This window comes from Bufo gargarizans, chromosome 1 (assembly GCF_014858855.1).
Source record: "Bufo gargarizans isolate SCDJY-AF-19 chromosome 1, ASM1485885v1, whole genome shotgun sequence".
Taxonomy (NCBI): Eukaryota; Metazoa; Chordata; class Amphibia; order Anura; family Bufonidae; genus Bufo; species Bufo gargarizans.
In genome coordinates this window covers 122,277,266-122,565,623 of record NC_058080.1, presented here as the reverse complement: position 1 = coordinate 122,565,623, position 288,358 = coordinate 122,277,266, and the positions used below count along the sequence as shown (strand labels likewise).

Here is a 288,358-nt window from a genome sequence, read left to right as displayed (position 1 = left end):
TGAGGTCCCGTTTGAACTCCTGCAGGTCTTTACGGAGGGGGGAGATCGTGTCCGCCAAAAGTTCCTTCATAAACCTCCTTGATATAGGCAGGTTCTCTCCTTCCATCTCCGGCTCATGATCGCTGTCTCTCTCGGAGTCCGCTGAGACTTCCGATGCTGCTGTGGTTTCTGATCTCGGCGCCATCTTGGAAGCCTGCTTGCCTCCCGCCACGCTTTGTTTTCGGACAAATTTGTCCATTTCCCCATGACTAGCACCGGACTTGTTCGGTCTTGGAGTGTCCTTGGACCTGTCTCTTAAAGTCTTGCCCATTTTCTGGCTTGTATATGCTCGCTAGAAACTCGTTTTCACAGGACCCAGAGCAGAGCTCACAGCGGCATGTGTGTCTCGCTCTGCTGCCAAGCTCCGCCCCCGAAAGACTCCCTTTAAGTGTATGACAGTATTTTCCAGTTAAGTGTATAGTGCATTACATATTTACTTATGGGAATTTATAGAATTTCAGAAATTGTATTACAATAAATATGGTTTCAATTCTGTCTAAGTAGCTTGAATACCTACATGATATTAAGAAAAAGCCCAATGTTAGGCTACTTTCACACCAGTGTTTTTGCTGGATCCAGCATGGATTAGCTAAAACAGTTCCATCATGATAATACAACTGTCTGTATCTATTATGAACGGATCCGGTTGTGTTATACCTAAAATAGCCAAGACTGATCTGTCTCTAAAACCATTGTAAGCCAATAGGGGATGGATCTGTTTTGTTTTGTGTCAGAGAAAACTGATCCATCTCCATTGACTTACATTGTGAGTCATGACGGATCCGTCTTGCTCCGCATCCCAGGACGCACTCAAACGCTGCTTGCTGTGATTTTGTGTGCGTCATGAGAACGCAATGAAACGGAATGGAATGCATTCTGGTGCACTCCATTCCCTTCAGTTTTGTTCCCATTGACAATGAATGGCGACAAAACTGAAGTGTTTTCCTCCGCTATTGAGACCCTATGACTGATCTTAATAGTGGGAAGGAAAAATGCTGGTGTGAAAGTAGCCTTACATGTATGTCTGCCACTTGCTCTTATGTACATATATCTATATAAATATATTCTAGCGCAGTTTCTTACCTAGAAATGCTTATTGTTGTCTTTGGCCCCATCCACATTTTTTTTTTTTTTTTTTTTTTTAGCAAATCTGATGTGTCACTTTAAAACGCTTTTACTTTATCAAGGCCATTCTGAGATTTTCTCATCACATATTGTACTTCATGATAGTCATAAATTTGAATCAATATATTTCACCTTTTATTTATGAAAAAAAATCCAAAATTTACCAAAAATTTGGAAAAAAAATACCAATTACTTCTACTTTTATAATAGATAGTAATACCTCCAAAAATAGTTATTACTTTACATTTCCCATATGTCTACTTCATGTTTCTATCATTTTGAAAATTACTATTTTTTGGGGACATTAGAAGGCTTAGAATTTTAGAAGCAAATCTTAATTTTTTATTTTTATTTTCTTGAAATTCTAAACCCAATTTTTTTCAGGACCAGTTCAGTTATGAAGTCACTTAATGTTGTTAACCCTTTAGGTGCCCTGTGAGAAGTAAAGGAAAATGGGAATTAAATTTCTAAATTTCACTTTTTAGTTTTTAGCAGATTTCCCTTTTTTTTTTTTTTTTTGCACCACATTAAAGGTTAACAACCAAACTAAACTATTACCAAAATATATTACCCTGAATCTTTCGTTTACAGAAATAACCCATGTATGCTCAAAAACTGATGTATGTGCTGCGCACAGCAGGCTTCAGAGTGGAAGGAGCACCATATGGCTTTTGGAGAGCGGATTTAGCTGGAATGGTAATTGGGATCTACAGGGAGTGCAGAATTATTAGGCAAGTTGTATTTTTGAGGATTAATTTTATTATTGAACAACAACCATGTTCTCAATGAACCCAAAAAACTCATTAATATCAAAGCTGAATATTTTTGGAAGTAGTTTTTAGTTTTAGCTATTTTAGGGGGATATCTGTGTGTGCAGGTGACTATTACTGTGCATAATTATTAGGCAACTTATCAAAAAAACAAATATATACCCATTTCAATTATTTTTTTTTACCAGTGAAACCAATATAACATCTCAACATTCACAAATATACATTTCTGACATTCAAAAACAAAACAAAAACAAATTAGTGACCAATATAGCCACCTTTCTTTGCAAGGACACTCAAAAGCCTGCCATCCATGGATTCTGTCAGTGTTTTCATCTGTTCACCATCAACATTGCGTGCAGCAGCAACCACAGCCTCCCAGACACTGTTCAGAGAGGTGTACTGTTTTCCCTCCTTGTAAATCTCACATTTGATGATGGACCACAGGTTCTCAATGGGGTTCAGATCAGGTGAACAAGGAGGCCATGTCATTAGATTTTCTTCTTTTATACCCTTTCTTACCAGCCACGCTGTGGAGTACTTGGACGCGTGTGATGGAGCATTGTCCTGCATGAAAATCATGTTTTTCTTGAAGGATGCAGACTTCTTCCTGTACCACTGCTTGAAGAAGGTGTCTTCCAGAAACTGGCAGTAGGACTGGGAGTTGAGCTTGACTCCATCCTCAACCCGAAAAGGCCCCACAAGCTCATCTTTGATGATACCAGCCCAAACCAGTACTCCACCTCCACCTTGCTGGCGTCTGAGTCGGACTGGAGCTCTCTGCCCTTTACCAATCCAGCCACGGGCCCATCCATCTGGCCCATCAAGACTCACTCTCATTTCATCAGTCCATAAAACCTTAGAAAAATCAGTCTTGAGATATTTCTTGGCCCAGTCTTGACGTTTCAGCTTGTGTGTCTTGTTCAGTGGTGGTCGTCTTTCAGCCTTTCTTACCTTGGCCATGTCTCTGAGTATTGCACACCTTGTGCTTTTGGGCACTCCAGTGATGTTGCAGCTCTGAAATATGGCCAAACTGGTGGCAAGTGGCATCTTGGCAGCTGCACGCTTGACTTTTCTCAGTTCATGGGCAGTTATTTTGCGCCTTGGTTTTTCCACACGCTTCTTGCGACCCTGTTGACTATTTTGAATGAAACGCTTGATTGTTCGATTATCACGCTTCAGAAGCTTTGCAATTTTAAGAGTGCTGCATCCCTCTGCAAGATATCTCACTATTTTTGACTTTTCTGAGCCTATCAAGTCCTTCTTTTGACCCATTTTGCCAAAGGAAAGGAAGTTGCCTAATAATTATGCACACCTGATATAGGGTGTTGATGTCATTAGACCACACCCCTTCTCATTACAGAGATGCACATCACCTAGTATGCTTAATTGGTAGTAGGCTTTCGAGCCTATACAGCTTGGAGTAAGACAACATGCATAAAGAGGATGATGTGGTCAAAATACTAATTTGCCTAATAATTCTGCACTCCCTGTATGTTGCATATGAAGACACCCTAAGGTGTCCCTACAGTAGAAACCTCAAAAAAAGTGACCCCATTCTGGAAACTACACCCCTCAAGGAATATTTCAAGGTGTGTAGTGAGCACTTTGACCCATCAGGCACTTCACAGAATTAGCAAACACTTGCCAACAAAAAAAGTTGCTTTACACCCACATTTTCTTTTCTGTCCACTAGATGGCAGCAAAACAAACAAGAGCCTCGTGTGTATTACTTTTCTTTTGAGGACACTGGGAGGGGGAGTTAGGTTGCTATTTTCAAATTTGCCAATGAAACTCAGGGATAAAGTTGGCAAGCTACTCCCTTTTTGTCAAAGAGCCAATAAACTTTCATTTAGGACCACTCTTTTTGTCTACCTCACATTGCCTATATAAGTGTATGTCCTTTGAATAAAGGATGGCATATTTTCCATACCACCAGCCTCTATTGGTCTCATTGAGAAAGCTGTATGAGCTCATACTTATAATCCTAATTGATTTGGTGCCACAAAAAGAAGGGAATCGCATGAATTGCGGTAACACTTAAAAACCCAGGCCCCGCTAAACCACGGCCAATCCCACTCCGCAGCCGACAGGGATTGCAAAAATGAAGGTAAAAATCAATTTCTGTCAGTTTCAGGGGTGGGAGGGAGGGTGACTTTTTCCCTGCAGCTCACGCTCAGACAGCACATACACAAACATTACATGAAATATACCCGTGCGAAGCCGGGTCTTTCTGCTAGTCAGAGATATTAAGTGGAAATATTACAGGGAGCATAAAGGATGAAATTAATACTTCATGGATGAGTGGTAGATTTTAAAACACTCCTGCATGCACAGGGCAGGTTTCTCAGTGGTAAATGGTGTCTTTCCTTACCCCCCTTTTGGAACACATCCTGCATCTTTTTTTTGGGTCCTTCCCTTACTTGCTGTCTGGGGGACTTCACCTGGAAAATGTTGTTGTGGTTAAACACGGGCACCATGACTTCCAGAAGGACTGGGACCCTCCCTGGCCTGGGTTTGAAAAGTTAGGGCCTTGATAACCACCTCTTCGAACTGAAGAAAAGTTCCTGTGTGGCCTGCAGACTGAAATAGCACGTATGCATTGCACATTGCCATCTGTACAATGTGTACGGTCAACTTTTTGTACCACACTTTTGTTTTTCGTGTGGCACTGTAGGGCTTCAGAAGTTGATCTGAAAGATCCACCCCTCCGATGTGCCTGTTGTAGTCCAGGATACAAACTGCTTTGGGGGTAGTGGTTGTGGTACCTCGTACAGGAGCAGGGGAGCTGGTGTTACTGTGAATGGTGGTCAGTACATGGATGTCCCTCTTGTCCTACAAGTTCCGCATTTACGAAGGAAAAGATTCCCGGATAGAACCCCCAGAATGCCCCCCCCCCCCATCCTAGGAGTTAGTCGGAAGATTGTGTGCAACTTACTGCACCCACTGCTGGATAAAGGTTACCACCTCTATGTAGATAACTATAGGAAGAGGCCTCCCTATATCCCTGTAGGGCAACCACTGAGAATGGGTGAACGTAGGGCTCTCCTCCATGTGAACAAGGAAAATGCGGAACTTGTGGGTGTACCCGGAGCTACTCTCACAAAGTTTTAAATCTATATGCCATACCTTGCCCATTACTGGCGTAATCGAATCCTCCCTTTGAAAAGTAATAGGGACTCATCTACACTGAAATTTTTATCTGGGTTGTATAGCGCAGCAAACCTGGTGTTAAAGTGGTCACTGACAGGCCTAACCTTGAACAGACGGTCAAATGTTGGGTCATTTTGGGATGGGCACCGTGAATTGTCGTTGTAGTGTAGGAATTTCGGAATTGACTCAAATCGCTTCCTTGTCATGGAGTCTTTTACAAAGCCCCTATGCAGCACGAGTCCCCAAAACTTCATCATCTCTGCTGCACTTACTGGGGTCCAACCTAGGGGTCTAGCGTATGCCGTTGTAGGGTTCTAAGAAATGAATTGTTGGGGGCGTATAAACTGGCTTGGGCCACCATTACATTTACAAAATCTTCAGAGAAGAAGATTTGGAAAAAATCTGTTTCTGTGAAGCCCGCACAATCTATCTGCATTCCTGAGTTGCCCACAAACTCAGGAATTTGGGGCTGATAAAGTGGGGTCCATAAGGGTTCACTCTGGGAGGCTGCCTCCGCTGCTACCCTGGGGCGCCTTCTAGAGGGTCGTTCATCAGCAGGTGATGATGAGGGGGTAGAGGATTAGAGGAAAGTGGCATCCTCTTCTCCCTCACTGGCAGACTCAATATCGGAGGCAAGCATGGCGTATGCCTCTTCAGCGGAGTATACTCGTTGGGACGGACGGGCCATTTTTATTTTATTGGGATGTGACGTGTGAAATGTGTAAACCTTTATTTAGTGCGAGGGGTGTGAATGTTGTGTTTTCACACGTGAAGGGGCTTGCAATAAATTTGAAACTAAATTTAGAAGAAGATAAAAATGTATAAAAAAAAAAAGGCTTCTGCACAAAGTAAGTCTTTCCAGCCAATTACAGCACTGGCAGGGGACCCCAAACACTGGTGTCCCCGGCCTCACCTTGGAAGAGACCACCGGTCACCTCTCTCTGACCCCCACCCGCCCCACAGCTTCTTTTAGCTTCCGGCACTGTGAAGTGCTGATTTTTATTGACCGGCCAATCGCAGTGCTTGGAGCTGCAGGGGGACGGTGCTGCACCATGCTACCCTTAGGCGGCATTGCTGCCTGTCTGTAAGAGCAGCCATGGTGCCCTGATTCCCCCCTTGATCGTTCCCCAGAACCCTACGGAACTTGCACCATACATGTACGGTGCAGGACCTTAAGTCACAGCCGGTTGCACCATACATGTACGGCGCTGGTCCTTAAGGGCGCTTTGCTATGGAAGCATATACTGACTCCTTTGGAGGCCCCGCTGGGAGTTGGGGCATGGTAGCATAACTTGCAGCAGTCATGCGACAGGGACGGCACGTGGCCCTGCTGAAAATGTGTCTCCTGAAGTAGTAGGATTTCGCTTTATCTTTCTTTAGCAGGGAAAAGATCTGACTCCTTTTAGCAGGAGAGTTTCCCCCCTTTATATTAAATGATGTGAGGTGCAACTCATGTAAGGCCATTGTGAAACCATAGAATATGTAGTGTAAGTGTAACGCCCCAGAGTGGCATTACCACTTCTGCACCCTCCTACTATCTCTAATGGGCTAATAAAACGTCATCTTATGTATTTTGTTCAGGTTATACACTGTGCATTTCTAATTTTTGCAACTGTTATGTTAATGTGTAATGTACCTGATTCACCAGCAGGTGGCAGAAAACATGGCAGAGCTGCAGTTAGATAGAATGGAACTCTGTGGAGAAGTGGGCGAGTCCCATTTCCTGCAGGAAGGGTGGGGACTGGTGAGAGTTAGTCTAGCTCAGGCATGCTCAACCTGCGGCCCTCCAGCTGTTGTAAAACTACAATTCCCACCATGCCGTGAGGTGAAACGCGCTGACGAAGCCGTGAGGTGAAACGCGCGTCGAGGTCCTGCGCTTAGGGTTCAGTATCCCCCTGCATTCATCATGACTTCAGGTTCGTCCTGAGTATAGCATTGCTCTATATTCATATATGGTCTTTCACTACATCCATATTGGGACTTTTTTGATATGTTTCAAAATATTGCTATACCCTGGGATTCAGCGGTAGACTAGACTTGAGTTATTATTTTTTGCATTATATCTGTCTGTTTTGATTGCCTATGACCCTTGGACGTTGTGGTGCTTTTCACAGACATCCAGCTATAATTGTTTTTCCATCTTTGATTATATAGCCCAGACTGGGACATTTTGCTATATAGATCTGGCTTTCCGTGACTTCCTACCACTTTTTCCTGTGTGCCACCTATGCTCATTGTCGCATAGATACAGATGTATATGCAGTTGTGTACACTGCCCTTCGCTTCTCTGGATTCTGTTTACCATCCCGTCCTTTTCCCATATTTTATACTTGATAATAAATTGATATTTTTGTATACTATCTCCACTTGCTTTCTTGTTGCTATGTTGTATGCTGTACAGGTGGAATGTTTTGCTGTCTAGTCTTGACAGAGAGGTGTTTGTAGGTTTACTGGTCTAGTTTATCCCCTGACAGGGGACAGGTGTGCAGGGCATGTCTCTGCTGGACGTTCCCAAGCCAGCCAGAGCACCCTTAGCTCTGCTGGCCACGGAGGCCAAAGCTTAAAGCCTCAGACGCCAGGAGCATGGTTCCCTGGCATAACTTAAGTCAGACAGAAGAATCTGAGTCATACAGTCAGCCTGTCAGTACAGCAGGCTGGAGAGAAGCAGATGTAGCAGAGTCGAGTTTGCCTGCCAGTTTATTGCTAAAGCCTGCTGGGACCAAGACAAAGCTTGAAGATTTTTTCTGATGAACGTTTACCAAAGTAAAGCTGCCGTTCAACTACATACAAGGTCTGGACTCAATCTTTCTTTCAAATCCCTATTTATTGCTTCAGAGCCAAAGCCTGGGGTCCAGCCGTTTCCAGGTAGGAACACCGTGACACACATAAAGGGACGTTTTAGGCAGCACTATACCACTCGGCATTCCTGGGTCACGTTATAGAGGGCCCTAGTGGGAGGCGCCCGTTGCATAAGAGCATGCCAGCTCTACACATAATCCGGGAAACCCAACGATTAAACTAAATAAAAAGGTATATAAACAGTTAAGGAATAACATGCGTAGCAAGGCTGGTATCCACCAGCGGCACTGTCTCATGTTAGGTCCAAGGGGAGGGGGGGAGGACACAATCATAATAATACTCTAGCCCCGATCAGAGAACGCCAGAGGTAGAATTAAGGGCGCCTTGTTATAGGACCCCATAAAGCGTTGGGGGAGAATGAGGTGTTAAACACAGAGGAATGAAAAGTGGAACATAAAGTGTTGCGATGCAGTCAGCGGGCACCACCTGAGCTGTATGTCCTTAAACGCAAGTGACCTAGCTCTGAAAGGTCATGCCATGCCGTCGGCCATGCCCGCCAACCGCATCCCACACAAGTTGTATAAGGGAGATCAAAAAGTGAACGCAAAGTCACTTAAGTGAATCTGCGGGTAGGTGGCTCTTGGGTCTGGTCGCGCAGTGTTTCTTCACTAGGGGTCCAGGCCTCCGGGTGTGGCAGGCCAAGACAGTTCAGGGCCATCTGGGATGGGCATCCAGGAATCCATGGCCATCGGGTCTACACCTGTAGTAATGACCACACCGGGTCCAAGTCCGCTGGCATTCGAATGGTGAGCGTCGTCCCATTAATGGAAAATTGGAGGCCAAATGGAAAGAGCCAGCGATATGGTGTTTTCCTAGAGCGCAGCAGGTCTGTAAGCGGTTTAGATAGGCTTCTTTTCTGAAGGATCGACGGGGCCAAATCTTGGTACAGCTGAATTCGGGCCCCTTGGAACTGTAAATCCGAGCGGGCACGAGCTGCGGTAAGGATCACATTAGTGTCAATGTAGCTTAAGAGTCCACACACTATATTTCTGAAAGGTTCGCCCAGCCGGGGTTTAGGTTTAAGAGCCCTATGTGCCCTCTTGATGACAACTTTAGCTGCTGGTTCAGGGCCTAGTAAGTCCTCAAATAAACATCTCACCGTCTCTAGGATGGTGTCAGGGTTCTCAGTTTCAGGGATCCCCCGAATGCGAACATTCTTCCTCCTACTCCTGTTTTCTTGATCCTCTAAAGATAAAAAAGCTTGGTTTAAATGTGCTTGGTGCAGTGCTAGCTTGTCTCCCGCCACCATATTGTAATTGAGTAGGGCCTGCTGCACGTGTTGCAAGTTTTCCACTCGGCCTCTGATCTGGCGTACATCTGCCCTTATCTCGGATATTTCTGCAACCAGAGGTGCCATAGCCCTGGAAAGGGCTTTTTTAAGGAAACCCCTTGAAATAATTTGGGCATCCGGGCGCTCTGGCAAGTCTGGTGTGCTCTCTACCTTCGACTCCTCCGAACCAGATCCGTCAGCAGAGTCAGATTCAACGCCCTCTTGGCAGGCGGGCTTGTGCACCCTGTGGGTGTTTCTTGAATTTCTCCATATCTTGTTGGGACTAAGGTGGTCTGTTCGTCCCTTGTCTTTCCCTCTGCTTCTCTCTCCCGGAATTCTTAACCATAATTGCCTTGGGATCGCTTTTTTTTGCTTCTGTAGGCGTTTGGCAGCAGGAGCGTCTGACTCACACGTCTGCCATAGTGTGCGGTCAGGCTCCGCTCCCACACAGCCATCTTTTTATATTGTTATGTAGCAGCCACTTTAGTGCCCAAAACAGAACACCTTGCAGTTAAATATGTTAATAAAATACTCTATCACCTACCTTTAGTACTTTTGAATAATTTGACAACTTTAAACATGTAACCTGTTGTCCTCTTTTTAAGGGGCTTTGTGGGAATTATTGAAAACTGATCCCCAGGATAGGTCATCAATATCCAGATTGGTGGGGGATCCTGAGAACCCCTGCCAATCGGCTGTTTCAAGGGCCACAGCACTTGGTTTGGCTCTGTGGTCTCTTCATAGTATTCCAAGCACACTGCCAGACAGTGTGTAGCAGCTGTACTTTGTACTGAATCTCGGTATTTCAGTTTAATGGGACTGAGCTGCATAAAAGCCATGTGACCAATGAACGTGACTATGCAACCACTTCACTGAAGGAAGTGGTTGCATAGTCAGGAAGGGAGCCAAGAGATTTTGCAGGAATGCAATCAGAGTACAAGAAGCTAAAAATGTAGTCCGAGAACGAGCCAGGTCTAGGAACCAGTAGTACAACAGTAGTTCCAACTGGCAAATCCAAGGCGCAAAACAGGATCAGAATCCATGAACAAAGTCAGGGTCAGACTCAGGATGAAGTCAACAATATAAAAGTACAACAAGATACAGGAAAATACTTTCCTATACAGTTGAGAAATGTATGCTGATTCTTTTGAATGGGCCACTATGCCTGACGTCATCATCAACCACGAGAGCTCATGCAGCTGGGAGATGCGGAAACAGAGTGTAACGGGGCACCAAAGGCGAACTCGGTCTCCCATCAGCTGCAGACCTGCTGCTTAGCTTCGGGAGTGAGGATCTGTGTTTGGCCTCGTTCCCTGGGCGGCTGTGCTAGCTGGGAGGCTCCCTGCTCCTAGGTCTGCCTTGAGCGCCGAGCTGATCACTGGGTGCTCGACTTGTCTGTCTGTCGGTCATGTGACGCTGGCCACGTCACATGACCCTCAATCCCCACTATAAATACAGGCGGCCTGCTGGCTACAGGTTGCCTGTGATTTTCGTCCTATAGGCTGTGTACTTTATTGTTATTAAGCTACCTCTGGAATTGAACCTCGATCCGCCTCTTGACACCTCTTCTGCCTGCTCCCTGTACCTTGACGCTACCTCTCGGATTTTGACCTCGGCTTGTTTACGGATTTGTCTTTGCCTCTTCCCTTGTTCTGACGTGACCTCCTGGACTGACCTCGGCTAGTTGACCTGCCTCGCCTTCCATTTTTGTGCTATTTCTTGTGCGCTTATTGTAACTTCTCAGTGTCTGTCCTCTTCCCTGCTGTCTCTTTCTCTCTGCTTGCACTTAGTAGGTTAGGGACTGTCGCCCAGTTGCGCTCCGTCAACTAGGGCGGGTGGTGCAAGTAGGCAGGGACTGATGGTCAGCTCAGGGGGTGCATTCCGGTGACTCTACTCGTGACACAGAGATCACTGCCAAATCCAAGATAGAGAGTTAGAAGACTGCCTTGTCGTGAAGGTAACCTAATGCAGCCAACAGCAGTGGAAGATGGCTGTAGGAGCAAGACAAAGTGAGTAAAGGCCCTCTTACATGGCCCAATGATTGGAAATGAATGCTCATTCTCCCATTCACTGCCACATGGAAATATGATACCAATCACCCAACAAAAGAACAAACGTTTATTTGTCTGGTAATCGCATCTTTTATGTGACATAAAAAATGCATATTTTCCTGACGCCTCCACAACGGCACTACGTGGAGGATTACCCCGCCTTCTCCAGGGACAGGAAACAGCTTTCGAGCCCAGCCAATAAAGGGCCCCCTCCCTCTTACCTTGCCAGTTGTTTGTCTGTCCCTCAGAAGGATCGGGATCTTGAGCACCAGCATTATCTGCGTGGCCTTTGGTTTGTTGTCCTGGCGCTGCCGGAGGGCCGTCGCAGGGGAGAGGGTCGCGGGACCGGGTATCTTGGTCCTTCCTCCCCTTGGTGAAACGCCAGCTGCGCTGGTCACCCCGGGCTGTTTTTTCCGTGTTCTGTGAGAACCGGCGTCTCTGTGCGGCTTGAGGGGGCGTGCCTGGGCCGGGGCACGCCCCCATATTCCTCCCATAGCGCTGGCCTCTATGACGTGAAGGATCGCGTCATCAGAAGGGGCCGGCGTGACGCATAGGAGAGGGCGGAGCTTCATGTATAAGGCGGAAGTAGAAGCAGTCGGCGGCGTTCTAACCAGAGGTCCTGCAGTTAAAGTGCTTCACTGCCTACCTGAAGAGCGAACCGACGATGCATGCCGAAGATGACTCCCCCAAAAAGCCCACAGATTCCTCCAGGCCTTCTAGCCCGGTAAGCCTCCTCCCTACTCAATGTATGAGAGGTGTTTTGTTTGTCCATGCACCCGTATTTACTTGCACTGGGTTTTCTTCTGGTGGTGGTTCCTAAAAAGCAAAAGAAAGGGAGATAGATAAAACTATTCTTGCTGTTGTGTCTCCTAGGGAAGAGAATCTTCTAAAAAGGAGCCATCCATCAGAAGAAAATGTGCTATGTGCAAAAAAACGCTGTCTGGCTCTCATAAAAAATCTTTATGCCAAAAATGCTGTGACAAAGTGGTCTCAGAAGAAATCCCTTCCTTGGTGGAGACTCTGAGAAATATCATTAAAGAAGAAGTTGGGTCAGCAGTAGAAGCAAAGCTATCTACCATACAGCCCTCTACCTCTAACGCCTCAGTTGTGGAGCAAGTTTCCGACTTGGATGAAGGAGAAATTTCATCGGGTCCAGACTCTGACATTTCGGTAGACACCTATGGTCGACCCATGTGTTCGGTAGAAGAGACAGAAGTCTTGCTAAAAAATATCAGAGCTACAATTAACCTGGAAGAAGCGAAAGAGCCACTATCTGTACAAGATCAGATGTTCGCAGCTCTAGGGGACAAGAAAAAACGTGTTTTTCCTGTCCACGCTAATATTAAATCCTTAATCCAAAACGAATGGAAAGACCCTGAAAAGAGGCAGTCCGCCTCTAAAATTTTCAGAAGGAAATATCCATTTGGAGAAGAGGACTCGGCCACCTGGGATAAAACTCCTAAGGTGGATGCCCCCGTGGCAAGGATTTCTAAAAAATCTGCCCTTCCCTTTGAAGACCTGGGACTTCTCAAAGATCCTATGGATAAAAAATGTGAAAGTCTCCTAAAAAAGACATGGGAATCCTCCACCGCTGTATTGAGACCAGGTATTGCTGCCACCTACACCGCCAGAACCCTGTCTCTGTGGTTGGGACAGTTAGAGGAGCATATTGGATCCGGCACGCCCAGGGAAGACTTCCTGGCTTCAATCCCAATACTGAAGCAAGCTGCAAATTTTATCGCCGATGCCTCAGCCGATATAGTAAAGTTGTCGGCCAGAACAGCCGCCCTATCCAATGCTTCACGAAGAGCTATTTGGTTGCGTACGTGGTCAGGTGATACAGCGTCAAAGAATAAGCTTTGTTCTCTACCATGTGAAGGTGACAGAGTTTTTGGCACAGCTCTAGACGACATCCTGGAAAAAGCCTCAGATACAAAAAATGGCTTTCCCACTGAATCAAAGTTTTTTTTTACAAAAGACGTTCCTTTCGTCCCCAAAAACGTGGGAGATTTGACCAAAAAAAGAAAGATTCAGGGCAGTCTTGGCAGTATACCCGAGGAAGGGAAGGGGGTTCTTGTTTAACCCCGACAAGTCCGCCCGCACATCCTCCCAATGACGCCAGAGGGGGCCGTAGGGGGAAGACTCAGGTTTTTCCACTCTGCCTGGGAGAACATTCAAGCTTGCCCCTGGGTACTAGAGGGGATAAAAAATGTATTCAGTCTGGAATTCAATCATTATCCCCCAAACCGATATATGGAGAACATAAAACTAAAAGTGGAAAATCAAGAGGCTATGGAACTACAGATATCACTCCTGCTGGAAAAAAGAGCCATCGTTCCTGTACCAGTGGAAGAACAAAAGGAAGGGTTTTATTCACCGATTTTCCTAATAAAGAAACCGAATGGCTCCTTCAGCGCAATTATAAACTTGAAAGCCCTGAACAAGTACATAGTGTACAAAAGGTTCAAGATGGAGTCAATAAAGTCTGTGACCAACCTCCTTCAGAAAGACTGTTTCATGGTAAAATTAGACCTAGCGGACGCCTATTACCATGTTCCAATCCGAAAGAAAGACCAAAAGTTTTTGAGGACGGCAATATGGTTCAAAGGATCCCTATGTCACTACCAGTTCCAGGTTCTTCCATTTGGCCTCAGTTCAGCTCCAAGACTGTTCACAAAGGTCATGACGGAAGTGGCAAAACATTTTCATCTGGCAGGGATCCTATTGATCCCATACTTGGACGATTTTTTGATTGCAGCTCCATCGGAAGACCTCTTGTTTTGTCATCTGCAGAGTATACAGAGCACCCTGACCAATCTAGGATGGATGATCAACAGAGAAAAATCATGTCTACTGCCCTCAAAAAGAATGACATTTTTGGGAGTTCTTCTGGACTCAATGCTAATGTATTCCTTTCTTCCAGAGCAAAAACAAGACACCTTGATTTCCAGCATCAAGAATTTCCGGAGACAGGAACGTCCCTCCCTCCGGAAAATAATGACAATCCTCGGTCTTATGACTTCAATGATTTCATCGGTACAGTGGGCCCAGCACCATACAAGAGAACTCCAGTCCTTTCTGTTGGAGAGCTGGGACAAAAAACAAACTTCCTTAAACAAAAGAGTGAAAATTCCATCTCGTATAAAGATATCCTTGTCTTGGTGGATGAATCGATCAAATCTTTCCCGAGGAGTGGCCTGGAAGCCGACAAATCAAGTAGTCATCACTACGGATGCCAGCCAACACGGGTGGGGAGCCCACATGGGAAACCAGTTGCAGCAGGGCCTATGGGATTCTCACCTTCGACAAGCCTCGTCAAATTTGAAAGAGTTGACCGCAGTATGGGAAGCCCTAAAAGCCTTTGCCCCTTTCGTCCTCCTGAAGAATGTAAAGATTCTATCCGACAATTCGACAACTGTAGCCTACCTGAACAAGCAGGGGGGAACAAGGAGTCGCTCCCTTTCCTTAGTGACAGCGAAAATCCTAAGATGGGCAGAGAAAAACCTACGGTCTCTATCCGCAACCCATGTGAGGGGAAAAGAAAATCAGGTGGCGGACTTCCTCAGCAGAGACCGGCTAAAGGCAGGAGAATGGACATTGAACAGACAAGTCTTCAAGCAAATCTGTTCCAGATGGGGCACTCCAAGTGTCGACCTGTTTGCCACAAGAAAAAACACACAGGTCAGGGACTTTTTCTCCCTCTCAGTCCTAGATTGCCCCTTCAGTGTGGACGCCTTGTCAACTCCTTGGCCCCAACAACTTCTCTATGCCTTTCTCCCCTTTCCCCTGATACAAAGGGTACTGGGCAAGATCATGGAGGAAAATGCCCAGATCATACTGATAACGCCGTTCTGGCCCAGAAGATCGTGGTTCCCAGTCCTGAAGAACCTGGCAGGGAAAGACTTTTGGATCCTCCCTCCCCAGCCGGATCTATTGTCTCAGGGCCCAGTTGTTCACCCCAAAGTCACCCAGCTTCGCTTAACAGCCTGGAGGCTGAGAGGAGTATACTGAGAGGAAAAGGATTTTCAGAGGCAGTAATATCCACCCTTTTGCAAAGTAGAAAAAATGTTACGTCAAGGATATATCTGAGAGCTTGGGAAGCCTTTCTGAGGTTTAGTGGCGATAAATATGACCCTTCCAGAGAACTTCAGGTGGCGCTAATCTTGGACTTTCTTCAAGCGGGACTAGATAAGGGACTGTCTGTAAGTACCCTAAAAGTCCAGGTAGCAGCTTTAAGTGCGTTCTTAAATAACAAACTATCAGACATAAATGTCATCAAAAGGTTCCTTAGGGGGGCAATTAGAATCCGCCCAAGATTAAGATCTTCAGTTCCGCCCTGGGATTTAAATCTGGTACTATCCAGATTAATGTATCCACCCTTTGAGCCTATAGCTGAAATCCCCTTGAGAACATTGACCCTCGAGACAACTTTTTTGTTGGCCATCACCACAGCAAGAAGAGTAGGGGAGATTCAGGCCTTTTCCATCCTTCCTCCTTATCTCAGGATTCTAGAGGATAGAATCATATTGAAACATGCTCCTGAATTTCTACCTAAAGTTGTAACAAAGTTCCACTGTCAACAGGAAGTTACTCTCCCCTCCTTCTGTTCCCAGGTGTCCTCGGAGATGGAAAGGCTATTTCATAACAAAGACGTTAGAAGATGCATCCTGCAATATATGGAGGCTACAAAAGATCTAAGGAAGTCGAACCAGCTACTTGTGCAATATCTGGGTCTACATCATGGACAGGCAGCTAGCAAGACTTCCGTCTCAAGATGGATTAAAGCCTGCATTGTCCTAGCCTATGAAACAGAAGGGCTAGCCCCTCCACCCTTGTTGAGAGACCACTCCACCAGGGCATTGGCCACATCCTGGGCTGAAGGGGCCTCGGCCTCGATAGAAGAAATATGTCGGGCAGCCACATGGTCCAGTCCAGATACCTTTTTTAAACATTACAAATTGGACGTCTCTGCGAATAGAGATTTGTCTTTTGGACGCAAAGTCCTGTCGGCAGTTGTCCCACCCTAATCATGTTTTCTATATTATTCCTCCACGTAGTGCCGTTGTGGAGGCGTCAGGAAAAGAAATAATTACTCTTACCGGTAATTGGATTTTCCTTTAGCCTCCACAACGGCACGAGGAATCCCCCCCCAAAAAAAAAAAAAAAAAAGAGGGGATAATTTTGAATATTTAACGTTTTCATTTCTATTACGCTCAGGAGAATTAATCCTGACCTCGTATGTTGAACGATATTGTTATTTGATATTATTTACTTCATTAAATTTGAATTGTTGCATCTATCTTTGAGTACTAGGTTACTAACTGGCAAGGTAAGAGGGAGGGCACCCTTTATTGGCTGGGCTCGAAAGCTGTTTCCTGTCTCTGGAGAAGGCGGGGTAATCCTCCACGTAGTGCCGTTGTGGAGGCTAAAGGAAAATCCAATTACCGGTAAGAGTAATTATTTCTTTTTTGGCAGCACATCTCCCTGAGTGAACAGGTCATTCATCCCCAAACTAACAATGATTGCCGCCAGGGGCACAGCTATAGGGGAAGCGGCTGCTTTGGGGCCCAAACCCACAAGGGGCCCCATCAGGAGGAAGACTAAGTAAGGCCTTTCACACGAGCGTGTCCGGATTAGGTCCGGATGCGTCCCGGTGCATTGCGGCAAACCCGCGCGAGTAGGTATGCAATTGCAGTCACTTTTGACTGCGATTGCGTTCCGTTGTTCAGTTTTTATCGCGCGGGTGCAATGCGTTTTGCACGTGCGTGATAAAAAATTGAATGTGGTACCCAGACCCGAACTTCTTCACAGAAGTTCAGGTTTGGGTTCAAGGTTGTGTAGATTGTATTATTTCTCCTTATAACATGGTTATAAGGGAAAATAATAGCATTCTGAATACAGAATGCTAAGTAAAATAGGGCTGGAGGGGTTAAGGAAAATAATAGCATTCTGAATACAGAATGCTAAGTAAAATAGGGCTGGAGGGGTTAAAAAAAATAAAAAATAATTTAACTCCCCTTAATCCACTTGTTCGCGCAGCCGGCATCTCTTCTGTCTTCTTCTGTGAGGAATAGGACCTTTGATGACGTCACTGCGCTGTGGCTCTTGGTGTAGCCCCTAGATTTAACTGTCACGCTGTGGATATTTTTATTAATATCTCTTTATATAGACCTGATGTGGTAAGGATAAGGTAAATATTAGCTCAGAAGGCGTGCATTACTGTAGCCATTCATTAGATAACTGTCTGGCATACTTCTCATTACAGTAAATAGGAGGATACAGTGACCATAGAGCAACCTACCAATGTCAGTAACCCACCTCACCGATCTTGAAGGTAAATGTTTCTCTTGCCTCTTTTATGTTATATTTTTTAATCTGGATAAATGAGAATTTATTAACAATAATGTTCGGTCTATCTAATCTATCTTTATGGTAGTAATAGTAGTGTAAACCCTAGATTCTCAATCTGAGGTACATGCCCCCTGTGGTTACACAGTATGGGGCACATTTATTATAAAGTTGCATATTTTGGCACAAACCCTATTTTTTGGAAGTTTTCAGGGAAATTTGCATTACATTTCCCACCTTAAAAAAAAAAAGGGCAACACAGGGCATAGGCGGGGAAGGGCCTAGGTCAGTGGTGGCGAACCTATGGCACAGGTGCCAGAGGCGGCACTCAGGGCCCTCTGTGGGCAGTCACGCCCTGGAAAAAGTGTACCAATATGCCTTAGCTTTTCCTACCATTCATCAGCACAGGGCACACTATTAACAGCATAGGCAACACACTGAATGTAGGCAGGCTATTATAGCTAAATGATAAAGTACATAGAAGATATACTATACAGGACTATAGTATTCAGGGTAAATTGCAGTGTTGGCACTTTGCAATAAATAAGTGGGTTTTGGTTTGCAGTTTGGACACTCGGTCTCTAACAGATTCTCCATCACAGGCCTAGGTGGAATGGCACATTTATTATAATTTGTACCCGAAAACTGGAGTAAATTATACCTGAAATCTGTGCCAGCTCATAACTTTTGTAGATTTCGGTTCAGGCACAAGAGATGCAGCACAATTATTAAAAGGCATGTGCCTCTACATAATTGTGGTACATCTGACACCAGCAGGCCACAGATGATAAAACTCTGGTTTTAATAAATGCTTCCTGTGTATTCTGGAGGGGGTATACACTTCATTCACCCCGCCCCTTTCCATTAGACCCATTCCCTTGATGAGAGTGTTGGAAAAAATGTAGAAAGCCTAGATGCACCCATTTCTGCCACTTTTTAGACAGACTTTTTGGTGCAGGCACATGCCCTGATTCCCTTCCCTGCAAATAATTTGGTGGGGTGATGTATCTGCCATACCAGTTTTCATTATGTACATTAGTTCAAATGAATACAACTTGAGATGAACCCACTACAGCCATCATTCATACATTACTTTCCTTGATTTCCATTTGAAGGGAATTCAGAGGTAAATTGTAGAGCCCTGGAGGAAAGGTACTTTGGAGTATGGATGTTTGTGATAAGAGACTATAAAGAGCTGAGTTTTGCACTTCTCCAGCCTCACCCCTCCCGCTACAAGGTTCTAGATCAGTTAGAAACGGTATAGAAGAGAGCAGTCTGTGCCCCTGGTTATCTGCAGATAGGGACCAGTGTTTAGTAGGAGAGACTCTTCCAGACTGCACAAGTGACCAGAAAAAGATGCCGAGGCTGGGATACCCTGCCCGGCGACACAGACCCTGGGCAGGTCCCTTCTAGGGTTAAACTTGAGACATTAAATTATGTTCCATTATTAGTTTGCTTAATATTCAAATCAGATTTTTTACTAAAATGTTAAACAATTTTGCTTATACATAATTAAATCAGTTCTGTGACATCGATTGATTTGGTGGTGCACTGGATATGTAAGGCTACTTTCACACTAGCGTTCGGGGCTCCGCTTGTGAGTTCCGTTTGAAGGCTCTCACAAGCGGCCCCGAACGGATCCGTCCAGCCCTAATGCATTCTGAGTGGATGCGGATCCGCTCAGAATGCATCAGTCTGGCAGCGTTTGTCCTCCGCTCTGCTCAGCAGGCGGCCTCTGGCCGTGCGGAGGCAAACGGATCCGTCCAGACTTACAATGTAAGTCAATGGGGACGGATCCGTTTGAAGTTGACACAATATGGCTCAATTTTCAAACTGATCCGTCCCCCATTGACTTTCAATGTAAAGTCTAAACGGATCCGTTTGCATTATCATGCAAACGGATCCGTTCTGAACAGATACAAGCGTTTGCATTATAGGTGCGGATCCGTCTGTGCAGATACCAGACGGATCCGCACCTAAACGCAGGTGTGAAAGTAGCCTAATAGAGGGGTCTTTGTTTAGTATCCATACATTACCTAAAGTGTACAGTGTATACACCTTAATTTGGTGTGTGTTCACACCGTCATGTGTTATCACAGACCAAATGAACTTGCGGGAAGCAGCTGAGTGTTTTTTTTTTCCCAACAGGTACAGCTGGCTAGGCTTGAAATTTGAAACGCGCACAAAGCTGGAAAAACCAGGTGCTATTCACATTTAATATATACATTCAAATAACGATGCAAAAGTGTAGTACACTGCAGGATCGAGGAAAAAAAGTATACAATGGGACCCTATGGTGACAGATACAACTGTATGGCATCCATCTGAGGAAGGTTGTGTCTGAATGGTCTGATCCCTTTATATGCTGAGATGATATATTAAAATTATGTTAAGGCCAGTTGCCACATGAGTGTAATATAGGCACATTATGGCCTGCCCATGTGACTAATGACCCAAACGTATGGTCATTAGACCCACTGTCGAGAGGTATTTGCAGAGATCACGGCCATAGACTGCCAGGAGAGTTGTGGTCTCCAGTGGGGATTCACCAGGAGAGTTCCAGGATCAGAGTGCCATACAGAATAAAAGACTAGTCTGTGTGGAAGCAGCTTTTGTCAGATTTTGCTTGGTATTTGTGCCATTTGTGGCTCTTGGTGCAACCTATAGATTCAATCCTGCATGCTTTGTACTTTATATAGACCTGATAAGTTAAAGTGCATCTGTCAGCAGGTTTGTACCTATAAAACTGGCTGACCTGTTATATGTGCGCTTGGCAGCTGAAGACACCTGTGTTGGTCCCATGTTCATATGTGACCACATCGTTGAGCCTCTAGGAGCAGGGCTGCCCCCCCCCCCCCCCCCCAGTTTAACCTACACATACACAAAGAGGAAAACAATCTTTGTAACAAACATTTTTTTTTATTACAGATAATTTAAGTGCAAGTGCAAACAAGTACAATCATACCCAGTGTCACCCATAGTCAGTCTCCTGCCCCCCTTAATCATACCCTGTCACCTTTACCCAGTACCCTGTCCCCCTTAATCATACCCAGTGTCACCCAGAACAAGTCCCCTGCCCCCCTTAATCATACCCTGTCACCTTTATCCAGTCCCCTGCCCCCCTTAATCATACCCTGTCACCTTTACCCAGTCCCCTGCCCTTCTTAATCATGCCCAGTGTCACCCTTACCCAGTCCTCTTCCCCCTCAATTAGACCCTGCCCCCTTAAATTAAGGGTGACAGACACTGGGTATGATTCAGGGGGGCAGGGGACTGGGCAAAGGTGACAGGGTATGATTAAGGGGGGCATGGGACTGGCTATGGGTGACACTGGGTATGATTAAGGGGGCAGGGCCTAATTGAGAGGGCAGGGGACTGGGCACTGAATCCCGACCCATTTATTTCTATGGGGCTGTGCACATGAGCGGTGATTTTTACGCATCACTTGTGCGTTGCGTGAAAAATCGCAGCAAGCTCTATTTTGTGCGTTTTTCACAACGCAGGCCAAATAGCAGTGAATGTGCTGCGTGAAAATCGCAGCCCTATTGTACTATGCATTCTGTATTCAGAATCCTATTATTTTCCCTTATAACCATGGTATAAGTAGAAATAATACAATCTACACAACCTTGAACCCAAACCTGAACTTCTGTGAAGAAGTTCGGGTCTGGGTACCACATTCAGTTTTTTATCATGCGCGTACAAAACGCATTGCACCCGCGCGATAAAAACTAAACAACGGAACGCAATCGCCGTCAAAACTGACTGCAATTGCGTACCTACTCGTGCGGGTTTGCCGCAACGCATCCGGACCTTATCCGGAAACGCTCGTGTGAAAGAGGCCTAAGGGTGACACTGGGTATAATTAAGAAGGGGGACTGGGTAAAGGTGACAGGGTATGATTAAGGGGGGCAGGAAACTGGCTCTGGGTGACACTGGGTATGATTAAGGGCGGCAGGAGACTGGCTATGGGTGACACTGGGTATGATTAAGGGCCTTAATCATACCCAGTGTCACCCATAGCCAGTCTCCTGCCCCCCTTAATCATACCAAGTGTCAACCAAAGCCAGTCCCCTGCCCCTTAATCATACCCAGTTTAAGCGTTATCCAGTCCCCTGCCCCCTTAATCATACCCAGTGTCTGTCACCCTTCCCCTGCCCCCTTAATCATACCCAGTGTCTGTCACCCTTATCCAGTCCCCTGCCCCCATTTAATGAAAGATATTTGGTAAAAATAAAATAAAAAATAAGAACAGTTACTCACTATTTGAAGTCTTCTGCTCCCTCCCTGTCTGCAGAGCACCGGCCGCCGCCCTCACACATTGAGCGGATCCTTCCGCGGCTCTCTGTGAAGGCGCAGCACTTGGACGCTGCGCCTGCGCCCCTAAGCTCCTCCTCTACTCTCCGGAACCTGACCTGGCAGCTGCAGCGGCTCAGCTCGCCAGGCTCGCCTCACACAATCTCGGGCCGGCCTGCTGTAAGAGACCGACTGTGAGCTGTGTCAGCCGCCGGGTGCCCCTGTTGCCATGGCTCCCTGTGCGGCCGCACAGCTCGCACACCCCAAAGGCCAGCCCTGTCTAGGAGCAACAAGGGCGTTGCCGCTACACTTAGCAGCTTCGCTCTCTTTGCAACTGCAGCGCCTAATGTATTTTGACATGGCCAGGCAGTGAAAATGTCCTCACGCCTGACCCTATCAAACTACAGGGGACATGGCAGTTTCAGAGAGAGCTGAGCCTCTAGGAGTAATGGCAACACCCCCATTGCTCCTAGAGGCTCACGTGCATACATGTAAACATCATTTATGTCTTCTTCTGCCAAGCGCACATGTACCAGGTCAGCCAGTTTCATAGGTACAAACCTGATGACAGATAGAGAGAACACTGGCTCAACTGTGAAGGCGTACAACACTGAAACTATTCAGTGTAAGGCCTCTTGCACATGAACGTGTGCACCCTGTTGCCGTATTGCGGACCGCATTTGCGGATCCGCAATACACGGGTGCCGTTCCGTGGGCATACCACATCACGGATGAGGACCCATTCACTTCAATGGGTCCGCAAATCCGGAGATGCGGAATGGTGCGGAACAGAAGCACGGAACGGAACCCTACGGAAGCACTACGGAGTGCTTCCATGGGGTTTCGTCCCGTACCACAAAAAGATAGGACATGCCCTATCTTTTTGCGGAACGGCCGCTGCGGCTGCCCCACGGACTGTTAAGGCCAGTTGCGATCCGCTGCGGCTGCCCCACGGACTGTGCTCGTGCATTGCGGCCCGCATTTAGCGGGCCGCAGCACGGCCACGGGGCGCACACGACGTGTGCAAGAGGCCTAACATTGAGAACTACCTGCTTACATTCTCATTACAGTGAACAGAAGAGCACAGTACACATGGAGGAACCTACCAATGTCAACAACCCACCTCATCAATCTGGAAGGTGAATGTTCCTCTTGACTCTTTTAGGTTATATGTTTTGTTTTATATTTCAATCATTTTTATTGAAATTTTTGAAGTACATTATACAGATAATTATCATGTTAAGCAGTCAATAGTACAGATTGTTGGAGGTAAGTCGTATAATTAAAGGCTGACATGACATGGGAAGAAGTCGAGCACCATATAGCTTAGGTAGCTAATCAAACAGAACCAAACAAAGCAAAACATTAGTCTTGGAGGCAATTAGATTGATATATTCTGTAATACAGTAGTGTTTGGGGACAAGGCTGTCATCCATGTATTCATCGATGCATGAATTTATCCACTTTATGGTCTTTATAGGCCATGATTTTCTCAAACAGGCAGTTAGCACTTTAGATAAAATATCCGCTATTGTAGGGATAACATTTGACTTCCAACATCTAGTGATTGCCACCTTTGTTGCTAGAATTAAATGAGCTACTGAAACTCGGCTATGGGGTGGTATGGAATGCATGTCCATGAAAAAGAACGCCCGGCAGGAAGACATATTAATGGTAAAACCACAGTAATTAGACACTGTCTTAAATACTTCAGACCATAAAGAAGCCACTCATGGACATGCCCAAAGCACATGTAGAAGGGTACCCGTGCAACAGCAACACCTCCAGCAAAGATTGGCACCGGGGTAAATTCTACTAAGTCTATCAGGAGTATAGTACCATCTCAAGCAGGTTTTAATTGCTACCTCATACAGAGTGGTGCTACGAAAGGTAGCGGTAATAAATTTGAAGGTATCTGCCAACTCTGTTTCAGTAATAGTCGTTTGTAACTCCTTCGCCTATGCTGAAGAGGGGCAGTTTTAGAGAAAGTAGTTTTTGACCCCAGAGCTAAATAAAACGGCTTGATGCCCGATTTGCTAAGAGGTTGGGCTTGAGTGGACCACAGCTCAATGGTCTCTTTATTTGTATTCAACTGATATGGAGACTTAGATTGTAGTAAGTGTTGTACTTGCAAATATTTAAAGAAGTCTACCTTGGGGATCCCAAACTCTTGTTGAAGATCCGCAAATGACTTGAGAATCCCATCTTTGTAAAGCAGATTAATACTCTGAATTCCCATGGATCGCCACCTAGCTAGGTTTGTCTCTGGGAGATGCAGTTCCAGAAGTTGGGGAGGGAATGCATTTAGTAGAAAGATGGGTTGGTGTTTGCTAATATGGTGGAAAGTACGTCAATGGTGTATTGAGGCACTTAGTAAAGCTGGTAAAGGAGGTGTTTTAAATGGGGAGGCACTAATACTGTTTATCTTAGGGCCTAGATCTCAGTTGCCAAAAAGTAATCCAGTATGTTTGGGAGGCCCAGTCCACCTTTTGGTTTTGGCTTTCGTTATTATGCCTGCGGCAATCCTTGGTCTACTCCCTGCCCACACAAAGTTATTGAGTAGGCCCTGTATCTTTCTAAAAAATACACTGGGAACCTTAATAGGGACAGTCCTAAAAATGAACAGAAGTTTTGGAAGGATTAACATCTGAAAAGCTGCAATTCGTCCCACCCAGGATATTTCATGTTTTCCATATGAAGCAATATCTTGTTTGATCGTGTCCAGTAGTGGAACATAGTTAAGGTGATATAACCGTGGTATAGATGGGGTAATGGCTACTACTAGATATTGAATATGATCGTGTCTCCAATCAAAGGGGAACTTCTGTTTGAGGGAGTGGAAAGTGTGGGCTGGGATGTTTAATGGGAGTATTTGAGATTTAGCCTCATTTACCTTATAATAAGATAGGCAACCATATTCTTTGATTAAAGAAAGCGCGGTTAGTAAAGCTTTCTGCGGTGATGATAGGGTCAGAAGTACATCATCTGCATAAAGGGATATGCAGTGTTGTCTTTCCCCAATACTAATACCTAAGATTTCTGGGTGTAGTCTGATTGCTCGGGTGAGGGGCTCTATAGCTAAGATGAAGATTAGAGGCGAAAGGGGGCACCCCTGACGAGTACCATTTGTTAAATAGAAGGGTGACGATAAGGCACCGTTTAAGAATACTTTTGCTGAAGGTTTAGAGTATAAAGTCCTTATGGCAGTGATAAAGGGTTCTCCCAGTCCCATGGTCCCCAACACCGAGAAGGGGAACGACCAGTTCAGGCAGTCGAATGCATTCTCGGCGTCGAGGGTCACCAGCAAGGCCTCCTCTTTTCTCCGATTAATGAGGTCAATCATGTTTAGGGTACGACGGGTGTTATCTGTAATTTGTCGGCCTTTGACAAAACCTGTTTGTTCTTGATTGAGGGAGAGGCAAGACCGTTGACAGTCTGGTAGCTAAAATCTTGGCATATATTTTTAAATCTGTATTAAGCAGAGAGATGGGACGGAAATTCTGAGGTTTGTTAGGGGGCTTGCTGGGCTTTGGTAAGGCCACAATCGTGGCTTCAAACATTTTATTAGGGAAGGATCCTTCTTGAAAGGCTTTATTAAATACTGACATTAGGTGAGGTACCAAATGTTCTTGAAAGGTTCTGAAATAAAGATTGGAGAGACCGTCTGGGCCTGGGGATTTATGCAAGGGGAGGGAATTGATTGTTTTGGCCAGTTCAGCTTGGGATATGGGAGTAGACAGAAGTTCGCTTTCTTGGGGGGTTAGCGATGGTAGATTTAGATTATTTAAGTATGCGCAAATATCCGGGGTGGGTGCTATATACGTTTAGCTGAATTTTGCAGGTTACGGTATATAGTGCTGAATAGTATTGCTTTCGGGTAATATAACTTACTACCAGTGGTGGAGTGGATAATATAGGGGATTCTGGACTTCGCTGCGCGTAGTTTAAGGCGACGGGCAAGTAATTGACCAGCCTTGTTATCCTAGGAATAATAGCGGGCCTTTATTGATCTTAAGTTTTTCTCGTAGTTAAAGAGAAGGCACTCCTTGAGTTGTTCTAAGGGAGTGAATTTGTGTGGCCCTATCTAGGGAAAAGGATTTTTTGTTAAGGGGCTTTAGGGTGGTTAGTTGAGAGAGGATATTTAGCATTTTTGAGTCTCTCTGCTTTTTCACCTGGTGGCCTAGTTTGATAAAGATGTTCCTAATAAAGGCCTTATGGGTGTTCCACAAGCTGTAGGGACTGGAGAATAAATTACTGTTTAGGCTGTTATATTCGGTGAGAGCTTTGGCGAGCTCAGCTTTCTAAACCGTATTTGAGATAAGATGAGGGCTACACCGCCATAGGGTATCTCTGATATTGTAAGTTTCTTGGACAGAAAGGAATACAGAGGCGTGGTCAGACCACTTAATCACTCCTATAGTGGATTTAGTAACTAGCTGTAAGAGTGATCTAATCACTAGTAATAAATCAATGCGTGAATACGTCTTATGCACAGGCAAAAAGAAGGAGTAGTCTCGTTCAGAGGCATGTTGAAGTCTCCAGATGTTGTACAGCTCTTCACGACTCAACAAAGAAGAGAGGGTAGGATATGAACTTCTGCTACTCGCAGTGGAATCTATCTCTGCATCAGGTACTAGGTTGAAGTCACCGCATAAGATTAAATGGCCTTTTCTTATCTTTTCAACTGTAGCTAGTACCTTATTTAGGAAATGAATGTGATGCTTGTTTGGTGCATAAATGGCAGCTATAGTGCATGCAATGATGATGTATCTGCAATTTACATCTGATATAATGGAGTTGGATGAGAAAGCAATAGAGTTGCTGAAGGCGAGAATAACCCCCCTCTGCTTTTTACGGTAGTGAGATTGTACGACATGTGGATATAAATGGTGAAGGATCCTATAGGCATCCTTACTAACAACATGTGACTCCTGTACACATAATATGTCTGCCTTTGAACGCATCGCCTCCGACCATAAGTAGGAACATTTTTGAGGACTATTCAGGCCCCTAGCATTTAAGGAAACTATATTGAGAACCATAAGGGATTTTATGAAAGCATAAGTCGTTGATCTGACTTATAGGGCTAACAGTTTCAAACCAGCCACACCACCACAACTCGGCATCCTGTGTACCTCCAATCATAAAACATACAAAATAAATTCGCATAACAAGTAAAACAAGAAAATGAAATGGACCAAAGAAGGTCAAAAACTGGAGTATACTCAGGGGACGGGGGATTCCTGGTTGATGCCAGTCACTGAAAAAGACTCCATGGCACCTTAAGGAATGTTCCATATCAATGTTTAGTTCCCCTCTTGGCATTTACAGTGCGCCATTCCGGTTCCAGATGATGTGGGGGAGGGTGGTGTTCCTCTTCTGGGGATAGGACTGGAATGTTCCATGACTCCCAACAAACGACGGCCCTCATCGATGGAGGCAATGCTGTGTTGCTTGCCGTTGTGATTGATAATCAGCTTCACAGGGAAGCCCCACTTATACATGATTTTATGCTCCCTCAGAGCAATGGTGACAGGAGCCAGCAGCCAACTTTGGCGCAATGTGGCAGCAGATAAATCTGCTTAGAGTTTCACCGACTGGTAAGGCGCTGGTAATTCTGAAAGTTGGCGGGCCGCTAATAAAACAGCTTCCTTGGTCTCATAGAAATGGCTCCTGGCCAGTGTCTCTAAGAGCCGTGTCTGATAGGTGCCTTGGTTTAGGGATCCTGTGAGCCCGATCGATAATCAAATCATGACTGGAGCAAGAGGGTAGGAGCTTTTGCATGAGGGATTTTAGATAGTTCGTGAGATCAGCGGACCCAATATCCTAGGGATCCCCCTGAACTTAATATTATTCTGCCTGGAGCGGACTTCTAGGTCACTTATTTTAGCTTTATTGCGGTCAATCTCACTTGAAATTTCCTCTTGGTTATCTATAAGCTGGTTCTGGGAGGCAGCAAATTCCCCCATTTTAGAAACGTGGGAGAGTCTGGAGTCTAGGCCTGTAATGGAGGATTGTAGTGGCACTAGTAGTGAAGAAAAGTCCCTGTGTAGGGCTGTGCTGAATGCTATCAGCATATTTTTCAGCAGGGTGCCTGAAGCAGGGTTGTCAGAAGTGGCAAACTCCTGCAGTACAGATGAGCTGTAATAAGTGGCCGGGACCCTGGGCTCACCTCCTCTGATGCTGTCTGAAGTCCAGAACGCTATTTTGCAGGGCTCCTCACTGCAGGGGAAAATGGCGCCCACGCTCCCACGTGGTCTTGGAGAGCAGATGCCCAAACCTTGTCCGCACAACTCGAACCTCCGGCTGCAGGGTCGGGACCAGCAGGTGAGTAGTGCGGCTGGTTGGCGCTCAGAGGGGCCTCACGATGTCCTGATGGAGAGTGTTACGGGGCCGCTGCAGTGTGAGGTGAGTACGGGTCACGCACGGCTGAGGCAGGTGGCCCTGCGTCCGCTCCATTCTCGAAATAAAACTTGAGCCTGCCTTACTTGGGCTCTCTTCCCCCTCGGTATCCTGGGCAGTCTTAAGTATAGAACCGGGCACAATTCACAGCAGTTATGCGACTTAGGAGAGGGGAATCGGCTGTGGAATAGTTGAGTTGTGCCAGAGCTGAGGTTTTGCACAGCGTTTGGCTGCCAAGCCACGACCTGTATGTTTTGTTTTATTACAGATAAATGAGAATCTATTAGCAATAATGGTCATTTTATTTCACATTCACAAAAGTAGCATCTGTAATTCAGCATAGTAGTATTTGTATTGCTGGTTTTGATTCTATGAGGGAGAATTTGAGTAATTTCTGCCATATAAAAATGAATTACACATGCTTAAAATACTATGCTTAGTGGGGGGGGGGGGGGGCGGAGCTAACCAATGGCCGGGTAAGACGTGCTTTACCTCGGCTCCCGACCGACTCCAACTTCACCGACCCACAGGACACCCTTCGCTCTGCTGATCTCATGACAGGTCGCAGGGGGAGACCCTCATCGACGCCCGCTCCGACACGCCGCAAAACTGGAGCGATTTCCCGCTTCTTCGCCTCCTCCAGCCAGGCAGACGCTGACAAAGAAGGAGACGATTCCTCCAAGATGGCGCCCAAGAAGGTCAGAGCCGCTTCCCCGGTACATCATGAGGACTTGGGTCCACAGGCATCAGAGTCACTGCAGCAGATGAGGGGTACACCTACCGGTTCACCGGGGTCCTATGCTGCGGCAGCAAGCTCTGGCTCGTCGGCGGCTTCATCTCCGCCATATACAGGGTCGCCCTCAGCAGCACCCCAGGGACACTCCCCTAGAAGCCGTTGCTCTCAGGCCACGCTTCTTGAAACAGGGGCATCCATGTCACCACAAAGAGAGGATGAGGACTGGGACTGGAAGGTTCACCTCAAATCCCTCCCCACCAGGCATGAAATAGATGCCTTATTTTCCAGGCTGGAAACATCTCATAAAAGAGACATTGAGGCCTTGCAGCATGACTTGAAGCAGGTGGGCCAGAGGGTGGAGGAGGCTGAATCCATGCAGGACCAAGTACTGGGGGTCCTAGACTCACACCAGCAAGTCATCCAGACACACTCTGCTCAGATCCAAGATATCATTACACATCTGGACGATATTGAAAATAGAAATAGGAGGAACAACCTGCGCATTAGAGGCCTCCCTGAGGATATTTTACCGCAAGATCTTGAGAAATGGGCCATTTCCTTTTTCAATGCTTTGCTGTCCAGAGATCTAGGACAATCTCTTGAAATAGATCGTATCCACAGAGCCCTTGGCCCTAAATTAAGTGATCCTAACCGCCCCAGAGATGTCATATGCCGTATACATTTCTTTAAAGATAAGGAAGCCATCTTGAAAGCTGCCAGATCTGCGGGAAAGATCATGCATGCTGACAAAGAAGTCATCATTTTACAGGATCTAGCTAGACGCACCTTACAGCTACGCAAAGCGCTGAAACCGCTTTTGACAGCACTCAAAGCCAAGGACATTCCGTACAGATGGGGGTACCCATTTCAATTATCTGCCTCTAAAGAAGGAAGGTCAGCTGTATTCAGATCCCTTGATGACCTCGCTAACCTCTGTTCAACCTTCGATATCCCGCTTCTGGAGTTGCCGGACTGGCCTAGCACGAGGCAACCCATCCCGATCCCACAGAGGGAAAGATGGCAGATGATCTCACCCAAGCAGAAGAGAGCTCCTAGACGTGGGCCTAATCCTGATGAGTGACTGTTGGGATGTTCTTGCTCACTCTCCTGAGGGGATTTACACCCTCCTGTTGCCTTCATTGTTCTATACTGTTATAGGCGTTATATGCATACTATTATCTTGTGGGTGGGTCTTCTAGACCTTCATCCACACCTGTCCTGTTTCTTTCAGCAAATGTTATGCTTGCGTTATTGTAAGTTGGAGTCCAGTAAGGAGACGGTCGGTCCTTGCTTTCTCCCTACCTCAATTAGGGATCACGGCGCATACCGCTGCGAACGACCTCAGTCGTTACCTAGCACCTTTTGAACTGACGTTGTCGGTTCTTCCAAATAAGATTTACATGTTCTATATATACACCTTTTTGTGTTTTGTTGTTCCCCTTTCTGTCTTCCCTTCCTTATGTGTCCTTCCCTATACCCCTACTGCATTCCTGATGGTACTGAAAGATTATGCCTTCCTCCCACTAATGTCACTCAAAATGGCACCCATATCGTTTTGCACTTTTAATGTTAGGGGTTTCAATAAACCCGAGAAGCGTAGTCAGATTTTATACAGCCTCCATAAAAAGAGAGTTATGATTGCTATGATCCAGGAAACTCACTTTAAAGCAGGTGCCGTTCCCCGTTATGCTAACCGTTATTATCAGAATTGGTTCCATGGTCCTAATCCCACCAGCAGATCGGGAGGAGTTTCTATAGGGCTCCACAAATCGTTTAGCCATACAGTCTTGTCTTCTGAGATAGACTTGAAAGGCAGGTTTCTTTTCATTAAGCTCTCTGTGGATCACTCTGTTATAACTGTAGCTAATGTCTATTTTCCTAACCAGGGACAGACGACATATGGATCCAAGATTTTGAAAAAATTATCCAAGTTTGCAGATGGTTCTCCGATCATACTTGGAGGCGATTTTAATCCAGTGATGGACCCGCGATTGGATTCCTCATCTGGTAAGTCCTCAATCTCCCCGAGTTCTTTGCGCAGATTCAAATCTGAGCTCATGGCACTCCGCCTGGTAGATTTATGGCGCATTTTACATCCAGGTGTCAGGGATTATAGCTTCCACTCCCCAATCCATAACAGTTATGGTAGACTCGACCATATCTTTATATCTCAACAACTGCTGGATTCTGGGCCTAAATGCTCTATTGACACTCGCCTGTGGTCTGATTATGCACCAGTGTGTGGCATTATTTCTTCCCAACCTTCTTGCCCCCGGCCCTTCTCATGGAGACTGAATGACAACCTGCTGTCAGATACAGCCTGCTTAGCAGACATCCGGAAAGCTATTACTGACTTTACTACGGATCATCTATCGGATTTGACTGCCCCCCCTATTAAATGGGAGGCCCTCAAATGCGTGCTTAGGGGGGTGTTTATCTCACATGGTTCCAGACTAAAAAAAGAACGCTCCCACAAATTGAAGTCTCTTTTATCTGATCTCGCCATGAAAGAAAATTTAAACAAGAATGCCCCTTCTGATACTCTAAAATCGGACATCTCTTTAGTTCAGCATCAAATACTGCAGATCCTCGACCAGAAATCCCTATGTTTTAGAGATAAAATTAGACACGTTTTTTTTGAATATGGTAATAAATGTGGTAGCTGGCTAGCTAGGGCCTTACATCCCCGAACTGCTCTGACTCACGTCCCTTCAATTAATACAGCTGCAGGAGGTTCCGTGCATAATCCAGTAGCTATCACGGCAGAGTTTCAATCCTTTTATGCGTCCTTATATAATCTCCCATCATCTACTCTCCCACAGGAATCCCTTGGTGATGTAACTCGTGAATACCTAACCCAATTTGGCCCCACCCCCATATCGGATGAAGATGCGGCCACGTTGGAAGATGATTTTACCCTACCTGAACTAGAATCAGTGATCAAGAATCTGAAGAATGGGAAATCCCCAGGCCCTGATGGGTTGACCTCTCGGTTTTATAAAATCCTCCGAGACGATCTCACACCCCTACTGGTTAAAACCTTTAATTCCATCTCACCGGATTGTCCATTTACTAGGCAAGCCCTTCAGGCTCATATCACGGTCATCCCAAAGCCAGGCAGGGACCCAGCTTCATGTTCTAATTATAGGCCTATTTCCTTGCTCAATGTGGATCTCAAAATGTATGCCAAGCTTTTGGCGCTCAGGATCCATCCCCACATCCCCGGTTGTATCCACAGGGAGCAAGTAGGATTTGTACCAAGACGGGAAGCCCGAGATAATACACTTAAAACGTTAGGTCTGATAGCGAGGGCACAACACACCAGAATTCCGCTATGCCTTCTCGCTGTAGACGCTGAGAAGGCGTTTGATAGGGTAAGCTGGCGGTTCTTGGAGGAAACCCTGCGCCACATTGGCATGGGAGACAAAATGATCCATAGGATATTAGCCCTTTACTCCTCCCCTTCAGCCTGTGTTCGTGTTAATGGTCTTCTGTCTGCCCCTTTTGAGATCCGGAATGGAACGCGTCAAGGGTGTCCCTTGTCGCCCTTTTTATACACTCTTGTGATGGAATCCCTTGCTAATGCTCTTCGGGCAAATCCTTCCATCTCGGGTCTCAAACTTGGTACTACGGAGCACAAACTGTCCCTGTTCGCAGACGATCTGCTTATTTACTTAACCTCTCCCAGGATTGGCCTGCCTTCGATTCTTCGTGAATTTGATCTCTTTGGACGCCTTAGTAACTTTAAAGTCAATGTGCAGAAATCAGAGATTTTAAATATAAACAACAGGAGATTGATTCTTTAAAGGACTCTTTCTCCTTTAAGTGGACCACCCAACACATCAAATATTTAGGAGTTTACATCCCAGCAAACTTGGCACATGTTTTTAAACTTAACTATTTACCCTTGCTTAGGGCTATTGAATCCAGTTTCCATAAATGGACTCCACTCCAGATCTCTTGGTTCGGGAGGATTAATGTGGTGAAAATGGACATTTTACCGCGCCTCCTATATTTGTTCCAGACGATCCCATGTAAAATCCCTTTAACCTATTTTGCTAAGATCAGGAGAATGGTATCGGTTTTTATATGGAAAGCACCCAGGGCTAGACTTAGTTACAGTCTGATGTCCCGCTCTAAAGCTTTGGGAGGTACGGGACTACCAAATTTTATCTCATACTATAGAGCGACAATCATGAATTGTGTGCTTGATTTATGTCACAACCGCTCTACCAAACTATAGGTAGATATTGAACACGAAATGGCACCACATCTGGCCACTGGAGTTTTTTGGTTGTCCCCTACCTCCTTGAACGTATTACCTAACTCACAATCCCCGATGCTTTTATACACCCTAGGCTCTGGGCTAAATTTGCGGTCAAACTTGGCCTTATACATTCTCCTGGTCCTCTCATGACACTCACGGGCCATGCAGATCTCCCCACAGGTTTGAGTCAGCTCCCAGCTCTGGGAGACCGGAATAGACATCCAATCAAATTGATAGATGTTTATAAGCAGAATGGTCTGCTCCCCTTGGATGACCTCTCCCACATTATCCCTGCGGGCCCTGGACGCTGGCTCCTTTACTTTCAGTTGCGAAGCTTTATTAAATCCCTGATACCTGGATTACTGTCATGCCCTCCATTAACTGAATTTGAGAAAATGTGCACAGCGAGGTCAGCTCCTGATCATGCTATATCTTTACTGTATGCCATGTTGAACTCTGGGGAGAAAGAGGATTCATCCACAGGCACTCAAGGAACTAAACTCAAATTCATGTCTGATTGGGAATCGGAACTGGGGTCTACCTTCTCTGCAGACCAATGGTCTAGATCACTTATGTTCACTCATAAATTAACTGTGTCCTGTAATCTGCTGGAACTTAACTATAAAATCCTTACCAGATGGTATAGGACCCTAGTGCGATTACACAAATTTTATCCTCAGGTTCCTGATGCGTGCTGGAGGTGTCTTAATGCACGGGGCTCCATGACACATATATGGTGGGACTGTCCAGGTGTGGCTCCCCTGTGGCAGGAGATCTTTGACTTATATAATTTCTTATACAAGGCTACTATTACACCCTCTCCTGCGTTAGCTCTTCTATCCATGTTCCCAGGGCGGATTTCGCAGATTAAGAAGGGTGCCCTTGGCTTCTTTATATTAGCTATGAGACAGATAATTCCCCGTCAATGGAGGTCTTCGGAGAGTCTTTTGAGAGTGACCTGGTCTAGCGCTCTGGACTCGCTAGTCCGTATGGATGAGTTAAGCGCTGTGGATTCAGGATCTGCTTCGGCCTTCTGGGGGACTTGGGACCCATGGAACCAGTTTCGCTCCTCCACATCGTTTCATGATTGGCAGACATCAGGTATTATCCCGGGTAATAGCTCCTAAATACTATACTAAGCAGAACCTTTTTATTCTACGCACCTCCTTCCCCTCTTCCCTCTGTTTATGTCTTGTCTCGGTCTGTCGTGTCTTGTGATGTCTCTCCTTGTCCTATGTGGTTACTGGTCTGGAATTTGGAGAACATATGCCGTGTGTGCTCTTAGATTCATGTCCAGAAGCCCTCACGGGCTTGTTATTTGAAAAAAGTGTTCTGTAATGCTAACTATAGAATATACTACTGCCTCAGTCTTATTTGTATGACCAGTTTACGACCTTTGTAGTTTTCATGTATACATATTGGATATATATGTACATTATTCATTTGTACGCTTTAATAAAATAATGATTGAACCGTAAAATACTATGCTTAGTGATGGTAGAACTGGTAGATTGTACTCCAGGTTCTCAGTATGAGGTACGTGTCCCCAGTGGGTATACATAATGTCTCGTTGTACAAGTGCCGAAGATTTCAGTCATCCACCAGTTTCTGGCGTAAATAATGATAACTGAGCCAGGGCCAACAGCCCTCCCACTACATGCACTCCGAATGCCCCCTTTTTGGACACCTTCTGAGGTCGATATATAAATACTGGTTGCCTAAAAAAGTAGAAATGGCATTTAAAAAGACGCAAAATTGTGTTTTGTGACTTTTTAACTCCAGAAAACTGGTATGGGGGAATGATAAACCCCCCTATATCTATATGGGGGACTCACCTTGTTCTCCTGCAGGAGCTCAGTGTGATCATGATCCTAGCCTTGGGGTACTTTAAAGTTCTTTTTTTTTTTTTTTTTTTTTTAGTAGAGGGTACTTGTTTAGTAAGACTTAAAGGTCAACTGTCAGCAGGTTTGTACCTATGAAACTGGCTGACCTGTTACATGTGCACTTGGCAACTAAAGACATCTGTGTTGGTCCCATGTTCATATGTGCCCGCATTGCTTAGAATAATGACATTTTAATATATGCAGATGAGCCACTAGGAGCAACGGTGGCGTTGCTGTTACACCTAAAGGCTCTGCTCTCTCTGCAACTATCCTCTCCACTTTGATAGACAGGGCCAGGCATGATGATGTTTTCACTGCCTGGTTCTGTCAATCAAAGGGTGGTACATTTATGCATTAACTTGTTTCCCATATAAATGAATGGCAGAACCTGGCTTCAAATGTATGCTGTGCATGAAATCCTGATAATCCTTAGCCCCTTAATTAGAGCCATGTTTAAATCAGAAATGCTTCAGAGTTTCAGAGAAAACAAAGTTTACAAACAAAATGGAATTGGGGAGGGGGAATATTGTTTTAAAACGATCCGGGCACAGGAAGAAGAGTCAGACATGCAGCTTCTTCCCCCACCCCCCTCCTCCCTTCCCGCTGGCTTCACTGACAGGTCTCTCCCTATATAAAAACAGACATGTCAGTGAAGCCAAGCAGGACAAGGAGAAGCCACGTGCTTCTTTATTTACACCAGATATAAAGATAAAATCTTATGCAATAGGGTATTAATCTGAAAATTCTGGGATAATGCCATTTCCTTCTGTGGAAATGCACGTGATATACCAGGTATCGTAAGAGCGCTTTGGCAGAAGCAACCTGCTGCAGGCAATTCTTAACCTCTTAGCGGCCAACCAGTTTTTTTCTGCGGAGCTGTGTGAGGGCTTAATTTTTGTGGGACAACTTGTAGTTTTCATTGGAGTACTGTAGTACATAACACTTTTTGTTCTTTTTATTCAGTTTTTTTGTGGCAGTTTTTTGTGGAATAAATTTTTTATGATAATTGTGTAGTGCATTACGGACATGGCAATTCCAAGTATGTGGAGATTTTATTTTTGCTATTTTTTCCAAATGGAAAAATTATTATTTTTTCCAATGGAAAAAGGTGTTTTTTTATATGCATTTTTTTATTTAATAAAACTTTTTTAACCATTTAATAGTCCCACAAGGGGGCTATAATAGGAAATCTTTTGACTGCTTCCAAAATACATTGCTAGTGCTATGTATTTTATTCTGCTGGGACACGCTCAGGCCTGGGGTCTTCACTAGGCCCCGGCCTGTGTATACACACATCTGCCCCCCAGAATCTCATTCATGGGGTGCCGATGGGAGACAATATTCTGAAAGGAAAAGGAGAAAAAAACATTTATTTGAGTTCTGTCAGCAGAAGACAAAAATGTCTTTACAATAGCTGAATGAATGTGACATCCAACATGAGAACTAATTAAAACTTAGAACTTAAAGGGTCGGGGGATTTTTTTGTACTATTTTGTAATTGCTTTTTTTTTATCTGCATTTTTTTCCCTCGTACATTGCAGGCTGCTTAGTCCAATAGTCCATTCATTGTGAAATTCTTAAGATGAGCTCTGTAACATGTTTTTCTGTAGACTTCCCTCTCTGCTCACCGGAACGTTCATACAGCTGACTTCCTTTTTAGATTTAAGTTAATTGTATTTACCAGTTAAAATGACAACTTTAATTTGTGTTTGTAGAAAAGTGGGGCTACAGGCTGATTTTTTTTACACTCAATGGAGCTAAATAGCCCATAATTTATGAGAATACATGCAAGCTGCTGAAGACAGAATAAAATTTGTAATACAATAATTCTTGTCAATTTATTTTTATTTCATGGCTTAAGACGAGTTTCACATGAGTGTAATGCAGGCACATTATGGCCACAAACATGGCCTGAATGTGGGTCTAACAACCCAAACTGTCAGTCACTGACAACTATCTCTGTATGTACAGTACACTTACACAGGGAATGCTATCAATCACTGAGAATACCTCTACCATGAGCTATGAAAAAGGAGAGAATTCATTGTATAAATTGTATAAAAAGTTTTACAGAATCTTTACCAATAAAACTTTATATCAATCTGTCCTGCTCTTCCTGATCTATAACATGCTGCCTGCAAATTGCACAGCATTTTTTTTTTTTTATGACAGGGTCCCTTTAATGTTTCTTTTTACAGTGATGAAACCTACATACAGTACAGACCAAAATTTTGGACACACTTTCTCATTCAAAGTTTTCTTTATTTTCAAGACTATGAAAATTGTAGATTTACACTGAAGGCATCAAAACTATAAATTAACACATGTGGAATTATATACATAACAAAAAAGTGTGAAACAACTGAAAATATGTCATATTCTAGGTTCTTCAAAGTAGCCACTTTCTGCTTTGATTACTGCTTTGCACACTCTTGGCATTCTCTTGATGAGCTTCAAGAGGTAGTCACCTGAAATGGTTTTCACTTCACAGGTGTGCCCTGTCAGGTTTAATAAGTGGTATTTCTTGCCTTATAAATGGGGTTGGGACCATCAGTTGCGCTGTGGAGAAGTCAGGTGGATACACAGCTGATAGTCCTACTGAATAGACTGTTCGAATTTGTATTATGGCAATAAAAAAGCAGCTAAGTAAAGAAAAACGAGTGGCCATCAAAAAAGGTCAGTCAGTCCAAAAAATTGGGAAAACTTTGAAAGTGTCCCCAAGTGCAGTCACAAAAACCATCAAGCGTTACAAAGAAACTGTCTCACATGCGGACCGCCCCAGGAAAGGAAGACCAAGAGTCACCTCTGCTGCGGGGGATAAGTTCATCCGAGTCACCAGCCTCAGAAATCGCAGGTTAACAGCAGCTCAGATTAGAGACCAGGTCAATGCCACACAGAGTTCTAGCAGCAGACACATCTCTAGAAAAACTGTTAAGAGGAGACTGTGTAAATCAGGCCTTCATGGTAGAATATCTGCTAGGAAACCACTGCTAAGGACAGGCAACAAGCAGAAGAGACTTTTTTGGGCTAAAGAACACAAGGAATGGACATTAGACCAGTGGAAATCTGTGCTTTGGTCTGATGAGTTCAAATTTGAGATCTTTGGTTCCAACCACCGTGTCTTTGTGCGACGCAGAAAAGGTGAACGGATGGACTCTACATGCCTGGTTCCCACGTGAAGCATGGAGGAGGAGGTGTGATGGTGTGGGGGTGCTATGCTGGTGACACTGTTGGGGATTTATTAAAAATTGAAGTTATACTGAACCAGCATGGCTACCACAGCATCTTGCAGCGGCATGCTATTCCATCCAGTTTGCGTTTAGTTGGACCATCATTTATTTTCAACAGGACAATGACCCCAAACACACCTCCAGGCTGTGTAAGGGCTATTTGACCATGAAGGAGAGTGATGGGGTGCTGCGCCAGATGACCTGGCCTCCACAGTCACCGGACCTGAACCCAATCGAGATGGTTTTGGGTGAGCTGGACCGCAGAGTGAAGGCAAAAGGGCCAACAAGTGCTAAGCATCTCTGGGAACTCCATCAAGACTGTTGGAAGACCATTTCAGGTGACTACCTCTTGAAGCTCATCAAGAGAATGCCAAGAGTGTGCAAAGCAGTAATCAAAGCAAAAGGTGGCTACTTTGAAGAACCTAGAATATGACATATTTTCAGTTGTTTCACACTTTTTTTTGTTATGGATATAATTCCACATGTGTTAATTCATGATTATAAACATGACAAACCTTTCTAGTGGTAAGCATGATGACTATATATATATATATATATATATATATATATACATATATATTATACGTACAGTATCTCACAAAAGTCAGTCCACCCCTCCCATTTTTGTAAATATTTTATTCTATCTTTTAATGGGACAACACTGAAGATCTGACACTTTGATACAATGTAGTCAGTGTACAGCTTGTATAACAGCGTAAATTTGGTGTGCCCTAAAAATAACTCAACATACAGCCATGAATGTCTAAACTGCTGGCAACAAAAGGGAGTACACCCCTAAGTGAAAATTTGCCAAATTGTGCCCAATTAGCCATTTTCCCTCCCTGATGTCATGTAACTCATTAGTGTTACAAGGTCTCAGGTGTGAATGAGGAGCAGGTGTGTTACATTTGGTGTTATTGCTCTCTCACTCTCTCATACTAGTTAATGGAAGTTCAACATGGCACCTCATGGCAAAGAACTCTCTGAGGATCTGAAAAAATAATTGTTACTCTACATAAAGATGGGCTAGGCTATAAGAAAATTGCCAAAACCCTGAAACTAAGCTTCAGCACGGTGGCCAAGACCATACAGTGGATTAACAAGACAGATTCCACTCAGAACAGGCCTCGCCATGGTCAACCAAAGAAGTTGAGTGCACGTGCTCAGCGTCATATCTAGAGGTTGTCGTTTCCAAATAGACGTATGAGTGATGCCAGCATTGCTGCAAAGGTTAAAGGAGTGGGGGGTTAGCCTGTCAGTGCTCAGACCATACGCCGTACGCTGCATCAAATTAATATGCATGGCAGTCGACCCGGAAGATGCACAAGAAAGCCCCCAGTTTGCTGAAGACAAGCAGACTAAGGACATCAAGTACTGGAACCATGTCCTGTGGTCTGATGAGACCAAGATAAACTTATTTGGTTCAGATGGTGTCAAGCATGTGTGACAGCAACCAAGTGAGGAGTACAAAGGCAAGTGTGTCTTGCCTACAGTCAAGCATGGTGGTGGGAATTTAATGATTTGGGGCATGAGTGCTGCCGGCTGTGGGGAGTTACAGTTCATTGAGGGAACCATGAATTCCAACATGTACTGTGATATACTGATTCCAGGATCCCCTCCCTTTGGAAACTGGACCACAGGGCAGTATTGCAACATGATAACGACCCCAAACACATCTCCAAGATGACCATTGCCTTGCTAAAGAAACTGAGGGTTAAGGTGCTGGACTGGCCAAGTATGTCTCCAGACGGAGCACAAGGTCTCTAACATCCACCAGCTCTGTGATGTTGTCATGGAGAAGTGGAAGAGGATTCCAGTGGCAACCTGTGAAGCTCTAGTGAACTCCATGCCCAAGAGAATTAAAGCAGTGCTGGAAAATAATGGTGGCCACACAAAATATTGACACTTTGGGCACAATTTGGCCATTTTTCACTTAGGGGTGTACTCACTTTTGTTACCAGCGGTTTACAGGTTAAAGGCTGTGTTTTGAGTTACTTTGAGGGCACACTAAATTCACACTTTTATACAGGGCCGTCTTTACCAAGGGGCAAAAGGGGCAGCTGCCCCGGGCCCAGTTGCTCCAGGGGGCCCAAGGCAGCTGCCTCTTGATCCCTGCTAGCCACTGCCCCGGGTGTCAGGCTGTCAGCTACACAGGGGGTGCTGTCATGCCATGCCTGTCGGCACTGAGTCCAGGCATCGTACTGTGTTAGAGCTGTGATTTAGGACCTTAGATGACATCCTCACCATGTGACCAGTAACCTAGCAATATTACTGGTCACATGGCTATGGGGTCATCACAGGTCCTACCAGGAGTGTTGCAGAAGTTAACTGTGGAGCTTTTTTGTGTGAAGATTACATCAGAAAAAGGTGACAGCGGCTGTTATGTTAATATACTGTAAACTACTGTATAATAGGGTGCTGTATACTGTGTGGGGGCCTGTATACTGTGTGGGACTGTATACTGTGGGGGGCCTGTATACTGTGGGGGGCCTGTATACTGTGAGGGGGCTGAATACTGTGTGGGGGCTGAATACTGTGTGGGGGCTGTATACTGTGTGGGGGCCTCTATACTTTGGGGGGCCTGTATAGTGTGGGGGTCAGTATACTGTGGGGGGCTGTATACTGTGGGGGCCTGTATAGTGTGGGGGGGCCTGTATACTGTAGGGGCCTGCATACTGTGGGGGGCCTGTATACTGTGGGGGGCCTGTGTAGTGTGGGGGGCCTGTATAGTGTGGGGGCCTGTATACTGTAGGGGGCCTGTATACTGTGGGGGGCCTGTATAGTGTGGGGGGCCTGTATAGTGTGGGGGCCTGTATAGTGTGGGGGCCTGTATACTGTGTGGGGGCTGTATACTGTGGGGGACTGTATACTGTGTGGGGGCCTGTATACTGTAGGGGCCTGTATACTGTGTGGGGGCCTGTATACTGTGTGGGGGGCTGTATACTGTGTGGGGGCTGTATACTGTGGGGGCTGTATAGTGTGGGGGGCCTGTATAGTGTGGGGGGCCTGTATAGTGTGGGGGGCTGTATATTGTGGAGTGCTATACTGCTGTACTGTATACTGTGGGGGTCTGTATACTGTATACTTTGGGTGCTGTATAGTGTGGAGTGCTATACTGCTGTACTGTATAGTGTGGGGGGCTGTATTGTGTATAGTTTGGGGGGCTGTATACGGTGAGGTGCTATACTGTGAGGTGTTGTATACTGTGGGGTGCTGTATACTGTGGGCTGCTATACTGCTCTACTATATACTGTGGGGTACTGTATAGTGTGGGGTGCTATACTGCATAATGTGTGGTGCTGTATACTATAGGGTGCTATACTGCATACTGTGGGTGTGGGGACCTGCATACTGTGGGGGCCTGTATAGTGTGTGGGGCCTGTATACTGTGGGGGGGGGCCTGTATACTGTGGGGGGGGGGCTGTATAGTGTGGGGGCCTGTTTAGTGTGGAGTGCTATACTGCTGTACTGTATACTGGGGGTGCCTGTATACTGTGGGGGGCTTGTATACTGTGGGGGGCCTGTATACTGTGGGGGGCCTGTATAGTGTTGGGGGGGGCCTGTATAGTGTGGGGGGCCTGTATAGTGTGGGGGGCCTGTATAGTGTGGGGGCCTGTATACTGTGGGGGGGCCTGTATACTGTGGGGGGCCTGTATAGTGTGGGGGGCTGTATATTGTGGAGTGCTATACTGCTGTACTGTATACTGTGGGGGTCTGTATACTGTTTACTGTGGGTGCTGTATATTGTGGAGTGGTATACTGCTGTACTGTATACTGTGGGTGCCTGTATACTGTGGGGGGCCTGTATACTGTGGGGGCCTGTATACTGTGGGGGGCTATATAGTGTGGGGGGGCCTGTATAGTGTGGGGGGCTGTATATTGTGGAGTGCTGTACTGTATACTGTGGGGGTCTGTATACTGTATACTTTGGGTGCTGTATAGTGTGGAGTGCTATACTGCTGTACTGTATAGTGTGGGGGGCTGTATCGTGTATAGTTTGGGGTGCTGTATACGGTGAGGTGCTATACTGTGAGGTGTTGTATACTGTGGGGTGCTGTATACTGTGGGCTGCTATACTGCTCTACTATATACTGTGGGGTACTGTATAGTGTGGGGTGCTTATACTGCATAATGTGTGGTGCTGTATACTATAGGGTGCTATACTGCATACTGTGGGGTGTGGGGACCTGTATAGTGTGGGGGGCCTGTATATGTCACGGAAAGTGTGCAGGAAACTAGAAAACACAAAATGAATATACGACTGACTGGATCCAAAACTAAGGAACAAAAAGGGAGAGCCCTGCATCAGACCTGGCTCTCTCCCTGGCTGCTCAGTCTATGCAAAAATCCCAATGGTAAATGATCGCATATCCTCGTACCTCGACTGTATAACACCTGAACACCCTATAATAGTGAGGGGACACGACCACCGGCTCCCTACACTAGATACGGAGGGAGTCAGGGTCACCTGGGATCCAACAAACAGAAAAACACAAATGAATGAACAAAACTTATCTTGTAGAAGACTCAGAAGTAGGAACAGCATACATACACTCCAGGAAGTTGTATAAACCGCAAAGTGATGCACTATGGGAAAGGATTTAAAGGGATGCAATCAGTGCAACTACATGACAGCTGAGAGAGGCTAACGAGATGAGAAAATGAAAGCAAAACAAAGGAACCTCAAGGAGGAGGTTCTAGACGTCTGTCAGAGCTTCTCAGATGTCTGGTAGTGACAGTACCCCGAGTGAACTCCGGACACTCAGAGCCCACCTTCTCAGGATGAGACCTATGGAAAGCCCTGATGAGACGAGTGGCCTTAATGTCCGTCACTGGGACCCACATCCTCTCCTCAGGACCATAACCCTCCCAATGAACGAGGTACTGGAGAGAACCGCGGACCACACGAGAATCCACAATCCTAGAGACCTGAAATTCAAGATTACCATCAACCACAATTGGAGGAGGAGGCAAAGACGAGGGTACAATGGGTTGGACATAAGGTTTTAATAAGGACTTATGAAAAACATTATGGATCTTCCAAGTCTGAGGAAGATCAAGACGGTAGGCAACAGGATTGATGACGGACAAGATTTTGTAAGGCCCAATAAACTTAGGACCCAACTTCCAGGAGGGAACCTTCAATTTGATATTCTTAGTAGACAACCACACTAGATCACCAACATTCAGGTCCGGACCAGGCACACGTCTCTTATCCGCCACACGCTTATATCTCTCACTCATGCTCTTTAGATTATCCTGAATCTTTTGCCAAATAGAGGACAAAGACGAGGAGAATCTGTCCTCATCAGGTAAACCAGAAGACCCCTCTCCAGAGAATGTCCCAAACTGCGGATGAAACCCATATGCACCAAAAAATTGTGACTTATCAGAGGACTCCTGACGACGGTTATTTAAAGCAAACTCAGCAAGGGACAAAAAAGAACACCAATCCTCCTGATTCTCCGCCACAAAACAGCGCAGATATGTCTCCAGATTCTGATTGACGCGCTCTGTCTGGCCATTCGACTGCGGGTGGAAAGCAGAAGAGAATGACAACCGAACCCCCAAGCGAGAACAGAAAGCCTTCCAGAATCTGGAAACAAACTGCGTGCCCCTATCAGAGACTATGTCTGAAGGAAAACCATGCAATTTGACAATGTGATCAATAAATGCCTGAGCCAGCGTCTTAGCATTGGGCAAGCCAGGAAAAGGGATGAAATGCACCATTTTGCTAAAACGGTCCACCACCACCAGAATCACAGTCTTCCCCAAGGAACGAGGCAGGTCCGTAATGAAGTCCATGGACAGATGTGTCCAAGGACGGGAAGGAATGGGTAAGGGAAGGAGAGGACCTGATGGCCGTGAATGAGGGACTTTGGCACGAGCGCAGGTCTCGACAGGCTGCCACAAAACCCTCAACCGACTTACGAAGCGCCGGCCACCAGAATCTCTGAGCGATGAGATCCACTGTGGCTCTTGCCCCCGGGTGCCCAGCAAGGACAGTATCGTGGTGTTCCTTAAAAATCTTGTGTCTTAAAGCGAGTGGCACAAACAACCTCCCAGGAGGACAAAGATCAGGAGCCTCTGACTGGGCTACCTGAACCTCTGCCTCCAATTCAGGATAAAGAGCAGAGACCACCACACCTTCAGCCAAAATGGGACCCGGGTCTTCAAAATTCCCACCTCCCGGAAAACAACGTGACAGGGCATCCGCTTTCACATTCTTAACCCCAGGGCGGAACGTGACAACAAAATTAAACCTGGAAAAGAACAAAGACCATCTGGGCTGTCTTGGGTTCAGACGCTTGGCTGACTCCAAGTAGGCCAGATTCTTATGGTCAGTAAACACGGTAATAGGGTGTCTGGCTCCCTCTAGCCAATGGCGCCATTCCTCAAAAGCCAACTTGATGGCCAACAACTCCCTATCTCCTACATCGTAATTTCTCTCTGCGGAGGAGAGTTTCTTCGAGAAAAAGGCACACGGTCGCCATTTGGCAGGAGAGGGACCCTGAGACAAGACCGCACTCACACCCACCTCAGAAGCATCAACCTCAACTATGAAGGGTAGAGAAATATCAGGTTGTACCAAGATGGGGGCGGAAGCAAAACTCTCCTTGATATTAGAAAAGGCCTTACGCGCCTCTACCGACCAGGACTAAAAATCTACCCCCTTTCTAGTCATATCAGTGAGTGGTTTAACAACAGAGGAATAATTAAAAATAAACTTCCTGTAATAATTGGCAAAGCCCAAAAAACACATCAGCGCCTTCCGATTCTCAGGAAGCTCCCACTCAAGCACAGCGCGGACCTTCTCGGGGTCCATGCGAAAACCAAAAGCGGAGAGAAGAAACCCCAGAAATTGAATTTCTGGAACCGCAAACACACATTTCTCCAGTTTAGCGTACAATTTATTCTCCCGCAGGATGAGCAAGACCTGACATAAGTGTTCCTTATGAGTTTTGAAATCAGGAGAAAAAATCAAAATGTCATCTAGATACACTAATACAAATTTCCCCATTAAATTATAAAAAATGCTGTTCACAAAAGGCATAACCAAATTCTCAAAATGGCCCTCAGGGGTATTGAAGGCCGTCTTCCATTCGTCTCCTTCTCTGACCCTGACCAGGTTGTATGCCCCTCTTAGATCCAACTTGGAAAAAACTTTAGCCCCAACAATCTGGTTAAACAGGTCCAGGATCAGAGGAAGCGGATAAGGGTCACGAATTGTGATACTGTTCAGCTCCCTGAAATCCAGACATGGTCTTAAAGAACCATCTTTTTTTCTTAACAAAGAAAAAACCAGCGGCAACAGGTGACTTCGAGGGTCCTATGTGTCCCTTTCTCAGACTCTCAGAGATATAAGCACGCATAGCGACCCTTTCAGGTTGGGAGAGATTGTATAAACGAGATTTAGGCAGCTTGGCGCCTGGGGTGAGATTAATAGGGCAATCGTACTCCCTGTGCGGGGGCAAGTCCTGAACACCACTCTCAGAGAAGACATCCGAAAATTCAGAGAGAAAAGATGGTACAGTCTTAGTAGAAACCTCAAACAGATGTCATGAGGCAATTCTCTCTGCAAAAGTCACTCCAACCATTTATTTGCCTCGCTTGCCAATCAATGGTGGGGTTATGTTTAGTGAGCCAGGGTAGCCCCAACACTAGAGGAGTAGGCAACCCGCTAAGGACGAAACATGACACCTCCTCAACATGAGCATCACTCACAATCAAACGGATATTGTGAACTATGCCCTTTAACGATTTCTGAGAAAGTGGAGCGGAATCAATAGCAAAAACAGGTATATCCTTTCCCAAAGTGCATACCTGGAAACCATGAGTTATAGCAAATTGATTATCAATGAGATTGACAGCTTCTCCACTATCTACAAAAATCTCACAAAAAATGTTCTTGCTCTCTAGCACCACCCTGGCAGGTAGGACAAAACGGGAACTACAAGCAAACGGAAAACCTTCAATTTCCGCATCAACCCTGCCAATGGTAACAGATGGAACATTTTTAAAGGATTTTTTTCTTTTTGTTTCTTTATTACTCCCAAAAAACTGCCTGAATCTCCTAGAGGGGCAAACATTTGCCAAATGATTTATACCTCCACAACAGAAACAAACCTTCCCATGAGGGCTGAATCTTCTATTGTTAGAGGCAATCAAACCCAGCTGCATGGGCTCCTGCTCAGAAGGGATTGACAGCGACTGAGACCCCTGTGCACTGAATGAGACCGCCGCACTGTCCTGGGATTGAGTATGACAGAAAGGAGTGATCTCTCCTCTCTCTCTAAGAAGCCTGTCAATACGAACGGCCCGAGACATGGCAGAGTCCAAGGAGGTAGGTCTCTCATGAAAGGCAAATGCATCTTTCAATCCCTCTGAAAGACCATGGCAAAATTGACTTCAGAGTGCAGCATCATTCCAACCAGTATCAGCTGCCCATCTCCGAAATTCTGAACAGTATATCTCTGCGGCTTGTTTACCCTGACATAAAAGACGTAGTCTAGACTCAGCCAGAGCAATACGATCCGGATCATCATATATCTGACCCAGGGCTAAAAAGAATTCATCCGCTGAACGGAGGGGCCGTGCCCCCACCGGCAGCAAAAAGGCCCGGGACTGAGCGTTATCCCTGAGCAGCGATATGATGATCCCCACCCTCCGTTCCTCATCACCAGAGGAATGGGGAAGTAGGCGAAAATGGAGTTTGCAAGCCTCTCTAAAACGCACTAAATTCTCACTACCCCCGGAGAACGTATCCGGGAGCGAGATCTTAGGCTCAGAACAAACTCCATGAACGCAAGCTGAACCGGTCACTTGAAACTGAGAAAGAGTCTTACAGAGATCTGCTACTTCCAATGAAAGACCCTGCATGCGTTCAGTCAAAAGTGAAACCGGATCCATGCTTGAGACGGTTTTGGCGGTTTATAATGTCACGGAAGGTGTGCAGGAAACTAGAAAACACAAAATGAATATACGACTGACTGGATCCAAAACTAAGGAACAAAAAAGGAGAGCCCTGCATCAGACCTGGCTCTCTCCCTGGCTGCTCAGCCTATGCAAAAATCCCAATGGTAGATGATCGCATATCCTCGTACCTCGACTGTATAACACCTGAACACCCTATAATAGTGAGGGGACACGACCACCGACTCCCTACACTAGATACGGAGGGAGTCAGGGTCACCTGGGATCCAGCAAACAGAAAAGCACAAATGAATGAACAAAACTTATCTTGTAGAAGACTCAGAAGTAGGAACAGCATACACACACTCCAGGAAGTTGTATAAACCGCAAAGTGATGCACTATGGGAAAGGATTTAAAGGGATGCAATCAGTGCAACTACATGACAGCTGAGAGAGGCTAACGAGATGAGAAAATGAAAGCAAAACAAAGGAACCTCAAGGAGGAGGTTCTAGACGTCTGTCAGAGCTTCTCAGATGTCTGGTGGGGGCTTGTATAGTGTGGAGTGCTATACTGCTGTAATGTATACTGTGTGGGGGCCTGTATACTGTGGGGGGCTGTATACTGTGGGGGGGCCTGTATAGTGTGGAGTGCTATACTGCTGTACTGTATACTGTGGGGGTCTGTATACTGTGGGTGCTGTATAGTGTGGAGTGCTATACTGCTGTACTGTATAGTGTGGGGGGCTGCATCGTGTATAGTTTGGGGTGCTGTATACGGTGAGGTGCTATACTGTGAGGTGTTGTATACTGTGGGGTGCTGTATACTGTGGGCTGCTATACTGCTCTACTATATACTGTGGGGTACTGTATAGTGTGGGGTGCTATACTGCATACTGTGTGGTGCTGTATACTATAGGGTGCTATACTGCATACTGTGGGGTGCTGGGGTGCACTGTAACACTAGGGTGAGCCGAGCCCTGGTCTCCTTCCTGCAGAGCGGTGCCCACTTCCAGCCTGAGCCCAGCTGCCCGGAGCACTGATCCTGAGCCGCTGGAGTCTTCAGAACTGGAAGTATTTACAGTCATTGACTGTACTCTACTAGATGTGTGGATTTTTTGTGTGTGTCTTGTGGTGGAGGGTGTGATTGCCTGCTAAGGTGTGGGAAGGCGGGATCCAGGGGGCCCAAGTAAATTTTTGCCCAGGGTACAATCAATATGGCCCTGCTTTTATACAAATTCTACACTGACTACTTTACATTGTATCAAAGTGTCATATCTTCAGTGTTTTCCCATTAAAAGATATAATAAAATATTTACCAAAATGTGAGGGGTGTACTTACTTTTCTGCTATACTATATATGCAGTGAACCCCAGAGGAGCTGGTGCAGAGGATGGGGGTGGTAGAGGCCCTGATGAGGTTTTGTGTCACAGTATACTACCTCAGGCCGTTGCTCCCTGGGGTTCAGGGGAAGTGAAAATGTAGATTGAAGAATCAGGCCAGAAGTAAAAGTATAACAGTCTCTCTACTTGGTGCAACAAATAACTTGTGGGACATCCAGCAGTAGTACCTATAAAGTGCAATTTCTGGCACTAAATGAGGAGGTATGGTAGCTGGATGAATGGCAATAGACACTAACAAGCACTTGCGAACATATATGTCCACTGTAATACTGGCTTGATATTAGTCTTGGCTAGTGGTGGTTTAGGTAGGTGGTGGTGTCTGAGATGTTGTCCCTCACCTTGCAACAATGTCCGTAAAGCTGTATTTCACTGATCACACTCTGCTGTCTTGTCACACTCATGCTTTCTGGAAGCAGTGTTCTTGATTCTGGAGATTTCTCTGGAGTGTTGGTCTCTCAGGTGAAATTGGATCAGGTTCCTTAATACCCCCACTAGAGTGCTGGTCTCATGGGGTAATCACAGTAGATACGGTTCCTCAGAAGTAGGAGCTCCCACATGTGCTTTCTTACTATCCTACTATCTGAACAGGAACTATTTTCTCCTCTCCTAGCTAGACAGGAGCTCACTGTCCTGGCAGGAAGCAGGACCAACCTACTCCTACTTAGAGGGGAGGAACAGGGTGATTAGCCCTGTTTCTACCAACCATTGCCAATCATAACCTCCTCTGCTAGAATACATTGTAAATACATAACATAACATTACAATACATAATTATGTACAATTGCAGATACCCCTAAGTCTAGGGCACTGCATATATATAGCACACTAACCTAACCAAACGCAATGAATCCACTCTACTGGTAAGGAATTAAGCACCACACAACAGAATGCTACAGTCATTCCAAAAGAAGCATTCCATTTTTTTATTTTTTATTTGCATGTATAAAGTGCCTTGTAAAAATAATTCATACCCTTTGAACTTTTCCAAATTTTTTCACATTGCACCCACAAACATACGGTCATGTGCATGTAGCCTTAAATGTATTTTATTGGGATTTTATATGAAAGACCTACACAAAGTAGCAAGCAAGTGTGAAGTAAAAAGAAAATGCTACATGTTTTTCAAAATCTTTTATAAATAAAAATCTGGAAAGTGTGGCGAGCATCTGTATTCAGCCCCCGATCAATACTTTGTAGGAACACCATTCCCTTCACTTACAGCTGCAAATCTTTTGGGTATGTCTCTACCAGCTTTTGCACATCTAGAGGCCCATTCTTCTTTAGAAAATAGCTCAAACTCAGTCAGATTGAATGGAGAACATCTGTAAACATGATCTCAATGAAATTTAGGTCTGGACTTTGGGCCATTCTATGCTTTTGATCTAAACCATTCCATTGTAGCTCTGGCTGTATGTTTAGGATCATTGTCCTGCTGGAAGGTGAACCTCCACCCCAATCTCAAGTCTTTTGCAGCCTCTACCATGTTTTCCTCCAGGATTGCCCTGTATTTAGCTCCATCGATCTTCCCATCAACTCTGACCAGCTTCCCTGTCCCTGCTGAAGAAAAGCATCCCCACAGCATGATGCTGCCAAAATGCTTGAGCGAATTGACCTTTGGATCATAGACCTGAAGTTGATTCATTCAAATACTTCAATGTTAATGTTGTTTCCGTACAGCATTAAAATGTATTGGCTCTCTGGAGCCAAACTTCATTTCGCCAGAAGTCGTGCAAGACTTCGGTGAATTACTACTCTATTCATATCTACGAAGTGTGCTTTGGTACTGACTGGTAACTCGGCATCAAAGCCCACTTTGGATTCCTATTTTAAATTTACTTGATGTTTGTGCAGTGCAGGTCTTTACGGATTCAGCAATACCAAATTGGAGATTTTTTTTTCATTTTTTTCATGGAAAAAGCATATTTTTTTATTGAAATTGTTTTATTTAATACTTTTTTTTTTTAACCATTTAATAGAAACATAGAAACATAGAATGTGTCGGCAGATAAGAACCATTTGGCCCATCTAGTCTGCCCAATATATCTGAATCCTATGAATAGTCCCTGGCCCTATCTTATATGAAGGATAGCCTTATGCCTATCCCATGCATGCTTAAACTCCTTCACTGTATTTGCCGCTACCACTTCTGCAGGAAGGCTATTCCATGCATCCACTACTCTCTCAGTAAAGTAATACTTCCTTATATTACTTTTAAACCTTTGCCCCTCTAATTTAAAACTGTGTCCTCTTGTGGTAGTTTTTCTTCTTTTAAATATGCTCTCCTCCTTTACCGAGTTGATTCCCTTTATGTATTTAAAAGTTTCTATCATATCCCCTCGGTCTCTTCTTTCTTCCAAGCTATACATATTAAGGTCTTTTAACCTTTCCTGGTAAGTTTTATCCTGCAATCTATGGACCAGTTTAGTAGCTCTTCTCTGAACTCTCTCTAGAGTATCTATATCCTTCTGGAGATATGGCCTCCAGTACTGCGCACAATACTCCAGGTGAGGTCTCACCAGTGTTCTGTACAGCGGCATAAGCACTTCACTCTTTCTACTGCTTATACCTCTCCCTATACATCCAAGCATTCTGCTGGCATTTCGTGCTGCTTTATTACATTGTCTTCCCACCTTTAAGTCTTCTGAAATAATTACTCCTAAATCCCTTTCCTCAGATACTGAGGTCAGGACGGTGTCAAATATTCTATATTCTGCCCTTGGGTTTTTACGCCCCAGGTGCATTATCTTGCACTTATCCACATTAAATTTCAGTTGCCAGAGTTCTGACCATTCTTCTAGTTTTCCTAAATCCTTTTCCATTTGGCGTTTCCCTCCAGGAACATCAACCCTGTTACATATCTTTGTGTCATCAGCAAAAAGACAAACCTTACCATCGAGGCCTTTTGCAATATCACTTATGAAGATATTAAACAAAATTGGTCCCAGTACAGATCCCTGTGGAATCCCACTGGTAACATGACCTTGTTTTGAATGTTCTCCATTGACTACAACCCTCTGTTGTCTGTCACTCAGCCACTGCCTAATCCACTCAACAATATGGGAGTCCATGCTCAATGACTGCAGTTTATTGATAAGTCTTCTATGTGGGACAGTGTCAAAAGCCTTACTAAAATCTAGATATGCGATGTCTACTGCACCTCCACCGTCTATTATTTTAGTCACCCAGTCAAAAAAATCTATAAGATTTGTTTGACATGATCTCCCTGAAGTAAACCCATGCTGTTTTTCATCTTGCAATCCATGGGATTTTAGATGTTCCACAATCCTATCCTTTAATAGGGTTTCCATTAATTTGCCTACTATTGATGTCAGACTCACTGGTCTATAGTTGCTCGATTCCTGCTTACTACCTTTCTTGTGAATGGGCACGACATTTGCCAATTTCCAATCTTCCGGGACGACTCCTGTTACTAATGATTGGTTAAATAAATCTGTTAACGGTTTTGCCAGCTCACCACTAAGCTCTTTTAATAGTTTTGGGTGTATCTCATCAGGCCCCTGTGACTTATTTGTCTTCACTTTAGACAGCAAACTTAGAACATCTTCCTCTGTAAAGACACATGCATCAAACAATTTAATAGTCATCCTTTCTAGTGGAGGTCCTTCTCCTTCTTTTTCTTTTGTAAAAACTGAACAGAAGTATTCATTAAGGCAGTCGGCTAGCCCTTTATTCTCTTCTACATACCTTCCGTCCTTTATTTTTAATTTAGTTATTCCTTGTTTTAATTTCCTTTTTTCATTTATATATCTGAAGAATGTCTTATCCCCTTTTTTCATAGACTGAGCTAGTTTTTCTTCTGCCTGAGCTTTAGAAGTTCTTATAACTTGCTTGGCCTCTTTCTGCCTAATCTTGTAGATTTCCTTATCTTCATTGCTCTGGGTTTTTTTATAATTACAAAATGCTAGCTTTTTATTTTTAATGATTTGGGCCACTTCTGCTGAGTACCACAGTGGTCTCTTCCTTTTTTTGCTTTTACTGACAAGTCTAATGCAATTTTCTGTTGCCTTCAATAATGCACCTTTTAAGTAGTCCCATTTCTCCTGGACTCCATGTAATCCGTTCCAGTCTGATAAGGACTCATTTATGACTAATTTCATTTTTGAAAAGTCTGTTTTTCTAAAATCTAAAACTTTTGTTTTTGTGTGGTGGGACTCTTTCACAGTTCTTATATTAAACCACACTGACTGGTGATCACTAGATCCCAAGGTTTTGGGATAGTCCCAAAAGGGTACTTAATAGGCAATCTTTTGATTGCTTCTAAAATACATTACGCTATTTCTATAGTGCATTGTATTTTAATGTCAGTGCTATACTGACATTGACCAGCAGACTGCGCCAGAGAGGTGCAGACTGCTGGGAACCACTGGAGGCAGGCCTGGGGCCTACACTAGGCTGTGGCCTGCTTACACACACATTGGCACCCCACAATCTCATTTGTCGGGGGCCGATGGGAGACAAAGGGAGTCTGCTCTGTCTGTAACCTTTTAAATGCAGCAGGTGCTATTCTGGTTAGGGCCATTAGAGCAGGGAGACCACACAATTAACGGGAGCAAAGAATTAACATGCATGATTTCTAAACCTGCACAGCAGGTCAATTTCCACACAGAATTAAAAAGCAAAGTGTACATGAGATTTGTCTAGTCTCATGTACTTTGCTGGCAGGGGCGGACACATTTTTGCCAGATTGTGGCCGGATCTCTGCCAGACCCCATTATAGTGAAAAGGGCTGGTGGGCATTCTATCTGCATCCAGCAGTTCCGGATCTGGTGAATTCTGGCAGGCTGTTCTCTGCTGGAACAACCTGCTGGAATCACTAAAACAGATGTGAAAGAAACCTAATACAGCGCCACATACCTATTACATCCAGTGATGTCTTCTTTGATGTAGATGTTCTTTTTCCTCATCTTCTCCATTTGGACCAGACCGCCATGATAATTTCTTTCAGCCATCTCTTGTCTCTGCAGAGTTTGGCAGACATCTTAATTTCCTACTTTCCATCCTGCCACCCCCAATACTGTACCCATGGTGCTCCCCAATACTATACTAAAGAGCGTGCCTCCTTCAATAATTATTAGCACACAGTGCCCTAAAAAATAATTGTGCCCCCGACACTAATGGTGTAACCATGATGTTCCCCAAAAAGAATTGCGCTAAGCTGATACTGTGCCAGTGTGCCCCCCCCCCCCCCAGTAATAGTGCTCTCCAAAGTGCTACCAATAGAAATACAGAGTGCACTTAGTAGTAATAGTTCCCCCAACAGTAAAAATGTCCCCACTGTGCACCAGAAGTAATAATGCTCCCATAGTGCCCATACTAGTATTCATATTCCCCATAGTCCCCCAATTGTAATAAAGCCCACCATAATGCCCCCAGTAGTAATAATTCTCTTTATAATGTGTGACAGTAGAAAAATGCCCCCTTATAATGTGAGCCAGTACAAAAAATGCCCACTTATAATGTGTCCCAGTGCAAAAAATACCCCTTACAATTGCCAGTGCAAAAATTTCCCTGTTGCGTGGCAGTAAAAAAAATACCTCCCTTTAGTGCCCCGAGTAGAGCCAATGTCCCCATAGCACTCTCATATGTACCAATGCCCCCTACTAGGTGTAAAAAAAAACTTTCTTAGTGTCCCAAGTTGAGCTAAGGTCCCTATAGTGCCCCCATAATTTTGCCAGTATAAAATACTCCTATATAGTGCTCCCAATAGATGCCCCCATAGTGCCTCACATAATGTGCTAAAATAAAATGCCCCTATAGTGCTTATCCCTACCCCCATAGTGCACATATAGTTTGTGCCAGTATAAAATGCCCGCCAACAGATGCCCCCCCCCAGTAGTGCTCCTCTCCCCCACTTCTCTATAGTGCCCCCCATATGTGCTATTATATAATTCCAATATATAGGGCCCCCAGTGTATGACCCCATAGTAGCCCCCCTTCTCCATAGTTTCCCCCATGTGTGCCAGTATATCATTCCAATATATAGGGCCCCCAGTATAGGCCCCCATATAACAGCATAGTGTAAATGGAAAAAATAAACTCACATACTTACCTCCATTCCACTTTCAGGGATGCGATGTAGGCCTCTTCTGGCCTGCAGCCTATCAGAGGAACACCACAGCATATCTGTATCGCTGTACTGAGAAAAACTATGCAGATAAATATAGGGATGAGCGATTCCACAATGGAAGCGCTCATTTACCTTTGGCCCTGCCGCCGAAGCTTATAATGGGCCCTTCTCCCACACTGGGCCCCTGTTAAGCTGAAGCACTTCACACACCAGTTCTATGGATCTTGTTTTTCATCTCTGTTATTTTGAGACCAGGGTACAAGGAGACCTTTTTCTACACTGCATTGCAGTTCAAGTGATAGAAACTGAAGCCATGATGGTAATTTGAACACAGCAGTGCTGGAAATCCATATTGATTACAGTATATAGGCTCTGAGTGTGGATTTCCCTTTGTAGTTAGCACAAGTACAGTACTAGACACCATGTAATACAGGAGTATAATAAAACTGCAAATAAATATTTTTATATATTAGGATGATGGGTATTTTTCCTATCTGGCTGAAATATACATGAAAATTCATACCACTGATGGTTCCTCATCAAAAACACTTTAAAAGAAGAAAAGGTAAAATGGGATTAAAAAACAGCAATAATAATTACACAGAATGTTCATGCCCAAATGATTGAGATAGTGGGATTGAGTCGATTAATGCAGCCAGTGAAGGGTATCACATTGGTATACATTGCCCTTTGTATATACAGTATTATGCTGAATAACTATTGTTGTCAATGTTTTAGAACTAACAGGTGTAAAACCAAGGGAAGGAACAGACATAGATGAAGTCTGTAACAGATGTGTTTAAAACAATTGTATTCCAAGTGCACATTGAGAGAGATAAAACATGTGGAGAGATATGTGATATCATGGAAAAAGGTCAGTATCATGGACAATATGATTACATTAATACAGTAAAAAAGATATCTGTGTAATATATAATACTGTGCAAAGGTTTTAGGCAGTGGGGAAAATGTGGCAAAGTAAGAATTATTTCAAAAATAGAAGTGTTAAAGGGTAAATGTCATATTTTTTTTAATTGCTAGTTTATTAGAGCTAGGCATGTACACCCGAGTTAGTCTGTCAATGATTGCTAAAAGATCTTTAATTACCTTATAACAGCTTTCATTAATGTCATCTGTCCCTTTCCACTGCTCCCTTAAAAGACCATTGCTAGGGTTCATCTGTCTCCCAACTTAATGTAAACAGAAGACAGAGGGGCAGTCCTTCACACTACATGCCTGCATTAGGCTTCAGAGTGAGGAGGTGTATCTCTCAGTAATCCAATCTGATTGGCTGTGTATGTGAAGTGAGGGAAAGCAGTTTTGGCCTCAGAAAACTGGCAGAGGAGCCATTTTGAGAAGATCCTCATATTGGATCCTCATATTGTAGGATTCAAGACAGCCGTAACGAAGCGGAAAACCCAAGGAAACCGGTGGTATGTGAAGAAACTAAAGATTGTTTTATGCATAATGCTGCTGCAGCAGTAACATATTTTTTTTATGAAAACATGACAAGTTATCCTTTAATCGTTTAGTTTTATTAATTAACAAAATACAAAGGGAATAAGCAGAAATGTAAATCACATCAATATTACGTATGATGACCCTTTGCCTTCAAAACAGCGTCGCTTCCTTCTAGCTACACTTGCACACAGGTTTTGAAGAAATTTGACAGGGAGCTTGTTCCAAACATCTTGGAGAACCATAGCTTTTCTGTGGATGTAGGCCTGCTCAAATCCTTCTGTCTCCTTATGTAATCCCATACAGACTTGATGATGTTGAGATCAAGGCACTGTAGGGACCATATTATCACTTTCAGGACTCTTTGTTCTACTTTATGCACAAGATAGTTCTTAACGACATCTGCATAATGTTTGGGGTCATTGTCCTAATGCAGAATAGAATGAAATTTAATCTATTAACATTTCTATTTTTCAAAGCATATTTTTTTTTTCAAACTTGCCTAAAATATTTGCACAATACTTTCTTAACATTCTTATACAGCCAGATACAGGCATCCTCCTACTTCTTAAGCATTTTTTAAAGGAATATGTAAAAAGACAATAGATTTACTAATCCTGTAGATTGCATAAACTCAGACAGGCTGTCTTGACCTGCACCAGATTTATCACAGGGGCTCAGGCTGGATGATAAATACGGTGAAGGGATATACACTTTTGTCTAACCTTCTACCAACTATTGGTTTTATTACTTTGAGACAGAATTTTCCGCCAGGCTCTAAACAATGCATCTTAGGTTAATCAGCTAGGTCATACGCCCCTTTCGTATTAGGCACTGAAATTTTCTCTAAACCCAGATGCCCCAAACTGTGCTACATTTGGAAGAAATTAATGCCAAAATTTAGGCTCACTCATATTAGTAAATGTGGGTCATATTGTTATGAGCATGCCTTTGACAGGGATTTTTTATTTATTTGCCATTTTTTTATATAAAAAAATAAAAAAATATTAAATATATAAAAATATAAAAAACCATATAAAAATTGTAACTGACCACAAATTTGCTACAAAAATAAAATTCTGTGAATATAGACTTTGCAGTATTTCACTACATAATTTGGGGTACGGCTACACGGTCAGGTTTCCTGATGCAGTTATTGAAGCCAAAAACCGGGGTGGATCATAAAAGCTGAGAAAGTACAAAGGACAGATATGACTTCTCTTTTTTGAATTCGCTCCTCATTTCAGCTTCCTATAATTTAAGTTAACAAGCCTTAGGAGATGTTTATACAGATCATTTTTCATGCTGAAAAATCCGCAGCTGATTTGAAAGAAAATTTGCTGCAGAAATCCATGCTGAAATTGGATTTATGCTGCAATTTCGTTCTAGAGTCCAGACTGTTAGGCAGGTCTGTATTTATAGCTCCTGCTGCTGTAGGCACCAGGTCTGAATGCTTCCTAACAGAAAGTGGGGCCAACACAAGTAGGCAGGGCAACCCAGTAGATGGGGCTGACACGTAGATGGATCCAGCAATACCATATAGCAAAAGCATATACCAAAGTGCAGCACAATAAACTGCCCCAGCAGCACCCAATACCACAGCGCAGCACAATATACTGCCCCGGTAGAACCAAATATCACAGTGCAAAATACCTTCTCAGAAGCTGCTCCTCTGTGGTGGGCAGCGCCAGCTGCCACATTCTGTCCTCCTCCTGTTGTCTCTAAGATATGATGCAGGGGGCTGAGGAGGTGAGACACAGGTCTCCGAAACAAGCCAGTTCTACAACAACATACTGTCTGCCAACACTACCAAACATACAGGATAATACAGCACCACTTTACATCCAGTGATCTCTCCTCTGACATTCTCTTTCCTGATCTTATCTGTTCGGTCCAGACAGCCAATACAATTCTTTCAGACACATCTTGTTTCTGCAGTTTGCCACATAGACATGTTAGATTTCTAACTTTTACATCATTCCCCCACCTTGTTAACACAAACTTCCCATTCTGGTGCCCTGTCATTCTGATGCTACTCCAATATTGTGCCCGCTGTGCTCCCCTAATGGCCCCAAAATACTATATTGCTGAAAAAATTTGTGCTCCCGTAGTAATAATGCCCCTATAGTGCCTTTAGCAATAATAAGGCCCCAATAGTGTCCTAATAATATCCCCTAAAATGCACCTAGTAACAATAATAATACCCCCATTGTGCTCCCAGTAATAATGCTTGTATAGTGTCGCCAGAAATAATGTTCCCTAATATGCCTCTAGTAATAGAAATGCTCTTACAGTGCTTCCAGCAATTATACCCCCTTATTGTACCCCCACAAAAAATTCCATTATAGTGCCCCCAGTATTATTACCCCCAATATAAAAATCCTCCTATAGAGCCCCAGTATTAAAATGTCCTCAGTGCCTCCAGTAATGCCCCTTATACTGTCTCCAGTGTTAAAAAACAACAACAAAAAAAACTGACTGCAATATGACACTGCTAAAATCACAACTAATCTTAGTAAATGTGATCATACTGGTCTAGCAGGTTTTCAGCCAACAGTTAAAGATAATGACAGCAGAAATGCTTTCACTATCAAGTCCACTTTCACCTAGTCAGTATTTGGTCAGAATTATTATCAGTATTTGTAAGCCAAAACCAGCAGTGGCTCCAGAACATGGAATAAATAGAAATCAATCCATCCGCGGTTCCATTCACACATCCGCAATGCAGATCCATTCATTTCTATCCGGTCCGCATTTCCGTTCCCGAAAAAAATAGAACATGCCCTATTCTTGTTCGCAATTACGGACAAGAATAGGCATGTTTTATTAGTGCCGGCAATGTGCGGTCCGCAAAATGCGGAACGCACATTGCGGTGTTCGTGTTTTGCGGATCCATGGATCCGCAAAACACACACAGATGTGTGAATGGACTCATACTCTTTCTCTGTAGATCATACGAGTGTATTACTGTACATCAGCGGCGTCACGAAGCGCATGGCGTCATAGCAACCAATGACGCAGTGCGCTTCTGCACTCGACATGAATCCAGGCCGGTATCTCACGGACGTGTGCATGAGGCTTAATCGTGATGTTGCGGTGCAACATTGCAATCTTATGTCATACTGTCACAAGTTGTGTAACCCTAGACTCGCCGCAGAAAGCATTGTCTACAGTACTTGAGTTTTGGTAATTCTGATTCACTCTATTACCTGAGATATTGCAAAAAGTTAACAAATTGTTTAATAGAGTACAGTTTTGGTACAATTGCTTGTTTTTGTCAATCAAACCTGGCAATGCAACACAGCCTTATATTCTCTCATCTTTTGTATTTTAGTTGCAAACGATGATCATAGCAATCGGAGTTGCTTTGTAATGAATGATATGCAAGGAATATATACGAAAGATCTAATATAAAGCCAATAAAAAAATATATATATATATATATATGTAATGTGTGTGTCTGCTTAAACTAATAACACACAAAGAATTAAATGTTACCATGTTTTTATTGAACACACCATGTAAACATTTACAGTGCAGGTGGAAAAAATATGTGAACCCCTAGACTAATGACATCCCCAAGAGCTAATTGGAGTTAGGTGTCAGCCAACTGGAGTCCAATCAATGAGATAAGATTGGATGTGTTGGTTACAGCTGCCCTGCCCTATAAAAAACACACACCAGTTCTGGGTTTGCTTTTCACAAGAAGCATTGCCTGATGTGAATGATACCTCGCACAAAAGAGCTCTCAGAAGACCTACGATTAAGAATTGTTGACTTGCATAAAGCTGGAAAGGGTTAAAAAAGTATCTCCAAAAGCCTTGCTGTTCATCAGTCCACGGTAAGACAAAGTTCAGTATTGCTGCTACTCTCCCTAGGAGTGGCCGTCCTGTAAAGATGACTGCAACCGCACAGTGCAGACTGCTCAATGAGGTGAAGAAGAATCCTAGAGTGTCAGCTAAAGACATACAAAAGTCCCTGGCATATGCTAACATCCCTGTTAGCGAATCTACAATACGTAAAAAAAAACTAAACAAGAATGGATTTCATGGGAGGATACCACAGAGGAAGCCACTGCTGTCCAAAAAAACATTGCTGCACGTTTACAGTTTGCCCAAGAGCATCTGGATGTTCCACAGCAGTACTTGCAAAATATTCTGTGGACAGATGAAACCAAAGTTGAGTTGTTTGGAAGAAACACACAACACTATGCGTGGAGAAAAAAAGGCACAGCACTCCAACATCAAAACCTAATCCCAACTGCTTTTACCTCCCGGAGCCCTCGTGTGAGATCATCAGGTCTTTAAACCCTTTTTGTGGCAATCCTTGGAAGCACTGACAAGATGCCCAGGGAAGACAGGTCTACGTAGAAGTCCAACTATTTTCTGAAAATCATTCAACTGCTGGATGACTGTCCAAAATGCTTTATCGTGGGGGCGGACAACGTTGGCTCAAAGCAGATGCAACAGATCCGTATGTCCCTGCGAGGGAAAGCCGTGGTGCTGATGGGAAAGAACACCATGATGCGCAAGGCTATCCATGGCCACTTGGAAAATAACTCTGCCCTGGAAAAGCCTCTGCCTCACATCAAGGGAAATGTGGGATTTGTTTTCCCCAAGGAAGATCTTACAGAAGTGCGAGATATGTTACTTGCCAACAAGGTGCCAGCTTCTGCTCGTGCTGGAGCCATTGCACCTTGTGAAGTCACAGTGCCTGCCCAGAATACTGGTTTGGGTCCTGAGAAGATATCCTTCTTCCAGGCTTTGGGAATCACTACTAAAATCTCCAGAGGAACTAGTGAAATTCTGAGTGATGTACAGCTGATTCAGCGAAGCCACCCTGCTGAACATGTTGAACATTTCTCCATTCTCCTTTGGTTTGATAATCCAACAAGTCTATGACAATGGAAGCATCTACAGCCCAGATGTCTTGGATATTACAGAGGATGCCCTGAGAACTCGCTTTTTGGAGGGTGTGCGCAATGTGGCCAGTGTTTGCCTGCAGATTGGTTATTCCACTGTCGCCTCTATACCTCATTCCATCATCAATGGATACAAGCGGGTTCTTGTTGTTGCAGTGGAGACAGACTACAGCTTCCCATTGGCAGACAAGGTCAAGGCTTTCCTGGCAGATCCATCTGCGTTTGCTGTCGCTGCTCCTGTTGTAGAGGCTGCTTCTGCTCCCGCTGCTGCACCTGCTCAGGAGGAGAAGAAAGAAGAATCTGAGGAGTCTGACGATGATATGGGATTTGGACTCTTTGATTAAGATGTTTCATCGGTCAAATTACATCAATAAAATTCCATATAACAAAAAAAAAAAACTAATCCCAACTGTGAAGTATGGTGGTGGGGGCATCATGGTTTGGGGCTGCTTTGCTGCTTCAGGGCCTGGACTGATTGCTATCATCGAAGGAAAAATTAATTCCCAAGTTTATCAAGACATTATTTTTCAGGAGAACTTAAAGAGGACCTTTTACTTGTATAAACTATGTGAACTGAGTATGCTGCCATATAGAGCGGCGCCCGGGGATCTCACTGCACTTACTATTATCCCCGGGCGCCGCTCCGTTCTCCCGTTATAGACTCCGGTACCTTTGCTCCTTAAGTTATAGTAGGCGGGTCTTCCCTTGTCCTGTGGGCGTCTCCTTCTCCTAGGCTGCATAATAGTAAGTGCAGTGAGATCCCTGGGCGCTGCTCTATATGGCAGCATACTCAGTTCACATAGTTTATACAAGTGAAAGGTCCTCTTTAAGGCCATCTGTCTACCAGCTGAAGCTCAACAGAAGATGGGTGTTGCAACAGGACAACGATCCAAAGCATAGAAGTAAATCAACAACAGAATGGCTTAAACAGAAGAAAATATGCCTTCTGGAGTGGCCCAGTCAGAGTCCTGACCTCAACCCGATTGAGATGCTGTGGCATGATCTCAAGAAAGTGATTCACACCAGACATCCCAAGAATATTGCTGAACTAAAATAGTTCTGTAAAGAGGAATGGTCAAGAATTACTCCTGACCGTTGTGCACGTCTGATCTGCAACTACTGGAAACGTTTGGTTGAAGTTATTGCTGCCAAAGGAGGTTCAACCAGTTATTAAATCCAAGGGTTCACATACTTTTTCCACCTGCACTGTGAATGTTTACATGGTGTGTTCAATAAAAACATGGTAACATTTAATTCTTTGTGTGTTATTAGTTTAAGCAGACTGTGATTGTCTATTGTTGTGACTTAGATGAAGATCAGATCACATTTTATGACCAATTTGTGCAGAAATCCATATAATTCCAAAGGGTTCACATACTTTTTCTTGCAACTGTATATATATATATATATATATATATATATATATATAAATCCATGGAAAGGGTCAGGCAGCACTCCCTCAAGTGCAGATATAGCTGTGTGGGTGCCCGCGGTGGTCCCTCGATATGGGACAAATTCAGTAGAGAAAGAAAGTCCGCAGCACTCCTTCAAGTAAAAAAAGTGTAATTTATTCACACATGTCAGACAACGTTTCGGTCCTCTCACAGGACCTTTTTTTTTTACTTGAAAAAGGTCCTGTGAGAGGACCGAAACGTTGTCTGACATGTGTGAATAAATTACACTTTTTTTACTTGAAGGAGTGCTGCGGACTTTCTTTCTCTACTATATATATATATATATATATATATATATGTATATATATACATATATAGTAAAAAAAACAAAACACTGGCAGCACCACCTTAAAAAGGTATAGGGGAAAAAACAGGTGCAATCTCCAAGTATGGTAACAGGTGCTTACCCACTTATAAAGAGCAAAAAAATTGGACTGCACTCCAAAGCAAATCTTCAATGAAATAGTGTGTTTTTATTCACCCATATGGTGGCAAAGAGCGACGTTTTGGCTCAAACATGAGCCTTGCTAATAAAAACACACTATTTCATTGAAGATTCGGTTTGGAGTGCAGTCCGATTTTTATTTTTTTTGCTCTCTCTCTAGTCTGTATATAATAAATATTATGTGTAAAAAAAAAATATAATAATAATAATAATAATAAAAATAAAAAAATAAATATATATATATATATATATATATATATATAATTCCACAAATGGAAAGGTTACAAAAGTACAACTGCCAGTTCGGATAGGATAATGCGAATGATAGTAATAAAACAAATGAAAAGTTGTGCATTGAAAGAAATGCCTCAAAATTGCACAGCTGAAAAAAGAGCAACAGAAGGAAATGGCATAGCTGTGATTTTTATTTTTTTTTTTTACTTCTGTTTAATAAACTATTGCAAAATAATTTTGTTCTTTGACATCATCTTTACTTTCATATACTGTTTTTATCTTTATATGTCGGATGTCCTTACTTTTGCACATGATTGTATATGTTTTTGTCAGCAGGTCGTGTTTCATGTGAATTCTCATTTGACATTATGCTTGAAGCCAGTTATGGTTTTTCTGGCTTTCTGCTTTATAAATATCTGGCACACTTTACCGGAGAAGTAACATAACAGTGCATACTGGGTGAATGCAGCTTCACTCCATCATCCTGTGTGATCTGTTCTCGTCACTAGAGACTCCAATACACCCCACAATTTTTCAGACCAACTTTGGATGATCAGTGGCTTGAAATATTGTGGATGAGTATCTGATGACTTTTGCAGTTGACAAGAAGCACTAAGGCCCTTTCACACGGGAAACGCATTGCACCCGCATTAAATCCGGACCCATTCATTTCTATGGGGCTGTGCAGATGAACGGTGATTTTCACGCATCACTTGTGCATTGCGTGAAAATCGCAGCATGTTTTATATTCAGCGTTTTTCACGCAAAGCAGGCCTCAGAAATGAATGGGGCTGCGTGAAAATCGCAAGCATCTGCAAGCAAGTGCGGATGCGGTAAAATTTTCACGCATGGTTGCTAGGAAATGATAGGGATGAGCAACCCCGTACCCAGTTAAAGTAAATTCACTTTATTATTTTAAAATGTGTCTTGAGGGGTTAAAAAAATAAATAAAAAATTACTCACCTCATCGTCTACTTTCTTCTTCATTCAGGACCTTTAATGACGTAATCGCGTGATGATGTCAGCGCAGCACGTGGTGAGCGCAATTAGGTCATCAAAAGTGCTTTTGCAGGTCCTGAAAGAAGAAGATGCTGGCTGAGCGAACAAGAGGATGAGGTAAGTTAATTTTTTTATATTTTGTAACCCCTCAAGCCACATTTTAGTAAGCATTCTGTATTAAGAATGCTATTATTTTCCATCATAACCATGTTATAAGAGAAAATAATAAACTCTACAGAACACCTAACCCAAACCCGAACTTCAGTGAAGAAGTCCGGGTTCGGGTCTGGGTACCACATTCAGTTTTTTATCACGCTTGTATGAAACGCATTGCACCCGCGCGATAAAAACTGAACAACACAACGCAATCGCAGTCAAAACTGCCTGAAATTGCATGCGCACTTGCGCGGGTTTCCCACAATGCACACGTGACGCATCCGGAGCAAATCCGGGAAGCCCGTGTGAAAGAGGCCTAATGGTGCCCTGAGACAGATCTCACTAGAGCCTGTGTAAATGTAATTATGAGTGGCTTCTATATTCACAGATTGTGCCATTGATTTTTGCAGTAAAAATCAAGTATAAAAAAAAGTTACCGGTATTGTTGATCATGTTCTCCATACACATTAGCCACAAGTAAATAACCGTAAAGACAATGGGCCAGTGTAAACCAGGCTTAGGAGACCATCTGGGCCACTTCTTCACTGCAGTAGACAATGGAGATTCTCATAGTCATCGTCCTCCCCTTGGAGAAACAGCAAGCCACATTATGGTGAGGTTAAGTTAGGAGGAGAGGGGCAGGGCCGCCATCAGGGGCCGTGGGGGCCCGGTCAGTTCCAATTTTAAATTTTTTTATTTACATTTTTTATTCCCCCCATTTGTCAGTGACTTGAACTTCATTGCGTCGCTAGAGGGGGCAATTGATTATTCCATGCCCGCCCCGCTGATTCCCGTTTACCTGGTAATTTATACCTGGCTGCATTCCCCTTTAAAAGGCTCTGACTCTCTGAGCCCAGCTACGCAGGTGACGTCAGACGCTGGCCGCTGCCTCACGCCGCCTTCAGATTAGCGCGCTGCAGCCTGCCTGCCACTGCCAGACAGTCAATTCTGGTTTGCAGGCTTGCAGCCTTGCATCCAGGCGTGGCGGCGGGAACTTATGTTCTGGGATTGGAAAGAATTGTGGAAGCCTGCCCAGCTGCCCTAGTGCCCTCACCCCACTTAACCAGCCCAGGAAGGAGTCAGTGCCGGCTCCATGCTCCAGCCTCCACTCCATCACATGTTGGACCACTTGGACAGACCCCAATGATTCATTAAGGTCCATTAGGTTACTTGTTTCCATAAGGGGCTGGGTGGGCTGGCAAGGGAGGGGTTAATAACAATAAGTGATGGAGGATCATGGCTCTGTGGGATAATTCAGAAAACACCTTTCATTTTACCCCCGAGCAAATACCACACAACATACATGCCGGATACTGAGCTGAACTATTTCAAAGGCTCCAAATTATTTATTTTCATATTGATCCTTATGTTGTCTACTTGGCTAGGCATCTCTATGTTGTGTGGTCTTTGCTCGGGGATAAATTGCAAAGCTGTTTTCTGGATTATCCCACAGGGCCATGATCCTCGCCCCATCACTTATTGTTATTAACCCCTCCCTTGCTAGCCCACCCAGCCTCATTTAGCTGTGTGTTCTGATTTGAAAAAAATGTTTAGGCCATGAACGGGTTAATTAAGTGTTGGAGGGGGTGGGGGGTGTTATTATTGTGCATATTGTGTTTGGGATCCATTTAACAAGTTTGACCAGTTTGGTTTGAGAGTGGTTGAGTGTCATCCACAGATCCCCCATAACAGTGTGTCATCTACAGATCCCCCATAACAGTGTGTCATCCACAGATCCCCCATAACAGTGTGTCATCCACAGATCCCCCATAACAGTGTGTCATCTACAGATCCCCCATAACAGTGTGTCATCCACAGATCCCCCATAACAGTGTATCATCCACAGATCCCCCATAACAGTGTGTCATCCACAGATCCCCCATAACAGTGTGTCATCCACAGATCCCCCATAACAGTGCGTCATCCACAGATCCCCCATAACAGTGCGTCATCCACAGATCCCCCATAACAGTGCGTCATCCACAGATCCCCCATAACAGTGCGTCATCCACAGATCCCCCATAACAGTGCGTCATCCACAGATCCCCCATAACAGTGCGTCATCCACAGATCCCCATAACAGTGCGTCATCCACAGATCCCCCATAACAGTGTGTCATCCACAGATTTGGAACTGTCCATGACCTAAGGGATGGGATGCTGCCTGTCATCCACAGATCCCCCACCCCCATAACAGTGCGTCATCCACAGATCCCCCATAACAGTGCGTCAACCACAGATCCCCCATAACAGTGCGTCATCCACAGATACCCCATAACACTGTGTCATCCACAGATTTGGCACTGTCCGTGACCTAAGGGATGGGATGCTGCCTGTCATCCACAGATCCCCCATAACAGTGTGTCATCCACAGATTCCCCCCATAACAGTGCCATCCACAAATCCCCCCATAACAGTGACTGGAGCAGACCTTCTGATAAACACACCTAGGCCACCACCAGTCAAGGTAAAAACTTACAGTTGTCAATAATGTAATGTACAGGCGTGGCCAAAAGTTTTGAGAATGACACAAATATTAGTTTTCACAAAGTTTGCTGCTAAACTGCTTTTAGATCTTTGTTTCAGTTGTTTCTGTGATGTAGTGAAATATAATTACACGCACTTCATACGTTTCAAAGGCTTTTATCAACAATTACATGACATTTATGCAAAGAGTCAGTATTTGCAGTGTTGGACCTTCTTTTTCAGGACCTCTGCAATTTGACTAGGCATGCTCTCAATCAACTTCTGGGCCAATTCCTGACCGATAGCAACCCATTCTTTTATAATCACTTCTTGGAGTTTGTCAGAATTAGTGGGTTATGGTTTGTCCACTCACCTCTTGAGGATTGACCACAAGTTCTTAATGGGATTAAGATCTGGGGAGTTTTCAGGCCATGGACCCAAAATGTCAACGTTTTGGTCCCCGAGCCACTTAGTTATCACTTTTGCCTTATGGCACGGTGCTCCATCGTGCTGGAAAATGCATTGTTTTTCACCAAACTGTTGTCAAAAGTTGCTGTTGGAGGGTGTTTTAGTGCCATTCTTTATTCATGGCTGTGTTTTTGGGCAAAATTGTGAGTGAGCCCACTCCCTTGGATGAGAAGCAACCCCACACATGAATGGTCTCAGGATGCTTTACTGTTGTCATGACACAGGACTGATGGTAGCGCTCACCTTTTCTTCTCCGGACAAGCCTTTTTCCTGATGCCCCAAACAATCGGAAAGAGGCTTCATCGGAGAATATAACTTTGCCCCAGTTATCAGCAGTCCATTCACCATATTTTCTGCAGAAGAACAATCTGTCCCTGATGGGTTTTTTTGGAGAGAAGTGGCTTCTTTGCTGCCCTTCTTGACACCAGGCCATCTTCCAAAAGTCTTCGCCACACTGTGCGTGCAGATGCGCTTACACCTGCCTGCTGCCATTCCTGAGCAAGCTCTGCACTGGTGACACTCCGATACCGCAGCTGAATCCTCTTTAGGAGACGATCCTGGTGCTTGCTGGACTTTCTTGGACGCCCTGAAGCCTTCTTAACAAGAATTGAACCTCTTTCCTTGAAGTTCTTGATGATCCTATAAATTGTTGATTGAGGTGCAATCTTAGTAGCCAGTATCCTTGCCTGTGAAGCCATTTTTATGCAACGCAATGATGGCTGCACACGTTTCTTTGCAGGTCACCATGGTTAACAATGGAAGAACAATGATTTTAAGCATCACCCTCCTTTTAACAGGTCAAGTCTGCCATTTTAACCCAATCAGCCTGACATAATGATCTCCAGCCTTGTGCTCGTCAACATTATCACCTGAGTTAACAAGACGATTACTGAAATGATCTCAGCAGGTCCTTTAATGACAGCAATGAAATGCAGTGGAAAGTTTTTTGGGGGACAAAGTTAATTTTCATGGCAAAGAAGGACTATGCAATTCACCTGATCACTCTTCATAACATTCTGGAGTATATGCAAATTGCTATTATAAAAACTTAAGCAGCAACTTTTCCAATTTCCAATATTTATGTAATTCTCAAAACTTTTGGCCACGACTGTAGTGTAGGGGGCCATGTACTGTTTTGAGGCCAAAATGGCACAGATGACCACCAAGAATATCTAAAATTAGCTGGTAAAGTAAAATGTTGCATGAAACAATCATTAAATAGGTGGCCGACAAAATGGGGCATGTTAAAGGGTGTGGTCAATGGGCTGAGTCAAGGGGGATGGCAAAATTAGCTTTCGCCTAGGGAAGGCGGGGGGGGGGGGGCAGGCCTTGAGAGGGGGGTGAAATTTGATTTATCTGTCAGAATTTTTAATTCATAATTCTTTTTATATATCAGAAATGCAGTTGAGAATAAATTGACATGGGTGTGACTGTACATGCAGGAACACAAACAAGTGGTCCTAGAATGTCCACTGAAGCAGATTTTTTTTCTCTACCATTACGCATCATCCTCAGGTACAATGCATGCACTTTCTATTGTATAACGCTGCCTTTACATGCTATTTATTTCATTATAGTGCTTTACAGAGTATACTATTAAAATCAGTTTTTGCCCAAAAGGAACTTCCAGTCACAAACATAGATGGACTAGGAACAATTAGCAGGAAACAAATGGCACATAAGACAGCATTCTCCAAAAAGGCTAAAAAATTTTTGCAGTTTTTCGTAAATAAAACTGATAATAGTGGAATAAAGTGCCTTGTGTATAGAATGTTACCAAGTGTCACTATATTATGGCACTCATTGTTTTATTTGCTGGTAGACAGAGCTGTGCGATTTTTTTGCAGGGTAAGGCCTCATGCACACGACCGTAGTTCGGGTCCGCATCTGAGCCGCAGTTTTTGAGGCTCAGGTGTGGACCCATTCACTTCAATGGGGCCGTGTGCTGTCCGCATCCTTTGCTCCGTTCCGTGGCCCCGCCCAAAAAATATAGTATGTCCGTTTTGCAGACAAGAATAGGCATTTTTACAATGGGCTGCCCTTTCCGTTCCACAAATTGCGGAAGGCACACGGGCGGCTTCCGTTTTATGCGGATCCGCGGTTTGCAAAAAACTGAATGGTCGTATGCATGTAGCCTAAGTTGTAGTTTTATTGGTAGCACTTTGAGGTATGTATGGCTTTTTGATCACTTTTTATTAGAATTTTTGGGCAGGCGAGGTATTTTTTTTCTTACGGCATTCAATATGTGGAATAAAGATTGACACTTTAATAGTTTGGACATTTACAAATGCAGCAACACCATTTATGGGGTTTTTTAAGTTTAGATGTTCTACAAAGTAAATGGCATGGGGTGTTAAGAGTTAACTTTTTTTTTTATATGCTTAAAAACTTTTTAAAACATAATTTTATATTTTCTTTTGGTCCCCTAATGGCCTTGAACCTGTGTTCACTTGATGGGATGCGGTTGGGGGGCAAAAGAGGGACAGGGAGACCCCTCTTTTTAAACACTCAAAGACCACAGTCACTATTAACCATGACCTGGAGGAAGGTGTCAGCTATCTAACATACCTGGCACCAACTTATGGAGCAGGATCAGCACTACACACGTCTGCTGTACTTGTGTGGCTGATGTCACAAAGAGTTTGAAGGTGTTTTCCAAGAAAAAGGAGATGATATAAAATAATTTAAAAAATGTGAGAAAAGATTATAAGAAAGACTCCTGCAGGAAGCAGAACCTTAGGAGTTGCTCAAGTACGGTATATATTAGGAAATAGAAGAAAGGTTCTGTATTTCTTTATGGTTGCCTTCATAAATAAAGCAATTGTGATTGTGCTCACTTACCAGTTCTAACTAGGTCACAGTAAGCCTCTTTATTGACATTGCTTTCATAGTAACGTAGTAACATAGTATATAAGGCCGAAAAAATACATTTGTCCATCCAGTTCGGCTTGTTATCCTGCAAGTTTATCCAGGGGAAGGCAAAAAAAAAAACTGTGAGGTTGAAGCCAATTAAAGTGGAAAAAAATTCCTTCCCGACTTCAATCAGATAACTCCCTGGATCAACGACCAATCTCTAGTAGCTATAGCTCCAGAAATACATCTTGGCCCCTCTTTTTTTTTTTTACTCGTTTTATTAAAAATGAGTAACAAGGCATATTCGTGGTACATTCGTATAGACAGAATACAGAGACATATTACAGGTCAGATCACATTGAATGGTAGTAATACATACACAATCGATGCAATGAAAAGTAGGCACGACATGTTCATGGCGTATACATTGATAATACAATAAACTGAGTTGTACATAGTGAAGCGTGAGACTCGGAAAGTGTTAATCCTATCAAGGACCAATAGAAACTGCTGACCTCACCGAAGTCGTTAAATGTGATTCGCATCATAGGCCCCATACCTTCTGAAATTTATCAGGACATTTTCTATTGACATACAGGTCCTTCTAAAAAATTTAGCATATTGTGATAAGGTCTGGAATCGGTCCTTCTCCACAATCTTCCTCAGGGTCCGGTCACCTCTTCTCGTTGTGCAGCGTTTTCTGCCGCACTTTTTCCTTCCCACAGACTTCCCACTGAGGTGCCTTGATACATCACTCTGGGAACAGCCTATTCGTTCAGAAATTTCTTTCTGTGTCTTACCCTCTTGCTTGAGGGTGTCAATGATGGCCTTCTGGACAGCAGTCAGGTCGCCAGTCTTACCCATGATTGCGGTTTTGAGTAATGAACCAGGCTGGGAGTTTTTAAAAGCCTCAGGAATCTTTTGCAGGTGTTTAGAGTTAATTAGTTGATTCAGATGATTAGGTTAATAGCTCGTTTAGAGAACCTTTTCATGATATGCAAATTATTTGAGATAGGAATTTTGGGTTTTCATGAGCTGTATGCCAAAATCATCAATATTAAAACAATAAAAGGCTTGAACTACTTCAGTTGTGTGTAATGAATCTAAAATATATGAAAGTCTAATGTTTATCAGTACATTACAGAAAATAATGAACTTTATCACAATATGCTAAGTTTTTGAGAAGGACCTGTATATATATATATATATATATATATATATATTTTTTTTTTTAAATGGCGCACAGCAGGACATCTCCCCACACCAGTCGATGCATTGTGGACTGTTTCTAACGTTCAAATGTTGCTGCTAAAAGGATGGGGTATATTGCTCAAAGAATAAAGCTGTCATTATACGGCATATAAAGGTGTTGTAAATCAGCAAAATAAAGTGATAAATGGTTATACAAATGATATGACCTTCACATGAAAATACATCTGTATATACATCTGTGTATTGTAAAACCAAATATCATAAAAGGTATACACATACAGTACATAGCAAAAAAAAGCCCATAAAATTCTGTCATGGCCATGTTGGTACTTAGAACAAATAGGAATGGTGCCATGGACTGGATAAACGCTTCCCTAATTACAGAAGCCTAAATAGAATTGTATAGACATCTTGCATGGTTTACGGAAGCCCAGAGTGAAAAAGCTTCCTATCGATGGATAAGCTGTCTAACAATGGATGCAGAGGAGTATACTGAAAGTATATAACAGAAGTATACTGAAGTGCTTTAAATTGGTTCAGTTAGGCGGATCTCTACTGAGGATTGTGTTAAAGTATTTGTACTATTTCACACAATTCCTAGAATACATCTACTGTAGCACAAGAACAATATACACTATATTTTTGGTAGTAATGATGTCCTGTTGCTTTCAATGTCTAACAGTTGCTAGCAATGTGACTGAAAAGAAGGTCCATGCTTAATATATGATGGACCAACAGGACATGATATCTGAGTGGATTTGGGATTGCTTATGGAGGAACATGTAGATTCATATGACCATTTTCTAAATATCTGCTATATTTGATTTCAAGACTTAGTGAACACACCTGATAGGAGATACCTTTAAAGTTTATACTTTATGTCTCTTCTTCCGCCCCCTTCTTTTTATTCCTTTCTCATTATTGTGATCTTCTTCATTTAGATTATTTCATTCTGTATGTACAATTTAGTTTTCTTCAAATAGATCTTTATTGATCAATACATTTTATTGTAAAGAAACCACATGAGACAATGAGTACAAACCGGATTCCCAAAAAGTTGGGACACTAAACAAATCGTGAATAAAAACTGAATGCAATGATGTGGAGATGGCAAATGTCAATATTTTATTTGTAATAGAACGTAGATGACAGATCAAACGTTTAATCCGAGTAAATGTATCATTTTAAAGGAAAAATACGTTGATTAAAATTTTCACGGTGTCAACAAATCCCCCAAAAGTTGGGACAAGTAGCAATAAGAGGCTGGAAAAAGTAAATTTGAGCATAACGAAGAGCTGGAAGACCAATTAACAATAATTAGGTCAATTGGCAACATGATTGGGTATAAAAAGAGCTTCTCAGAGTGACAGTGTCTCTCAGAAGCCAAGATGGGTAGAGGATCACCAATTCCCACAATGTTGCGCAGAAAGATAGTGGAGCAATATCAGAAAGGTGTTACCCAGCGAAAAATTGCAAAGACTTTGCATCTATCATCAACTGTGCATAACATCATCCGAAGATTCAGAGAATCTGGAACAATCTCTGTGCGTAAGGATCAAGGCTGTAAAACCATACTGGATGCCCGTGATCTCCGGGCCCTTAAACGACACTGAACCACAAGCAGGACTGCTACTGTAAAGGAAATCACAGAATGGGCTCAGGAATACTTCCAGAAACCATTGTCAGTAAACACAATCCACCGTGCCATCCGCCTTTGCAAGCTGAAACTCTACAGTGCAAAGAAGAAGCCATTTCTAAGCAAGATCCACAAGCTCAGGCGTTTTCACTGGGCCAGGGATCATTTAAAATGGAGTGTGGCAAAATGGAAGACTGTTCTGTGGTCAGACGAGTCACGATTCAAAGTTCTTTTTGGAAATCTGGGACGCCATGTCATCCGGACCAAAGAGGACAAGGACAACCCAAGTTGTTATCAACGCTCAGTTCAGAAGCCTGCATCTCTGATGGTATGGAGTTGCATGAGTGCGTGTGGCATGGGCAGCTTGCATGTCTGGAAAGGCACCATCAATGCAGAAAAATATATTCAGGTTCTAGAGCAACATATGCTCCCATCCAGACGTCATCTCTTTCAGGGAAGACCCTGCATTTTTCAACAAGATAATGCCAGACCACATTCTGCATCAATCACAACATCATGGCTGCGTAGGAGAAGGATCCGGGTACTGAAATGGCCAGTCTGCAGTCCAGATCTTTCACCTATAGAGAACATTTGGCGCATCATAAAGAGGAAGGTGCAACAAAGAAGGCCCAAGATGATTGAACAGTTAGAGGCCTGTATTAAACAAGAATGGGAGAGCATTCCTATTTCTAAACTTGAGAAACTGGTCTCCTCAGTCCCCAGACATCTGTTGAGTGTTGTAAGAAGAAGGGGAGATGCCACACAGTGGTGAAAATGGCCTTGTCCCAACTTTTTGGGGATTTGTTGACACCATGAAATTCTGATTCAACATATTTTTCCCTTAAAATGGTACATTTTCTCAGTTTAAACTTTTGTTCCGTGATTTATGTTCTATTCTGAATAAAATATTAGAAGTTGGCACCTCCACATCATTGCATTCAGTTTTTATTCACAATTTGTATAGTGTCCCAACTTTTTTGGAACCCAGTTTGTAATTATGTTCAAAATATACAGCAGGTAGAAGAGTAGCATGAGTCACAAAAAAGTATGTGATGTTGCAGAAGCTGTATGTGAGTATGTCTGCGAAGGTTCTCATTTATCCAGGTCATGGTATATCTGTAAAGAATAAATCAAGGCAACTGGACTTACTGTAGATTTCTTGAAAACGTTTCACTCATTCTTCGAGCGAGCTTTCTCAATTCAGAATTGAGAAAGCTCGTTGGAAGAACGAGTGAAACGTTTTCAAGAAATCTACAGTAAGTCCAGTTGCCTTGATTTATTCTTTACAGATGTATATAAGTATACAATAACAGTGAGAATAAGCTCAGAGTTTACAGCCGTGTTACCACAGGCAATAGGCTTAGTGGTTACAGTCTTACAAGTGTCAACAAATTTGGTGGTTTCAGAGTCTCAATAAGGCACAGGCAAATATAACACAGTCCCTTTAAGAGTCAACATGTCACTCTCCATCTGTAGTTATCCCCGCTTGTCGACTTCCTGTTTATGGAATTTTTGGTCGTAGCAAAATGAGGATGGTTGTAATAAGGGGCAGACTGGGAACTTAAACTGGCTCTGGAAAAAATCTTAAAAGTGGCCTTAAAGGCAAGTTCAAATCAACAGAAGGCAGGTTCGACAGAAGTAGGGGGAGCCAGCAATACCATAATGCAGAACTAAATACCACCCCAGGAGACCAAAATATCACAGTGCAGCACAAAATACTGCTGCCTCTGCCGCAGTATGAAACTGTATCATCGTCCTGAGGACCTGCATAATTATATCATATGACCCTGTCCAGCTGTCAAAAACAGCTAAGGGGTTTGGAGATCAAACCTATTGGCAAGGCCGGCGTCAGCACCCGGCATACCCGGGCAAGTGCAGGGGCCCACAGCTCCTGCGGGGGTCCACAGCACAGCTGCCAGAGGCCAAAAGCAATGAGCTCATTGCTGGAGCGCTGGGTCCTGTTACTCACTGCTCAGCTCCCAGTGCTCCTCCCCTCCTTCAGGCCAGCCACACTCTGAATGGTGAAGCAGGAAGACTTCTCCCCGCTCCACCATTCAGCCTGCAGACACAGATCACGCTGCCGGCATGTGTGGGCGGAGCCTGCAGCCCTGCAATCTTCACAAGCTCTGCCTACAGTGTGCTGCAGAGCGATCTATGCGTGCAGGGAAGAGAGGACTGTGAGCTTCAGGAACGGGACAAGGTGAGTAGTTACTGTGTGTTTTTGGTTTTAATACAGGGGGTCACAGAAAACTTTTTTACTATGGAGGGGGCACAGAGGTCTTTATTACTATGGAGGGGGCACACAGGACTTTATTACTATGGAGTGGGCACAGAGGTCTTTATTACTATGGAGGGGCACGGAGGGCATTTCTACTATGGAGGGCGAAAAGAGGGCATTACTACTCTGGGGGAGGTACAGAGGGCATTACTAATGTGAAGGGGGCACAATGGGCATTTCTACTATGGAGGGGCACAGAGCCAGAGGGAATTACTACAATGAAGGGGGCACAGTGGGTATTATTACTGTGAAAGGGGCACAATGGGGATTTCTACTATGAAGGGGGCACAATGGGGATTATTACTGTGAAGGGGCACAGATAGGGCATTACAACTCTGAAAGGGGCACAGAGAGGGCATAACTTCTGTGAGAGGGAACAATGTAGGCAAAACTACTGTAAGGGGGCATACATCTGTACAAAACTACTGTGAAGGTTGTACAATGAGGGCAATACTACTGTGAGGGGTCACAATTTTTTTAAAGTATTGGGGGGGGTGCCAGAGAAAGGAGCATCCCGGATGCCAAACACCGTACTCACATCACTGAAGCAGGGAACTATTTGCTCCCGGCTCCACCATTGAGTCGCCAGCACTCCACAGGGGCAAGATGTCCTCACACATCGTCCTGCTGATCTGTGTAGGAGGAGGAGCAGGTCAGGCTGGGAATCAGCCTCTACTCATCCTACACAGCAGCGAGATGTGTCACAGTATCCTGCTGCTGCTGAGCATGACCACTGTAAAGGGGGCACATATCATGGCATATCCACCGTAAGAGGGCACATATGCCAAGATGTGTGCCCCCCGTCACAGTAGATATGCCAAGATATCAACTATGAGGGAGCACATATCATGGCATATCCACCGTAAGAGGGCACATATCTTGGCATATCTACTGCGACGGGGGCACACATCTTGGCATATAAACTGTGAGGGGGCACATATTTTGGGATATCTACTGTGAAGGGGGCACATATATTGGCATATTTACTGTGAGGGGGCACATATCTTGGCATATCAACTGTGAGGGGGCACATATTTTGGGATATCTACTGTGAAGGGTCACATATCTTGGCATATCTACTGTGAGGGGGGCACATATTTTGGCATATCTACTATGAAGGGGTCATATGTGTGAATAGACCTGAGGGACTGAAACACTGGGTAGAAAATAAAAGTACCATAGGCACATAAGGACTGTGGTGAAACCAACCTTGCCACTGGGTTTTGGAGGGGCCTGGCTACCAGCCTCTTGCCTCAGGATTATGGCCCATACTAACTTTAAAGAAGAAGACAGACTGGCCGCACAGCTTAAATCTGTCTTTGGAATTGTATTTTATGTTATGTGAGGGTACCCAGATAGCTAATTTTATTGTATTCGTGTAGTCTGAGTGCCATTCACCTAATAATATGCACTCAGACTTGAGCTATCTGGGGATATGTTAAATGTCTGTGTTTACTGTAAGGGTTGTGACATTGTATGTTTAAATGGTGATTTCTGTTCTGTTGTCCCCATGTGTGTATTGGCGATTTCCCTTTGTCCTGAGAGATAATTGAATTACTCCTCGGGTGTCTCCAGGGCAGAGAGGAGGAAACCATGATGCATTGTGGGGATGTATTGTGTCTGTGTATCCTGAATTGCTGCATATCTGTCCTGTGTCACAGTCTTCCTTCTGGTCCCCTAGGGGTGTGTCCACCAGATGGGGACCTGCATAAATACGGGCTAGTAGCCCTCAATAAAGAGTGCCTGTTTTATCCTTCATCATGTTGAGGCTGGTGTTTGGGTAACTGATCAACACTGGGGGATTGCTATACGCTGAAGATTTGCTATACTCCCCTGGCATAACTACTAGCTCTTGTAAGAGCTGTTCCTGCTCTCTGGATGTAGGAGAGGTTCACCCACTGGATGCTGAATCCCGGTCTTGGGTCCAGCGTGGGTGGAGGACAGTGAGACCCCAACCAAGCTGCGGCGGTTCGTGGGGTCTGCAGTGCGTACGGTGTCAAGTGGAGTGCTTGGAGTCCTCGGAAAGCACTAGGAGCATCTATCGACGGAGGTACCCGGTCGGGGTGCCAGGAGATCCGTTACATTTGGTGGCAAGCAGTGGGTTGGCGTCCTAGTGTGAGGAGAAGCAGCTTGAAGACACCGTTCGTGGAGTATATTGAGGACAACGCTAGTATCTGTACAGCGCCCCTGGCTACAGCAGGATGGAATCGGCTAGTCTTCAAACAGCGTTCCACTACGATGAGGAAGACCTGGATTGCCGGGATGCATTAAGGAAATACATCTGGTGCCAGGCCCTGGGTAATGTACAATACCAGCGAGGTGAGAGTCTCCCCAGTGTAGAGCAGTGATTGCAGAAGCAAGTGGCCCTGCGGATGCCCTTCCTGGGAGAGCAGCCCCTGGAGGAATGGGTGAAGGAACTAGAGCACCGGGTATGGCAGGAGCTATGTTTGGAGGAGGCCTACCTGGCACTCTGGTGGTATATGGCACAGTATATACCCTGGACAGCTGAGCATGACAAGCCAGAGGGAGAGGAGTTTTATGGTCCTGGCTTGTTATGGGAGTCCTTTGCAGAGCCTGACTTCGGGAGCCCTGCACAGTCCAGACTTCTGAACATCTTCTACGAGAGAGAGGCTAGGCAGGATTGGGATGACCCCCACGAGGTAGAGAAAGACCTGGCTCACCTAGCGAACCTGGAGTGGGAACTGGAGCAGGACTACAGAGATCTCTTCCACTCCATTGAGAGGGCTCAGCGAGAGAGCAGAGTGTCACACCCAGGTCCAGAGCCCTTCAGCTGGGTGGATATTGTGGAGGTTTACTGGGAAGACCTGACTGAAGTATCCCCTGCTTCAGTACCAGATACACAGGTAGGGGACCTCATAGACTGGTCCTGGGGGGAACCCCATATGGCAGGTGGAGATGGGACCGAGGTCTCTCCACCTGCCCTACAGATATGCTGGGCAGTCGGCCCAGATCCCCAACGGCAGCCGGAGTTTCAGGGAGTAGAAACAGTTGGTCCTGCTCCCCAGCGGCAGGGTACTTTGAAGGGAGAGGAGACAACTGGTCTCTCTCCCCAACCACAGGGGGACAGCACCCCTAACTCCAATGATGCCGATGGGACCGCAGTCTCTGCACCAGGCCTACCGGGATGCTGGACGGCCGGTACAGAGTCCCCACCGACCCCGCAGGAAAGCCTGGAGGAGGAGGTAAGCGATCCCTCCTCTCCACAGCTGATCCGCAACAAGGTCCTGGGGGTAGGATTCCCTGACCCCATCCCAGCGGAAGAGCTGGCATCTGGGAAGAGCGCAGTTGGCCTCTGCCCTCCTCTATCCTCTTCTCCAGAGGCTGACTCCACACCAGCTTCCCCAGCAGAAGAACTGGCATCTGGGCAGAACACAGTTGGCCACTGCCCTCCCCTATCTTCTTCTCCAGAGGCTGACTTTCCACAGGCTACCCCTGCGGAAGCGCTGGCATCTGGGCAGAGCGCAGTCGGCCTCTGCCCTCCCCTATCCTCTTCTCCAGAGCCGGACTTCCCACAGGCTACCCCAGCGGAAGAGCTGGCATCGGGGCAGAGCGCAGTCGGCCTCTGCCCACCAAGTACCTACAGCTCCAAGCTAGAGAGCAACAAGGAAGCAAGGAGTAGCAGATGCCCCCTCAACAGCTGGGGACATACAGAACAGAGCCAGGCCCCAAAATTCAACAGGTCCAGTATTGGGTTGTGGGTAGACTGCCAGACTAACTCAGATACCAACCGGCATGAGGTCAGGTATCTGGTTAGTCTTCCCTGGGAGGGGGAGATGTGTGGCGAAACCAACCTCGCCACTGGGTTTTGGAGGGGCCTGGCTACCAGCCTCTTGCCTCAGTATTATGGCCCATACTAACTTTAAAGGAGAAGACAGACCGGCCGCACAGCTTAAATCTGTCTTTGGAATTGTATTTTATGTTATGTGAGGGTACCCAGATAGCTAATTTTATTGTATTTGTGTAGTCTGAGTGCCATTCACCTAATAATATGCACTCAGACTTGAGCTATCTGGGGATATGTTAAATGTCTGTGTTTACTGTAAGGGTTGTGACATTGTATGTTTAAATGGTGATTTCTGTTCTGTTGTCCCCATGTGTGTATTGGCGATTTCCCTTTGTCCTGAGAGATAATTGAATTACTCCTCGGGTGTCTCCAGGGCAGAGAGGAGGAAACCATGATGCATTGTGGGGATGTATTGTGTCTGTGTATCCTGAATTGCTGCATATCTGTCCTGTGTCACAGTCTTCCTTCTGGTCCCCTAGGGGTGTGTCCACCAGATGGGGACCTTCATAAATACGGGCGGGTAGCCCTCAATAAAGAGTGCCTGTTTTATCCTTCATCATGTTGAGGCTGTTTGGGTAACTGATCAACACTGGCGGATTGCTATACGCTGAAGATTTGCTATACTCCCCTGGCATAACTACTAGCTCTTGTAAGAGCTGTTCCTGCTCTCTGGATGTAGGAGAGGTTCACCCACTGGAAGCTGAAGCCCGGTCTTTGGTCCAGCGTGGGTGGAGGACGGTGAGGCCCCAACCAAGCTGCGGCAGTTCGTGGGGTCTGCAGTGCAAACGGTGTCAAGTCGAGTGCTTTGAGTCCTCGGAAAGCACTAGGAACATCTATCGACGGAGGTACCCGGTCGGGGTGCCAGGAGATCCATTACAAGGACTGATTCACATATATCCGCTCTGTAGCATGCTCTGTGTAAGGTATTTCATCTATAATACATGCAGTTTCATTGCTGTAAGCGTGATGCAAAATGCCACAAGGGGGCCTACTGAGACTTTATCACCCAAGGGTCCACATGAATCTTGCTCTATAAAAATAGCATATGATCTAACCTGTCAGATGAACATTGTAAAAAAACAAACAGACATTTTTTTTGTAACCTTGCCTAATATAAAGTGATCAAAAATCATATGTACCCCAAAATAGCATCAATAAAACTGTCACCTTATCCCGTAGTTTCCAAAATTGGGTAGCTTTTTGGTTGTTTCTACCGTAGGGTGCGTCAGGGGGACTTTAAATGGGACATGGTGTCTAAAAACCAGTCCATTAAAATCTGCTCTCCAAAAACCATATGGCGCTCCTTTTCTTCTGCGCCCTGCCATGTGCCCATACAGCAGTTTACAACCTTATATTGGGTCTTTCTGTAAACTGCAGTATCAGGGTAATTGAGTTTGAGTTTTGTTTGTCTGTTATCCCTTGCTGTGTTACAGGAAAAATTTATTAAAATGGAAAATCTGCCAAAAAGTGACATTTAGAAATGCCATCTTCATTTTTCTTTAATTCTTGTGGAACATCTAAGGGGTCAGTTTTGAATAACTTATGGTGTAGTTAAAAAAAAAATATTATTTTTTTGAGTGGTTTCTGTTATGTCAGCCCCACAAAGTGACCTCATAACTAAACTGGTCCTTAAAAAAGTGGGTTTTGGAAATTTTCCTAAAAAATGTAAGAATTCTAAGCCTTCTAATGACCTAAAAAAAATACATCTACAAAATGATGCCAACATAAAGTAGGCATATGGGAAATGTAAAGTAATAACTATTTTGTGAGGTGTCACTATCTGCCTTAAAAGCAGAGAAATTAAAAAACAAATTTATAAGTGATTTATATTGACTCAAATTTACCACTATCATGAAGTACAATGTGTCATGAGAAAACAGTGTCATAATTGCTTGGATAAGTAAAAGTGTTCCAAAGTTATCACCACATAAATTGACACGTCAGATTTCTAAAATTTGGCCTGGTCCTTAACCACCTCAGCTTCCCTAGCTTAAACCCCCTTATTGACCAGACCACTTTTTACACTTCTGCACTACACTACTTTCACCGTTTATTGCTCGGTCATGCAACTTACCACCCAAATGAATTTTACCTCCTTTTCTTCTCACTAATAGAGCTTTCATTTGGTGGTATTTCATTGCTGCTGACATTTTTACTTTTTTTGTTATTAATCAAAATTTAATGATTTTTTTGCAAAAAAATGACATTTTTCACTTTCAGCTGTAAAATTTTGCAAAAAAAAAACTACATCCATATATACATTTTTCGCTAAATTTATTGTTCTACATGTCTTTGATAAAAAAAAAATGTTTGGGCAAAAGAAAAAATGGTTTGGGTAAAAGTTATAGCGTTTACAAACTATGGTACAAAAATGTGAATTTCCGCTTTTTGAAGCAGCTCTGACTTTCTGAGCACCTGTCATGTTTCCTGAGGTTCTACAATGCCCAGACAGTAGAAAACCCCCACAAATGACCCCATTTCGGAAAGTAGACATCCTAAGGTATTCGCTGATGGGCATAGTGAGTTCAAAGAACTTTTTATTTTTTGTCACAAGTTAGCGGAAAATTATGATTTTTTTATTTATTTATTTTTTCTTACAAAGTCTCATATTCCACTAACTTGTGACAAAAAATAAAAACTTCCATTAACTCACTATGCCCATCACAAAATACCTTGGGGTGTCTTCTTTCCAAAATGGGGTTACTTGTGGCGTAGTTATACTGCCCTGGCAATTTAGGGGCACAAAATCTGTAAAAAATGACCGGTGAAATCCGAAAGGTGCACTTTGGAATGTGGGTCCCTTTGCCCACCTAGGCTGCAAAAAAGTGTCACACATCTGGTATCGCCGTACTCAGGAGAAGTTGGGGAATGTGTTTTGGGGTGTCATTTTTCATATACCCATGCTGGGTGAGAGAAATATCTTGGCAAAAGACAACTTTTCAATTTTTTTTATACAAAGTTGGCATTTGACCAAGATATTTATCTCACCCAGCATGGGTATATGTAAAATGACACCCCAAAACACATTCCCCAACTTCTCCTGAGTACGGCGATACCACATATGTGACACTTTTTTGCAGCCTAGATGCGCAAAGGTGCCCAAATTCCTTTTAGGAGGGCATTTTTAGACATTTGGATCCCAGACTTCTTCTCACGCTTTGGGGCCCCTAAAAAGCCAGGGCAGTATAAATACCCCACATGTGACCCCACTTTGGAAAGAAGACACCCCAAGGTATTCAATGAGGGGCCTGGCGAGTTCATCGAAATTTTTTTTTTGGGCATAAGTTAGCGGAAATTGATATTTTTTTTTTCTCACAAAGTCTCACTTTCCGCTAACTTGGGACAAAAATTTAAATCTTTCATGGACTCAGTATGCCCCTCAGCGAATACCTTGGGGTGTCTTCTTTCCAAAATGGGGTCAGTTGTGGGGTGTTTGTACTGCCCTGGCATTTGAGGGTCTCCGCAATCATTACATGTATGGCCAGCATTAGGAGTTTCTGCTAGTCTCCTTATATTGAGCATACAGGTAATGAGATTTTTTTTTTCCGTTCAGCCTCTGGGCTGAAAGAAAAAAATGAACGGCACAGATTTCTTCATTCGCATCGATCAATGGGGATGAAAAAATCTCTGCCAAAAAAAAAAAGGAGGGGAAAGGCGTCTGCCAGGACATAGGAGCTCCGCCCAACATCCATACCCACTTAGCTCGTATGCCCTGGCAAACCAGATTTCTCCATTCACATCAATCGATGTGGATGAATAAATCATTGCCGGGATTTTTATTATTTTTTTATATAGAAAGTGTTTGCCAAAGCATAGGAACACCGCCTCCTCCTCAGCTCATATGCCTTGGCAAACGTATCTTTTACTGCAGAGGAGAAATCTCGTCTTGCAGTACCGCATACACCGACTTGCGTGTAATCTGACAGCAGCGCAATGCTTCTGTCAGAATGCACATCAGTGCTGCAGCTAGTCGATCGGTTGGTCCACCTGGAAGGTAAAAAAATAAATAAATATGAAAAAAACAGGCCGCAACGCAATCATTTTTTTAACTTTGGAACAGAACATATAAACTTTAACTTTTTGAACTGAACATTAACCTTTTTGCTTACTGGTGTTTTTTTTGTTGTTTTTTTTTACCTTTATAGAACAAACCTCTCCTTCCCCATGGGTCAATGTGCAAAGCGCAAATCGCCCAAAGATGTGGCGAAGTGCGTTATGCACTTTGTCCCAGGTGAAAGGAGACATTTGCAGCAGCTGAGTGAATGGGCCCTAATAGCCCTGTGTGCCTGTCCTGGTGAGATGTGATCCCTATGCTAGGTGTACCTGTGTGTGGTACTTCTGGAAACACTCCCCTAAGCATAGGGCAGGGTGGTCAGGACAGTCAGGACAGAAATAGCGGGTGTCACGCCTTATTCCACTCCTGCTACAGACACAACATCTTTTTCGGGGTGACGGTTGGGTTGAGGTACCGGCAACAACATTGGGGAAATGTCGCTCGTGTAGACGGCTAACTACACTGGTGGATGGGGCCATGGAACCTCCTGGGGTACAGGAGGTTCTCGATGATCTCTTCCTGAAATTTGAGGAAGGATCGTGTTCTCCCAGCCTTACTGTAGAGAACAAAACTATTATACAGAGCCAATTGAATCAAATATACAGACACCTTCTTATACCAGCGTCTGGTTCTGCGGGACACTAAATACGGAGACAACATCTGGTCATTGAAGTCCACCCCTCCCATGTGAAAGTTATAGTCGTGGACTGAGAGGGGCTTTTCAATGACACGGGTTGCTCGCTCAATTTGGATTGTCGTGTCTGCGTGAATGGAGGAGAGCATGTAAACGTCACGCTTGTCTCTCCATTTCACCGCGAGCAGTTCTTCGTTACACAAGGCAGCCCTCTCCCCCCTTGCAAGACGGGTGGTAAAGAGCCGTTGGGGGAAGCCCGCGCGACTAGTTCGCGCGGTGCAACAGGCGCCAATCTGTTCTAGAAACAAATGCCTAAAGAGGGCCACACTTGTGTAGAAATTGTCCACATAAAGATGGTACCCCTTGCCGAATAAGGGTGACACCAAGTCCCAGACTGTCTTCCCACTGCTCCCCAGGTAGTCAGGGCAACCGACCGGCTCCAGGGTCTGATCTTTTCCCTCATAGACACGAAATTTGTGGGTATAGCCTGTGGCCCTTTCACAGAGCTTATACAATTTGACCCCATACCAGGCGCGCTTGCTTGGGATGTATTGTTTGAAGCCAAGGCGCACGGTAAAATGTATTAGGGACTTGTCTATGCAGATGTTTTGCTCTGGGGTATACAAATCTGCAAATTTCTGGTTGAAATGGTCTGTGAGGGGCCGAATTTTGTGGAGCCGGTCAAAAGCTGGGTGGCCTCTGGGACGGGAGGTGGTGTTGTCGCTAAAGTGCAGGAAACGCAGGATGGTCTCAATTCGTGTCCTGGACATAGCAGCAGAGAACATGGGCATGTGATGAATTGGGTTTGTGGACCAATATGACCGCAATTCATGCTTTTTAGTTAGACCCATGTTGAGGAGAAGGCCCAGAAAAATGTTAATTTCGGAAACTTGGACTGGTTTCCACCGGAAAGGCTGGGCATAAAAGCTTCCCGGGTTGGCGGCTATAAATTGTGTGGCATACCGATTTGTTTCTGCCACAACTAAGTCTAAGAGCTCCGCAGTCAAGAACAGCTAAAAAAATCCCAGGCCCGAACCGATCTGAGCTGTCTCCACCCGAACTCCAGACTGGGCGGTGAAAGGGGGAACTACAGGTACGGCTGAAGTTGGGGACTGCCAATCAGGGTTTGCCAGCACCTCAGGGATTCTAGGGGCTCTACGGGCCCGTCTTTGCGGTGGCTGCGACGGGGTAACTACTACACGTGCCACCGTACCAGCTTCAACTGCCCTTATGGTGCTCGCTACTTCACCATGTTGTACGGCAGTGCTGGTACTAGGTCCAGGATGGGCTGCGCTGCTGGTGTATGCCTCACCACGTAATCCGACAGTGCCAGCCCCACTCTGCTGCCCTTGAAGCGGATCCTGCGCAACCTGTGGTCTAGCGACACGGGCCGGGTACGCCTGGTGCTATCAGGGACCTCAGCCTCCTCGTCCGAACTTTGGGTCAGAGAGCCACTGCTTTCTACAGGTTCATATTCTGACCCGCTAGATTCATCAGATGAGGGTTCCCATTCCTCATCCGACTGGGTCAGAAGCCTGTAGGCCTCTTCAGAAGAATACCCCCTGTTTGACATTTGGGCAACTAAATTTAGGGGTATTCCCTGAGACTACCCAAGAAAAAAAGCAAGCCTGTCTTACAAATGGGAGGCTAGCGAAGTACCGGAGGCCGCTGCGGTTGATAAAAAATATCAAAACAGATTTTTTTTTATCGCCGCAGCGCGTGTAAAGTGAATGTGCAGTGATCAAAAAAAAAATATATTTTTGTCACTGCGGCGGGGCGGACGTGGGCGAACGCACGTGTGGGCGACCGATCAGGCCTGATCGGGCAAGCACTGCGTTTTGGGTGGAGGGCGAACTAAAGTGACACTAATACTATTATAGATCTGACCGTGATCAGTTTTGATCACTTACAGATACTATAACAGTACAAATGCTGATTAGCGATACGCTAATCAGCGAATCAGTGACTGCGGTGCGGTGGGCTGGGCGCTAACTGATCCCTAAAACTACCTAACCAAGGGACCTAAACTATCCCTAAAACCTAACAGTCAATACCAGTGGAAAAAAAAAAGTGACAGTTTACACTGATCACTTTTTTCCTTTCACTAGTGATTGACAGGGGCGATCAAAGGGGTGATCAAAGGGTTAATTGGGGTGCAGGGGGTGATCTGGGGCTAAAGTGTAGTGTTGGTGCTACTCACTGTGAAGCCTGCTCCTCTGCTGGATCCAACCGACGAAAAGGACCAGCAGAGGAGCAGGCCAGCCATATAACAGATCATATTTACTAATATGATCTGTTATCTGGCTTCTGATTCGATTTTTTAAAAATCAGCAACCTGCCAGCGACGATCATTGGCTGGCAGGTTGCTGACGAAATACTCCTTTAACTTTTGCCGGCCCGCGATGCGCATGCGCGGGCCGGCTCTGACCGAAATCTCGTGTCTCGCGAGATGACGCGCGGATGCGTCCAGGAGGAATAAATCAACCACCTTCCGGACGTATCCGTGCGTTAGTCGGTCCGGAGGTGGTTAAGGTGAAAAATGTCTTTAAGGAATTAAACCCTGAATGGGCCATTTTTGAGTATGAAGGTAGCAAAAAAAATGTTTTAATAATATTAACGGTGGCAAGGAAATCTATTCTACGTGAATGGTTATCTCCTCATTCACCTCCTGAATAGCATATCAGAGATCTTTGGACTGTCACGCCTTCTATGCTCAATAACAAGTACACTCACACAGCACACTTCTTGTACACTTTCGCTTTGACTAAAACCATGGTCATATCTGTGTTTAAGGCTCATTTATTTTTCTGTCCAAATGACTTACACATCAGCAGAACCTGACGGATCCCATTATGCCATTTGGGTTCATTGGGTGTCACTAATGTCTGTTGTGTGACAGAAGCCACAATGCTAATGTGAACAAAGTTTAGGAAAGGAAGGCATGGCCATGGCGTGTTATACTGCCGCCTTCAGAAATATTTGTTTATAATAAAAACTAATATTAAACACACTGAAGGTCTCGGTATATGAGCATGCGGCAATATATAACATAAAATAATATTGAAGCTGTGTCTTTAAGTACAGCTCAATGCTGCATGCTACAAAGAAGATCAGAACACAGAGGCGTTCTGGAGTGTAAGAAATGCAGCCGGTTTGTCAAAACAGGACAAAGAGCAGAAAGTCATGAGATCGTCAGCAAAGAAATTTGAGCTGTAAACGTTTATGATGTGCACCTTGTGTGTCTTCCTATAAGTAATGTTTCCACTTACTTTCATTTCTATACGCCAAGGTCAGTTTATGGGAAAGCCCTAGGAAAGCCTGAATGATATATACTGTGCAGCCTTTTTATCTACTGATGAGCATAGTATATGCTTTATGTTTTATTTATGGTGCATATCATTGTAAAATCATTTTCCTCCGAGGAACAATTGAGGACAATATTGGCCATAAGGCAAGAAGAACAACGCGGCTTCTAACGGGGCCAGTAAAACACGTTTTGTCTTCATTTCTTGTATACAGATCTGTTCTGAGAATTACTTGGTAATAAGTGCCTTCCTCAGTCGCACTAGTGCAGTAAGAAAGATCGCTGGAGTCTGAATTCAGTCATGGAGAAACAAGTGCATTTTGTGTAAGTAATCATAGTTCCTAATTGTTATAATAATGCACGGATGCTAATGTCATGCTGTAGAAATATGTTGGTTGTAAAGGTAAAGCAATATATACATGATACAATTTGCTCTCTTCCATGATAACGGAGCAGTGTAAATAAAAAAAACAGATTAGTCATAAATAATACATTTAAACAATAAATTCCTGTGTTTTTGTGGCATGTGATAAATGTACCGGAATTTGCTGCTTGTAGTGACAAGGTATTGCTGATTAGTGCATGGCTCTTCTGAGCTGTAATCATGGAAATGGCCATAGGGATTGTGTTACAAAGCATATTCTACATTTTTGAGCGATCTATTTCAAGTGTTTATTTCTTTTAATGTTGAGGATTATGACTTACAACTAATGAAAACCCAAAAGTCAGTATCTCAGAAAATTAGAGTATTGTGAAAAACTTCCATATTGTAGACTCATGGTGTCACACTTAAATCAGCACAAAACACCTCCAAAGGTTTCCTAAGCTTTTAAATCAGAGATCAGCAACCTTTGTCACTCCAGTTGTTCTGAAAATACAGGTCCTTCAAAAAAATTAGCATATTGTGATAAAGTTCATTATTTTCTGTAATGTACTGATAAACATTAGACTTTCATATATTTTAGATTCATTACACACCAACTGAAGTAGTTCAAGCCTTTTATTGTTTTAATATTGATGATTTTGGCATACAGCTCATGAAAACCCAAATTTCCTATCTCAAAAAATTTGCATATTTCATCCGACCAATAAAATAAAAGTGTTTTTAATACAAAAAAAGTCAACCTTCAAATAATTATGCTTCATCTCCATAAAGCTTTTCAGCAGATGGAAGCATGAAGTGCTCCAAAATCTCCTGATAGCTAGCTGCATTGACCCTGCCCTTGATAAAACACAGTGGACCAACACCAGCAGCTGACATGGCACCCCAGACCATCACTGACTGTGGGTACTTGACACTGGACTTCAGGCATTTTGGCATTTCCCTCTTCCCAGTCTTCCTTCAGACTCTGGCACCTTGGTTTCCGAATGACATGCAACAGTCCAGTGCTGCTTCTCTGTAGCCCAGGTCAGGCGCTTCTGCCGCTGTTTCTGGTTCAAAAGTGGCTTGACCTGGGGAATGCGGCACCTGTAGCCCATTTCCTGCACACTCCTGTACACGGTGGCTCTGGAGGTTTCTACTCCAGACTCAGTCCACTGCTTCCGCAGGTCCCCCAAGGTCTGGAATCGGTCCTTTTCCACAATCTTCCTCAGGGTCCGGTCACCTCTTCTCGTTGTGCAGCGTTTTCTGCCACACTTTTTCCTTCCCACAGACTTCCCACTGAGGTGCCTTGATACAGCACTCTGGGAACAGCCTATTCGTTCAGAAATTTCTTTCTGTGTCTTACCCTCTTGCCTGAGGGTGTCAATGATGGCCTTCTGGACAGCAGTCAGGTCGGCAGTCTTAGGCTACTTTCACACTAGCGTTCGGGCGGATCCGTTCTGAACGGATCCGCTCATAATAATGCAGACGGAGGCTCCGTTCAGAACGGATCCGTCTGCATTAAAATAGCAAAAAAAAAGCTAAGTGTGAAAATAGCCTCGGATGGATCCGTCCAGACTTTCAATGTAAAGTCAATGGGGGACGGATCCGCCTGAAGATTGAGCCACATTGTGGCATCTTCAAACGGATCCGTCCCCATTGACTTACATTGTAAGTCTGGACGGATCTGCACGGATCCGCACGCCTCCGCACGGCCAGGCGGACACCCGAACGCTGCAAGCAGCGTTCAGCTGTCCGCCTGTCTGTGCGGAGGCGAGCGGAGCGGAGGCTGAACGCCGCCAGACTGATGCAGTCTGAGCGGATCCGCTCCATTCAGACTGCATCAGGGCTGGACGGCTGCGTTCGGGTCCGCTCGTGAGCTACTTCAAACGGAGCTCACGAGCGGACCAGCGAACGCTAGTGTGAAAGGAGCCTTACCCATGATTGCGGTTTTGAGTAATGAACCAGGCTGGGAGTTTTTAAAAACCTCAGGAATCTTTTGCAGGTGTTTAGAGTTAATTAGTTGATTCAGATGATTAGGTTAATAGCTCGTTTAGAGAACCTTTTCATGATATGCTAATTTTTTTAGATAGGAATTTTGGGTTTTCATGAGCTGTATGCCAAAATCATCAATATTAAAACAATAAAAGGCTTGAACTACTTCAGTTGGTGTGTAATGAATCTAAAATATATGAAAGTCTAATGTTTATCAGTACATTACAGAAAATAATGAACTTTATCACAATATGCTAATTTTTTTAGAAGGACCTGTACAACTCCCATGTGCTGTACAGGACTGATTCTCTAGCCTAGTTAGAAAGTTATTGTCATGTACTATATCAGGGATGGCTAACCTGCGGCCCTCCAGCTGTTGCAAAACTACAACTCCCATCATGCCTGGACAGTCTACAGCTATCAGCCTTACAGCAGGGCATAGTGGGAGTTGTAGTTTAACAACAGCTGGAGAGACGCAGGTTGGCCATGTCTGTACTATATGATGTCTGATTTTCATTTTTTACATCAATGATTACATATCCCCTTTAACCCCTTAGTGACCACCCATACGCCTTTTTACAGCGGTCACTGAGGGGCCTTAGGCTGGGTCCCCTGTGCAACGGGGAGCGGGGGCTCGGCTCTCACAATCCGGGCTGTTAAACACTTTACATGCCGCGGGCAATGGTGCTATTAAGTGGTAAAAAAAAGTAAAAAAACAACATTTATTAAATTAAAAAATCCCATTAAAAAATAGCACTTTTTTTTCCCATTGCAAATACGCTTCTCAATGTAAAAAATTGCAAAAAAAATAAATATCCCCCATATGTTTGGTATTGACACGTCCATAATGACCCGGACTACATAAATACGCCGTAATAAAAATGACAGATTTGCTCATTTATTCTTAGTTGCCACCGAAAAAACATAATAACAAGCAATCAAAAAGCGCCATTGACTCTAAAATGATACCAATGAAAAATACAAGTCGTCTGGCAAAAATCAAGCCCTCACACAACTCTGTAGAAAGAAAAGTATGGGTCTTGGGAAGCAGCAATGCAAAAACATTTTTTTCTTTAAAAAAAAGGGGTTTTATTGCAAAAAAGTAGTAAAACGTAAAAAAAAACATATGTATTTGGTATCACTGTAATCGTACTGACCCAGAGACCCCAAAAGATATTGTGTTATTTTTACAGAAAAATGAACGCCGTAAAATGTATAACTTAAAAACGCAGTGGCAGTATTGCTGTCTTTCCCATCTCCCTCCGAGAAAGAGTTAATACAAGGTAATCAGAAAGTTATGTGTACCCCAAAATGGCACCATTAAAAACTACAACTTGTCCCGCAAAAAACAAGCCATCATACGCTATATAGATGGAAAAATAAAAAAGTTATAGCTCTTGGAACGCTATGATGAAAAAAGGAAGAAAAACGCTTCATCAGTAAGGCCCAAAGCAGGCTGGTCACTAAGGGGTTAAGAGCGACTTTTGAAACCCCTGATCTTTCATCAGTAGTAATAGAAGTTGTATGCAAATGGACTTTAAATTCTCTCCTTGTGTTTGCTGTGTAAGACATTGGTACATTTTTTTGCATTAATCTGATTGCTTGGAGGCAGTTATTTACAGTGCCTACTTTCCACATCTTGGTGTTTTTCCATTTTGTTGCCTTAGGCTAGAATTCTCATCTTCGGTGTGAATTCCGGCAGGCTGTTCTGGTAGAGAAAAGCCTGTCAGAATTCTCCGGATCCAGCACTGCTGGATAAAAACCGAATGCCTGCCGGACCCCTTTAAGTATAATGGGGTCCGGCGGAGATTTGTACACATCCGGCAGACAATGCAGAGAATCGGCCAGACAATATGTCTGGACAATTCTTGGCATTGTCTCCGTAGTGTTTCTGTCCCGTACCGCATTTACGGACCAATTCAGGTGAATGGGTCCACATCCGCAATGTGGAATGCACACGACCGGTGACCCGTAATACGGCCACGGCAGGACAACGGCTGTGTGCAAGGGGGCTTACACAGTTGATCTGCTGGAAGGTGAATCTCTGTCAAACAGGCTTTCCTCAAGAATTGCCTGTATTTACTGCCATTTATTTTACCTTCAATCCTGCCTAATTTTACCTGCCAATGAGAAGCATCACTGTGGGAATGGTGTACTTAGGGTGATGGGAGGTGTTGGGTCTGCTTACACATAACATTTCCCTTGAAGGCCAGAGTTCAATTTTAGTGTCATCAGCGCAGAGAACCTTCTTCTGTGTGTGAGGAGTCTAATACATGCTGTTTGGCAAACTTCAAATGTATTTTCTTATATTAGGCAATAGCTTTTTTTCTTCTGACCACTCTTCCATTTAGCCCCACTCTGTGGAATGTACAGCTTATAGTGGTCTTATAGACAGATATTTCCATCTCTGCTGTTGATCCTTGGAGTTCCTTCAGTGTTATCATTGATGTCTTTGTTGAATCTCTATTGCCCTCCTTGCCTGGTTTGTGAGTTTCGGTGGGCAGGCTCTCGTCAGGTTTGGAGGTGTGCCATATTCTTTCCACCTTGTTATAATGGATTTAATTGTGGTCCATGAAATGTTCAAAGTTTGGGATTTTTTTTTTATTACCAACCCTGATCTATACTTCTGTCCAATTTTTGTTTCTGACCTCTTTTGAGAGCTCGTTGGTCTTCATGTTGCTTGCTTAGTAGTGTTACAGGTCCAGGTGCCTTTCAGAACAGATATATTTATACTCCACACATGTGGACCTTACTCAACTAATTACGTGACATTGCCAGACAATTGGCTGGAGCACACCTTATTTAGGGGTTTTATAGCAAAGTGGTTGAGAATATATATATATATATATATATATATATATATATATATATATATATATATATGCACTCACAACTTTTTCGTTTTTAGTTATTTATACAAGTTTTTTTTATTCCACTGTACTTATTTGGTCTGTTTTGTCACATCAATTACATAAAATCTAAAATAAATTTTAATGCTGGGTTGTAATGCAAAGAAAAGACAAACAAACAAAAAACACCAAGGGGGTGAATGCTTTTGAAATTCACTGTATCATATCTAATTCACTATTTAAACATTGCATTAAACACACCTGTCTTATAATAAAATCTATATTTTTCCTATGTAGACTTTTTAACAGCTTTTTCTTTTCTGTTGTCTTGATGTTCTGGGCAGGAATATTGGACTAGATGGCAGCCATGTTTGTTACAAGATGGACTACCCTGAAAAGAGCCATTGTTTAATTCTTAACATGGAGTACTTTGACATCCACGGTAATTTAAAGAGAAGCTGCCACCAACATGTTCTTTTCTATGATGTTAGAATAAATTTTACAGTATGAGATTATTGTCTTCATAGAACTCACAAGTAATATTTGTGAATTTTATCTGTGATTCTAAGGCCCCATTCAGATGAACGTAAGGGCTCTGTGCCTGTGCTGTGGACTGCAAACAGCGGGTTCGCAAAACATGGGCACTGGCCGTGTCAACTCCATACTGCGGTATGGACCCATTAACTTGTACGAGTCCGCAATCCGCCACATATGGCAAAAGACAGGACATGTCCTATATTTTGCGGTGTGGAGGCATAGATTGGAAGCCAACGAAAACATGTGGAAGTGTCCCTTTAAAGGGGGTGTCTCACTTGACCAACTGGCATTTATCAAGTAGAGAAAGTTAATACAAAGCACTTACTAATATATTGTGATTGTCCATATTGCTCCTTTGCTGGGTTAGGACCACCCTGCAATCCAGTAGCGGTGGCCGTACTTGCACAGTATAGGAAAAGTGTTGGCCTCTCTGGTGGCCGGGACGTGGTATCGCGCATAGGCATACATGTGCAGCAGCTCCAATCCCGACCACCTTGTATCTGCACTGCAGCAGTGGCTTTAATCCTTGGACATGAGCAGTGTATAATGCAATGGAAAAATGAACCAAGCCAGCAAACATTAGTAAGTGCCTTACATTAACTTTCTCCACATGATAAATGCCATTTTCTGGTGAGACAACCACTTTAAAGTGGCTCTGTCTCAGATCACCCCTACTAAACCAAGCACATAGCCTGGTAAAGGTAAAATAATACCTTCCTTCTTATTGTTGGCACCACGGTTGTGGATAAAATCATACTTTTACTCCTTTGCTGGCAGGCAATTTTGATCACCAGGAGGCAGGCTTTTTCAGTACAAGCACAGCTATGTGACGCCTACCAACATTTAAACACCCCCCTCTCCCCTTCATTGACAGGGCTAGAGTACAACTTCAACTTGGAATACAAGTATGATTTTATCAACAACCGTGGCGCCGACAGCAAGGGGGAAGGTATTATTTTAAACTTCAGGATCACCCCTACCAGGCTATGTGCTTGGTTTAATAGGGGTGATCCTGGTGACAGAGCTGCATTAAGTGTCATAGAATAATTGTCTGGAGGGCCTAAGTGGCATTTTTCATTGATATGGTAGCAAAAATAGGAGTAAAAAGATAGATCATACACAATATCGCCGTCTTACAATCAAGAAACCCAAATATGTTTTCTAAGACACCAACTAGGTTTATGTAACCAGTTTTATTTTTTTGAATATTCATTCTAAAGGTTTTCAAAGACGTGAAGGCACCCAGAAAGACAAAAACACCCTAAAGGAAACTTTTAACAAACTAGGATTTCAAGTACGAATCGAAGAGAATTTAACCCACAAAGAAATAGGCACGGTTTTGCAGGAAGGTAAGATTAAAGTGATCTACTATGGCTCCTTTCACACCTGCGTTCAGGTGTCCGCTCGTGAGCTCCGTTTGAAGGGGCTCACAAGCGGCCCTGAACGCAGCCGTCTGGCCCTAATGCATTCTCAGTGGAGGCGGATCCACTGAGAATGCATCCGCCTGCCAGCGCTCAGCCTCCGCTCCGCTCAGTGAGCAGACACCTGAACGCTGCAAGCAGCGTTCGGGTGTCCGCCTGGCCGTGCGGAGGCGAGCGGATCCGTTCCGACTTATAATGGAAGTCAATGGGGACGGATCCACTTGAAGATGACACCATATGGCTCAATCTTCAAGCGGATCCGTCCCCCATTGACTTTCAATGTAAAGTCTGAACGGATCCGCTCAGGCTACTTTCACACTTAAAACATTTTTCTAAGTTATAATGCAGACGGATCCGTTCTGAACGGAGCCACCGTCTGCATTAATATGAGCGGATCCGTTCAGAACGGATCCGATCGAACGCTAGTGTGAAAGTAGCCTTACTTATAACCCTCAGTTCCATTTGCCATTAGATGAGCATCTAGGCCTTATTAAATGTCATTCCAAAACTTGACTACATTAACAGTAAAGAACCCTTTCCTATATTGTACTCTAAATCATCTATCCTCCACAAATAATTTCTCTCCCTATCCTTTGAACCATTCTTGTAAACAAGAAATAATGTACCAGTTCTTTGTATTGACCTTTGACCACACATATATTTCTACATGTTAGTCCCTTCAAAACCAGGCCAATTTTCGGTTTTCCTCCCTGCCTTCCAAGAAACATATTTTTTAATTTTCCAATCACATAGACGTATGTGGCTTGTTTGCAGGACAAATGCTGTAATATGTAGAAAAAAATTAATAAAATAAATCCGCCATGGCAGAAAACCCCTTTGATAAACATAACCTCTAATGCAGGGATCAGCAACCTTCAGCTGTTGTGAAACTACAATTCCCAGCATGCTTCATTCATTTCTACGGGAGTTCTTAGAAGAGCAGAGGAAGTATACATGCTGGGAGTTGTAGTTTCACAACAGCTGGAGTGCCGGAGGTTGCCTACCCCCGCTCTAAGGAAAAGGTGCACAACCCACGGCCGAGGCTCCACATGTGGCCATTCTGTGCGGCCCTCAGCCATCTGGTAATAGACATGTATGTCTATATTGAGTCGTTGCTCACATACATTTTTCATATATTCTCACATTAGATGAGAGTTCTGGAAGTGTAACCAGACATTAATGGTATATACTGTTTGTTCAATATGTCATAAATACAGTATTTCAGTTGGTAATATCACTTTAACCTCTTAGTGACCAGCCTGTTTTAGGCCTTACTGACTGAGCGTCTTTCTTCCATTTTGCCTTTTTTTCCATCTATGTAGCTGTATGGGGGCTTGTTTTTTGCGGGACAAGTTGTAGTTTTTAATGGCGCCATTGTGGGGTACACATACCTTACTGATTAACTTTTATTAACTCTCTCTGGGAGGGAGATGGGAAAAACAGCAATCCTGCCACAGAATTTTTATGTTATAAATTTTACGGCGTTCATTTTTCGGTATAAATAACATAATATCTTTATTCTCTGGGTCAGTACAATTACAGCGATACCAAAGACAATATTTTTTTTACATTTTACTACTTTTGTGCAATAAAACACCTTTATTTAAAAGGAAAAAAATCTTTTTGCATTGCCACTTCCCAAGACCCATAACTTATTTATTTTTCTTTCTATGGAGTTGTTGATTTTTGTGGGACGACTTGTAGATTTCATTGGTATCAATTTGGAGTAAATGAAGGTTTTTGATAACTTGTTATAAAGTTTTTTTTGGTGGCAACTAAGAATAAATTACCAATTCTGCAATTCATTTTGTAGTATTAATTTACATAATATTCATGTGGTCGGGTCGTTACAGATGCAACAAAACCAAACACATGGGGGAGATTTTTATTTATTTTTTTCAATTTTTTCATTGAAAAGTGTCATTTCAATTGAAAAAAACATATTCTTTATTTGTTTAATAAATGTGTTATTTTTTACTTTTTTTTTTAACCACTTAATAGTTCCACAACTATTATAGTCCCACAAGGGACTAGAACAAACAATTTGCTTGCTTTTAAAATACAATGCACTATCCCTATAGTGCATTGCATTTTAACATCAGTTCTATACTGACATTGACCAGCAGGCTGCGCCAGAGAGTCACAGCCTGCTGGAAACTACTCAAGGCATGCTTGGGGCCTACATCAGACCCCAGCAGCCTTTACACGCATCGGTACCCTGCGACTGCATTTAAGGGGTGCCAATGGGAGACAGAGGGAGTCCGCTCCCTTTGTCAATGCTTTACATGCGGTGGGCCCTATTGTGCGCGGCATGTAAAACATTAAACAGCCCAGATCGTCACTCCTGCTGGTCCAGGCTGTTAAAGCATGTGAGAGCCGGGTCCCCACTGCACGGGGAACCCGTGCAGCACTTAGACAGGGCCACTGTGAAAAAGCGGCGGCCCAGCCTAAGGCCCCTTAGTGAATGCTGTAGAAAGGAGTATGGGTGGTCACTAAGGGGTTAAGTGTAATTTCCAGCCCTTGGGATTTGTTCATTCTGACAATGTGGCCCCCAACCAGAATAGGCTGTGCACCTCTGCTCTAAGGTGTCTGTTTTTCTGAACAAGCCTGATTTTTCTACCCTTTCATTGTAAAGAGTAACCTCCCTGTCTAGCTTTCCTATATCCTTTTTATAATGTGAAGTCCAAAACTAAATTTCATATTTGAGTGTGGTCTTACAAGGGACAATATTACATGGGCATAGTGGGTGGACAATTTAGCAAGTCAGAAATAAATTAGAATGTTTTTTAACGTGTATTTTGTTTTTTGTCAGTTGCTGTTGATGACCACAGTCACAGAAGTTGCTTTGTGTGTGCCATATTGAGCCACGGTACTGAAGATGGCATTTTTGCGCGAGATAATATTTTTACACTCAACTGGTTGGTTAGCTTTTTCAGCAAAAGTAATTGCAAGAGCCTTGCTGGCAAACCAAAGCTATTTTTTATCCAGGTAACCACTTTATATGTTGTATTTCATGTTTGACAACTATCTCTAAGTAAAACCAGAAGAAATTAATAAAGGAGAAGGTAACCCAAGAAAAGATAGCATAGTTCTAAAGACTTTGCAGACAATTTTCAAATGCTACACGATAAATAGTAAAAGAAATCTAAGAGTACATCCACACAGTGCATTTTTGTGTTTTTTCCAGAATTTAGAGCTCAGAATTTTGTTGTGGATCTGCGGTGATTTTTTCGCTGCATTTTACATCCAAAAAGGTCTTAGGGTACTTTCACACTAGCGTTTTTCTTTTCCGGCATAGAGTTCCGTCACAGAGGCTCTATACCGGAAAAGAACTGATCAGGCATATCCCCATGCATTCTGAATGGAGAGCAATACGTTCAAGATGCATCAGGATGTCTTCAGTTCAGTCATTTTGACTGATCAGGCAAATGAGAAAACCGTAGCATACTACGGTTTTATCTCCGGCGAAAAAAACCTGAAGACTTCCGGTCTGCGCATGCGCAGACTGAAAAAAAGGTGAAAAAAATAAATGCCGGATGCGTTTTACCAGATGACATCCGGCATTTCAATGCATTTTTTCGACTGATCAGGCATTTTTAAGACTGATAAGGATCCTGATCAGTCTTCCTAATGCCATGAGTTTCCATACGTTTTGCCTGATCCGGCAGGCAGTTCCGGCGACGGAACTGCTTGCCGGATCTCTCTGCCGCAAGTGTGAAAGGAGCCTTACCCTTAGGGATTGTTCACATGGCCGTTGTGCAGCCGTTCCGTGCATTGGGAACGCAATTTTCAGCCCCCAATGCACGGGCAACATCTGTGCGGCGGCCGGGACAGATCCAGACCCATTCAACTTGAATGGGTTCATGATCCGTCTGCACTTCAAAAAAATAGAACATGTTCTATTTTTTTGCGGTGTGGAGGAGCGGCCAGAAACAGCAATACGGCAAAGGGCACACAATGGCCGTGTGAACAAGCCCTTAAAGTGACTAAATATTTGTTTAAAAAAAGCATACATCTGCACATACAGTGGAGGAAATAATTATTTGACCCCTCACTGATTTTGTAAGTTTGTCCAATGACAAAGAAATGAAAAGTCTCAGAACAGTATCATTTCAATGGTAGGTTTATTGTAACAGTGGCAGATAGCACATCAAAAGGAAAATCGAAAAAATAACTTTAAATAAAAGATAGCAACTGATTTGCATTTCATTGAGTGAAATAAGTATTTGAACCCCTACCAACCATTAAGAGTTCTGGCTCCCACAGAGTGGTTAGACACTTCTACTCAATTAGTCACCCTCATTAAGGACACCTGTCTTAACTAGTCACCTGTATAAAAGACACCTGTCCACAGAATCAATCAATCAAGCAGACTCCAAACTCTCCAACATGGGAAAGACCAAAGAGCTGTCCAAGGATGTCAGAGACAAAATTGTAGACCTGCACAAGGCTGGAATGGGCTACAAAACCATTAGCAAGAAGCTGGGAGAGAAGGTGACAACTGTTGGTGCGATTGTTCGAAAATGGAAGGAGCACAAAATGACCATCAATCGACCTCGCTCTGGGGCTCCACGCAAGATCTCACCTCGTGGGGTGTCAATGGTTCTGAGAAAGGTGAAAAAGCATCCTAGAACTACACGGGAGGAGTTAGTTAATGACCTCAAATTAGCAGGGACCACAGTCACCAAGAAAACCATTGGAAACACATTACACCGCAATGGATTAAAATCCTGCAGGGCTCGCAAGGTCCCCCTGCTCAGGAAGGCACATGTGCAGGCCCGTCTGAAGTTTGCCAATGAACACCTGAATGATTCAGAGAGTGACTGGGAGAAGGTGCTGTGGTCTGATGAGACCAAAATAGAGCTCTTTGGCATTAACTCAACTCGCTGTGTTTGGAGGAAGAAAAATGCTGCCTATGACCCCCAAAACACCGTCCCCACCGTCAAGCATGGGGGTGGAAACATTTTGCTTTGGGGGTGTTTTTCTGCTAAGGGCACAGGACAACTTATTCGCATAAACGGGAAAATGGACGGAGCCATGTATCGTGAAATCCTGAGCGACAACCTCCTTCCCTCTGCCAGGAAACTGAAAATGGGTCGTGGATGGGTGTTCCAGCACGACAATGACCCAAAACATACAGCAAAGGCAACAAAGGAGTGGCTCAAGAAGAAGCACATTAAGGTCATGGAGTGGCCTAGTCAGTCTCCGGACCTTAATCCAATCGAAAACCTATGGAGGGAGCTCAAGCTCAGAGTTGCACAGAGACAGCCTCGAAACCTTAGGGATTTAGAGATGATCTGCAAAGAGGAGTGGACCAACATTCCTCCTAAAATGTGCGCAAACTTGGTCATCAATTACAAGAAACGTTTGACCTCTGTGCTTGCAAACAAGGGTTTTTCCACCAAGTATTAAGTCTTTTTTTGTTAGAGGGTTCAAATACTTATTTCACTCAATGAAATGCAAATCAGTTGCTATCTTTTATTTAAAGTTATTTTTTCGATTTTCCTTTTGATGTGCTATCTGCCACTGTTACAATAAACCTACCATTGAAATGATACTGTTCTGAGACTTTTCATTTCTTTGTCATTGGACAAACTTACAAAATCAGTGAGGGGTCAAATAATTATTTCCTCCACTGTATGCCAGCTCTGCATTGGTTTCGTCATCATCTCACCCAGCCAAAACTATTGAGCCCCAATCTTCAAAGGTCCAGCACTCCAGCTAAAGAAGTTATAAGAACACTTAAAAATATGTAGGCCAGAACACATAGCTCACAAGCAGAGATATTTATATATAAAAAAAATTAAAGTGGCACCTGTGTGACCACCGCTGACCAATTACTCATCAATCCATACTTCTGAGGCCACATAAGACCTCTTTTCAATGGGCGGCGGAGTGGACATGTAAGAGGGTAGTTACATACTGTTTGGGATTCGACAATAGTTGGCCTGGTGGTGAATACTTTATTCCTGCCTTTGCTGAGGAGCAACACACTGGGCAGCCACCACATACGACAGTGGTAAGTAATATGAGGGACACTAACAGATCAGCTATATGTGCAGAAGATCCTGTGGTCCCATGTGTTTCATGGCAGGGCTTTCAACTGGTATTTTTCAGAATAATGCTCTCCCACGCAAAGCAAGGGTTTCCCAGATACTTCTCCGCCTGATTGCAACACTAGCTTAGCCTGCCCAGTTGCAACATTTATTGCCAATTGAGCATTTATGGGATTACCTGGGATGCCAGTTTAGGCAGCCCATGAGTGCAGGACTGACAGGTCCAGCTGCAATAGCTATGGGCTAATGTGCTGCAGGATACCATACAGAATGTATGTCTCCATACCCAACCATATCTGACCTTGTATAGACTTGAGGTGGTCCAGCAGCATACTAGAGCCTCCTCACAATTATACGGTCTTCCCCAATAAACCTATCCTTTCACTTAAATACTGTAATCACTTACATATGTCATTTACGCATACCTATTTTTTGTTAATGAGTAACTATTAGAGACTTCTATTGTTATACAAAAAAGTTAAAACTATTTAAAATAAGAAATGTAAGGGCTCTTTCACACCTGCGTTATTGTCTTCCGGCATAGAGTTCCGTCGTCGGGGCTCTATGCCGGAAGAATCCTGATCAGGATTATCCTAATGCATTCTGAATGGAGTGAAATCCGTTCAGGAAGCATCAGGATGTCTTCAGTTCCGGAACAGAACGTTTTGTGGCCGGAGAAAATACTGCAGCATGCTGCGCTTTTTGCTTCGGCCCAAAAAACTGAAGACTTGCCGCAAGGCCGGATCCGGAATGAATGCCCATTGAAAGGCATTGATCCGGATCCGGCCTTAAGCTAAACGTCATTTCGGCGCATTGCCGGATACGACGTTTAGCTTAACCAGGACTTTAATAGCGTCCTGGGTGCCATAGTAACACTGAAAGCATTTTGAAGACGGATCCGTCTTCAAATGCTTTCAGTACACTTGCGTTTTTCCGGATCCGGCGTGTAATTCCGGCAAGTGGAGTACACGCCGGATCCGGACAAAGCAAGTGTGAAAGAGGCCTAAGTATATATTTGTATATGCTTTAACTACATAGAATTTAAACTGCATATACCTTGGACTGAAACCCTTTGGTCGTGTTTAGACAATGTCGTGCTGCAAAGGGACACAAAACCCTAAGGCCCCTTTCACACGGGCAAGTATTCCGCGCGAGTTGAACGCATTGCACCCGCACTGAATCCGGACCCATTTATTTCTATGGGGCTGTGCACATGAGCTGTGATTTTCACGCATAACTTGTGCGTTGCGTGAAGATCACAGCATGTTATAAGGGAAAATAATACAATCTACAGAACACCGATCGTTCGGGTTTGGGTACCAAACATGCCGATTTTTCTCACGCGCGTGCAAAACGCATTACAATGTTTTGCACTCGCGCAGAAAAATCGTGCATTTTCCCGCAACGCACCCGCATCTTATCCGGGCAAAAAACATGACGCCCGTGTGAAAGAGGCCTAACTGTTGTCAATTTATTCATAATTTTCTAGGAGGAATAACAGTGGAAAGACAATACAGTGTTCTAAAAAAGATGTTAAAAAAAGAATAGTCATTTCATAAAGAATGCTATTTACTAAAATGGACATGTCATAAAAAGTGACAGTCCCTCTTCAACGGGACACTATTACCACCACAAAGCCTAGTAAGGGCATAACTACATGAATAGCACTGCTCCCACCGGGTTCTGACATTGAGAGGACTTATAAAGTGCATGCTCAGGTGTCCACTTCATTATGTGTGCCTGCTTATTAGTCCTCTCAATTTATTCCAGATTATAACAGGGAAATGAGGGCGAAGGTGGACATATAACTTGGGCTACTTTCACACTTGCATTTGGTGCGGATCCATCATGGATCTGCACAGATGGATCCGTTCAGATAATACAACCGTCTGCATCCATTCAGAACGGATCTGTTTGTATTATCGTTAACATAGCCAAGACGGATCTGTGTTGAACACCATTGAAAGTTAATGAAGGACGGATCCGTTTTCTATTGTGCCAGATTGCGTCATAGAAAACGGATCCATCCCCATTGACTTACATTGTGTGTCAGGACGGATCAGTTTGCCTCCGCATCCACGCGTAAAAAAAAAAAAAAAAACGCACCACGTCCGCACTTGGTTGCGGATGCTTGCGATTTTCACTCAGCCCCATTTACTTCTATGGGGCCAGCATTGCGTGAAAAACCATATAGATATAAAATTACACAATATAGAGCTTGCTGCGATTTTCACGCACCGCACCAGTGATGCGTGAAAATCACTGCTCATGTACACAGCCTTATTGAAGTGAATGTGTCCGGATTTAGTGCGGGTGCAATGCGTTCACCTCACGCATTACACCTGCACGGAATTCTCGCCCGTGTGAAAGCCTTAGAGATTGGAACTCAGAGAGAGCAGTACTATTCACTACACTAAACAGGCCTTGGGCGAGTTGACAGACTCCCTTTAATATATATTTGTCCACTCTTTGAATAAACCTTCTTAAAATTGTTATTCTCGATAAATTAGGCTTGCAGAGGCGACGAATATGATTTTGGAACTGAAATTGATGGGACATTAGACAGTGTCCAGAGTTTAGCTCCACACACTCTAAAAGAGAAAGATATGTTATATGCATATTCCACACCACCAGGTAAGAGGTATATCATATAATGGTCATGGCTCTATCACTGTCCACGTTAATTATTATTTTAGAATTAGTTTAGTAAAATCTTTATTTATATAATAAGGCTTTCTTTTATACAACTCATCATTACCACTACATTACACATTAAGAAAATGTATATATATATATATTTTTCATCCCAACTGATTGTATATCAGAGCTTTAAAGGGGTTTTATTGGAATAAATATCAGAGAGCGGCACTACTTTCGACACCCCCGCCGATCAGCTGTTGGAAGAGAATGCAGCACTGTGTGAGTGTTGAGGTCTCTTCCTAGACCAGTGACGTCACCTTACATCAGTCCCTTGGCCTAGGCACAGTCTCAATTAAGTAAATGAGGCCAAGCTGCAATACCAAGCACAGTTGCTATACAATGCACAGCAATTTGTTTGGTAAGCTGTCTAGAGACCACAGAGCTGATTGGCAGGAATGCTGGGAGTCAGACCCCTGTGAATCTGATATTGATGGTTGTCTCACTTCAGCAAGTGGCATTTATTATGTAGAGGAAGTTAATACAAGCCACTTACTAATGTATTGTGATTGTCCATATTGCTTCCTTTGCTGGCTGGATTCATTTTTCCATTACATTATACACTGCTCTTTTCCATGGTTGCACACCACCCTGCAATCTATCAGTGGTGGTCGTGCTTGCCCACTATAGGAAAATGCGTCAGCCTCTCTGGTCGCCAAGAGCACGGGAGTGCACATAGGCTAGTGCTTTTTCCTATATAGTGAACAAGCATGACCACCACTGATGGATTGCAGGGTGGTCATAACCATGAAAACGAGCAGTGTAATGTGATGGAAAAATGAATCCAGCCAGCAAAAGAAGCAATATGGATAATAACAATACATTAGTAAGTGACTCATTAACTTTCTCTACATGATAAATGCCACTTACTGAAGTGAGACAACCCCATTAAATAACTAGTGAGCCACCAAACAGTAGAGGTCTGCCTAATGAGCTGTACAAAAAAAAGGAGATTTTTGTGAAACTCACCTGTAAAATCTTTTTCTCGTCTTTTCCATTGAGGGACACAGACCATGGGTATAGCTTAGAGGTATTACTAGGAGGGACACTATGCAAAACGAAACTCCTCCTCCTCGGGCTATACCCCCAGACACCTCCAGGAGGACTTCAGTCGTTGCAAAAGCAGTAGGAGAAGGAGAACTGAAGAAAACCACAGTGGAAACCATCACACCAACACACCCTGAGCATAAACGAAAAAAGTGGGCGGGAGCTGTGTCCCCCAATGGAAAAGACGAGAAAAAGATTTTACAGGTGAGTTTCACAAAAATCTCCTTTTCTCGTACATTCCATTGGGGGACACAGACCATGGGACATCCAAAAGCAGTCCATGGGGTGGGAAAAACCAACACCGCCAGGAGAAAAAACGTCCAACCGTTAAACGGGCACCACGGCCTGCAATACCCTGCGCCCGAGGACAGCATCAGCCGAGGCCAGCGAGTGCAACTGATAAAACTTTGTGAACGTATGCAAGGACGACCAAGTGGCAGCCTTACACAACTGGGAGGCGGAGGCGCGATTGCGTCTGGCCCAGGAAGCTCCCACTGCCCTTGTGGAGTGAGCGGTAATCCGCGACGGGGGAACCTGACCACGAGCGCGATAGGCCGCAGCAATAGCGGAACGGATCCACCGCGCCACAGTAACCTTGGAAGCCGCCAGACCCTTACGAGACCCCTCGAGAACCACAAAGAGGGAGTCCGAACGACGAAAGGAGGCGGTGGCCCCCAGATACACTTTCAGGGCCCTGACGACGTCCAGGGAGTGGAGAGCACGTTCCTTGGGGTTCGCCGGAGAAGGACAAAAAGAGGGCAGGACAAGATCCTCGTTAAGGTGGAACGGGGAAACCACCTTGGGCAAAAAAGAAGGAACCGGCCGTAGCACCACCTTATCCTGGTGGAAGACCAGAAAAGGCTCCTGACAGGAAAGCGCGGCCAGCTCCGAAACCCTCCTGATGGAGGTAATGGCCACCAGAAAAACCACCTTCCAGGTGAGGAAGACCTCCCTCAGAGGCTCAAAAGGCGCCTCCTGAAGGGCGCGCAGGACCAGGTTAAGATCCCAGGGGGGTAAGGGAGGAACATACGGAGGAACCGAATGCGCCACCCCCTGCAGGAAAGTTCTCACAGGCCCCAAAAAGGCAATAGACTGTTGAAAAAAGACCGCCAAGGCCGAAACCTGACCCTTCAAAGAACTGAGCGACAGCCCCACCTCAACGCCGGACTGTAGAAAGGCCAGCACCACCGGAACAGAGAAACGAAGTGGCGGAAAACTCGCCTTCTCACAAAAGGTTAGATAGGCCCTCCAGGTGCGATAATAGATCCGCGAAGAAGCCGGCTTCCGAGCTCTGATCATGGTTCTCACCACTGCATCAGAGAAGCCTCTCTTCCTCAGGATGTAGGTCTCAATAGCCACGCCGTTAAACGCAACTGACGTGAATTCTGGTGGAAGAGCGGTCCCTGAGATAGAAGATCCTCTCTGTCGGGAAGAGGCCACGGAACGTCCGCTAACATTCGGACGACGTTGGAGAACCAGGCGCGGCGAGGCCAATCCGGAGCGATAAGAATGGTCGGTATCCCCTCCGCCTCGATCTTGCGCAGCACCTTCGGCAACAGAGGAAGTGGAGGGAAGACATAGAGGAGGTCGAATCGCTGCCAAGGAGACACCAGCGCGTCCACTCCGCACGCCCTTGGGTCCCGAGCGCAGGCCAGGAACACCGGCACCTTGTTGTTTAGCCGGTATGCCATTAAATCCACGTCCGGACGGCCCCATCGGCGGCAGATGTCCTCGAACACCTCCGGATGTAGGGACCACTCTCCCGGATCCACCTTGGTGCGGCTCAGAAAATCCGCCGTCCAGTTGTCGACGCCCGGAATGTACACCGCCGACAACACTGGAACATGAGACTCCGCCCATAGGAGGATCCTCGCCACCTCCTGCATCACTGCCCGACTGCGCGTTCCGCCCTGATGATTGACGTAGGCCACAGCCGTGGCATTGTCCGACTGAACGCGCACCGGCCGAGCCGCAAGGAGGGAAGTCCAGTGGGAGAGGGAGTTGAAGATCGCCCTTAGTTCCAAAACGTTTATCGGAAGACGGGATTCCTCCGTCGACCAGACCCCCTGAACTGTGAGGTTCCGGAGAACGCCTCCCCAACCGATGAGGCTGGCATCGGTGGTGACCATCGTCCAGGAGAACGGAAGGAAGGACCTCCCTGATGAGAGATTCGGGGAGGCCTGCCACCAGGGGAGAGACAACCGAACGTGCCGGGACAGGCGGACGGGAGCGTCCAGACCCCGAGAGGTCTTGTCCCATAGGGCAAGAATCCACTGTTGTAACGGTCGAGTGTGGAACTGGGCATACGGAATCGCCTCGAAGGAGGCGACCATAAGGCCCAGAACCCGCATGCACTCCCGAATGGTGGGACGAGGAAATTGTAGAAGGAGCGACACCACCCTCCGAATCTGAGAGGACTTGGAATCCGGAAGAAACACCCGAGAACTCGAGGTGTCCAAAATCCTCCCCAGGAAGGAGAGTCTCTGGGAAGGGTGCAGAGAGGATTTTGGTAGATTGATCAGCCACCCGAACCGTTCTAGAGATTGAACGGTAATTCGGACGCTGTCCTCGGCCTGTGGAAGAGACGGGGCTTTTATCAAGATGTCGTCCAGGTAGGGCAACAACGAGATGCCCCTGGTGTGAAGAAGCGCCATGAGAGGTGCCAAAACCTTGGTGAAAACGCGAGGGGCGGTCGCCAACCCAAAAGGCAGGGAGACGAACTGGTAATGACGACCCCAGATGGCAAAACGCAGAAAGCGATGGTGAGACTTCGCAATCGGGACGTGTAAGTAGGCGTCTTGAATGTCCACAGACGCGAGAAATTCCCCCGGAAGCAGAGAAGCAATAACGGAGCGAAGGGACTCCATGCGAAACTTCCGCACCCTTAGAAACTTGTTCAGAAGCTTCAGATCCAGTATCGGGCGCACCGACCCCTCCTTCTTCGGAACGACGAACAGGTTTGAGTAAAAACCTGTTCCCTGTTCCTCCGGGGGAACGGGAAAAATGACACCCCGGTCCAGAAGAGAGGAGACCGCCAAAAGGAGGTCCGAGGCCCTGGCTGGATCCCCCGGAACGCGAGATGGGAAAAAGCGTTCCGGCGGGCTGGACGCGAACTCCAATTTGTAACCGGACGTCACAATCTCCAGAGCCCAGGCGTCCTGAACGTGAGCCCTCCAGACCTGCTGAAAGGAGAGCAAACCGGCCCCCCACCACGAGGGGTGGGGGCACACCTTCATGCGGAGGGCTGCTTGGGAGCAGGGGGACGGGTTGACTGTGCCCGTGGTCGCCAAGAGGGCTGGGGTTTGAAGAAAGGCTTCTTGCGGGATTCCTGGGATCCCCCAGCCGACGAGGACGAAGACGTCCTGGCTGTGGAGAAGCGACGAAAGGACTGGCCCCGGAACCCTGAAGCCCGAGATCGAAAGGGCCGTTTGGATCTGGGTTGAGGCAGATGAGTACTCTTGCCCCCCGTTGCGGCAGAAATGAATTCGTCCAACTGGGCTCCAAAGAGTCTAGATCCTGCAAAGGGAAGGTTAGCGAGGGAACGCTTGGAAGAAGCATCAGCATCCCACACCTTCAACCAAACCTCTCTACGCTGAATGACCGAGAGGGCCGAAATACGGGCAAATAGGGAACCGATATCCATTGAAGCCTCACAGAGATATTTAGAAGCCTGAGACATTTGGAGAATAAATTCCAAAGTGTCTGCAGGGGCGCCCTGTTCCGTCAGATCCTGGTGGTGGCGCCGCAACCACGCCGTAAGGGCTCTGGCAACCCAAGCCGACGCAAAAGCCGGTCGCAGGGAAGCGCCCGCCAGAGAGAAGATGGACTTGGAAAGTGAATCCAGGCGTCTGTCCACCGCATCCTGCAGGGAGGAACCGTCTAGGACAGGAAGGGCCGTGTTCTTGGCCAACCTGGCCACCGGAGGATCTACCTTAGGGGAAGAAGTCCACTTTTCCACCGAGTCAGAGGGGAAAGGGTAAAGCGTATCCATGCGCTTGGTGGCCGAAAATTTCTGATTGGGTCGGTCCCAAGCCTTTGATATGACCGCTGTGAATTCCTCATGAACGGGGAACACCGCGGATTCGGGCCTTTTGGGCGGAAAGAGGGAGAACTCCCGACTAGTGGAGGGAGTGGAATCTCCGTGGACATTAAAAGTGTCACGGACAGCCTCCACCAATTCGGATACCATGGTGGAAAGCTTAGGCAGGGGTTCCCGCTCCGTGGCCTCGTCCGATCCGGACAATTCCCCTTCGGATTTGCGCTCCCCACGAGAGGGAGAGTCAACCGGGCATGCCTCAAGGCGTGGGGGAGAAGCGGAGTCATCCGATGAGGAATGCTGCTGCTCACGCTGCCTCTTAGACGTCAGACGCCCCCTGTGAGAATCACTGAGAGGAGATGGAGCGGTGGACGCCACTGGAGTAATAGCTGCCATACGCTCCATCAAGGACATGGCTGCCTTGGCAACTAGGGCCAGATCCGCTGCCGCACTAGACATGGCGGAAGCCCAGGCGGGTTCCGCCGGTTCCGCAGGGGCAGAGGGAGGACTGGGCTGAGCAAGAGAAGGAGGCTGATCCTGTCCAGGAGCAGGGCACGAGTCACAGGTGCCAGAGGCAGAAAAAGGCAGAAGGCACACCTTGCATGACCCCAAAAGAGCCTGAGAGGAGGCCTTGGCAGATTTAAGTGCCCCAGGCTTTGGCATGATGGAACCCCACAGTAAAAGATCTCCTACCAGTTGCTGCAAAGATCAGGAGCAGAGCAAGCTGTTCTCCTACCACCCAGGCAACGCTAGCAGAAGTCTCCGGTGTAGAGAGATGAGGAGCTGCACGGCCGTGAGCAAACAGAGTCTCCGGAGAGTCAGAGCGGCATGCCGAGGCTCCGCCCCCCCCGAACGCGTCATTATGGCGCGAAAAAAGCGCGCGAAACAAGCGCGCGCGCGAAAATATGCGATTTAAACAAACACCCCGACTCCCCTCACGTGGTGCAGCAGGGGTTAACGAGGCCATGGAGGAGCGGCCTGCCGGCGGGCGCTGAGAGAGCGCAGCAGCCAAGGCCCGACGAGAGAAGCGCTGAAGCCCACAGTTTAAGGGGGAAGAGATGCCAGTACTCCAGTTCAGGATCCTTCTTCAAGCTCACCCAGGTAGCCACAGACAAACAGACACAGAGGGAGGGGGAGGGACTGGGCAATACTTATCTGCTCAGCATGCTCCCTCGATGTCCAGACCAGCAGGGATGCGCCTCTTCAGACTTCTGACTCCAATCCAGGAGAACAGTGCTCTGGAGGAGGGTAGGCAGCAGGCGTCCCAGCAGCTGGTGGGATGCCAGAGCTGACATGTTGAGCCTGGATCCACTTTTCTTCTGTGGGGGGATGGGAGGTAGCCAGGCACGTCGAAAGACGGTGGCAGACACTCCACGGGGGCCAGGAAAGCGCAATGCTGACCTGCGTCCCCATCTGAAAACAGAAAAAAATAACAAACAGGAGAAGAGTAAGCGTCACCTCCTTGGACAGACACTAAGCAAAGACTGAAGTCCTCCTGGAGGTGTCTGGGGGTATAGCCCGAGGAGGAAGAGTTTCGTTTTGCATAGTGTCCCTCCTAGAAATACCTCTAAGCTATACCCATGGTCTGTGTCCCCCAATGGAATGTACGAGAAAACTGCATCTGCTTTAAAAAAAACTGTGGCTTTAAAAAAAAGAATAATAAATTGTAAAAGGTACAGATTTTTTTTTAAATACATATTACAAAAAACACAGGAAAAAAGCCACAAAAACTTTGGGGTACTTTGATGTCATTTATTTTAATAACTGGGACTTGGATTAGAAAGTCTGAGAAACACTGACCATTTTGAACTGCAGTTATGGAGGGTCAACAGGTTTTATCATCAGTGTTGAAATCCAATGTTTTGTGTTTACTTACAGAATCTTTACTATATTTCTTATCCTAGGTTATTTTGCATGGAGAAACAATATTAAAGGCTCCTGGTTTATCCAATCTCTGTGTAAGATGTTACAAGACCATGAAAACAAACTAGAATTAATGCAGATTCTAACCCGTGTGAACCGCATGGTGGCATTAGAATATGAGTCCAGGATCGGTGGGAAGGAGATCCCTTGCATTGTCTCGATGTTAACAAAAGAATTGTATCTATGACCTCCTTATTTAAATCAATACTACTACTTAACACAGACTACTACTACCTCTGTGTAGACAGAAGCAACATGCTTTCATTGTATCTGTACCACAAAGTTGAGGGTTTGTGTATACAGTAATAAATCTTTGAGGTACTGGTGAAAAAGGTTTCAGCACGTTAAAGGTGTTCTCCAGAAATGATTTAAAATGGCCGCAAGCAGAGCTGCATAGGGAGGTGAGGGGACAGTGATTCAGTACACTATGCTCCAGCACCTGCATATATTCCACATAGGATAGCTGTATTACTATCTATAGTAGTGTAGGAACTTTGCTGTACAATAGATGGTAATGAAGCCATCTTGTGTGCAATATGCATCTTGGCCAAGCAGCTTGAGAAGAACGGGGAGCAAAGACGCAATCATGACCATATTTTCTTTATGAGGTGTACCTCCAAACTGACATCGGCATTGAGAGATACTACTGTATACTGTAAAGTTGCTGAGCCAGCCATGTGACAACCAGAAAGTAATGATTACATTTTATAGGACATATACTATGTAGACGTTCAAATTCTTTATTCTCATTTGGAGATGTTTATTTACTTTTTTTTTTTTTTTACCAGACAGACTTTTAAGATACATTTATAAAAAGTATATAAAAATTTCAGCTTAAAATTGCACTTCTATTTTAGCATCTCTTTTGAAAATATCAAAATGTGTTTTTACAATCTTTAAATCCACCTATGTATTGCCCAAATAGTCAAGTTTCCTCAGATGTGTGATGTGCATCGACCGCTTGTAGTAACAGTTCATCTGGTATATCAGTCTCCTCCACACTCCAGTCTTCCAGACTAAGCTCTGCCGCATCCACTAGTTCTGCGTCTTCTGCTGCTTCTACAATGGAGGCATCATCAATGCAACATCCCCAAGCCGTATCAAAAATTGTTATGTCTTCCTCTGATTGGGTTTCCATGGATTTGCCTACAGCCAGTTCCTCAGTAAGGACATTTTGTTTGATGTCCCTAATGTTACCATTTTCGTCCATAGCAAGCGAACATTCTTCACCGTCCTGTAAGACAGTTTTTGTATTACATTATGTATTACAGTTTTCTTTTTCTTTTTTTTTTACTCGTTTTATTAAAAGAGTATAACACAAGTATGGCATACATGTAGCAATGTGAGGCCCACGCAGGGGCGCCTCAAAAATACCAGGAAGACATTGATGCAGAAAAAACATTGAGATTTGTCAGGTCTCAGGCGTAGAGAAGGACATGGTTTTAACCCTGTCGGCATACAATTTTCACAGAATAGACAAAGCACCCACATAGATGCTCCAACATTAATACCAGTGATAGGAGTGCATTAAAGTACCTAAGTACTGGTTCGAGGCTCAAAGTGACCCGTCAGCCGTCGAGTGCAGACGCGGTGAGTGTAAGGTGAGAGGAGAGGCACACCAGTCACCCCAAACTTTATCAAATTTTTGTGGGCAGCCCCTATGCTTATACACGATGTTCTCCATGGAGACTGCATGATTCACAAGAGTGAGCCATTGTCCCTTCGAGGGGGGAGAGTCTCCCATCCATCTTAAGGCAATTGCCTTTCTAGCCAGAAATAGCGTTTCCGCCAAAAAAATTCTGTGGTAGTGCGACCACGACTCCTCATCAATGACTCCTAGAACACATATCTTGGGGCATAACGGCAATGTCACAGGAACCATAGTTGCGAGGACCTCCAGAACTGAAATCCAGAACTGACGGATGTACAATCCCATATCATATGCCAAAAATTGGCTTCAACGGCATCGCATCTATGGCACCTTGAGTGATTGATCCTGCCCATCTTTTGAAGTCTGATGGGTGTGAGGTAACTACAATAAAAGATGAAAAGCTGGATCATCCTATTATTTATAGAGGGTGATACCTTAGTCGGAGTCATTAATGCCGTCTTCCAATCCTCAGGAGACAAAGAAGGAATTAGCAGCCTCCATCTGTCCTCAACAGCCAACGGGGTCACCAGCAAGCGACGGTCCAACAAGTGTGTATATAACGCTGAAACTATGCCTCTTAGGCCTTGCGATTTTAGAACCCCTATAATAGGGTATTTAGAAATACTCCTGTCATCACCCCTGAATTGGGCCTGCAGTGCATGTCTCAATTGGAGGTACCTGAAGAAAAGAGTACGGGGCACCTGGAACTGATCCTGGATCTGGGAGAATGATCTAAGCTGCCCACTCTCATATAGATCGCTTAAAGTGGATATACCATGCCTCTTCCAGTCAGTAGCACCCTCCAGCTGTACCAGATGTGGGAACATGCAGTTATCCCAAATGGGGACCTCACTTGGTAAATCCTTGTAGGAATTCAACTTAGATGCCTGCCATATCTGATGAGCTAGCTTATGCACTGGGAGAAGACCCTTTTGAATATGGCGAGATCCCTCCAGAACGGGCCACAGCGTGGGAACTTGCAAATATTCATGCAAGAAGTACTCTGCGTTTGGCCTTGAGGCATCGGTAACCCAATATCTCAGGAATCTAAGTTGACTCGCAATATAGTAAAGAAAGAAGTCTGGAAGGGAAGCTCCTCCCTGTAGCCTCGGTCTCTGTAGAACCGACAATGAGAGTTTCCTCCTAGATTTACCCCACACAAAGGAGGCTATTATAGCATGTATACGTTTAAAAAATCCCCTGGGGACTGGCGTGCAGGCATGGGACAGCAAGTATAAACCCTTGGGCAACAGTACCATCTTTACAAGATTCAGTCTACCCATAACCGACAAAGGAAGGGACTCCCATGTTCTAACCTTATCTTGGAATATGGTTTCCAAGGGTGCGATATTCAACACATAGGAGAGTTGGGGCTCTCTAGTGATTATTACCCCTAAGTATTTAAACCTATCAACTACAGGCAGGTTGTTCCGGCAGCTAGGCCAGTCATGGTTCCAGAGTGGCATGATGGCAGACTTGCCCCAGTTTATGTGCAGCCCGGAATATTGCCCAAAGCGCTCTATGATATCAATAGCTCTTAAAAGAGATACTTCCGGGTCTGACATAAAGAGGATCAAGTCATCTGCATACAGTCCAATTCTGTCTTCCCTATCCCCCTCACAGACACCTGCATAAATCTGGTCCTGCCTAAATCTAATGGCCAGATGCTCTATGGCAATCGCAAACAGCAAAGGCGAGAGCGGGCAACCCTGTCTTGTGCCTCTGAGTAAGGGGAACCTGTCAGAATGCGACCCGTTCAGTTGGATGCTGGCTGTGGGCTTTTTATATAATATTTCTATCCAATTGATGAATTTAGGACCAAAGCCAAAACAACCCAGCACCGCCGTCAAAAAGGGCCATTCCAGTGAATCGAAAGCCTTGGCCGTGTCCAGTGAGGCCAAAGCCCACCTCTCCATCTTAGCTACCCCCATCTGCGCAATTACTTGAGCCCTTCTAACGTTGTCTGACGTGGACCTTCCAGGCATGAAGCCCGACTGATTGGAATGTATTACAGTTTTCAATTAGTTTTTCTTCTATATTACATTTGAATAACAATAGGAACTGTATGTATTAATTGTTAATCTACCTACTCAAAAAGGCTACCATACACATTGTTTTCAGCCCGACTGGCAGATAGCCTACTGTGTATGGGGAGCTCCAGACAGATTATGTAGGGAGAGAAACAGATCGGCACTTTGAATTTTAGATCTGACCATTTTGTTCTATAGGAAGACAATCTGTCCCCCGAGGTGTCTAGCAGCAGCTTTCTCCTCACCATTGAAAAGATGGGATAAATAGCAATCAGCCAACAGCTATAAAAGTTATATGTGCACCTCTATACTGGATAAAAATAAACCAATTAGAAATGTCTCATTCTTCCATTTACATACTTGTCTGACTTTAGCGTAGTTGACTGGGCATCTTTGAAGAGATAAGTAGTCTTTGGGAGACTACTTTAAAAATTACTATTTAGAAAATAAATCATTTTTCAATTTTAACCGGGCAGGTTACCCGGAGGTAACCATAAGCCATGGTAGCACCATGACAGGATAGACCAGGGATCAGCAAGCTTCGGCACTCCAGCTGCTGTGAAACTACAACTCCCTGCATGCAAACATGATCGGCTGTTTTTCTAACTCCCACAGAAGTGAATGAAACATTCTAGGAGTTGTAGTTTCTGAACAACTGGAGTGCCCGAGGTTGCTGATCCCTGGGATAGACACTATAGCAAGGTGCGAAAATGTTATGAACAAACCAGTATATACTACTAACCTCTTTAAATATAAATGGAAGACACACTTCAGTAGGCAGAGGATAAACTGAAAATAAAAGAACTAAAAATCACACAAAATACAATGCATTTAGAAGCACACAATAATTAATAAGGAAATTTGGCAACATAATCAGTTCCACATTTATTAAATGGGTTTGTCGAGATTTTTATACTGATGACCTATCCTCAGGATAGGTCATCAGTATCTGATTGGATGGGGTCCGACACCCGGGAACCCCCGCCGATCAACCATTTGAGAAGGCAGCTGCGCTCGCAGTAGCGCCGCGGCCTTCTATCTGCTCTTCCTAGGCCGAGTGATGACACGTTCATGTGTCATGTGGCCTAGGGGCAACTCAGCCCCAGTCAAGTAATTGGGGATGAGCGCAATACCAAGAACAGCCGCTGTACAATGCTGTGCTTGGCAGGAAGGCAGCGGCGATCACAGGGGCGCTACTGCCTTCTCAAAACAGCTGATTGGCGCGGGTCCTGGTCAAGTCTAAGTCTGAGAAATGTATTTTCCTCAGTGACCAGACGAAATGCTAAATGGCTTTATTGACAATGGCATTATGATTTCCATTAGCAAAGGACTCATGATGGATGTAACAGAAATACAATGGATCATTTTTAACTGATCTTCACAGGAAAAATTTACACAAAAGAAAACTCGTCTGACTTTTGGGAAGACATAAATGTGATGTAACAGATCTTTGCAGCAAAGGCTAACCTACAAGATGATATTATAAAGTAAGGGTCTGTTCACAGTTTGTCAGTTCTTGTTGGTCAGAAAAGAGGAGCTGGTGCTTCCAGGGTTGTCCGGGTTCAGAGCTGAGCGACCACTAGTATCCACCTAGGAAAAGCCTAGGCCAGCGCTATAGACCACCCATTTGTGCTGGTGACATCACCGGCAGTAAACAACAGACATTGTGCAGTGCAAGGCAAGGGGTAGCATCGGTGCAAGGAAATGCTTAGATGCTCCACTCATACATAGTAAAGGTAAGGCTACTTTCACACTTGTGTTCGGGGTTCCGCTTGCGAGTTCCGTTTGAAGGCTCTCACAAGCGACCCCGAACGCATCCGTACGGCCCCAATGCATTCTGAGTGGATGCGGATCCGCTCAGAATGCCTCAGTATGGCTCCATTTGACCTCCATTCCGCTCAGCAGGCGAACACCCGAAAGCAGCTTGCAGCGTTCGGGTGTCCGCCTGGCTGTGCGGAGCCAAACGGAACCGGCCAGACTTACAATGTAAGTGAATGGGGACGGATCTGTTTAAAGTTGGCACAATATGGCTCAATTTCAAACGGATCCGTCCCCCATTGACTTTCAATGTAAAGTCTGGACGGATCAGTCTAACTTTCAGATTTAGAATTTTTTCTGAAATATAATGCAGACGGATCCGTTCTGAACAGATCCCATCGTCTGCATTATAGGACACAAGTGTGAAAGTAACCTAAAGAAGAGGTTATACCCAGTTCTGCTCTGAACCTGGACAACTCCTTTAAAAAAACAAAACAAACAAACAAAAACAAAGACATTATAAATAGTCACACACCAATTATCTGAATGCTGTAAAAACAGTGGCATGCTGTCTGTGTGAACAGAGCCGAAGTTTACCTATAAACTGCAAAACCTCTAATTCATAAGGGCAGGGTCATAGGGCGACATTAAAATGGTCTGCAGTTCATTGCACTGGCTGTCTTCAGTAAGTCATAAAAACATATTTATGGTAATAATTCAATGCTATTGACGTGCTTCATATATGGAACTGTATTTTAATAAAACTATCATCCAGAAAATTACTATGACTGAAATGGAGTACTGTCAGAAACCTACTTACACTGCGACTTAAAGTTTTGTGCTCTGCAGACTGGATCATGGCATTTTTGATACCACATTTCTCTCTTCAAATCTACTAGTAACCTTGAAATAAAAATGGGGCAGAAACAGACAAGACAACCATTAAAACTGTTCTACGTTGCTTTGCAGATGACAGTAAAGCATAAATTAGGGTTTTGTCCCATTAGAACAACATCTTTCCACATGCCTTACTAATCATAAGGAATGGGCTTTTAGTCAGCACAAATTCACTGTCCTGATTACAACAGACTACACAAATGCCCATGGGCACAATTGCCAAGTTACTTCTGATAATACTGAAAATCATCAGGGCCTGAAAAGGGGATGCTTACATGACATTATTACTTCTGTGAGCTCGGCCTACGTTCTTACACCAGCGATAATTTACAGTATCGTAAACCAGCAATTCCTCTGTGGAAAAATAGTTCCACTGTCGAATACCTAGAAATAAAAAAAGTGATAGCTGTTACACACAATAAAAATCAGCCAAAATGAAAAAGCAAATCTAAGTCCATACCTCCATGAAAGCCTTCCCTTGTCAAAAGAGACAGAATGAAACAATCAATTTCTGGATACGGTGAAAACTGATATCCCTTCATTGTACAGCCTGAAGCGAGGAGGAGAAACACCACAAATTCAAAAAGGTCAGATCAGATGTAAACACTCAGAGGAAAAGTTGCTGTATCATTCAGATAAGAACATACCCCACGTCACACACCACACACTTTGTAGGATGGATTCTAATATATAACAGCATTTTCTAATGAAATGGTTCAGCATGTCAAAGAATAAAAAATAGCTGCAGCAATTTCAAATGAAGCATTTCCAACAGAGAGCACCAATAGTGATTATGGAGTCCCCAAATACAAGCACGATTCAGCAGCCATTGTATGGACTTCATCATACAATCTGCTGTTATGCGCCATAAAAAAGTAAATTACCAGCGTCTTGTGAGATACAAGTCACAGTAAAATAGTAATTCAGACTACTGATTAAATTGCATTCAATCTATATTGAGAAGAACAGCTCTCTAGGCTTTTTTCATTAAAGAATAGGAATGGTTCCAGCATAAAGGAATAGGGAAAAAACAGCAACTACTCCACTGCTCTTTTGCACCAATTTGGATAAATCTCCCCCAATGTTTAGGCCCATTATCGGGAACAAATGGTCCTATGAACACTCATTTCCCATAATCTGCCCGTCAGAGTGCAGCAGATCTGATGAACAAGCTTGTTTATTGGGTGAAATTATCTGATGTGCGGACATCTCAATCATTGTTCCTGGGCAGATGATCATCCTGTTTACACAACACTGTGCTGCCCAGGAGCAATGATTTTGTATGGAGACCAGCCAGAGCAGCAGCCATTGCTCATCCTCTCACTGTGTAGGTGATAGTTGCATGTAAATGCAGACCTTCCCTTCCACTTAACAGAGTTATCTAATACTATAAAAATGTCCCCCATATGCTGGGCCCCTCACAGTGAAAATACTTACCCCGCTCCTGGTCCCGGCACCAACGCTGCAGCTTCTCCCCGTGCGCGGATGAAAACATCCGGTGTTGGGGGGAACAGCCAATGGCAGGCGGGGATGAGCCTCCCTAGGGTCACCTGCAATGCTAGGCAGGCTCGTCCCCGTCTGCTATTGACTGCTCCCCCCCAACACCGGATGTTTTCATCCACGCATGAGGAGAAGCAGCAGCAGCGGTGCAAAGACAAGGAGCGGCGCAAGGAGTGGAGTAAGTATATTCAATATGAGGGGGCCGGTATATGGCCATTTTTTTTAGTATTGGATAACCCCTTTAATGAGCTGATAGCGTGAGTGAACGCTTACTTCTGACAATCGGCTACTGTGGCCACACACATTACATAGAAGTTAGTTGAACAAATATCGGATAAATGACAGTTTTGTAGACATAATCCATAATGGTCATTAAATAAAATAGGGCGATGAATGAAACCTCTTTCTTGGAATGTTATTTCAAAAGGTGGTCATACATATTTAATAGCTGTTGGCTGAATGGTCAGCTATCGGCCGATAGCTATCTCCATGATTCCCTCCCACACACATGTTGCATTTGCATTGAATAAGAAGGGAGAAAGCCACCGCTGGCCGTAGCTTATCTCCCAGGAAAATATTCACTTCTTGGTGGTTTTGGCTGACAATAATGTGTACTGAGGCCTAATGAAACTTTTTGCTCAAATGTAAATAAAAGCTGAGAAATGTTTTTTTTCCCCCACAATAATGCCTCTTGTACATTGTCTTATTATCTTTTGGGAGACACCGGTGTCATTTCCCGTCAAATAATTACTTGCTGGTTAAATAAAAGTAACTTTAAGTCAAAATTTGCCAGGGGTATGAATAATTATGGGCAGCACTGTATATAAGGAAATACTGCTTTCTATGTGGACAGAAGAAGTTTATCAGACAGGGTCATATATAGATATAACTTACATGCCCCTGGGCAGAGGGGTCTGAACTCTGCTAGGACCGACCAGACACAGGACCTTCCTCCTGCCACCGTTAATCTGCGCGGTATGGATGCTTCCCTCAGTAACGAACTGTTCATGGAGTCCATTGCTTTTGCTTTATCCAGGCATGTCCGTCCTCTCGCCAAATCTCGCGAGAGGACTTCACTAGCGCGCTCCTACACTGGAATGCATGCCGGGGTCCGCCTCCAACATGGCGGCGCACATACACGTGGAGCCACCCGAGGAAGAAGCGCTGCGTGAAGCCAAGAGCCTCACAACGTAGGAGGAAGCAGACACCGCAACCAGACCTGGCAGCCTTCATGGGTACTGGTAAGGCCAAGGGACCCCACCTTGAGGGGTGCTAGCCGGCCCAAGGATAGAAAGGAAAGAGAGGCAGGACTCTCCTTCAGTTCTAATAAAGCTTTAGTTTTAAACGCTTTGATGAGCAGAATAACGTTTATTTTTACCCCACCGTGAACACTGTAAAAATAAGAAACAAAGGCATAATTGCATCCCTCTCTCTCTATTATATATAATTAGATAGTCAAGTTACTTTTAAGTCTATCTGATATGATAATTTGCATATATTTTCCCCAGAAATCAAGATAAGCGTGGTCTATCCTATAACAGTCATCACGCATATAAATTGGTCTCCGTAACAGAAATAGTACCCACCCAGAGGTTCCCCACGAGGTCTTGCAACTAGAAATGCTGTACCTATCTGCTTTGCTCTGATAAAGGGCTTTTGTCCTGAACAAGCTAGTTGCAGATGTGAGGCTAGGCTACCTTACCTATTTTCCTAGCTTTGCTACATACGCATGTTCAAAAGGTTGGAAGGCACCCCTGCCGATCAGCTGTGTTAAGATAACGCAGCGTTCATATGGGTGCTGTGTTCTCCTTACCGTTTACCTGCTCACTGCTGTAATTATAGCTCCGCTGTCCCATTTCACTTCAATGGGATGGAACCTTCCTATTCACCTCAGGATACAGCATCAGTATAGCAAAAGCCGACAACCCTGTGACGAGACCAATCTCGCCACATTGCATTCGAGAAGCCTGGTTGCCCGCTTGCTTCCTTTAGACTATGGCCCCATGTTGAAATGCTTGATTTTCCCCTGCAAAGACTATGTGAAAGAATTTGGCTCCATGGCAATTGAACTGTATTTGTGTAGTCTGAGTGCCATTCACCTAATAATATGCACTCTGACTTGAGCTATCTGGGGATATGTTAAATGTCTATGTTTTATGCAATAGCTGCACAGTTAAATATTCTTATGTCTTTTATTGTCTTTTGCTACCATGTGGCTAATGGAGTTTGCCTCTGTCCTTGGAGATAAATTGGATTACTTCCCAATTGTCTCCAGGACAGAAGACATTGTGTAAAACTGTGTATTCTCCTGCCTGTGATAATTACATTAACCCATTGTGTAAGGTAATTGTATCACAGGCAGATGGGAGGATTTTGTGTGGGAGTGTCTGAGTGTATTGTACTGGTTGTTTTACAAAACCCTGTGGTTGGTACTAATGTGTAAGAATGTGTATATAAGAACAATAAACACACAGCTCTGGCTGTCCACTGCTTTACCCTCAACACAGAGCTTGGTCTGACAAGATGCTGACATGGCTAAACAGTACCATATTGTGTTTTTAAGTACCGTACATCAACAGGTCCACTTTATGATATCAGACTAGTCACATGTAATAAAAGCCTCAAAATAAAAGGTTAATTAACAAGCTACTTCACAGAGAATTAAATAAATCAATTTGAGGATAATAACACAGTGCCTTGCAAAAGTATTCCCCCCCCTTGACTTTTTTTCGTATTATGTTACATTACAGCCTTAAGTTCAACGTTTTGTCAATCTGAATTTTATGTGATGGATCAGAACACAATAGTCTAAGTTGGTGAAGTGAAATGAGAAAAATATATAATTAAAACTATTATTTAGAAACAGAAAAAAGAAAATTGGCATGTGCGTATGTATTCACCCCCTTGGTTAGGAAGCCCATAAAAAGCTCTGGTGCAACCAATTACCTTGAGAAGTCACATAAGTGTAATGATGTCCACCTGTGTGCAATCTAAGTGTCACATGATCTGTCATTACATATACACACCTTTTTTGAAAGGCCCCAAAGGCTGCAACACCTAAGCAAAAGGCATCACTAACAAAACACTGCCATGAAGACCAAGGAATTCTCCAAACAAGTAAGGCTGAGTTCACACTAGCGTTCAGCCTTTCCGTTCTCCTGCTCCGTTATAGGAGCAGGAGAACGGAAAGGATGGATTGGGCAACCTTTCCGCCATCAAAGAAAACGCTATGTCTAGTGCAAACCCAACACATCACATTATCCAAAGAACACCATCCCCACAGTGAAACATGGTGGTGGCAGCATCGTGCTGTGGGGATGTTTTTCAGCAGCAGGGACTGGGAAACTGGTCAGAGTTAAGAGAAAGATGGATGGTGCTAAATACAGGGATATTCTTGAGCAAAACCTGTCCCACTCTGTGTGTGATTTGAGGCTAGGATGGAGGTTCACCTTCCAGCAGGACAATGACCCCAAACACACTGCTAAAGCAACATTTAAGTGGTTTAAGGGGAAACATGTAAATGTGTTGGAATGGCCTAGTCAAAGCCCAGACCTCAATCCAATAGAAAATCTGTGGTCAGACTTAAAAAGCTTGCTGTTCACAAACGCAAACCATCCAACTTGAAAGAGCTGGGGCAGTTTTGATTGAAGGAATGGGCAAAAATCCCAGTGGTAAGATGTGGCAAGCTCATAGAGACTTATCCAAAGTGACTTTGAGCTGTGATTGCCACAAAAGGTGGCTCTACAAAGTATTGACTTTAGGGGTTGAAGAGTTATGCACATTGACTTTTTCTGTTATTTTGTCCTATTTGTTGTTTGCTTCACAACAAAAAATAAATCTTCAAAGCTGTTGGGCATGTTCTGTAAATTAAATGATGCAAATCCTCAAACAATCCATGTTAATTCCAGGTTGTAAGACACCAAAATAGTCAGGGGGAAAGGGTGAATACTTTTGCAAGGCACTGTATATAGATCACTGATGGCAGTACAATACCTCAGTTTTAAAACGTATTTAATTTTTTTAGTGAAGCATTTGTATGCCAGCAGTGATCTACTGTAAAACTAGCAAAACTGTGAGATAAATGGTTGTAAACATCTCTATGGTGGGGCTCTGTGTATCAAACAAATTTCTAAATAAAAAAATCAAGAACATAGAATCCGTCCCAAAAATACCTGTGATAACCGATGGTGCAGCGCTGAGGGGTGATGTTCCACTCCTCTCATTTTCTGTGCATTCACATGTTAAAACTTTTAAGGAATCTGTAAATCTGCAAAGACATTGCAACAATTACTAAACACCAGTTTTATGTCAAATATAAATTTATTTCACTTTTCCTCTAGAAGTTTAAAATGCTGGTAAACAGTGATGGCCAGTTCTTAACTGACAAGTCCGGCGAGGCACAGGTAAGTCTTTACCTGTGCCTGTGCGCGAGCCGGTCTGAAATGAAATGCGGTCTCCGGGAGCAGGCCGTTCTGAGAACGGCCCCCGGAGGCTGTTCTCGGAACTACCTGCTCCCGGAGACCGCATTTTATTTCAGACCGTTTCGCGCGCAGGCACAGGTAAGGACTTACCTGTGTCTCGCCGGACTTGTCGGTTAAGATGGCAGATCGCATGTGTTCGCTGGCGAACACTGCGAACTGGCCATCACTGCTGGTAAATAGCCGCACACAAAAAGAAACCTGTACTATAGTGAATTCAGAGTGAATATGCCAAGTGAAAAGGCAACAAAAGGCTTGCACTTTGTTATAAAACTCACACATACCATCCAGCCATTAATGCTAAATTATCTAGTGAGGATTATTACAGGTTTTTATTCTAAAATGTTATTCACACTTTATAATTAATTTCTGAATTTCCACCTATCCCCCTCGCACACACACAATTGCATATGCTGTAGCACAATTTGAAAAGCTATTTTCTGGGCAGGAACCTATAAAACTGTCCAACTTTTATAACTCTGTATAGCAGTGATTTATTTGCCATGCTGGAGTGACATAGCCCGCTGTGCTTATTTTGCAGTGGTCTAGGGCAGTGATGGCGAACCTTTTAAAGGCCGAGTGCCCAAACTGCAACCCAAAACCCACTTATTTATTGCAAAGTGCCAACAAAGCAATTTAACCTGAATACTATAGTCAAATATAGTATATCCTCTATGTACTTTATTATTTAGCTATAATAGCCTGCCTATATTCAGTGCGCTGCCTGTGCTGTTCATTGTGCGCCTGTGCTGATGAATGGCATGAAAAGTCTAAGGCATATTGTACATCATAGACTTTTTCCAGAGTACGGGTGCCCACAGAGAGACCTCTGAGTGCCGCCTCTGGCACCCGTGCCATAGGCTCGCCATCACTGGTCTAGGGTATCAAAGCGTATGCTATCAACAAACGGATAACCTATCCCACAGGTGCGGGTTCCCAGAAAGAACTTAGAAAGGTTTTTAGAAATAATTTTCTATAGGCACAGTGAACCAGCTTCACTAACCAGTTTAAGGGAGGAACTGAGGTCCCTTCATCCACAGCAGAACATTTGTGCTATTCACATACAAGCCTTCTGTAATGGTGCATAACATTATTATGCCCAGATTATTAAAATACTTGTTTAGTAAAATTATATACTATTAGGGTGGGTTCGCACATAGGTTTTTGTAGCATTTTTTATTATTTTTTTGTCAAAAGTGCAAGAAGTGTAATGCCTCATTCACACATCAGGGTTTGGTCAGTGATTTTCATCAGTAATTTTGAGCCAAAACCAGGTGTGGCTGTAAACACAGAAAAGGTGGAGAACTTTCCCTTATACTTTATGTCTGTGGAGGCTTCAGTCCTGGTTTTGGCTCACAATCACTGATGGAAAACACTGACCAAAACACTGATGTGTGAATGAGGCTTAAGGCTTTCCTTTATATTTCATAGCTCATTCTCATTCTCTTCCAACTCTCAAAACTTCTGGCTTTGGCTCAGAAAAAAAACTGCCACAAAAAACGAAGTTTACAACAATACTACTGGGAACAGAAAGGGAGACGATCATGTGCTGTTAAGGAAACATGTAAATGAGCCCAGACAATCATATGCTCATTTTAGACTACATGCAAAGCGTAAAACCTTAAAGGGGTATTCCAGTTGTTACAAGTTATCCCTTATCCACTGGATAGCGGCTAACTATCTGGTGTTCTGGTTCTGACAAAGCTGTCAGTTTGATTTGATGTACTGCTCCAAATTAATTAAGATACGTGCACGGAGAGATCAGACAGACAACTCACTACATGGAGTTAAAAAGGATCTCTGGTTTATTTCTAAGAAAACAGACAATACATAGTTTTCACGAAAGGAGGGAGTGAGGGGGGGGGGTGAAAGATAAAGTATATATTTTCTATTGGCTATGAACCCTCTACTTTTCTGTAACCTTGACGGCCAGAGGAAATTCCTCCTCACTCCCCCACCTTGTTCCTGGGTGAAACTGTTACTTCTTTCTTTGTAACTGCTTGCTTGAGCTGAACGGAAACCACAAAGAAACACATGATAAAAACACAAAGTAAGATTCTAGTTTATAGGTGTTGGCAGAATGCCTGGCCGCCATCTTAGCTCAACAAGCAAGTATCCATTTTGTATCAATAGTCCATAACACTGGGACCCCCACCGATCGCGAGTACGGGGGCCCCGTACCCTCTGCAGCTCCCCAAAAAGAATGGTGCAGCCGATCACACATGCACACAGCCGCTCCATTCATTTGTATGGGAGCTCCGGAGATAGCTGAGCGCTGTACCCAGTTTTTATCCTCACAGATGTCATGGTCAAATTTGACCATGGCTTCTGAGGGGTTAAACGTGTGCGGTTGACACTATCGTCGATTGCATATATTAGCCCCGGGAGGCTATGGCATCTTCTGCATTTGCAATTGGGCGCCAAGTCCTGACCGCCGACGTATATATTCGGGTTAACGATATGAGCGGGCGCCATAGCTTCCAGGTGTCTGCTGTTTTAAACAGCAGACACTCAAGACTAATGCATACGACCAACAATAACATCAATTGCACACATTCAACCCCTTAGATGCTGTGATTAAATGTGACCATGGCATCTGTGAGCTTATAAACCGGAAGTGTGTGTGGCAGTCTTGGTCCTCCTGAATGACCCAAGGCTTCCGCAGATATGTTCCTATTAAGACCTGTGGCAGGGCTCCATGGTAACATAGTGAATTTTTCATTCTTTAGAGAAGAAATCAAATGAGTGCTTGTTCCAGTTCCTTAAGGGCACTATTTAAAAAAAAAAAAAAAAAAAAAAAACATCATAGGCATCGTTGTGTACAAAAACGCCAGTACCATTAAAATATAAAAAGATTTATCATATATGGCAAACGGCGTAGTGGGGAAAAAACCCCATCAAAATAGCAGATTCACTATTTTTTGGTCGCTTCAACTCCCCTCCCGCCCCCCAAAACGGAATATAAAGTGAATAAAAAGCCATACGAAGGAAAAAACAACACTTACTCCAGCACCATCTGTATTGCTCTCCGTGCACTCCAGCTAGTGTGGTTGTAATCCAAGAAATAAGGTAAATATCCAGCACAGGAAAATAAAATCTTGATGCTTTATTGGAGAAATGATTAAAAATCCATCTCCACAAATCCAGTGTACATTTAAGGCTGACTTGTTTCGATCAGAAAGATCTTAAAGGGAACCTGTCACCCAAAAATCGCCTATTAAGCTGTTTACAGTACCTTATAGTGCTGTATAGTCGTTTCCTGATGCACTTTTTGTTAGTTTTGCAGCATGTATGCTCAGTCAGAAATCGATGTTATATTCAGCTGCTGCCCCGTGCTTCAAGTCAGGCTTGAAGTCACGGGGGCAGCGGCCTCGGCGTCTTACATGGCCCTCTCCCCGCCCCCTGCCTCTGTGACTGACAGCCGAAATCCGATTCCGGGACCGCGCTCAACGGCCGCATGCGCAGTAAAGGGCGGCAGGAGCGCGGTCCCGGCTGCCGCGCGTACTACGCGCCGTCTTACTTTCGCCGCACTGCGCATGCGCCCGACATCCTGTATCAAACGCGCCCGCGCCCAGATGCCGGGCGCGGGCGCGTTTGATACAGAATGTCGGGCGCATGCGCAGTGCGGCGAAAGTAAGACGGCGCGTAGTACGCGCGGCAGCCGGGACCGCGCTCCTGCCGCCCTTTACTGCGCATGCGGCCGTTGAGCGCGGTCCCGGAATCGGATTTCGGCTGTCAGTCACAGAGGCAGGGGGCGGGGAGAGGGCCATGTAAGACGCCGAGGCCGCTGCCCCCGTGACTTCAAGCCTGACTTGAAGCACGGGGCAGCAGCTGAATATAACATCGATTTCTGACTGAGCATACATGCTGCAAAACTAACAAAAAGTGCATCAGGAAACGACTATACAGCACTATAAGGTACTGTAAACAGCTTAATAGGCGATTTTTGGGTGACAGGTTCCCTTTAATGTGTACATGCCATGATTAAGATCTTTGTGACCAAAAATGAGCCCTCTCACAGCTCAGTAGACATAAAAATAAAAAGTTATGAGGGTCTTAATATGGTGATGCAAAGAAAAAAATGTTTTTTTCCCAAATGTTTTATTTTTTTAGTATTAAAACGCAAAAAAACTATATAACTGTGGTATCATTGCATTCGTACTGACCCAGAGAATGAAAGTAACAGGTCAGTTTTACTGCATAGAAAACACTGTAAAAACAAAACCCATAAAACTGTGGCCGAATTGTGTTTTTCAGTTTTTATATTTCCATCCCATTTGACATTTTTCCCCCCGCTTCCCACTACATTGTGTGCAACCGTGAATGGTGCCATTAGAAGGTACAACTCGTCCAGCAAAAAACAACTCAGAGGAAAATTAAAAACAAAGAGAAACTTACCTTACATTGCTGATAAGTGAGCAAAGAAATATCTGCTCCTCTTCAGACACGTGCTTTAAAGGCTTCACTGCAAATCTGTTGTCTTCAGCTACTTCAAAAGTGACATTTTTTCCTAGTTTGGAGGATTTGTACAGACGAAAATTTCTGTTTTTTGTGTAAACACCTGAATTGAATGATAGCAATAAGTGATTGGAGAAGACATGGACAAGGGAGAATGGACACAGAAATGGTTTTAAAGAGGTTGTGTCACTTCAGCAAGTGGCATTTATCATGAAAGTTAATACAAGCCATTTATTAATGTATTGTTATTATCCATATTGCTTCCATTGCTGGCTTGATTCATTTTTCCATCACATTATGCACTGCTCATTTCCATGGTTACGGCCACCCTGCAATTTTTCCAGCAGTGGTCATGCTTTCACACTATAGGAATCCGGCCTCTCTGGTGGCCAGGACCGTGGGAGCTCACATAGGCTGGTGCTTTTGTCTATAGTGTGCAAGCTCGGCCACCGCTGCTGGATTACTGGGTGGTCGTAACCATGGAAATTAGCATTGTATAATGTGCTGGAAAAATTAATTCAGCCAGTGAAGGAAGCAAAATGGGTAATAACAATACATTAGTGCCTTGTATTCACTTTCTCTACATAATAAATGCTATTTGCTGAAGTAACACAACCCTTTTAACGAGGACCTTTCACCACTTCTGTTTTAATAGCTTCATGCATTCCCCATGTAATAACAATACAGGAACATCTATTCTTATGGCTCTGTATTGTGCCATTCCTTTATTATTTCTGATAGAAGTTATGAATGAATTGCTAGCAGTCTGCAGTAAGGGTACAGAGGGGTGGTAACCAGTTGGCAGGGGGAAGGGTGTCCATGCACAGACTTAAAATGGCAGCACTGACTGGATAGGGCGAGCCTGTGCAGGTACACACTCCCAAATTGTTACCTCCCCTCATAATCTGCCCTATTATCTACACGTCTATGTCCACCTTTAGGCTGGGGTTCCACGTTCAGGTTTCTTGATGCAGGTTCTGAAGCCAAATTCAGGAGTGCAGTCAAAAAGAAAAGACTCAGGCTTCTCTTTATTAATGTCCTCAGTTTATGATTCACTCCTGGCTTTGGCTTCAAAATCTGCCTCAACAAACAAGAATCTGAAAACCCAGCCTTAAACTGATACAAAGGCTGATTAAATATAGAATCCTCAGATTATTTATTTAACTGTGTTATATTAGCAGGACTTAAAGAAGAACACGATTCCTTAGGATAGGATCTAAATGTGTCAATGGGGTTTGATCAGCACAAAGAAGCAGTAATACTTATCACTATCTAGAAGTAAGGAATATACTAGGTTAATAACTAGTTATAAATTCAGATGTAAAAGAACATTTTCATGGTGTTCAGAATAATAATCAGTATCGAAGCGTAGCAGGAGGGAAGAACAGTCCTCCGGCGATAGCTACTGGTTTCAGGGTTGGTTGGCTCCCCCAGTAAGCAGCACATCAGAACAACCTCTTTAAGATAGAAAAGTTGCCCTGCATCCAGGTACTTTGCTGATAGGACATCACCATTAAATCTGTCGACACCTGTTAAGTCCCAAATCGTTTCCAGCTCAGGAGACACTTTCACGTGACAGGTATTCTGAACCACATAATATATTACATGGGGAAAAGGACACAGGAACGGCAGCTCATAAATAGGCCAGACTCTTCTCCAGGATGACGGCAGCATAAATTGAATGCCGGTTCCTAGGATCTTTGAATTTTGTTATTTACAGATTTTAAAGTGGAAAAATTCCCAGATCTTCATTATGTTAGTTTTTTTTTTTTTGGCCCCATGCATGAAGATTGTTCCATCAAGTACATTGTTAAACTAGAGTCATTTTACGATTTCTTATTTACAGCTTCACCAGCAAGAAAACCTAGGCTTACCCAGATCAATAAACAGCTGTATTCCACCATTTTTATCTTGCACAAGTAGAGGTGACAGGTCAAAGGTTTCCCGGTGAGCAGTGTAAGGCAATTCAGGAGATGCTTCCTGAGGATTTTTCTCATCACTTCCACAATGTTCATTTAAATCATTTATGGACCTTTCACACATAGAGGCTTTGGCAGTGAGCATGCATCCTTTCAGAGACAATAGAGGTTGTAAAGCAGACTTGATAAAGTTGCCTGGGAAAACAATATGGGACAAAATGCAATTACAATATTGAAAGTCTTTGTGCTGCCACCCAACAGCAGCCTTCTGCACTACGTGGATGCCAACAACTTAGGCTACTTTCACACTCGCGTTTGGTGCGGATCCGTCATGGATCTGCACAGATGGATCCATTCAGATAATACAAACGTCTGCATCTGTTCAGAACGGATCCGTTTGTATTATCTTTAACATAGCCAAGACGGATCCGTCTTGAACACCACTGAAAGTCAATGGAGGACGGATCCGTTTTCTATTGTGCCAGATTGTGTCATAGAAAACGGATCCATCCCCACTGACTTACATTGTGTGTCAGAATAGATCCGTTTGGCTCATTTTCGTCAGACGGACACCAAAACGCTGCTTGCCTCCAAAGCGGAATAGAGACGGAACGGAGGCAAACTGATGCATTCTGAGCGGATCCTTTTCCATTCAGAATGCATTAGACCAAAACTGATCCATTTCGGACCGCTAGTGAGAGCCCTGAACGGATCTCACAAACGGAAAGCCAAAACGCCAGTGTGAACGTAGCCTTAAAGGGGTTGTCCAGGTTCCAGAAATAAACAGTTATTCACTCACTCAGCGTGAATGAGTGGAGCAAAGGAGCATTTCATGCATGCTGCATTGCGTAGGACAAGGGCTGTTTTGTTCACATTCTCACACTGCTAGGTGGAGGCTTCTGCCTAGCAGTGATCCCAGAGACATCATCAGCACTAATAGACAGGTTTTAGTGCTGCCCTAGGCTGTTTTACAGGCTAGGGCAGTGCTATAGACCCCACATTAGTGCTGATGACATCACCAGGCTCACTGCTAGGCAGAAGCCTCCACCTAGCATATCTTCTTTGAAAAGTTCACGTCACCAGAGGTAAAGAAAAAGCCCTTGCCCTGAGTGATGCAGCGCAGGGCAAGGGGGAGCAGCGGAGCATGAAATGCTCCAATGCTCCACTCATTCATGCTGAGTGAGTGAAGGAGGAGTTATGTCCGGGTTCAGCTCTGAACCCGGACAACCCCTTTAACTACTATTCCAAACTCCAAATACATCTCAGACTCCTTTAAAAAATTACTCAAGTATTAGAATAAGTAATACATTATTTCTAAAAATCTACAACAAGCTATGCATTTATTACATTGATAATACAAAGGAGTTTCCAAGATTTTTTAACTGATGACCTATTCTCTGAATAGGTCATCAGTAACTGTAGCATATTGAACATAAAGATCCATTAGAATGTGGATCAGCTACGATATATCAGTCATGGTTTCTGTAAAAACAAATGCCAAACCTTAACATTTTCTTCTTGCACCTTCCTATGCTGATATGGTAACTACATGAGTATAGTCATTAGGCATCTATTTTAGTACATTTGCATGCGCAGGCTACTTTATTATCCCAGTGTATAACTAACACACCTTCTTTTCTAACATTTTAGTGGTGGATGTGATCTTTAACCACTTGAACCCCCCTAGCTGAAACACCCTAAATGACCAGGCCACTTTTTACACTTCTGCACTTCTACTTTCATTGCTCGGTCATGCAACTTACCACCCAAATGAATTTTACCTCCTTTTCTTCTCACTAATAGAGCTTTCATTTGGTGGTATTTCATTGCTGCTGACATTTTTACTTTTTTTTGTTATTAATTGAAATGTAACGAAATTTTTGCAAAAAAATGTCATTTTTCACTTTCAGTTGTAAAAATTTTTTTTAAAAAGAAAAGAGACATCCATATATAAATTTTTCGCTAAATTTATTGTTCTACATGTCTTTGATTAAAAAAAAATGTTTGGGTAAATAAAAAAAATTAAAAATGGTTTGGGTAAAAGTTATAGCATTTACAAACTATGGTACAAAAATGTGAATTTCCACCTTTTTGAAGCAGCTCTGACTTTGAGCACCTGTCATGTTTCCTGAGGTTCTACAATGCCCAGACAGTAGAAAAACCCCACAAATAACCCCATTTCGGAAAGTAGACACCCTAAGGTATTCGCTGATGGGCATAGTGAGTTCATAGAACTTTTAATTTTTTGTCACAAGTTAGAGGAAAATGATGATTTTTTTTTTCCTTACAAAGTCTCATATTCTACTAACTTGTGCCAAAAAATAAAAACTTCCATGAACTACATCATGAAATACCTTGGGGTGTCTTCTTTCCAAAATGGGGTCACTTGTGGGGTAGTTATACTGCTCTGGCATTTTAGGGGCCCAAATGTGTGGGAAGTAGTTTGAAATCAAAATCTGTAAAAAATGGCCTGTGAAATCCAAAAGGTGCTCTTTGGAATGTGGGCCCCTTTGCCCACCTAGGCTGCAAAAAAGTGTCACACATCTGGTATTGCCGTACTCAGAAGAAGTAGGGCAATGTGTTTTGGGGTGTCTTTTTACATTAACCCATGCTGGGTGAGAGAAATATTTCGGCAAAAGACAACTTTTCCAATTTTTTTATACAAAGTTGGCATTTGACCAAGATATTTATCTCACCCAGCATGGGTATATGTAAAAAGACACCCTAAAACACATTCCCCAACTTCTACTGAGTACGGCGATACCACATGTGTGACACTTTTTTGCAGCCTAGGTGGGCAAAGGGGCCCACATTCCAAAGAGCACCTTTCGGATTTCACCGGCCATTTTTTACACATTTTGATTGCAAACTACTTCACACGCATTTGGGCCCCTAAAATGCCAGGGCAGTATAACTACCCCACAAGTGACCCCATTTTGGAAAGAAGACACCCCAAGGTATTCTGTGAGGGGCATGGCGAGTTCCTAGAATTTTTTACCGCAAGTTAGTGGAATATGAGACTTTGTAATAAAAAAAAAAATCATCATTTTCCGCTAACTTGTGACAAAAAATAAAAAATTCTAGGAACTCGCCATGCCCCTCACGGAATACCTTGTGGTGTCTTCTTTCCAAAATGGGGTCACTTGTGGGGTAGTTATACTGTGTCAAAAAGTGTCACACATGTGGTATCGCCGTACTCAGGAGAAGTTGGGGAATGTGTTTTGGGGTGTCATTTTACATATACCCATGCTGGGTGAGATAAATATCTCGGCAAAAGACAACTTTTCCAATTTTTTTATACAAAGGTGGCATTTGACCAAGGTATTTATCTCACCCAGCATGGGTATATGTAAAATGACACCCCAAAACACATTCCCCAACTTCTACTGAGTACGGCGATACCACATGTGTGACACTTTTTTGCAGCCTAGATGCGCAAAGGTGCCCAAATTCCTTTTAGGAGGGCATTTTTAGACATTTGGGTCCCAGACTTCTTCTCACGCTTTAGGGCCCATAAAAAGCCAGGGCAGTATAAATACCCCACATGTGACCCCATTTTGGAAAGAAGACACCCCAAGATATTCAATGAGGGGCCTGTCGAGTTCATAGAATTTTTTTTTGGGGGGCATAAGTTAGCGGAAATTGATTTATTTATTTTTTCTCACAAAGTCTCACTTTCTGCTAACTTGGGACAAAAATTTAAATCTTTCATGGACTCAATATGCCCCTCAGCGAATACCTTGGGGTGTCTTCTTTCCAAAATGGGGTCATTTGTGGGGTGTTTGTACTGCCCTGGCATTTGAGGGTCTCCGCAATCATTACATGTATGGCCAGCATTAGGAGTTTCTGCTATTCTCCTTATATTGAGCATACGGGTAATGAGATATTTTCTTTTTCCGTTCAGCCTCTGGGCTGAAAGAAAAAATTGAACGGCACAGATTTCTTCATTCGCATCGATCAATGTGGATGAAAAAATCTCTGCCAAAAAAAAAAAGAGGGGAAAGGTGTCTGCCAGGACATAGGAGCTCCGCCCAACATCCATACCCACTTAGCTCATATGCCCTGGCAAATCCGATTTCTCCATTCACATCAATCGATGTGGATGAATAAATCATTGCCGGGATTTTTTTTAAAAATTTTTTATATACAAAGTGTTTGCCAAAGCATATGAACACCGCCACCTCCTCAGCTCATATGCCTCGGCAAACTTATCTTTTACTGCAGAGGAGAAATCTCGTCTTGCAGCGCCGCATACACCGACTTGTGTGTAATCTGACAGCAGCGCAATGCTTCTGTCAGAATGCACATCAGTGCTGCAGCTAGTCGATTGGTTGGTCCACCTGGAAGGTAAAAAAAAGAAGAAAAAAACAGGCCGCAACGCAATAATTTTATTAACTTTATAATAACCTTTGAACAGAACATATAACTTTATTTAACTTTTGGAACTGAACGTTAACTTTTTTGCTTACTGGTGTTTTTTTTTTTTTACCTTTATAGGACAAACCTCTCCTTCCCCATGGGACAATGTGAAAAGCGCAAATCGCCCAAAGATGTGGCGAAGTGCATTATGCACTTTGTCCCAGGTGAAAGGAGAGGTTTGCAGCAGCTCTGTGTGTGAATGGGCCCTAATAGCCCTGTGTGCCTGTCCTGTGAGATGTGATCCCTATTTTTCGGGGTGACGGTTGGGTTGAGGTACCAGCAACGACATTGGGGAAATGTCGCTCGTGTAGACAGCTAACTACACTGGTGGATGGGGCAACGGAACCTCCTGGATACAGGAGGTTCTCGATGATCTCTTCCTGAAATTTGAGGAAGGATCGTGTTCTCCCAGCCTTACTGTAGAGAACAAAACTATTATACAGAGCCAATTAAATTAAATATACAGACACCTTCTTATACCAGCGTCTGGTGCGTCGGGAAACTAAATATGGAGCCAACATCTGGTCATTGAAGTCCACCCCTCCCATGTGAAGGTTATAGTCGTGGACTGAGAGGGGCTTTTCAATGACACGGGTAGCTCGCTCAATTTGGATTGTCGTGTCTGCGTGAATGGAGGAGAGCATGTAAACGTGCCTGAAGAGGGCCACACTTGTGTAGAAATTGTCCACATAAAGATGGTACCCCTTGCCAAATAAGGGTGACACCAAGTCCCAGACTGTCTTCCCACTGCTCCCCAGGTAGTCAGGGCAAACGACCGGCTCCAGGGTCTGATCTTTTCCCTCATAGATCCGAAATTTGTGGGTATAGCCTGTGGCCTTTTCACAGAGCTTATACAATTTGACCCCATACCGGGCGCGCTTGCTTGGGATGTATTGTTTGAAAGCCAAAGCGCCCGGTAAAATGTATTAGGGACTCGTCTACGCAGATGTTTTGCTCAGGGGTATACAAATCTGCAAATTTCTGGTTGAAGTGGTCTATGAGGGGCCGAATTTTGTGGAGCCTGTCAAAAGCTGGGTGGCCTCTGGGACGGGAGGTGGTGTTGTCGCTAAAGTGCAGGAAACGCAGGATGGTCTCAAATCGTGTCCTGGACATAGCAGCAGAGAACATGGGCATGTGATGAATTGGGTTCGTGGACCAATATGACCGCAATTCATGCTTTTTGGTTAGACCCATGTTGAGGAGAAGGCCCAGAAAAATGTTAATTTCGGAAACTTGGACTGGTTTCCACCGGAAAGGCTGGGCATAAAAGCTTCCCGGTTTGGCGGATATAAATACCGATTTGTTTCTGCCACAACTAAGTAAAAGAGCTCCGCAGTCAAGAACAGCTAAAAAAAATCCCAGGCCCGAACCGATCTGAGCTGTCTCAACCCGAACTCCAGACTGGGCGGTGAAAGGGGGAACTACAGGTGCGGCTGAAGTTGGGGACTGCCAATCAGGGTTTGCCAGCACCTCAGGGATTCTAGGGGCTCTACAGGCCTGTCTGTGCGGTGGCTGCGACGGGGTAACTATTGCACGTGCCACCGTACCAGCTTCAACTGCCCTTCTGGTGCTCGCCACTTCACCATGTTGTACGGCAGTGCTGGTACTAGGTCCAGGATGGGCTGCGCTGCTGGTGTATGCCTCACCACGTAATCCGACAGCGCCAGCCTCACTCTGCTGCCCTTGAAGCGGATCCTGCGCAACCTGTGGTCTAGCGACACGGGGCCGGGTACGCCTGGTGCTATCAGGAACCTCAACCTCCTCGTCAGAACTTGTAGTCAGACTGCCACTGCTTTCTACAGGTTCATATTCTGACCCGCTAGATTCATCAGATGAGGGTTCCCATTCCTCATCCGACTGGGTCAGAAGCCTGTAGGCCTCTTCAGAAGAATACCCCCTGTTTGACATTTGGGCTACTAAATTTAGGGGTATTCCCTGAGACTACCCAAGAAAAAAAGCAAGCCTGTCTTACAAATGGGAGGCTAGCGAAGTACCGGAGGCCGCTGCGGTTGATACAAAATATCAAAACTGATTTTTTTATCGCCGCAGCGCTTGTGAAGTGATAAAAAATTAAAAAATATATTTTTTATCACTGGGGCGGGCGTGGGTGAACGCACATGTGGGCGACCGATCAGGCCTGATCCGGCAAACACTGCGTTTTGGGTGGAGGGCGAGCTAAGGTGACACTAATACTATTATAGATCTGACTGTGATCACTTACAGATACTATAAAAGTACAAATGCTGATTAGCGATGCGCTAATCAGCGAATAAGTGACTGCGGTGCGGTGGGCTGGGCGCTAAACGATCGCTAAACTACCTAACCAAGGGGCCTAAATTATCCCTAAAACCTAACAGTCAATACCAGTGGGAAAAAAAAGTGACAGTTTACACTGATCACTTTTTTCCCTTTCACTTGTGATTGACAGGGGCAAGAAGGGGTGATCAAGGGGTTAATTGAGGTGCCAGGGGGGTGATCTGGGGCTATGTGTGGTGTTTGGTGCTACTCACTGTGAAGCCTGCTCCTCTGCTGGAACCAACCGACCAAAAGGACCAGCAGAGGAGCAGGGAAGCCATTTAACACATCATATTTACTAATATAATGTGCTAACATGGCTTCTGATTTGTCATTTTAAAAATCGCCAGCCTGCCAGCCACGATCATTGGCTGGCAGGCTGGTGACGAAATTGTGCTTGTTCATTTGCCGGCCCGCGATGCGCATGCGCGGGCCGGCTCAGTCCGAAATCTCGCGTCTCGCGAGATGACGCACGGGTGCGTCCAGGAGGAATCAATCGACCGCCTCCCGGACGCATCCGCGCGTTAAATGGTCCGGAGGCGGTTAAACAGCTAGTGTATTACTGGATAACTAGAAAAAAATGCCTAATACTCACTTACCGACATGTATATTATCCTTAAAGCCTGCGTTAGGTAATAAAAATATTAAGTGACGACTGAACTTTTCCTCAGTGCTGGAATCCAGGTTTAATATATAATCTGCAGAGCACTTAACACCAAAGCAATCTTCTAGCTTTTTACAGAAAAACTGAGGATAAAAGGAAAACGGAGTAAATAACCCAGATAAGGCAATCTGCATGAGCTTATCCTCCTCTTTGTGAGAGTATAGCATGATGAACTTGTGAGGGGGTGTGGGGGTGCTGATGAGAGGCTGGGGGTGCTGATGAGAGGCTGGGGGTGCTGATGAGAGGCTGGGGGCAGTTTTTTGGACTTTTGGTTGGTCAGTGGTCACAAAATAAATGTGTTATTTATTTAATTGTTATAATTGGTATCGGTAATTGGTATTGGTGAGTACTTAAATAAAAGTATCGGTACTCGTACTCGGTCAAAAAAAATGGTATTGGGACATCCCTAGTAAAATCTGTTTCTCTTCCGTTCATTGGGGGACACAGGCTTGACCATGGGTATAGCTGTTGCCACTAGGAGGCGGACACTAAGCACAAAAAAAGGTAAGCTCCTCCCCTTCAGCGATACCCTTCCTACAGGGACTAAGCAAAATCAGTTAGTGCAAAAGCAGTAGTAGAAGGAGCAAGACAAACAGGAAAACCAAAGTATGTACAAATCCAGCACCACACAGGCCCGAAGAGGCCCATAAACATAGAATGGGTGGGAGCTGTGTCGCGCCATGAACGGAAGAGAAACAGATTTATGCAAGTACAAAAATCTACTTTTCTCATCCGTATCATTGGGGGACACAGGCTTGACCATGGGACGTTACAGAGCAGTCCCCAAGGGTGGGCATAACAAAGAACCCTCCCGTCAATCAGAGAACCGCCTTCTGCAAAACTCTACGCCCCAGAGAAGCGTCAGCAGACTCAAAAAACTTGGAAAAAGTATGCAAATACGACCAAATATCCGCCTTTCACACCTGAAGGGCCGAAGCTCCGTGATGCCCCGCCCAAGAGGCCCCCACTGCCCGAGCCAAATAAGCAGTCATCCGGAAGGCTGGGGCCAGGTCCTTAACGCGGTACGCTTCCACAATAGACAAACGAATCCATCAGGAAATTGAAGCCTTTGACGCTGCCAGCCCTCCTCTCGGCCCCTATGGAATCACGAACAGGGAATCCGTCCGCCTGAAAGATGGCGTCTGAGACAGATACACCCGAACGTCTCGTACCAAATCCAGGGTATGGAGCGACTGCTCCCGAGGATGAGACTGGTCCGGACAAAATTAAGCAAGAATAATCTCCTCATTTAGATGGAATGCCGACACCACCTTCGGCAGGAAGGACTGCACAGGGTGAAGGACCTTATCCTTATGGAGGATCAGGAAAGGCGACCGACATGAAAGAGCTGCGAGTTCCGACACCCTACGGATGGGGGGCCTGATTGCCACCAACAATTCCACCTTGTAAGACAGGCAGCGAAGTGACACCTGCTGCAAGGGCTCAAACAGAGCAGATTGGGGAGCGCTGAGCACTAGATTAAGATCCCAAGGATCCAATGGCGGACGGAAAGGGGGAACAGCATGCGTTTCCCCCCCTGCAGAAACAACCAAACCCCTGAAAGTGAAGCTAAATTCCTCTGAAAAAGAATGGAGAGCCGACACATGCCCTTTGAGGGAACTGAGAGACAGCCCGAAGTCCATGCCCGACTGCAGGAAAGCCAAGTTGAGGCAAAGAGAACCGAACGGGAAACAGCTGATGCCTCTCACACCAACTAAAGAAGGACTTCCAAGTCTGCTGGTAGATTCTGGAAGACGACGGCTTCCTGGCCCGAATAATGGTCTGGACCACCGCATTCGAAAAACCCCTAGCCTTCAGTATGGCGGCTTCAACAGCCATGCCGTTAGATGCCAAGGTTCGTTGGCGAGAAGGGGAACTAGGGACGCATGCCACACCCGGCGCAGCCAATCTGGGGCCACGAGAATGACAGGCAGTCCCTCGGACCTGGTGTTCCTGAGGAGACGCGGAATAAGAGGAAAAGGCAAGAACACATATGGAAATGTGAAGCGCTGAAGCGTGAGAGCCACATTCGGCTGACCCCACCACTCGCAGATGGCTCGAAAGACCTGCGGGCGAAGAGCCCACTCGCCGAGATCGAGATGCTCCTGGTTGAGAAAGTTTGCGATCCATATGTTGACGCCAGTGATGCGAACTGCCGATAGCGCCGGAACATGTTTCTCCACCCAGCTGAGAACCATGGCTGCCGTTCTCCGAGTGCCGCCCTGGTGATTGATGTACGCCACCGCCGTGGAGTTGTCACACTGAACCCGAACAGGACGACCCCTAAGATGATTGGCCCAATGCCGCAGCGAGAGCTGAATTGCCCTCAACTCCAGAACATTAATTTGAAGGGAGCTTGTAACACCCCAGAGTTGTGTTACTACACTCCTCTACTCAGTTACTGCCCTTTAAGAGCTGTTATATTGTCATCAGATATAATTTGTATTATGTCTCCACAAATGTGCATAAAAAAAACTATGTTAAATACAATTGTTTCCTTGTAATTTTACAGGTCTGCCAACAGGTGGCAGCATCATTGGTAGAGATAGTTTTAATGTCATGGCCGTTCAGAGTGGAACAATCCTGTTCTATTCTGCCCCCCCCCTGGTGAAGAGAAGTGGAGGTTTCCGGCTTCCTGCAGCAAGGGAGGAAAAAAACAACATTGCTTACCGGTAATCGTTTTTCTCGATACCCATGACGGCACCCAGTGCGACTCAGGACCTCCCATCAGGACAGGAAACTTGAGAAGATAAAAAGGACACACATCCACCCAACACCAGTGGAAGAAATAAATTGTTCTCTGGAGAGAAGTAGCAAAGGGTTTTTTTTTTTTTTTTTTTTGCTGCTCATATCTATATTACTTCATATAGATCTGGCAAAATGCCATATATATATCTATCTATCTATCTACCTGGGGAGGGAAATATCGGGTGCCGTCATGGGTATCGAGAAAAACTATTACCGGTAAGCAATGTTGTTTTCCCCTCACCCATGACGGCACCCAGTGCGAGATAAACTATAAGTAGAACCTGGGGGGGGGGGGGGCAACAGCCTGAAGGACCTTTTCCCCAAAAAGGGCGTCAGAATGGAGCTGCAATCTGTAATGTTTAAGAAAGGTATGCGGGGAGCTCCAGGTAGCCGCCCTGCAAATCTGGGCTAAAGAAACATCCGCTCTTTCCGCCCACGAGGTAGACACTGCCCTAGTAGAATGGGCCCCAAAACCTGAAGGAGGGGGGAGACCCAGGGAAATGTAAGCTCTAGCTATGGCCTTCTTCACCCATCTAGCAATAACCCCGCGGGATGCTTTTTTTCCCCCTATTTCCTCCTAAAAACTGGACCAGGAGGTTCTCGTCGTTTCTCCAAGGAGCCATAACATCTAAGTAGACTAACAGGCATCTCTTAACGTCCAAGCAATGAAACTTCTCCTCTAAGCTATTGGAGGGGTTAGGAAAAAAAGAAGGCAACACAATGTCTTGGCTCCTATGAAAATCGGAGACAACCTTGGGAAGGAAAGAAGGCAGGGGCCTGATAACTATTTGGTTATCCTGGATAATCGTATTGGGTGGAAATGCCGAGAAGGCCTAGATCTCCGAGATCCTCCTAGCAGAGGTAATGGCCAGGAGGAACGCCATTTTAATGGATAAGACGTCAATAGGGACCTCTAATAAGGGCTCAAAGGGTCTATCGGTTAGGGCCGTCAAGAACGTGTTCAGGTCCCAAGGAGGGGAAAGAGGTCTAACAGAAGGACAGATTCTGGCAGCGGCAGAAAGGAAACGCTTGACCCACGGATGGATTGCTAATTGGGAGTCAAAAAAGTAGCTCAAGGCCGACACCTGGACCTTTAAGGTGGAGGCCTTGAGCCCCTTGTCTAAGCCTGCTTGTAAAAAGTCTAAGATCTTAGGGATCTCTGGAGGACTAAATGGATCAGGGCTAGAACCTAGAAAAGAAGAAAAGACATTCCAAACCCTATTATACTTCCTAGCTGTTGAAGTTTTTTTACTACCTAGAAGGGTGGAAACAACTTTGCTAGAAAGCCCTCTCTTTAACCAGATGTCCCTGTCAATCTCCATACTGCCAATTGAAGAATCCCCGGATTGGGATGCCATACGGGCCCCTGGGATAGTAGATCCTCCATTGGAGGGATCACCCAGGGAGGGCTTCTGGCTAGGCTTAAGAGGGTGGAGTACCAGACTCTCTTGGGCCACTTGGGGGCTACCATGATTATGGTGGCTCCCTCCCTCCGCACTTTCTTCAGAACCTGCGGAATTAGGGAAATAGGTGGGAAGGCATAGCCGAGTTCCTGGCTCCAATCCTGAGCCAGACTGTCCACCGCTGTAGGATTCTCTGTATAATTTAGGGAGAAGAATCTCTTTGTCTTCCTGTTTTTCCGGGTGGCAAAGAGGTCTATAGATGGGGTCCCGAACTTTGTTACAATCTGTGAAAAAATCTCCTCGTTCAGACTCCACTTTGCCTGACTGAGCTGTACTCGGCTTAGAAAGTCGGCCACCGTATTCTCTTTCCATTTCAAATGTATTGCGGATAAGGTCAGGTTCCTGTCTTCCGCTATTTTAAAAATTTCCTGGCAGAGGAAGATTAGGGATGGTACTTTTGTTCCGCCCTGATGATTTACGCAGGCCACTGTCGTTGAATTGTCTGAGTAGAAGACCAACTTCCTGTTGGAGACCTCTGGAACTGCCACCTTTAGTACTCTTTCTATCGCCTTGAGCTCCTTGTAATTTGACGTGCAGTCTCTGTTTCTTAAATCCCATCTTCCCTGCCAGAATTTTCCCCCTGAATGAGCTCCCCAACCCCACGGACCGGCATCTGTCGTAATCAACATGGGTTCCATGAAGGACCAAGGCATTCCTACCGAGAGGTTCTTCTCGGACGTCCACCACAGAAGGGAGTACCTTGCTCTGGAGGAGAGATGAAATTTTTCCTCTAGTGTTTGAGGAAGACCATTCCAACTCTTCAAGATGTCCGACTGTAACGGTCTTCTGTGGATCTGTGCAAATGGTACGGCTGGAATTGTAGCCGTCAGGTGCCCCAGTACTGTCATCGCCTCTCTGATGGAACATCGGAAGGACCGGAAAAGGAACCACACATGCTCTATTGTTGAGGACACTTTCTTCTGAGGGAGGAATGTCTTCTGAGCCGCGGGATCTAGCTGCATTCCTAAAAAGGTGCAAGTTTGAGAAAGGGTTAAACAAGACTTCTCCTGATTCATTTTCCATCCCAGATCCTTCAACAGAGAGCACACCAGGACGAGCTCTGTTTGTAACTGCTCCCTTGTTTGGGCCATGAACAAAAAAAATCGCCCAGATAAGGTACAACTACTATCCCAGACGATCGAAGGAATGCCACCATCTCCGCCACGACCTTGGTGAAAATTCTCGGGGCTTGAGAGACCCCAAATGGAAGTGCCCTGTATTGTAGGTGTAAAAGCTGGCCCTTTACTTGAACAGCCGTCCTTAAATACTTTTGGGAGGAAGAGTGAATTGGGATGTGATAATAGGCATCCTCTAAGTCTATACTTGCCACCCAGCAACCTTGGTATAACAGGTCTAAAGTTGACTTTATAGTTTCCATCCGGAACTTCTTGTATCTCAGGAATTTGTTTAGCCGTTTTAGGTTCAGAATCATTCGAAAGGAACCGTTGTTTTTTTTTACTTAAAAAGAGTGGGGAGTAGAACCCCCTGCCCTCCTCCTTCTTTGGGACTTGGCAAACAACCCCTTTGTCCAACAATAACTGAACCTCTCTCTCCAGAACTGTGGACTTTAGAGGATCCTTTGGAGTTGGAGTATGGGTGAAAAAAACTTGGGGATAGGAGCGGAACTCCAACCTGAATCCCTCCGCTATCCCCCCCAAAACCCACTTGTTCTGGGTGACATTCGCCCAAGCCAGGAGAAAGGCAGAGAGTCTTCCCCCAACCTGTAGTCTGGCGTCATTGCTTGTCTTTTGGTTTGCTATCCTGGGTTTTAAAAAGGAAGCCGCTAGTTTTCCTTGGAAATCTATCCCCTTCCTATCATATGGCTTACCCCTCTGTTTCCTAAAGCCCTGCTGGGGCCTACGAAAAAAGGGAGTCTTTTGAGGGACCGGAAAACCTTTTTTCTTGTCAGATGCCTTCTCCAAGATGTCATCCAGGGAGGACCCAAATAATCTATCGCCCTCACACGGAAGGGCACAGAGTCTGGCCTTAGACCCCTGGTCACCCTTCCATGATCTAAGCCAAATAGCTCTTCTGGCCGCGTTCGTCATAGCTGAGGATTTGGCGGCAAAGCGCATAACATCTGTAGAAGCATCCGTTAGAAAATCCGCCGCTTTAGCAAAGGTGGGAAGAGAAGCTAAGATCTCCTCCCTAGGCTCCTTCTCTTTAAGATGAGCCTCTAGCTGTTCAATCCATAATCTTAAGGACCGAGATACCCAAGTGGCTGCAACTGCGGGTCTAAGACAAGTAGCGGAAGTTTCCCACGCCCGTTTTAGGTAAATATCTGCTTTCTTATCTAACGGTTCCGAAAGGCAGCCCAGATCATCAAAGGGGAGGGCAGATCTCTTAGCTATCTTAGCGACTGGAGCATCTACCGTAGGGGCCCTATCCCAGCTGGAGGAGACTTTTTCTTCATAAGGATATTTCCTTTTCACCGAGGAGGGTAAGAAAAATTTTCTATCAGGATTTTTCCATTCCCTATTAATAATCGCTTGCATGTTTTCATGAATAGGGAAGACCCTACGTTTTTTAGGGCCTAGTGCCTGAAAGGCCTGGTCCGCAACTGATCTAGTCTGCTTAACGTCTTCCAACTGCATAGTTGCCCTGACCGCTTTTAGTAATGGTTGCGTATCCTCAGGGGAAAAGAAAGATCTCCCTGAATAATCTTGATCCGAAGAGTCCGATAGTTGTCCGGATTCTTCGCCATCGTCAGATGAATCAAATTCAATACTGTCACACTCCGTATCCCTCCCTGGTCTATCTGGGGACCTGGCACGGCCTTTACTGAATGCTTTAAAGGATGCTTTGATAATAGACTTCATGGATTTAGTGAGGGTCTGGGATTGTTCCGCTACCAACTTATCTATACATGTTGGGCATAACGCCTTCTCATAAGATGCAGATAGGGATGTTTTACATTCCGCACATTCCCTGTGCTTTGTCTTGGAAGCCGATTTTTTAGGTGGCTTAGGGATCTAAAGGGAGACAATGATATGAAACACCACATTAGAAATAAAAAGGAACGCTCTCACCCATTGAAGCTTCTTCCTTTTTTCCCCATCCTCAGACCAATACCGGACTTGGAGGTCTCAAGGGTTCCTGGGGTTCAGCACGTCCTTCTGTAGGCTCCGACATGCTGCAAACTGGGATCGCTACACGGCACATCCACTTTTGTGCCCCAGCTGGCTGCCTGAACCTGCCGCCGTGACTTGTATTAAAAAAAAAACACGCTCCGGCCTCTACTTCCGGGTCCTGCCTGAAGCTCCGCCTCCCTCCCGACGTCATCCACAGGAGACGGCCCCGCGCATAAGCGCACGAATGCGCGGACGCCATCTTGGGACCGGGGAGACGAGGAACAGCATGGGGAGCCACCTGAACACGGCCACAGCGGCTCCCCGCAGGGCCGGAGAGAGGGCAGGCGCAGGCAGACTTATGGGGAACGGCTTCCGGCACGGCCACAGAACTACCGCTCCCCAGGGATAGGCCTTCCCACGGCATACAGCCACAGACCTTCCGCAGCTTCACCGGTGTCTTGAGGTACGTCTTCAGCATCAGCTGTGTGCTTCTCAGGATCTCCCATCCGGAGGACAGGAAACCTGAACTGGTGTTGGGTGGAGGTGTGTCCTTTTTATCTTCTCAGGTTTCCTGTCCTGATGGGAGGTCCTGAGTCGCACTGGGTGAGGGGAAAACAGTTAGAACCAGTTCTAGTTTCCCCTGCATAGGGAAGACAGCAAGGACCAAGTCTTGTTCTGAGACTTGATCAAATTCTCAGTCTGAGCTCTGCAGCTCAACTGGATGAAAAGAAAGCAGAAAGTTACAGACAACCTCCAGTTCCAGCAAGAAAGCATCCCCTGAGAATATATCTGTGAGTCAAGTCCAGAGACTTTCCTCTATTACTCCTACTATCACTACACTCAAATTAATTGCAAGTAAGCCAGGAGTCCAGCCATACCCAGGTAGGAGACACTGTTGACACAATTATCACCACCTATAGAGACATTATAAGCCATTACACCACTCTGGCATTCTTAATCTGGGATGTGCGTTATAACACCTTGGAAGGACCCTGGGGTAGTACCCTGCGCACGCTGCAATTGGTGTCACGACAAATATAGACTATTATCCAATCCATATCCTGGCCCACTGCATAAGTGGTGTCAGCGTTCCCCCAAATCCTGCTCACTGCAAGCTCCCCTTGCATGACCATACCCCTTGAACAGAGAGATTTTCCAACACTTCCCCCTATCCCTTGAGGCTTGCGTCCGTTGTTAACACCTTCCAACTGAGAGGAAGGAACGAGCGGCCCAACGTCAACATCGGAGACACGAACCATCATCTGAGAGCCCGGCGAACTGGGGCAGGGAGACACATGGGCCGATCCAGAGAGGCTGGGGGGGCGGTCCCAGCTGGACAGAATGGCTCACTGAAGCGTTCTGGTATGAAATTGAGCATAGGGAACTGCTTCGAAGGCAGAGCCCATGTGCCCCAGAGCCCGCATGCAGCGATGAATGGGAAACAGACCTGGCGGCAGCAACAAGGGGAGAATCTGAAGATGGAAAGCAGATAGCTTCTCCAGAGGCAAGAACACCTTGGCCTGACGTGTCCAGTACCATGCCCAGATAAGTCAACCGCTGCGAGGGATAAAGACAAGACTTCTGCCTGTTCAGGATCCATTCAAAGCGCTCCAGGGTGTCCAAAACAATGCTCAAGCTGTTCGCTATCCCTTGGAACGACAGACCCTTTACCAGGATGTCGTCTAAGTAAGGGATCGCCACGATCCACCTGGCATGGAGCAGGGCCATGACTGCCGCCAGAACTTTGGTAAAGACCCTGGGAGCTGTGGCCAGGCCGAACGGGAGAGCTACAAACTGGTAGTGAAATGGAACCACTGCAAACTGGAGAAACCTCTGATGACTGACGCAGATGGGCACATGAAGATAACCATCCTTGATGTCTATCGAGGACAGGAACTCCCCTGGTTCCATGAAAGCAATGACCGACCTCAGGGACTCCATCCGGAAGCTGCGGACACGAAGGAAACGGTTAAGCGCCTTGAGGTCCAGAATGGGATGGACCGTCCCCTCTTTTTTGGGAATCACAAAGAGATTTGAGTAAAACCCCCGAAAACAGTCTTGCGCAGGAATCGGAACAATCACACCTTGCTGCTGCAGCAGCAGCGTGCAAATTGCCAGAAAAAAAGACTCAGCGGCTGCGGGAGAGGCCAGAGGAGACGACCGAAAAAAAAACTGGATGGAGGGGAGGACTTGAAATCCAGCTTGTAGTCCTCTGCAATGACCTCCCTCACCCATGCGTCCGAGACGTGAGCCAGCCAGACCTGCCGAAACATATGAAGCCAACAGCCCACCCGAACATGCAGCGGCGCTCTTAGGGTTAAAGGACTTGGTGCCCTGTTGACGGGAACGCCAGGAAGGGCGAGGCTTGAAGGAGGGTTTGCGCTTCTGATCCATGGCCGACTTGTTGGACGCCTTCTTGGGGCTGGAAAACCTCCGAAAGGGGCGATAAAAAGGTTCCAGTTTTTTTTACCTCCCCTGTTCTGTGGTAAATGGGTGCTCTTACCACCTGTAGCGTCCAAAATGATCTCATCCAGGCACTTACCAAAAAGTCTTCTGCCGATAAAGGGGAGGGCCGTCAAGGTGCGCTTTGAAGCATTATCTAGCGTCCAGCAAGAAAGCCATAGGGGGAATAGCCACCAACAGGGCTGACAAACAAGCCATAAGCCTGGCTACGTCCAAAAAAGCTTCACAAATATACGTACTAGCAGGAGAGAGCTGCAGGGCCATATCTGCAAGCTCCCCCCCCCCCCCCCCCCCCGGGACTCGCCCACTTCCCCATCGGCTTGCTCACCTAAGTAGAGGCAAACATCAGCTTCAGCACTGTGCCCACTGCTTCAAAAGCAGATTTTGCAAACACTTCCAGTTTCTTATCTCTGATATCAGAAAAAGAAGCCCCATCCGCCATTGACAAGGGAGTATGTTTAGCCAAGCGGGAAACTGGCGGATCAACTATGGGTGAGGACAACCATTTCTTAGTCAAATCCTCCAGAAAAGGATAAAGGACGTTTAAGCATTTTGGAAAGGTAAAACGTCTATCAGGGACATTCCACTCCTTGGAAAGAGAGGAATCAAACTCCTGGTGGTTGGGGAAACAATTGTGCGAGCGACGGGACCTTCTGAAGGAAAAACCCAAGCTGGCAGACGACGGTGCAAGATCCTCAACCTGCAACATCTCAATAACCGCCGTAAACAGATTGTCCACCATAGAGGACAGTTTGGACGACTGACCCTCCGGCGAGACAACATCCTCATCTGACCCCCCCCCCCCCCCCTCCTCAGAACATGCCTCTTCCACTGAGGACATGTCAGAGTGAGACTCTCTAGCAGGAGGAGGAGAGGCCGAGTTAACAGGAGACACAGACACCCTTTTGGGGGAGGATGTTCTGGCCCGGGACGGCCGCAAAGGGAACGCGCCCAGTGATCTCCAGGGTCAAACCGGTCAGAGGACTGCTTTGTCGACAAACGCCCCAATATTTCCACAATGGCCTTGTTGGTATTGGAGACATCCTGTACCACCCTAGACAGGGAACGCGCCCATTCCAGTTCTACCATAGGCTGGGCAGCAGGAACCATCGGGTCCGGGGCCGAGCCACTTGTTGGTGGAGCCACACACGCAAAGCAGAGGGAGTCTGACTGAGGGGATGGAAAATTTGCGCGTCACGACGCACATGCAAAATGACGCACCGACATAACTGCCGGCTTCGGGACCTGAGTTCAGACATAAGGACAACCCTGCGCCTAACTGAGGAAAGGGGAAGGTTAGGCCCTGTAATAAGGGACAAACAGCACTTACCCAGCCTGTGTCCCTCCAAGCCGCAAAACCAGGTCGTTGGCGTCCCGCCAGGAGCTTTAAATCCTGGAAGTGGGCGGAGCCCACTCCCCTCTACTCAGCTGCCGATGTGGGGGCGGGGAAAACACAGGCCACACTCCCAAATTGATGCCAGCCCTCAATCTCTGGCCCCGCCCGCATCTCCCCGAACCAAGACGCCGCATGGCGAAAAATAAGCCGCGGGTGGCCCTACAGAAGTAGGCCGCACAGAAGCCGGGGCCTCAATTAACAATGGCCCCAGTGGCCCTGGAACAGAGCCGACGCGCCACCAGGAAGCATGATGCCTCTTAACACAGAGGTGGAACTCCGCCCCCTCCCAGCCGCAGGCGCATTTCACCGCCGAGGACGCAGCCAGAAATGAGCTGCCATTGGAAAATGGACGCCCCAGGTGCAAATACCACAACACAATTACAGGGCGACTGGTCCGTCACCCTGCATACCCCCCCCCCCCCCCTTCAGGAGGGGCCCAGCATCATGGAAACCAGGCAACTTGGGGAGGGCAGAGTACTGGAAGGGGGGGGGGGGAGCACCTTATTTTATTTTATTATACTCACCTGTCCGGCGTCTTCTGCCCCCCTGGCTCCAGCCAGATCACCACCTTCGGTGTGCTGTGCCTTGGGGAGGAACGCTACACCGGAACAGAGGGGACTTGCGGTCGACGGCCGTGGTGATCCGAACGCTGGTGGGATACAACCTCTGGTCCTCCTTTGCTTCTGGAACACGGGAAGGAGCAGGGGGCTTGGGGGACCGCCTGGTCTCCCGTCTCCTGGATGGGAGTGCAGGCAGTTTTAAGGACTGCCTGAAACTCCCGCTATAAAAAAGGGAAAAACAAAAAAGACCAAAAGACCAGCAGACCTGCAAAGCAGAGAGGTCTGTCTCCTACAGACAATAAGCTAAAACTGATTTAGCTTAGTCCCTGTATGAAGGGTATAGCTGAAGGGGAGGAGCTTCCAATTTTTTTGTGCTTAGTGTCCTCCTTCTATCTGCAACAGCTATACCCATGGTCAAGCCTGTGTCCCCCAATGATACGGATGAGAAAACAAAACTCATAAAACTGTGGTGGAATTGTTTTTGTTTTTTTTTTAAATGCCAGCCTATTTGGGATCCTCGCTTTCCACTACATTGTGTACCATATTAAATGGTGGCATTACAAAGTACAACTTGTCCCACAAAAAAACAAGCCTTCATACGGCTATGTGAACTGAAAAATAAAAAAAAAGTTATGGCTATAGGAAGGGGAGTGAAAATAAAAAGTCGCTGTCAGGAAGGGGTTAATATTCTTGATACCATTGTCACACCTCATAATACTTAGATAGCACTTTAGCTTGTACTTATCTGTATAATTTTGGATAGCACTTTAGCTTTTACTTGCCTATTATTACAGATAATGGGTGCAGTGTTTTGAACATCTCCAACCTTGAAGTGTTTCTCCTCCGATTTTTTATATATGCCTGAAATTGCCTTTGGTCATATTTTTAATATAATTAATTTTGTATTTTTAAATGAAATTAATAAAGGGGTATTTTTTTTTATTCTCTGTGTCTTTTCATTGGTATTTTTGATTTAGAAAGTATACACAGTGGATTTTCGATGGGTAATAGGATTGGTGCACATTTATTTGATTATGTGATAGATATAGAGTGAAAGATATGAACATTTGGTGAAAAAATTGTTTACCTCAATCACTAGAGCAACCATTTTTTTGCCATCTGCTCCTGGATTTGCTGGTTTATAGTACTCTAAATCAAAATAGAGTTTGCAAACTGTGTCAGCAGGAATGACTTCATAACAGTGAGCCAAGGACCGAGGCCATTTCCTAAAAGGTAACAGAAAAAGAGTACACAGAAAAAAAATACGGTGGGTGCTCCAAATTATACAGTGGAGGAAATAATTATTTGACCCCTCACTGATTTTGTAAGTTTGTCCAATGACAAAGAAATGAAAAGTCTCAGAACAGTATCATTTCAATGGTAGGTTTATTGTAACAGTGGCAGATAGCACATCAAAAGGAAAATCGAAAAAATAACTTTAAATAAAAGATAGCAACTGATTTGCATTTCATTGAGTGAAATAAGTATTTGAACCCTCTAACAAAAAAAGACTTAATACTTGGTGGAAAAACCCTTGTTTGCAAGCACAGAGGTCAAACGTTTCTTGTAATTGATGACCAAGTTTGCGCACATTTTAGGAGGAATGTTGGTCCACTCCTCTTTGCAGATCATCTCTAAATCCCTAAGGTTTCGAGGCTGTCTCTGTGCAACTCTGAGCTTGAGCTCCCTCCATAGGTTTTCGATTGGATTAAGGTCCGGAGACTGACTAGGCCACTCCATGACCTTAATGTGCTTCTTCTTGAGCCACTCCTTTGTTGCCTTTGCTGTATGTTTTGGGTCATTGTCGTGCTGGAACACCCATCCACGACCCATTTTCAGTTTCCTGGCAGAGGGAAGGAGGTTGTCGCTCAGGATTTCACGATACATGGCTCCGTCCATTTTCCCGTTTATGCGAATAAGTTGTCCTGTGCCCTTAGCAGAAAAACACCCCCAAAGCAAAATGTTTCCACCCCCATGCTTGACGGTGGGGACGGTGTTTTGGGGGTCATAGGCAGCATTTTTCTTCCTCCAAACACAGCGAGTTGAGTTAATGCCAAAGAGCTCTATTTTGGTCTCATCAGACCACAGCACCTTCTCCCAGTCACTCTCTGAATCATTCAGGTGTTCATTGGCAAACTTCAGACGGGCCTGCACATGTGCCTTCCTGAGCAGGGGGACCTTGCGAGCCCTGCAGGATTTTAATCCATTGCGGTGTAATGTGTTTCCAATGGTTTTCTTGGTGACTGTGGTCCCTGCTAATTTGAGGTCATTAACTAACTCCTCCCGTGTAGTTCTAGGATGCTTTTTCACCTTTCTCAGAACCATTGACACCCCACGAGGTGAGATCTTGCGTGGAGCCCCAGAGCGAGGTCGATTGATGGTCATTTTGTGCTCCTTCCATTTTCGAACAATCGCACCAACAGTTGTCACCTTCTCTCCCAGCTTCTTGCTAATGGTTTTGTAGCCCATTCCAGCCTTGTGCAGGTCTACAATTTTGTCTCTGACATCCTTGGACAGCTCTTTGGTCTTTCCCATGTTGGAGAGTTTGGAGTCTGCTTGATTGATTGATTCTGTGGACAGGTGTCTTTTATACAGGTGACTAGTTAAGACAGGTGTCCTTAATGAGGGTGACTAATTGAGTAGAAGTGTCTAACCACTCTGTGGGAGCCAGAACTCTTAATGGTTGGTAGGGGTTCAAATACTTATTTCACTCAATGAAATGCAAATCAGTTGCTATCTTTTATTTAAAGTTATTTTTTCGATTTTCCTTTTGATGTGCTATCTGCCACTGTTACAATAAACCTACCATTGAAATGATACTGTTCTGAGACTTTTCATTTCTTTGTCATTGGACAAACTTACAAAATCAGTGAGGGGTCAAATAATTATTTCCGCCACTGTAACTGTGGATGCTGATCTATTAAACAAGTGCATATTACTGTATACAAGACAGAATTGTGAAAGACAATCTGCACCCACAAATAAAAAAATCTTGTAGATCCTAAGGCAAGTATAGCAGAGATTGTAGGATGTTAAAACATGTCTATTAAGGTGGTCCCATTTGGACAAGGTTCCAATTAAAGGGGTTGTACGAGTTATTTTTTTATTCTTTCTATGTTTCTAACTAGGCAAATGTAACAGCTTTCCAATTAACTCACTTTATCTCCAGTGGCTGGTTTCTCTGATTTCGCTGAGGGGTACACAAGACCTGGCCACGCCCCCCTGCACTGCCACTTATTGCTCTCTCCCAGGATTCTTAACCCCTACAGCTACACAGACACAGGGCTGAAGTGTTTATTGTGTAGCTCCAGGCAGTGAGGAGACAAATGCTGGGAACAGGAGCTGAAAGAAGTTCTGCAGAGCATTGCATGTAGGGGGAAGATCCTGTGTGTATTAGCAGTGTCACTGTACAGCTAGGACTTGTAGTTCTATACATACAACATGCTGCTGAGTCTCTGAGCAGGCAGACATGTCACTCAGGGAAGCACCTGTAGTCAACTCCTGTAGCAGTGTCATTATACAGCTGGGACTTGTAGTTCTATACATACAACATGCTGCTGAGTCTTTTTTTTTTTTCATAACTCGGACAACACCTTTAATATAATTTTGTGTTTGTGAATTTACATGATGGAATAGTTAGAGTTTGATGGATTAACTTCTTCACTAACCAGCACTGTAAACCAGACTGAAAAGTGTGAACAAAGGCTTATGTCACACAGGCAACAATAAAAGATCATTAGGAATCAGATTCTCATGCTCCTATAATAAACTGGATAGTAGGCTGAAGCCAATGAACTTAGCAGGTTTACAGAGTTGGATCATTCCCTCAAAGGGGTTTCCAATTTTTGTGTTAGGCTACTTTCATACTTGCGGCAGCAGGGTCCGGCAGGCTGTTCTGGCGGGGGAACAGCCTGCCGGATCTGTGCCAACGCTAGCCCACCTTGCCGCTGGAAGTCTGCTTCGGCCCCATTCACTATAATAGGGGCGGGAGGCAGCCGGACAAAAACCGCAGTGGTGCTGTAGTTTTTGTCCGGCCGCCTCTTGGCACGTTTGCTGTGCTGCTGTAGGACCTCTGGCATGCCCCCATTATAGTGAATGGGGCCAGAGCAGACTGGCGGCATGGTAGGCTACCGTTAGCACAGATCTGTCAGGCTGTTCCCCCGCCGGAACAGCCTGCCAGACCCTGCTGCCGCAAATGTGAAAGTAGCTTTACTAAAGTTTAATCACCATATATTAAAAGTTACACAAGGTGACAAGGATCATCTTTCCCTGCCTCTCCATTCAAAAAACTTCTGGTCCGCAGTCCATTTACTTCTATCCACAATTCAGACGGGTTTATATTTACCGCTGTAGCCAATGCTGATGCTATGAGTTCAAGTGAGTAAGTCCTTGGAATGAGCCAGGACACCTTTCTGTAATATTGGTGTAACATGCAGCTGTAATACCCTAGTGTGAAACCAGAGTTTACAGTAAGTGAGCAAAGATTGGGAATGTTGAATTTCAAAATATCTCCATCTTTACCCCCTCCAGTCCCCCGATAGGAGCATCGGAGAATTTCATGCCCCAATTCTCTCATTTACCCTGCGCTGAATTGCACAGGGCAAAGGCATATTTTGCAGATCCAGGGACGTACTGGGCACCGGGAACACTGTTGGGTGGAAGCCTCCGCCTAGCAGTGTACCATTGTGAACAAAAAAGCCCTTGCCTTGCGCTATACGGCATGAAATGCTCTGATGCTCATATCAGGCGGGCTCACAGGTGCACTGCTGCCTTCTCAAAACAGCTGATCGGTAAGGGTCCTGGGTGTTGGACCCCCATCAATCAGATATTTATGACCTATCCAGAGAATAGGTCAAAAGTAAAAAAAAAAAAAAAAAAATCTGGAAAATCCTTTAAAAGGTGTTATCTGGGAATTAATATTGAAGACATATCTGCAGGATATGTAAATGCAATGGTCTCGTTCACAAATGAGCAGGCGATTGTAGGGAAGGAATGCTTCCTTCCCGAGAATCGTCTGCTCATTGAGCAGCATAAAGGGGCCCTTACACTTTGTACCATGGTAGATTAGCCACTGCCTGAGCAGTCAAAAAGCCTATCAACTGCATACATCATTCCAATGGAAATGTCCATTCAATCCTCAGGAAAGGTTGTTCAAACCACATTGTCCCTGGTAAATCTACTTTAACCACTTCAGCCCCCCCTAGCTTAAACACCCTTAGGCTGGTTTCACACGGGCGTTGCGGAAAAATGTGCGGGTGCGTTGCGGAAACACCCGCGATTTTTCCGCGCGAGTGCAAAACATTGTAATGCGTTTTGCACTCGCGTGAGAAAAATCGCGCATGTTTGGTACCCAAACCCGAACTTCTTCACAGAAGTTCGGGCTTGGGATTGATGTTCTGAAGATTGTATTATTTTCCCTTATAACATGGTTATAAGGGAAAATAATAGCATTCTGAATACAGAATGCTTAGTATAATAGCGCTGGAAGGGTTAAAAAAAAATAAAAAAGTCAACTCACCTTATCCCCATGATCGTGTAGATCCCGGTCTGTTCTTTAGCTGTGGGCTGAATGACCTTTGGTGATGTCAGATCACATGCTCCAATCACATGGTCCATCACCATGGTGATGGAGCATGTGATCTGACATCACCACAGGTCCTTTAGCCACAGCTAAAGAACAGACCGACCGGGAACTAGGCGATCATGGGGATAAGGTGAGTTAACTTTTTTTATTTTTTTTACCCCTCCAGCACTATTATACTAAGCATTCTGTAGCCAGAATGCTATTATTTTCCCTTATAACCATGTTATAAGGGAAAATAATACAGTGAATAGACTGTCACCTAGAAGAACCCATGCGTGGAAATCGCACCGCATCCGCACTTGCTTGCGGATGCTTGCGATTTTCACGCAACCCCATTCATTTCTATGGGGCCTGCTTTACGTGAAAAACGCTGAATATAGAACATGCTGCGATTTTCACGCAACGCATAAGTGATGCGTGAAAATCACCGCTCATGTGAACAGCCCCATAGAAATGAATGGGTCAGGATTCAGTGCGGGTGCAATGCGTTCAACTCACGCATCGCACCCGCGCGGAAATCTCGCCCGTGTGAAAGGGGCCTTAGGCTGAGTTCACACGAGCGTGACAGATTTGGTCCGGATGCGTTCAGGGTGCGTTCAGTTAAACTCGCACCATTTTGCAAGCAAGTTCAGTCAGTTTTGGCTGCAATTGCGTTTAGTTGTTCAGTTTTTTCCGCACGGGTGCAATGCGTTTTGAAGCGTTTTTCACGCGCGTGATAAAAAACTGAAGGTTTACAAACAACATCTCCTAGCAACCATCAGTGAAAAACGCATTGCATCCGCACTTGCTTGCAGATGCAATGCGTTATTAACGCAGCCCCATTCACTTCTATGGAGCCAGGGCTGCGTGAAAAACGCAGAATATAGAACATGCTGCGATTTTAAAGCATTGCAGAAGTGATGCATGAAAAAAAATGCTCATGTGCACAGCCCCATTGAAATGAATAGGGTCAGGATTCAGTGCAGGTGCAATGCGTTCACCTACTGCATTGCACCCGCGCGGAAATCTCGCCCGTGTGAACTCAGCCTTAATGACCAGACCACTTTTTACAATTCTGCACTACACTACTTTCACCGTTTATTGCTCGGTCATGACACTTACCACCGAAATGAATTTTACCTCCTTTTCTTCTCACTAATAGAGCTTTCATTTGGTGGTATTTCATTGCTGCTGACATATTTACTTTTTTGTTATTAATCGAAATTTAACAAAATTTTTGCAAAAAAAATGACATTTTTCACTTTCAGTTGTAAATTATTTTTAAAAAAAATGACATCTATATATACATTTTTCTGTAAATTTATTGTTCTACATGTCTTTGATAAAAAAAAAAATGATTTGGGTAAAAGTTATAGCATTTACAAACGATGGTACAAAAATGTGAATCTCCGCCTTTTTGAAGCAGCTCTGACTTTCTGAGCACCGGTCATGTTTCCTGAGGTTCTACAATGCCCAGACAGTAGAAAAACCCCACAAATAACCCCATTTCGGAAAGCAGACACCCTAAGGTATTCGCTGATGGGCATAGTGAGTTCATAGAAATTTTTATTTTTTGTCACAAGTTAGGGAAAATGAATTTTTTATCTTTTTTTTTTTTCCTTACAAAGTCTCTCCACTAACTTGTGACAAAAAATTAAAACTTCCATGAACTCACTATGCCCATCATGAAATACCTTGGGGTGTCTTCTTTCTAAAATGGGGTCACTTGTGGGGTAGTTATACTGCGCTGGCATTTTAGGGGCCCAAATGCGTGCAAGGTAGTTTGAAATCAAAATCTGTAAAAAAAAAAAAAAAAAAATGGCCTGTGAAATCCGAAAGGTGCTCTTTGGAATGTGGGCCCCTTTGCCCACCTAGGCTGCAAATAAGTGTCACACATGTGGTATCGCCGTACTCAGGAGAAGTTGGGGAATGTGTTTTGGGGTGTCATTTTACATATACCCATGCTGGGTGAGAGAAATATCTCGGCATTTGACCAAGATATTTATCTCACCCAGCATGGGTATATGTAAAATGACACCCCAAAACACATTCCCCAACTTCTCCTGAGTACGGCGATACCACGTGCAACACTTTTTTGCAGCCTAGGTGTGCAAAGGGCAAACATTCCAAAGAGCACCTTTCGGATTTCACAGGCCATTTTTTACAGATTTTTATTTCAAACTACTTTGCACGCATTTGGGCCCCTAAAATGCCAGGGCAGTATAACTACCCCACAAGTGACCCCATTTTGGAAAGAAGACACCCCAAGGTATTTTGTAATGGGCAGAGTGAGTTCATGGAAGTTTTTATTTTTTGTCACAAGTTAGTGAAATATGAGACTATGTAAAAAAAAAATCATAATTTTCCACTAACTTGTGACAAAAAATACAAAATTCTAGGAACTCGTCATGCCCCTAACGCAATACCTTGGGGTGTCTTCTTTCTAAAATGGGGTCACTTGTAGTTATACTGCCCTGGCATTTTAGGGGCCCAAATGCGTGCAAAGTAGTTTGAAATCAAAATCTGCAAAAAATGGCTTGTGAAATCCGAAAGGTGCTCTTTGGAATGTGGGCCCATTTGCCCACCTAGGCTGCAAAAAAGTGTCACTCATAAGAAGTAGGGCAATGTGTTTTGGGGTGTCATTTTACATATACCCATGCTGGGTGAGAGAAATATCTCGGCAAAATACAACTTTTCACATTTTTTTTATACAAAGTTGGCATTTGACCAAGATATTTATCTCACCCAGCATGGGTATATGTAAAATGACACCGCAAAACACATTGCCCAACTTCTCCTGAGTACGGCGATACCACATGTGTGACACTTTTTTGCAGCCTAAATGCGCAAAGGGGCCCACATTCCTTTTAGGGGGGCATTTTTAGACATTTATATTCCAGACTTCTTCTCACGCTTTAGGGCCACTAAAATGGCAGGGCAGTATAAATACCCCACATGTGACCCCATTTTGGAAAGAAGACACCCCAAGGTATTCAATGATGGGCATGGCGAGGTCATAGAAATAATTTTTTTTTGGCACAAGTTAGCGGAAATTGATTTATTTTTTTTTTTTTTCTCACAAAGTCTTCCTTTCCGCTAACTTGGGAGAAAAATTTCAATCTTTCATGGACTCAATATGCCCCTCACGGAATACCTTGGGGTGTCTTCTTTCCGAAATGGGGTCACATGTGGGGTATTTATACTGCCCTGGCATTTTAGGGGCCCTAAAGCGCGAGAAGAAGTCTGGAATATAAATGTCTAAAAAAAAATTACGCATTTGGATTCCGTGAGGGGTATGGTGAGTTCATGTGAGATTTTCTTTTTTGACAAAAGTTAGTGGAATATGAGACTTTGTAAGAAAAAAATAAATAAATTAATTTCCGCTAACTTGTGCCAAAAAAATGTCTGAATGGAGCCTTACAGGGGGGTGATTAATGATAGGGGGGTCATCAGGGAGTCTATATGGGGTGATCACCACCCTGTCATTGATCACCCCCCTGTAAGGCTCCATTCAGATGTCCGTATGTGTTTTACGGATCCGCGGTGTCGTGTTTTGCGGATGCACGGATCCGCAAAACACATACGGACGTCTGAATCGAGCCTTACAGGGGGGTGATCAATGACAGGGTGGTGATCACCCCATATAGACTCCCTGATCACCCCCCTGTCATTGATCACCCCCCTGTAAGGCTCCATTCAGAGGTCCGTATGTGTTTTGGGGATCCACGGATCGGATCCGCAAAACACATACGGACGTCTGAATGGAGCCATACAGGGGAGTGATCAATGACAGGGGGTGATCACATCCGTATGTGTTTTGCGGATCCGATCCATGGATGCGTGGATCCGTAAAACACATACGGGCGTCTGAATAGAGCCTTACAGGGGGGTGATCAATGACAGGGGGGGGTGATCAGGGAGTCTATATGGGGTGATCAGGGGTTCATAAGGGGTTAATAAGTGACAGGGGGGGTGTAGTGTAGTGTAGTGGTGTTTGGTGCTACTTTACAGAGCTACCTGTGTCCTCTGGTGGTCGATCCAAGCAAAAGGGACCACCAGAGGACCAGGTAGCAGGTATATTAGACGCTGTTATCAAAACAGCGTCTAATATACCTGTTAGGGTCCATTCACACGTCCGTTTTTTCTTTCCTGATCTGTTCCGTTTTTTGCGGAACAGATCAGGACCAGATCAGGACCCATTCATTTTCAATGGGTCCTGGAAAAAATCGGACAGCACAATGTGTGCTGTCCGTTTCCGTTGTTCCGTTCCGCATGTCCGTTTAAATATAAAACATGTCCTATTATGTTCCTGAAAAATCGGATCCTGGTACAATGCAAAGTCAATGGTTCCGTAAAAAACGGAAGACATTCGGATGTCATTCCGTATGTCTTCCGTTTTTTGCGGAATCCGTTCCTGGAAACACATAGCAAATATATATATATATATATATATATTTTTTTTTTCAAAGAAATCCAAACAACTTTATTTGATTATTGAAATGTATACATGTTTCCGTTTTTTGCGGATCCGCAAAAAACGGATGACATACGGAAACATTTTCAGGAACAACGGATCCGCAAAAAACGGACCGAAATTCGGATTATAGAAAAATACTGACGTGTGAATGTAGCCTTAGGGGTAAAAAAAAAAAAATCACATCTACAGCCTGCCAGCGAACGATCGCCGCTGGCAGGCTGCAGATTCACTTCGATACCCAATCGATACTTTTATGCCAGTATCGAGACGGTATCGGGATGTTTGTTTTTTCTGTACATACTGCGCTCCTCTTATATGACAATATCGGGTGTGCCGTGCTTGGCAGACAGTGGAGAAGGAAGGAGGGAGGGAATCCCTCCATCCTATGACGCGGCTGCTGTGAGAACAATGAAGTGAGAAGGCTCTGAAGCTGCCCGCACCACTTCCACGGTGCACCAATAAATGTTTGGCTATTAATGAAAGCAGGAGGGGGAGGTAATAAAGTTACCGCTGCATCGGCTGAGTTAGTGAGCTCAGCGAACGGCAGCAGCGGCAGAATCCCCCTCCTCCTCCTGAGTGCACAGCTCACTGTCAGCCCGAGTACCAGCCTCAGCGTCAGTGCCCTGAACAGCCAGCATAGAAGGTACCCCACACCCGCACCATGCAAGTCTAGAGTGATTAGCCTGCGTCAAAATAAAGGCAGGCAAAAAACATTTGTATCAGGCAGCCAGCAAGATTGGGGTTAATGTGACTCATTAACCCCAATCTTGCCACTGCCATGTTTTAAAAATGATGGGGTCACTTATTTTTAATGTCAGGCTGGGCACATTTGGACTGGACCCCATGTGCCTCACATTAATAGTAAGTGACCCCCAAAGTAGTGTGCCATCTCACATAATGGGGGGGGGGGGGCAGGAGAGGTGAAGGCTCCTCATTAACATTGTTACATTGTCAAATATCAAACTCTGACAATCTGATATCTGGTGCAGGTTTTTTCTGTTTAATTCAATAAATGTTTTACGTTTAAATAATCAAGGCTTTTTTTTTTGTTTTATTTTATTTTTGCGTATCGAAAGGTATCGAGTATCGCAATAGTTTTTTATGGTATCGAACCTGAATCAAAATATTGGTATCCAAACAACCCTAGTTTGAAGGAACCCCTACACAGTATACAAAAAAATTGTGTCATACATTGTATAGCGGCTGTGCTGGGTATTACAGCTAACAGGCAGGGATAGAGGCCAAATCGTTGCAGGGCTGCTAGGTGGTTGGATTGATCAAATATTGATGTTTTTTAAGTAGAAATAAATCCCTCTTTTGTTTTTGCACCATTTCCCATGAGGTTTAAATATTTATTTTTACCGTGAACACTTTTTCCCTATAACCCTTTGGCTACCGGAGGTTTTTGCATTTTAATTTTTCTTCCTTATTTTTCGTGAGCCATAACTTTTTTATTTTTCCGTTCACATAGCTGTATGAGGGCCGTTTATTTTGCGGGACGAGTTGTACTTTCTAACGCCATGGCATAATTATGGCATAAAATGTTGTGGGAAGCGGTAAAAAAAATTCCAAATGGGGTGGAATTGGAAAAAAAAACGCAATCCGACCACCGTTTTACAGGATTTGTTCCCACGGCGTTTTGTTTACGACAAAACTGACCCATGCCCTTCATTCTCTGGGTCAGTACGATTACAACGATTTTTTCAAAGACCGCCGTTTAGTCGCTCTAACATTAGTATACGGAATGTTTTGACATTCGTCTGTTATTGCCTCAAAGAGGGGTCGGGTAAGTGGGGCGGGGATTTTTCTGCGGCGTTGCCGCGCCTCCTGCCTTCTTATTGGCCCCCCCAGGGGCTTGATCCAGAGTAGGGGAGGAGTCTCCTCCTTATATTGTGCGTGTCCTTGCGGCTGCGTACGGCCACTCAGTGCTGGTAGCTGCAGCCTCTGTCACAGAGGTTAGCAGCTGGTTTGATTATTTGTCCTTCTACCCACATTTTATGCTCCTGACGACCCAAATATGGCAAAACGCGTCGAGCTATCAGTGGCGGCAAACCAATGTATTTGAATTATGCTTGACTTGCGTTCACAAAACAGAAGTGGTCTGTGTCAATCTAGCCCCCTGTAGTATGTGAACAGGTGCACTCAAGCTTTTCACTTACACCCAGTTAGTCAGTGTCCCTTGATTCGTGCTCACAGGGCCGGCATTCAGGCATCTGGTTTATACATATGAACAGGTGTTCTACGTTTATGCGGCTTGCCCTAGTGAGTAGATGTTTATCAACGGATTAGTCTGTTAATTTAGTCCAGGGCCATCTAGACTGGGTGATTGAGCTGAGCACCTTGTTCGTGCCACGGTGCGCACACCTGGTTGTGAACAGATAACTATAGCCTGGTTGGCGTGGTTCTGCAACCTCTGTAGTGCACCTTAAGTGGATTTCCCAGTGACTGTATCCATAACTGAGCAGTACCGCAGACCGTGGTTCTCCACGTAATACCTCGGTCTGTTTCAGGGTCCGTGGATAGATCTTGCTCACTTGGAATTTTATATATTTAGTAGGTTACTTTTCCTCACACATTTTTGTATATTTAATAAAGTATTAGTTTTAGCTAAATCCCCATAGCGTTCCTATCTACAGTGATTTAATTTACGATTCCCCATATTTATAGGTTCTTTATGTCTAAATAGTGTAAAAATTTATTTCATCTTTGAGAAATTCTTTTTTTTTTTAATCACCATATTCTGACCCCCATAACTTTTTTATACTTATGTATACCGAGTTGTTTAGGGGATCATTTTTTGCAGAACAATCTATACTTTTAATTGATACCATTTTCGAGTATGAGTGACCTTTTGATCACATTTTATGACTTTTTTGGGGTAAGAAAAGAAATGAAAAAATGGCAAATTGGCCATTTTGACCCTTTTTTCTGTTACGCCATTCGCCGTATTGGAATATTTTTTTTTCTATTTTACTAGTATGGGCATTTTCGGTCGCGGTGATACCCATGATGTTTATATTTATTGGTATTTAGGTATTTATTTTTTAATTATACGGAAAGGGGGGTGATTTAAACTTTGATATACTTTATATATTTTTTTTTATAATTATTATGTGCCTCATATATGAGCTTATTACATTTTTTATATTTATTTTGGTTTATCAGGAATTTATCATTATCTTATTTTGCTTACTTTTGCTAATTTCTTATCCTGGCCTGACATCTGGTGGCCAACATAGGAATTGCAGTTTGAATACTGTAGCCTACTCAGTAAGGTTCCAGTATTTAGCGCAACTACCTATGCCCGGATTGGACACATGGGGCATAGGTTTTTGAGCATTTAGGTGCCGTGATCTCACTTGATCACGGCATCTAAAGCATTTAATTACCGCGATCGGCATTATTGCCAGTCACGGTAATTAGCCGCAGGCCTCTGCTGTATGAAAAAGCAGAGATCTGCCGGCCATGACTCCGACTGCACGTGCGAGCGTCATGTTTATACATCGCACCAGTGCCGTACATGTACGTCGCTGGTAGCCTAAGGGTTAATAGACTACTTATTTTTCTGTTGGTAGTTATTGTATACTTAGGTTAATGATAAAGGCAAAAGCAAACACTGCAAACAACATGTGAAGAGGGGGAAAAAAAATACTCTGAATAATCTAACTTTCTAACCACTTTAATACTATTAAAACACGTTTACAGCAATGTGTATCCCTATGACTTGTCTTATGAGGATAGATCGATCATCCTCATCTAACCATATTGCTCATTGTAGACAGTCAGTGGCACATTGTAGCTGCCAGTTATGGGGAGTGAAGCACACTCTGGGTGCCACCAATACTCACCTCAGCTGCTACAGATTTCAGTTTTCAAGAGGCATGTTAATTAAGGGCAGAGTACACAGTGACACTGGTTGCAACAGCATGGAAATAAATGGGATCACAGCAAGAGCCGCCAAAATCCAACTCAAGCCTAATGAATAGGACGTGCCCACTTCTGCTGCTGTGTATGATAAAAATACAGTACCGCCAACCATAAATTATTATAGGCATTACCTGGGAGTTCCATGACTGTGATTATATATATATATATTTTAAACATTTCAAAATAATGTCCATTCAGTAGGATAAAACATGCAAAATACTTACATGTAATAAAACCAAAACTCTGCGTAGGTTGTCACCAGATAAAGCCTTCTTTCTGTATCATCAAGAACAGTTTCCAATGCAAAAACATGAACATCCTTAAGAAAACAATTTTATGTATTAATGATTAATAGAAAGTAAATCACTGATTCTGAAAATTGCTAATCACATTTTTTTCTCCTTTAAAATTAAAGGGGTTTTTAAAGTGTTTTTACTGATGACCAGTATCTGATCAGTGGGGGGTCCGCCAACTGGACAATGCCCCCACAGCGCTGTACATTGTATAGCGCTTGTGCTTGGTATCACACCCCCACCCCATTCACTTCTATGGAGCGGAGCTGTGCCTAGGCCATGTGACAGATGAACGTAACGTCATGCGGTCTAGAAAAATCTAGAGAAGGCCACAGCACTACTGCGAGCGCTGCTGCCTTCTCAAACAGCTGATCGGTGGGGGTCCTAGGTGTGAGACCCCACAGATCAGATACTGATGACCTATCCAGCGGATTGTTATAAGTCTTGGAATATCAATGGCTGTCCGTGCCGTTCCACAAATTGGATGCCATCCGTGTTTTGCAGATTGCAAAACACACAACGGTTATGTGCATGTAGCCTTATGCTGTGAGGAAGGAGTCCTTGTAGTCATGAGCTGCCGTGGTAACCCTGTGGTGACAGATTCCTTTTAAAAGATCTATATACAACAACTTCACATAACCAGTAGACATGCAATGGAACATACCAACTATATAAATAGACCATTTCCATGCATAATGTTGTGCTGCTTTGCTTTTCTGTCCTGAATATCAATTTACTGTTTATAGGCACTGTAAGAAGGAACAAGGAGCTGTCATTGACGGAAGATACGTGTCACCAAGGTTCCTGGCCTCGGTGAGGTAAGAACCAGATTTTTTCCTGAAGTGTCAGTTCTGTAGTGCAGTCTGACACTTCAGCTGTTAGAATGGCTGTAAAGCCAATCCGGGCCGGTTCTTATTGGGAGCAGCCAAAGTGCAGGGTGGGTGGCTGTTCCCCACGGTTCCAGGCCGGGATATAAAAACCCAGCCAGCATGTTCAGCTGTGTGGATTATCCTCCATCTGCTAGTGGAGCGCTGGCAGTCTTGGTCCTTGAGCCAGGACTAGGCCTGCTACATTATTTGTGGACAAAAGCACGAGGACAACTGCTTCCTTCAAGGACTTATGTGCTGCAGCCTGGTGTGAACAAACACCAGACTCAAGGTGACTGTTTTTTCTTGAAACTATTATTTTGTCACCTCATGTCTGTGTGAATAAAACACTGCACTGTTTAAGTTAAAGACGTTCTCATTGCCTCTGTACTGCGTCCGCAAGCCTGTCTACCAGAGCAAAACCCACAGCACATAGGAGGAGATTTATCAAAACTGGTTTAACCACCTGTTTTACCTGAGTCCAGCTCCAGCAGTGGGAAAAATAGCTAAGTGAAGGGGGAGGGCTGCTATATTCTGAATGGTAGCAGCTAGCAACATGCAACTGGTCTGGTTTACAAGCTTTCAGACAATACAGCAATATGTTCAGTACAGGGGAAGATATCACTGATAGAAATCCGGATGCAGTTAATGCAGCTGAAAGTAAAAGCAGGTTTTACCCGCCATTATTTCCGACTCTATTTCTACTCTGTTGCTTGAACTTTAGCTGTATTTTGGTCCTGTATGAAAGCCTAGCATGTCTGCTTTCAAACAAGACCAGTTGCATGTTTCTAGTAGCTACCATTCAGGAGATAGCAGCATCTTAATAAACTCTCCCCCTCCAGTTAGCTACTTTTCCCACTGACCGACCTGGACTTGGGCAAAACAGTTAGGTGGTTAAAAGAAAACCGGCTTAGTTGCCCATAGCAACCAATCAGATTCCACTTTTTATTTTGCTAGGGAGCTCTGAAAAAGATGTGCAACTAAGCCAGTTTTCCTTTACACCACTTTTGATAAATCTTCCCCATTTCATCAATAAGCTAAGTAACTTTAACCTCATCAGGACGACTGCCATGCCTGTGCGATGGAAGTCTGGGGTATAAACATGGCGCGCACTCAAAAGTACACTGAGTCTGTGATCGTCATTATCACCTAGCATGTGACCATGGCATCTGAGAGGTGAAGCTCCGAATGGCTCCACTGCACCAAGAATGAGGGAGCCGTTCAGTTGCTGTGGCATCCTCCTCTGAAGGACCCAAGGTCCGGCATATATACAGTATGTTCCAATAGCGAATTGTTAAAAGACTGCCTACGGGAGAAGAACTCTAACAATCGTTCCGTAAGGGTACTTAATAGAAATGTAAAAAAAAATTGTAAATAAAACTTAAAATTAAAATCACCCCCTCTTCCTAATATTTAAAAATAAAACAAAAATTAAGATAATCTGCATTAGAGCATCCTAAAATGGCCAATGTAAAAAAATATACATGTGTTTATCCCATATGGTGAACGCAGTAAAACGGAAAAAAATTGGTAATTAGATTTTTCTTTTTTGTCGCTTAACCCCCCTCCCCCCAAAAAAAGTGATCAAAAAGTTGTATACACTCCAAAATGACAAACATCTCAAAAAATTTGCCCTCATGCAGCTCTTTAGACAGAAATATAAAAAAGTTAAGGGGGTCAGAATTTAAGTATTAAAACACTAAAAAGACTATATAAATGTGGCATCACTATAATCAGACTGACCTGAAGAATGAAGGGCATAGGTCAGTTTTTAACACACAGAACGCCCTACAATCAAAACCTAAAAACTATGGGGGAATTGCGTTTCACTCCATTTGGAACTTTTTGGGTGGTGTTAGGGGCAGTGATGGGGGAGTGGCTATGTAACTAGCTGGGTGGGAGAAGCATTGTTAGGGGTAGCAACGGAGCTGTTGCAGAGAAAGGAGAGGTGCATCATGGGATTGCTTTGATGTAGCAACAGGAAGTATCACATACAGGATGGAAACAAACCAGAGTGATCTTATTACATGGTTAAAAAGCAAACAGTCAGAGTTCAAATTGTAAAAAAATAAATAAATAAATAAATAAAAAAAATCTATCAATAAACTTACCTCCTTACAGGTTTTGCCAAACTGAAAAGCTGCAGCTTGGCGAGGAAAAAGCCTCCAGACTGAAGAAGGCTGCCATGGTCTAGACAGTTTGGGTTTGTAGGTTGAACTAATTGGATGACGTTTATATTGAGATGCCAGCTCCTCAACCTTTTTCAGTTTTTCTAGCCATTTTCTCTTCATGATTTCTGAAAGAAAAAAAATAAATCAGCTGCATTTCAAACACAAACTGATCAACTCCTTTAACCATTTCACATCCAGGCCATTTCCTCCTTCCTGACAGCCTAATCTTGCAAATCTGACATGTCACTTTATTTGGTAATAACTTTGGAACACTTTTACTTATCCAAGCCATTCTGAGATTGTTTTCTCGTGACACATTGTACTTCATGACAGTGGTAAATTTGAGTCGATATATTTCACTTTTATAAATAAAATAATCCAAAATTTACCAAACATTTTGAAAAATTAGCAATTTTCTAAATTTTAATTTCTCTGCTTTTAACCGCCTCCGGACCGCCTAACGCAGGATCGCGTTCCGGAGGCGGCTGTCTCAGGCAGAGTCACGCATCTATGCGTCATCTCGATGATCATCGCTGGCAGGCTGATTATTAAAAAAAAACAACGAATCAGAAGCCAGTTAACACTTTATATTATATTCTATAAATATAAGGTGTTAAATGGCTTCTCTGCTGGTCCTTTTCGTCGGTTGGTCTCAGCAGAGGAGCACAGTTCACAGTGAGTAGCCAAACACTTCACTTAGCCCCAGATCACCTCCCAGCACCCCAATTAACCCCTTTATCGCCCCTGTCAATCAACTAGTGAAAGAGAAAAACTTTCACTAGTATTGACTGATAGGTTTTAGTAATAGTTTAGGCCCCTTGGTTAGGTAGTTAGCGATCGTTTAGCGTCCAGCCCACCGCAGTCGCTGATTAGCGTATCGCTAATCAGCATTTGTACTTTTATAGTATCCGTAAGTGATCAAAACTGATCAGTCAGATCTATAATAGTATTAGTGTCACCTTAGCTCGCCCTCCACCCCAAAACGCAGTGTTTGCCCGATCAGTCGCCCACACGTGCGTTCACCCACGCCCGCCCCGCCGCAGTGACAAAAAATTAATATTTTTTGATCACTGCACAATCACTTTCCAAGCTCTACGGCAATAAAAAAAAAATAATCAGTTTTGATATTTTGTATCAATCGCAGCGGCCTCCGGTACTTCGCTAGCCTCCCATTTGTAAGACAGACTTGCTTTTTTTCTTGGGTAGTCTCAGGGAATACACCCTAAATTTAGTAGTCCAAATGGCAAACAAGGGGTATTCTTCTGAAGAGGCCTACAGGCTTCTGACCCAGTCGGATGAGGAACGGGAACAATCATCTGACGAATCCAGCGGGTCAGAATATGAACCTGTAGAAAGCAGTGGCAGTCTGACCCAAACTTCGGACGAGGAGGTTGAGGTCCCTGATAGCACCAGGCGTACCCGGCCCAGTGTTGCTACACCACAGGTTGCGCAGGATCCGCTTCAAGGGCAGCAGAGTGGGGCTGGCGCTGCCGGATTACGTGGTGAGGCATACACCATCGGCGCAGCCCACCCTGGACCTAGTACCAGCACTGCCGTACAACATGGTGAAGTGGCGAGCACCAGAAGGGCAATTGAAGCTGGTACGGTGGCACGTGCAATAATTACCCCGTCGCAGCCACCGCACAGACAGGCCTGTAGACCCCCGAGAGTCACTGAGGTGCTGGCAAACCCTGATTGGCAGTCCCCAACTTCAGCTGCACCATTAGTTCCCCCTTTCACCGCCCAGTCTGGAGTTCGGGTTGAGACAGCTCAGATCAGTTCGGCCCTGGGATTTTTCGAGCTGTTCTTGACTGCGGAGCTCTTGGACATAGTCGTGGCAGAAACAAATCGGTATGCCACTCAATTTATAGCCGCCAACCCGGGAAGCTATTATGCTCAGCCTTTCCGGTGGAAACCTGTCCAAGTTTCCGAATTAAAAAAAAAACTGGGCCTTCTCCTCAACATGGGTCTAACCAAAAAGCATGAATTGCGGTCATATTGGTCCACAAACCCAATTCATCACATGCCCATGTTCTCTGCTGCCAAGTCCAGGGCACGATTTGAGGCCATCCTGCGTTTCCTGCACTTTAGCGATAACACCACCTCCCGTCCCAGAGGCCACCCAGCTTTTGACCGGCTCCATAAAATTTCGGCCCCTCATAGACCACTTCAACAACAATTTTGCAGATTTGTATATGTCTGAGCAAAACATCTGCGTAGACGAGTCTCTTATACATTTTACCGGGCGCCTTGGCTTCAAACAATACATCCCAAGCAAGCGCGCCCGGTATGGGGTCAAATTGTATAAGTCTGTGAAAGTGCCACAGGCTATACCCACAAATTTCGGATCTATGAGGGAAAAGATCAGACCCTGGAGCCAGTCGGTTGCCCTGACTACCTGGGGAGCAGTGGGAAGACAGTCTGGGACTTGGTGTCACCCTTATTTGGCAAGGGGTACCATCTTTATGTGGACAATTTCTACACAAGTGTGCCCCTCTTCAGGCATTTGTACCTAGAACAGATTGACTGCTATGGCACCGCGCAACTTCCCCAGCGGCTCGTTACCACCCGTCTTGCAAGGGGGGAGAGGGCTGCCTTGTGTAATGAAGAACTGCTTGCGGTGAAATGGAGAGACAAGCGTGACGTTTACATGCTCTCCTCCATTCACGCAGACACGACAATACAAATAGAACGAGCAACCAGTGTCATTGAAAAGCCCCTCTGTGTCCACGACTATAATTCGCTCATGGGAGAGGGTGGACTTCAATGACCAGATTTTGGCTCCTTATTTAGTTTCCCGACGCACCAGACAATGGTATAAGAAGGTGTCTGTATATTTAATTCAATTGGCTGCATATAATAGTTTTGTTCTCTACAGTAAGGCTGGGAGAACAGGATCCTTCCTCAAATTTCAGGAAGAGAATATCGAGAACCTCCTGTATCCAGGAGGTTCCGTGGCCCCATCCACCAGTGTAGTGAGCCATCTACACGAGCGACATTTCCCCAATGTCGTTGCCGGTACCTCAACCCAACCGTCACCCTGAAAAAGATGTTGTCTATAGCAGGAGTGGAATAAGGCGTGACACCCGCTATTTCTGTTCTGACTGCCCTATGCTTTGGCGAGTTTTTCCGGAAGTATCACACACAGGTACACCTAGTATAGGGATTGCATCTCACAGGACAGGCACACAGGGCTATTAGGGCCCATTCACACACAGCTGCTGCAAACCTCTCCTTTCACCTGGGACAAAGTGCATAATGTACTTCGCCACATCTTTGGCCGATTTGCGCTTTGCACATTGTCCCATGGGGAAGGAGAGGTTTGTCCTATAAAAGGTAAAAAAAAAAAAAAAAAAAAAACACCAGTAAGCAAAAAAGTTAACGTTCTGTTCAAAAAGGTAAATAACATTTGAACAGAACATATAAATTTTATTATAAAGTTAATACATTTATTGCGTTGCGGCCTGTTTTTTTTTTTTTTTTTAACCTTCCAGGTGGACCAACCGATCGACTAGCTGCAGCACTGATGTGCATTCTGACAGAAGCATTGCGCTGCTGTCAGATTACACCAAAAAAATAAAAAATTAAATAAATAAATATATATATATATATATATTTTTTTTTTTGTGTAATCTGACAGCAGCGCAATATATATATATATATATATATATATATATCGGTGTATGCAGCGCTGCAAGACGAGATTTCTCCTCTGCAGTAAAAGATACGTTTGCCGAGGCATATGAGCTGAGGGGGCGGCGGTGTTGATATGCTTTAGCCAACACTTTGTATATATAAACAAAAAAAAAAATCCCGGCAATGATTTATCCATCCACATCGATTGATGTGAATGGAGAAATTGGTTTTGCCAGGGCATACGAGCTAAGTGGGTATGGATGTTGGGTTGAGCTCCTATGTCCTGGCAGACGCCTTTCCCGTTTTTTTGGCAGAGATTTTTTCATCCACATTGATCAATGCGAATGAAGAAATCTGTGCCATTCATTTTTTCTTTCAGCCCAGAGGCTAAACGAAAAAAAAAAAATCTCCTTACCCGTATGCTCAATATAAGGAGAATAGCAGAAACTCCTAATGCTGGCCATACATGTAATGATTGCGGAGACCCTCAAATGCCAGAACAGTACAAATACCCCACAAATGACTCCATTTTGGAAAGAAGACACCCCAAGGTATTTGCTGAGGGGCATATTTAGTCCATGAATGATTGAAATTTTTATCCCAAGTTAGCGGAAAGGGAGACTTTGTGAGAGAGAAAAAAAAAAATAATTTCCGCTAACTTGTGCCAAAAAAAAAAAAATTCTATGAACTCGCCATGCCCTTCATTGAATACCTTGGGGTGTCTTCTTTCCAAAATGGGGTCACATGTGGGGTATTTATACTGCCCTGGCATTTTAGGGGCCCTAAAGCGTGAGAAGTAGTTTGAAATCAAAATGTGTAAAAAATGGCCTGTGAAATCCTAAAGGTGCTCTTTGAAATGTGGGCCCCTTTGCCCACCTAGGCTGCAAAAAAGTGTCACACATGTGGTGTTGCCATGCTGGGTGAGATAAATATATTGGTCAAATGCCAACTTTGTATAAAAAAAATGGGAAAAGTTGTCTTTTGCCGAGATATTTCTCTCACCCAGCATGGGTATATGTAAAAAGACACCCCAAAACACATTGCCCTACTTCTTTTAAGTACAGCGATACCAGATGTGTGACACTTTTTTGCAGTCTAGGTGGGCAAAGAGGCCCACATTCCAAAGAGCACCTTTCGGATTTCACAGGGCATTTTTTACAGATTTTGATTTCAAACTACTTATCACGCATTGGGGCCCCTAAAATGCCAGGGCAGTATAACTACCCCACAAGTGACCCCATTTTGGAAAGAAGACACCCCAAGGTATTTTATGATGGGCATAGTGAGTTCATGGAAGTTTTTATTTTTTGTCACAAGTTAGTGGAATGAGACTTTGTAAGAAAAAATAAAAATAAATCATAATTTTCCGCTAACTTGTGATAAAAAGTTCTATGAACTCACTATGCCCATTAGCAAATACCTTAGGGTGTCTACTTTCTGAAATGGGGTTATTTGTGGGGTTTTTCTACTGTCTGGGAATTCTAGAACCTCAGGAAACATGACAGGTGCCTAGAAAGTCAGAGCTGCTTCAAAAAGCAGAAATTCACATTTTTGTACCATAGTTTGTAAACGCTATAACTTTTACCCAAATCATTTTTTTTTTACCCAAACATTTTTTTTTTATCAAAGACATGTAGAACAATAAATTTAGAGAAAAATGTATATAGATGTCTTTTTTTTTTTTGCAAAATTTACAACTGAAAGTGAAAAATGTCATTTTTTTTGCAAAAATTTCGATTATTAACAAAAAAGTAAAAATGTCAGTAGATACCACCAAATGAAAGCTCTATTAGTGAGAAGAAAAGGAGGTAAAATTCATTTGGGTGGTAAGTTGCATGACCGAGCAATGAACGGTGAAAGTATAGTAGTGCAGAATTGTAAAAAGTGGTCTGGTCATTAAGGGTGTTTAAGCTAGGGGGGCTGAGGTGGTTAAAACCAAAAGTGATACCTCATAAAATATTTATTACTTAACATTCCCTGTGACGAGGGTACCCCAAGTAGAGTCCCCTTTTTAAATACACACACACACTCACAGGTCTAGAGGTCCCCTTTATTCTGCTTTAAAAGAGAAATATTCCCTTGCTTGGAGCTGTGTCCTAGTAATTTAAAATGACACTTCCCAGTCATAAGGATAAGGATCGGAGCTTCAAAAGCACCACTGCCGAGGCTCATCTTAAAATACTGGATCCTGGGATAACATTAGCCAGACATTCCGACTACAGTCCCAGCAGGGGACCAGAGAGAGATGGGAAAGCGATCTATTGAACCTTTGAGGGACTCATAGTCATTTTTCATATCTCTGGTCGTAGGCATTTTCTGCACTGGCTAAGGCCAGATTCAACTTCCGCGGACCACTGCGATCATGCAGATATCAAACAGTATGTTCTTGTGCCCTTGGAAGGCTGAAAAGCCAGCTTTATCCCGTCCTGGAGAACCAGAAGCCCCAGCAGAGTCAAGTTTGGTCTTGTTAGACTCATAAAATCATAAGGGTCATTTAATCCATTTTTTTCTTTAAACACAGAGGGTTAACAGCCAAACAAAACTTAATATTTATTACCCCGATTCTGCGGTTTACAGAAACACCCCACATGTGGTCGTAAACTGATGCAAGGGTACACGGCAGGGAGCAGAAGAAAAGGAGCGCCGTATGGTTTTTGGAAGGCAGATTTACCTGAACTGGTTTTTATATGCCATGTCCCATTTTAAGCCCCCCTGATGTAATCTTACAGCAGTAATTCCCCAAAAGTGATCCCATTTTGTAAACTAGGGGATAAGGTGCCAGTTTTATTGGTACTATTTTGGGGTATATATAATATAATTTTTAATTGCTCTAAATTAATTTTTTGTGAGGCAAGGTAACTTTTTGGCACTGTTTTTATTTTTTACAACACTCAGCTGAGAGGGTAGATCATGTGATATTTTTATATCCCTGACCAGACAAGTCGAGGTAGAAAGGACTGTGTGAAGAATAGTTTGTTAAGGCGTGCCGAATACATGTGGGTTAAGATCCAATGGGATGTGCAATCTCCCTAGGGACTGGCGACCCCCTATTTAGCCACGTAAATAAAATCCAAGGGGTCCAGGTTTTCAGGAACTTAGTAGTATTGCTTATGTCCTCCGCCCATAGTTCCTCCATTCTATATATTTTTTCAAAGGTGGCGAGCCAGTCCCCAGGGAGAGGGGCGCGCGTGGATTTCCAAAATCTAGGGATAACCAAACGTGCTGCCTGAACAAAGAACCTCAGAAGACCCTTTTTCAGAGTAGATAAAGTGCTAGGGAACATAGAAAGCAAAGCGCCCTCGAGAGTCCATCTGGAGGAACTGCCACAAACCATATCGTATAAATCATTAATAGCCTCCCAAAATGGGGTGATTTTGTTGCAGGACCACCAGATATGAGACATGCTACCTTCCTCCTGGCCACATCGCCAACAGGAACTAGGACAAGAAGGGAAGAAAGAGTGCAGCAGGACCGGAGTCCTGTACCATCTGGACAAAATCTTAAAATTCTTCTCCTGTAGACTGCTGCTTATTGATGATTTATAGGATATCTCAAATGCCTTCTCCCATATATCAGGAGGGAAAGATTTTCCCAAGTCACGTTCCCAAGCCTTCACAAAGGGAAGGTCAGATATGGCATCATCTCTCCCCTGGAGCAGCCCGTAAACCAGAGACACCAGATGCGTAGGTGGGGATGTTTGGGTGCAAAGCGTCTCAAATGGGGAAAGATCTCTGGACCAGGTGTTATTGGGGCCAAGTGAAGATAAGAAATCTCTCAGACTAATGTATTTAAGCCAAGCCCCTCTAGCTGACCCGCCCGGGAAGGATAAAATTGGCTGAAGGGATCCCCTTACCCAGACCACAGAAACCGTAGGATTGTCCGCGTGATCTAACCCCAAAAAGGACATACAACCTAGGCCCAAAGGGAAGTCAGGATTATTAAAAAGGGGAGTTAGAGGGCTGGGGAACTGAGTAAGGCCCAAGGGGATTGCAATTCTGTCCCAAACTTTCAATATACCCAATGTCAGTAAGGGGAGTCGTGAGGGTCTCCTAGGTTTAGAAATCCAGAGTAGATTTTGGGATGGGAATCCTATCACCTGCTTCTCGAATTGGACCCACCTTTTAGAGCGTCCATTATGGAACCAATCTAAAATGTAGGAAAGGATTGCTGCTTTATGGTACTTTGTTAAATCCGGAACCCCTACACCTCCCCTCACCCTGCTACGTGTTAAGAATCTCATCCCCAATCTAGGGGAGGACCCTGCCCAAATAAATTTAAGGATCACAGATCTAAGAGTCCTGAAAAAGGTGTTCGGAAGGGGTATTGGTATGGTGCGAAATAGGTATAGTATGCGAGGGAGAATGTTCATTTTGAGTGTGTGAATCCTACCAAACCAGGATAACGGCAACCCCTTCCAGTCTTTCAAGTCCCTACGGACCTCCTCGATAAGGGGAGCAAAATTCAGAGAAAAGAGACTGGTCAAGTCTGAGGGAATGATCGTGCCTAAATAAGATATGTGTCCGCGGGCCCAGCGAAAGGGGAAAGAGGACTGTAGGGTACCGACCAGTGTCTGGGGCAGAGAGATATTGAGGACCTCGGACTTATGAAGATTAACTTTAAAATTACTGAGGTCACCAAAGATCGCGAATTCCTTTAGAATGTTAGGGAAGCCAACTAGCGGATCTGTGCAGAAAATCAGGAGGTCGTCTGCATAAATTGCCATCTTAGATTCCAGATCACCCGTACTTAGGCCCCTGATGGAGTCATTGGCCCGTAGAGCTCTAGCTAAAAATTCCATAACCATAATGTATAGCAGAGGGGAAAGTGGACATCCTTGTCTGGTTCCATTATGAATACGGAAGGGAGTCGACAGTGATCCGTTTACTCGGACCTGGGCGCTAGGATCCCGGTACAAAGCTAAGATCCTATCTATCATGCTGGGGCCAAAACCGAACGCCTTTAGGGATTCAGACAAGAAGGACCAATCCACTCGGTCGAACGCCTTCTCTGCGTCGATCGACAAGAGACACAGAGGAAATCCCCCCCTTGCTAGCATGGTCGATAATGGCCATGGTATGGATGGTGTTATCTCGCGTTTCCCTCCCAGGTACAAAGCCCGCCTGGTCCACATGAATCAAAGATGAAACGAGGGGCTTCATTCGATCTGCTAATATTTTTGCATAGAGCTTCACATCCACGTTGATCAGAGAGATAGGGCGGTAATTGCCACAAACTAACGGATCTTTCCCGGGTTTCGGGATAACACAAATGTGGGCCATTAAAGCCTGAGGAGGGAAAGACGAGCCCTTCGCCAAGGAGTTACACATTCTAGCAAAGGGGGATGAGATCTCGTTCAAAAAGTTCTTATAAAAGTGAGGCGTGAAGCCGTCTGGTCCTGGGCTTTTGCCAACCACCAATCCCTTAATAGATCTATGGATCTCCATCTCCATTATCTCGCCTTCTAATTCCTCTCTCTGTCCGACGGACAATGTTGGGCCAAGTAAATTGGACATATAGTCCCTAATCTTTTTAGATTTACCTTCTATGGATAAATCCGAGTACTTCCCTTTAATATTGTATAATTCTTCGTAATAGGAGCGGAATTCTTGCAGTATATCTCATGTAGCATGAATTTTCCCACCCGATCTACGATTCAGGGAGGAAATATAAGAGGTGTTCGATTTGGGCCGCAGCATCCTCGCCAACAATCTGCCACTTTTATCACCATGACCATAGAAGAGCTTTTGCAATCTGTCCCTAGCGCCCAGGTACTTTTGATCTATTATTTTCCTCAAAGCTGTGCGAGTCTCACATAACTCCTGAAAAGCCTCGCTTGAGAGTGATCCCTTATGTTTCTGCTCCAGATCCGCCAGTTTTAACAATAGTGATTTAACTTCCCCGGCTTTAATTTTCTTGAGTCTAGAAGCGTGTGAGATTAATCTGCCTCTTATTACACATTTCAGGGCTTCCCACTGAATGGTCGGGCTAGAAGGGTCGGATTCGTGATTTAAGGCAAAGTCAGTGAGGGCGGATCTAATGTCCGCAGCACAAGTAGGGTCCCTAAGTATATTGTCATTGAGTTTCCAGGAACCAAATGACCTGGAGGGGTCGCCAATGTCAAGAGTCACCCATGCCATGGAATGATCTGAGAATAAAGCAGGTTCAATCCCTGCAGTTGGGCGCAAGTCAAGTAGGGAGTGGGAAATAAATACATAGTCCAGGCGGTGATATGTGTTGTGAGATGCGGAGAAGTATGTGTAGTCTTTCGTGGTAGGGAATAAAATTCGCCACACGTCTACCAATTTAAGAGATCTGAGATGTCTCTTGAAGCTACGGGCCACCCCAGGAGAGATAGAGGACCTACCGGAGGAGGCATCTAGAGATACGTCCAGAGGAAAGTTGATATCGCCACCCAGAATGATCGGCAGGCCGTCCGCGAAATCAGTCAAAGCGGAGCACATCTTGGAAGCGAAACGAGACTGTCCTGAATTAGGAAAGTAAACGTTAGCAATTATCAAAAGTCTTGACAGCATGGAGACCTTAATAAAGAGGAAACGACCAGAAACGTCAGAGACTGTGTCTAAGATTTCGCACGGTAGCGATTTGTGGACAGCAATGGAGACGCCCCGAGATTTGGACTCGGAATGTGTACAATGCGACCAAGTCGTGAAATACCTGTTTTTGCAGGAGGGCACATGGCCAGTTTTAAAGTGTGTCTCCTGCAAAAGAGCTATAGAGACCCTTTGTTTATGCATATTATACAAAATTTGATTCCGCTTAGCAGGTTCATTGAATCCATTCACATTATAAGAGCTAATTCTAACAGACGCCATCTAAGAAAGCAGGTGCAGTAGACCAAGGTACATTATTGTCAGGGACAAAAGGGAGAGGGGGAAGAACGGCAAGGAAGACAGAACAAGACAAAACAGGGGAGACAATACATACAGACGTGGACAAAATTGTTGGTACCCTTTGGTCAATGAAAGAAAAAGTCACAATGGTCACAGAAATAACTTTAATCTGACAAAAGTAATAATAAATTAAAATTCTATAAATGTTAACCAATGAAAGTCAGACATTGTTTTTCAACCATGCTTCAACAGAATTATGTAAAAAAATAAACTCATGAAACAGGCATGGACAAAAATGATGGTACCCCTAGAAAACACAGAACATAATGTGACCAAAGGGACATGTTAATTCAAGGTGTGTCCACTAATTAGCATCACAGGTGTCTACAACCTTGTAATCAGCCATTGGGCCTATATATATGGCTCCAGGTAATCACTGTGTTGTTTGGTGATATGGTGTGTACCACACTCGACATGGACCAGAGGAAGCAAAGGAAAGAGCTGTCTCAAGAGATCAGAAAGAAAATTATAGACAAGCATGTTAAAGGTAAAGGCTATAAGACCATCTCCAAGCAACTAGATGTTCCTGTGAGTACAGTTGCACATATTATTCATAAGTTTAAGATCCATGGGACTGTAGCCAACCTCCCTGGACGTGGCCGCAGGAGGAAAATTGATGACAAATCTAAGAGACGGATAATCCGAATGGTAACAAAAGAGCCTAGAAAGACTTCTAAAGAGATTCAAGGTGAACTTCATGCTCAAGGAACATCAGTGTCAGATCGCACCATCCGTCGTTGTTTGAGCCAAAGTGGACTACATGGGAGACGACCAAGGAGGACACCATTGTTGAAAACGAATCATAAAAAAGCAAGACTGGAATATGCCAAACTACATGTTGACAAGCCACAAAGCTTCTGGGAGAATGTCCTGTGGACAGATGAGACAAAAATCGAAGTTTTTGCCAAGGCACATCAGCTGTATGTTCACAGACGAAAAAATGAAGCATATCAAGAAAAGAACACTGTCCCTACTGTGAAACATGGAGGAGGCTCTGTTATGTTCTGGGGCTGCTTTGCTGCGTCTGGCACAGGGTGTCTTGAATCTGTGCAGGGTACAATGAAATCTCAAGACTATCAAGGAATTCTAGAGAGAAATGTACTAGCCAGTGTCAGAAAGCTTGGTCTCAGTCGCAGGTCATGGGTCTTGCAACAGGACAATGACCCAAAACACACCGCTAAAAACACCCAAGAATGGCTAAGAGGAAAAAATTGGACTATTCTAAAGTGGCCTTCTATGAGCCCTGACCTCAATCCTATTGAGCATCTTTGGAAGGAGCTGAAACATGCAGTCTGGAAAAGGCACCCTTCAAACCGGACACAACTGGAGCAGTTTGCTCATGAGGAGTGGGCCAAAATACCTGCTGAGAGGTGCAGATGTCTCATTGACAGTTACAGGAAGCGTTTGATTGCAGTGATTGCCTCAAAAGGTTGCGCAACAAAATATTAAGTTAGGGGTACCATCATTTTTGTCCATGCCTGTTTCATGAGTTTATTTTTTTACATAATTCTGTTGAAGCATGGTTGAAAAACAATGTCTGACTTTCATTGGTTAACATTTATAGAATTTTAATTTATTATTACTTTTGTCAGATTAAAGTTATTTCTGTGACCATTGTGACTTTTTCTTTCATTGACCAAAGGGTACCAACAATTTTGTCCACGTCTGTATACCCACACTAAGTACAAGAGGCATGAACCAGTGGCAAACCATCTGAAAAGATGACATCTCAGAGAAGTCTCTGCCACACACACTCAATCGGAGGAAGCAGTAGAAGCCCAGGATGAGCAGACACTCTCCCGCCATTTTTACTGAACAGAAAACAGGCGAACAGCTATTATATAACCATAGTACTACCCGTACGGCAATCTCAAATCAAGGCCTAGCCTTGGCCAGGCCTGGCAACATTGCAGGTAACACATACAGGTGAGTAAAAAAAAAAAAAAATAGAACCGACAACATATCAGAAAGGATGATATAGAACAATGGGCAGAAAGCCCAGTACGTGGGCCTAAAGAAAGGAGATTAACCCCCAGAGTCACGGGGACTTTTTAGCCTTTGCGGACCGTGGAGAAACTTGCAACCATTGTACTCTGTCTGGCAGCTGTGCAGGAGATGGCATCACAGGCCAGTCAGGGAGCGAGATCTTTGGCAGTGAAAAGGACTCCAGGAACTTCGGGAGATCCTCCAGGTCTCGGAACGTCGCTGTCTTGCCGTCCTTCTTGGCATGAAGCTGAAACGGGAAGCCCCAACGATATATGATGTCCCTTTCCTTCAGCAAGGTGAGAATAGGGCGCACCGCTCTCCGTAATTGAAGTGTCCTCCTTGATAAGGCAGGCAGGATCTGTATCGGGGTCCCCTGATAGGACAAGTCCTCGGACTGGCGCGCTGCCTTCATGATGTCCTCCTTGACTCTGAAAAAGTGCACCCGGCACACAATGTCCCGCGGTCTGTTGGGGTCATCAGATTTAGGCCCAAGGGCCCTGTGGACCCGATCGAGCTCGATGGGGGAATCGGACGAGCCCTGCAGCAGGGAGCTAAACAACTCCTGAACAGAGGCCTCTAAGTCGGTCGGTGTGACGGACCTCGGCAGACCCCTAATCCGTAGGTTATTTCTACGGTGACGATTGTCGATGTCGTCAATGTGGGATAGGATCTGGGATATCTGTGAGGAGTGGGCCAAAAGCACCTGCTGATGGTCTGCCAGATGATCAAAGACAGCCTCCTGTGCTTTTTCGGAGGCCTCCACCCGGTGACCCAGATGTACGATCTCCCCCTTCAGTACCTCCATCTCTGTCTTGTAAGTTTGCTCTAGGCGGGAGACCGAGTGCTCCAAGTCGTCCTTGGTAGGTAGGGCTCTCAGTTGTGCACGCAGGTCCCATCCGATATCGGAGGTGCACGAGGAGGGACTCCTGGAGTCAGTGTCTGAGGGAGCCGATCGGGAGGCACTTTCTGGGAGCGGCGTGGAGGTGCCGGCGGCCATCTTGGGAGCTCCCTGATGTCCCGCTGTGCTCGACTGGGAGCCGAAAAACTTCTGAATACCGGCTCCATCCCCCGGCTGGTCAGCGTCCGCCGTGTTCTTGGCTGTCTTCCTCCCCATATCTGTCGGTTAAAGGCTGATAGGAATCGTGGAAATAGCTTAATTCGTCAGAATGGCGGGAGAGCTGCAGCGACGCACGTCTCACTCTGCCATGAGCAAGCCACGCCCCCCCCCCCCCATATGTCTACTTTCTGTGTTTCAGTTTTACATAATATTTTTTTTCTCAAAAATGCTTTGTTTTTTTAAACATCTTTTTATTATTGATCAAGATGCATAGTACAATGAATACATCATTCATACAAATGATATACATGACAGCATTATACAAGAAAAGAGATGTCACATCTTGATTTACAAATTGAAAAAGATGATATCTTTATTTTATTTTTTTATTTTTATTTTCCTCACAATTCCCTCCCCTCTATGTAACACCCCCAAGATCCAACTCCCCTTAAACCAATAGTAATTCTGACTGTGTAAGACCAGCATACGATGCATCACTTTTATGCCCCTAGATCTTATGGGATGATCTCCTTGTCTATCCCTCACTAAAATAAATATCAAATTTCCAACCTTCCCAAGGTTCCTTTCAGGCGAGACATTAAGTACCACTTTGTCTGCCTGGACGGTTTCATTAACTCCTGTATTTCATCGTCTGAAATACATTTTTCCACTTTTTTTTTATAAACCTGCCTATGTTTTTTTTTTTTTATACTTTTCAATCTCCAGCCTCTCCATGTACAGTACGTACTTCATTGTTCCCATGACTTCTTCCCATTCTGGCACCGACGGTTGAAGCCATTTTCTTAGAATAGACTTTTTAACAGACATGAGCAGCACATGTATCCCACTTTGTTACCGCCCGTCCCTGTGAGTCTGATGGATCACTCTGAATGTATTGGAAAATACACTGCATCGGGTCGAGTTTCACTTCTACCCCCCCCGTATTTTCTGTATGTACTGAACAGTTTGTGACCATAGTGCTTGTAAGTCTGGGCAGGTCAGTAGGCCATGAAGATTTGCCTGAGGTAGTAAACATTTAGGGCAGCGTCCCTGATAGTGGGCTGGGGCCTCTTTGTATTTCAAATCAAAGGCATATGTTGCTTTGTGCATTATGCGCAATTGTGTCTCTCTCCACAAGATGATCGACAAAAAATAAAAATGGCTTTCAGAAAATGGAGAGAAAAAAAGACCATGCAACAGTACCCTGCAAACCAGATAAAGTACAATAATGCCATAGTCACAAAAAATATTATAGTGCTAATGCTACGCTTGTTTATAAAGTGAGATGCTTGGCAAATGCATTTTGTACTACACCATCTGAGCCTGTCTGCCGAACATCAAGGCGATCTCTGTAAGACGGGTCCTAACACTAAATACTACCTGTTATGTGCCATAAAGTTCAGGAAGTGTTGGATCCACATGCATGCTGGGTCCACTCTGCCTTTTACCATTTTTGGTGCCATAATGGCCTCCATTACTTACAAGGGGTGCAGGTACCAACATGCATGCCGAGCCCACTCCATACCTTGCCTTGTGCCAGACAGCTTCCAATAAATGTAGTGAGAGCAGGCCAAAGCTTTATAATGAAACTAATTAAAATCAGCCTATGGGGCAGACAGGCTAATTAGGAGTGCACGACTCGCTGGAGTACCATATCTCCAGCACTGCAAATCGGCAAAGAAAAGGGGGTTAGTCAGCACATCCCAATGCGCAGGTGCACGCTGCCATGGCTAAAAACAGAGACAAAAAGACAATGCAATAGCACCCTGCAAACCAGATAAAGTACAATAATGCCATAGTCACAAAAAATATTATAGTGCTAATTGGGATGTGCTGACTAACCCCCTTTTCCTTTCAGAAAATGGAGACACAAAAACATACTTTCTTTCAAAATGCTTTATTATGTAAAACTGAAACAAAGAAAGTAGACATATTTGATATCCTTGCGTCCATAACAACCTGCTCTATAAAAAAAAAAAAAAAAAAAAAAAATAGCACGATCTAACCTGGCAGATAAATGTTGTAAAAAATAAAAACAGTGCCAAAACAGCCATTTTTTGGTTACATTGCCTTGCAAAAAACTTAATATAGTGCAATTAAAAAATCATACGTACCCCAAAATAGTACCAAAAAAACTGGCACCTTAGTTTCCAAAATGTGGTCACTTTTTGGGAGTTTCTACTGTAAGGGTGCATCAGGGGGGCTTAAAATGGGATATGGCTAATTACCTCATCTGTACAGGTTATACTTGTTGAATCGATAATTTTTCCGTTGAATGTATGCATCTTTACATTTAATAAAGCTCTTTGAAATAAAAAAAAAAAAGAAATGGGACATGGCATTTTAAAACCAGTCCAGCAAAATCTGCCTTCCAAAAACCATATGGCATTCCTTTTCGTCTGCGCCCTTACATCAGTTTACGACCACATGTGGGGTGTTTCTGTAAACCGCAGAATCAGGGCAATAAATATTGAGTTTTGCTTGGCTGTTAATCCTCGATGTGTTAAAGAAAAAAAATGGATTAAAATGGAAAATCTGCCCAAAAAGTGAAATTAGATTTTCCTTTAATTCTTGTGGAACACCTAAAGGGTTAACAAAGTTTGTAAAAATCTGTTTTGAGTAGCTGAGGGGTGTAGTTTCTACAATGGGGTGACTTCAGACCTGAACTGGTCCTTAACCCTTTCAGGACCAAGCCATTTTTTACCTTAAGGACCAGGCTATTTTTTGCAAATCTGACCAGTGTCAGTTTATGTGTGAATAACTTTAAAACACTTTTACTTATCCAGGCCGTTCTGAGATTGTTTTTTCATCCCATATTGTACTTCATGACACTGGTAAAATGAAGTCCCAAAAATTTTTTTTTTTTGCACAAAAAAATACCAAATTTACCCAAAATTTTGAAAAATTAGCAAATTTCAAAGTTTCAGTTTCTCTACTCCTGTAATACATAGTAATACCCCTAAAAATTGTGATGACTTTACATTCCCCATATGTCTACTTCATGTTTGGATCATTTTGGGAATTACATTTTATTTTTTGGGGACGTTACAAGTAGGGGTGCACCGAAATGAAAATTCTGGTCCGAAACCGAAACCGAAAATTCAGGATACCCCTTGACCGAAACCGAAACTGCCTTTTTGCCCAAATACTTTTAAAAGACCCCCCACCCCATAACAGTGCCATCCACAGACCCCCACCCACCCCATAACAGTGCCATCCACAGACCCCCACCCACCCCATAACAGTGCCATCCACAGACCCCCACCCACCCCATAACAGTGCCATCCACAGACCCCCACCCACCCCATAACAGTGCCATCCACAGACCCCCCCACCTCATAACAGTGCCATCCACAGACCCCCCCACCTCATAACAGTGCCATCCACAGACCCCCACCCACCCCATAACAGTGCCATCCACAGACCCCCACCCACCCCATAACAGTGCCATCCACAGACCCCCACCCACCCCATAACAGTGCCATCCACAGACCCCCCCACCTCATAACAGTGCCATCCACAGACCCCCACCCACCCCATAACAGTGCCATCCACAGACTCCCACCCACCCCATAACAGTGCCATCCACAGACCCCCACCCACCCCATAACAGTGCCATCCACAGACCCCCACCCACCCCATAACAGTGCCATCCACAGCCCCCATTGTACAATTAATAGATTAATAGAAAATAGCGGGGAGGAACTGGGAGGAGGAGCTGGGGGCCGGTGCGTTCACTGTTCTCCGGCCCCCAGCTCCAGTAGTTATAAAATGTTGTACAATTAATAAGAAATCTATTCATTTGGCCCCCCTCTGCAGTATTACATTCAATACAGCCACATCATACTCACAGGGCTGTCATCTTAATGCTGGCCGGCCGGGCAGAGGAGCGGCAGCGTCACAACTGACGTCATGTGCCCGGCCTACTTTCTGAATGAAGGAGGCGGCGCAGGCATGTGACGTCAGTCGTGATGCTGCCGCTCGTCTGCCCGGCCGGCCAGCACAGCCCTGTGAGTAGGATGTGGCTGTATTGAATGTAATACTGCAGAGGGGGGCCAAATGAATAGAATGCTTATTAACTGTACAACATTTTATAACTACTGGAGCTGGGGGCCGGAGCACAGTGAACGCACCGGCCCCCAGCTCCTCCCCGCTATTTCCGGCCGATATGTAAAAATATCGGCAGAAACAGATTAGGTGCATTCTCGGCCGATATTTTCGGCCGCCGAAATTTCGGTGCACCCCTAGTTACAAGGCTTAGAAGTTTAGAAGCATTTTTCGGAAAATTTCCAAAACCAAATTTTTAGGGACCACTACAGCTCTGAAGTCACTTTGTGAGGCTTACCACCCAAAAATGACTCCATTCTATAAACTACACCCCTCAAGGTATTCAAAACTGATTTTACAAACTTCGTTAACCCTTTAGGTGTTGCACAAGCATTAATGGCAAATGGGGATGAAATTTTAGAATTTCATTTTTTTGCCTAATTTTCCATTTTAACCCATTTTTTCCACTAACAAAGCAAGGGTTAACAGTCAAACAAGACTGTATCTTTATTGCCCTGACTCTGCCGTTTAGAGAAACACCCCATATGTGGCCGTAAACTACTGTACGGCCACACAGCGGGGCGTAGAGTGAAAGGTGCGCCGTATGGTTTTTGGAAGCCAGATTTTGCTGGACAGTTTTTTTGACACCATGTCCCATTTGAAGCCCCCTGATGCACCCCTAGAGTAGAAACTCTATAAAAGGGACCCCATCTAAGAAACTACACCCCTCAAGGTATTCAAAACTGATTTTACAAACGTTGTTAACCCTTTAGGTGTTCCACAAGAGTTATTGGCAAATAGAGATGAAATTTCAGAATTTCAATTTTTGGGCAAATTTTCCATTTTACTATTTTTTTTTCCAGTTACAAAGCAAAGTTTAACAGCCAAACAAAACTCATTATTTATGGCCCTGATTCTGTAGTTTACAGAAACACCCCATATGTGGTCGCAAACCGCTGTATGGGCACACGGCAGGGCGCAGAAGGAAAGGGATGCCATATGGTTTTTGGAAGGCAGATTTTTCTAGACAGTTTTTTTGGGCACTATGTCCCATTTGAAGCCCCCCTGATGCACCCCTAGGTTAGAGACTCCAAAAGAGTGACCCCATTTTGGAAACTATGGGATAAGGTGGCAGTTTTGTTGGTACTATTTTAGGGGATATATGATTTTTGGTTGCTCTATATTACACTTTTTGTGAGGCAAAGTAACAAAAAATAGAAATTCTGAAATTTCATCTCCATTTGCCACTAACTCTTGGGGAACACTTAAAGGGTTAACACAGTTTGTAAAATCAGTTTTGAATACCTTGAGGGGTGTAGTTTCCAAAATGGGGTCACTTTTTGGAGTTTCTACTCTAGGGGTGCATCAGGGGGCTTCAAATGGGACATGGTGTCAAAAATACCAGTCCAGCAAAAACTGCCTTCCAAAAACCATATGGATTCCTTTCCTTCTGTGCCCTGCCGTGTGGCCATACAGCAGTTTACGACCACATATGGGGCATTTATATAAACTACAGAATCAGGCCAATAAATATTGAGTTTTATTTGGCTGTTAACCCTTGCTTTGTTACGGGAAAAAATGGATTAAAATGGAAAATTTCCCAAAAAATAGGTGTTTTGGCACTGTTTTTATTTTTTATTATTTGCAACGTTCATCTGACAGGTACGATTATGTGCTATTGTTATAGAGCAGGTTCCTACGGACGTGGCAATACCTAATATGTCTACCTTTTTTAATTTATCTAGGTTTTACACAATCAAATCATTTTTGAAACAAAAAAAATCATGTTTTAGTGTCTCTATAGTCTGAGAGCCATAGTTTTTTCAGTTTTTAGTCGATTGTCTCAGGTTGGGTATCATTTTTGCGGGATGAGATGACGGTTAGATTGGTACTATTTTGGGGTGCATATGACTTTTTGATCGCTTGCTATTACACTTTTTGTGATGTAAGGTAACAAAAAAATTGCTTTTTTGACACCGTTTTTATTTAAAAAATTTTTACAGTGTTCACCTGAGGGGTTAGGTCATGTGGTATTTTTATAAAGCAGGTTCTTACGGACGTGGCAATACCTAATATGTCTATCTTTTTTTAATTTATCTAGGTTTTACACAATAATATCATTTTTGAAACAAAAAAAAAATCATGTTTTAGTGTCTCCATAGTCTGAGAGCCATAGTTTTTTCAGTTTTTAGGCGATTGTCTCATGTAGGGGCTCATTTTTTGTGGGATGAGGTGACGGTTTGATTGGCAATATTTTGGCGTACATCCGACTTTTTTGATCACTTTTATTATCTTTTTTGGGAAGTAAGGTGGGCAAAATTTCTATTTCCTCATAGTTTTTATTTTTTTATTTTTATGGCGTTCACCGTGCGGGGAAAGTAACATGATTGTTTTATAGATCAGGTCGTTACGGACGCGGCGATACCTAATATGTGTAGCATTTTTTATTTATTTTATTTTTATTCAGTGATAAATGTTTTTTTTTTATCTTTTACTTTTTTCACTTTTTTTTTAAACATTTTTTTTGACCCAGACCCACTTGGTTTTTGAAGATCCAGTGGGTCTGATGTCTGTATAATACAGTACAGTACAATATACTATACAGTACTGCACTGTATTTTACTTACAGTTTGCCTGAACAGACCTATGCTTTCAGCATAGATCTGTTCAGTACCATGAACAGCAGGATGCCTGAGAAGGCATCCTGTTGCCATGGGAACCTTCCCCGTCTGTCACAACTGCGCAGACGGGGAAAGGTGAGGACGGGGCTGGCGGGGGGCTGTCCGGGGGCTCTCTCAATCTCCCATCGGGGGCTGCAAAGGCACAGCAGCCCCCCGATCGGAGAGGGAGGGAGCTCCCTGCGCTGTTAACCTTTTCCATACAGCGGTCCGTACGGACCGCTGTATGGAAAGGGTTAAACGGCTGACATCGCATCAACGATGTCAGCCGTTTATACCAGGGTGCCAGCAATGTGCTGGCACCCTGGTATACCCACTAGAAACCAACGATTATTGAAGGGGAGGCGGGCGGGGGATCGCGATCCCGCCTGCCGCACCGCCCGCAACCCTCCCCCTGCACCACCCGCCCACATAATACCATTCAGGGGTGCAGGGGGGGGGGGTAAAAAAACGTTATTTGGGGAATTTTAAAGTTTCTGATCCCTGCGGTCAGGGACCGCAGGGATCAGAAACGACATAAAGCGCTAAAAAACCGCAGGTCTGAATTGACCTGCGGTTTGAAGCAATCGCCGATACGGGGGGGTCACAGGACCCCCCTCGGCATTGACACTGGGTGCCTGGCTGTGTGTAACAGCCGGCACTCAGCGCTGTCACCATGTCTGCAGACATGGTGACAGTTTAATGCCATGACGTTTATACTTGTCATGGAGCACTAACTAGCAGTGCTTTATGACGAGTATACACGTCATAGGTCGGGAAGGGGTTAAAGTGGGTTTTGGAAATTTTCTTAAAAATATTAAGAATTGCTTCTAAAATTCTAAGCCTTCTAACGTCCTAAAAAAATTAAATGACATTTACAAAATGATGCCAACATAAAGTAGACATATGGGGAATGTCAAGTAATAAATATTTTATGAGGTATCACTTTCTGTTTTAAAAGCAGAGAAATTGAAATTTAAAAAATTGCTAATTTTTCTAAATTTTGGGTAAATTTGGGATTTTTTCATCAATGGCGAAATACAGTACAGACCAAAAGTTTGGACACACCTTCTCATTCAAAGAGTTTTCTTTATTTTCATGACTATGAAAATTGTAGTTTCAACTTGAAGGCATCAAAACTATGAATTAACACATGTGGAATTATATACATAACACAAAAGTGTGAAACTGAAAATATGTAATATTCTAGGTTCTTCAAAGTAGCCACCTTTTGCTTTGATTACTGCTTTGCACACTCTTGGCATTCTCTTGATGAGCTTCAAAAGGTAGTCACCTGAAATGGTTTTCACTTCACAGTTGTGCCCTGTTAGGTTTAATAAGTGGGATTTCTTGCCTTATAAATGGGGTTGGGACCATAAGTTGAGTTGTGGAGAAGTCAGATGGATACACAGCTGATAGTCCTACTGAATAGACTGTTAGAATTTGTATTATAGCAAGAAAAAAGCAGCTAAGTAAAGAAAAACGAGTGGCCATCATTACTTTAAGAAATGAAATAAGAAATGAAGGTCAGTCAGTCCGAAAAATTGGGAAAACTTTGAAAGTGTCCCCAAGTGCAGTCACAAAAACCATCAAGCACTACAAAGAAACTGGCTCACATGCGGACCGCCCCAGGAAAGGAAGACCAAGAGTCACCTCTGCTGCGGAGGATAAGTTCATCCGATTTCAGCCTCAGAAATCGCAGGTTAACAGCAGCTCAGATTAGAGACCAGGTCAATACCACACAGAGTTCTAGCAGCAGACACATCTCTAGAACTGTTAAGAGGAGACTGTGTGAATCAGGCCTTCATGGTAGAATATCTGCTAGGAAACCACCGCTAAGGACAGGCAACAAGCAGAAGAGACTTGTTTGGGCTAAAGAACACAAGGAATGGACATTAGACCAGTGGAAATCTGTGCTTTGGTCTGAGGAGTCCAAATTTGAGATCTTTGGTTCCAACCACAGTGTCTTTGTGCGACGCAGAAAAGGTGAACGGATGGACTCTACATGCCTGGTTCCCACCGTGAAGCATGGAGGAGGAGGTGTGATGGTGCTTTGCTGGTGACACTGTTGGGGATTTATTCAAAATTGAAGGCATACTGAACCAGCATGGCTACCACAGCATCTTGCAGCAGCATGCTATTCCATCTGGTTTGCGTTTAGTTGGACCATCATTTATTTTTCAACAGGACAATGACCCCAAACACACCTCCAGGCTGTGTAAAGGCTATTTGACCTTGAAGGAGAGTGATGGGGTGCTGCGCCAGAGGACCTGGCCTCCACAGTCACCGGACCTGAACCCAATCAAGATGGTTTGGGGTGAGCTGGACCGCAGAGTGAAGGCAAAAGGGCCAACAAGTGCTAAGCATCTCTGGGAACTCCTTCAAGACTGTTGAAGACCATTTCAGGTGACTACCTCTTGAAGCTCATCAAGAGAATGCCAAGAGTGTGCAAAGCAGTAATCAAAGCAAAAGGTGGCTACTTTGAAGAACCTAGAATATGACATATTTTCAGTTGTTTCACACTTTTTTGTTATGTATATAATTCCACATGTGTTAATTCATAGTTTTGATGCCTTCAGTGTGAATCTACAATTTTCATAGTTATGAAAATAAAGAAAACTCTTTGAATGAGAAGGTGTGTCCAAACTTTTGGTCTGTACTGTATATTAACTCAAATTTATGACTATCATGAAGTACAATGTGTCACGAGAAAACAATGGCATGGATAAGTAAAAGCGTTCCATAGCTATTACCACATAAAGTGACACGTCAGATTTGCAAAAAATGGCCATGGCAAGAAGGTGAAAACTGGCCCGGGGTAGAAAGGGTTAAATACAGTATGTAATGGACAAGTATACTGTTTTTAATATGTCTATTTTTGTTTATAGTATCCATGGCAAAGTGGTTGTGACCCTGAAGTTGTGGTGAAGTGGATGCAGAATAAGGGCTCATTTACACGAACGTATAGGTACTGTTTCAGTATTGCGGACCGCATATGATGATCCGCAACAAATGGACAACATTTCGTGTGCATTCCTATCACAGATGCGGTCCCATTAGCTTTAATGGGCCCGCAAATCCGGAGAGGTGCAGAACGGAACCCCACAGAAGCACTACGTAGTGCTTCGTGGGGTTCCATTCAGCAAAAAGATAGAACATGTCCTATCTTTTTGTGGAATGGAGGGATGAGGACCCATTCAAATTGAATGGGTCTGGATCCGTCCCGGAGGTTTCACGAACGTTCTACGTGCATTGGGGACAGCAAATTGGGGCCCCAATGCACGGAACGGAACACATACGTTCGTGTGAATGAGCATTAAGGCTATCTGCTGTCACGATAAGGGTAGGAGGAAAACTCCACACTGAACACAGGAGGGAATGGGAACAGTAACTGGGCCTGGAAACTAGGGAAGAAACAGGTCACCTCCTAGACAATCCGGGCCCTGACTACCTAACAATATGAATAGACCTTAAAGGTAGGAACATTCATATGCAGAATACCTAGGCCCTGATTTCCCGATAAGGCCCTGGAATAAGATTAGGACCAGAGACAACCCATTCCTTCCCAGATGGACGAATGGAAGTCTCTTTCTCAGGCCCAGATACAACAGCAGGGAATTTAACAAATACAAAAAAAAAACCGCAACGCTTCTGTAGAGATGGAAGAACAGGAAAGACAGAGAGCTTCATTTGGGTTTGGGTTTGAGCTAGTGTGAGGTTATCTATTGCATAGTCAGAAGGGTGGGGTCAGACTATAAAGGTAGAAGTGATAACCACTGAGCAACAGCTGAGAAAACTAAAGTGGTCTTTAACCCCATCAACACTGAATGAAGAGAAATCAAGAGGCAGTTAGATTGCTCCACGCTCAGCCAGCCAGTCTCTCTGATCTCCTGACACCAGTCACCTGAGGGACCGTGACACCTGCACACATTGCGTATTAGGCTACTTACACACTCGCGTTTTGTGCGGATCAGTCATGGACGGATCCGTTCAGATAATACAACTTTGGTGTTGCTGAGCTCACCGGTGCGTTCCTTCTTTTTAAGAATGTTCCAAACAGTTGTTTTGGCCACACCTAATGTTTTTGCTATCTCTCTGATGGGTTTGTTTTGTTTTTTCAGCCTAATGATGGCTTGCTTCCCTGATAGCGACAGCTCTTTGGATCTCATCTTGAGAGTTGACAGCAATAGATTCCAAATGCAAATAGCACACTTGAAAGGAACTCTGGACCTTTTATCTGCTCATTGTAATTGGGATAATGAGGGAATAACACACACCTGGCCATGGAACAGCTGAGAATCCAATTGTCCCATTACTTTTGATCCCTTAACAAGTGGGAGGCACATATGCAAACTGTTGGAATTCCTACACCGTTCACCTGATTTGGATGTAAATACCCTCAAATTAAAGCTGACAGTCTGCAGTTAAAGCACATCTGGTTTGTTTCATTTCAAATCCATTGTGGTGGTGTATAGAGCCAAAAATGTTAGAATTGTGTCAATGTCCCAATATTTATGGACCTGACTGTATTTGCGTCCCACAGAACTATATAAACATATCTGTAACGAAATCTGAGGTAGATAGACAGATTTAAGATTTTCCTAAACTTGCATTATCAATAGCTGTATGTCAGTGTCTTTTGATCTATTAGGCTACTTTCACACTTGCGTTTTAGGTGCGGATCCGTCTGGTATCTGCACAGACGGATCCGCACCTATAATGCAAACGCTTGTATCCGTTCAGAACGGATCCGTTTGCATTACCATTTTTTTTTTGTTCATGATAATGCAAACGGATCCGTTTTGACTTACATTGAAAGTCAATGGGAGGCGGATCCGTTTTCAATTGCCCCATATTGTGTCAGTAAAAACGGATCCGTCCCCATTGACTTACATTGTAAGTCAGGACGGATCCGTTTGGCTCCGTTTGCAAGCAGCGTTTTGATGTCTGCCTCCTGAGCGGAACGGAGGCAAACTGATGCATTCTGAACGGATCCTTATCCATTCAGAATGCTTTGGGGCTGAACTGATCCGTTTTGGGCTGCTTGTGAGAGCCTTAAAACGGATCTCACAGGCGGACCCAGAAACGGCAGTGTGAAAGTAGCCTTAAAGGGGCTGTCCGGGACCAAATTTCTTTAAAAAAAAAACCAACAAAACAAAAAAAAAAAAAAAAAAAATTGTTTACTCACAATGTACATCTAAATAAAGGTGCCTCCATATATGTTCGGCTATTGTCGCCACTTCTATGTGGCTCCAACGTTCCCCCAATCATTGTTTATCTTTCCCGGCTGCACTGTGTGTCCTGGGGCAGCGTGGCATAAGGTGGTTACAGCTGTCTCTCTGCTCCGCTGTAACTCCGCCCCCTCATCAATTTTCACCTACATTCATTCTAAAGCTCCTTGATGACATCACCCGACTGGAGGGGTGGGGCTTAGCAAAATGTCGGCCAGCCTAGTTACCGCCCTTTGTACTATTAGAGCAATGTCCCCAATCCCGGACAACCCCTTTAAGGACTTATGCAAATTGTGCCTCTAGATGCCAACCAGTCTGCAAAAAGGTGAGACACTCCACATTCTCAGAGGAAACTCCATTTAGCACTGACCTGCTACTTGCAAGCCATATCGGCATACTAATGAAGACCTGGAAGGGGACACTAAAAATGCAGGGCAACCCTAGACATGGTGGCTGCTAATTCAGCAGGTGGTCTAAGCCATTCAGTAGGTGGATGAAATAATATCAGAAGCCATAACTCCGACCTCAACACCCACATCCTCAGAACCCTAGTAATTGTGTTCAGCCTGAGATGGGCTTCGGGGAGAGTCTAGACACCCTGTACTGGACAGGAGGCATTTCTCGGTATTCAGGATCTGGCCTTCTAGAAATCATAACTCGATCATATTTTGTATGACCAGGACGAGGCGACTCAGATTATGGGATCTTACCTGTACCTGCAGTCCCCGTCATACAGCGAGAAATTGCTGTAATTCATATTGCCACATCGGTCAGCTGTTTGGGAAGGTGGGGCAAAAACCTGAATAATAATCAGACGTCCCAGAAGGCCGGACCAAAAGGATGGAGGTTCCATCACAGCCCACCCCTTGGCAGACTGCCTGAATCCTCAGCTGTCCCCACAGCCGGAAATAACTGCTGCATCTCAGTAAGCCAATATTCTGTATTTTATCCCTTTTATTTTATCTGTTCACTGCATTGTTATTGTATGTATATTTCCAGGACGTCCTCCATGACAGCACCCATGGAGGATGTCCTTATTGGCTTCTGCAGGGTCAGGAAGAGAGACAGTTTAAAAGGCCCCTCCCCACCCCCTCTCTCCAGTGTTCTTCCTGTAACTACGGGGATAGGGGAAGTGAGACAAACTCCCTCCTAGTTAGTTAGGTAGGGAATGGGGCGAGTCTGGTCGGGGGGTGCTTACCTCTCCTCTTCAGACTGCGGTAGCCCCTTAACCAGCACCCCTCTGGGAAGTGGTCCCCTGGTTAGTCCCCCGGTACCTTTTCTGAGTGGCCGCAAGGATCGGGGACGCCGTAGCCGCTTCTCACTTCCAGAGCTCTGGGCTCGGCAGCGGCTCCTGCGCTCCCCTGTGCACGCTAGGCTTGGATTGCCGAGCGCTCCCTCGTGACCGGAAGCCAGCACGCGTCACCGGAAATGTCGTGGTGGCGCGCATCGGCATGCTGGAGACCTTCTGCATCAGGAGGTCTCGCATATCTAGGGGGTTGACACTTCCTTGGAATGAGACAACCCCCCCCCCCCGTGAAGAGCAGGAGGAGGCGGAGCCAGGCGGCGACGGGCGGACCAGTAAGTAAAAGATAAAAAAACTATTTAAATGTCTGATGGCAACCTGGTGAGGTTGCATCATGGAGGTCCAGGCATCTAACAAGCAGGAGACTTGTTCAGACTCCCCTGTCCAGGCACCTGTAAGTAGCTGCTCTATGTGCTTTGACAGTGGTGTTTTTTGGAATCTTTTGACTCTGAAATTAGTCTCTATTCCCTTTTCCCTTAGACTACTAAAGAGTCAGGGCACAAACCACATGGAGACCCTGAAAAGAAGGGAAAGAAGTGTGCGACCTGCCAAACAAGGCTTCTGGAGCCATATAAAAAACTGTTATGCCCAAAATGCCTTTCCAACATTCTTAAGGACGAGCGGTAGGGCTGCACGATATATCGCAAAATTAATCGAATCGCGATAATCTGCAAATGCGATATGGCGATTTGGCCGACCCGAAAATGCCATGATTATATATGAAGGGGCCCCGCGCACATAACTGGCTTTGTGTGTAAAGTATTTTACTAGTGTGTGAAACAATCTCTCTCCTATTGATAACAGGTCCAGCCTCTGTACTCACTGTCACAATGAATGCACTGCAGCGAGCTGGCCGGCCGGCCGGCGCGTGACTGACGTCACTTAGTAACGCTCCTGCTTCCTGAAGTGGGAGGAGCGTTACTAAGTGACATCAGTCACGCGCCGGCCGGCCAGCTCGCTACAGTGCATTCATAGTGACAGTGAGTACAGAGGCTTGCCATGTTATCAATAGGAGAGAGATTGTTTTACACACTAGTAAAATACTTTACACACAAATCCAGTTATGTGTGCAGTTTAGGACACATAGGGCCATGATAGGGACCAGCATAAGATGCTATATGTCTTATGCTGGCCCCCCTCATGGCCCTATGTGTCCTCCCACAGATCCATCCCATAACAGCGCGTCCTCCCACAGATCCACCCCATAACAGCGCGTCCTCCCACAGATCCACCCCATAACAGCGCGTCCTCCCACAAATCCACCCCATAACAGCGCGTCCTCCCACAAATCCACCCCATAACAGCGCGTCCTCCCACAAATCCACCCCATAACAGCGCGTCCTCCCACAAATCCACCCCATAACAGCGCGTCATACCCAGCCGCATCAGCGGTTCATATGGGAAAATCCAAGCAAATAGACCTCTAGCACAATTCCCTTAAAATATTGCATCGCATATCGTTATCGCAATTTTTAGGGCCCTAATCGCAATCGCACAAAATTCCCATATCGTGCAGCCCTAACGAGCGGTCATCCCTACTTTCAGATTTGAGGGCTATCGTAAGAGAGGAGGTGCAGGCGGCAACCTCGAGCCAGAACCCAGACCCAGTACCATCTCCCCCCCCCCCCCCCCCCTTCAAAAGAGCCAGGATCCAGTCAGACTCTGATTCAGAGAAGAGGGATTATGTGCTTCAGATGAAATGGAAAACGATGACTCAGTGTCCTATCCTCAAGATGAACAAAGAAGATATTTCTTTTCATCCGAGGACCTAGATCCTCTACTCACCTCCATTAGGCAGACCATGGCTATTGAGGAGGAGGAAGAGACACGCTCAGTTGAAGATGAAATGTTCGGGGGTCTTAAAGTCAGGAAAAGGAAGGTCTTCCCAGTAAATAAAAATTTAAAAGACCTGATTACAGAAGAATGGGCAGATGGAGAAAAGAAGCTCTTCATTCCCAGAGAATTAAAAAATCTACTGCGCTTTGATCCGAAGGAAACTAATCTCTGGGACGAGGTCCCAAAAGTAGATGTCCAGGTGGCCAAGGTAGTGAAAAAGACCTCAATCTCATTTGAGTATTTGTCGCAGCTGAGGGATCCCATGGATAGGAAGTTGGATGGTCTGCTGAAAAAATCCTGGGAGTCAGGGGCAGCTACAATTAACACTAACATTGCTGCCACTTCAGCTTCCAGAGCCTTAGTCCTATGGATAAATCAACTAGAGAATAACCTCAGAGCTAAGACATCCATGGAAGAGATCCTAGAGTTACTCCCTCCGCTAAAGATTGCCTCAAGTTTCCTGGCGGACACTTCACGGAATCTATTAGATTTGCAGCCAAATCTCAGTCTCAGACTAACGCTGCTAGAACTGCCCTATGGCTCAAGTCCTGGTCAGGGGATGTAGTCTAAAAACAGACTCTGCTCCATACCATTCTCTGGTTCTTTCATGTTCGGCCCAGTCTTGGACTCTATCCTCCAGAACGCGGCGGATAACAAAAAAGGGTTTCCTGAGGAGAAACCTAAAAAGCCGCAGCCCTTTTCGTAGACCCTCTGGCCAGAGTCAGGCCAAGTCTTGGAGGGAAGGGTAAATCAGGCTGTTGGAGCTACCCCAAAAGGGGGCAGGGGAAGGGTTTTCTCTTTAATACCAACACAGGGAAATCATGATGCCAGATCGGTAGGTGGGAGACTTCATCACTTTTGGGAAAATTGGAAGCGAGTTACCCACAATCAGTGGATCCTGGACTCAATCAGGGACGGCTTCAGGATAGATTTCAGAGATCCTCCTCCACAAACCTTCCAGTTGACTTACTTCGAATCTCCTCTCCTCCAGCAACAACTGCTGTCAGACGTACAGAAGCTTCTGAGTCTGGGAGCCGTCACCCAGGTCCCTTCTCCCCAACATTTCACAGGACACTATTCAAGACTATTTTTTTGTGAAGAAACCAGACGGGTCAATAAGGACGATCATCAATCTAAAATTTTTAAACAAGTGGGTGACCTACTACAGGTTCAAGATGGAATCAATAAGGTCCACTACTCCTTTAATCCCTCCAGGTGCTTAACTCTGCACATTGGATTTCAAGGATGCGTACTACCACATCCCCATACATCTTCAACATCAACAGTATCTAAGGTTTGCGGTAAAGTACAAGGAAGAGATTCTTCACTACCAATTTCAGTGCCTGCCATTTGGGATCTCATCTGCCCCCCGCCTCTTCGTGAAGATAGGCCATAATTTACAATACTATCTTCGCCAGAGTTCGATTACAATTGTGCCCTACTTGGACGATTTTCTGCTGATGGCAGATTCTGTACAAAAGCTGGAGGGGGACATCCATCAGACTCTGGCCCTATTCAAAGATCTGGGGTGGATTGTGAACTATCAAAAATCGGACCTGGTACCAGACACGAGGACACAGCACTCCTTTCTGCCAGAGAGGAAACAAGTCAATATAAGAGAAAAGATGGAGTCGTTCAACAGGAAGAGAACCCACGCAATCAGAGAAGCTATGCAGATCCTGGGACTGATGACCTCCTGTATTTCAATTATACCTTGGGCCCAGTTCCACTCCAGGCCCCTTCAGGAGGCAGTATTGACAGCCTGGGCCAGAGACCACCGCTCTCTGACTTCCAAGATAAGATGGCCAGACAGTATTGAAATCCCTGTCCTGGTGGATAGAACCCGAGAATTTGGAGAAGGGGGTCCCGTGGAATATGACTCCAGCCATAACAGTTACCACAAACGCAAGTCTAAGTGGCTGGGGGGGGGAAGGCATGTGTACCAACATATCTTCCAAGGTTTTTGGGTACTTCGGGACAGAATAAGGTCCTCAAATTACCGGGTACTGAAAGCAGTACTGAAGACGCTGAGAGCAGCCAAGCACCTTCTCTGCGGTCAATGCGTCAGGATATTATCAGACAATATAACAGTTTGTTATCTGAAGAGACAGAGCAGAACCAGATGCCTGCTCCTTCAGGATCTAAAACAACATCCGATATCCACCTCAACCGAGGGATGATTACTCTATCCAAGTAATTGACTAAGCCTATGGCAGCTATCATATATATATAGAACCTACACAGAGAATTGCCAGACCGCTTATGCTATTCAAAGTCTTTATTACAAAAAATCACAAATATTTGCATGATTAAACATAAAAACAATACAGTGCAGGAGATAAAAACGACATCACTGGAGGAGATCTACAGCGGATCTAAGTCCATAAGTATTCAACATGATTTTCACTTTTTTAAAGTGCATGTGCAGCAGAATGACAAATAAATGTATAACAAATATTAAGTAAGTCTTTGGACATTTACCCATGCTGTTTCTCCTCCAGGTTGGCGCCATCCTGGAGGAGAAACAGCATGGGTAAATGTCCAAAGACTTACTTAATATTTGTTATACATTTATTTGTCATTCTGCTGCACATGCACTTTAAAAAAGTGAAAATCATGTTGAATACTTATGGACTTAGATCCGCTGTAGATCTCCTCCAGTGATGTCGTTTTTATCTCCTGCACTGTATTGTTTTTATGTTTAATCATGCAAATATTTGTGATTTTTTGTAATAAAGACTTTGAATAGCATAAGCGGTCTGGCAATTCTCTGTGTAGGTTCTATATCCTTCAGGATCTAGCAGATCAGATTTTCACATGGGCGGAAAGGGAAGTTCTGTCCATTTCAGCGACCCATTTAAAAGGTTTTCAGAACTCGACAGCCGACTTCCTAAGCCGTCACAGAATCGACGCTGGGGAATGGAGCCTGAACAAACAAGTTTTCAAACAGATCTGCCAGGTATGGGGCCATCCAGAGATAGACCTCTTAGCGTCCAGGGAAAATGCACAGCTGGACTGTTTCTACTCTCTAAACCCCAGTGGAAGTCCAGTGGCAGTAGACTCCCTATCCCAGAGATGGGACATGAAACTGGCATACGCCTTTCCTCCTTTGCCCCTAATCCCGGCAGTCTTAAAAGAAGATGAGGACCAGCCCTACCACTCTGATCCTAATTGTGCCAGACTGGCCCAAGAGAGCCTGGTACCCATCTTAAAAGAAATGTCAGTCAGAGATCCGTTTCCCCTTCCATGCAGGAAAGACCTGTTAACGCAAGGCCCTCTGGAACATCCCAATCTCAACAAGCTGAGACTGACTGCCTGGATCATGAGAGGCAGACCCTGAGGAAGAAGGGTCTCTCCGATCAGGTAATATCAACTCTGCAACAAGGCCGTAAACCAGTAACTTCGGCTATATCTTAAAATAAGGAAGAGATTCTCATCTTGGCTAGCCCCAAATCATCCAGGGACTGGAAATCCATCCATAGGCCACATACTAGATTTCCTCCAGAGAGGGTTTGATATGGGTTTAAAACCTAGCACACTCAAGGTGCAGATCTCGGCCTTAAGTAACTGCTTAGACTTTCCCTTAGCAGAACACAGATGGGTTAACAGGTTTATCAGGGCAGTTTCCAGAATGCGACCCACTTTAAGACAAACTGTTCCCACGTAGGACTTAAATGTAGTACTGAACAGCTTATGTGATTCTCACTTCGAACCCATTGAGGATATATCTGACAAACTTCTATCGTTCAAGACAGTATTTCTACTAGCTATCACTACTGCCCGTAGGATGTTCCATGGACCTTATGGTATTAACCATTGAATTTCTGACCGAGGCGATATCTGCCAGTAAAGAGAAAATAACGTCCATTGAGACGCAATTGAAAGACTTATTACCTGCTGACGAATTAACTGCCCTGAAGTCCAAAGTGGATAAAATTTGTATTGATCTCAAGCAAGATATTGAAAGTACCAAACGTCAAAAATTTATCAGAGATTCTGAGGACTATCAGAACAAACGCGTATACAAATGGCAGGACTTGTCAGGCACTGCTACGCCACTATTTACTCGGCCTCAGCGCCGGGGAGGCTCTGTCATCTGGATCTGGCAGCGACTCCACAGTTGGAGCATTCCACTCAACTTTTTTAGGAAGAAGGAGACAAAGACCCCAGCCAATAAAAAATCATCATTTTCCGCTAACTTGTGACAAAAAATAAAAAGTTCTATGAACTCCCTATGCCCATCAGCGAATACCTTAGGGTGTCTACTTTCCGAAATGGGGTCATTTCTGGGTTTTTTCTACTGTTTGGGCATTGTAGAACCTCAGGAAACATGACAGGTGCTCAGAAAGTCGGAGCTGCTTCAAAAAGCGGAAATTCAAATTTTTGTACCATAGTGTGTAAACGCTATAACTTTTACCCAAACCATTTTTTTTTTTATCAAAGACATGTAGAGCAATAAATTTGGCGAAAAATTTATATATGGATGTAGTTTTTTTTGCAAAATTTTAAAGCTGAAAGTGAAAAATGTCATTTTTTTGCAAAAAAAATCGTTACATTTTGATTGATAACAAAAAAAGTAAAAATGTCAGCAGCAATAAAATACCACCAAATGAAAGCTCTATTAGTGAGAAGAAAAGGAGGTAAAATTCATTTGAGTGGTAAGTTGCATGACCGAGCGATAAACGGTGAATGTAGTGTAGTGCAGAAGTGTAAAAAGTGGCCTGGTCATTAAGGGGGTTTTAGCTAGCGGGGTTGAAGTGGTTAAAACGCTTTGACTTACCCAGGCCGTTCTGAGATTGATTTTTCGTCACATATTGTACTTCATGACACTGGTAAAATGAAGTCAAAAAAATTATTTTTTTTGCACAAAATAATATCTAATTTACCAAAAAATGTCTAGAATTTGCAAATTTCAAAGTTTCAGTTTCTCTACTTCTGTAATACATAGTAATACCCCCAAAAATTGTGATGACTTTACATTCCCCATATGTCTACTTCATGTTTGTAGCATTTTGGGAATTATATTTTATTTTTTGGGGATGTTACAAGGCTTAGAAGTTTAGAAGCAAATTTTTAAAATTTTCAGAAATCTTCAAAATCCCACTTTTTATGGACCAGTTCAGGTTTGAAGTCATATTGTGAGGCTTAGATAATAGAAACCTCCCAAAAAGAAACCCCATCTAAGAAACTACACCCCTCAAGGTATTCAAAACTGATTTTACATACGTCGTTAACCCTTTAGGTGTTGCACAAGAGTTATTGGCAAATGGGGATGAAATTTGAAAATTTCATTTTTTTGCCTTATTTTCCATTTTAACCCATTTTTTCCCACTAACAAAGCAAGGGTTAACAGCCAAACAAGACTGTATCTTTATTGCCCTGACTCTGCCGTTTACAGAAACACCCCATATGTGGCCGTAAACTACTGTACGGCCACACAGCGGGGCGTAGAGTGAAAGGTGCGCCGTATGGTTTTTGGAAGCCAGATTTTGATGGACTCTTTTTTTGACACCATGTCCCATTTGAAGCCCCCCTGATGCACCCCTAGAGTAGAAACTCCATAAAAGTGACCCCATCTAAGAAACTACACCCCTCAAGGTATTCAAAACTGATTTTACATACATTTTTAACCCTTTAGGTGTTGCACAAGATTTAATGGAAAATAGAGATACAATTTCCAAATTTCACTTTTTTGGCAGATTTTCCATTTTAATATTTTTTTTCCAGTTACAAAGAAAGGGTTAACAGCCAAACAAAACTCATTATTTATGGCCCTAATTCTGTAGTTTACAGAAACACCCCATATGTGGTCGTAAACTGCTGTACGGGCACACGGCAGGGCGCAGAAGGAAAGGAATGCCATACGGTTTTTGGAAGGCTGGATTTTGCTGGACTGTTTTTTTTGACACCATGTCCCATTTGAAGCCCCCCTGATGCACCCCTAGAGTAGAAACTCTAAAAAAGTGACCCCATTTTAGAAACTACGGGATAGGGTGGCAGTTTTGTTGGTACTAGTTTAGGGTACATATGATTTTTGGTTGCTCTATATTACACTTTTTTGTGCGGCAAGGTAACAAGAAATACCTTTTTGGCACAGTTTTTTTTTTGTTATTTACAACATTCATCTGACAGGTTAGATCATGTGGAAATTTTATAGAGCAGGTTGTCACGGACGCGGCGATACATAATATGTATACACATTTTTTTATTTATGTAAGTTTTACACAATGATTTCATTTTTAAAACAAAAAAAGTTTTAGTTTCTCCATAGTCTAAGAGCCATAGTTGTTTCAGTTTTTGGGTGATTATCTTAAGTAGGGTCTCATTTTTTGCGGGATAAGATGATGGTTTGATTGGCACTATTTTGGGGTGCATATGATTTTTTGATCGCTTGCTATTGCACTTTTTGTGACGTAAGATGACAAAAAATTGCTTTTTTTACACCGTTTTTATTTTTTTACGGTGGTCACCTGAGGGGTTAGGTCATGTGATATTTTTATAGAGCCGGTCCATACAGACGCGGCAATACCTATTATGTATACTTTTTTTTAATTTATGCAAGTTTTACACAATGATTTCATTTTTGAAACAAGAAAAATTATGTTTTAGTGTTTCCATAGTCTAAGAGCCATAGTTTTTTCAGTTTTTGGGCGATTAAGTAGGGTCTCATTTTTTGCGGGATGAGATGACGGTTTGATTGTTACAATTTTGGCGTACATGCGACTTTTTTGATCACTTTTATTACCTTTTTTGGGGAAGTAAGGTGGGCAAAATTTCAATTTCATCATAGTTTTGAATTTTTTATTTTATGGCGTTCACCGTTCGGGTAAAGTAACATGACCGTTTTATAGATCAGGTCGTTACGGACGCGGCGATACCAAACATGTGTAGGGAATTTAATTTTTTTCATTTTTAATCAGTGATAAATGTGTTTTTTGATTTTTACTTTTTTTCACTTCTTTTTAACCCAGACCCACTTGGTTCTTGAAGATCCAGTGGGTCTGATGTCTGTATAATACAGTACTGTACTCTATATAGAGTACTGCACTGTATTTTACTTACACTGAACAGATCTATGCCTTCAGCACAGATCTGTTCAGCACCATGGACAGCAGGACGCCTGAGCAGGTGTCCTGTTGCCATGGGAACCTTCCCCGTCTGCCACAACTTCGCAGACGGGGAAGGGTGAGGACGGGGCTTCGGGGGGCTCTCTCCCTCTCCCATCGGGGGGCTGCAAAGGCACAGCAGCCCCCCGATCGGAGAGGGAGGGAGCTCCCTGCGCTGTTAACCTTTTCCATACAGCGGTCCGTACGGACCGCTGTATGGAAAGGGTTAAACGTCTGACATCGCATCACCGATGTCAGACGTTTATACCAGGGCTGGCACCCTGGTATACCCACTAGCCACCAACGATTATTCAAGGGGAGGCGGGCGGGGGATCGCGATCCCGCCTGCCGCACCGCCCGCAACCCTCCCCCTGCACCACCCGCCCACATAATATCATTCAGGGGTGCAGGGGGAGGAAGAACATATATATTTTGGGCATTGTAACGTTTCTGATCCCCGCGGATCAGAAACGGCAAAAAGCTGATCAAACCGCAGGTCTGAATTGACCTGCGGTTTGTTGCGATCGCCGACATGGGGGGGGGGGGGGGGTCACGGGACCCGCCCGCGCATTTAGCCTAGGTGCCTGCTCAATGATTTGTGCAGGCACCTTGTTCCGATCACTGCCAGCCGGGCGGCAGTGATCGGAACAACACATGACGTACCGGTACGTCATGTGTCCTTAAGTACCAGGACATCATGACGTACCGGTACGTCATGTGTCCTTAAGAGGTTAAAGGGAACCTGTCACCAGGATTTTGTGTATAGAGCCGAGGACATGGGTTGCTAGATGGCCGGTAGCACATCCGCAATACCCAGTCCCCATAGCTCCGTGTGCTTTTATTGTGTAAATAAACCGATTTTATACATATGCAAATTAACCTGAGATGAGTCCTGTATGCGAGATGAGTCAGGGACAGGACTCATCTCAGGTTAATTTGCATATGTATCAAATCGGTTTATTTACACAATAGAAGCACACAGATCTATGGGGACTGGATATTGCAGATGTGCTAGCGGCGATCTAGCAACCCATGTCCTCAGCTCTTTGCACAAAATCCCGGTGACAGGTTCCCTTTAAGTCACAATCTCTCACATCCTGAAAGACAGGCGCTTAATGATTTGTTACAGGATAGCAGTTTAATTGTTAAGCCTGCTGATAAAGGGGGTGCCCTTGTCTTGATGGACAAGGAATATTACATTAATTAGATTTTGGGTCAATTAGCCAACACTGATTTATATCGGCCATTAAAAGGGGATCCAGTATCTAAATCATACCATTGACCCCAAATTGGGGGAATACTTGATTAATCATCATCCTGTAACGCCAGTGTTTTATACACTCCCCAAAGTGCATAAATCCCTTAGTCAACCGCCTGGCCGTCCAATTGTGGCTTTGACTCATTCTATTTTATCCCCACCAGCGATTCTCTTGGAGAAAGTTATGACACCTTTTACTAAGAATATGCCATCTTTCCTGCTTGATACGAATCAATTTCTACATGAGATTAGAGACCTGGTGTTACAGGATGATGACTTATTAGTTACCTTTTGACGTCTGTTCGTTATATACTTCTATTACTCTAAGGGCATACGGGCTGTAGAGTGGTTGTTGTCCTTCTCCTCTCACACAGAACGTGAGAAACATTTTTTTCTGAGCCTACTTGAGATTATCTTGAATGAAAATTATTTTTTGTTTCAGGACACATACTACCAGCAGTGCTGTGGGACTGCGATGGGCTCGAATGCCGCACCGCCATATGCAAATGCTTACATGTCATGGTTTGAGGACAAATATATCTACAATAAATTGTTTAAACTTCACAAATTTTTGGCGAAGATTTGTCGATGACGTGTTTTGCGTGTGGCGGGGCGGCATTCGATCCCTTCGGGACTTCTAAGATTATTTAAATTCTGTATGGTCTGAACTTCAATTTATGCTGCATTTTGACATCCATAAGATACATTTTTTTGGATACCCTTGTGATTAAAAGGTGAGAATGGAGCAGTGGAGACTGACTTATATATTAAGAATACCGACAGGAATTCTCTCCTTCATTATTCAAGTAACCACCCTCCTAGTCAAAAAAGCACTGCCCCACTCTCAATTCCAGAGGGTCCGTAGGATTGTTTCAGGAGCAGACGTGAGGGAAAATCGTTTAAAAGAAATGTCAGCAAGATTTGAGAGTCAAGGCTATCCCACTTCACTGCTGAATAGTGAGAGGAGTAAGGTCTCTTCTTTGGGGGGGGGGGCATTAGTATAGCATGTAGCGGAGCTGTGTGTGTACAGGGTGCATGCAGCAGAGCAGGAAGCCTGGCAGGGACTCGGTGACAGTAGATTCTTTTAACTAATAAACTCTCAGACGATTCTATGAGTCCCTGCAATAACTATACATTGTAATTACATTACAGTCTGCTCCACTGCATTCACTGCAGCAGAGCTGTGTTTGCCAGGAGCGAGTCCCTCTTGACCTTCGGTTCACTTGAGAGCCGACTCGGGAAGTGAACCGAAGATTTGATTCATGAATCGGTTCTTTTGAATGAACTGATTCGAATGAACCGATTCATGAAAAAGATCCGAACTTTCCATCTAAATGCGTCTCCAGAGTCCAGACACCCTCCGGCCTCCTCAAACAGAGTTCGCCTGCCAGTAGTTTTAAAAGTTATAGGCACCGACCCTAGTAAGTGTATAAAGCTTAGAAGATTATAACCAGCCCAAGTGGTCACAGACAGAAATAAAGGTGTTGTGTCTTCTATGGCCCTGGTCCTTCCCTTCCTGCCTGCAAGCTGCACATTGATCTCTAAAAGCAGGCATTAGGGCAAGAAGAAATATACATTACTGTATGATGGCCATAAGACTATTATACTGAGGAGGGAGGGGCTTCAAAAATTGTTGTCCTGACTCCTTACAGTAGTGTCTCCTTGTGGCCCTCATACAGTATAACATCTCCTCGTAGCTGCCCCCATACAGTATAACATCTCCTCGTAGCTGCCCCCATACAGTATAACATCTCCTTGTAGCTGCCCTCATACGGTATAACGTCTCCTTGTAGCTGCCCCCATACGGTATAAAATCTCCCTGTGGCTGCCCCCCATATGGTATAACGTCTCCTTGTGGCTGCCCCCAATACGGTATAACGTCTCTTTGTGGCTGCCCCCATACGGTATAATGTCTCCTTGTGGCTGCCCCCATACAGTATAATGTCTCCTTGTGGCTGCCCCCATACAGTATAATGTCTCCTTGGAATTTTATAGTTCTGTTTTGGGGCCTTTTGGTTGGTCAGTGGTCAGAAAATACATGTGTGTGTATTTTATTGTTAAAATTAGTATCAGTAATTGGTATCGGTGAGTACTTAAATAAAAGTATCGGTACTCGTACTCAGTCTTAAAAAAATGGTATCGGGACATCCCTATTAAATAGCACCCATGGGTTAACAAGTGTAGTCTTATCTTTAATAGACATTGGAACATTTTGTCTAGGGCATATCCCTCCGTGGAGGAATTTAAGAATCCTCCTCTGATTTGCTATAAGCGCAACTAAAATATTCGCGATATGGTGGTAAGGGCTGACGTGGGCAGCGGTCATTCTGAGAAGCGACAACAGACATTGTCTACCCCAAGAAAGGGTACATTTCCCTGTTTGGGATGTATACACTGTTCAAGTGTGATTAGAGGGGAATATTTCTCAAATCCCCATACAGGCAAGCAATTCCCTGTTAAGTTTTTTTTTACATGCAACAGTAATTTTATAGTGTATTTACTAAAATGTCCGTGTGGACTCCTATACATAGGAGAGACTTCTATGCGGATGAAAGATCGCTTCTCTAAACACAAGTCTACCATACGAAAAAGGAATCTGCTCTTACCAATCCCTTACCATTTTGATCGCTGTAATCATAATATTGCACAACTGCGCTTTCAAATTATTGAACATGTACCGCAACCACGCAGAGGTGGTGATAGGATTAAGATGTTAAAAAAGCGTGAAGCTTATTGGATTCACACATTGCAGACACTTGAACCCATGGGATTGAATCGGGAGTATGATCTTCACAGCTTCCTGTAATCTCCAACCCCACTGTGTATATTTATTGTTATAATTCGTTTTTTCTTTCTATTTTTCAGAAAACGTGATGAACCCCCAACCGCATCATCTGACCTTGGTTCAAAAACTTTTGGAGAGTTCCATGTATGAATATAACAATGGTGTCCTGATTGATGTTGCTGCAGTTGGGCTGTTCTTTCACATTAATTATATCACCATGGTGACCTGATGTCACTTCCGCCTCAGTGGTCCATTTAAATCGTGAGTGTTTTACTTTGTGTATGCCATATCTGTTTGAGAAAGGCTCGGATTGTGAGCCGAAACGCGCGTCACAGAATCTGTACTTTATATGTGACGATTAAAGCCTAAGTTTGCAAGAAGATTCAGTGAGTGCCGGTCTTTTCTTCTAATATATACGAGATTGTTATCTCGGACGCTTGCACCACGCCTCCTGAACAGAGTGCCGGCTGAACATACCTGATTATCTATTGCCCGTAGGATAGGAGAGATTCAGGCCCTGTCAGTTAGGGAACCCTTTTTGAAGGTCTTAGATGATAGGATAGTTCAGTTGTATCATTCCTTTTTACCAAAGGTTGTCTGTGTTTCACAGAGAACAGGAGATAATACTCCCTTCATTTTGTACCGCTCCCAAAAACATACAGGAGGAACGGTTCCACTGTCTGGATGTGAGAAGAGCAGTCCTCGCCTACATCAAGCGGATGAAACCTTGGAGAAAATCACCAAACCTCTTCACCCAATTCGGTGGTAAAAACAAGGGATGCAAAGCCTCTAAAACAGTAGTTCTCAACCTGGGGGTCGATCGGCCCTTTCCGGGGGGTCGCCTGAGGCTTCCTATTGTGGGTCGCCCGCACAACGGCAGCGGCCCCTTATCCTCGCGCACAGGAATTGATGTCCTATCACTGCCTGTGCTTGAAGGAGCCTGACGTCTTGATGGGTAAGTCGGGCCGCCTGTCTGCTAAGGTCCGAGTTTTTTCGTTAAGGACACTGCCGCTGAGCACCACTGCCACCAATGATTTAATTGAGCCTGGCTGAGCCTGGCTAATTTTATTTTAATTATTTGGCTGAGCAAGGCTTAATTTATTTGGGGGGACATGAAGCACCGCTGATTTATTTATTTGGGGGACCCTGAGCACTTCTGATTTATTTATTTAAGGCTTAAATAAATAAATCAGAAGTGCTCAGGGTCCCCCAAATAAATAAATCAGCAGTGCTTCAGGTCTGCTTAAAATTTAAGCAGACCTGAAGCACCGCTGATTTATTTGGGGGACCCTGAGCACCACTGATTTATTTATTTGGGGGAAACCTGATGCACCACTGATTTATTTATTTGGGGGTACCCAGAGCACCGCTGATTTATTTATTTGGGGGAGACCTGAAGCCTCGCTGATTTATTTGGGGGACCCTGAGCACTTCTGATTTATTTATTTGGGGGGGGACTTGAAGCACCACTGATTTATTTATTTGAGGGGTACCCAACATTTTGTCTTTGTGATTAATTACTCTGCTTTAATTATGTTCAATTTGTAGCAATAAAAATACATCCTGCATATCAGATATTTACATTACAATTAAAACAGTAGCAAAATTAGTTATGACGTAGCAAGGAAAAAAATTTAATGGTTGGGGGTCACCACAACATGAGGAACTGTATTAAGGGGTCACGGCTTTAGAAAGGTTGAGAACCACTGCTCTAAAACCTCTTTAGCCCGCTGGATCGAGGAGACAATCAGGGAATGTTATAGACTGCAGAATTTGTCTTGCCCCAAAGCTTTGAGGGCTCATTCTACCAGAGCCATGGCTACAACCTGGAAAAAGCAGGAGCTTCCATTGATAATATCTGCAAGGCAGCAACCTGGTCTTCCTCCACTACCTTTGTCAGACATTACAGACTGGACTCAATGGCCAATCAGGACTTTGCGACTGTCTTATGTAGGGTCTCATTTTTTGCAGGATGAAACGGATTGATTGGTATGATTTTGGGGTGTGTATGGCTTTTTGATTGTTTGGTATTACACTTTGTGTTGTAAGATGAAAAAAATGATGATTACACTTACCGGTAATCGGATTTTCCTGACCCCACGACAGCACCTTAGAGAGATGGCTCCGCCCCGGGACAGGAAACCTGCAGCATAAAAAGGTGGAGCCGCTCTCCCACCTCAGTGAGTTTCCAGAGCATGAGAGGGACTCCCCTTACGTTAGTTTAGTTCTTACACATTTTTTTATTTTTTTTTTGCAACACCTGTGAACACACAGCCCTACACCAACAGGGAGGGAATAAAGAGGTGCTGTCGTGGGGTCAGGAAAATCCGATTACCGGTAAGTGTAATCATCATTTTTCCCCTCCCCCACGACAGCACTTTAGAGAGAGATTTCAGAGATCATCCTCAGGGTGGGTGACAGTACTCAAGACCTTTGTGCCAAAGAGAAGGTCAGAAATAGAGTCAAGCTGAAGCCTATAGTGCTTATAGAAAGTGGACGGAGAAGACCAGGTGGCAGCCCGACAGATCTGTTAAATAGATACGCTGGCCCTCTCTGCCCAAGAAGTGGACACCGCCCTCGTGGAGTGAGCCCTCACAGAAACAGGGGGAGACGCACCGGACACTGAATACGCCAAGGATATAGCTTCTCTGATCCAGCGGGCAATAGATGCCTTAGAGGCTGTATTACCTTTTCTAGCCCCACCGACCAGAACAAATAAGGCGGAAGATTTTCTCCAGTCTTTAGTCACATCCAGGTACTGCAAAATACACCTCCTGACATCAAGGGAATGCAGAGACTCTACTTCAGGGTGGAACACTGGACCCTGTGACAACAGGTCCGGAATTCCTGGCAGGATCCACGGATCCGAAACCGACATGGCTCTCAACAAGGAAAACCACTCCCTCTTCGGCCAGAAGGGGGCTATCAGAATTACTCTTGCCCCTTCGTATCTGATCTTCCTTATCACTAGCGGAATCAACTGTAGCGGGGGAAAGGCGTAACCTAGAGGAAAGTCCCATCTCTGGAGGAAGGCGTCCACCCCAGATGGGCACTCCTCTGGACTGAGGGAGAAGAATTTTTGCACCTTTCTGTTCTCCCTTGTGGCGAACATTTCTACTGAAGGCAGACCCCATAAATCTATCTGGGAGAAAATCTCTGGATTCAGTGACCACTCCCCCTGACGTAACCTGTGGCAACTCAAGAAGTCCGCTCGAGAATTCTCGACCCCTCTGATATGAATGGCAGAGAGATGAAGCACTCTCCCCTCTATATCCTCGAAAATCCATTTAGTCTCTTTTCGTAAGGAATCTGACCTGGTTCCTCCCTGATGATTGAGATATGAGACCACCGTCCGATTGTCGGACATCACTCTCACATGTCTGTTCTGGATCATAGGAAGAACTGCTCTTAAGGCCAGCAAAACAGCTCTCAGCTCCTTTCGATTTGTCGAGAACAGTCTCTGACCCTGGGACCACTCTCCCTGAAAAATCTGATCCTCCACAAGAGCCCCCCCATCCCCAGGGGCTGGCGTCCGTAGTCACAACTACTGGTTCCGGAAAGGACCAGGGAAGTCCCTGAGTCAGATTCTCTACTTCCTTCCACCAATTTAGGGATGAAAGAGTTACATCTGATAATTTTATAATTGACTCCAGGGATGTCCCTGCCCGTTTCGTGGCAGCCAAGATCTCTCCCTGTAACTGTCGAGAGTGTTGCTGCGCCCACTGGACCGTTGGCATGCGGGATGTCAAAACTCCTAACAGGGACATAGCTTTCCTTATGGATAAGCCTTCTCCTGACTGAACCCTCTGAACTACTCCCTGAACCCCAGCTACCTTCTCCTCTGTGAGGAAAGTCTTCTCCAGCCTGGAATTTAAAACCAGACCCTAGAAAACCTGGCTTGTTAATGACTGCATCCTGGACTTCTGGACATTTAACAGCCACCCCAGGGACTGAAGTACCTCCATCACCCGATTCAGAGCCCTGACACACGCCTCCTGAGATTGGGCCACCACCAGAAAATCATCCAGGTAAGGCAAAAACGGGATGTTCTCCCTTCTGATGAAGGAAGCCATCTCCGCCACTACCTTGGTAAAGATCCGAGGCGCCATGGAAAGGCCAAAGGGAAGTGCCTGGAACTGATAGTGAAGAAGACCCGACTCGGTTCTGGTGATCTGGATGAATCGGAATATGATGGTAAGCATCTTTTAAATCCAGAACCGCCATATGACAGCCTGGAGATAAAGGATATATCGCTGACCTGATAGTTTCCATTTTGAATTTTCTGGCTTTCAGGAACTTGTTCAGGTATCTGAGATTTATTATTGTCTGGTATGACCCATCTGGTTTCTTCACTAGGAACAGGGTGGAATAGAAACCTTTCCCTAGCTCTGACTCTGGGACAGGAATTAACACCTTTTTGCTTGTTAATTTTCTTTATTTCTTGCAGCATTACGAGAGAAGATCTTGAAATCACAAATCTTTCTGCGGGGTATTTCAAGAACTCCAATCTTAGTCCCTCCCGCAGAAGACCTATCAACCATTTCCCTGCCATCTTTTCCCAAGCAGGAAGGAAGAATTTTAATCTTCCTCCTACTGGGATCATGGCGTCATTGCTTTCCCTGTTTTTCCGCACGAGTTGTGGCTGATCTAAACAAAAAACCTTTACTTCCGGATCTAGCCCTTGCTCCCTGCTCTCTGTCCCCGTCTGCTTCTTATTTTGAAATCTTGACGGGTTCCGAAAGGGCCGTTTATACTGCTTGAACTGAGTGAATGACTCCTGGGGAAATTTTTTCTTTCTATCTGCCGCTTTTTCGAGTAAAGAGTCAAGTTCAGACCCGAAAAGAAACTGGCCATCACAGGGGATGCTACATAGCCTCAGCTTGGACGGCATATCTCCCCCTTTCCAATTTTTAAGCCACAAAGCAGATCGCGCAGAATTGGAAAGGGATGCGGCTCTTGCTTCCAGCCTCACCGCGTCCACCGAGGCATCCGCAATAAAGTCTGCGGCCTTCTGGAAAGTGGACATAGACGCTAACAACTGTTCTCTAGGGCATTTATCCCTAATCTGCCCCTCTAGCCTATCTAACCACAGTAGGGCTGCAGCTAACGATTATTTGAATAATCGATTAGTTGCCGATTAATTTCTACGATTAATCGATTAATCGGAAAAAACGACAAAATTACCAAACAGAGAGGTTTATATGATCTTACTTGAAAAATTATGTTCAAAGGCCATATTAAAACAAATTGTGGACGACACTATTATGGGGGATCTGTGGACGACACTTATGGGGGATCTGTGGACGACACTTATGGGGGATCTGTGGACGACACTATTATGGGGGATCTGTGGACGACACTATTATGGGGGATCTGTGGACGACACTATTATGGGGGATCTGTGGACGACACTAATGGGGGATCTGTGGACGGCGTAGTTATGGGGGATCTGTGGACGGCGTAGTTATGGGGGATCTGTGGACGGCGTAGTTATGGGGGATCTGTGGACGGCGTAGTTATGGGGGATCTGTGGACGGCGTAGTTATGGGGGATCTGTGGACGGCGTAGTTATGGGGGATCTGTGGACGGCGTAGTTATGGGGGATCTGTGGACGGCGTAGTTATGGGGGATCTGTGGACGGCGTAGTTATGGGGGATCTGTGGACGGCGTAGTTATGGGGGATCTGTGGACGGCGTAGTTATGGGGGATCTGTGGACGGCGTAGTTATGGGGGATCTGTGGACGGCGTAGTTATGGGGGATCTGTGGACGGCGTAGTTATGGGGGATCTGTGGACGGCGTAGTTATGGGGGATCTGTGGACGGCGTAGTTATGGGGGATCTGTGGACGGCGTAGTTATGGGGGATCTGTGGACGGCGTAGTTATGGGGGATCTGTGGACGGCGTAGTTATGGGGGATCTGTGGACGGCGTAGTTATGGGGGATCTGTGGACGGCGTAGTTATGGGGGATCTGTGGACGGCGTAGTTATGGGGGATCTGTGGACGGCGTAGTTATGGGGGATCTGTGGACGGCGTAGTTATGGGGGATCTGTGGACGGCGTAGTTATGGTGGATCTGTGGACGGCGTAGTTATGGGGGATCTGTGGACGGCGTAGTTATGGGGGATCTGTGGACGGCGTAGTTATGGGGGATCTGTGGACGGCGTAGTTATGGGGGATCTGTGGACGGCGTAGTTATGGAGAGGGGGATCTGTGCACTGTTATGGGCATAACAGTGCACAGATCCCTTTCCTCATAACAGTGCACAGATCCCTTTCCTCATAACAGTGCACAGATCCCTTTCCTCATAACAGTGCACAGATCCCTTCCTCATAACAGTGCACAGATCCCTTTCCTCATAACAGTGCACAGATCCCTTTCCTCATAACAGTGCACAGATCCCTTTCCTCATAACAGTGCACAGATCCCTTTCCTCATAACAGTGCACAGATCCCTTTCCTCATAACAGTGCACAGATCCCTTTCCTCATAACAGTGCACAGATCCCTTTCCTCATAACAGTGCACAGATCCCTTTCCTCATAACAGTGCACAGATCCCTTTCCTCATAACAGTGCACAGATCCCGTTCCTCATAACAGTGCACAGATCCCGTTCCTCATAACAGTGCACAGATCCCGTTCCTCATAACAGTGCACAGATCCCGTTCCTCATAGCAGTGCCATAGACAGATCCTCCCCCCCTTCCCATAGCAGTGCCATAGACAGATTCCCCCTTCCCCCTAACAGCCCCGGCCCCGATGCTTGCATCTTTATTTTACCTTTTTACAATGACGCTCCCGCTCCTGTAACAGCCAGGCAGAGCGGACGGCGGCGTAACGTCACTCAATCACGTGACGCGCCTGCTCCGCCCACTTCATGAATGAAGGAGGCGGAGCTGGCGTGTCACGTGAGTGAGTGACGTTACGCCGCCGTCCGCTCTGCCTGGCTGTTACAGGAGCGGGAGCGTCATTGTAAAAAGGTAAAATAAAGATGCAGCGACCGCCCGCCCGCCCGAATAGCAACGAATCGGCGATTATTCGATAACTGGATTCGTCGACAACGAATCCAGTTATCGAATATAATCGATAACATCGATTAATCGTTGCAGCCCTAAACCACAGTGACATAGACCTCGCAACAACAGTGGCAGCTATACTAGGCCTGAAAGAAGCCGCAGAAGATTCCCACGAATTCTTAAAGAGAAGAATCTATTCTCTTATCTAAGGGGTCCCTTAAAAATCCCATATCCTCAAAAGGCAGGGAGGATCTTTTAGAAATCTTAGAAATGGCTACATGCAGTTTTGGGGCCTTGTCCCAAGATGTAGAAGCCTCTTCCTCAAAGGGGTACTTCCGTTTTAAGGTGTTAGAAATAAATGGCTTTTTATCTGGCTTTTTCCACTCTTTCTCTATCACCGCTGAAATAGATCTATGGACAGGGAAACATCTACGCTTCCTTTCCCTAAGCCCCTCAAAAATGACATCTTCTACAGATCAATCCTCTCTGGTATCCTCCAACTCCAGGATAGATCGGATAACTTAACAATTTGTCCATATCTTCTGCTGGAAATAGGAACTTCCCTTCTCTTGCGTTATCTTCAGAAGAGGAGGAATCATTAGAGTCCTCATCCCCGGAGAGAGATTCACTATCTTCCGATTCCACGTCAGACTCCTGCCTCACCGCTCTTCTCCTCTTCCTACCGGCTTTCAGGGCATTTTTAACTTCAAACATAATAGATTTTAGATCCTTCAGAAGACTCTGAGTCTCCTCAGCCACCGTCTTCTCAATGCACTGCTGACAGAGCTTCTTAGTGTAAGAAGAAGACAGCGAGCACTTGCAGATAGGGCATTCCTTGTTCTTTTTCTTGGCCACCACCTTCTTAGGCACAGGACCATACCCAAATCTAAGGAAACAGCCTAAACCCTTTAAGGACCAAGATTAGGACTCACAATACCGGCGGCAGAATCTCAATATCTGCACTTTCAGACCTCCTACTCTTCATCCATAATAGAAAGTAAACCTGGATCGATGAAACATTGTCAAAGTTACCCTCTGCCACCAAGTGCTCCTCTCACCTGAGAGATACACAACTTCCTGCAGACCCACCACGCCACAGATACCACTGGAACAGAACCTGGTCCACCTTTCCTCTGGCACCCTGAATTTAGTCACCGGGGATCCAAATAACCCAAGAGCACTCATACCTGAATAGGGCTTTTTAAAACTGCCGGGATGCCAAACTTCTGATCACCTGACCGGAAGCGCACGGCCGTGGAACGCATGGAACGCACTTCCTGTTTGGACGCCATTATCCAGCGTCTACATCGGTTGGTGTCCTGGCTGATCTGCAGCATCTTGGGGCCTTCTGGCCACACTCAATCCGTTGGTGCGGTCCTCCTCGCCTGAGGGACCGGCACCTTCTGCCCCTGTGGACCGGAATCTCCGTCACCTCCATCCTGCCACCCGACACCTGTGGGTGAGGAATGACCAGGCAGGTACAACTCGCCGCCGTTGACCCTCCGGCATCTACCGGGACTTCCAGGTCAGGACGACCAACTGCAGGCTCCCATACCAGGACAGGAAACCTCACTGAGGTGGGAGAGCGGCTCCACCTTTTTATGCTGCAGGTTTCCTCTCCTGGGGCGGAGCCATCTCTCTAAGGTGCTGTCGGGGTTAAATCATGTGATATTTTTATAGAGCAGATTATTATGGACGCAGCGATAACTAATATGTATATTTTTTTATTAAAGTTTTACACCAACAGCATTTTTTACACCAAAAATCATGTTTTAGTGTCTCCATATTCTGAGAGCCCTAGTTTTTTTTGGGGGGGGCGATTGTCTTAAGTAGGGTCTCATTTTTTGCGGGATGAGATGACTGGTATGATTTTGGGGTGCGATTTTAGGTTAACTAATGTGATTATAGAGCAGGTTGTTACAGACGTGGCAATACCTAATGTCTACTTTTTTTATTTATTTATTAAAAGTTTTATACACTAATATTTTTTAACCCAAAAAAAAATTATGTTTTGGTGTCTTCATAGTCCGAGAGGCGAGTGCCATAGGTTTATTTTTTAGGCGATGGTCTTAAGTAAGGGCTCATTTTTTGCGGGATGAGGTGACTGTTAGATTGATACTATTTTGGTGGGAAAACGCCTTTTTAAGTCACTTGGTGTTGCACTTTTAGTGATGCAGGACGACAAAACGTTTTTTTTTTAGCACCATTTTTATTCAACTTTTTTGACAGTGTTCATCTGAGGGTTTAGATCGTGTGATATTTTTATAGAGCAGATCTATACGAACGAGGCGATATGTACTATGTCTACTTTTCTTTTTGCTCCCTATTTTTTTTTTAACTTTATTTTTTAAACTAAAAAAACGAATTAAAAAAATTCACTTTATTTTACTTTTTATATTTGTTCCACTTTGGGACTTCACCTTTTCAGGGTTTTATCCCTGTTTCAATTCAGTACAATACATTCTGTATTGAACTGTCAGCCTCTCACACAGTGAGAGGCTGACAGTTGCCTAGGAGACCCAGCACTCAGGCTGGATCTCCTGGGCTTCCGTAGGCTGGCAGCTCCGATGCCTGTGTAAGGCATCAGGGCTGCCATGGCAACCATCGACCCCCTGCCAGCACAGCAATTGAGTCAGATGGAGCCCCCTCCCTCTGTATACGCCGCATGTGAAAGGGTTAATCCGCCAGCATCACTGCACACAGCGATGCCGGCGGATGCAGCAGGGGCCCGGCTATCAGTAACAGCCGGGCCTGTGCTGCGGATCAGGCGGGTACAGCTCCTGCACCCGCCCGATCCCATCACGTACATGCACATGAGGATGCGGCAGAGAGCCGCATTCGCTCACGTACATGTACGTGAGGATGCAGGAAGGGGTTAATGTAAATGAATGCCGGATCCGGCATTCCGGCAAGTAAGCAGTATTTTTGGCCGGAGAGAAAACTTCAGCATGCTGCGGTATTTTCTCAGTCCAAAAAACGTAAGAGGAACTGAACTGATGCATCCTGAACGGAATGCTCTCCATTCAGAATGCATTAGGATAAAACTGATCAGTTTTTTTTCCCCCATTATTAACCGCCTCCGGACCGCCTAACGCAGATGTGCGGTCCGGAGGCGGCAGCGCTGCGCACAGTCACGCATATACGCGTCATCTCGCGAGACGCGAGATGACGCGAATATGCGCCCGCGCAGTTCGCGCCGGCATTTCGTAGAGGGGGGTCGGGTCACCAGCCTGCCAGCCAATGATCGCGGCTGGCAGGCTGGCGATTTAAAAAAAAAAACAATCAGAGGCCATATATCAGATCATATTAGTAAATATGATCTGATATATGGCTGCCTGCTCCTCTGCTGGTTCTTTTTGTCGGTTGGATCCAGCAGAGGAGCAGGCTACACTGTGAGTACACCAACACTACACTATAGCCCCAGATCACCCCCCTGAACCCTAATTAACCCTTTGATCGCCCCTGTCAATCACTAGTGAAAGGAAAAAAGTGATCAGTGTAAACTGTCACTTTTTTTTTCCACTGGTATTGACCGTTAGGTTTTAGGTATAGTTTAGGCCCCTTGGTTAGGTAGTTAGCGATCAGTTAGCGCCCAGCCCACCGCACCGCAGTCCGTTATTCGCTGATTAGCGTATCGCTAATCAGCATTTGTACTTTTATAGTATCTGGAAGTGATCAAAACTGATCACGGTCAGATCTATAATAGTACTAGTGTCACTTTAGTTCGCCCTCCACCCAAAACGCAGTGTTTGCCCGATCAGGCCTGATCGGTCGCCCACACGTGCGTTCACCCACGCCCGCCCCACCGCAGTGACAAAAAAATTTTTTTTTTGATCACTGCACAATCACTTTACACGCACTGCGGCGATAAAAAAAATCTGTTTTGATATTTTTTATCAACCGCAGCGGCCTCCGGTACTTCGCTAGCCTCCCCTTTGTAAGACAGGCTTGCTTTTTTTTTCTTGGGTAGTCTCAGGGAATACCCCTAAATTTTGTTGCCCAAAATGTCAAACAGGGGATATTCCTCTGGAGACGCCTACAGGCTTCTGACCCAGTCGGATGAGGAGTGGGAACCCTCATCTGATGAATCCAGCGGGTCAGAATACAAACCTGTAGAAAGCAGTGGCTCTCTGACCCAAAGTTCGGACGAGGAGGCTGAGGTCCGATACCACCAGGCGTACCCGGCCCCGTGTCGCTAGACCACAGGTTGCGCAGGATCCGCTTCAAGAGCAGCAGAGTGGGGCTGGTGCTGTTGGATTACGTGGTGAGGCATACACCAGCAGCCCAGCCCTCCCTGGACCTAGTACCAGCACTGCCGTACAACCTGGTGAAGTAGCGAGCACCAGAAGGGCAGTTGAAGCTGGTACGGTGGCACGTGCAGTAGTGACCCCGTCGCAGCCACCGCAAAGACGTGCCCGTAGAGCCCCTAGAATCCCAGAGGTGCTGGCAAACCCTGATTGGCAGTCCCCAACTTCAGCCGCACCTGTAGTTTTCCCTTTCACTGCCCAGTCTGGAGTTCGGGTTGAGACAGCTCAGATCGGTTCGGCCCTGGGATTTTTTGAGCTGTTCTTGACTGCGGAGCTTTTAGACATAGTTGTGGCCGAAACAAACAGGTATGCCACACAATTTATCACCGCTAACCCGGGAAGCTTTTATGCCCAGCCTTTCCGGTGGAAACCAGTCCAAGTTTCCGAAATTAAAACTTTTCTGGCCCTCCTCCTCAACATGGGCCTGACAAAAAAGCATGAATTGCGGTCATATTGGTCCACGAACCCGATTCATCACATGCCCATGTTCTCTGCTGCTATGTCCAGGGCACGTTTTGAGGCCATCCTGCGTTTCCTGCACTTTAGTGACAACACCGCCTCCCGTCCCAGGGGCCACCCTGCTTTTGACCGGCTCCACAAAATTCGGCCCCTCATAGACCATTTCAACCAGAAATTTGCAGATTTGTATACCCCAGAGCAAAACATCTGCGTAGACGAGTCCCTGATACATTTTACCGGGCGCCTTGGCTTCAAACAATACATCTCAAGCAAGCGCGCCCGGTATGGGGTCAAATTGTATAAGCTCTGTGAAAGGGCCACAGGCTATACCCACAAATTTCGGATCTATGAGGGAAAAGATCAGACCCTGGAGCCGGTCGGTTGCCCTGACTACCTGGGGAGCAGTGGGAAGACAGTTTGGGACTTGGTGTCACCCTTATTCAGCAAGGGGTACCATCTTTATGTGGACAATTTTTACACAAGTGTGGCCCTCTTTAGGCATTTGTTTCTAGAACGGATTGGCGCCTGTGGTACCGCGCAAACTAGTCGCGCGGGCTTCCCCCAACGGCTCGTTACCACCCGTCTTGCAAGAGGGCAGAGGGCCGCACTGTGTAACGAAGAACTGCTCGCGGTGAAATGGAGAGACAAGCGTGACGTTTACATGCTCTCCTCCATTCACGCAGACACGACAATACAAATTGAGCGAGCAACCCGTGTCATTGAAAAGCCCCTCTCAGTCCACGACTATAACCTTCACATGGGAGGGGTGGACTTCAATGACCAGATGTTGTCTCCGTATTTAGTTTCCCGCAGAACCAGACGCTGGTATAAGAAGGTGTCTGTATATTTAATTCAATTGGCTCTGTACAATAGTTTTGTTCTCTACAGTAAGGCTGGGAGAACTGGATCCTTCCTCAAATTTCAGGAAGAGATCATCGAGAACCTCCTGTACCCAGGAGGTTCCGTGGCCCCATCCACCAGTGTAGTTAGCCGTCTACACGAGCGACATTTCCCCAATGTCGTTCCTGGTACCTCAACCCAACCGTCACCCCGAAAAAGATGTTGTGTCTGTAGCAGGAGTGGAATAAGGCGTGACACCCGCTATTTCTGTCCTGACTGTCCTGACCACCCTGCCCTATGCTTTGGAGAGTGTTTCCGGAAGTACCACACACAGGTACACTTAGCATAGGGATCATCTCACCAGGACACGCACACAGGGCTATTAGGGCCCATTCACTCACTGCTGCTGCAAACGTCTCCTTTCACATGGGACAAAGTGCATAACGCACTTCGCCACATCTTTGGGCGATTTGCGCTTTGCACATTGACCCATGGGGAAGGAGAGGTTTGTTCTATAAAGGTAAAAAAAAAAAAAACACCAGTAAGCAAAAAGGTTAATTTTCAGTTAAAAAAGTTAAAGTTTATATGTTCTGTTGCAAAGTTAATAAAATTATTGCGTTGCGGCCTGGTTTTTTCTTTTTTTTACCTTCCAGGTGGACCAACCGATCTACTAGCTGCAGCACCGATGTGCATTCTGACAGAAGCATTGCGCTGCTGTCAGATTACACGCAAGTCGGTGTATGCGGCGCTGCAAGACGAGATTTTCTCCTCTGCAGTAACAGATACGTTTGCCGAGGCATACGAGCTGAGGAGGAGGCGGTGTTCATATGCTTTGGCAAACACTTTGTATATATATATAAAAAAAAAAATAATCCCGGCAATGATTTATTCATCCACATCGATTGATGTGAATGGAGAAATCTGGTTTGCCAGGGCATACGAGCTAAGTGGGTATGGATTTAGGGCGGAGCTCCTATGTCCTGGCAGACGCCTTTCCCCTCCATTTTTTTTTTTTGGCAGAGATTTTTTCATCCACATTGATCGATGCGAATGAAGAAATCTGTGCCGTTCATTTTTTTCTTTCAGCCCAGAGGCTGAACGGAAAAAAAAAATCTCATTACCTGTATGCTCAATATAAGGAATAGCAGAAACTCCTAATGCTGGCCATACATGTAATGATTGCGGAGACCCTCAAATGCCAGGGCAGTACAAACACCCCACAACTGACCCCATTTTGGAAAGAAGACACCCCAAGGTATTCGCTGAGGGGCATATTGAGTCCATGAAAGATTTAAATTTTTGTCCTAAGTTAGCGGAAAGTGAGACTTTGTGAGAAAAAAACAAAAAAAAAAAAAAAACAATTTCCGCTAACTTATGCGGAAAAAAAAAAAATTCTATGAACTTGCCAGGCCCCTCATTGGATACCTTGAGGTGTCTTCTTTCCAAAGTGGGGTCACATGTGGGGTATTTATACTGCCCTGGCTTTTTAGGGGCCCTAAAGCGTGAGAAGAAGTCTGGGATCCAAATGTCTAAAAATGCCCTCCTAAAAGGAATTTGGGCACCTTTGCGCATCTAGGCTGGAAAGAAGACACCCCAAGGTATTCCGTGAGGGGCATGGCGAGTTCCTAGAATTTTTTGTCGCAAGTTAGTGGAATATGAGACTTTGTAAGGAAAAAAGAGAGAGAAAAAAAAAATCATCATTTTCCGCTAACTTGTGACAAAAAAAATAAAAAATTCTAGGAACTCGTAGTGCCCCTCACGGAATACCTTGGGGTGTCTTCTTTCCAAAATGGGGTCACTTGTGGCGTAGTTATACTGCCCTGGCAATTTAGGGGCCCAAATGTGTGAGAAGTACCTTGCAATCAAAATGTGTAAAAAATGGCCTGCAAAATCCGAAAGGTGCACTTTGGAATATGTGCCCCTTTGCCCACCTTGGCAGCAAAAAAGTGTGACACATCTGGTATCGCCGTACTCAGGAGAAGTTGGGGAATGTGTTTTGGGGTGTCATTTTACATATACCCATGCTGGGTGAGAAAAATATCTTGGTCAAATGCCAACTTTGTATAAAAAAAATGGGAAAAGTTGTCTTTTGCCAAGATATTTCTCTCACCCAGCATGGGTATATGTAAAATGACACCCCAAAACACATTCCCCAACTTCTCCTGAGTATGGCGATACCAGATGTGTGACACTTTTTTGCTGCCAAGGTGGGCAAAGGGGCACATATTCCAAAGTGCACCTTTCGAATTTTACCGGTCATTTTTTACACATTTTGATTGCAAAGTTCTTCTCACACATTTGGGCCCCTAAATTGCCAGGGCAGTATAACTACCCCACAAGTGACCCCATTTTGGAAAGAAGACACCCCAAGGTATTCTGTGAGGGGCATGGTGAGTTCCTAGAATTTTTTTTTTTTTGTCGCAAGTTAGTGGAATATGAGACTTTGTAAGAAAAAAAAAAAAAATCATCATTTTCCGCTAACTTGTGACAAAAAATAAAAAGTTCTATGAACTCACTATGCCCATCAGCGAATACCTTAGGGTGTCTACTTTCCGAAATGGGGTCATTTGTGGGGGTTTTCTACTGTTTGGGCATTGTAGAACCTCAGGAATCATGACAGGTGCTCAGAAAATCAGAGCCGTTTCAAAAAGCGGAAATTCACATTTTTGTACCATAGTGTGTAAACGCTATAACTTTTACCCAAACCATTTATTTTTTTGCCCAAACATTTTTTTTTTTATCAAAGACATGTAGAAAAATTTATATATGGATGTCGTTTTTTTTGCAAAATTTTACAGCTGAAAGTGAAAAATGTCATTTTTTTGCAAAAAAATCGTTACATTTTGATTAATAACAAAAAAATGTAAAAATGTCAGCAGCAATAAAATACCACCAAATGAAAGCTCTATTAGTGAGAAGAAAAGGAGGTAAAATTCATTTGGGTGGTAAGTTGCATGACCGAGCGATAAACGGTGAAAGGAGTGTAGTGCCGAAGTGTAAAAAGTGCTCTGGTCATGAAGGGGGTTTCACCTAGCGGGGCTGAAGTGGTTAAGCCCCTGTGATGGAACTCAATATCGGAAAAGGAAAAATGCTAGTGTGAAAGTACCCTAAACATCATTAATGCTTATGAAAACATGTAGAAATCTGAGTCTCACTTCCTTCTGGGATTCGCTTCCCCACATATCCCTTGGTTGAACTTGATGGACATATGTCTTTTTTCAATCGTATTAACTATGTATGTAACAACAAGTATACAATATGGAAGTTTATCACAATATTAAAATTTTCGGAGATACTGACTTTTGGGTTTTCATTAGCTGTAAGCCATAATCCTCAACATTAAAAGAAAAACACTTGAAATAGATCACTCTGTGTGTAATAATTAGGGATGAGTTAATCTACTTTAGAGGAAACATCCAAAGTCGATTTGCATAAAAGTTTGTTTGAATACCATATGGCGCGCTCCATACAGTATTAGAATGTATTAGCTCAGATGAGCCGAAGTTATTACTTCCCAAAGTCTCACGATACTTCGGGTAATAACTTAAAAAATGAATGTCTACTGTTAAAAACCTTTTCCCAAGGAACGTTGTTCATTAAATCCCATTCACTAACCTTTGGTAAAGACTAGTGATGAGCAAACCTGTGTGTTTCAAGTTTGGCGTACAAGGTTCTGGTTATCTAACAATTGCGTTATGGTCCATGGTAGCGGAATCCAAAGCGGAGTTCTTAGATAACCCGAACCTTGTATGCCGAACTTGAAAGCAAAAGTTCGCTCATCCCTAGTAAGGACCATCGGAGGAGTTTCCAAATATGGCGTGTGAACCCCCTACTAACCGGGACACGCAAAGACCTTGTACCTTTAGCAAAGCCGTGTGCACAGAAAGCAAAGTTGTGACACCTGGAGTCCCTAGGTCTGCTACTACTACTACACCGCAGGCACTACTATGGAGCCACATAACCCTGCACCACATATAGCACTATATGGCAGTACACGGATGGGCACATTTATGAAGATCGGCATTTTAGACACCGGTCTGAATAAAGCCCCATCGCTCGTGGAGAAATAAAGCGGTGCCAGCCTCTCCATAACTTCGGCACTTCCAGCACCAGTTCTAAATGTAAGACAGCTTCTGAGGGGGTCTTACATTTATACCATTTTCTACACCTGAAACAGGCCTGTCCCCTTCCCCGCTGTGCCCACTTTCTTTTCTAATTTAGGTGTATTTCAGTTTGACCTCCTGAATGTATACAGAGTAGTAGTACAGTGCTACAGCCCCACTTAGCGTTATATGGCAGTACACTGAGTGTATACAGCACCACACATATGGCAGTACAATGAGTACACACATCCCTGTAGTACAGAGCCACAGCCTGGGCTCTCCTGTGGGCCACCTGCACACTACTATGTGAAATAGCCTGTTACCAATAGGGTAAATCTTCCAGGTAAAGAAGCAGTGGGGAGGACCATACCACTCTATCTTTACAGGGGGTATAACACAGCTTCCCGTGAAGCCTGAACAACAACATAGACCTCTGAATGGACTCGCATGAAATGTCAGAACGCAATCTATACCATGTCAGACTTACATCCTCTACACCAGGCCTCACATCACCGGCATTTATGCTGTGACGTCATCTCCCAGCCGCACGCAACAAAATTAGATCTGCCCAGTAGCCGCTCCAAATTCCCGCCACCGGCAAATTCTCTGATTGGTCAGTTACATAAGTCCGTAGCCAACCAATTTGGACGCTGGAACACAAGGAGGCGTGGCCATTTCATGCAGATTAGACAATGTTGACTCATGTTTAGTTTCAACAAAATGAAGGCCCATGTATTTGCGCTGTTAGAGCATAACCAAACAAAGGTACAGTAGCATGTAATGAGGAAATAGCACTCCAATAGTTCTGTGAGGTTCAGTAAAAGTTTACATGGACGTGCACCGCTAAAAGGATAAGCTAGGGCCGTGCCTAATCTCCAAAGGGACAGCGTCACGTGACACTGCCTTGGAAACAAGGTGCTATCGCCCCGTTAGCGCCAAGTATAGGCTGAGGGCTGATGACGTCACCAGTTGCCTAGCGTTATAGGAAGTAGTGAAAGTAGCTGTTACCGTGGCACCTCTAGCAGCCCGCCGCAGAGACGGGAGAGTTGTTGTTATGTGAAATCCCTGCCAATAGAAGGCGTCCACGTGTCAAGCCCCGCCCATAACACAGGACTGCTGTGCTACGAGCAGCCCTGACCCAGACAAAAAGAGGAAAGCGAGGAGCGGGTGACTGAGGTAAGAGCTGGGGATATATGCGTATAACTACTGAGAAACTACTCTATATAGCAGTATGGCCCTTACAGCTGCTGAAAATAGAGGCCTAGGGCATCCTGGAGGTTGTAGTTCTCCAGCCGTTGTATATCAGGACGTCACGTACCCTCTAGTTCTATTATTGCAGGTCAGGTATCTCCAGCTGTCTGGGCATGCGGGACCATTGACATTTGACTGGCTACAGTGCAACTCTAGCCGTCAGAAACTACAACTCCCTGCATCCCACTCACAGAGATGCTGGGAGTTATAGTTGTTTGACAGCCTTACAGCTACAAGTTCCACACACTATTTCTCTCTAGAAGTATTGTTAATGGCAGTTGTTGGATTCTGGGGCATTCTGAGGCTTGTAGTTCTCCAGGGTATGTATATGCAGCCCCTTTGATTGGTTAGTATATATGTCCCTTGCGCCCCCCCCGGTTCTCGGTATATGCCCCTTGCCCCCCATGTATCAGTAGTATCCTATACTGTGACAGCTCCAGAGGTTAAGAATGGGGGGATGATAACGTGGCACACATTGGCAGTGGTTATTGTCCTGCCCAGCTATATGTGGAGCACTGTGACCTCAGCCCTGTTTGTTATTGCTGCAGCCCCTCGGGGGGTTGATTGAGGTAATGGCAGAGGAAACTTGTGTGACAGCCGAGTACACGGGCGAATCAGCAGCTGATGTCCTGGTGCACCTCACATGGGAATGTTGTTTTCGGAGGGCTTCTTCTGTCCCTTTGTGTCTGCGCTGCCTCCAGCTTTACATGGTGGATGATTCATCATGACGAGGTCTGCCGCGCACTTCTCAGGAAAAGCTCTTCTCGCTTCCACATTGTACGTCTCCCCATTTGCCTTCATGAGGAGGATTCTTCCAAGAGCTTGTCCTGCTGTAGTTGGATCCTGAGTGACCGCAACGGGGTTAAAAAGAATAAATCCTGATTTCAGATTTAAAGTCCCCGCTGCCTCCTTTCCACATGGTCGCAGCAGCCAATCCGTTGACATGTGGGGATGGACAACACGCCGTCAGTCTATAGAAAGTGGCCAATTTCAGAGAAAGGAAAAAAATCAATCCACTTAATGTTTAAAAACAGTTTCTTCGCTTTTATTCTTGGTCCTGGTCCCCTCCCGGTAACAGTAGATTTTACATTTCCCCTCTGATGTCCGTATGCCTGAATAGGATATATTAAAGGGATTACCAGGGGGGAACTGTTTTCTAAACCATTTAAGGGGGGCACCTTGTCCAGGACCCTCATTTCTTAGACCGCACAGAGGGAGTCTGTGAAGAGCATCGCTTTCTCTGGAGGACCCATCATGTTCAGACCATTGATTTAACGTGTAATGCTCCTTTGTCCCTGTAGTGGCACTGCAGGGAAGTTGCTCGGTTTTGCAGATTGATCAGCTCGATCAAATGATTGTGTAACATGCTGCAGAGTATTAAACGTGCCTTCAGGACATAAACTGCCCTCTGCCATGAGGCGTGACTAGCTCTAGAAGAACTGCATGGAATTCCTTTTTAAAGGGAAATCACCTATGTATTTAATGGCTTGTTGTACACTGTGGACACACCTGCCCATAAATCCTGCAGTACTTCAATGGGCTGTATTGCCTCCAGTCATGGACTTTGCTTTGAGGCTCTTTTATATAACTTGCTGTGTAGCTGTGGCCACTTACTTTCTTTAGTATGGTGTCTTTGGCTATATAGTAATGCAGCGCCTCCTGCATGTGACTTCTGCTCTGTCCTGCATTCAGCTCCATACATGTCTGTGTGCATAGAGCAGATGAATGTCCTGCTGTTTGTAGGACTTGTTTTTCCGGTGTCCCAGCCTTGATTTCTTTGAAACGGAGGTCACTCTTCATGTATACGTGACCTAGGCTGCTGTAGTGTGAATGCCTTGCTGCAGTGTACGTATTCTTGTCAGATCAGGTCAGGTCTCTTGGGCCCCTGCATGCAGGGTGTGGATTGTTTTTTATACACATTGTGACCGAGCTGACTATGACAGATATCCCATCTCGCTCGGCCAAAGTGTAAACAGTCACAAGCTTTGCAAGTCAGGCTCTTAGTGTGCACTTGCACGTGGCGCAATTTTCTGCAAAAAGTCCACGCCATAAAGACACCTCCGTGTTAGCCTCTGGGGACGAAAAGTGTCAATACCTGGATATAACATTCCAAAGCGGGACAGAGCGCTAATACAGGTTTTAGGCTTAAGCAAATCGAGCTTCAGATCATGGATCTGAAGTTGATTGGTTCAAATACTTTGATGTTAATGCTGTTTCCGTACAGCAATAAAATATATTGGCACCATGGAGTCAAGCGTTATCTGCGCGACTTTGGTAAATGACATTGGTATGCCTATCTGCATTATAATGATAAAATAGGAATTATAATTTAGAATCAGAAAAAAGGAATCCAAATTCGGCTTTGGTCCTGGCAGGTACCTCGGTACCAAAGCTAGCTTCAGATTCCGATTTTAAATAGTTTTAAAATACACAGATGTGAATACAGTAGGAATTCACTAAAGTCCCCATCGAGACGACGTTTGGCTCCATGGAGCCAATACATTTTAATAAATGTAATAAAAACTATCCTTCTCAATGCAGTTACATCAGAAGAATGAAGGAAGGAATTAGTAGATGTACCTCTTCACGATTGGGGCTTTTTTCAGTTAAAGCGGTTGTCCTACGAAAAATATTCTACAGTTTTCAAACCAGCCCCTGGATCTGAATACTTTTGTAATTGCATGTAATTTAAAAAATTTAGCATAGCCACTGATCTATTCAATAAAATGTATCTGTATAGCGCCACCTGCTTTTTCTTTTTTTGTTTGTTTGTTTTTTGTCCTGCTCACTGAGAAGGCCGTCAACTGCCCCTGAGCTGTGATAGGCAGAACATGGACACGCCCTCTTAGCTGCAGCAGAAAAGACACTCCCCCTGAGCTGTCAGCCTGATATAAATGTAGCAGAGCAATGAATGAGGTGGTCTCTGGATCCATGTGAGGTACAGGGCTGGTTCTAGCTTTGTTAGAAAGAGACTGTTGTGTACTTCATAATGTCTGATTCTAATTAGAGGGGCACTAACTCTCCTTAGGGAGAGAGCACCTTAATCAGTGTGAGGAGACTTAGGCTGAGTTAACACGGGCGATATTTCCGCGCGGGTGCAATGCAGGAGGTGAACACATTGCACCCGCACTGAATCTGGACCCATTCATTTCTATGGGGCTGTGCACATGAGCTGTTATTTTCACGCATCACTTATGCGTTGCGTGAAAATCGCAGCATGCTCTATATTGTGACGTCATATTACATGATCCATCACTGTGGTGATTGGACCATGTGATCTGACGTCACCACAGATCCTTTAGCCGGCAGCTCATAATTAAAGAAGTAAGAAGAGACCGGCAGCTACGCGATCAAGAGGAGAAGGTGAGTTAATTAATTATTTTTTAACCCTCAATTGACCACCTACTAAGCATTCTGTATTAAAGAATGCTATTATTTTGCCTTATAACCATGTTAGAAGGGAAAATAATACAATCTATACAACCTTGAACCCAAACCTGAACTTCTGTGAAGAACTTTGGGTCTGGATACCACAGTCAGTTTTTTAGCATGCGCGTGCAAAACGCATTGCACCCGCGCGATAAAAACTGAACAACAGAACGCAATCGCAGTCAAAACTGATTGCAATTGGGTACTTACTCGTGCTGGTTTGCTGCAACGCATCCGGACACGCTCGTGTGAACTCAGCCTTATAGGCCATACACGCTCCTCTGGAATTCTGGGAGGGAAGAGATGCAAATGAGAGCTTGTTAAGAGCTCATTTGCATCCCTTCCCTCCCTGATTCTAATTAGTAATGAGATAAACACCTTTAATCTATGAGACAGAATCTCTCGCCGAACCAAGCAGTAAGGTGTACAATTTGGCTTTGTATTTATTTTTTCAACTTTTGTGAAAGTAGACCGTCCATACGTAACTGATATATTATTGAATAGTAAAATGTAAATGGTCACACTTCAGATGTATTTTCTGTACTATGTATCGAGTATGATTAATAATTAAGATGATGTGCTACAAAAAATGTGACACGTGAATGGCCCTCAGACTCTCATCGTTCTGTCCCCTCAGCTGTCTACATATTTTGGCTGCTACTGAGCAAGTGTCCCAGCAGCTGCTATCTCTCTATCTCTCCTGCTCTGCCCCTAGTCATGTGCTTTAGGACCAAGCCATTTTAGGCCATCGAAACCACACTTTTTTTTTTTTTTTTTTCTGTTTGTTTTTTGTCATAACAGAATTTAGACTTTTTTTTTTTTTTTTTTGGGGGGGGGGGGACATAAAGGGACTCTAAACTAATGTTTAGACCTGCAGTATAGTACAGTACTGTGTATGGGACAGGCAGCAGGACGTCTACAATGTGACACCAGCCTCAGCAGTGATTGGCGCAGTCAGGGGTAATTTCTCTCCTCTTACAGCTGCATTGGGAGTGTGGCTGTGTATTAAAGCCGTAAGATGATCTTGTGGACACAGTAGCAATGGAACCCCACCCAGGCCAGTGATACTAGTCATGAAGTCACTGGGCCAGCGGTAAACGGTGAGAAGGCCACGGCGCTGCTGGAGCGCCGCTGCCTTCTCCAACAGCTGATCGTCGGGGGTCCCGGGTGTCTGACCCCTGCAGATCAGATGCTGATTATCTATCCAGAGGATAGATCATCAGTTTAAACTAACTGCAGAACCCCTTTAAATGAGACTGAACTGCCACTAGGCCCTGACAGCAATGAATGTGACGTCACTGGCATAAGAAGAACCCCGACGTCCGACATGCGGGACCCCTGCCAATCAGCTGTTTGAGAAGGCATCGGTGCTCCTGTGAGCACTTCAGCCTTCTACATGCTCACTAAGCTCAGTGTCGTACATTTGTATAGCGGCTGTGCTTGGTATTGCGCTCAGCCTCTAACTTGAATGGGGCTGAGCTGTGCCTAGGCCTGTGATGGCTAACCTCTGCCGCTCCAGCCGTGGTAAAACCACAATTCCCAAGATGTACACTTGCTTGGCTGTTCTCAGAACTCCACTGAAATGAATGGACCACAGATGGAGTGCCGGAGGTTAGACGTCACTGGCCTAGGCCATGTGATCGATTAATGTTGTCTACTGTGATCATTGCTGCCTTCTCAAACAGCTCATTGGTGTCGGACCCCCACCAATCAGTATTAAAATCCCAGACAACCCCTTTAACATTTCCTCTATAGTAGTGAGATATCTCTCAACAGCGGAGTGGAAAATATGAGACGAGAAAACAGTCTCAGAATGGCCTGGATAAGTAAAAGCGTTTTAAAGTTATCACCACATAAAGTGACACGTGACAGATTTGCAAAAAATGTCTTGGCCCTTAAGGTAAAATATGGCAGGGTCCTGAAGGGGTTAACAAAAAAATGTGATGTAAACAATGGGTAATTTCCTGATGACACATTCGGAAAAGCCCTAGAACTGCAGCTGTCCTGACGTTTTCTCTGTATATGTTCAGTATTTTGATGGCTTATTTCACAGTATATATTTTATGGCCATCTATATTTTTGATCATGAACAGATATAGTTTTTCTACATTTTATGTTGGGCATCTGACTATATCGATACATTTGAACAATGCCTTAACAGCAGTTCTGTGCTAACTGCTGAGGTGCAGTGGGAGGCACATAGGCCCTGATTTATCATACCTTCACTCCAGAATTCTGGCATCAATAGGGCTTTTGTGACTTTTTGCATTTTTTACACCACTCACTCCAGTTTTGTAATGTGGATGAAAAAGTGGATGCGATCAGCTATGTTAAGGAGTTTCACTCCAGATTTATCATTGCGCCTTTTTTTAAAAGTCGCAATCTTACTCCAGGAGGAGGGTAGAGTAGGAAAACTAAAGTAGCTTTTCTAGACAGAAGTGTTAGGCTGGTTTCACACGGGCGTTGCGGGAACATGCATGATTTTTCCGCGCGAGTGCAAAACATTGTAATGCGTTTTGCACTCGCGTGAGAAAAATCGTGCATGTTTGGTACCTGAACTTCTTCACAGAAGTTCGAGCTTGGGATCGGTGTTCTGTAGATTGTATTATTTTCCCTTATGGTTATAAGGGAAAATAATAGCATTCTGAATACAGAATGCATAGTAAAATAGCGCTGGAGGGGTTAAAAAAAAATAAAAAATATAATTTAACTTACCTTAATCCACTTGATCGCGAAGCCGGCATCTCCTTCTGTCTTCATCTTAGCTGTGTGCAGTAACAGGACCTGTGGTGATGTCACTCCGGTCATCACATGATCCATTTACCATGGTAAATGATCATGTGATGACCGGAGTGACAGTCACCACAGGTCCTGTTACTGCACACAGCTAAGATGAAGACAGAAGGAGATGCCGGCTGCGCGATCAAGTGGATTAAGGTGAGTTAAATATTATTTTATTTTATTTTTTTAACCCCTCCAGCGCTATTTTACTATGCATTCTGTTCTCAGAATGCTATTATTTTCCCTTGTAACCATGTTATAAGGGAAAATAATAATGATCGGCTCTCCATCCCGATCGTCTCCTAGCAACCGTGCGTGAAAATCGCACAGCACTTGCTTGCGGATGCTTGCGATTTTCACGCAGCCCCATTTACTTCTATGGTGCCTGCGTGGCGTGGATTATCGCAACACACAATATAGAACATGCTGCGATTTTCACACAAATGCGTGAAAATCACCGCTTGTATGCACAGCCCCATAGAAATTAATGGGTCCAGATTCAGTGCAGGTGCAATGCGTTCACATCACGCATCGCATCCGTGTGGAATACTCGCCCGTGTGAAAGGGACCTTAGGTTTAAGGACCAGCCAAATTTATCAAACAACCTGTGACTTTTGATAAATGTGGCACAAAGTATTACAACACAGACTCAAGCAAAACTGACTTCACCTATTCCACTCCTGATAAATTCCCCCCACAATCCTCGGAGCCGAGAAGAAGTGAGTAAATATAATACAATGAGATCACTCCCCCTGGAGGCAGACGAGGACTGTTAGGCACATTACCTCACAAAGATGAAGTCATCGTTGACTGCAGGCTCTGCTGTGTGACCTGGAGTCAATAATTCATGGTTGCATGCTCATTTTCTTCTGTGCTTTAGGAAAGGAAGCTTTTATTATTTACGGAGGCAGTGCCTGAATGTGTGAACAGTCTCGATTCACTACTGTGCCTCCGGTCACAGTTTCCCCAATCACTGCAGCATAATTTACAGCAGAATAGAGGACGCTGCAGCGTGTAAGATAAGCCTTACAGCACATAGTATCATGGAGATTGTGAGCCCTCTCTCCTTCTGTACCAGTTTGTGACTCGTCTTGTTTATGATTATTGCTATTGTCTGTATTATGTATGTATACCTCTTCTCATATATATACAGTGCTATGGAATGACTGGCGCTTTAATAATAATACTGAACAGAGCCATACCAGAAGCATAGGAACATATTACAGATTAGTGTCTAAAACAGTCATATGATTGCTTTTATAGGCTTAAAAGAAAGAAGAGGCAGAATGGCAGACACCCAGAATGGCGCCCACACAGATGACCATACTGACGCCGGACCCTATATATCTAGCAAGAAGTAAGTGTTGCGTGATATGTTCATTATATCCTACCGTAATACCTTTGTTTAATTAGAATTATTTGAACCTTTATCTATATGTCTATTTACATGCCACCCAAGGCCTCAACATTAAAATCACTGATATGTAACATGTATAACATCAGTCTATTTATAGTAGTTCTTGCCAAGGGAAGGGAAATTATTAGGAAGAAAGTGAACAGTCTGTTCTTTAAAGGGGTTCTGTGGGAATTAAGAAAATGAAAATACTTACCATATTTTTCGCCCATAGGACGCACCTAGGTTTTTGAGGAGAAAAATAATAAAACAAATATTTTGAACCAAAAGGTGTCCTTTTGGTGGGTTTTTAACTAATGGGGAATCTGTGGATGGCACTGTTATGGGGGCATCTGTGGATGGCATGACACTGCTATGGAGGCAGGCATCTTCTACTACACCGGGCCCCGCTTACTGTAGTATAATCATATCTAACTTGTAGGTATTGTTAAACTATTCAAATCATCTGAAATCCAGCACTTGTAGTACTTGCTACTAACTTCGTAGCAGCCAGGAGGCCAAGTGGGTGCTGGCAGTGTGACTCACTACATCACGCACCTGCTTCATTCATAAAGTGGGCAGAGCAGGCGCGTGGCGTAGTGAGTTACGCTGCTGCCCGCCCGGCCTCCTGTTACGAAGTTAGTAGTAAGTACTACAAGCGGTGGATTTCAGATGATTTGAATAGTTTAACAATACTTACAGGTTAGATATGATTATACTACTGTGAGCGGGGCACGGTGTAGTAGAATACAGTGACTGCACCGAGCTCCGCTGCCATTACAGAACCAGATGCCAGCCCCCAGACCCTCCTCCCTCTCAGCCGATACACCCGATGGCCGCAGCATTTGCCCCATAAGACGCACTGCTATTTTTCCACCACTTTTGGGGGGGGAAGCGTCTTTTATAGGGCGAAAAATACGGTAAATATTACTTTATTATAAATATATTCTCAAATACCTGTCATTAGTTATAATGGCTTGTTTTGTCTAGGTAGTAATCCTCAGGGATAATAAAATGGCCGCCGTCCTATTAGTACACACAAAACCTGTCCTAATCACACAGGAGGACATGTTCCTTCACAACACTGGGCTAAAGAGCTGCCTCATCCTCCTTTCCTACTTGTCAGGGATTATGATCCTAAATACAGCTGATAAGATTTTCAGCTGAATCTCTGTAGGAATGGAGTTCATGAGGAGACACGAAGTACAGAGAGGAATCTCTGTAGGAATGGAGTTCATGAGGAGACACGAAGTACAGAGAGGAGGGTGAGGATGTGGTCAATGAGCAGCAGCACTTGTAAGCCATCTCCATTACCACAGCCCCCCATTGCAACAGTCTGTCCTGTTCGTCCTCTCTGTATTTCATGTCTTCTAAAAGTTGAAGTCCCCTGGTGTTTTATACAAAAATAAAAGTTTCAAGTGTAGAAAAAAAGCCCCTTTCTCCTCATCAAGCTTTTTGCTACCCCATCAGGTTAATGCCATAGAAAAATTTTTTATTTTTTTTTGACAGAACAGCCATTTGCCTCCAAAAGTCATAAAATCAAGCAATAAAAAAGTTGTATGTATCCCCAAGTGTTAAAAATTTCAATTTCACCTCATCCTGCAAAAAAAAAGAGCCCTTTCAAGAAAGCGGCAAAGGAAGCAGAAAATCACTACTTGCACAAAATGTTTTGCTCAAGTGGTATTGAAAGAGTTGCAAACACGCAGTTTGCGAATTAATTTATTTTTTTCATGCCAGAAAACTGGCGGGCATAATATGGTAAAATTAGGCTGTATATTATTTTAATGGCATGCCAAATCCCGGCCATTTCAGTTGCATAAAAACAGTTGATGTGTTTTTTTTTTTTGTTTGTTTGTTTTAAATGTAATTTTAGTGACTTATTTTATTTAAAAAATAAATGAAGCTTACGATAAACTTATGTTTTATATTCGGAATCCTAGAAGGAGTTCCCCACTTGGAAGTACCCTATGTTAGTCAGAGCGAATGGCTGCAGGGGAGGGTGATTTTGTCTTCCATAGATGTGCATGTGCTGATCTGACGCTGGGTTCAGACCTGAGCGTTCGGAAACGAGCGCTCTGTATGCGCGATTGTACGGGCGTTTACAATCGCGCATACAGAGACTGGCGTTCACACATTGTCGCGCGTTCCCGAATTTCTATGTGCGGGAACGCGCGACAAACGCCCAAAAAAAAGCTAAAGCACTTGTTTGAGCGTCGGGCGTTTTACAGCGCGATCGTACGCGCTGTAAAACGCCCAGGTGAGAACCATTCCCATAGGGAATCATTGGTTCTTGCCTGTTGTGCGTTTTACAGCGCGTAGGAACGCGCTGTAAAACGCTCAGGTGTGAACCCAGCGTAAGAGTGAGAAGTGGTTCAGCGTTACTTAAGCTCCATCTTTCCCCATCTTGGCTAAGCACAGGGGAAATACCAGCAATGAAGAATTTCTTTATTATTCATGTGTGCCTAAATATAAGTGATATAATATTATTATTATTATTATATACTTTATTGCTGTCTTACCCTTTTCCAGTGTAAACCTAAAAGGTGGTGCAGTAATAGAGCAAGCATCAAAATTTTCTCATCGATTCACATATAAGATGGACTATCCAGAAATGGGATTGTGTGTCATTATCAACAACAAGAACTTTCATCCGTCCACAAGTAAGCAAGATCAATGCTTTTATAGTAGATTATTACATTAAGTGTATAAGCAAAAATTCTATTAATGTACTACTTGTAGATGGTACAGAAAAACTGCAGTGGTGTCCCAGCGGCAAATATAGCAGAAAACATTGCAAAACCACCTTCAACATCCATTACGTCACTATTCTAAAGTCTCTGATCCATATTCATTTGTGTATTCTTCTTTTTCCTGACAAAAAATGGTTCAAACGATATTGGCCCGGCGAGATAGACATAAACATCTCAAAAAGAGTTCAGTCAAGAACCTGATTATTTTGTGCAATCAGTAAAATAGGGTACAAGTGTCTATGCAAAAATATAAATGGTTTATTATACAATAGTTTAAAATAAAATCAAAAATTAATCAATGTAAATTTCAATAATATACTATGATATGCAGTACCCAGAATTCACCACTATATGGTGCCAACAAAACACTACTCAACCAACACAAAAATATTATGCTATACGGCTGTAAAACTGTGAGAGATATACAATCAATGGGTTATGCGAAAAACTCAATCAAGAAATTAGCGGGTATCTCGCTAAGTATCAAGCCAATTAATTTAGATCAATACTACATAAAACTAAAATTATATTACCCAGTGATGTGCAGAGTCTTGGGGCAGTCAGCTCTCAAATGTTTCTCCAGAGATATCTTTCTTTTTCTTTCTTTTTCTCTCTCTTTTTTTTCTCTCTTTTTAGGTATCTGGTTTCTTAACCCAAAACGTATCAGATGAACACACCCTCCTAGTTTGGAACTTTCCAATCATTGTTGGATGGGCGTGTGCATTGATAAGGAGCGTGATGTCATAATACTACCCAGAATGCACTTTTGCTACTGATGTAGTATTAACTGCTCATATCTAGGTGGCACTGTTGTATAAGCATCATACAATTAAGGGTTAACTCATACATGCCTGATATTTTCAATACTACACACCTCTGACATCTGGAGGCCTTGTCTTAGAGCCGAGGGACAAACTTTGATACATGAATGTATACTTTGAGGACCATGTAGACAATTCTCACACTGTGGAATTCATGTTCAGATAAGAAATACAATGAGGCCTCTAAATCTGCAGGTGCGGTGTATCTTCTAACTGTCTAAATGTATAATATATTGTTACAATAACACTAGCTTTTTAAATGGCACAGTAATCTTCCCATGGACTTAATTCGGCCTACATGAAAATTCATACAAAACAGTGAATATAAATCAACATTGCTCTTAACCACTTTAACCCCGCTAGCTGAAACACCCTGAATGACCAGGCCACTTTTTACACTTCTGCACTACACTACTTTCACCGTTTATTGCTCGGTCATGCAACTTACCACCCAAATGAATTTTACCTCCTTTTCTTCTCACTAATAGAGCTTTCATTTGGTGGTATTTTATTGCTGCTGACATTTTTACTTTTTTTGTTATTAATCGAAATTTTACGATTTTTTTGCAAAAAAATGACATTTTTCACTTTCAGCTGTAAAATTTTCCAAAAAAAACGACATCCATATATAAATTTTTCGATAAATTTATAGTTCTACATGTCTTTGATAAAAAAAAAATGTTTGGGCAAATAAAAATGGTTTGGGTAAAAGTTATAGCGTTTACAAACTAAGGTACAAAAATGTGAATTTCCGCTTTTTGAAGCAGCTCTGACTTTCTGAGCACCTGTCATGTTTCCTGAGGTTCTACAATGCCCAGACAGTAGAAAAACCCCACAAATGACCCCATTTAGGAAAGTAGACACCCTAAGGTATTCGCTGATGGGCATAGTGAGTTCATAGAACTTTTTATTTTTTGTCACAAGTTAGCGGACAAAAAATAAAAAATTCTAGGAACTCGCCATGCCCCTCACAGAATACCTTGGGGTGTCTTCTTTCCAAAATGGTGTCACTTGTGGCGTAGTTATACTGCCCTGGCAATTTAGGGGCCCATATGTGTGAGAAGTACTTTGCAATCGAAATGTGTAAAAAATGGCCTGAGAAATCCGAAAGGTGCACTTTGGAATATGTGCCCCTTTGCCCACCTAGGCTGCAATAAAGTGTCACACATCTGGTGTCGCCGTAGTCAGGAGAAGTTGGGGAATGTGTTTTGGGGTGTCATTTTATATATACGTATGCTGGGTGAGAGAAATATCTTGACAAAAGACAACTTTTCCAATTTTTTTATACAAAGTTGGCATTTGACCAAGATATTTATCTCACCCAGCATAGGTATATGTAAAATGACACCCCAAAACACATTGCCCAACTTCTCCTGAGTACGGCGATACCAGATGTCACACTTTTTTGCAGCCAAGGTGGGCAAAGGGGCACATATTCCAAAGTGCACCTTTCGGATTTCGCAGGCCATTTTTTACACATTTTGATTGCAAAGTACTTCTCACACATTTGGGCCCCTAAATTGCCAGGGCAGTATAACTACCCCACAAGTGACCCCATTTTGGAAAAAAGACACCTCAAGGTATTCCGTGAGGGACACGGCGAGTTCCTAGAATTTTTTATTTTTTGGCACAAGTTAGCGGAAATTGATATTTTTTTTTTTGTATTTTCTCACAAAGTCTCCCCTTTCCGCTAACTTGGGACAAAAATTTCAATCTTTCATGGACTCAATATGCCCCTCACGGAATACCTTGGGGTGTCTTCTTTGCGAAATGGGGTCACATGTGGGGTATTTATACTGCCCTGGCATTTTAGGGGCCCTAAAGCGTGAAAAGAAGTCTGGAATATAAATGTCTAAAAAAATTTACGCATTTGGATTCCGTGAGGGGTATGGTGAGTTCATGTGAGATTTTATTTTTTGACACAAGTTAGTGGAATATGAGACTTAGTAAGAAAAAACAAACAAAAAATTTCCGCTAACTTGTGCCCAAAAAAATGTCTGAATGGAGCCTTACAGGGGGGTGATCAGGGAGTCTATATGGGGTGATCACCCCCCTGTCATTGATCACCCCCCTGTAAGGCTCCATTCAGACGTCCGTATGATTTTTTTACGGATACATGGATCGGATCCTGCAAAACACATGCGGACGTCTGAATGGAGCCTTACAGGGGGTAATCAATGACAGAGGGGTGATCACCCATATAGACTCCCTGATCACCTCCGTCATTGATCACCCCCCTGTAAGGCTCCATTCAGACGTCCGTATGATTTTTTACGGATACATGGATCGGATCCGCAAAACACATGCGGACGTCTGAATGAAGCCTTACAGGGGGGTGATCAATGACAGGGAAGTGATCAGGAAGTCTATATGCGTGATCACCCCCTTGTCATTGATCACCCCGCTGTAAGGCTCCATTCAGACGTCCGCATGTGTTTTGCGGATCCGATCCATGTATCAGTGGATCCGTAAAAATCATACGAACGTCTGAATGGAGCCTTACAGGGGGGTGATCAATGACAGGGAAGTGATCAGGAAGTCTATATGCGTGATCACCCCCTTGTCATTGATCACCCCCCCTGTAAGGCTCCATTCAGACGTCCGCATGTGTTTTGCGGATCCGATCCATGTATCAGTGGATCCGTAAAAATCATACGGACCTCTGAATGGAGCCTTACAGGGGGTGATCAATGACAGAGGGGTGATCAGGGAGTCTATATGGGGTGATCAGGGGTGATCAGTGGTTCATAAGGGGTTAATAAGTGACAGGGGGGGGTAGTGTAGTGTGGTGTTTTGTGGTACTTTACACAGCTACCTATGTCCTCTGGTGGTCGATCCTAACAAAAGGGACCACCAGAGGACCAGGTAGCAGGTATATTAGACGCTGTTATCAAAACAGCGTCTAATATACCTGTTAGGGGTTAAAAAAATCACATCTCCAGCCTGCCAGCGAACGATCGCCGCTGGCAGGCTGGAGATCCACTCACTTACCTCCGGTTCCTATGAGCGCGCGTGCCTGTGTGCGCGCGTTCACAGGAAATCTCACGTCTCGCGAGATGACGCGTATATGCGTGACTGTGCGCAGCGCTGCCACCTCCGGACCGCACATCTGCGTTAGGCGGTCCGGAGGTGGTTAAAGGCAATGAATACCCATTATAACTAAAAATAAGTAGATATAACTGCTTACACTTATGAAAAGGCACAACAAAATGAGCAAGTTCTTCCCATCGGACTCGCAGCGTGAGTATGCGGCAGCTCCCGTCCTGACCTCCCAGCACTGAGGGGGTCACATAGCATCATAAATCAATATAAGTCTATGTAAATCTTACAGTTCTGGAATATATTGTATAACACTGATATAATGCTATCAATGTTATCCAATACATTCCAGAATTGTAAGGGTTACATAGCATCATAAAGCAATATAATGCTATGTGACCCCCCTCAGTGCTGGACGGTCAGGACGGAGGCTGCCCCATACCCGTGCTGTGGGTCCGATGTGTGAGTATGCGGCCTATATAAACAGAAAGATGTAGATTTGTCCATTTGCTAGTTAAAAATAGTTACATTTATAATTATCACCATCCCGGTCACACAAACAAAGTTTGTGAAGATTAAAGGAGTAGGTAAGGATGAGCTAATCGATTTGTTCATCAAATAGAGTTTTCAGCTGCAAGGGGCTGTTCCCGCTGCTGAAGAAGTTCCTCCTGAAGCTTGATTGACAGGACCGGACATCATATATTTTTATATTTAGGGTCATGTATATGTTTTGATGAATTTTATGAATCATGTTCACCTTTTGGGTTCACATTAGGGTCAATGGAAATGATCCAAATACAGAGAAGGTTATATTATTATGTTATAGATATATATAGTGATAAGGGGGTTGAAGTGATCTGAGGAGATATCCCTGGTAGATACAGGATAATCATTGACTTCTGATGAGACATGTGTTAGACTATTACTTATTTATTCTTCATTAATTATTTCTTAAATGTATATATCAGGATAGAGGAATGAATTTGATGAATAAGGAGAGGTATCTAATCATGTAGTTAATCTATTTACTTGCTTAGTATCTATGATATATATTTAAGACTAACTGTATTGCTCATGATGAGTGTAACCCTTTTGTTCTATCAGGGTTTTTAGTGATGGTTGTGTCCCCCGGGTTTTAGGTCCTTCTCCTTCTCCTCCTCTCCCCTTTTTTACTGTACCCCTCGGTTTCCCTACCTCCCTTCCCCTACTCCCTGTTCTTTGATGCATTATAACTGATGCCGTTGCCTCTATTTTTAATACTGAAACCATCGGCTCCATCTGATATCATGGCAGTATGGAGGAAGCAAGTGATGGGGAACTGTCTTCATCCCTGGTGATGGATATTGATGCTACCGAGCGGGTGGACAGAAGCAGGTTTCTGCTAACTACTGGTACCTTTCTAATGCCGTTTTTACGCGATGTAGTATGACAGGACTCGTCAGGGAGGAGCTGTCTCGCCCACGTCAGAGGCGGAAGTGACGTAACGCTCTGATCATTTAGCTGTGGTGTGGGCGGAAGTTAGGTGTGCGGTGTGTTCACACGAAGTAGGGGAAGATGTGGGCGGAAGTGAGGACATGATCTGTCATCTGGAGGTGGGCAATGGGCGGAGTTTCATCAGTCAATGAGGCAGCGGATTGGTTCTCCTCCATCTGAAGCTAGATTTAAGGCTGAGTAATTGGCAGGATAGACACGCCCCTTTGAAAAAGCTTGGCGAAACGTGCGTCAGGGGTCCGCTCACCAGGGATTGAAGGTTTGTTTCCCAGCATTTTTTATGCGTCATTTATATGTGCTGGCTCAGTTTATGTTGATGTGACATGTAGTGGATGCAGGTTATCTACCATGACATCCTTAGTGGGTGTGGGACTTACATACTGCTCCTACTGTTTGGTTTGCATCCTTTTACTAACTGCCAGCACTTGCATTCTGACTTTAACCCTATGTCTCCTCTGAGCCGATGTTGAGATTACCTCTCCTGTTAATGAGGGCTGATTGGAGACAAGGGTTTTGGGTACATATAACATTCCTTGCATATCCATGGTGGGGCGTTGTTCTGTAGCGCCACCACAGTACTGCACTTTATATTATATTTATCATTAATTGTAATTGTGTCGTTTTAAAGTGACATATCAATAAAACATTGTATTTCATATATGTGTGTTCGTTATTGGTTATCATGAGTTTGACTCACATATGATTTCTCAATTTTTGAGGACTTGTTCGGTTATTAGGACCGGACATCTTGCCCAGTGCTGACAATCTCACTACTGCGTGCTTTTCTTAGTAGCGGCGAATGCGCAGACGCTCTGCTTCCAGTAATTGAGCAATGTCCGTTCATGCACTGCTACTCAAAACTGTAACTGCACAGTTGATGCCCCAGTATGGACATCGGCAAATCAAACTGCAGGGAAAGACTCTTGCATCTGAAGAACTCAATTTGACAAACAAATTGATTCACTCATCCTTCTTGAAGATAAACCTCTTCCCCACGCTAGATATATTATGTTATTGGTGTGCCAAAGTAGTAAAAAACCTAAAACTACACATATTTGGTATCACCATAATCGTACTGAACAATGATGAAACTGCTTTTTTCCCGTTACCACCCTAAAAACGGTAATAAAAGTTAAAGGGAACCTGGATTTTGGGAATAGAGCTGAGGACATGGGCTGCTAGATCTCCGCTAGCACATCCGCAATATCCATTCCCCATAGCTCTCTGTGGTTTTATTGTGTAAAAAAAAAAAAAAAAAAACGATTTTATAGATAATGTGATATTTATAGAGCCGGCCGTCACGGAAAATACCAAATATGTCTATTTTATTTTTTTCTATTAACTTTTTTTTATTACTTTTGTGATTTATTATTATTATTTTGTTTTTTTTTATAAAACCATTTATATTTTTTTTATTTTACACTTTGCGTCCCCCATGTGGTCATACAAGACCTCTGGGGAACATAACTTCACTCTGTGTGACGGCCGTCTAAGTAACGGCCGTCACACGGCCCTTTTTAGCACCAGTGAAAGTCAATGGGACTATTCACATGGCCGGTCTTTTAACGGTCAGTGAATAGCGTCCGTCCAAAAAAATAGGACATGTCCTATCTTTGGCCGTTTTCACGGCCGAACGGACCCTATTGAAATCAATGGGATCGTTTTTAACGGCCAATTGACAGGAGTGCACCCGTCTAACGGCTGTTAAAAACGGGTACACAGGCCATTTAGGGGTTAAAAAAAAAAAACTCCTCATCCACTTGCTTGCGGACTGTGGGACTTGGCTGCGGGACTCTTTGGGGGGGCATTATAAAGCTGGGGGCCCTAAAAAAAAAAAACACACTATGGGGGACATTATTTAAGATGGGGCTCTACATTAGGGGCATTATTAAACCTGAGGGCAGCAGCAAAAATTATTTTCTCGTGCTTTTTCCCATTGGGGGACACAGACCATGGGTATAGCTTAGAGGTATTAGTAGGAGGGACACTATGCAAATGAAAGAGCTCCTCCTCCTCGGGCTATACCCCCAGACTCCACCAGGAGGAACTCAGTCTTTGCTTAGTGTCTGGTGAAGGAGGTTGACACTCTCTGATTCTACTCCTTTTTGTTATTTTTATTCTAGATGGGGACACAGGTCGGCATGGCGCCTTCCTGGTCCCCCGTGGAGTGCCCGCCGCCGTCTTTGGGACGTTGCCTGGCTGCCTCCATTTCCCCCCAAGAAGATAAGTGGATCCGGGCTCGACCTGTTAGCTCCGGCATCCCACCAGCTGCTGGGACGCCTGCTGCCTACCCTCCTCCAGAGCACTGTTCTCCTGGATTGGAGTCAGAAGTCTGAAGAGGCGCATCCCTGCTGGTCTGGACATCGAGGGAGCATGCTGAGCAGATAAGTGTTGCAATCCCTCCCCCTCCCTCTGTGTCTATTTGTCTGTGGCTGCCTGGGTGAGCTTGAAGAAGGATCCTGATGGGGCACTTTCTTCATTTTGGCACTGGAGTACTGGCATCTCTTCCCCTTAAACTGTGGGCTTCAGCGCTTCTCTCGTCGGGCCTTGGCTGCTGCGCTCCCTCAGCGCCCGCCGGCAGGCCGCTCCTCCACGTGGTGCGCTTATTTTCGCGCATATTTTCGCGCGCGCGCTTATTTTTCGTGCGCGCGCTTATTTTCGCGCGCTTTTTTCGCGCCATAATGACGCGTTAGGGGAGGCGGAGCCTCGGCATGCCACTCTGACTCTCCTTACACCGGAGACTCTGTTTGCTCATGGCCGTGCAGCTCCTCATCACTCTACTCCGTTTTGTGCCAGGCAAGCTGGTAGCTCAGTGGTACTGCTGCTGTTGCCCCATGTCCAGGCTTTCTGAGTTCAAAGCCCCTTTCAGCCTTCAAAAATTGTTCATATTATTCTAGATGGGGACACAGGTCGGCATGGCGCCTTCCTGGTCCCCCGTGGAATGCCCGCTGCCGTCCTTGGACGCTGCCTGGCTGCCTCCATTGCCCCCCAAAGAAGACAAGTGGATCCGGGCTCGACCTGCAGCTCCGGTATCCCACCAGCTACTGGGTCTCCTGCTGCCACCCTCCACCAGAACACTGCACTCCTGGACAAGGAGTCAGAAGCCTGATGAGGTGCATCCCTGCTGGTCCTGGAGTCGAGGGAGAAGTTCTGCAGGAGCAGACAAGTATTACCTGCATCCCTGCCTTACCCCCTCCTCCACCCCTCCTCCACGTCCCTGGGGGCCTGCGGTCCCCGCTTGGGCATCTGCCATGTCCAGCGCGGCCGCTAAATTGGTCTTAGTCACCAAGGCAACCATGTCCTTTAATCCTGTGGCGCTAACGACTCCATCTCTCTCAGTGGTCCCCACAGTGGGTGACTGACTACGAAGAGGCAGCGTGAGCGGCAGCATCCCACCTCGGATGTCTCTGTCTCTCCACCCCCCTCACCTCGCCGGTGGCGCTTGCGGACTGCTCTTCCCCCTCCCTAGGGAGAGTACTCCGAAGGAGAATTATCCGGCTCGGACGAGCCACGTCCTTTTTGGACTATAGGGCATTTTCAAATCCTGTGACGCCAACCACCTCTCTAAGTGGTTTTCCACAGAAGACGCCCGAATACAAACAGGGAGCGTGAGCAGCAGCATCCCTCCTCGGATGGCTCTGGCTCTCCCCCCCCCCCCCCCCCCCCTCGTCTAGAGGCGCGTTCGGGCGACTCTCCCCTCCCTTAGGGAGCGCAAGTCTGAAGGAGAATTTCCGGCTCTGATTAGGTCATGGAGCGGGACCCCTCGCCTAAGCTCTCCACCAGGGTGGCTGACTTAGTGGTGACTGTCCGAGACACCTTTATTCTCCAAGGGGATTCTCCTCCTTCCACTGGTCAGGAGTTCCCCCTTTTTCCGTCCAGGCAGGCGGAGACTACCATGTTCCCGGTCCATGAGGGATTTTTCCGCGGTCATGTCCAGGGCCTGGGGTGGTCTTAATAAGGTTCTCGACCACCCAGCGCATGAATATACTTTCCTTTCCCTGCTGACGGCGAGGAGAGGTGTCTCCTCCTCCTAAGGTGGATCCTCCGGTGGCCGGATTAGCCAATTATGTGGCCCTTCCTGTCTTAGTCAGTTCCTCTTTCCAGGATGCTGTAGACAGACGCATAGACTCTCTTCCAGGTCCTTTTTTCGCTGGCAGCGCGTCCCTGTGACCTACCTTTCACTCAGCAGGGGTAGCCAGTGCTCTCTCGGTGTGGTTACAACACCACCACCAGGAACTGGCGGTACGAGATGCGGCTACTAACACACTGGAGTTGGTTCTCCAGATGTCTCAGGCTTCTAACATTCTTTGCGAAGCTTCTAGGGACATTGTTTCCCTCTTTGCCCGCAGGTTGGCCATCTCTGTCACTCAGCGCGAAGAGATCTGATTGAAGGTGTGGGACGCTGACGCCTCCACCAAGCGTTCCCTTGCTAATCTCCCCTTTTGGGGTTTCCAGGCCTTGTGGGGATCAGCTGGACGAGTTCGTCTCTGCATGCCTTTTGCCATTTCTCATCTGGTAGGCCGTCGCCTGCTTCCTCCGCCGGGGGTCTCAGGTCGCCCGCAAAGAGGCCTTCCTTTGCACCAGCCTTCCCGGCACTAGAGGGCCCAGTCAGCCCGCCCTGCTGCTCCTAGGCCTATCACATGTCCCGATTGCGGAATCCCACCATTGATTCCTGCGCTTCGCCATTATGGGTCGACACTGTCAGTTTGTCGCCCTTCCTTCGGGTTGGCGACCACCCCGCGGGTCCTTGCCACGGTCCTGGACCGCTCATGGCGCTTCTTCGTACCAGGGGCATTCCTTTGCTGCCCTGTCGGGACGATATCCGGATAGAGGCCCCCCTCTCTACCGCAGACCACGGACAGCGTCCGGATCACTGTTCAGACCCTGGAACGGTTCGGCTGCCTGGTAACTTTCCCAAACTCCTGCCTCTTCCCGTCCCAGAGGCTCTCCTTCCGGAGGGTGATTTTGGACACCTCGGCTGCCAAAGTATTCTACCAGCCTTCAAGTCCTCCCAGGTCCAGGGGGCAGTGTCGCATCTGCTGCGCTCCCCGTGCCTCTCCATTCGGGAATACTTGCAGGTCCTGGGTCTTATGGTAGCCTCTTTCGAGGCCTTTCCATATGCCCAGTTTCACACTCGCCTGGCGCAACAGGAGATCCTTTACCTTTCAGCGGGTTCGGGCAGTTCTCCCTTGGTGGCTGTTCCCAAAGAACCTGAGGTCGGGGAGTTCCTTTCTCGCATTCTCCTGGACGATCGCCGCCACCGATGCCAGCATCCTGGGTTGGGGGGGCGTTTTCCAGTCTCGCACGGTTCAAGGAATTTGGCCGGCGGCAGAGTCTCGCCTTCCAATCAACTTTCTGGAATTGAGGGCGATTTTTTCCGCTCTCTCTCTCCTATTGGACCTCTCTCCTTGCGGGCCTCCCAGTGCGGGTTCAAACGGGCAATGCCGCGGCCGTGGCCTATATCGACCATCAGGACGGGACCCGCAGCCGGATGGTGATGCAGGAGGTGAAGTGAATTCTGACGTGGGCGGAGACTCACGTTCCGGTGTTGTCAGCAGTTTGCATTCCAAGAATGGACAACTGGACAGCGGACTTTCTAAGCCACAACACGGTGGATCCAAGCGAGTGGTCTCTGCATCCAGAAGGGTTCGAAGAAATCTGCCACAGATGGGACCGTCCGGATGTGGACTTAATGGCGTCCGGGTTCAACAACAAGATCCCAGTGGTCCTGGCTCGCGCCCGAGATCCGGAGGCGTACGGATGGATGCGCAGGTGTCTCCGTGGCAGGACTTCAGCCTCCTCTGTTTTCCTCTCCTACCAAAGGGTCTACGCCAGTTCGAGGCGGAAGGGACTCCGACCGTTCTCATCACCCCAGAGTGGCCTCGCCGCGCGTGGTTTTTCGGACGTGGCTCGGTTGCTGGCGGACGCCCCATGGCCTCTTCCCGACGGACAGGACTTACTGTCTCAGGGCCCGTTCTTCCACCGGAATTTGCGGTCTCTTCGTTTACCGGCGTGACTGTTGAAACCGCCATCCTGATAAAGATGGGGTTCTCGGATTCAGTGGTTAGGACCATGATCAGTCCGGGGAAGTCTTCTTCCTCCCGGATTTACTATCGTACCTGGATGGCCTTCCTATCCTTTTTTGAGGGTTCGGGGTTCCCTCCCCTTCGGTTTTCCATCTTGATGGTACTGTCTTTTCTTCAGTCTGGGCTTGTGCAGGGACTGTCGCTTAGTTCCCTGTAAGGTCAGGTTTCGGCGCGGGCCGTCAGAGGTCCCTTGCTCTTAAGGGTCCGGTGGTGACCTTTCTTCGGGGGTGGCGCATTCGGTTCCCCGTATGTTCCCCCTTTGTCTCCTTGGGATCTCAATTTGGTTCTGCGCGCTCTGCAGTCGGCTCCCTTCGAGCCTTTGAGGAGGGTCTCTCTGACTGTTCTCATCTGGACTTCCTTGTGACCATAGCTTCTGATACAGCTACATAGCGTAGTGATTAAAGTTCTGGGCTATTATGCAGTGGCTGTGAGTTCACGTCCCATCACGAGCTTTTAGGTCAGACTGGTGTCGAAGCTGGCCGCTCTTTCCTATCAGGAGCCTTAATGGTTTTCCTCCAGGATTAAGTTGTGCTCCGTCCAGTCCCCTTCTTTTTGCCCAGGGTGGTCTCTCCCTTCCGCCTTGATGAGGATCTTGTCCTGCCTTCCTTTTGTCCTTCTCCGGCTAACCCCAAGGAACGCACTCTGCATTCCCTGGATGTTGTACGGGTCCTGAAGGTGTGTCTCGCGGCTACTGCTTCCGTCCGCCGTTCTTGGCGCTCTGGATCTGCTTGGCTATTTCCGCGGCTTGTCACGCTTGTGGTGGAGTTCCCCCGGCTAGAATTGCCGCTCACTCCATTGGGGCGGAGGGGGCTTCCTGGGCAAGACGCAGTCGTGCCTCTGCGTCTCAGCTGTGTACGGCGGCCACCTGGTCGTCCTTGCATACCTTTGCAAATTTTTGTCAGTAGCATTCACTGGCTTCGGCTGATGCGGCTTTGGCCGCAGGGTTTTGCAGGCTGTGGTTCCTGTTTGACCGTTGGGGCGTTCCTCCTGGCGGTGCTGATATTTTTTCCCACCCCATGGACTGCTTTTGGACGTCCCATGGTCTGTGTCCCCCAATGGAAAAAAGCACGAGAAAAGGAGATTTTTGTGAAACTCACCTGTAAAATCTTTTTCTCGTCTTTTCCATTGGGGGACACAGCTCCCACCCATTATTCCTGTTGCAGGAGGGGTCTTTAGTTCGGTTTTTCTGTTTCTGGTTGGACCTTATGGCTTGGTCCGATGGTTTCCATGATTTTTTCTTGCTCCTTCTCCTACTGCTTGTGCAACGCCTGAGTTCCTCCTGGTGGAGTCTGGGGGTATAGCCCGAGGAGGAGGAGCTCTTTCATTTGCATAGTGTCCCTCCTACTAATACCTCTAAGCTATACCCATGGTCTGTGTCCCCCAATGGAAAAGACGAGAAAAAGATTTTACAGGTGAGTTTCACAAAAATCTCCTTTTAGCTGGGGGCCTACCATCCTGTGGGTGTTCTCAGAAGGGTGGGTCTATAAATAACTGGCAATCAAATTCATCAATTTTTCATGTCCGTTTTTTACGGACATGAAAAACAGAAGCAAAGCGAACATTAAAAACGGACACAGCCAGAGAATGGATGCACACACTGATGAAAAATGGCCATGAAAAACTGACAGTGTGTCCGTTTTTAACAGACATTTTTTTTTTTTTCACTGTCGTGTGCATGTGCTGTGTATACAGATCAGGAAGCGCTATGCTAAGGCCCATGTGCAGGAGCTGCCGGGTCTTCCATAGACTATGATCAGCCCTGCACTGAGGCTGTACAGCACAGTAAAATGCTGTACAGTCTCTCTGGGGGTTGTATTTCCCCTGTAACTGGGGCTACTATGGATCTGACTCCAATATAGTCAGTGAAGATTGATGTATTGCTCCGAATGGTATAAAATGATTGGCATACGTACGCCTTGAAAGAGATCACACACAGACTGTCACAGAGAAGTCAGTCAATGCAAGATGCTGCGTTTATTGAGATTACATGATTTTTTATAGCAAAAAAGAGGAACTTTATGACTTGGCTAATTTGATGATCTAATTGTCACATTACTAAGTCCCATGACAAGGTATCACATTATCACTCCATACTTTAGCAATGTCAGCACTATGTCAGCAATTTCAATATCATAAAGTGTTTAGTAAGGGATTATTAAGGGAGCTGGCTGCTACTTCAGGGGCCATTTTGTTTGTTAAGCAAACTGTTAGATATAATACAAGCAAGTATACATTTGATACTAGATATATAGATATATGATTCCACAACAGTCCCCCCTTGTAGACTTGATTGTAGACTTGATTGTAGACTTTCCCTAAACCTAGCGAATCCCCTGGCATACCATTCGTATCCTCTTCACCCACAGTGGCGACAACTTATCCCTTGTGAATAAGTTCCCGATTGAGCGGACTTCTGGTAATACCCTGGGATTCATTTGTCCCTAATTTTCATCATCTCTTGGATCTTCAGGCCTGGGTGGAGGAGCTTCATCCGCGGGAGTTGGAGAAGGCGGGGGTGTCGGGAATGTAGGGGGTGTCGGGAATGCAGGGACGACATCCACATCTATTGCGGTGCTAGCCATTTGTTCATAGAGAAGTAGTATGGCTCCTCAGCAGGCTTCTTTCTGTTGGTGATACGGTTAATGCAGGAAACAACAAATTTGATAAATATGTAGATTACCATCAATATTAGGGCTATCTGTAATATTCCCTGAATTATTCCCATCGTCCATCCACTAATTCCCTTGAACCAGTTACTGGGATTAAGGAATGAGAAAGTGTCAGACCACCATGTTGACTTATCTGCACTGTGAGCCTCTAGCCATTCATCACGTATCTCACTCATCTTTTCCAAACCAGCTTTTACTTGTAGATTACCTTGTGGATCGATATAATGGCAGCATGCAGTACCTACTACCTGACACATACCTCCATCCTTTGCAGTCAAGTAGTCTAATACTAAAGTGTGTTGATTAGTGACTATGATGAGCTGATTCTGGACAACATTAGATGTATTCATCAGTTTCATAATTTCCCAAATCTGATCATCCAAGTAGTCGGTAGCCATTACTAGCTTGTCATATGTTTGTGTAAGCATAGGATAGATTAATAGAGTACTAAAGAACTTGTTGGCACCACTCATTTCCACAAGATGGGGTTTTCCATTTGGTCTAGGAATGTTATCTGCGGCTCTTTTATATAAGGTGTGTTTGGGGATAGCATTGACATTTAATTTTCCATGAGGCAGTGTAAAAGTGGCTGGTGTGAGCCTAGCAATTGTACATAAACCTTTGAAATCCGAAGGGAGCCATTTATATGCCCTGTGTCCACATACTAGGTATATATTTTTTGGGACCGAAACCACTGTGCTATTGAACAAACGAGTGATTAAGTGGGCTAATTTGATACCTTCTGCTAGTTTTTGCCCCTTTTCTTGACCCTCTGTGGTTTTACTAGTTATCCCTATTGTCAAGTCCCTTACACTGCGCCGGGCGCAGGCCAGATCACCACTTGCTTCAGCATATATACCAATGCACTGTACTGGACTGTCTGGGTTGGAATCATTACAGCCTGATCTGTTATGGGAACTGAAAACCATACCATGGGTTTGTACCTGTAGGCAGTAACAGTGGGTCCAATTTGGGAAGCAGGATACATTGCTCCACATATAGTCATTCCAGGGCATATTGCTATTCTGAGCTGAGGGTCCTGTTCTGTTTATCATTAGCCATGGGGACCCATCCCATGCTACTACTATTAGGGAAGCTTTTATACAACACTTGATGATGTTTGACAAACTTATTGTCCCACCCGTCATCATCCATTTCTGCCGGGGGAGGAATGTATGCACTGGTGAGTGTCATCAGTGCTAGCAGATAAAAGAAAATCATTTTGTTATTTCTGAATCTGGCGGGTTCTTTATCCTTTTGCAGTGAGAGGCGTGGATCCAGGTGGATCTCCCTTCGAGCTTTACAGAAGTTGGAGTGGTCAGTAGTACTTGGTAAGGCCCCTCGAAGCGTGGTTCTAGGGTACTTCTGACGTGTTTCTTGACCACTACCCACTCTCCTGGTTTCAGAGTGTGGCTGCCTTCTAGGGAGTCAGGATCTGGAATGGAAGAAAAGACTTGCACATGGATGTTAGACAACTGTTTGCTCAAAGCTATCACATACTTTGCAACAGATTCATAATGCATTTGCAACTGTTGAGGGAAGTACAGCCCCATCCGGGGTCCCGACCCAAACAATATCTCATGTGGAGTCAGCTTATGGGGAGGTTTGGGAGTGTGTCTGACTGCAAAGAGTGCTATTGGTAAACACTGAACCCAATTGAGCCCTGTCTCCCTAGTCATTTTCAGCATTTTTGACTTTAATACCCCATTCAGTCTCTCGACTTTGCCGCTACTTTGGGGTCTGTAAGGGGTGTGGAATGCCAGGTGTGACCCTACCATCTTCCAGACCTCTTGGGTTAGGTTAGCAGTGAATGCTGGGCCCTGATCACTCTCAATGACCTCAGGTACCCCGTACCTACAGACAGTTTCCTGTATCAATTTTTTAGCAGTAGTTGTTGCTGTCTGATTCCTGACGGGGTAGGCTTCTGGCCACCCAGAGAACATGTCTACCACTACTAACACGTATTGAAACCCTTGGCACATTGGCATCTGGATATGATCAATCTGGATCCTCTGGAAGGGGTATAAGGCTTTTGGGAGACATTTTTTTGGCGTGGGCATACCTTTTTATGGAATTTCCCTTTGTCATCGGCATACCTTGAACCGTCTACAAAGAGTGTCCAGTGTGGGTTTTGCAAAGGAGTATCCTGTATTGATGGTGGAGTTCCTACTTCAGCTTCCATCATTGTAATGCAATCATGTTCTTGTTCTTTGTAAAGAGAGTCGGTTGAGGCCCATAGTTCTTCTTCCTGAAGATCTTCTTCAGCACGTAGATCAATAAAATCTTCAGAATCTCCATCTGCAGTATACTCCCCCCTTGGGAGAGGAAGGAGTGCAGCAGGATTGAGGATGTGGCATCTCTGGATGGTGACATTATCTGGCAGAAGCAGGCTACACTGGAGCCTGAGGTGGCGTTGTGCAGTGAGGTGTTTAGGTTGTGTTTGTTGCAGGATAGCTGAGATGTCATGGGGAGCCATGATGGTGAGTGGGTGTCCCAGGACGATGTCAGCTGTAGCGTTCAGGAGAGAACTAGCAGCATGAACGGCCCTGACACAGGAAGGGGTAGCTCTGGCTACAGGGTCTAGACGTTTTGAGAAGTAGCCTAGAGGTCTACTACGACCTCCATGGCTCTGGGTGAGAACTCCAGTGGCATGACCCTGACGTTCCATGACATAAAGGCGAAAGGGAAGCTGATAGTTAGGGATGCCAAGAGCTGGGGCAGTGACAATGATTTGTTTGAGGGATTGGAATGCTTTTATGGCTTCTGCAGTCATTTGGAAAGGGACAGTAGCAATACGGGGTATGCAATCAAATAGTGGCTGCATCAGAACGGATGCATCAGGGATCCATGGTCTACAGTATGAAATGAGTCCCAGAAAGGTTTGCAGTTGGTGAGGGGTATCTGGCAGTGGGATGTCTGAGACTGCTTTCTTTCTGGCATCCGTAAGATGCTTACTGCCTTGTGAGATGCAGTGACCTAGGAAAACAACTTTTGGAAGACACAACTGTAATTTAGAACGTGAGACTCTGCATCCAGCATCCGCCAGGTAGGCAAGAAGTGAGGCAGATGAGTTCAGGCAGACGGGGTGTGAGTCAGCACAGAGGAGTAAATCATCGACATATTGTAAGAGTTCCACCTCTGGGTGATCTGCTTGCCATGGTTGTAAGATGGATGCCATTGCTTTGCTAAAGCAGGAAGGACTATTATGAGCTCCTTGAGGCAACACCGTCCAGGTGTATTGTTTTCCATCATGTGTAAAAGCAAAGAGAAATTGGGAGTCTTCATGTAATGGGACAGAGAAAAAGGCATTTGCTAGATCAATGACAGTAAAGATAGCAGCCACAGGAGGAATGCTAGCAAGCAAAGTGTGGGGATTTGGTACAATGGGGGTTTCAAAGACCGTAGCCTCATTAACTGCTCTGAGGTCTTGTACCATGCGATATACAGGAGGCTGTCCCTTCACACTCTTCTTTTTAATTGGGTATAAGGGAGTGTTACATGGTGAGGTGGTAATTTTAATAGCTCCATTTGCAAGAAGAGCCTGTATCTGGAGGGTGATAGCATCTCTCTGGGAAATGGAGAGAGGGTATTGTGCTTTATAAGGCAGTAAGTTAGGATTCTTCAAGGTTACAGTGACTGGCGGGACTTTGAGACGCCCAATGTCTTGGGGACCTTTGGTCCAAAGGGTATCAGGGATGAGGTGCAAAATGCTTTGCAGCGAATCCCCTTGTTCATGTGATTCAAGTGACTGGGATTTTAATGCCATTAGGAGGCAGGTTTCTTCAGGACTCAATGCCGTACCTAAAACAACTGTACCATTTTCCTTGAACTGGATGTTGGCCCGTATTTTCTGAAGAAAATCTGAGCCTAATAGGTTATAAGGACATGTCTGGCTTACAACAAATTGTGACATTACTCCAGTGGGCAGATGTAACTGTGGAGATTGGCTTTGGGATTTAGTGGAGGGAGTAATCAAGAGAGGCTTAGTAACAGGGTTGTGCTGGGTGACCCCTTCTAAACCAGAGCAGGGTAAATGCATATCTGTGAGCCAGGAAGGGAGTATGGCGTTCTCACATAACACACTGCGGGCTGCACCAGTGTCTACAAGGAATGAGAGTTCCTTCCCTGCCACATCGAGGGTGATTCGAGGGGCGGGGCCTGCAGGAGGGGCAGAGACTGCCATACACGGGGTGTCCCCTCCCAGCAACACTGGTTTGCCAACGTCCTAGTGGGATGGAGCTGGCCATGGAGGAGGAGTTCCTCTTTGGCTCTGATCTGCTGGCCACAGATGTTTGGAGCGACAGTTTCTCTTAATGTGCCCTGGTTTGCCGCACCCATAACAGACACGGGGGGGCGGGGGTCTTTCCTCTCTTTCTTCTCCCGTCATGACTGCCATGACTGATATGCGGGATTTCTTTGTACTACTCTCCAGCCCTTTTGCAACTTGTTCTAAAATTTCCAATGTTAATGATTTCCATTCTGGGCGACAGGTTACAAGAGCTTTGTTCAGATCTGGCCTAAGGCCATCTACAAATGACCGTGCTAGGAGTCTTAAGTGCACAGGTTCATTTGGACTGAATCCCATATCTTTATAGTTTTGTTTAACTCTTTGTACAAACTTTTCTACTGACTCTGCTTTATCCTGCACCATGTCTTGCAGGGTCGTGGACTGCTCTGCTAGTCTGTCTTTCGCCCACTTATATAATTGCTGAATGAAATCACGGCCAGATTCTGAATCACGAGTGTCATAATTTGCTCCAGGGAGTTCTGGTTGGCGTATGTGATCCATTATAAGTGAAGAAAATTCACCAGTTTTATTTTGCACAATACTTTGCAAGTCTGACCAAGTACACCCGTAGGTTTGATAAACTTGTGCCAATTTTCTATAAAAGGGCATAGGGTGTGTATCTGGGTCAGGCATGAGGTTCACTATGGTGAACAACTGCTGGGGGGTAAAGGACACATACTTAGGTGGCCCGACTGGGCGAGTGTTCAAGTATATTTCCCTTAAGGCTTCAAGATTTCCTTGTCCTATGTTATGGATCTCTCTTTGCAGCTCTGTAATTTGGTTTTGAAAAGACTCATTCATTGCTCTTGCTGCACCCTGCTGGCTACTTAGGGTAATATCAGAAAATTGTCCAAGGTGCGGTGGGGGGCTGCGATATCCCGGGGTTTGTGCTGCAGCACCTGGTGCATAGTCCACTGTCTGCTGTGAGTCTTCCCCTGCATCTTCCTTTTGTTTCTCCCCATCCTCATCTTCCTGATCTACAGCACCACTACCTCCTACCATTATATGAGCTGGAGCTATGGGCTGACTGGGTAGCATGTAGGTGCCGTCAGGATTTACAAGTGGGTATATAGTAGTGACTTGTGGCATGACAGAAAGAGCAGGGTTTGGGGAGATTACAAGTCCAGCCTTGGGCGTTGGCTGAGGACAAGATGGCGTCACTGCTGGGACTGGTGAGACGTGCTGGGGGGCTAAAAGAGCATGATTATGTGGGCGTGGAGCACCACAGGCTAAGCACGTATCACGGGGGGCAGGGTTCTGCTGACCACAATGTGTACAAGTCCAACTTCCCCTTTTTCTTTCAGCTGCGCCACTGTTATAGGGCGGTGGCTGTTCCTGTACTAAGACTGGGCCAGGCCGATAGTAATGGAGTCCTGATTTTTCATCAAACATTGCTTCTCCTTTTGTCTGTTCAAATTCTTTGCTACAGTCCAGCCATACCCTGACTGTATCTATCAACTTATCATCATTCAATTTGCCTCTTTTCTCAGTCAACATGTCTGCCACATAGCAGAACACAATACACCTCCTTTTGCAATACCATAATTCTTTTCTAACTTGCTTAGTCCTTTGACATAACCTTTTCCTCTCCGGTCCGCCACGTACTGTTCAGGTGAACAATAGCCCTTCGGGACACTATTTCGGTTACCCATTTTTTTCAAAACAACACGTTCTGGAGCCTTCAACACGTTCTGGAGCCTTCACTTACTGACTGTCTCTGATAGTTGGATTAGCACAGACACTGACAAACAAACACCTTGAGCTTGAGATTAACACACCACTGGGTTATCAGCAAGCCGTCTCCTTCCCTTCTACTATTTCTTGGGGTTACACACCAGGGTTACCCCTCAATGTAGGCACTTTAGGAGACTTCTATTGTTCTGTCAGTCTATGCCTCTCCTTTCTCCCAGAGACCAGAGAAACCGACCATACACAAAAAAGTAATAAAACACAATACATCAAGCTTATCAATACAATGGGGTTCTTACTTTCATGCCCCTGAGGATGCCTCACTGTCGGTGCACCCCTCCCTAGAACAAATATGGATAGACTAAGCCAAGGGACACAGAATAGGTAAGATGAATATATTTTCTCACCTCTTATTACGGGCTGCGCAGTCCCGGTGTCCGTTGGCTTGTCTCTCTGGATCCAGTCTCTGGGGGTACGCCAGCAGGAGGTCCAATCCTCAGGCCCCACGTTGGGCGCCAACTGATATGGTTCTGGATCTGACTCCAATATAGTCAGTGAAGATTGATGTATTGCTCCGAATGGTATAAAATGATTGGCATACGTACGCCTTGAAAGAGATCACACACAGACTGTCACAGAGAAGTCAGTCAATGCAAGATGCTGCGTTTATTGAGATTACATGATTTTTTATAGCAAAAAAGAGGAACTTTATGACTCGGCTAATTTGATGATCTAATTGTCACATTACTAAGTCCCATGACAAGGTATCACATTATCACTCCATACTTTAGCAATGTCAGCACTATGTCAGCAATTTCAATATCATAAAGTGTTTAGTAAGGGATTATTAAGGGAGCTGGCTGCTACTTCAGGGGCCATTTTGTTTGTTAAGCAAACTGTTAGATATAATACAAGCAAGTATACATTTGATACTAGATATATAGATATATGATTCCACAACAATAGGAGAAATCAATAGTGGGGGGGGGGGGGGGGGGGGGAAAGAGTGAAGTGTAAAAAAAAAAAAAAAATGGTTTTATGAAAAAAAATAATAATAATAAATGAAGTAATTGAAAACAAATTTAGTAAAAATAGAAAAAAATAAAATAGACATATTTGGTATTTTCCGTGATGGCCGGCTCTATAAATATATCACATGATCCACCCTGTCCCTATAAGCACCATAAAAAAAATATAACACTGTAAAAGAAAAGCCATTTTTTTTCACCTTACATACATCACAAAAAGTGCAACACCAAGTGATCAAAATGGTACCAATAAAACAGTAACATCATCCCTCAAAAAATTAGCCGCTACATAAGAAAATCGCTCAAAAGATGAAAAACTATAGCTCTCAGAATCAGGAGACATTAAAACTTTTTTTTTTGTTTCAAACTGCTATTACTGTGTTAAAGTAAAAAAAAATATACATATTGGGTATCGCAGCGTCCATAACAACCAGTTCTATAAAAATATCACTCAGGTGAAGACCGTAAAAAATAAACAGTGCCAAAAAATCTATTTGTCACCTTACATCACAAAAATTGCAACACCAAGCGATCATAAAACGTGTATGCTCCCCAAAATTGTATCAATCAAACCGTTACCTCATCCTGCAAAAAATTAATCCTAACTAAGGCAATCTGTCAAAAAAAATATAAAAAAAGCTATGGCTCTCAGACTATGGAGACACTAAAACATCTTTTTTTTTTTTTTGTTTGTTTAAAGAGGACCTTTCACTAGAATAAAACATTTAAACTAACTATAAAGACATGGAGAGCGGCGCCCAGGGATCTCCCTGCACTTACTGTTATACCTGGGCGCCGCTCCGTTCTCCCGGTATAGCCTTCGGTATCTTCATAGTTAGGCTCCACCCAGTTGAACCTGCCAGCGTCTTCTTCTCCCATGCTGTAGCGCTGGCCAATCGCAGCGCTCAGCTCATAGCCTGAGCGCTGCGATTGGCCAGAGCTACAGCATGGGAGAATGAGACTCCAGCAGGTTCAACTGGGTGGAGCCTAACATATGAAGATACCGGGAGAATGGAGCGGCGCCCAGGTATAACAGTAAGTGCAGGGAGATCCCTGGGCGCTGCTCTCCATGTCTGTATAGTTAGTTTAGATGTTTTATTCTAGTGAAAGGTCCTCTTTAAAAAATGCTATCATTGTATAAAACTTAAATAAATAAGAAAAAGTATACATATTGGGTATTGCCACGTCCGTAACGATCTGCTCTATAAAAATGCCACATGACGGGTGAACGCTGTAAAATACATAAAAACTGTGCTAAAACAACCAATTTTCTCGCCCATTTTCCTTGGGGGACACAGACCTTGGGTATAGCTCAGCTCCCTAGGAGGCGTGACACTAAGTAAAACTGTTAAGCCCCTCCTCCATCAGCTATACCCTCAGCCTGGAGATAGAGGCTACCAGTTTTAGCTTAGTGTCCAAGGAGGCAAGACACTCCCTGCTACTGCAGGGCTGTTTTCTCCTTGTTATTTTTACTTTTTCTTCTAATTTTGTTATTTTATTTTTTCCTAGGGATACCAGAGACGCATTTGACCTCTCTGCTCTCCCGGGGTTGAGCTGCGCCAGTGCCAACTTATCTGCACTGCTGCCTCCCCCACAGAAGCAATAGGAGGATCTGGGCAGCAATGGCTCCCCTACATCCCGCCAGCTAGGGGGTCGCCCGCACGCCAAGCCCCTCTTCCAGCTTCCTGCCACTGCGGTGCCAGTGGCTGAAGGGGCGACCCTGCTGGAAAGGACTGAGGGTGAAGACGTCGCACGGTGAGATGGCTATTCCAGCCCATACCCCGTCCCTATCTGCAGCATCTACCCCTCTGGGTAAGGGGGGCACCCGTGGTCGCTCATTCTGAGCGCTCATCTGCAGGACAATGCAGCACAGCAGCATCCTCAGCACCCCCACGCTTTTCCCCCCCACGCTGCTATCTTTCTCCCCCCCCCCCCCCCCCCTCATTCGGGGCTGACTCCATTTTTCTCTTCTCTCTCTCCCCCTTCCCGCCGAGAACGGGGGGCGGGGCTTAGCGGTCCCGGCAGGGGGCGGGGCTTCCGCACGTCATTTTGGGGGCGGAGCTATGTTCTCCTTCACAGGAGACATTTCAAGCGCTGGAGGGGGCGGAGCTTGTTCCCCGCGCTTTCTGCTGAGGTTTCCCGCGCTTCCTCACTCCTGACAGGAAGCTGGGACACGGTGGGGGACTCTAACCTCCTGTGTACATCGCTCGGCTTCTGTGGGCTCTCTCTGCTGCTCTCTGCTGCTCACTGCTGTTCACTGCTTCTCTGCTGCTGCTGATCTGGGCCATCTCCTGACGTTCTTCTGAGGCACTGGTAGGACAGTTAACCCTCTCCTAACCCTCCTGGTCATAGCTGCTATAACCCTTTGTGGTCTCTATATTAGAGTACAACCACACTTCAGCATGTCAGATCCCACAGGTGCCCCCAAACCCTGGTACCATGCCTGTACCGCCTGTAAGGAACTTTTTCCGCGTGGGCAATCTGAGCCGCATTGCCTTGCATGTCAGGCCCCGGTGCAGGGCCCGCTTCCCGCTGCGCCCCCCGGTGCCTCTGAACCCCCTGACTGGGCTAGGTCTCTGTCTCAGGCGGTGGAAAGCCTTACACACGTAGTGGGCCGTCTCGTGGATAGACCGCCTCTCCCGCAGGCTGCCACAATCCCTGTCGCACCCGCTGGGACTACCGTTTCTGCCGCCCCCACTGGTTCCCTGCCTCCCAGCGAATCTTCCAGGGCCCGGCATACTCAGAAACGTTCAAGGGTTGAGCGCACATCTTCTCCAGATGCTTCGCTCTCTCCGCCATGCGTGCGAGCTCAGTCAAGTCTGTCCTCTCAAAGGGATACGCTTTCTGAGGGAGAACTGGCGGATTCGGACGTGGACATGGACTCAGAGCTTCCGTCCAAATTGGCGTCCGCGGTGGGGCATCTTGTCACTAGCATCCGTGATACCTTTCAGCTACACGATGACCCCCCCAGCTCTGAACAGGCCGGCGTGTCCTTTCTCCGCCCCAAACAGGCCTCCAAGGTTTTTCCCATACACGCTGATTTTTCTTCTGTGGTATCCAAGGCTTGGACTCGGCCTAACGTCCGCTTTATTACACCCAAAAAGCTGGACATTTGTTATCCCTTTCCAGCGGATTCTGTGACCACGTGGACATCCCCGCCTAAGGTTGATCCTCCCGTGGCTCGCCTGTCCAAAAGCACTACTATTCCTGTACAGGACGGATCTTCCCTCCAGTCTGTTGAGGACCGTCGTACGGAATCCCTCTCCAAGGCCATATTTACTGCCTCTGGTTCGGCCCTTAGACCGGTCTTTGCCTCCGCCTGGGTTGGCAAAGCGGTCTCTGAATGGGGTTTGCAACTGGAACGGGAGTTAGGGTCGGACGTCCCTGTTCAGGACCTCCGTTCCTTAGCCCAACTAATTGTTCAGGCCGGAAAATTCGTCTGTGAGGCCTCCCTTGATGCGGGTGCCCTCATTGCCCGTTCCTCTGCCCTGGCAGTTTCTGTCAGGAGGGAACTCTGGCTGAAGGTTTGGGCGGCGGACGCCGCTTCCAAACGCTCTTTGGCCGGCCTACCATTCACGGGTTCCCGCCTGTTCGGAACCCGTCTGGACGAACTTATATCAGAGGCCACAGGTGGGAAGAGTACTCACCTCCCCCAGTCCAGGCCAATGGGCGCCCCCCGTGGTCGCGCTGGTTCGTCCCGTTTTCGGTCCTTTCGCAAGCCCACCGGGTCTAGACCCGCGGCCAGTTCTTCTTCCTCTGGCCCAGCCCAGGATAGACGCAAGAAGCCGTTTTTTCGGACGCAACCTACCTGGCGCAAGTCCCAGCCTGCACGGGCTCCCACAGGCCAGCAGCCCTCTGCCTGAAGGTGCGCCCCCACCCACCCGGGTGGGGGGCCGCCTTCTCCTATTCAGGAACGTATGGCGGGCCCACATCTCAGACGCATGGGCGCTCGAGATTGTATCTTGCGGATACAAAATCGAATTTGCGTCCATTCCGCCAGACCGTTTCTTCCGATCCCGTCCTCCGCGAGATCCCGTACGAGTGGCCGCCTTCTTCGCGGCCATTCACTCTCTAATGGACAAGGGTGTCGTCGCCCCCGTGCCTCCGACGGAAAGGTTCAGGGGGTTCTACTCGAACCTCTTTGTGGTTCCCAAGAAGGAAGGCTCAGTGCGTCCGATCTTGGACCTAAAACGCCTGAACCGTTTTCTCCGACTGCAGAGATTCCGGATGGAGTCTCTCAGGTCCGCAGTGGCCTCCCTGGAAAGAGGGGATTTCATGGCCTCAATCGACATTCAGGATGCATACCTCCACGTTCCGGTTGCTCCATGTCATCACCGCTTCCTGCGCTTTGCGGTGGGGGACGATCACTTCCAATTCGTCGCCCTTCCCTTTGGTCTGGCGACTGCTCCTCGAGTGTTCACCAAGGTCCTGGCCCCTGTCTTGGCCCTTCTACGTTCAAGAAGTGTTTTTCTTCTCCCATACTTGGACGACATCCTGGTCAAGGCACCCTCCTTCTCTCAGACATCCCGCAGTGTGGAACTCACTCTGGAGACCCTGACGCGGTTCGGTTGAATTATCAACCACCCCAAATCTTCCCTTACCCCCTCCAGACGGCTGATCTTCCTGGGGATGCTCCTGGATACAGAGTTGGCGGAGGTCCGCCTTCCGTCGGACAAGCGTCTGGCCCTTCGCGGGTCGGTTCGCAGTCTCCTCCGTCATCACCGCCCTTCCCTCAGATCCAGCATGCGGTTGTTGGGAAAGATGGTTGCCTGTTTCGAAGCGGTGCCGTTCGCACAATTCCGATCCCGCACCTTTCAGAGGGCAATTCTGTCGGCCTGGGACAAATCACTGAGGAGTCTGGACAGGACCTTTCTTCTGCCTCCCCTGGCTTGAGCTTCCCTCGGCTGGTGGTTGCATATCCCTCTAAGGGGGAAGTCCTTCCTTCCACTGAACTGGCTGGTGATTACCACAGATGCCAGCTTACGGGGGTGGGGGGGGGTTTTCCCTCCCCGGTCCGTCCAGGGCGTTTGGTCTCTATCGGAGTCCAGACTTCCAATCAATATTCTGGAACTGAGGGCGATTCTTCTGTCCCTCAGACACTGGACCCATCTGCTGAGGGGCCACCCTGTTCGGATCCAATCGGACAATGCCACGGCTGTGGCATACATAAACCATCAGGGAGGCACTCGCAGCGATGCAAGAGGTGACCCTCATTCTCCTCTGGGCGGAGACGCACGTGCCGGCCTTATCTGCGATTTACATCCCGGGGGTGGACAACTGGGTGGCGGATTTCCTCAGCCGGTCCACCATCGACCCGGGAGAATGGTCCCTGCACCCAGAGGTGTTCGAAGCCCTTTGTCTTCGCTGGTGTCGCCCCGACGTGGACCTCATGGCCTCCAAATTCAACCACAAGGTCCCCCTATACCTGGCCAGGGCACGGGACCCGAAGGCATACGGCGCCGACGCGCTCGTCCTTCCGTGGCGCGAATTCTCCCTTCTGTACGTCTTTCCTCCTTTTCCCCTCCTGCCACGGGTTCTTCGGAGGATCGCGGCAGAGGGCGTCCCCGCGATTCTAATCGCCCCGGATTGGCCCCGCCGGTCTTGGTACGCCGACCTAATGTTGCTGTTGGCAGACGCACCGTGGCCACTGCCCTCCAGGGAAGACCTTCTCTCTCAGGGACCGATCTTCCACGAGCATTTAGGCTCGCTACGTTTGACGGCGTGGCTATTGAGACCGCCGTCTTAACGCGACGGGGTTTCTCCGCGGACGTAGTCCGCACCATGATCCGGGCTCGTAAGCCCGTATCCTCTAGGATCTACTATCGGGTTTGGAGGTCCTATCTGGGGTTCTGTGAGTCCCGGAGCATCCCACCTCTCCGGTTTTCTCTTCCCACAATCCTGTCCTTCCTCCGGTCGGGTCTGGACCTGGGGCTGTGCCTCAGTTCTCTGAAGGGTCAGATTTCGGCGCTGTCTATTCTTCTCCAGCGTCCCCTGGCCCCTCTAGGGCCAATTAAGACCTTTTTACAAGGGGTGGCTCACTCTGTTCCGCCGTACCGCCCTCCAGTTCCTTCCTGGGACCTGAATGTGGTGCTCTCGGCGCTCCAATCAGCCCCCTTCGAGCCTTTACGGGAGGTCTCCCTTCTCCTTCTGTCCTGCAAGGTCATCTTTCTTGTGGCCGTCACGTCTCTCCGACGGGTGTCGGAGTTAGCGGTTCTTTCTTGCTCCGAACCTTTCCTGATCTTCCACCAGGATAAGGTTGTGCTTCGGCCTGTCCCGACTTTCCTGCCAAAGGTGGTCTCCGCCTTTCACATCAATGAGGACATCGTCCTTCCGTCGCTCTGTCCCTCTCCTTCCCACCCCAGAGAACGGGAACTGCACCGTCTGGATGTGGTCAGGGCGTTGAGGATTTACTTGGAGGTCACCGGGTCCTTTCGGCGCACGGACTCCCTGTTTGTGGTTCCGGAGGGTTCGCGCAAAGGGTTGGCGGTCTCCAAGGTGGCTATTGCCCGTTTCATTAAACTGGCGGTGTCTGAGGCTTATCGAGCCAAGGGCAGGCCTCCGCCTTTTGGCGTCACTGCTCATTCCACCAGAGCAGTCGGAGCTTCCTGGGCGCAGAGGCATCGGGCCTCGGCTGAACAGTTGTGCAAAGCAGCCACTTGGTCCTCTCTGCACACTTTCACAAAGTTCTATAGGGTGCATACGCATGCATCAGCGGATGCTGCGTTGGGCCGCCTGGTTTTGCAGGCAGCGGTTTCCTGATGCTCTGGTGGTGTTCCGCCTTGGGTTTGTGGTCCCTCCCTTCTTGGACTGCTCTTGAACGTCCCAAGGTCTGTGTCCCCCAAGGAAAATGGGCGAGAAAAGGAGATTTTTGTATAACTTACCAGTTAAATCTCTTTCTCGCTCTTCCTTGGGGGACACAGCACCCACCCTTCTGTGTTTGGTTACAGGGTTATGGTCTGGCGCCCCATTGGGTTGCTGGCTGGTTGTTTCCGTTATTGGTTGTTATCCTTTCACTACTTGGACACGCAACTGGTAGCCTCTATCTCCAGGCTGAGGGTATAGCTGATGGAGGAGGGGCTTAACAGTTTTACTTAGTGTCACGCCTCCTAGGGAGCTGAGCTATACCCAAGGTCTGTGTCCCCCAAGGAAGAGCGAGAAAGAGATTTAACTGGTAAGTTATACAAAAATCTCCTTTTTTGGTGACCTTACCAATAAAAATGTCAACTTTCTGAATATGCCATACAGAAAAACGGAACAACGGATTCGTGAAGAACGGACTGAAAAAGCCAGATGCGAGTCAAAGGCACAGAACAGGTGCAGATCTTTAATCCTTATCTCTGTGTATTCTCCCTACACAGAGATAAGGATTAAAGATCTGCACCTGTTCTGTGCCTTTTGACTCGCATCTGGTTCACAATAACTGATGGAAATAACTGACCAAATAGCTGAAGTGTGAACTGGGCCTTACTAGCCAAGAACAATACATTATTTATATATATTTTTTTTAAATCATTAAACAGTGTTCCTCTGCTCAGGATCCCATTCTGTATAACCCTGGCAGACTATTTTGTAATTCTATTTTTGTACACGTCTCCTGCCATAGCTTTTATTTTCTGAATCCATCCATATGAAAGACCAGGTACTAGTCAGAACCGAAGCCAAGTTCGGTTTCAAGTTTTCCACTTTAAAAATCAACTGCCAAAGTTATTCAATGAAGTCACGCGCAACTTTGCAAATAACTTAAAGGGGTTGTCCCTCCTAGCAATTTCACACTCTCCTGTTGCGACTCGAGCTGCGCTGTTCACTTCCTGGTTTCCGGCTTGTGAGGCTGGGCGGGCATAATGAGCTTGATTGAAGGCTTGTCCCGGCCGCCGCGCATGCGCCATGGTGACTTCTTTCTGGCCAGTATAGTACAGAGCAGCGCATGCGCAATGGTGAGTTCTTCCTGGCAGAGTATAGTACAGAGCATGCGCGTCTCTGTGCTATACTCGTCAGGAAGAAGTCACCATTGTGCGGCGGTGTGTTCACGGCTCTGTACTATACTGGCCAGGAAGAAGGAACCATGGTGCGTGCGCGGCGGTGTGCACGTTCAAGACAGCGCTCGGTGGGGGAAGAAAATGTGTTCTGCACAGGCTTGGCCCACTGAATCGGCACACAGGCGGTGGCCGTATCTAGTGGATACCAGAAGAAAACTGGGGTAGGATTGAAAGATTTTTTTTTCCAAGATAGGTAGGGATTTTCTAAAGGTACATAATTACAAAAATGCTCACAGGCACTTCTATAACAAATTAAAATAGGATCAATGAGATGGGAATACTCCTTTAAGAGGACCTTTCACTTAGTTTTTTTTATTATTGTAGATAAAAACCTTTACTTGCAGGGTACCCCCTGGCTGATGCTGCCACCCTGAATGTGTGCGTTTTTTATTTTATTTTTTTATATCGCTCCTGCGCCCTTCTGTGCCCCCTGTATTTTTCCCGCTCAGTATATTAATACTGAGCATCAGTACAGGGAGGAGGAGAAGCCAGGGTTTCTCAATGGGAGTCTCCTTCTCCCTGGCCGTGCCGCGATCCAATCGCAACGGAGAGTGTCACAGCCAGGGAGAAGTTGCAGGAGCGATATTAAAAAAAACCATTCACTGTGGCAGCAAAAGCCGGGGATACCGCACAAGTAAAGGTATTTATCTACAATAAAAAAAAAACGTGAAAGGTCCTCTTTACTTCGGCCCATCGGAGCTTGTACATTCTAATACTGTACGAAGACGGAACTCTATACAGTAGTATTCCCAAAGCTCTCTTCGCTCAACAGTACTACATTTTTTTTATTTATATTTGTGTATGTGTGTAATCCTTTATTTCCACTGCTGTAAGACTGTTTTTTAAGCTAAAATGTTTTGTCTCTAGGAATGGGAATGCGGAATGGGACAGATTTGGATGCGAACAGGCTGTATAACACCTTCAAATCTTTAGGCTACAAGGTCGATGTTTATAATGATCAAAAGTGTGCTGATATTTATGGGCGTCTTAAAAAAGGCAAGTGGTGCGCCATTTTATGCTTGTTTTCATTGACTTTTTATTACTGTTATAGGTATCTTTTTCGATATGCAAATAGGGAAAGTCCTGTCAGTCAAGCTGAACAGCCACATAGTGACCTTTTTCTCCCCCAGCAGTTCATGGTAAAGGTGTATTCACACAGCCATGTCCCGTTTTGTGGACCACGACCGCGGATCTGCAAAACACGGACACAGGTTGCCTGCACCCCTCATCGCAGTTTTGACCTATTCACTGTTTGGGTACGCGCTCCACATGTTGTGGCGCAGCTGCACGGACCTGGCAGCACAAGGAAGGACTTCCAGTGACCATGCCACAAAAAATAGGTTATGACCTATCTTTGGCCGTAAAATGCAGATCGTGGACCCATCAAAGTCAATGGGTCCCTGATGCGGGGTGCACATGGAGTGTTGTCTGTGTTTTGGGAATCTGCAGTTTGCTGTCCACAAAAAAATAGACATGGCCGTGTAAATACACCCTAGTAAGAAAGAGAATCCAGCACTCATTCAAATATAGATGAAAAGTGACAGCATGTATTCTGTCAGTTATAAACACATACAAAAAGTCCCAACCTATTGCTTACATGTTTTGAACCTTCATGGCAGGTTCTTAGTCTTAACATGTTTTTCTCCACAGGATTTCCAGCACTAACTATCACATGTTTGGATGCCCCAGAAGGTTTTAACCCTGTTAAGGGTCCATTCACACGTCCGTAGTATGTTTTGCAGATCCGCAAAACGCGGACAGCAGCAATGTGCGTTCTGCATTTTGGGGACCGCACATTGCTGGCACTAATAGAATATGCCTATTTTTGTCCACAATAGGACATGTTCTATTTTTTTCGGGAACGGAAATGCGGACCCGGAAGTTTTTCGTTCCGCATTTCTGGAGCCGGGCCTGCGGAATGAAATTGCGGACGTGTGAATGGGGCCTAACCCTTGGCTTGAATATAATACACATCTAAGTACATAGCAAATAATCCATATAATAAAGATGCAATATTGGAAATATCACTATATGTACAGAAGATGTGCCTTCAAATTGCACATTTTGGAGACGTTGAATCATTCGGGCTTCTGTAGTTAATGATAATCTACACCAATCGCCTCCTCTGGTCTGTTTGTGAACTTTCTAAGTCGCCATTACACAAAAAGTTCTGGTAGTGTTTCCCCGAAAATAAGCCCTACCCCGATAATAAGCCATAGCGCTATTTTGCAGGGTTTTTGGAGTAGGCTTAAAATATAAGCCCTACTCCAAAAATAAGCCCTAGATACAGCCATATTTTATTTTATATAAAGGGAAGGTGGGGGAAATGTGAGGACCGCTCAGGGGCAATATACGGTACCAGAATGAAAAATGTGTGGCAAATATGACTAACCCCCCCCTCATCCATATGAATGCACCCATGTACTGCAGTATATGGGTGCATTCCTATGGATGAGGGGGGTTATAGTCATATTTAATATAAACACTGTCCAGGGACTGTTCTGTAATTGCCACGTGTCTATATAAAATGTTCATGGAGCCAAAATAAGCCCTACCCCAGTAATAAGCCCCAACCCTTTCTTCTGAGAAAAAAATAATATAAGACCCTGTCTTATTTTCGGAGAAACACGGTATATCCTCATAAAGCCATGGCTGCAGAGCACCACTCCCCCTTCAAACAGCTGACGGAGTGGGCCTTGAGTCGGCTTCCCACGTATTAAACAGGCTATTCATTTTAAAGGGGTTGTCCACCTTTGCTGTTCTACTTTCCAGACCCCTCAGAGTGGCTGGGTTCCGTCTCCATCACTCCCCCGGTGCACCACTGTCACACAAGATAACAGCTTAACTCTTTGATCAAATGAATTTTACTACTCATGGGATATATAAATTGTGATTATTTTGATTATTTAATGGTATATTATTATTTACTGTGCAGTGTCGGAGGATGACCACAGCAAAAGAAGCTCCTTTGTGTGTGCACTTCTGAGTCACGGAGAAGACGGTAAGCTGTATGGAGTGGACGACTGTCTGCCTATTAAGAGCCTGACAAATCTGTTTCGTGGTGACCGATGCAAATCCTTAGTGGGCAAGCCAAAGTTATTCTTCATCCAGGTAACTTTGTATTGTATATACTTCCCCTAAGGGTCTATTCAGACGTTCGCATAATGGGTCTGCATCCGTTCCGCAAAATTGCAGACCCATTCATTTTCAATGGGGCTGCAAAAGATGCGGACATCACACCTTGTGCTGTCTGCATCCGCACTTCCATTCCATGGCCCCGCAAAAAATAGAACATGTCCTATCCTTGTCCGCAGCCATGGACAAGAATAGGCATTTCTATCAGTGCCGGCCGTGTGAGGTCCGCAAAATGTGGAATGCACGTGGCCGTATTTTGCGGATCCGCAAAACAGTTGCGGACGTGTGAATGGACCCTAAGGGCCATTTAATACCCACAATATAATGTCTATGAAAATTCCTTGACATTTTACATTCTGTTCCCCTAAAGGCTTGCAGAGGTACTGACCTTGACCCAGGAGTTGAAACGGTTGAATCTGACAGTGGTAGTGCACCATCTGAAGAAACATATAGGATCCCAGTTGAAGCTGACTTTCTTTATGCCTATTCAACAGTCCCAGGTATCTAAGCTTTCCATAAAAGTGTCCTTTAGATATAAAAAGCCTACACAACATTGTGAGATGGCCTGACGTAGCAATAGGTCATTCCAGACATCCTTTACTGTGTTAACTAAGAAAATTAAATACAAGAAAGGTGGATCATTTTTATGAAAAAAAATATATAGGAAGTGTGCCATAGCCTTGTATGCACACCCCTCAGCAAAAGCTTGGTTAGAATATTTGATTTCATTATAGCCGCACATTTTCAGATTTCTGGGAGATACCCAGCAAGGCAAAGGGGAGCATCGGAGCAAGGAGATGCTCATTACTTCTCTCGTACGTAGTAAGGGAATACAGAAGCAGTGATCTCAACACCTTTAATTAGTGGTAAACTAAATGTTTAAAACACTAGACCAGTGATGGCTAACCTCCGGCTGTGGTGAAACCGCGACTCCCAACATGCTCCATTCATTTCTATGCAGTTCTGAGAGCAGCCAAACAAGTGTGCATATTGGGTGTTGTGGTTTTACCACAGCTGGAGTGCTGGAGGTTAGCCATCACAGCGACTAGATCTTTGCAATTTCATGTTTTGTTTTTTTTTGACAGAAGACTTAACTGTCAAGCACAATGCATCATTAAAAGGGGTTGTGCCACGAAACATATTCTACTTTAATTCAAACCAGCACCTGAATCTGAATACTTTTGAATTTGCATGTCATTAAAATATAGTACAGCCAGTGAGTTATTCAGTAAACAGCGCCACCTGCATATTTTTATATATATATATATATATAATATAATTTTTATTTATTTTTTTCCTTTTCTCCGCTATTTTTGACAAACCCTGTGACGGAGATCCCGAAGGGAGCCTCCAACACCGATGTGAACATGCTTTAGTATACATACTCTGTGTGGGGGATTCATCAAAACTGGTGTAAAGGAAAACTGGCCTAGTTGCTTGTAGAAACCAATCGGACTCCACCTTTCATTCTGCAGAGCTCCTTTGGAAAATGAAAGGTGGAATCTGATTGGTTGCTATGGGCAAATAAGCCAGTTTTAATCTCCCCCAAAATAGTTTTGCACATTTATATCCATGCTCTCATCCCAGTAAAGGCAGCTTTTATATTTTGTGAATGATACACGTGTCAATTGTAAGTGTTCATCGTGTTTTTATTATATTCCTTCCTAGGGTATTATTCCTGGAGAAATACAGTGAATGGCTCCTGGTTCATTCAGTCACTATGTGAAATGCTCAAATTACATGGCAAACAACTTGAACTTGTGCAGATCCTTACATGTGTTAATCATATGGTGGCGCTGGAATTTGAGTCCTGCTCAAATCAAATAGATTTTCATGCAAAGAAACAGATCCCCTGTGTGGTGTCGATGCTCACAAAGGCGCTGTACTATCCATAAGGCACAATTGATGGCATGCGGTAACCCCAGAATATGATGTCCCTTAATTGTGTACAGAGAAGCATGGCCAGGAGCTTTACACAACATGCTAGCAGGGATCATGCCACAGGGTCAGATGGCACCCACTGGCAGCATTTATGTTTATGTAAAAGGGAATAGTGAAGATTTGCATGATGCTGTTTGTACACGTGCATGTGGGGGTTTTGTGTAGTGTTCACGCAACTAAACTAGACCAGTTTTTTTTATTTTTTATTCTGATATGACACTTTCTTGTGTTTTTGTACAAACAAAAAAAATCAACTTGTAGTATCAGGGAGTACACACTATTTGTAGCACTGTTCATATTTGATCTTTATTGTCTGACTTGAATCGCTGATCCTTTGCTTTGAGCGTTTGGGGGGGGGCAGATGTATAATTTCTGATTGGAGCCCTATCTTGGTAATACCGGGTGGCACAGTGACATACATATTTAACATGGTGCGTGAAGAAGAAATGTACCTGATACATGAACTAATGATTTGTGTCTTAAGGCTGATTCACATGGCCAGGCTTGGTCTGGGAGACTCTGTCCGTGTGTCACTTGCATCTCCTGGACCGACTGCGGCTCCACTAAAGCTAACTGCATCATAGTCAGTTCCTGTCTGATGAGGATGTGAGCACAGTACAATAAACCCACAATCAGATAGGAACTAACTACATTATAATCACTGTGATGCAGCCAGCTTGGATCAGGGAAGCCGCAGTTGGTCCACATGTGGGTAACACAGGGACCATCTTTCCTTGACCAAGCGCGGTTGTATGAATCAATCCTTTAAAATTTCCTTATTACACTCCATAAGCGGTCAGCACTCCAAAGCCTGCTCGGGGAGATTTAGCAAAATTTGTGTAAAGGAAAAATGGCTTAGTTGCTCATAGCAACCAATAATATTCCATCATTCAGTTTTCATAGCTCTTTTGGAAAATGAAAGGTGAAATCTGATTTGTTGCTATGGGCAACAAAAACCTTTTCTTTTAGCTTTGATAAATCTCCCCCATTGTGTATATGCAAAAGTGTACTTGAATTACAAATGGTGTTAACTTTCCTAATGGCAAATTGTCATTTCTAATATAGATATATAACAAAAAATGGCAGCATCGGAAAAAACAAATCCTTGCAGAGGACAGGTGCAAGCCCAAGGGGAATAGTCTGTGGTCATCTCAGAGATGACCACAGTGCAGCGATCTGCTGCAAAGAGTGTCTTAAGGTCCTTTTACATGGACTGCTCATTGGGTGTGTTATCGGATGAGCATTTATAGAAACAATTGTTTCGATGAATAGCCCGAAGTATAGGTTCCTTCCGATCACCCAATGAACAATATGATGCACATTTATCTTTTGATCATGTCTTTCAGCCAGCACAAAAAAATAATTTTGGAGCGGCAATTCCTCCTGTGTGAACAGTGAACTGCTGCCCAGAAATGATGACTCTGTGGAGAAGAGCAATCCCTTTCCTCTATACAGAAGAGATGATTGCTGCATGTAAATGCTGTTCACGTCCTCTGACGATCAGGCAATTATTGGGAAAGTCTGGTTCATTCTCAGCAGTTGCTTGTTACATTGTCCTGTGTTAAACTACCATTATATTCTACAGAACATTACACATTAGGGTATATTTGCATTTAGCATATTAGTTGCAGAAATCTCTGTGACACCCCATTTATCTGAATGGGGCTTGCAGAAATCCATGCGCTTCCCATCCAAACAACTCCATTCAGATGAATGGAACTGAGTTTAAGTTTCAGAAATTACTGCAACAGGTCTGCCATGTGTGAACATACCATTTCAATGACAGTCCTTGGGAGCTGTGTAATCCCTCTGTGCTGGTGCTGCAAAGAGAAAGCACTTGCAGCAAGACACCATTCTGTTATGTACAGACGGCATCTGAGCCCATACGTTACCCCTATGTTAAAAAACGTTAAAAATCCACCCTGACGGAGACAAAAAGGGTGTCTGAGCCCGATGGATATGTTTGGTGTGTACGCTGGGAGCTTTGCCAGCATATATGTCAAGCTGGTGAAAGCGCAGCATGCTCAAAGCTTTCAGTCCCTTAAAGGGCTTTTGTCACCCCCCCCCAAAATTCATATAATTTTTTTTTAGGTTTTAGGCTAGTTAAAATCCTTATACTGCGATTTTTTTTCAATATATAGTGCTCTTACCCTTTTCTGTTGGCTAGTTTCTTTAAAAACGGCACTTTTATAATATGTAAATTACCTCTACCAGCAAGTATGGTGGTTACTTGCTGGTAGCCGCCGCATCCTCCTTTAAAAAAAACGCTGCCTCCTCCTGCTGATTGACAGGGCCAGCGAGTGCTCTCCTCCTCCTCCTTGGCCCTGTCTGAATTGCAGACAGGGCCAGTCGGAGGAGGAGAGCACTCGCTGGCCCTGTCAATCAGTAGGAGGAGGGGGCATTTTTTTTAATTTTTTTATTAATATTTTTTTTTTTAAAGGAGGAATGCGGCGGCTACCAGCAAGTAACTGCCCTACTTGCTGGTAGAGAGGTAATTTATAAAAGTGCGGTTTTTAAGAAACTAGCCAACATAAAAGGGTAAGAGCACTATATATTGAAAAATCGCAGTATAAGGATTTTAATTGGCCTAAAAAAAAAAAACTTTTGGGGGGGGGGGGGGGGTGACAGAAGCCCTTTAAGCTTTACTTAATAAAAGTGGATTTTCACGTAAGTAAGTGAAAAGTGATTTGTTTATTGATCTCCTAAAGAAAATCCAGCTGTGCAGGTAATGGCTTCATCCACACTCCTGTATAATGTATACTCTGGGATTAAACTATGACATGAGAAAATACACGGCAATACATGTTCCGTAATAAAATGGTGCAACTGGTGCACTGCAGTCTGAATGTGTTGGTTGAATGTTCTTTGCTGTAGATTTTAAAAAATGTATAGGTCTGTTTTTAGCAAAAAAATAAAAAAAAACAAATGCTCTCATGTTGCGTCTCATCTGTGGTGGAAGCTTGTGTGATCAGTGTATGTATAAATACCATCTACTTGACATTTCTTCTACTGCTATAAATGTGCCTTGTTGGCTTTATGAAACAAATGTGTATATGAAGTTTATTCCAAGTGGCAGACTGATCTAAGGGTCCTATTATAGATCACTAATCAGTGCTCGTTATTAGCCAGTATAAGTCAATCATCACTCATTTAAAGGGTCTTTTACACTGCCTGATGCGAGCAGTGCAGGGGAACGAGTGATGGTGATTAGTCATATGTCCCCCATGCAGTTTACATATTGTCAGCAGCACATCCCCTGTTTACACAGGACGATGTGATTCCCCCTAACAAAAGACCAAATGCTTATTTGTGGCACTTTTCAGTTTAAACCCTTTTAGGACCCAGCCTAATTTTTAAGATCTAAAGTGTCACATTATGTGGTAATAACTTTGGAATGCTTTTACTTATCCAAGAGATTCAGATTTTTTTTAAATTTTTTTTTTTGTGTGACATATCATACTTCATGTATGTGGTAAATTTTGGTTTACGCATTTTACTTTTATTTATACAATAAAGTCTGAATTTCTCTGCTTTTTAAGGGCTCTCACATGGGCACGTTTTCCATCAGGATGCGATGTGTGTAGTAAACGCATAGCATCCGGACTGGATGCTGACATTTTTCACACATTATCTTTGTGTTCAGGAAAAATCGCAGCATGTTCTATATTGGGCGTTTTTTCACGCAGCTCTGACTCCATAGAAGTAATTGGAGCTTGCGTGAAAAACAGAAGGCATCCAGCGGATGCAATGCATTTATTTCTGACTGTTGCTAGTGAATGTAGATTAGTTTTTCTTCACACACTTAAAAAAACACCTCAAAACTGCTTGCATCTGCATGGGAAATAATGCACACATTGAACGCAATCGCAGACAAAACTGATTGTTTTTGTATGCAAGTTCAATCCGTTTTTTCCCGAACAGATCCTGACACAATCTATATCACTAGTGTGAAAGAGGCCCAAGTCAGATAAATTCACATAACGTAGTTTATTAACATTCACCGTATGTCAACTTTATGATGGCATCATTTTGTAAATTAATTTTTTAAGATGTTAGAAGGCTTAGCATTTTGGAAACAAATTTTCAAGACCCTAAACCGACTTTTAAGTTCCAATTCAGTCCTGGAGGGACAATAGGGGCTTATATAATAGGCTCATTTATGGATGATTTCTATTTTAGAAACTACACCCGTCTAATTATTCAAAACTTATTGTAGAAACCTTGTCAAGCTTTTAGGTATTCCACAGGAATAAAAGCAAAATGTAGGTGAAATGTATTTTTATTTTTTGCAGATTTTCAATTTTAATCAATCTTTCCTGTAAACCAGGAAGAGTTAACATAAAAACAAACCTCAGTATTTATTACGCTGTTTCTTCAGTTTACAGAAACACCCCACATGAGGTTGGCAACTGCTGTATGGGCACATGGCAGATTATCTGAAATAATTTTTGGGTACCATGTCGCATTTGAAGAGACCCTGAGGCACCCATATAGTGAAGTGACCTGATTTTGAAAATTGCACACCTTTAGGAATTTGAGGGGTTGTAGTGAGTGCTTTGACGCCCACTGATGTTTCATAGTATTTAGAAATACTTGGCTGTGAAAAATGAAACATTAAATTTTTTTCCATACAGGAGAAAAAGGATACCGCAATTTGTTACATATTTTTTTCCTTAATACGGCAACACTCCATATATAGATTACTGTATGGGCTCACTTTAGATCTCAGAAGGGAAAGAGTGATATTTGACTTTCGGAAGGCAGATTTTGTTGGAAGGGTTTTTGGGCTCCATCACATTTGCAGAACCCATGACGTACCAGTACAGTGTTAGGCTAGGTCTACACGACAACATTTGTCGCGCGACAGTTTTTATAATGGTAGTCTATGGTGTCATACTGTGACGCGACAGTCGCAAAAAATCCATTCAAAATCCGACAAATGTTGCAGTGTAGTTGTGCCCTATGTTGTCGTGTAGACTTAGCCATAAACCCCCCCCCAAATTACCCCATTTTGTAAACTAAACCCTTCAAGGAATTCAGCTAGGGGTATAATGATTGTAATGATCCCACATGTATTTCATATAATTTTTTTTAAATATGGGACATGAAATTAAAAATAACATTCCATTATAAATGTCTCACGATCGAGCGTAGGAAAAAGAGGAGTCTTAGCAGGAGAAGAACAAGGTGATCATGATGATAAAGATTCAGTATTGCTTGCAGATGCAGGTTAGCTGCCACAAAGAAGACCAGGAGAAGGAGGACAGACTTAGGCCTCATGCAAATGACCGTTGTGTGCATCCGTGGCCGTTTTCATATTTTTATTTTTTTCGCTGACCCATTGACTTTCAATGGGTCCGTGGAAAAATCTGAAAATGCACCAGTTTGCAGCCGCATCAGCGATCCGTGTTTCCTGTCCGTCCCAAAAATATGACCTGTCCTATTTTTGTGATGGCCAATGGTTCACGGACCCATTCAAGTCAATGGGTCCGTGAAAAAACACGGATGCACACAAGATTGGCATCCGCGGCCGTAGGCTACTTTTACACAGACAGATCCACAGATCCGTCTGCATAAAAGCTTTTTCAGAGCTGAGTTTTCACTTTGTGAAAACTCTGATCCGACAGTATATTCTAACACAGAGGCGTTCCCATGGTGATGGGGACGCTTCAGGTTAGAATATACTAAAAGAACTGTGTACGTGACTGCCCCCTGCTGCCTGGCAGGTGCTGCCAGGCTGCAGGGGACAGACCCCCCCCTCCCCCCCCCCCTGTAGTTAACACATTGGTGGCCAGTGCGGCCGGCGCTGTCTGTGACCGGCCGGGAGCTCCTCCTACTGGTAAGTGACAGATCATTAAGCAATGCGCCGCACAGACCTGTCACTTACCAGTAGGAGGAGCTCCCGGCCGGACACAGACATCGCAGCTCGCAGGTAAGTATAATGCTTCTACAAATTGCTAAGTAACCAAGGCAACCGGGACTGCAGTAGCGTCCTGGTTGCCATGGTTACCGATCGGAGCCCCAGCGATTAAACTGGGACTCCGATCGGTACTCTCCGCTGCCACCAATGATAGGGGGGGAGATTTTAATTAGGAGGGGGGGGGGCCCCCACTGGCCACCAATTAATCTACAGTACTACAGGGGAGGGAGGGGGGGCCGGCAGCACTGGCCACCAATGTGTTAAATACAGGGGGCAGTCATGTACACAGTTCTTTTAGTATATTCTATCCTGAAGCATCACCATGGGAACGCCTCTGTGTTAGAATATACTGTCGGATATGAGTTTCACCATCTAATTCAAATCCGATGGTATATTCTAACATAGAGGCGTTCCCATGGTGATGGGGACGCTTCAAGTTAAAATATACCATCGGATTGGAGAAAACTCCGATCCGATGGTATAAAAGGGACTCCTGACTTTACATTGAAAGTCAATGGGGGACGGATCCGTTTGCAATTGCACCATATTGTGTCAACGTCAAACAGATCCGTCCCCATTGAATTGCATTGTAATTCAGGACGGATCCGTTTGGCTCTGCATGGCCAGGCGGACACCAAAACGACTTTTGTTCATGTCCGTTGATCCTCCAAAAATCAAGGAAGACCCACGTACGAAAAAACGGTCACGGATCACAGACCTACGGACCCCATTTTTGCGGACATTAAAAAAAAAAAAACGGTCGTGTGCATGAGGCCTTATTCTGATTGGGAATGCTGGCCAGTTGTATTTTTCCCAAAGGATCCAGTGATGCCGCCTCATGTGCTGCAATAAACCTCTGGTACCTATTGAGTTTAAATGGCCATGGCTTATTTTAATCCTGCAAATTTTGCACATCATTGTGGTTTTGTGTGCTCGACTTGTGGAGAAAAAAAAACGCTATATGGGAGTTGCTCACACTAGAGCTACAGGCAGCCAAGCTAGGCTTAGCTCTGACACCTTTTGTGCCTAACCCACCAACATCGTCCGCGGCATCACCGGATCCCGAAGCAGATGTGGCCCTGGCTGTTTTTTGTGAGGAATGTTGCCTCTTTATTGCTGCCGTGACTGCCCTTCTCCATTGATGTTGCCGCCTCCTAACCACCTCGTTCCGGCTCCCAGGTCCTGTCCAGCACACAATAGTCCTCGCCCTCCCTGCTGCTTTTATCAGACTGTGAGATATCATGATGGGCTCTGATGCCCCTGCTCTGCGTTTTCCCCGACTGTCGCTGACCCCACCATTTCTGTGGCTACAGGTGCCACTGTTACCACCACTATCAACACAGGTATGCATGGGGTCACCAGCCTCCTCCCCAACCTCTACCTAAAGGTAGCCCAAACAGTGAGGGCTCTCACACAAGGTCAACGGGGAGACCCTTGACTATCTGCCATAGGGCGTGGTGAGGTTTTATTGCCACTTCTTAGGAAAAGGGAAGGTACCCCTCTAGGAAGGGGCAGGGAGGACTGAAGGCTGAAAACCTCCTTTGGGGCTGCAAGGAGGAGGAACACTGACTGACGGCATGGTGTCGAACTATGAAGTCACCTCCATGTCATCCTGCTGTGACTGAGAGGAGGAGTGAGCCATCCGATCCACTATCTCATCCTCTTTCTCAACTATAATGTTGTTCCTTTCTGAGGGCATTTCTGTGGCCTACTACTACTTCTACCACTACTTCTGGCCGGATAGATGATGATGCTGCTACTACCCACATTCTAGCCCTGGGACTTTTGTTTGGAACCCTGCCATAGCTCAGACATTTCTGGGGCTCAGATTATTTTGTACACTACCCTGTGTATTGGTGTAGTAAACACATATATATGTGCTGATAGTTTGAATATAATCAACAACCCCTAAAAAAAAAAATATATATAAACATAACAGTTAATAAGGCTTAAAAAAGACATCCGTCCATCCAGTTCACCCTGTTATCCTGCAAGTTGATCCAGAGGAAGGCTAAAAAATTATAATAAAAAACCTATGAGGTAGAAGCCAATTTTCCCCACTTTAGGGGGGAAAAAAATCCTTACTGACTCCAATCAGGCAATCGGAGTAACTTCCTGGATCAACGATTCTTCTCTAGTAGCTATAGCCTATAATATTATTACACTCCAGAAATACATCCAGTCCCCTGTTGAACTCTTTTAGTGAAATAAGGAAACAGATTTAGGCCTAAATTAGTTAACATTCCCAGCCATTTTTTTAAAAATTGGAAACATGTTTGTGAACACAGAAATAAAGGGAAACTGATTCAGGCCTAAATTCGTTATCCCTCACAGATACTTTTGTGTGCTGGCCTGTGTATAGGTGTTGATCACTGAACAACTCCCAAAAAACATTTAAATTGCAACCGTGTGAAAACTGAAAATACATAAGTGGACAACTAGGGCTTGACACTCAATTACTCCTTAATACAGACAGGTAGATTGTTGGTATACTTTGTGCCAACAGATGGTTGAGGTATGCCACTCAATTTCAACTTAAAACACATAGGTAGATTGCGGTCACATCCCTTTAAAGGGGTTCTCTTGGAATGATTTAAAAAAAAAAAAAGTACATAACCAGCCTGTCCTAGAATGTGAGCAGGACTGGGTGCTTCCTTTCGCAGAGGTATCTAGGGGGAGGGGGGTCTCGCTAAACTCTGAGCCAAGTCAGCAGAGTACAGTCATTTAATCCACTGGTGGCTTTAGGTAGATGCCCAAATGCAAGAAAAAAGGTGTCAGTCAGCACATCCCTACAATGCGCAGGTGCATGCCGCCATGGCTACAAAACATGAAATAAAATAAAAAACACAATGCAACAGCGCTCTGCAAACACAAATAAAGTACAATAATGCCATAGTGATAGAAAATATTCTGGTGCTAATGCTACGCTTATTTTGTAAAATAAGACGGGATCCTAACACTAAATACTACCTGTTATGTACCATACTGGCCACCATAAAATTCGGGGAATGCAGGTTTCACATGCATGCTAGGTCCACTCTGGCTTTTACCATTTTTTGTGCCATAATGGCCTCCATTAAATCCAAGTAATGCAGGTACTAACATTGTTTAATGTTGGGCCCCATCAGCTTCCAAGTACTTGGGCACTGCCCAGGTGTGCAACTTGTCAGTCCACCTCCACCAAAATGTTGAATTATTATTCCAACACCTTCTGCAGCGCATTACAGACATCATAATCGCCCACTGTTCCCAGTTAACTCTCAATCTAAAATCCACTATCAGTATGTATGGATGTGGGTAAAGCAATCCACACAAATACAGGGAAAACACATAAATTATGTGCAGATGTGGTCCTTGTTCAGATTGGACCCTAGCAGTGGCGTAACTAGAAATGTCTGGGCCTCACAACACATTTTGAACTGGCCCTCCTCCCTCAGCAGCCTCTTTACAACCCCCCCCCCCTCCTGTGTAACCCTCATTCCTGCGGCTAGTCAGAATCGCTCTAATTAGATCAGGCCCGGCAGCCACTGTCTGTTTTTGACCCGTATATACTGTATATCTGTCACGGACGGTGTACAGGAAACAAGGCAAAGCAACATGTATAAATGACTCGCTGGATCCAAAAGCTAAGGAACCAAGGGAGACCCCTGCAGGAGACCTGGCACTTTCCCTGGCTGCTCAGCCTATGCAAAGATCCTAATGGTGGAGGTTTGCATATCAACGAACCTTGACTATAAAGCCCTGAGCACCCTACAATAGTGAGGGGACACGACCACCGGCTCCCTACACAAGATACGGAGGGAGTCAGGGTCACCTGGAATCCAGCAAACAGAAAAAAAACGATAAAGGTACAACACTTAGCTTTGTAGCAGACAGGAGAACAAGGTCAGCATGCACACACACTCCAGGAAGAAGTACAAGCCGCCCAGAAAAGCCTTCTGGGGAGGAATTTAAAGGGAAGCAATTAGTCCAACACATGACAGCCGAGAGAGGCCAACGAGAGGAGGAACTGAATACTACAACACAGAAACTCAAGGAGGAGGTTCTGAAAGGCCTCTGTCAGAGCTTCTCAGCTGTCTGGTTGTGACAATATCATGTCACTGTATATACTGTCATAATAACATAGGGGGTCATTTACTATCAGATATAACCTGTGCGCGACAATCAGACCCCCTACATAACTTTGGCGGATCCACCACCAGTGCAGGGGCTTAATACCGGTGTCTAAAACACTGGTTTTAATATATGACCTCCATTGTTTGTAAGGCTGACAAAAAGACATCTGTCCATCCAGTTCAGCCTGTTTTCCTGCAAGTTGATCCAGAGGAAGACAAAAAAAAAACAACTGTGAGGTAGAAGCTAGTTTCCTTATTTTAGGCGGAATAACTCCAGGATGAACAACCCATCTAGAAATCCTTTCAGCCTTCAAAGTTCTCGTTTGAATATTTTCTACTACCACTAAGATCTGCACCCGCTGTGGCTCTGCCTGGGCCCCAAGGCTTCCGCGCACAGTGCGGTTGCCTTCCTACTTGTTGTGGCTTAACCCCTGCAGATGGGCGTTGGCGGCCGGGTATGGGCCTGACGCTCCAGCTCCATCCAGTTTCAGGGATAGTTGATTCGGCAGGTGAGTTATTACACCCTTCTTAGCAGATTCCGACTTCCATGGCCACCGTCCTGTATATAAATATCATTGTTGATGGAGCCCTGACAATAAACATTTTTAGTCCTCCTCTTGGGTGGGCCCCTTTTGTGTTCGGGCCCCGTTTACTATAGCGACCCCCCTGGAATCTTGGATCCCTGCACTGCGACTACACTAGTGCTAACTACTGAGCTACTGTGTTGAATGGAATTTATCTCTCACAGTTTGGAAAACAGCTCAGAATCTTAAATAGTGGTGCTCTACATAAAAGCTGAAATCCATACATTCCAAGCTACATAGTAGAGATGCGGCTGATGCACGTCTACTATGTAACTCTGCCACCTATACTTTCAAAGGATTCTTTATGGTAAGCATCAGTTTGTAAACAGACTGCAGTACAGATGATTGACCTCTAGGTGTCATGATTGACTATTCTTTTTACATAGTTAATACGGTTAAAAAAAAAGACAGTCGGGTCCATAAATATTAGGCCGTACCAACGCTTTGTAAAGTGGTAATATTACATCCCTGCCCCACGAGTCCATGAATTGCATGACAATTTCCTGGTGGTCTTAGAAGCAGCTGATTGACATTGTATGTTGTTATTTAATCTACCATCTACAAGGACACCCAAATCCTTCTCTATAAGTGACTCTCCCAGTGTTACATCCCCTAAGACATATGAAGCTCGGAGATTATTACTACCAAGATGCATAACTTTATATTTGTCCACATTGAACTTCAGTTGATGCCCAATGACTCAGAGTGTCATCTTGTATTTTCTGGACATCTTTCATAGACTGTACAGTACTACACAGCTTAGTGTCATCTGCAAAATTAGAAATGGTGCTATTTATCCCGTCCTCCATTAATAAATAAATTAAATAATAGAGGATCCAGCACTGAACCTTGGGGTACACCACTTATAACCTCAGTAATACTGTAGCTTTTATGTTATGTCATTGATTTATTTTACCCGCTTATATAGTGCTGAAATATTCTGTAGCACTTTACAGACACTGTCATGCTTTGCTGTCCCCAGTGGAGCTTACAGTCCAATTTCCAAAAACACATCTGTGTGTCTGTGGAGTGTGGGAGGAAACCAGAGTAGGACCCCATCACTGCAAGGCACCAATGTTAACCACTGAGCCACTGTTTCTGGATAAAGAAGCCCCGCCACTTTTTTGGGCTTTTTTTAAAATTTTGGGTCCATTCAGATGTCCGTAGTGCATTGCGGATCCGCAATACACCCAGCTGGCACCACCATAGAACTGCCTATTCTTGTCCGCAATTGCAAACAAGAATAGGACATGTTATATTTTTTTTACGATGCTGCAGACTGGAAGATCGGGGGCTTGCTCCGGAAATGCGGATGTGGAGAGCACATTGTGTGCTCTCCGCATCCATTCCGTCCCCATAGAGAATTAATGGGTCCGCACCCGTTCCGCAATCTGCGGAACAGATGGGGACCCATTATACGGACAAGTGAATGGACCCTGACAAGAACTGAACTATCAAATATTTGTATTTTGATATCAATATGTTCCAGCATCTCCTAGGGCAGTGGTGGCGAACCTTTTACAGACTTGTGCCCAAACCGTTACCCAAAACCCACTTATTTATTGCAAAGTGCCAACAGCAACAGGGCAACTTAACCTGAATACTACAGTCCAGTATACTATATCTTCCATGTACTTTATCATTTAGCTATAATAGCTACATTCAATGCACTGCCCTGCGCTGATGAATGGCAGGAAAAGTAGGGGGCACTATTACTGGGAGGGACTATTTGTATGGCACAATTATTTTTGTAGTATAGTATTTGGGGGGCATTGAGGGACACAACAGTTACAGTATCGGGGTTAGCAGAAGGCTAACACTGTTGGGGCACCAGAGAGGGGAGGATGGTGGAAAAATGAGACCTTTCTATGTAGTAGCGTTGAATGTAATATCAACTGAAATGGCTTTAGTACTGAGGCAGGGTATCCTGTACAGTATTTTTATTTTTTATTGTAGGGCCCAAGCTTGAGGAACAGCCTAGTGCCTCTAGGGTTAATAACATTTACATTTAATTCTCTGGTAGTTAATACTGTAGAAGAAAGTGAAAGTAAAAGAAATGTCGCCTGCTGCAGAGGAGAATACTGGTGAAATGAAACAAAAAGAATGATATACATGGCTGCATATGAAATTACACGCATACATAGTATTACCAGTTAATTCATGACTCGCACCCCCAGTAATACTACTAATGCTAGAATAGCAGGGATGACGTCAACATCTCAAGAGGCCTTACAAATCTTGTTGGTCAATCTCTCCAGCCACTGTCTAATGTAACATGCATGAAACACCCTATAGCATACAGGTGATGATTGTGATTAACCTCTTCGTGACCTGGCTGTTTTGGGCCTTAATGAAGCCATTACTTTCACTTATTTTTTTATCGTAGCCTTCCAAGAGCTATAACTTTTTTTATTTTTCCACCTATGTAGCTGTATGGGGCTTGTTTTTTGGGACAAGTTATAATTTTTAATGGTGCTATTTTGGAGTACACATAACTTACCGTACTGATTAACTTTTATTCACTCTTTCTGGGAGGGGGAGCGGAAAAAACAGCAATACTGCCACTGAGTTTTTACGTTATACATTTTGTAATGTTCATTTTTTGGCATAAATAACATGATAACTTTATTCTTTGGGTCAGTCCAATTACAGCGATACAAAATACATATAGGGCCAGATTTATCATTACTCTGACAGCTCACTCCACTTTCACATATAGCTAAAGTCAGATTTATGATTGTCTCTTAATAAATGTGGTTTGACGGTAGCAGTTTATCTATCAGTAAGCAGCTTTACAAAAGTCGCACATCTTTATGAAAAAGTTGCATGTTCTATTAAAAAGTCGCATAAGATAAGCATGGTCCTCACTGGAGTGAAATTACGAATTTTTTTGCGACTTTTTAAAATAGTCGCAATAGTAAATCTGTTGAGATTAATTTACATAAGAAAACACACCCACTTTCAGAAAACTGGCGAGCATAGCGCAGAGCCAATAAAAGTTGCAATTTTTTGCGCAGTTTAAGCGATTAAATATAGTATTTCTGTAGTGCATTGTATTTTAATGTCCCAGTCTGCTGGGAAACTCTAGAGCAGGGGTGCTCAACCTGCGGCCCACAGGCCTTATGTGGCCCCCAGAGCCATGGTTTGCAGCCCTCGTCCTGCTGGGCAGAAACACAGCTGATCCTGCAATCAGCTGTGTTTCTGCCCAGAGCGCTGCACAGTGGATGGATTACAGGTTTTGCTCCTGCACTGTAGCAGGAGCAGAAAGGCTCCCCCCGACTATTAGTGAGAGATGGGGAACCGAGAAGACAGAAGTTCTTTATCAGCGCTTCTACCTTCTCCTGTATGAGCGCTCTGCAGTGTGGACCTGGCAATCACGTGATCGCTGGGTGTCTCGGGGGCAGAGGAGCGCAGAGCTACAGTCAGTAGACCCTGATCAGCTCTGCTCTGGTGCAAAGCACCACCCCCCTCCCCCCACCCCCCAGCAGGCTAGTTTCCCTGTAACTGGGGCTCCTTTGGATACTCCAGTTACAGTGGAAATAGTACAAAAAAAAGGCTCTTATTGTCTCCCAAAGGTCTTTCAGTGACCTCTTGGGGACAAATTATTTGGCAAAAATATGTTAAAAAGTTATTTCAACAAATTTGAAAACGAAATAAAAAATATAAATAAAAGGAAAGAAAAATAAAATGTGGAAAAAAAATAGAAAATTATATTAAAAAAAAAACAATATTAAAAAGGAAAAAGTGCTAAATAAAAGAATGTTCACTGTCCCGCAACAGTCTTTTTATGACCCCTTGGGAAACATATTATGTGGCAAAAATATATTTAAAAAAAATAGAAAAAAATTATTATAATAATAATAAAAAAAATACAAATAAAATAAAAAGGAAAAGTGTTCATTGTCCTCCAACAGTCTTTTTATGACATATGTGGGTCATACAGTGGGGTAAAAAAGTATTTAGTCAGCCAACAATTGTCCAAGTTCTCCCACTTGAAAAGATGAGAGAGGCCTGTAATTTTCATCATAGGTATACCTCAACTATGAGAGACATAATGAGGAAAAAAAATCCAGAAAATCACATTGTCTGATTTTTAAAGAATTTATTTGCAAATTATGGTGGAAAATAAGTATTTGGTCAATAACAAAAGTTTATCTCAATACTTTGTTATATACCCTTTGTTAGCAATCACAGAGGTCAAACGTTTTCTGTAAGTCTTCACAAGGTTTTCACATACTGTTGCTAGTATTTTGGCCCATTCCTCCATGCAGATCTCCTCTAGAGCAGTGATTTTTGGGGCTGTCGATGGGCAACACGGATTTTCAACTCCCTCCAAAGGTTTTCTATGGGGTTGAGATCTGGAGACTGGCTAGGCCACTCCAGGACCTTGAAATGCTTCTTTCAAAGCCACTCCTTAGTTGCCCGGGGCGGTGTGTTTGGGATCATCGTCATGCTGAAAGACCCAGCCATGTTTTATCTTCAATGCCCTTGCTGATGGAAGGAGGTTTTCACTGAAAATCTCCTGATACATGGTCCCATTCATTCTTTCCTTTACAAGGATCAGTCGTCCTGGTCCCTTTGCAGAAAAACATCCCCAAAGCATGATGTTTCCATCCTTATGCTTTACAGTAGGTATGGTGTTCTTTGGATGCAACTCAGCATTCTTTCTCCCCCAAACACGACGAGTTGAGTTTTTACCAAAAAGTTCTACTTCGGTTTCATCTGACCATATGACATTCTCCCAATCTTCTTCTGGATCATCCAAATGCTCTCTAGAAAACTTCAGACTGGCCGGAACATGTACTGGCTTAAGCAGGGGGACATGTCTGGCACTGCAGGATTTCAGTCCCTGGCCGCGTAGTGTGTTACTGACGGTAGCCTTTGTTACTTTGGTCCCAGCTCTCTGCAGGTCATTCACTAGGTCCCCCGTGTGGTTCTGGGATTTTTGCTCACCGTTCTTGTGATCATTTTGACCCCAGGGGGTGAGATCTTGCATGGAGCCCCAGATTGAGGGAAATTATCAGTGGTCTTGTATGTCTTCCATTTTCTAATAATTGTTCTCACAGTTGATTTCTTCACACCAAACTGCTTGCCTATTGCAGATTTAGTCTTCCCAGCCTGGTGCAGGTCTACAATTTTGTTCCTGGTGTCCTTCGACAGCTCTTTGGTCTTGGCCAAAGTGGAGTTTGGAGTGTGACTGTTTGAGGTTGTGGACAGGTGTCTTTTATACTGATAACAGGTGCCATTAATACAGGTAACGAGTGGAGGACAAAGGAGCCTCTTAAAGAAGAAGTTACAGGTCTGTGAGAGCCAGAAATCTTGCTTGTTTGCAGGTGAATACTTATTTTACTGAGGAATTTACCAATTAATTCATTAGAATTCCTACAATGTGATTTCCTGTATTCTTTCTCCCCATTCTGTCTCTCATAGTTGAAGTGTACCTATGATGAAAATTACAGGCCTCTCTCATCTTTTTAAGTGGGAGAACTTGCACAATTGGTGGCTGACTAAATACCTTTTTGCCCCACTGTATTATGTGGCAAAAATATATATATAAAAAAAAAAAGTAATAATCCAATTATAAAAAAAATAACTTTTTGTGACCTCTTGGGGACATACCGTATTTTTCGCCCCATAAGACGCACTTTTTCTCCCCCCAAAATGGGGGGGGAAATACCCCTGCGTCTTATGGGGCGAATGCTGACAGGTTTACATCGCCACCTGCGATGTACGAGCGAGCGGGAGGGACTGGGAGGAGGAGCTGGGCGGTACTATAGCCCCGCCGCTCCAGTGCTGCACTATTCAAATATTAAATGTCTTATTAAATCAAAATTGATCAAACATGCCCCCACCCACGTTTTTAATATTACTGTACTTCCTAACACCTTTAATGCAGGCAGGCAAGCCGGGCGGGCGGCAGCGTAACTTCCTGATGTCACGTGCCTGCGCCGCCTACTTTATGAATGAAGCAGGCGGCGCAGGTAAGTGACGTCAGTGAGTGACGCGCCAGCTGCCCGGCCTGCCTGCCCGCCTGCGTTCTACAGAAGGTGTTAGGATGTGCGTTAATATTAGGAGTGGGGGGGGCATTTTTTTAGCACTTTTAATTGAATAAGACATTTTATATTTGTATACTGGAGCGGCGGAGGTGGGATCTGTGGATGAAGTTTTATGGAGAACATCCTTGGATGGCACAGTTAAGAAGTGGGGGGGGGGGGGGGTCTGTGGATGGCACATATATAACAATGCCACCCACAGATCCCATAAAACAGTGCCACCCACAGATCCCCCATAACAGTGCCAGTCACAGATCCCCCTGTAACAGTGCAAGCCACAGATCCCCCTGTAACAGTACAAGCCACAGATCCCCCCATAACAGTGTCCGTCACAGATCCCCCCCATAACAGTGTCAGTCATCCACAGATCCCCCCCCATAACAGTGTCCGTCATCCACAGATCCCCCCATAACAGTGTCCGTCATCCACAGATCCCCCATAAGTGTCCGTCATCCACAGATCCCCCCATAAGTGTCCGTCATCCACAGATCCCCCCATAACAGTGCATCATCCACAGATCCCCCCAAAACAGTGTCCTTCACAGATCCCCAGTAATAGTGCCATCCACAGACCACCATTAGTTCCAAACCCACCAAAAGCACACCTTTTGGTTCAAAATTTTTTTTTTCTTATTTTCCTCCCCAAAAACCTAGGTGCGTCTTATGGGCCGGTGCGTCTTATAGGGCAAAAAATACAGTATTATGTAGCAGAAATATATTAAAAATTAAAATTAAAAAGTTAAAAAAAGCTAAAGAAAAAAATATTACATGAAAGAAAAGACACACCAATATAACAAAACGGCCTACACAAAATAGGGAACTAATTATAATAATTTATTTTCGTGCCAGTTTGCATATTTAAAGAATAAGGAGATATAGTTTGAAAAAAAAAAATACTTTTTAAAAACGTTTTGTACAGTTTCCCCCAAATAAAAATTGTTGCAAAAATATTTTTGGTAGTCCAACAAATAAGATAGTTACAACCGTTTGAACCACCATGCGCGCTAAATTGCAAAAATGTCTGTGGTCATTTAAGCGTTAACCAATAAGCGCGTTCCCCGCTAGCAAGGTAAAGTGATTGCTGGTTAGTACATGGGGCCTATAACTGGATTGGCAGGAGATGGTAATAACCAGTGAGCGCCAGCCTCTGCAGTAAAGGAAATAGCTGATTTATGAATAGGAGGCAGGATGGAAGGAAATGTCGCAACTTTTCTGGTAAAAATTATTTTTAACAAGTTCCTGCAGTATGGCCTCTGAAATAAAAGATTCACAATTACATGCTCCACGCTGCGCTGGTCCTCTGCACTGCCCCCGCTGCCTCTATCTTCCGGTTCCTGCGCTGTTTACATCTGTCATGTGTAAACAGCGGGGGCAGTGCAAAAGGCCGGAGCGGTGGGGAGCAGGCAAGTATAACTCTTTGGTTCCAGGGGCCATGCTGCAGCACGACATTTGGGACAATTACAGGGAACAAGTGTTCATAGGAACGCTCATATCTTACATCTGGCCTGTGTAATCGTGCTGCTGATCAGTTGTTTTTTGGCTGAATTGCATATTTTATCAGGATGAAAGATGTATGATTATCATCAGCACATCTCCTTGTGTAATCAATATAACTAAATGAAGGCGGAATGACTGTGGTAGCGATCATTCCTCCCCAGTCACTTTGCACTGGCTTGTGTAATAGGTCAATGAGCGCTGATCAACATTTTTTTTATTTGAGGCCCCTTGAAATAGAGCGATGTGACAATGTGGCCCCCAGACCAAAAAAGGTTGTGCACCCCTGCTCTAGAGGCAGGCCTGAGGCCTTCACTTGGGCCTGGCCTGCCTGCACTGACATCGGCACCCCAGGATCTTGATGCTATTGCCCACTGCATGCGAAGGGTTAAACATCCTGGATTGGCGTTGCAGTCTGGGCTGTTAGAGCAGGAGTGGGGCTCTCAGCTCTCTGCTGCATGGGAGACCCGTGCAGCGCTTACACTGGGCCGTCGTAAAAAGGCAGCTGCCTAGCCTAAGACCCATTAGTGACTGACGTAAAAGGGCATATTGGTGATCACTGAGGTTAAAAATGTAGAATGGAAATGTATTCACTCTTTCTTTTATTTAACTTTAGTTACATCACATTATATATCTTTTCTAAATGGCATTGTTTAAAGGGGGAGCTAAGTGGTCAGATGAGTGAGTGTGTGTCCATTTTTATGTGGTGTGTTCCTGTAAATGGATGTACAGTTACTGGGATGGCATGGACACAGGAGCTGCAATGACCAAGATCGGAGATAACTCTGATCCCAAACCCACCTGCAGTATCGGTGCGGTTTGACAGGGTAACATACAACCACAGTAGCGCAATGGGCAGATGGGGGGGTGGGGGCTACTAATTTTCCCTATGGCTGCCATCTTAGTATTCTAATTGGACCCATACATATGTCTTGCAGTGTGCTATACTAGTGATGTCCCCATCAAAAACCCTTTGTGTAATAAAAATAGAACATTAGCACATAGCAAATAAAACTGGTGTCACTATATCATCAGTATTCTTTTATTTACCTGGCATGGTGAGAATATGGTAACGCAAAAACAAGTGTTTTTATATACATCATTTTTTTACTAAAAGTAAAAAAAAACATAAGCTATATAAATTTGGTATTGTCATAATCATACTGAGCTGAAGAATAAGTGTAAGGCCTCTTGCCCACGAACGTAAGGGTTCCATGCCCATGCTGCAGACCAGACGTGTGCATTCCGCATCACGGATGCGGACCCATTCACTTTAAAGAATGGGTGCAGAACGGAAGCACTATGGACTGCTTTCGTGGTGTTCCGTTCCGTGCTTCCGTTGTGCAAAAAACTGACGGATCGCGGACCCCATTCAAGTGAATGGGTCTGCGATCCGCATGTGGCAACCCCACGGTCGGTGCCCGTGCATTGCGGACCTCAATTTGCGATCAGCAGCACGGGCACGGAGCCCTTACGTTCGTGGGCAAGAGGCCTAACATTTATGCCACACGGTGAAGGGAAAAAACAAAAAAAAGGGTGCAATTGCTATTTTCAGTCTTTACAAAAAGGGTTAAAAAAAGTTGTTCAATAAGTTATTATTGCCATTCGAAAATACAACTCATCCTGGAAAAAGCAAGTCTTCCTTTAGCTACGTCAACAGAAAAATAAGAAATAGTTGTGGCACTTTGAATGCAAGAAAAAAAACATAAAAAGCTTGGTCCACGAGCAGTTAATAGACAGCCACAAAGTACAAAACATATATATACATTTTACACACAGCACCTCACAAGTGCAGAGAAGCTGTAGGGCAGCACATGGAGTACTGTAGCTTCATACTACAGAGTGAAAAGGACCGCATGTGCTGCCATACAGCATGCCTCGCAAGTGTCCTTCTTTTGGAGGGACAGTCCCTCTTTTTGACCCATGTCCCTCTGTCTCTCTTTGATCCTTAAAGGGATTCTGTCAGCTGGATTTTAGTAACAGAGCTTTTGACATCACCACATCAGTCTCCTAAATTTGTTTTAAAATATACCAGTATTACTGCCATCTGTCTTTTATTAATATGCTAATTACCTCAGTAATGTGCCCAAGGGGCTGTCCCTCTGGCCGTTGGTGCCCAGTCGCGTCCATTCTCTAGGAGCCCAGCAACGCCCCACTGCTAATTATTCATTCCTCTCATTGCTGATGGTGCGCCGTAATCTCACGCATGCGCCCTGGATCCACTGGTCACCGCCCGCGCAGTGTCCTGGCAGCAGCCTCAGCGAATGAAGCACGCGAGCTCCAGCTGTCTGCGCACTTCGCTCGCGGGCGCTGACCAGTGGATCCAGGGCGCATGCGCGATATTACGGCGCACCATCAGCGATGAGAATAGTGAATAATTAGCAGTGTATAACTAATATTTTTTTTTACATTTAACACAATAAAAGCATTTTTGAAAAAAATAAATCATGTTTTAGTGTCTCCATAGTCTGAGAGCCTTAGTGTTTTTATTTTTTGGGTGATTGTCTTAGGTAGGGGCTCATTTTTTGCGAGACGAGGTGTTGCATATGCCTTTTTGATCGCTTGGTGTTGCACTTTTAGTGATGTAAGGTGGCAAAAAAAAATATTTTTAGTGTCTCCATATTCTGAAAGTCATAGT

At 44.8% G+C, this 288,358-nt stretch overlaps 3 protein-coding genes and 1 pseudogene across 8 annotated transcripts; 3 read left to right on the top strand and 1 right to left on the bottom strand.

Annotated features, from left to right (window-relative positions):
• The first annotated feature begins 60,557 nt into the window (after window positions 1-60,557).
• On the top strand, window positions 60,558-61,608 carry LOC122934469 (annotated as a pseudogene).
• Window positions 61,609-87,041: 25,433 nt separating this feature from the next.
• Window positions 87,042-110,778, top strand: LOC122940788 (caspase-3-like). Of its 2 annotated transcripts, none has more exons than XM_044297556.1 (7): window positions 87,042-87,154; window positions 87,422-87,530; window positions 92,756-92,853; window positions 94,169-94,297; window positions 97,182-97,357; window positions 102,936-103,059; window positions 110,110-110,778. In XM_044297556.1, exons 2-7 carry the CDS (start codon window positions 87,508-87,510, stop codon window positions 110,313-110,315), a joined length of 756 nt encoding a protein of 251 aa, XP_044153491.1. In that variant the 5' UTR covers window positions 87,042-87,154; window positions 87,422-87,507; the 3' UTR covers window positions 110,316-110,778. The 2 variants fall into 2 exon arrangements, with proteins under 2 accessions (XP_044153491.1, XP_044153482.1); XM_044297547.1 differs by having other exon boundaries at window positions 87,058-87,191.
• An 86-nt stretch (window positions 110,779-110,864) lies between these two features.
• Window positions 110,865-222,340, bottom strand: PRIMPOL (primase and DNA directed polymerase). Of its 5 annotated transcripts, XM_044297508.1 has the most exons (15): window positions 222,216-222,297; window positions 198,640-198,688; window positions 175,196-175,315; window positions 165,136-165,320; window positions 162,090-162,184; window positions 148,986-149,124; window positions 136,133-136,280; window positions 128,775-129,014; window positions 126,841-127,003; window positions 122,137-122,231; window positions 116,925-117,014; window positions 116,740-116,848; window positions 116,388-116,470; window positions 114,552-114,598; window positions 110,865-111,362 (listed from the first exon to the last, which is right to left on the bottom strand). In XM_044297508.1, the coding sequence occupies exons 3-15, from the start codon at window positions 175,290-175,292 to the stop codon at window positions 111,054-111,056; spliced, it is 1,800 nt and encodes a 599-aa protein (XP_044153443.1). In that variant the 5' UTR covers window positions 175,293-175,315; window positions 198,640-198,688; window positions 222,216-222,297; the 3' UTR covers window positions 110,865-111,053. The 5 variants fall into 5 exon arrangements, with proteins under 5 accessions (XP_044153443.1, XP_044153435.1, XP_044153452.1 ...); XM_044297500.1 differs by lacking the exon at window positions 198,640-198,688 and having other exon boundaries at window positions 222,216-222,340; XM_044297517.1 differs by lacking the exon at window positions 198,640-198,688 and having other exon boundaries at window positions 126,841-126,952; window positions 222,216-222,340.
• Window positions 222,341-222,709: 369 nt separating this feature from the next.
• LOC122934399 (caspase-3-like) lies at window positions 222,710-268,390 on the top strand. Its single transcript, XM_044289869.1, has 7 exons — window positions 222,710-222,904; window positions 230,453-230,546; window positions 233,112-233,242; window positions 263,347-263,475; window positions 265,415-265,590; window positions 265,985-266,114; window positions 267,283-268,390. The coding sequence occupies exons 2-7, from the start codon at window positions 230,476-230,478 to the stop codon at window positions 267,507-267,509; spliced, it is 864 nt and encodes a 287-aa protein (XP_044145804.1). The 5' UTR covers window positions 222,710-222,904; window positions 230,453-230,475; the 3' UTR covers window positions 267,510-268,390.
• The last annotated feature ends 19,968 nt before the right edge of the window (window positions 268,391-288,358 follow it).

Coding starts and splice junctions, on each gene's coding strand:
- LOC122934399 (XM_044289869.1), top strand. CDS start 230,476: ATGGCAGACACCCAGAATGGCGCCCACACAGATGACCATACTGACGCC. Junction 230,547..233,111: donor CCCTATATATCTAGCAAGAA/GTAAGTGTTGCG, acceptor ACCCTTTTCCAG/TGTAAACCTAAAAGGTGGTG. Junction 265,591..265,984: donor CAAAGTTATTCTTCATCCAG/GTAACTTTGTAT, acceptor GTTCCCCTAAAG/GCTTGCAGAGGTACTGACCT.
- LOC122940788 (XM_044297556.1), top strand. CDS start 87,508: ATGGAGAAACAAGTGCATTTTGT. Junction 87,531..92,755: donor GAGAAACAAGTGCATTTTGT/GTAAGTAATCAT, acceptor TGTTCTGGGCAG/GAATATTGGACTAGATGGCA. Junction 92,854..94,168: donor GGAGTACTTTGACATCCACG/GTAATTTAAAGA, acceptor TTCATTCTAAAG/GTTTTCAAAGACGTGAAGGC.
- PRIMPOL (XM_044297500.1), bottom strand. CDS start 175,292: ATGTGCTCCGCTTTGACTGATTTCGCGGACGGCCTGCCGATCATTCTG. Junction 117,015..122,136: donor TGCACCATCGGTTATCACAG/GTATTTTTGGGA, acceptor TCCTCGCTTCAG/GCTGTACAATGAAGGGATAT. Junction 116,471..116,739: donor CACAGAAGTAATAATGTCAT/GTAAGCATCCCC, acceptor TTTTATTTCAAG/GTTACTAGTAGATTTGAAGA.